Genomic DNA, 288,358 nt, shown 5'->3' on the forward strand with positions numbered 1-288,358 from the left:
TATCTGTTTGTTCATTGCTGATTGAACATTTGGGTCCTTTTGTTTTGGGGCTGTAATGATTAATGCTTCTGTGGGCATTTGCACCTAAGATTTTGTGTGGATATGTTATTTTGGCTCACCTGGGTAAATAACTGAAGAGCAAAAATTTTCAGGTCACGCGGTAACCATGTTCAGCTTTTTTGAGGAACTGCCCAGCTGGTCTCCTAAGTGCCCGCGTCAATACACTTTTGTTGCAACGCGTGCTGGTTCCAGCTTCTTTACATCCTCGGAGAAACTCCTACGTTAGTCATCTCAGTGGGTGCAAAGTGATGAATCGGTGTGGGTTTGATTTGCATTTCCCTAATGAATAATAATGCTGATTATCTTTTCATATGCTTATTGGCCATGTGTGAAGCTTTTGTTTTAAATTTCTCTCTCTCTGTTTTCTTTTTGCTAAGGGAGAGGATATTTGCTCAAATCTTCTGCCTGTTTCGAAACTGACTTTTCATTTTATGGGTTGTAACAGTTCTTTAGATATTCTGGTTACATGCCCCTTGTCAGACATTCTGCTTAACATAATTTTCTCCTTTTCTGTGAATCATCTTTTTCCTCTCTTGATGGTGTCCTTTGAAACACAAAAGCTTGACATTTTAATCTAGTGCCATTTATCTATTAAAAAAAATCCTATTGCTTGTGATGTTGGTGTCATATTTAAGACTGGAAGAGAAGACTGCATTTTCCGGTGGTGTTTATCTGCCAGGCTATGTTATTGCTGAAGCTTGGAAGCATCTTGAAGGATGAGGTCTGGGTGCTCTGAGTACTTTGAACTAAGGGCTTTGGTGGTGTTCGAGGCAACCTCAGGCTGACGATCCTCTCTTGCCTTCCTGCCTCATCCCTTATTCTACCCTCAGGGAAACCAGAAGACTATTTTACAGTGATTTGTCATGCTTACTATTTTCTGTTTGTCTTTGTCTGTGTTACTTCAGGCTTAGGCAAGAGCTCTAGGAAGGCCGAGGAAACTTTCCCTCCCTTGTATTAGTGTAAGTGACAGGTTGTACAATCAGTGAGTGAGCGTGAGAGCAGCTTCTGCACATCTCAAGAGTCTTCTTTGAATAACAATCCAGTCTTAGCTAGGGTTTCTGTTGCTATGAAGGCACACTGTGACCATGACAACTCTTATAAAGGAAAACATTTAATTGGGGCTGGCTTGCAGTTCAGAGGTTTAGTTCATTATGGTCATGGCGGGAAACATGGCGACAGGCAGACACGGTGCTGGAGAGGTAGCTGAGAGTTCTGTATCTGGATCTTCAGGCAGAGGGAAGAGAAAGTGTGCTACTGGGTCTGACTTGAACTTCTGAAACCCCAAAGCTCTCCACCTGTGACATACTTCCTGCAAAAAGTCACACCTACTTTTAGCATGATTAGTAAAAACCCAGATACAGATATTGGAGTTCAACCTGAAGGTCAGAAAAGCAAAACAGTCAGCTATTGACTCTTGCCTGTACCTCAGTCTGAAATGGCGATCCTGCCTCCTGGAATCTCAGAATGAGACTGTGTATAAGAGCTGTCTCCTCCCGTCTTATATTCCTCTCTAGGGCTGGGATTAAAGCCGTGCATCACTACTGCCTGGTTTCTATGGCAGCTAGTGTGGCTACTGGGATTAAAGGTGTGCGTCACCACTGCTTTGTCTGTAGGGCTGACCAGTGTGGCTCTTTTACTCTCTGCTCTTCAGGTAAGCTTTATTTATTAAAATACAAATGAAATATTATTACACCTACTTCACAACAAGCAACAAGGCCACATGTCTTAATCCTTTCAAATAATGCCACGCCCTATGAGTGGGGACATTGTTATTCAACTACCATATCCACTTTGTATTGCAGGAGGGAATATACCAGGGTTTCTAAGATACTCTAAGACAGAGCCCTGTATTGCTTTGAAAATTGACGTTTCCAGGACAGGCTCCAAAGCTACAGAGAAACCCTATCTTGAAAAGCCAGGGGGAAAAAAAAAAGGAAATTGACTGTTTTATCTTTCCTGATCTTTTGTATGTGCATGTGGTAGATGTATGTGCCTGTGTGCACACAACTCTTTTTTATCTTTGTATGTGTGTCTGCATGTTCATGTGTGAGTGCAGGTGCTCACCTAGAGGTCAGAGGGGAACCTAGAGTGTTAACCCTATCTACTGCCTCATTTGAGACAGGATTTCTTGTTGCTTATGCTTCCATATGTTAAGTTAGCTGGCCTGAAAACTTCTGAAGCTTTTCCTGGCCCTGTCTCCCATCTCACTATAGGAATGCTAGGATTTCAGATACACTCTGGAATCATTTACAGATGCATTCTGGGAATCTGAACCCATGTCTTTGACCACTGAGCCACCCTCTCCACTTTTATAAACAAACTTATAAAGCTGGGTGGCACCTGAATCAGAATGAAGAACTTCTTGGCAGGTTGTAGCGCAGTGGACAGGAAATGCTCAAAATCTAGAGTTCAAAGTAAGTATCCCGAGCGATCAATAAAACTTGGCAAGCACCCGAATTGGCAAGAACAGGGATGTGTAATTCAACAAATTGCATTTCAATTTGTAGGTCTGTCTGCTTTATTGCTCCCTGGCATCCAGGGTCAGTCCAAATGCCAGCTCTCCATAGAAGGCTTTCAATTATTTCTCTTGGCTTGAAAGTTTCAGTTCTCAAAGTGTTCCTAGAGGTGGCCTAACATGCATCTCTCAATCCTGTCAACTTAAAGTCAAGGAGTGCAATTGTTTAAACTGTGGACTGGCCTCATATGTAACATTTCCATGCTTCGGGCTTGTGTTTCCCTTGCTTATTTGCAGAACCTTAGTGTTGACTAAGAAATGTCTTTGAGTTTCAGATTACACCAGCCAAGGTGGCATAAACAAAGCTGTCCCCATCAGAATAGACCCATGATGTCCCTTCTGGCCATTCAGTTTTCTCTAGAGATCCCATGTGCTTGATGGAAGAAGAGTACCAAGACAGGGTACACTTCTAGAAGCTGCTTCACGATCTAACGGAAATTCCGTGTAAAGCCCATTGCTGTACCTCGGGCCAGGCAATACCGTCCGTGTTATGCAGCAGGGCTGAGACATCTTGAGAAATAGATGCCATGTGGCGCACAATCTGGGTTTGGAGAAAAGCTGGGATTACTTCTATACATAGCTCCCCCCAAATGGTATCTAACAGAAGCAGGTAATCATAAAGATTGCTTTTCTATTGCCTTTAAATATACCCCTTGGAATGTATCAGAGGGACTGCAGAGACAGCTTAGTGGCTTAGAGGACTTGCTACTATTGCAGAAGACCTAGGTTCAATTCCCAACACCCACAAGGCAGTTGACAACCAATGGTAACTCCAGTTCCAGAGGATATGATCCCTTCTTCTGACCCCTCTAGACATCAGGCATGCATATACACATACATATATGAAGGCAAAACACTCATACACATGGTCTTGGTTAGTGTTCTATTGCTGTGAAGACTCCCCATAACCAAGGCAATTCTTATAAAGGAAGACATTTAATTGGGGCCGGCTTACAGTTTCAGAGGTTTGTTTAGTCCATTGTCATCACAGCAGGGAGTGTGTTGGCATGTAGGCAGGCATGATGCTGGAGGAAGAGTTGAGAGTTCTAGATCCGAATCTGCAGCCAGCAGGAAGAGAGCAACACTGGGCCTGGCTTGGGCTTCCGAAACCTCAAAGCCCACCTGCAGTGACACACTTCCTCCAACAGGGCCACACCTACTCCAACCAGGCCACACCTCCTAATCCTTCTTACACCACTCCTCATGGCTGAGCCTTCAAATCTATGAGCGTAAGGAGGCCATTTTCATTCAAACCACCTCCCACATAAACTAAATAAATAAAAATATGAACGAACACATCAGATACCCCTGTGTGACCCTCTTCCTTTCATGTCTTTCTGTTTTTATATTTTATAGTGTTGGCATATTTCTCTGTGTGTTCATCTATGTGGGGGTCATGCATGTGTGTGTATGTGTACAGCGGTCAGAGGTCAATCCCAAATGTATTTACATACTTACTGCTCTTCTTGTTTCTGAAACTGGGTTTTTCATTGGCCTGAGGTTCACCAACAAATTAGTCAAGACTGGTCAGGAAGCCCCAAGGATCTGGTCATCTCTGTCTCCTTAGGGCGGGGGTTTTAGGCTCACGGTATCACCCAGATTTTTCACGTGGGTTGGTTGGGTCACACTCAGATTTCACACTTACGTGGCAAACACTCAAGCACCTGAGCCATGTGTGTTTCTTTAATAATGATGGCGGGAGTAATGAATTTGACTTTCAACCTTTAGAATCTAAGAGGTAGAGATGAATTTGTGATTCTGACACACAGAACAATCCATTATTATCAGCTAGTAAATAATGACAAAAGGTTCTCCTGGCATTTGGCTGAGATCAGCCCACCTCACGAGCCCCTAAAGGCCAACATCAGAAGTACCACCTCTGCACTCCCAAGCAGATGCTCTCAGACTCTGCCCCACCTTAACGTGAAGAGGAATGCTCCCCCTTTTAACTGTGGTCTTTTATGACTCAGGTCAGATTTTTGCGGGTCAGATTCTGAGCTACATCTTGGAATTTCCCCAAGTCTCTTTTCTGTGAAAACCCAAAATGTCAGAAAATCTTTTGCTGGTGACCTGCCAAGTACTTATTCCATGCCAAGAATCCCAAGAGTAAAACACGTGGACCCCTTCAGTGTGTGCAGACACACCTTCCAAAAGACTTCAGTCCATCAAACGAGGGATGGGAACAACCACAGATGTACGTGGCTTCTTGCCCTTGGACAGGGGCACAGAGTCCTTCTGAGATATTAGAGTTTTCCAGTTGTGTTGCTGGGTGGAGTGATATTTGCCAAATGGGGTGGGCCCAGTACGGCTAGTCTATGAACGGCATTGTGCTCACGCAGGCACGTGCTCCACTTGGAAGAGTATCAGGTATTTTAGGTTTGCTGTAGGTGGTGCCAACAGCAGTCCCTCCCAACCCACAGTTTTGCTGTCTGCAGTTCCAGTTAACCATGACCAGGATTAAATGGAAAGTTTCAGAGATAAATAATTCATAGATCTTAACTCATTTTTATTCCATGTATTGTTTCAATTGTTATCGCTTACTGTTGCAGGCTGGTTATGCTACCAAGGAGCACCTGACCTGGGGTTAGGAAATATCAGGATTTGAGTTGGTGTCACACCACTTACTTTCAGGAGGTTGTCAAGAACGGGCTTCTTCTTGAACATGAGGGGAACTTCTAGAGTCCAATCCAATTATATATGTCTCTGATTTTATATTTTCTTTCAATACCGGCTGCTTTCACAGGTTCTGTGCTGGGGTTTGCAATGACAATCATTCAAGAAATACTGAGTTATGTGAATTCAAGATCAAGGAGAAGTTCTATTTTGCTGCCTGGAGTTGACCTTGCCCGGTAGAAACCACCAACTATAAGACCAAAGCCTTTGGGAGCCCTCAGAGATGAACAGGCAGCAGTGATGGCACCTGCAGGCGGCCTAATGATGCGTGCTTGTCCTGCCCCTCCCAGAGCTCCCTTAGGAGAGACCTACGTGAGGAGACCTCACTGCACTGTACCTGTGAGCATCTCAGCCCTTGGGAAGAAGAGCTGGGAGGATCATGAGTATAAGTCTAGCCTGGGCTACACACTGACAGCCTGTCTTCAATCTGACAAACAAACAAAACCCCAAGGAAAAAAATAATAATTACATAAATAAATTACTTCTTACTTTAAAAGAGTGACCTAAACCCCACCTTCTCAGGAAACTGATGAATTAAGTCAAGCATTTAAAAGAATTGGATTCTACCTGTTTATAAACTAAAGGCCTTCAACATGAAAAAAATGTTGTTTTTGACTCAGGTTTTATACATCAGGCCCTAGTCTGACAGGAGACTCTGGGTAAATTGTTTGGTCTCTTGAGTCTCGGGTCTCCGCCAGCAAAGTGGGATGGTGGCTATTTTCTAGACGTATTTGACAGAAAAGGCATGGACATAACTGCATAGCAGAGACTTTATAAATAGTCGTTATGATGGATGAAAAATGGGTCTCTTAATGTTTTGGTTCTTGACTGTCCAATGGAGCTAAGGATAACTGTGAAGCGCAGTGCAGAGTGTTTGCCCACATACCCAAGGCTCTGGGTTCCATCCCCTGTGCCAGCTGAAATTAAATGTGTGTAGAGAATTGGAATGAAGGTGAAATACTTGAGAAAAGTGTTCACAGTTGTAGAGGTTTGCGCTATAAGTCGATAGGTCCTTTATAGTCTTCTCTCATTGTATTTTATTCATGTCTATTTTTCCTCATCATACCAAATGTTGAAAAACAATGGTAGGAGATTTTTTCTACTTTACACATTATTTAAAGTGTATAAAACTTTTGTATGATTTTGTTCTTAGTATTTTGCTTCTTTTTTGTTCCACTGATTTCATGTTAAATCTAGTTCTTTCCATGGAGTTGTCCGACTGTCTAAATGAAAACAGGGCACGTTCTGAGGTAGTGGGGCACAAGAGTTGGCTCACACACGCTCCGGGGGTCTTTGTTTGCACATCTGTCCCTGCCCCTACCTTCAGTGGCATCTTGCTAGTAACTGCAATTGGCGGTGGCGGGAATGTTTATACTTCGGTGGTGTGGGAGAATTGTCTGTATTCTGTCAATCATGTTTTAAATAAATGCTGATTGGCCAGGCAGAAAATATAGGCAGGAAAACCAAACAGGAAGTAGAAATGATGTAATGAGAACAGGAGAATTCTGGGAAGGAGGAAGTTGATTCCTCCAACTCCTGCCCAGACCACCAAAGCAGCAGGATGTGATCTGCCCCACTGAAAAAAGGTACTGAGCCACATGGCTAACATAGATCAGAAAAATGGGTTAATCAAGATGTGAGAGTTAGCCAGTGAGAGGCTAGAGCTAATGGGCCAATCAGCTTATAATTTATGGAGACCTATGTGTGATTTTCTTTGGGGCTAAACAGTTGTGGGGTACTGGGCGGGAAAAAAAACCCAACAACAAGCAGGCCTGGACCATTCATGTTACACTTCAGAAATCCACAAACACTGTAAGTTGCTCTCTATCCATCTATCCAAGTATGTATGTATGTATGTATGTATGTATGCATGTATGTGTTATGTATTATGTATGTATTATGTATGTATGTATGATGTATTATGTATGTATGTATGTATGTATCTGTCTATCTATCTATCTATCTATCTATCTGTCCATCATCTCCCCTTCCTTCCTTCTTCTCCCTCTCTCTTCAGTTAAGAACACATCAGTGAACATAAAATCCCTGTAATTTTTTTTCTTGCTTATATTGACTGCATAAGCTCTATCTTCCCAAGTGCCTAGTTTCAGTTTTTCCTTGAAATGAACCTTTGTACAAATAGGAACTTTTACTGAATGGTGGTGGTGCACACCTTTAATCCCAGTACTTAGGAGGCAGAGGCAGGTAGATCTCTGAGTCCATGGCCAGTCTGATCTACAGAGTGAGTTCCAGGGCAGCCAGGGCTACACAGAGAAGCCCTCGCCCCTCCCCCCTCTCTCTCTCAAGCACGCACGCACGCACGCACGCACGCACAGCCAGGCTGCAGACTGCTTCTGGGAAGGTTTAATGCTCTAAATGATGTTCACATTACCTCGGCAATGCAAAGCACTCTTGCCTGGCATTATCTATCTGGATGCCAAAGACAGTTTGACGACATATTGTTCTTGTAAGGGAGAAGGATGAGAGCAAGTGGATTCTAAAGTCCCTGCCATCCTGTAAAACAGCACTTTGTCCTTTAATATTCAAGGGGAGACCTGGGCTAAGTAAGTACAGGGAAAGGAGAAACATACTTGTGGAATAGTAAGGATAAAATAATAGGTAAATAAGAAGGTAAATGGGCTGATGAGATGGCTCCCAGGTAAAGGCACCCGCGCTCAAGTCTGGTGACCACAGTGATCGCTGGAAGCAGAGGAAGGCACTGACTTCCAAACGAAGTCCTCTGATGCGTGTATTCCCCACAGCATACACACACACTTAGGAAAATCTCCTCAGATGTGTGCCCCAACACACAGACACACATGCTTAGAAAAACCTCCTGATGTCCATACCGCCCCCCTGCACACAAGCTTAGAAAAATCTCCTCTTATCTGTGTACCCCCCACATACATGTATTCAGAAAAGCCAGGAGCTAAAGTGATAGCTCAGTGGTTAGGAGCACTTGCTGTTTGGTTTTGCGGAGGTTCTGTTTCACAAGGGCAGCTGGGCCACAGCTGCCAATAACTCTGGCTGTGTATAATCACACACAGGCAAATTCATGCAAATAAAAAATAATACAAATATATTTTTAGTGGTAGCTTGGTTGTAGAATTAGAAGGTGTCATTAAAGCTTCTTGAAGAGGGTTGAGACTTTCCTGTCAACTGTTTCGCTTGGGTTTCTGGCACTGGGGATGGTACCAAGGACTTGACTATCCTGACAGATGCTTGGTGACCGATCTACACCTTTGTCACTACTGAGGATGATGAACTTGGCTTTTAAAGTGTGGAGTCTGAGGTGTGAGGGAGGCATCCCAGTCAAGAGATATTGGGGTCTGAGAAAACGGCCACCAGCCCTTCCTCCTCAAGCTCACTCCGGCGCAGTCAACCACCCACAAGCCTAGGAGGAATAAGATAGATGAAGGACTCACTTTGCCTTTTCCAGCTATTTCTTTCAGGCCCTGCTTCTTTCCCATTAAGATAGTTTTGTTAAAATATTATGAAGGATGACATATAAAATTAATTAAAAAATAAAATATAAAAAAATATTATGAAGGAAATCAGAGGGTACATTCTAAACAAACTATACACCAGGTTCTCGGATGTGGGATTAACTGCTGAGACACTTGGGTAGTTTGAGTTTAGATCTACAATTAACCAGGGGCATTATTATCATTGTTAGTTTACTTGGTCTTACTAAGCCTCAGTTTCTTTCTCTGTAAAATGGGTCTAATAAACTTCCTTGCAGTAGCTGGGCGTGGTAGAACACAACAATCCTGGCTGGCCTGGAACTCCTTCTGTAGACCTCAGGCTCAACAAATACCTCCCAAGTGCTAGGATTAAAGGTGTATTCTAAACTGAGCTACAGCCCCTGGCTAATGGTGACCTTTGGTTAGCAGCTGTTTCTAGTCTTTGCTCAGTCAGGGGCACTTCCAGCCCTGTTGATGGCCTTGGTCTCTCCTCCCTGGCTACCTCACTCTGTGGTGAGACTTTCACTGGTCCTTAGCACCTACTAGACACTAACCTCTGTTCTCAACCCCGTGTTTTGTTTTGTTTCCTCCTTGGGGTAGACCTTGCTTTCTGACGCCCACTTTGGAGGCTCCCACAGCACACTGGTGGCATCTGCAGCACTATCATTTGCACGGGGCACTGGGGAGGCCAAATGTGCTCACTGGGAGATGATATTGACAAGAGGAGAGATTAAAGCAGAGCAACAGACACCAGAACAGCTTCCAAACCAAGGACGCGTCCTTGACAGATGAATGCCGTGAAGCCCGCGTCAAGGGTTTTAGGTGATAAAAATATCTGGGGCTCGGCAAGTGGTAGCAAGTCACAGTGGGTCCGGCACTTCTCACCACTGTGAACTTAGTGGAATGGTTATCTTTCTCCCAGACTTTCTCTTTCACAGTCATGAGCCTATAAAATGTATGTGTTGCTTCCACCTCTTGCCCAAATGAACCATTTTAAGCACTTTTTGCTTTCCTGTCAGACGGAAGTCCTTTCTGTTTGGGTCTGGGGTGCCTATGATGGGGACCGGGAAAAGGATGTGAAAATATTGAGGGTGTCTTAAACCTTCTGATTGGTTCTTATCTGTTCACTTTCTGTTCAAAGGGATTGTCTGTGCTCTCCACAGTCTGGTGAGGTCTTTGTGGGGGTGAGGGAGAAGGAGGGGGAGGGCTGCTGCAGACAGCAGTTATCTTGGTCCTCCGGACATCGTGTCTGTGGCCTACGTGGAGGTCACATACCCAGAATACAGTTTCACAACCACAGTCTCAGTGAGCCCATGTGCCTATACTGAGGGAGGAGAGAGTGGGAGGAAAGGGGAGGGAGAGAGGCTGGATGGAAGTTACATAAGGCAGAGCCTCAAGGCACAAAGCATTGTTGACTCCAAGTGCTCCTGCTGGTGAATATTCTTTTGAAATATTGTTTGTATCATTTTTAATAACAAGACCGTAGACAATCCTACAGAGAAGAGTTGACGTGGAACTACGAACTACTTAATGAAAACTTCCTACCAGACAGACTAAAAGAAACGTCGGGAAGATGGACTTTAAATGGGGTGGAGAAAACTAGAAGCAACTTCAAGGGTTATTTAATTAGGATCAATTCCGACCTATTTTTAAATGTGCCAGTGGAAAAATCCAAACCTGGAAAAAAGAATTTGAGTGTCTAAGACATCTGTCCTGAGATCGACCTCCAGGGTGGAGAAGCTAGCCTTCCCTATGGGGGATCAGAGCACAGCCCCTCCATGTTCTCCAAGGGTGCTCGGCTCCAGACACATCCTGAGCAGTTGGATCTCTTCAGTCTGGAAGAACGGTTATCTTCTCTTCAGCTGCTGACTAAACACTCCCCCAATGAACTGTTAGAACATCATGCATGCCAAACGTCCAGCTACTTCCTCAAGGTCCCCTGGGTTTATTCATCTATATCATCAAATCTCTAGAAGGCTTGGAATCAGCTTGTGTCCCCATGACACCTCTGTCACGGGTAAGAAGCTTCATCGTGTGCCTTTTTTTTAAAATCTGAAAACCACCTAAGTGACATCCATGGGTGGAACTGTTGTGTCTTCTTTGTAACACTTCTCAGAGCCCATTGTCCAGTTCCTGCTCCTTCTCTCTGCTCATGTGACAAGTGCTTCCCAGATAGCTGAGCGCCAGAGAAAGTTTATTTCACCAACTGGTGCGTGCTGTTTCCAGAGACAACGGACCATGTGTAAGGAGCTGTGTTTCCTGCTTTAGCCCCATCCCTAAGATGTTGTGCGTGTTTGCCGTAGACTTTCTCGGGTCCATGGTTCAAACAGATCATTCATCCTCTTCGTCCCTCACTCACACTCTGTCATTTCAGGCTTGTTGTCAGACTAGTGGTGCATGACAGTCTGAACCAAAGTCTGTTATGGAGAGGTGATGAAATACCTACTCATAATAATTTCCCTTTAGTCTCTAAAAAAAATCAGCTACACTTTAGAGTTATCATTCTCAACTTTAGGTTTGACACCAAAAGCCCATTTCAATGTCTCTCCTCCACCTTTGCCATACGGTGCTCTCGCAAGCAGCTCCCAGGTTCATCCTGTAATTTACGTTGCTGTAGCCAAGCTGTCATGTCCACCATGACAGCTACTTCAGCAAGCAGCAGTGGAGCCTGCCATTGGACTGTAGACTCAAGGAGCAGTTGTTCAAGCCCTGTAGCTCTCCTGCCCCTCCACGCTGTACACTCAAACCCCTTCCCACCCAAAGCATGGCTCAGGAGCGCTGTTTGCATCAAGCAGAAGAAGCCCCAGTGCTTCGGAGGGCATATTCTGCTGGCCTGAATAGATGAGCCCAGAGCTGCTTTTCTTCCCTTTGTTTATGCTCATTGTAGACATTTCAAAAGAATAATTCATAAAAAGTAAAATAAAAAAGGCAGTTCTCAAGGCATGTTTTGTCCGACAGAATTCACAGACGAATCCTGACGCTCCCCGCTGAGCCTCGTAGCTCTATTTTAATTTTTTGTTTGGCTTGAGATGATCAGAATAGAAGATGAAATATAATCTGCCTTGTAGATGATAGAGAGACCAGGAGTTCTCAGCTAAAGAGTGTTTTAATTCATGTCCTTTCAGGACATCCAGACTGCAGAATGACACGGAGTGTCCACGCAGTCCTGGCAGTCCTGGACTGAAGGGCAATCCAACTCGTGGTTAATTCGGATAAGTCTTTTTTTTTAAAAAAAAATTATTTATTTATTATGGATACAATATTCTGTTTGCATATATGCCTGCTAGAAGAGGACACCAGACCTCATTACAGATGGTTGTGAGCCACCATGTGGTTGCTGGGAATCGAACTCGGGTCGTTTGGAAGAGCACACAATGTTCTTAACCTCTGAGCCATCTCTCCAGCCCCTTGGATAAGTCTTATGGGACAGATACGTGTACTTTCTTGTGCTCGGTCCTTCACTGGGGACATCAGGCTGCTTTCTTATTGCTTACTCCATACTGGCTAGGGTCTCCTTTTATTTTTTATTTTTTTGGATTTCCTTTTATTAGTGAGTCAGGAATTTCATTTTTGGGCCTTTGTGCATATTACATTATTTCAGGGGACCTGATATTTACTGTACGTGTGGAATATATACACATTAGAGTACTACTCAGTGGTAAAAAACAATGACATCTTGAATTTTGCATGCAAATGGATAGAAATAGAAAACACTATCCTGAGTGAGGTAAGCCAAACCCAAAAAGATGAACATGGGATGTACTCACTCATAATTGGCTTCTAGCCATAAATAAAGGACATTGAGCCTATAATTCGTGATCCTAGAGAAACTAAATAAGAAGGTGAACCCAAAGCAAAACATATAGGCATCCTCCTGAATATTAACCTTCATCTGGTAATCGAAGGAGATAGAGACAGAGACCCACATTGGAGTACCAGACTGCGCTTCCATGGTCCAAATGAGGAGCAGAAGGAGGGTGAACACGAGCAAGGAACTCAGGACCATGAGGGGTGCACCCACACACTGAGACAATGGGGCTGATCTATTGGGAACTCACCAAGGCCAGCTGGACTGGGTCTAAAAAATCATGGGATAAAACTGGACTCGCTGAACATAGCGGACAATGAGGACTGCTGAGAAGCCAAGAACAATGGCACTGGGTTTTGATCCTACTGCATGTACTGGCTTTGTGGGAGCCTAGGCTGTTTGGGTGCTCACCTTCTAGACCTGGATGGAGCAGGGAGGACCTTGGACTTCCCACAGGGCAGGGAACGCTGACTGCTCTTCGGGCTGGAGAGGGAGGAGGAGGGGAGTGGGGGAGGGGAAGGGGGAGGGAAATGGGAGGCGGAAGCGGGGAGGAAGCAGAAATTTTTAATAATAAAAAAAAGTGAAAAAAAATATATAGGCCAGGGGCTGGGGAGATGGCTCAGTCTGGAAAGTGCTTTTCTTTCAAACATGTGGGCCTGAGTTTGATCCCCAGAACCCATGTGGGAAAAGCAAGGCACAGTGATACATACTTACAATCCCCTGAGGCAGCAGAGATGCGTAGAGTCCCTGGTGCTTTACTGACTAACCAGCCTACATGTTGAACTGTAGGCCTATGAGAGATCCTGTCAAGAAAAAAATCATGGATGGTGCCGGAGGACCAACACCTGAAGCTGACCTCAGGCCCACCTGTGCTGAGGTATGGCTTCTTCTGGACCTCTCAAAGACCTGCCTGGGCTTTCTTTGGGAAAGAGACACTCCTCAGAGTGTCCACGGAGTTGCCTTGTTTGTCAGAAGAGATAGTATTAGGAACATTCTTCTCTATTGAGGACGATCTTTTGTGTCTGTAGTCCATGTTTTCAATCTTAAAGTCTATGTTGAGGTCTGTACAACTTCTGCTATGCCCTTCTCTCTGAATTTCCTTTAGTCTTGTTTTCAGTACTGAGAGTTGAACCCAGGGACTTCCACATGCTAGGCAAGACAAGTCAGCACCCAACTACTGAGCTACACCTCCTCCTCCTCGTACTTCTCTTTTTTCTCCTCCTGTTCTTCTTCCTCCTCCTCTTCTCCTTTTTTTTTTTTTTGAGACAGAGTCTTATTAACTTGTCCACACTGGCCTTGAACTTGTGATTCTCTAGTAGCTGGGGTTACAGATCTGTGCCACCAGCTCTGCCTGATTTTCTAAGATGTTCCTCTTTCTCTTCTAGTTATCTTTTCCTGTTGCCTCTTCAACTGTGCATTTCCGGTCCAACTGCAGTACAATCTTGTGGGGACACTATCACAAATATGGTCTAATATTGAACGTTACACAGAACACAACTATATTTATTATGGGCAAAATTTGGCTTTTAATTAGGGACTATGAAAAAAGTCTAACATGTGATATCACCAAACCATCAAAGCACAGCATAAAATTTGGTCACAGCTGTGAAACCGTTACTTTAAAGGCAATGGGGGACCACCATGAAGGATCAGGCTGCTACTGCCAGAACTGACAGACTTGTCTCAGTGTCTCAAAAAAAAAAAAAAAGAAAGAAAGAAATGTCCCCCAATTACATTTCTGATGACACAAGGGAAGAGCATCATGTGTGAAACTCTGGTTCTCACACATCACATTCAAATTTGATAGAGACTCTAGGTTTAACAATGAATTAAAGAAATTTAGCAGGGAAAGGAACCTGTCAAGTACCACCAAAAGGATGCAAATATCCAAAGACAGAATCAAGAACCAGTTTCCGCAAAGTGAAAAAGAAATCAGAAAAGAGGGAGAATTATACATTCAGAGAGACACGAGAGATATTAAACAAATTAATTCATATTCTTTGATATTGCATTATGACTTATGATGTACAAAGTTGTCTAACAGACATTCAATTCTATTAAAACGCAGTTCAAAGAGGGGATTTTGTAGATGTGACTCATGGTGATGTTTATCTAGAATCCTTTGTTACACACGTATTTAGTATCATTTATGACAGAGTCCTTATAATTATAGCGAAATCCACGATTTCAGAAAAGCTTGTTCAGCAGGCTGTAACAATTACTCCCTCCTTGGGGAATGTTTAACATTTAGTGATGATAATGATGCTGTTATGAAGTTGGCATCGATACTATGAACATCGAGAAGCTCAGGTGGATCCCATATTTCTTAATGCTTTCACTTCTATTTCGTAAGTGTTTTATCTAGGGTAATGTGAACATGGCAAGCAGTGAGCTAGCTGGTGGGGGTATCCCTCCACATACATGTTCTAAGCCTTTGTATCTTGTTTTTTTTTTTTTTTTTGGTTTTTTTTTTTTTTTTTTTTGAGACAGGGTTTCTCTGTAGAGTTGAAGCCTATCCTGGAACTAGCTCTTGTAGCCAGGTTGGCCTCAAACTCACAGAGATCACCTGCCTCTGTCTCCTGAGTTCTGGGATTAAAGGCATGCGCCACCACCGCCCAACTTTGGTTGTTTATTATATAATATTTTTCTCATAAAATGAACTTTAGTGTGCGAAATGAATTTGTTTACTTATATTTCTTAGATCTTCAATGGTGGAGATGAATATATATGTATGCACACACACATATACAATCAACAATTTAATGAAAACATTTGAAGAAAAAATGTAAATTAAGAGAAGGTTGTAAGAGGTTGAGAAAGTCACAGAGAAGAGCTGTAAAATGGAGACAGAAAGTAAGAACGACTTAGGGATTCCAAGATGGCACAACCAAGGATTCTGCAAGCTGCTTTGCGGTGGCCCTGAAGGAAGGTGGCTAACTATGACAGCAGCGCCTGGCAGAGCAGGCCTAGGGGTGGAGAAGGCCAGACTGGGAAAACCGGAAAGTCTAACTAGAGCTCTTTATCATGGTTGTGCAATTTGGCAGGGTGTGGTTCTGGGGGCAGGTGCTGCAGAGAATCTCTAGGACAACTACTAGGTCTGCATCACCAGTTGCACAGTTGGCAGGCTGACCACAGCTTCTGTTGCTGCTCAGGTTCAGGAACTGACACCCAAGCAGTAACTGCTGTTGTCACCTATCAGCTTGGTTTCCATAGCGTTGACCTGAAAGAGCCTCCACTGGTATAGGCAGCAGCTGGCCTCTTTATTTTTTATTTCTGTGTATGGGTGTTTTATCTGCATAGATGTCTATGCTCCAGGTGTACACAGTGCCTGACAGGGCTAGAAAGGGGCCCCTGATGGCTGTGAACTCAGTAGGGGGATGATGGTATGGCCGTCTTTTGCACTGGGAGGCTCCAGGACTCCCACACCTCAGCTTGCATTTGTCATGTGTCTCACTGTGTAGCCCAGGCTGGTCTCATGCTTCTCCTGCCTCAGCCTCCCAAATAGGCTATGAGGCCCAGCTAAAGTGGCATTTCTTTTCTTTCCTTTCCTTCCTTCCGTCCTTCTATACTTCCTTTCTTCCTGTTTTGGAGACAGGTTTTCTCTGTGTAGTTTTGGTGCCTGTTCTGAAACTAGCTTTTGTAGACCAGGCTGGCCTCGAACTCACAGAGATCTGCCTGCCTCTGCCTCCCGAGTGCTGCGATTAAAGGCGTGAGCCACTGCCACCCTGCTAACGTGGCATTGGAATTTATAAGAAAATGGAACGATGCTGTCAATGATTTCAGTGAAAACTGGTTTCAGTTTAGAATTGTAGACCCAGCTCTGGCAGACGCTATGGATGGGCACGTCCCCACACCCTCTCTCCCAGCACTCAACTGCTGCCAACACAGCGAAGGAAACCACCATCCAGCTTGCCCCCACCTTCTTGGCATCTAGTCTGTAGGTGCCGAGGTCCAGGTAGCAAATTCCTCGAGGATCAATGAGTGTTTAGGAATGGCCCAGGGACACTGGGAACGCCCCATCCGAGACATTCTAGCCTGCTTTGGTTTATCTGCAGAAATCCCGCTTGTTCTGAGAGAGAGGGTTCGGAAGGCACTACTGAGATCCACTGCCTTCTTGGATTGTATCAGATACACTTGAGTTGATTTCGTCTTCTAATTTATCTGTTGATGACACTTAAGCAGCTCCAGAGGGAATAATTTTAAGTGCTCTCTCAGAGGTATCTAGAGACCAGTAGCTGAATACATCTTAGATGAGGGATGAGTCACTTTATGCAACAAGGTGAAGTTTCTGGCTCCCATCCTAGAACAGAATCCTTTCATTAGTTTACTGGCTGGACACTAACTAAATAAAAAGATAAATATCTGTAAATTTAGAGACAGCACTTACACTGACACTGTACTAAAGGATGGTGTCTAAAATACCTGAGATTTCCAAAATCATCAAAATAATTTAAATGTCCCAAATGATATTCTAAATTATGTATCATACATTCCTTTTCTTAGTTCTTACCTATGAGATTTTTATGTAATTTACTGTCATTTTTTTTTTGAGATAGGATCTCACTGTCCTGGAACTCACTATATAGACCAGACTGGCTTCAAACTCAGAGATTGGTCTGCCTCTGCCTCCCAAATGCTGGGATTAAAAGCACCACTCAGCCCTATTTATTTATCTTTAAAAGTAAAATTCTGCAAGTATTTTCAGCTGAAGTAGACCAGGATTGTATTGCCATTTAATAACTTCTTTAACTTAATTTATATAATTATATAATTGTCATCTATATAATCTATATCAGCCCAGCCCCTCTGGCCATTTTAGGAGGGATTAACGAATCGAAGCCACAAAGCGTTGTTGGCTTTCATCCTTACCTGGCATCTGGAGCCAGTGATAAACATGACAGACTGCTAAAGCCACAACTTCTATAAGACGAGCGTGAATGATGGCAGTAATTACCCCGAGTTGAAAGTGTGACAACCCCTAAGCGAATTGAGTTATTTGAAATACACAAATCAGACTCCCATTTTAGAGAGCTCATCGCGAGCCAAGGAGTCAGCTGACACAAAAATCAAATGAGTAGGCTCCGAACTCAGGCACTCTGGCCCCAGGATGCAAAGTCCTCACCTGGTGGGGCTTGTGTGATGCTACCCTCCAGTAGCTCCACTGACTAGGGACAGTATTCCTAATGGAAACTCTAATGAAAGCCCTCCGCTGACATTTATATCCATGTTTGCTTTGGAAGTGGCGGCTTCTTACCTATACGTTTAATAGTAGCAAGGTTTAGGTATCTTCAGGCACATTTGGCTTCTCTCTCTCTCTCTCTCTCTCTCTCTCTCTCTCTCTTTCTTAAGGAAAGTGTTTTGTGGTTTTAACACTGCCTTGTGATATACAGTGTTTTAGGTCTAGATCAGAATTCACACACTCAAACCAGGAAGAAATACCTGCTTTCAAATGGAAAATCAATTAAAAGATAATTTGATGAAATTGAAACCCAGCCTTATCTGATGATAAGGCATTCCTCAGCAGGCTCCTCGTGTACTGAAGAGTCACCTACCCGGGAGAGCAAGTCCTTGCCAAGAGAACTGGGTTAGATGTGTAATCATAGACCTCGTCCGTCGAGATGGTTCTTGCTCCGAATTCTTCGCCGGTTAGGACGCTGGTTGTGAGTTACAGATCCAAACCCAGTGACAGCAGTGGAAGGCTTGGAGAGATCTTCAGGAAGATGTGCTGTGGGACAGGTTCTCCTACAGCAAGGCACATCTGCTCAGAGTGACAGGCTTCTGGGACTGTTTCAGGCATGACGGATCCCGCAGCAGACAGAGGGTTGGTTAGTGGACCCTTCTCTTAGTGGACAGGACACACTGTTTAGCACAGCAATGATACATCAATACATTTCAGGAGAACTTAAAATCCCAAATAAAAGAAATAAACAGAAACATTAGGCAGAACTAAGAAAAGTGAAGCACTGTTTTTTTTTTTTCTTGTTTTCTGTGTAGCTTTGGAGCCTGTCCTGGAATCGCTCTGTAGACCAGGCTGGCCTCGAACCCACAGAGATCCTCCTGTCTCTGCCTCCCAAGTTCTGGGATTAAAGGCGTGCGCCACCACTGCACAGCAAGGCATCCTGGCTAGTTCAATAAAGGCTGCAGGTGGTAATGGATGTTGATTATGCTACAACTTGGGGTGATTTTAATGCTTTAAAGATAGGATGCTATATAATTTGAATGCAAATATCATTTTGTCAGCCCGTGGAAGCAGCAATGTTTCAATACCAAAGGTTGGGGGTTGCAGACTGCCTCTTTACATCAAAAAAACATAAACAGGGCTTGACAGATTAATTTAAAATTTTTTGAGACAGGGTCTCACACCATAGCACATGTTGGCCTGCAACTCATTTTATAAGTCATAGCAATCCTCCTGCTGAAGCCCACCTCCCATGCCAAGTGCTGGGATTACTGGTTACTAAGTCACTATGGGCAGATGGGTATTATGCTTAAAACAGATTTAACGTGCTCAAATAAACACGAAAAGGCCAGGAGCTGGAGAGAAGGCTCAGTGATAAGAGCACTAACTACTCTTCCAGGACCCAGGTTCAATTCCCAGTGCCATACAGTGGCTCACAACTAACTATAATTCCAGTTCGGAGGGATGGAAAACCCTCTTCTGCCCCCCAGGGGCACCAGGCACACAACTGGTGAATAGACATACATGCCGGTAAACTCCCATACACATAAAATTAAAAAAATAAGGCAAAATAAAAGGAAACAGATGACTTCCCTAGGATACACAGATTCCAAGTAAGTATTTTTACAGGTCACTGAAGAACACAGAGAAGAAATGTTGACTGGAAAAACAGTAAATTAGAAGTAGCTCTGAAACCTACAGAGCAACCACAATTCTGCTTTTTCCTCAAGAAAAAAAAAGTTTTGTTTGTATCCCTCAGTCAAATAAAGGTTGGATATTAACCAACATAACTAATTCAATATAATGTCAAATCTAGGTTGAATATTAGCCTCCAGAAGTTGAGGGAATCATACGATTACAGAGGAGGACCACTGAAATCACCCAGTTCGTTTAAAATGAAGGCAATGAAATTAATTGGAGGTGAGTGTTCTGTTCACTGTTAGCAACCTCCTAGGTTTCAGGTTCTGGAGAGCCAGGACCTTTACTGCCGCAGACCTCTTGTTCGGTCTCCCTTGTGATTTCCTAATTGGAGCATATTAGGTCTTAGAAGCTGACCTCCCCAGATTAAGCTTACCTTGTGAATGCTACAGGGTGCCAGCCAGTTAGCAGACCCTATTATGTATGTAGTTCAATGGCCTTCATCTCGAAAGTGATTCCAGGATATAAAGGGTATAAAATAGGCAAAATAATTGCCCAAGAGCTCTAATTTCATGACACATACCATCTTTTACGCAACAAAAGCAGCCTGGCAGATTATTCATTTCTTCTGAATGGTTTATTCAAAGTTAAAAATAAGTTGGAAAGGGAACATTTTATTGTAGCAATCTTTAATTATCATAGCCATTTTCAGAGGCAAGGGCCAGGGAGCCAGACAAGAACACTGCTATCTTGTCACTTGTCACCCATCAGGAGCGCTCAGTACTCTTCGGCTTTGGTTAGTAATGATGTCAATGGTGTCATGATGAAGTTAATGAGTAATGGTGCTAACGACGTGATTTCTCTGTTAAAAACTCGTTACCAGTTATTATTAGTATTATAATGATAATACAAATATTACTAATATCTTTAAAATTTATTATTAACACCAAGCTCACAGTCACTCTTGTGAAGTAGGACAGTTACCATTATCAACACTTAACAATGGGAAAATCAGGGCATACAGAAGTTGACAGCTATTGGATACAATACCCAAAAATAAAATTCAGGTCTTCTGACTACCAATCAAACTTTTGTATCCTCTCGAAGAGTACTGTCTTATTACATTAAAGGCTGACCTTACTTTACTATCTAATGTATGAGATGATTTTGTCTTTTGATTGAAAGTATCATTTATTTTTTAGAACATTCACACAGTTCCTTGAATATAGTAAGTGTTCAATATTTTTTTTAAGAGTTAGGGGCATGGGGATTGCTGTAATAGGCTGGTTATCTTAGGCAGGACAGTGAGGTATTACACATAATTAGTTGAGTTGTTTCTCATTTAAAGGCTCCTAGTCTAACTAACAGATATTGGTCAGGAGGCCAATTTATATTCTGACACTGAGTTGTTAGCTCAAAATGTAGACGGATCTCGTTTCCTTATTAGAAACGTAAAGATGAAGTACTTGAAAATGTAAGGTGCAGTTGACACACACCACCTGACGCCTTAGTACACCTATAGACTGAAAATCAGTTAAATCCAGATGGAATACTTTTCTAAGAGAATATTACATTAACTTTCTTGCTGGGTGGTGCTGATGCCTGCCTTTAATCCCATCATTCAGGAGGCAGAGGCAGGTGGATCTCTGTGAGTCTGAGGCCAGCCTGGTCTACAGAGCGAGTTCCAGGACAGGCTCCAAAGCTACAGAGAAACCCTGTCTCGAAAAAAGAAAAACAAACAAAAAGGAAATTACATTACCTTTCTTGAATGGCTAATTTAATACATCAACTTGACTGAGTTAATGGAGGACTAAATAAATACTAAAACTATTTATGAATATGCCCATAAGGATATTTATTGAAGAGATTAGCTTTTGAATTGGTAGACTGTATAAGGGAAATTGCTTTCTTCACTGTGGGGGCATCATGACTGGCCTGGAAAAACCTAAAAGGTAGAGGAAGGAAATCGGCTTAAGCTAGGGCATCCATCTTATCAGTTCCGTGATCACGGTGCAGCTGGCTTGTTAACCAAGAACCAGCAATAGTGATTTCACTCCCATTCAAGGCAGAAGGCACAGCAAACCGTCAGCTTTCACAGGGTCTTGTTTCAGACCTCCCCAAATGATCCCAGCTCCCTCCAGTCATGTCTTAATCCCGCAGGCATCACTGACTCAGGAACTCAGAACCCGGCAGGCAGTTTATCCCATGACATCACCCTAAAGCAAACCTGACAGTTCCACTAAGCAATAAGGGCTTACCTAGGGCCATTTCTGTAGAACCAGAACAGAGACGACAGTCGACCAGAGCACAGGTGTCCTTAATCATACACGTTTCTTCCCCATGCCCTAACTTCCCCTCTATTTAAAAGTGTGTACCACTACCCCACAGATGGACTGAAATGCTTAGCTTCCATCATTCCCAAGTGGCCATTTTGGTTAAAACCCTTTCCTGACCTTTTCACCATTACTTTTGCCTGCTTTCCTTAGGACAAGAGGCTAACCAGATGGAAGCCCCAGCCACCCCAATGGAAACTATGTTTTGTCATGTTCTAAAAGCATAGATTCAGCCTGACATACTTGCTTTGGTAGACAGTATTTGTTCTAGGGCTGTATCTTTAGGCTGCCTACTTTAGGTTGCAATATGTTTCCAACACCCACTTTTCAAGCTTCTGAGATGGTATTTTAATTTCTTCCCCTCAGTGTGTATGTCGGACCACCTGTACACTTCTTCTACACTTCGCCAAAGTGGAGAAAAGAGAAAAAAGAAAAGTGGTCCTCCCTCTAGGTTGTATTAATAGACAGGTCTAGATTTGGGGGCTATTTTAGCATTATTGAACAGGTTTGCCTTCTAATGGGTCCCGAAGAGTTGCAACACTACATCGAGAAGGAAAGATCTCATTTAAATTTTTTATTTCCATCTTCTATCTATCGTAGACTAGAACTACCATACTCGGACTCAGCTGCCCACCTGGACAGCATCAGTTGAATTAGTCAATTCAACTAATTCAACCAGCCCTTTTTCAGAGACAGCTGAGGCCACAGCCAGTTACAGCGAAGCACTATTTGTGCTCTTACTACTCAAGACTCTAGAATGGTCCTCGAGGAAGTGGTGTACCTGTAGCTGATGGCTATTGAATGAATGTTAAGCCTTAGGGTGAAGGGCCTTATTTTTAAGAGGTGTGAACTGGGGTTAAAATATTTGGATTCCACCCCCCACCACTACTGTTATTTAGCTCTTGGTTATGTAATTTTTTCTGAAATTAAATTTCCTTGTTAGAGGGTGGTTACAATACCTACCTCACATGGCTGTGGTGGAGGCTCAAGGAAGTCTACCTTGAAAAGCAGTGTTTACAGCCACGTTTAAACCCCTCCGTTCAACACGAGTTATTTCGACCTCCCACTTCCAATTCCGTGGATTTTGAGAGGTTGGGATGGGCATTTTCCAGGTGTTCACACGGCTTGCTTTCGTTACGTTAGAGTCAAGAACCACATTTTGGAGGGATGCCACACTGAGAAGCCCTCCCGGAATGGAAGGTGTGGACGCAGCAGAATCCACATCTGCGCAGAGATGCTCACCGGGCAAGAAGGGATGCTTACCAGCAGCAACCTTTCCTCTGAGGAGGCGGGGCCTTTAATGCTGGCCACTGGCTGCCCAGGCTTTCCCTCGGGCGCTGCCCAGGTCCGACCTGTTTAACACTCAGCTGGATGCGCGGTGCGGGTGTCGTCCCAGCGCGGCCCGTCGGACCCAGGTCGGGGCGCGGGCGAGGCAGGACCACCCGGATGCCCGCAACTTTGGGCAGCGCGGGAGACAAAAGGCACTTTTTGTTTTAGGGTCCTTGTGGTGCATCGCCCTGCAGCTCCCAGCCCCCTAGCTTTGTTCCCAACTTCCTCCAGCGCTGCGTCCCTCCAAGTCCCCCCTCTTTGTCTGGCCGCCACCCCGAGCCCCTTTGTTGTCCACCGTCTCCGCCAGGGAGGGGTGGGGACGGCGCCCACCATTCCTGAGACAGGAAGCGAGCAGAGGCGGAGGCAAGCAGCCGCCTTCGCACGCCCCCACCGGCGAGCGCGACTCTCGGTCGCCCTCGGGCGACAGCCGCGGGTGAGCCTCAGCCCCTCGCCCGCGTTCTAGGCACGGAGGAGGGGTGCGGCGAGGCAGGCGTCCTCTGATTGGCTGCGGGAGTCAGGGCGCCGCGCCGCTATTGGGCCGCGGGGCTGTCTGGCGTGCGAGTGCGCGAGGTGGGGAGGGGGCGCTGGAAGCTACTGGAAATAGAGCGGCCGGGCGGCGTGAGGCCCCCCCCCGCGCGGGCGGGTGGGCGGGGCGCCAATCAGTGGGCGTGGCCACGAGACTCCGCCTGCGGCCCCTCCCCGCGCGCGGCGGCTTCGACCGCGGGCGGCCGAGGGGCGGGCGCGCCGCTGCATCCCCATCCTCGGCGTAGCTCGGCTCAGGGCGAGCGGAGACTGGCCGGAGCGGGCGGGCGGGCGCAGCGCCGAGGCCCGGCCATGGCCACCACCAGCAGCACCACGGGCTCCACCCTGCTGCAGCCTCTCAGCAACGCCGTGCAGCTGCCCATCGATCAGGTACCGGCGTCCGGGGCGTCGTGCCCTGGCCGCCCCTGCCGGCTGTGGTGCCACCCGGGCGGGAGTAGGGTGGGGGCTGGGACCGGGGCTGCTGTGCCCGGCTCCCGGCGGGGCGGGAGCGCGCAGCTGGCCTTGTCCCTTCGCCTGTCGCTCTGACTGGTGCCTCAGTGCCCACCCAGCCCCCCCTCGCCGCCCCGGGCGGGGGTGGGCGCGGGCGGAGGCTCGGCGACAGCCCGCCGGGGAGGGCTAGACAGACGTGCGCGTGTGCATGCTGTCGCTGCCCGGACACCGGGCGCCGGACCCCGGAGTCCCGGGGTCGGTGGACCCGGGGACGGCTGCGGGGTATTTGCTCCGGGAGGCTGAGGATGATCTGAGTGCCGAGTGCCCAGGATACGGCGTGGATGGATGGGGCTTAAGAGGTCCTGCACTTGGGGACAGTTTGCATTGAAGTGTGACTCGAGAGACCGAGAGGCAACAGTTTGGGGGAAGGCAGGTTCTGAAGAGAAGTCAAAGTGAGTTCATGATGCCTAGGTTTCTGGTGAAAAAGTTGCAGCTGTGGCTAGGAGCAGCCATCCTGTCCCCTCACCCTACCCTCAGAGAAGCGTTTGACACTAGGGAATGCTGGCATTTAAATGAGGCCAGTAGAATTTGATTGTTTAAAGGGCCCCAGGATTACTGAGAAATAAACAGTATTGGGATGGAGAAAGCAGCGCCATTTTTATTGAGCAAAGGAACTTTGGAGGTACGTCCTGAGAGAGGTCTGGGAAAGTTGTTGGTGGGGTGCGGTTAGGTAGTCGGTCTCGCCCCAGGGCTGAAGGTAATTGACTCTGGAGATCTTGCTTAACATTATTTCTGCTCTGGAGGCGTTCGCCCTTCCCAAGGGATACTGGTTCGCGGTCCTCAGCTTGACTAGCTGCTTTTGATATCTTAAGGATTTCCTCTGCAATACAGAATCCCTCCCTCTCCGGACTTAAGCTGGAGGTGACATCCGAGCTCAACCCCTTGTGCTTCACTGTTTAACATACAACACCCTGAATGATGTCGAAGAAGGGTTAAAGAATTCTGCCCAGAGTTTAGCTCTGTATTCTTTCCTTCATTTCACCCTCAACTTCCGATTAATAGTGAATACCCGGCCCCCACACACCTTGTACAGCAGGTGGGATGTGTATCAGGCTAGTAGGTTATTCGAGTGAGATGCTCCAAGGGAAATGCTTTTTTTTTATTTTACAGCATTAGGCTTTGTGTATTAAGTTGATCAGAACCAAAGGCTTTGCGTGTTCTCAGTCCTGTGAGGGGAGTCTCACTATTTTCTAAATGGAATTGTGGCACGTGACCTTGTGTGTTGCATCTTTGATTTAAATAGGTTGTTGCCAGCCTACCAGCAAACAGAGGGCAGGATCTGTTGTGAAATTTTTCTTTCTAATGGAGAAGCGAGAGGGAGACTTTTACCTTTTCATACTTTTGGGAGACAGATAATTGTGTATTCTCTCTGGCGTAGCCCCGCTCTGCTGATACTTTTAAATTTATGTAAAGGATTATAACTATTAAAAGCAATCTAGTATTACTTAGCTCCTTTAAACTTCTCGGCAATCCAGAGAAAGTTGTTTGTGGAACTTAAGTATGCAGGATCAAGGCGAGGTGACTTGAATTGAGAGTGTGACTTTGACTTGGCACCTTAGACAGTCTTTATCCTCTGGGGTACTCTTAAGCTTTAGAACCCCGAGTTTATATGGTCATTTGTATAATACAGTTGTTGGCTATGTGGTAAGCAAGTTGTAAGACTATTAAGTTAATACCACACAATCTGTACTTTTCGTAGCAATGGTTAGTTCCGTGAAATACCAAAGAATTGACTCTTAAGACATTAGCCAAGTTCTTGGAGTCATTAAAACCTCACATGATAAAGTTAGACAGACATTTTAAAGTTAAAACAACTAGAAGAGTCTTAGAACGTGAATAGTTGAATCCAAGCTGAAAGAAATCCCAAGACTTGGCTGTAGTCAAATAATTCAGTTGGGGGAGAGGGAGAGCAAGCCAGGAAGTGAAGAAGTCTAACTCGCCAGTGTGTTCATTTGGTGTGTGCCTATTAACAGTGTTTAGAAAATTTAGGCAATTATAAGAACAGTTGTTTTAGGGAGTAATAAAATGGAAACTTTTAATATTGTGTCTACTTGATATGCTTAGAACTTAAGAGTGCCCCTTGCAGCTGAGGTAGCAGGAAGAGATTTTATGTTGTCAGGCAAAGGCGGAGGAGCAGAAAATCTTGCCTTAGGCTCCTGAATTTTTTTCTTTTCAAAGAATTCCTGAATGACCTTGAGGTAGCAGAAGTGGTGTTGGGTTCAGTAGTCCTTAAATTTAAATTAAATCATGGAGTCTGGGAGGTACAAGATTCGTCTTTTTCTTTTCCTTCTCCTCCTCCTTCTCCACTTCATCCTCTTCCTCTCTTCTTCTTTTTTATTCCAAGATAGAGTTTCTCTGTAGCTTTTGAAGCCTGTCCTGGAACTTAACTCTGTAGACCAGGTTGGTCTACGAACTCCAGAGATCCTCCTGCCTCTGCCTTCTAAGGCCTTTAATGCCTAGCTACTTTAAGATTCTTTAAGATAGGAAGTGCCAGGCCTCTGGTGTTTCGCTCTCTAGGGCCTGCTTTCCTAGTGACTTTATTTCTAGTGTATTTCTGGAGATCTGACTAAAGGAATGTGTGGAGAGTGGGGTTTGAGGAAGGAACCATCTGAACACTAGCTGTGCCAAAGGAAAGGAACAACCTTGTGAGACCCAGGAGAGATCAGGTGTCTTCGTATCATGGGGCTTGTGTTCCTTATAAGTTGCTGATGTGCGGTTTTAATCTCCACAGCAAGTACCAAAATGAACCTAAGAACAATGCCCCAGGTGATCAACCTATATTTATATATTTCACCATTTTATACCCTCTATTACATCTGCTTTGTTTGCTCTGAGGTGTCATGAGATTTCTGGTTGTGACCCCCTTTACCGTCCCTTTTTTTCTCCCTCCTTACTCCCCACGATGCTGTAATTTCTACTCTGACACTGGGGTAAAGATCCAGGAGAGTACTCGAGGCAGAAGGCTGGTTGGAGATGAACCCTGGAACAGCCTTCTTGACACAGGAGTGTTATAGATTATGTGACAGATTCTTGTATGGGGAAGATGAGGTGGGGACTTGTGGTGGTTTGGAAGGTTTGAAGGAAGTAGGAAAAAGATGGCTGGGGAAGAATGGTTAGGAGTGACCGGGTTTCGCAGAGTCCAGGGCTAACCGTAATACCCAACTCTCGGGAGTTTGCGAAACTTTGCTGTGTCTTCTACGCCATTCAGTAGAATCCACACACCTTCAGGAGTCGGAAGTCTAATCTGAATTCTCATGCCCCTGTGTGTGCTCTTGAGTATTGGCATAACATGTCAGCATATTTTGCGGCTTTCACGTGGGGGAAATACTTTGAACGTATCTTTGTTTTTGAACTGATTCTCTGATCTTGGCAGTGAAGGTGAGAATAAGAAAGAACTGTCTAAAGTTCCAAATATTGGTGTGCTCGTGATCAGGCTTGGGATAGGGGAAGCGTGTTCATTTGTGTATGTGTGTGTATATGAATGCATATGTGCATGTGTGTGTGTGTGCACATGCACTCGTGTGTAACAGAGAGAAGTGGGAAGGCTATAAAATCTTGGCTCCGTTTGGGTCAGTTTGTTGCTTCACTTTTTCCTTAAGTCCCTGTACCACGCACACAGACAACCAAATAAGTGGTGTTTTAGGGGAGAGTTAGCTTAAGACTGGCTTTTCAAGTCCCCTGACAGGTCTGAACTCTGATGAATCCTTTCACAGATGGAGGAAGGGAAAGGACCGTTTTCTAGGTCGATGTGGTCAAAGGAGCGGAGCTAGGATTGCCTGCTCTAGGGTTAGCTCTGAGCTGCAGAGCGAGCTTATCTGTCTTGCTCCGCCCACTGCTGAAGAGCTTGACCAGTTTTCTACTTGTGAGGTCCGTCTCCATCACAAGAACCAGGAATCAGTGACAGCCTCTGTGGAAGATGCCTTCCAGTCAGGAATCACCCTGTTCGTTAACAGTTCTAGAAATACCACTTTATAGAAATGTTACTTCCTGTATAAAGTGTGTGCTGACCTTAGTTTAAATCCCATAACTGTGTGTTTAGGAACTGATAAAAAGGCCTGAAATGTGGAGGGCTGTAAATCAAAAGTCAAGGGAGGAAAGTGGACTAGTAATTTGAGGAAGTTTCAGCAGTGAAGAGTTGAAGTTGCCTGAAGTTTAACTTAATGGAGAAGGCACACACCCTGGAAATGCTGTTAAACGTAGGGTCCCTGTATCGTGCTCAGCTCTCTTCATTAACAGAAAGGGTCAATGCACGGCAGTGGCGTGGGGTTCTCTGTGCAGGGTGCGGGCCTTGCTTTGCCCACTGCTTGATTTTGGGAAGTTACTCACTCTCTCTTTCTCTTGCTTTAGGGTTTGTTTGTTTGTTTGTTTTTATTTTTTGGGACAGGGTCTCTGTAGTCCTGGCTGTCCTGAAACTCACTCTGTAGACCAGGCTGGCCTCAGACTCAGAGATCTGCCTGCCTCTGCCTCCTTAGTGTTGGAATCAAAGGTGCGAGTCTCCACACACTGGGCTCTACTGTGCCTTCTAAAGTCCACATTTCCTCCTCTGTAAAATCAGAGTCACTGTATGCTACATGCTCAAAGACTATTGTAAAAATGTAATCGGTGGAACAGCCTGGCTCCTGTAGACATTTGACACACAGTGTCTCCTCTATTATGAAATACTTAATTGCAATTTTATGTTTTTGTTTTGAGAATTGCACTCTTAATCTTCAGAACTTCCTTAGCAAAGGGCACTAGGAAGCTCTCTCTGGTCAAGTTTTGTATCCAGACAGTGATTAAAGTAGGATTCCAATCTCCTTGTGAATCTGGAGTTCAGCATGTTTTTGCTGCTTCCTTACTGTTTCAGAGATCTTAGTGACTTGATAGTGTTCCTTCCAACAGTCCTGCCTGTCTAGGTGCAGACAACCCTGGTATCTGTTTATTAGGTCCGGTGCTGCTGACCTGAAGTACTCAAGTAGCTCACACAGCTTTTGCTTGCGGTTGAGTTCAACAGGTAGGATTCTGCTACGATTGAATTTGGTCGGATTTCTTTCAAAACAAGGCACAAATGTGTGCCTCTGAAGAGAGAGCATTTGGTGACGCTGAGAACGAGATGGGTGAAGAGTGAAGCCCCCTTTAGTCGCTGTTTAGCGTTTGGAAAAGCCGACGTGTGGAGTGTTAAGAGTTGGGATTCAGGAGGCATGGCATGTCCTCCTCGCTTCTCCATGTCACCAACGATACATCCCTCTCTTTGCTGATCAGAAAACGAGCCATTCTTCCCAGCCCAGCACCTACAGATAGGCCCCTTGCTGACCTTGTTTATGTGACCGGTTCCTTATTTGAGCCCCAGGAACATTGTAGGTTTGGCAAGCTTCTGATATGTACTTTCTGCCTGCTGTTGCTCGTACCCCTCAGGTTTCGGTAGGAGACAGATTGATGTAGGTAGCAAGCAGTGCTTAGGAAGATGTGGTAGGCCTGTGAAAGCAGCAGGGAATGATGGGATTCCCAGGCCAGTTGCACCGTGTGTAGGGGCAGATCCCCAGGAGGAAAGTGGGTCAGGAGCAGGGACACTTGAAGGAGGGAAGGAGTTGCGGTCCCTAGTTAAGGGCTCAACCTGGAGTGAATCTGAGGGCGATGGCATCTCTCCCCTTCTCCCCGTCCTTGGGTTTGTTGCTGGGGTCTCCTTCAGAGGATGGGGTGATGCTCAGGAGGCACAGGACAGAGCCTGGAGTAAATCTGGAGGGATACACAGGTACCACCCAGGACTACTGAGTTACTTCCCATTCCTGAAGGATACAGGATGCGCTCCAGCCACTGCTTTGTCCCCTCAACAGCCGGAGAGAGGAGTTGACTCTTCCTTCCCCTGTCATCTTCCTATTTCCTAGTCACTCTTAAGAACCATGGTCCCCAAGCCCTGTCTCTGACACTAATAGACAAGTCCACTGGCGAACTTGGAAAGTGTGGTCCTTGCCCATCACTTCCTCATTTAAATTGTCACAGCTTCCATGTTGTCACTGCAGTGCTTTCCACAGTGTGGCTGAGTCCATTTGGGTCAAAATCTCTTGGGGCTGTTATAAAAAAAATTAGGTGTTCCCTGGCTGATCCAGTCCTAGAAATGAGGGCCGAGGAACCTGCATTTTGACCGCCTCCTCCTCCATATTCCCCCTCCCCATCAGAAGTAGAGATCTGGGTCAAATATTTCAGGTACTTATTACTAAAAGATTATAAAAATACAGTGTGTGGGGCCAGAGAAATGACGTAGCAGCTAAGAGCATATACTATTCCAGAGGACTGCAGTCTGTCTCCTGTACAGACGTCTGTCTGGTAGTCAAGACCTCCAGGAGCTCCAGCTCCAGGAGTCCAGCCTCCTCTTCTGGACTCCATAGGCACCTTTATACACGCGGACACATCCACACAAACACACATGATTAAAAATGAAAAAATAAGCAGAGCTTGGGGTACAGCTTAATGGTTGGGTACTCCCTTGCTTGTAAAAGGGCTGTGGGTGTGATCCCCAGCACCAAAAACCAAAAAGCGGTGGAATATTCTTCAAGCATTTAACAAAGTAACACCTAATTCCCCATGCACGATGCAGTTAGTGGTTTGGTAGTCACAGGACTGTGCACAAATAAGATCCACAGTGCACCCTAGGTCATATGACCCTGACACGGGACAGCTTTTGGTCGGACAATGTAGCTTCTTTCTGTCATTCCTGTCACGTCGTCTCATGGCTGTATGCCCAGTTTTACATGTAGAAAGTGCTGGCAGTCTAGATCTGGTGTCCATTTTCAAAGTGGCCTGCTGTGGGGATGCCTACTCCGTCCCTTCTCACAGCATGCTCTGAGAAGCGCCGGCTCACGGTCAGGCCTACAGCCTGTGAAGGACGGCCATTGGATGCCTTGCCTGTCGCAACGCCCATGTGCCCTCCAGCTGGACAGGAATGTTCTCCAGAGCCACATGTGTGGAAGTGGTGAGCGAATTCAGTCCACACCTGCCGTTGTGCCATGTGCTTGTTCAATCGTATACACGTTCCTCAGTATGTTTTCCTTTTCCTTTGAACTCTTTGCCTTAATGGAGCCATTTTTTTCCTGCCCCAAATCCCCTGCACCCTTTTTATGCCTGGCAAAACTTTTTGGTATTTCTCCAATGTTTGTGTCTTCCTGAGGATGCCTTCATGTTCCTTGCTTTCCTGTTAGGCCCCTTGTATGTGTGATATGTCTGAGTCATACGTCTTCTAAGTGTGTGTGATGTTTCTGCAGCAGGTTGTGAGCGTTCTGGGGGGACCGGCCACTTGGACCCCCTCTTAGAGAGCTGCCTCTCCTGTCCAGTGAGCCCCTCTGCGATGATGCCAGTGCTGCAGAAAGTGCCCAGAGAAGAACGAGAGCTGTTCCCCATCTACACCATTTCCACCCTGTATCCTCCAGGGCTGGGGCTGCCTTGCCAGGCTCTGGGCCCCTTTCCTCTGGCTCTTGAGAAAGGTGTTCTTCCTTCTGAGTCTCAGAAGCAGGCTGTAGTAGGATCCTTCTGATCTTCTAGGGGGTCTTCCATGCCCTTGTTTTTCAGGGACTGTAACTGGCCTTATGTCCCCCGCCCCAGGATCAACTCTGGTGGCACCTGTAACATTTAACCTTGGCTTATTCCTTACGGCACTGTAAATTCCCTAGGGATAGGGCCTGTTGTCTCTGCTCAGGACCCTCCTTGAGTTGAGGGAGTATGCATCAAGTGGCAGCAGTGTGACGAAGGCCTTAGCCTGGCAGACAGTCTGATTGTGAGCTTGGAAAGCTGCTTAACTTTGTAAGCATCAGTGTCTTTCTTTCCTTTTATTGCTAGGCAGGTTCTCACTGTATGTCCTTGGCTGTTCTGGAACTCACTATGTAGACTAGGCTGGCCTAGAATTCCTTGATAAAGCTCCGGTGCTGGGATTAAAGGCAGTCTCAGTTTTGTTGTCTATCAAATGGGGCACGTAGTAGGTTGCGCCTAGTAAAAGTGGGTGGGCCTTGCAAATATAAGCAGGTAAAGGCCAGCGCACCTGGCTGTGACTATTATTAACATCTCGGGATCTCTTCCGAGGGACTGGGGAAGGGGGATGTCTTGTATATGACTTAAGTCTAGCCCTTGGGTTCTTCAGAACCTTTTCAGCATCCTTTAGATAAGTAAGTGTGTGCCAGTCAGTATGCTAGACATGGGGGATGCCATCCCATGACTGTTCCACTGAGAACACCGCAGCCCTGGGGAGTGGCTGGTCAGGGAAGGAGAAGTCTTAGGGGTCCTCACTAGGGCATCAGAGGCACTAGGCTCTCACTGGCTGTGTTCAGGGCATTTCCACTAAATGCAGCGCCTTCTCTGCCCCCTCCAAGGGTAGTCCTGTTTTCCTGGCTGGAAGCTGCCCTCTGTTTCTTAGAGTTGGTGTGTGGCCTGGCTAGTGAAGTGTTAGTGGTCAGGCTTCCTGAGGTACAACTTAGAAGATCTCTGTTAGTGGGCACAAACTTTTTTGGCTGACTGTTCAGTTTCTTTTCAGTAGGCACCAGGAGCTAAAGACAGGCAAAACATTGAAGATGAGTGATCGCCAAGGAGTTGAAGAGAGCTTTAACTCTTGCTCTCAGGGGGTCGCACTGCCGGGAAGAGGGCTTTAGCAACGCCTCAATCTAAACATTGAGACAAAAGAAGCCTGCAGATCGCCCAGTTGTCTCTGTAGGGAGCAAAATGCTGCCAGCTTGATAGTGTTCTGTGCCTGTGTAGAGCAAGACCCTCTAACAGAATCCTTTGCGGTACTGTCCAGGTCCCCAACAACACCTGTTGTCATCATTCCGTCTAGTCCAGAGCAAGCGTGGTGTGCCAACGGCTGATGAGAGATAGGCAGGCGCTTTCAGGTCAACCCAAAGGAGCAGAGTAACCGGTGTCCTTGGGCCGTGAGGAAAGTTTCGTTCAGCTGACCAGTGAGTTTAGCACGTGCTCCGACCGACTCTTCCCTGGCCCTCACGTTAGTTTCAGAACTCTGAATCTGCCGGTGCTTAGTCAAAATGAGGTAGAACACATCTAGCCTAATACTACATTTCAGGGTAAATGTTCAGCCTACAGTGATGTTCTAGAAGTTAGCCAGTGATCGAAGACGTGTGAGACAAGAAATAGAGCCAACTCTGGGGGTCGTGGTTGGTGGTGGTGATGCCCCTGGAGCTGACCAGGTCAAGGGGTTAGATATAGTAGCTCAGCCCAGTGTCCACTTCCAGTTCCAATGCCCACAGAGTGTAGCTGCTGGTGTGTACATGTTCTGAGGTGTGCACGGCCTGCAGTCTGGAAAGCCTCACACGCAGCTGGAATGGGACACCCCTTCCCACTTTTGCTAATGGTTGCTGCAGAGGAATGTTGGCCTGGTACCAAAGCTGACTTTTCAAAGGGAAACTGGAAATTTAGATTTTCAACGGAAGTATGATTTTTAAAACTTTAAATAAAATTTCATTTTTTTTAAGTCCCAGAAATGTATCTAGATCAGGTTTAGTTAGTTAGCCACTTGGAATTATGAGTTTCTATTACCGTTTATGTTGTGAGTTCACTCTGAAGTGTGCTACAGTGTTCTAAGGCTTAAGAACTTTGACAAAGCGGATTAGCCCTTGAGACGGCAAGCAGGACCTCTGGCGACTCAGTGGTGATATTGGAGAATGGCCCTCATAATTCACATTTAGTGATTTCAACTTTGAGTTGACCCCCAAAAAGTGTCCAGTTAAATTATATTTGCTTGAAACGGTCACATCTTAGATTCCATCTTGAAAGTTAATATCTTACTAAAACAGAGGACTGAAATTTTATGCTGTTATTTTTATTCAATTTGCAGATCTGTATTAATTATTGTCAAGACTATTTTTTTTTAATTCTTTCAAGCTAGGGTTTTTCTATGCAACAGCCCAGGCTGTCCTAGAACTTGCTTTGTAGACCAGGCTGGCCTCAAACTCACAGAGATCTACCTGCCTCTGCCTCCCAAGTGCTGGGAGTAAAGGTGTGCGCCACCACCATGCCTGGCAATGTCAAGACTATCTTATGGGCTAAGGTATTTTTAAAAATCTAGCTGGCGAGGAATCAAGTAATATTTGGAAAGGCCTTGACTATCTATGTTGGTATTTCCAGTTCTTCCTGAGTGTATGTTGATTTGAGGCCAGAGTGTGTGTATCATGTGGTAACTATACAGGCTTTGGAGTTTAAGCCACGGATTGCTTCTCTGTTGAGTGCTGTCTTGCCTTTTTAAATACTCAGTCTGACACAGCTGTTCCTATTAGCTGCATCCCCAGAATAGAAGTGACAGAGATTTTTGCTGTGTGACTGGAGGACAGGGTAGGGAGGGACTGTAAGCTGGCACTTGGCATCTCTGGAGATAATCGAGGGCTCCTTAGTAGACAAGGACAATCCTGGGGGCTGGAATTGTCACCCTGTCCATTCTGTAGCGCCAGCTAGTTATGTCTCCTTTTGTTCTTGGCCTGCATAAGAATTTGGCATCATAGCTGTGGGCTTCAGCGAGTGGAGATGGTGATAGATTTATCAGAATTCAAGAGTGGGGCATTGAGTTTTGTTGAGCTGTGTGTCTGCTAAGAATTTTTATATGGATTGGGGGGAAAGTCGTTTCTCAAGACTGTTTCTTGAGATACTCGGAATATGAAATACTGGAGAAATAGGAAGTTCCACAAAGGTACTTGACGTAGATTCTGAGTTTTACCATGTAGAACTGTAAAGTGGTGTGTAATTTTTATTGCTATTATTTATTTAAGAGTATTACATTGGGTAGGAGATATTTGAGTTCAGTTTTGAAAATTCCTACTTGGAATATCAGAGCTAAAAGATGTTACAGACTGTTTCAATAACAACAAAGATAGCCTGGGGTAGTGCCGGAGGGCTGGCCTTGGGGTCTTTCCCTCCTTTTTGTATTTTGTGGACAGCATGAACCACTAGTAGGTGATGAACGTCAGAGGACTGCTCCTTGCTTTATTCCTAACTCCAGACTTGGGAGGTATGGCAGGGGAGTGTTAGCCTGTGCAGTGAAGGAGAAAGGCTGTGTCAGGTCAGTGTGCCCTGGCTAGACAGGTAGCACAGGCCAAACACCTCAGCTTGCCAGGCAGGACAGTGAAAGGGGAATGTTTTGTGTCTTGCTCTTAGGATCAGGAAAGAGAGACAATGGTGGAGCCTGAGCTCAAGGAAGCCGCTTCGGGCCGAGGGCAGACCTCTGACTAGAGCCGCCGTCCTGGACCATGTAGGTTTGGCAAGTATCTATGTGAATGTTGGCGATTGTAGCCTGAAGGGTCAAGATGGCAAGAATAATCGTTGGTTGGTAAAGAAGTGGTTAGTCTTGTTTATTAAGTACTGTAGGTCAGTGCTAGCATTTGGAGATGTGGTAAGTCCTGCAGAGATACAGAGAGCAGGAGCCTGCTTAGTGGGTGAGCAGACTGACAGATATTTCCAGCATGTGAATCAGAGTCAGAAGACAGCTGTGTTGGAGTTTGGACAAGGCTGCCGCATCAGTGACCCCGAGGATGGGTGTGTGTGTGTTCTCACAGAACAGTTGCGGCGTAAACACATTGATGTTATTTCTGCTCCACCTGCTGATATAAAGGCCCCTGTTTCATCTGACAGGTGTTACCACCCAGGTTGGGGCTGGCTCACACGTAAGGCAGCTGGCTTTATATGAGAGTTCCCTGCAGCCCGTGTTAAAACAGTGGTTTTCCATAATGGTTGTGCTAATTTACATTTCTGCCCACAATGTGCTAAGGTTCCCTTCCCCCACTTGGATCTCTTGTCTTTTTGATGATAGCTCTTCTTGCTGGAGTGAGGTGGTTTTGATTTACATTTCCCTGATGAGTGATGTTGAACGTTTGTAGTAAAAAAATTTAAAATGGAGTAACAGTATCATCCAGCAGTTGTACAACTATGTATGAATCCAGAGGAAATGAAATCTGTATGTTGAAGAAACATCTGCATTCCCATGATTATTGCAGCATTAGTCACAATAGCCAAGAAATGGACATTCCCCAGGTATAACCGATAAATGTAGGTGGAAAATGTGCTACATATACACATGGGGATACTGTGTATATATAATATATATTATATATACTGTCTACATATACACACGGGAAAACTGTCTACATATACACAAGGGGATACTGTCTGCATATACACATGGGGATACTGTCTGCATATACACATGGGGATACTGTCTACATATACACATGGAGATACTCTGTACTTTTAAACATATATATATATACACACACACATGTGACTATATATACACACAAGAATACTGTCTATATATACAAACGGGAATACTGTCTACATATATACACGGGAGTACTGTCTACATATACACTTGGGAATACTGTCTACATAGACACTCGGGAATACTGTCTACATAGACACTTGGGAATACTGTCTACATATACATATGGAATACTGTCTCCATATACACATGGAATACTGTCTCCATATACACATGGAATACTGTCTACATAGACACTCAGGAATACTGTCGACATATACACATGGAAATACTGTCTACATATATGCACGGAATACTGTCTACATAGACACTCTGGAATACTGTCTACATATACACACAGGGATACTATTTAGCCATACAAAGAGGGAATCCATGTGGTGTGTAACAATGTGGATGGAACTAGAGGATGTTACTTTCAGTGAAATAAGCTGAGAATAAAAAGAAGAGGAGTGCTGTGTGAAATCACTCAGATGTGGAATCTGAAAAACTCCACCTCGTAGAAGTGGGGAGTGGATAATATTCCCACAGGCTGGGGTGGGTGTGGTGCTGAACTATGACATATACATATATAGGACATAGACATATACATAGTATGACATATACCATGGTCATAGTGAGCCCGGAGTATGCTGATGCAGAGACGGTAATCATGGGTAATGGTAAGGGACTGTGTATGGTAATCATAGGTAACGGTAAGGGACTCTGTACCGAAGCCATAGGTCATGGTAAGAGACTGTGTATGGTAACCATAGGTAATGGTAAGAGACTGTGTATGGTAACCATAGGTCATGGTAAGAGACTGTGTATGGTAACCATAGGTATTTTAAGGGACTGCGTAGTTCTGAAAGCCAAAGTGGCAAAGTTTTGCTGTGTGCACCATAAGGAAGTGACGTTTGAAGAGGTGGACATAAGTGTAACAAAAACAAAACTGTGTCCAGTGCATGTGTGCAGTGAGCTGTCACATGACACTCCGTAAATACGTATATTTGAAACGTTATCATGTGTCAGGAAGAATAGCACCAGGGGTTCTGATCCAGTGAGCATGGGATGGAGACAGCTTTACAGGTGATGCCGTGAGAGTGCCAGATGTTCAGGGGTCCCCGCTGTCTTAGGAGAGTTCCAGATGTTCAGGGATTCCCGCTGTCTTAGGTCATTGCACGAACATTCCCTTCTGCTCCTCGTGTTGCTTTGCAAGACCTCTGTCACATGGAGATGAGTGTAGTGAGCTGGAGGGGTGGTTGGGAGTTCTAGCCAGCTGCAGCTGTTCGGGTGGTCACACCCTGGACTCATCTAGGAAACAGATAGAAATAGGCATGTTGTGTAGGCTGAAGTATACATCATTTTCCTGGCTTACCAGAGCAAAAGTTACAACTTACTGGGAGGAAGTGTTCATGCAGTAACTCAGGCTCACTCCTTCAGCAAATACTGGCCCCGTGCGAGGCTTTTGAGTTCCAGAGAGCAGAGGAAGTGTAGGCAAGGTCTGATGATAGAGCTCCTTAAAAACCACACACCGCCGGGCCAGAGCCATGGCTCTGCATTGAAGAGTTCTTACTTTGCTGGATTTAAGTTTGATTTTCAGCACCCACAGACCGCTCCCAACTGTCTGTAACTCTGGTTCTATGGGGAATCCATCTTCCTTTTCTGGCCTTCGAAGCCACCAGGCGTGACTGAGGTACAGAGACAAGCATGCAGAGGAAACAACCCGCACACCTAAAACCAAATCAAACCAAACCCATTGCCTCTGACATTCAGGAGCCAGCCTGTGCTTGCCAGGTGGGAAGTACTTGTGCCTCAGTTTCTCTGTTATGCACAGAGCTGTTGAGTAGCAACTGCTCTATGAATGTCTGTTTGCATAAAAACTGTCCATTGGCATAAATAAGGTTTCCTCTGGGAAACCTTTGGTGGGCAGTGGGCTGGCTTTTCCTTGAATGCCCCTGTGGATGCCAAGCCTGTTCCCATTATTTTATTTTATTTATTTTTTTCCCTGTTCCCATTATTAAGGCAGCCAGTTCTATGTCTTGGTAGTTGTGATTGCTTCCAAACGTTCTGGATTAATGATGTGGGAGTCTCCTCTGTGTGCTGTGATTACCGTTAATGGATAAAGAAACTGCTTTGGACCTATAGCAAGGCAGAACTTAGGTAGGCAGGGAAAGCTAGGCTGAATGCTGGGAGGAAGAAGGGTGGAATCAGAGAGACGCTATGGAGCCACCGCCAGAGTCAGACATGCCACGAGGCAATACACAGATTACTAGAAATAGGATAAATTAAGATGTAAGAGTTAGCCAATAAGAAGCTAGAGCTATGGACAAAGCAGTGATTTAATTAATACAGTTTCTGTGTGATTATTTCAGGGCTGAGCTAGCCTGGCAGCCAGGAGGAACGAGCGGCCTCCTCCTACAGATTAGTTCCTAAGTGTCTTCAGTAAGCCTTCTCGAGAGTTGGAGGCCTCTGATTCTCATCTACTGTAGTTGGCTCGTTTTAACGACTGTGTTTTAGTGGGCGAGGTGTCAGTGCTGGGGTTTTCTCAGGCGTGGACATTTATATCTCCTGGGGGAAGGGGTCTACCGTCTGAAAGTCTAGTGTTTGACCTTTACAGACTCATTTGAAAATCAGTCCATTTGCCTTTGTATTTACTAAAATGTTTTAAAAAGATTGAGCACATTGTAAGACTAGTTCTGAGGAGACATACCCCAAACGCCTTCTCTGTAGACTTGGTGGGCTCACATCTGAGCTGACTCATGTGTGCTAAGTGTTAAGAAGAGGGAGTGGAATTCGGGAAAAGCATTGTCAGGCCTGTTAAACAAGGGGCTCGCAGATCCTGTAGGGGTCCAGTGTGTCCCCACTGACATTAAGATTGACGTGGAGTTAAAGCATTGTCCAGGTAGATCAGCTGCTGAGAGTGGTCGGCAGAGGCCTCTCATTATTGCTGCAAACACTCGTCTTTCGTGGATCTCCACAATGGTATGATCCTGGTCTTGCTCTTACTGTTGACTTGGGGTTTAGATGGAACAATTCACGTTTAGGGCGCCCTGGCATTCCTTAAGCTCTTCCCTTTCTTCTTCACATTTCTTACTCTTTTTTTGTTACGCATGAATTTGAGTCTTTTCTCCTTTGTGAAATTGTGATGGCAGAATGACTGTTTTTGTCTCACAAGACAAGAATTCACCAACAGCTCTTTCGTGAAGGACTGTTTTCGTGACAAGCGAACTAAAAAAATCAAAGCCAGTTCCTTGAGTTTATTTAATGTTAGCACATGAAATAGTTTCATGAGTGCGAGTATCAGAGACAGCAGTTTTACATGAAGATGAATCCATCTCAAAGGCTCTGAGGCCCTTCCTAAGGCTGTTCATGTGAGCCCTCTCTCAATAGCCATCTGCTTCCCTCGTCATAGCTTCGCCCTTACTAGTTTCCACAGACTTACTCTTTTTTTTAATATTTATTTATTTATTTATTATGTATACAATGTTCTGTCTGTGTGTATCCCTGCAGGCCAGAAGAGGGCACCAGACCAAATTACAGATGGTTGTGAGCCACCTTGTGGTTGCTGGGAATTGAACTCAGGACCTTTGGAAGAGCAGGCAATGCTCTTAACCGCTGAGCCATCTCTCCAGCCCCCACAGACTTACTCTTGAAGATACAAGTAACTGGTAGCATTGAATGCATCATCACAAAGGTGATTTGCATGTCAAACTATGTACGTATGATTACATATAAATAGAGTTAATATTTGTATGTTAACAATAAACGCCAATGGTGTCCATTGTTTATACTATTATTTCCTGCCTTTGGAAATGATGGCAGCTTGGGCTGGATAGACTATCACAGATCTGTATGGAATTGGAAATGTTTCCAGTGACCAGGAAGCAAGCTGTAGCTAGAACCAAAGCGAAGGCAGAGCAGTGTACTGACTAACAGAGCAAAACCAAACTTCAGCCATGAAAAAAAAAAAGGGAGGAACATGAAGCTAGGTATTTAATATTACTCCTCTGTGAGTATTGACACATGTTCATTTCTACTTCATCTATTTTGCTATTACTGCTCTAGTAGGGAGCTGAATTTACTTTGTTTTTTTTTTGTCTGATACAGAAAGTCATTTTTTATTGTATAAAATGTAAAACTAGCTAAATAAGAAAGTTTCAGAATTATACATTATCCTTTACCTGGAGACAATTTCATTAACTTACTAAAATGTGTGTCTGTGTGTACGCGGGCATGCGTGTGTGTTCATTTGCGTGTGCATGTGTTCCATAGCTCACATGCGAACATCAGATGGTTGTCTTTCAGTTGATTGTACCTTCCCCTTTGTCGAGACATGGTCTCCCTTCTTATTTCCTCTGGGCTGTTTACTACAGGCTAACGGCTCAAGAGCTTCTGGGTGATTAGCTTGTCTCTCCCATCTCTAGGTAGGAGTGCTGGGATTACAAATGATGTCACCATGACCAGCTTTTCATGTGGGTTTCATATATCAAACCCAGGCCAGAGGTGGTTCTTCCCCCACTGTCCTGGTGTTCTTTGGTGACCTGGTTGAGGGGACTGGGGACTGGCGGTGTAGCCACCTCTTCTTTGGCCTTGACTGAGAGGAACCCTCTCACTGTCTTTCGGTCACTGAGCCTAGTGCCCACCTCTGTAGATATTCGACAGTTGCCTGAATTAGATGTACTTTTATGATAATGGTATTTTAAATTTTGTAAAGATGAAACTAAATTGATTTTAAGCCTCCAAATGATTGACAATTCTATCAACATTAAAAAAAAAAGAGTATGCAGTTACATAGAAATGGTTCTTAACGTTTTGCCATGTTAGGGTTTCTATTGCTGCGAAAAGACACCATGACCATGGAAACTCTTCTAAAGGAAAACGTTGGGACTGGCTTACAGTTTCAGAGGTTTAGTCCATTTTTATCATGGCAGCATACCGGCAGACATGGTGTTGTTCATAAGGCTCATTCTGAGCACTCGTTCCAGATTATTCGGTGTTGAAGATAAACGCTCAGTGTGAATGATGCCGCGTTGCTTTCTTGTGCGGCTTACCTCTTAAAGATATTTGTGTGACTACTTCTTTCCCACGATATAGCCTCTTTCTGGAGCTACAGTGTTGTAAAAGGAGGAGCGGGCTGCTTCCCTGCCACCTGGCTAGTTTATACCCTAAATAACCACACCAAATTGTATTAATTAAATTGCTGCCTGGCCCATTATCTCCAGCCCCTTATTGGCTAACTCTCACATATCGATCTAACCCATTTCTAATAATCTGTATTGCCACTTGACTGTGGCTTACCGGCATGAGTCTAACCAGTGTCCATCTCAGAGAGGAGAGCCATGGCGTCTGCCACACTGCCTTCTTCCTCCCAGAATTCTGTTCTGTCTACCACACCTATCTAAGGGCTGCCCTATCAAAAGCCAAGGCAGTTTTCTTTATTCAACCAATGAAAGCAACACATAGAAAGAAGACCCTCCTATACCACTACGGGATTAATGTAGAGTCTTTCCTTTTCCCTTCTCTCTGGTCTTATTTGCGTGTTCTTCTCACAGGCGTGTCTGGTTCATGTCTTGGTCAATGATTATGAACCCGATATGATGATTCTAGATTTATTTTAAGTTTCATTTCTTAAAGTTAACCAAATATAAATGAACAGTAAGTGTCTTGTCTTAGCATTAACTTCCTTGTTAAATTAATAATCAACTTTGGGATCTCATTTTTCTCTTTGAGAGACAGTGCGTTTGAGTGTATGTGAGTCAGAGACTTGGGGGCAAATCCCTTAATAGTGTTCAAAGATGTAGAAGGCGCAGTTGTAGTGTGACCTGGAGATGATGGCAAGGTTGGGGTAGAGTCCTAGGAGTGCTCTAGCTGGACAGTTTAGAATAAGTCAGAGAAACAGATGTGGTTCCCGCCCTCAGCCTCATTCATAAAACCCTGAAGAAGTCCAGACAGAGTGATATGCAGTGACTGGTGCCACAGAGTGACCCCCAAGACCCTTGTCCCCCTAAGTTGCTTTACCTCACCCACTGCACGTCAAGTGGGCACATGTGGTCTTCCTCAGAGAAGGATCACAGCTTTCGTAGAAAGCCGAAGGAAGAGCCTTCTGCAGGTTGGGAGTAGAGCGAAAACCCAGGAGATGAAGCCAATTTTCATGGCCAGTGAGGCGGCAGAAGTACCCAGAGGGGCCAGAAGCAAGACATGGAAGAAAGTTTTAAGAGGAACTTGGGTCCTAGGGAACAGTGGGTTCTTGCAAACAAGCAGAGCTTCCGGTGAGGGGTTAGGGAGACATCCTGGACAGAAGGTTTAGAATGGAATGGTGCTAGAGGAGTCTTAGCAGGGATTATCATGTTGACACCTGTGTGTTGTAGCGTGTTGTACTGGACTGTAATATTATTATTTTTTTTTAAATATTTATTTATTTATTATGTATACAATATTCTGCCTGTGTGTATGTCTGCAGGCCAGAAGAGGGCACCAGACCTCATTACAGATGGTTGTGAGCCACCATGTGGTTGCCGGGAATTGAACTCAGGACCTTTGGAAGAGCAGGCAATGCTCTTAACCACTGAGCCATCTCTCCAGCCCTGTAATATTATTTTTATTACTCTTTAGATTGCGAGGAGAGGGACTTTCCATTGCCTTTTGAGTCCCCAGCCCTTGACTAGCTGGTGTTGGCTTGGTGGTGAGTAACTGGTAGCAGTAGTCATCATTAATAATAAAGGCTTTTAACAGTGACAGTTAAAATAGTTCCCGATCAATCAAAGGATCCCAGTCAAACGAGGTGACACACACCCCGAATATTTCCTATGATCCGTGTTTTACTGTGTTTCTTTTTATTAGCAGGGAGTGATAAAGAGGCCAGAGTATGACTGAGTAATGGCTAATATGTACATTTTAATAGTAGGGTACACTTTCTAATTAAAAAGTAATAGCAAGGAGGAGGAATTATTGTTGGGTTAAACATAGCGAAGCTCTGTTCAGATAGTTTACCCTGTAAAGAGTAAGTAAGTATTGATGGGCAGCGGCACTCCCTTTGTCCACATAAAACTGGAGAAGTCTGTAAGGTCCTGTTGAGCTGCTGGCCTCACTCAGACGCTGGTTTTCTGACCCCCAGTCCTCTGCTCGGGATCTATGCTCGGGGTCCTTGTCATCCTTAGCTTCCATTCAGTTTTATAGTTTGTGGAGTTCTGGGCATTCTGTTTCTCCTGTCTTTGCCTGGTGACAGGTGAAGCTGTGCCTGTGTCAGTATGGACAATATCGCCCACTAGATCCTGATTGGCGGGTGATCGTGACAGTCCCGACCAACACCAGGTTGATTCAATCTTCTGATTCCAGAAGGAGCACTCCGATTAGTTGCTTTCTCTTTTAAGTAGTTTCTGACCCTACTGTAAATTAATCACATTTAGGTCGTATATTACTTGCTTGTATGTGACTGTGATGAAACTCCACAGCCAAGTCAACTGATAGAAGAAAATGTTTATCTGGGCCTATGGTTTCAGAGGGCCAGAGTCCGTGGTGGTGGAGGGAAGGCTTGCGGCAGGAGCAGGAAACAGAGGAGCCCTTGGGATGGAGTTGTAAACTCTCAACGCCTGCCCCCAGGGACACATTTCCTCCAGCAATGCCACACCTTCTACACCTCCCAAACAGCACCGTCAGTTGTGGGGGACCAGCTATTCAAACACCTTAGACTGTAGAGGACATTGCTCATCTAAACTACCTCACGTGGAAATGGGGATAGTGGGCTGAGCTGATCCTTGTTGGGTTTGGGCTCAGCTTAAAATTACGGCTTCCTTGCTCTATGACTATGAAAAAAATGCTTGTGTCCCCTCGCCCCCCCCCCCCCCCCACATTTCCTCATTTTTAAATTAGTAATCATTTCACAGGCTACCAGGGTATACTCTGGGCTAGTGGAGCCTATATGCTGCCTCAATGTTGTCACCGCTCAATACGTGATAGTTACCACTTGTCACCTAGACTGCAGGCAAAACAGTTGAAGTGTGTGATGTGATTTCCACAGGGGGGTGCCTACCACTCCCGGGCCTCTGCTGGTTTCTTACATCATAGGTTTCCTCTGTGTGCTTCTGTAATGGTGCCTTCCAGCTCTTGTTCCAGATGATGTAGTAGCCACCCAGATGTCTGATGGAACCATCCAGGGTTGCAGCTGGTGAGTGGCACTACTCACGTAGGCCTTGGATCTGATGACCCTTGTGCCCATTAGTTTCCAACACACACTCAAAACACACTAACAGACCTTCTGACACGAACTGAAGTCTGTAATGGGATGTTTGAGAGTTCATGCATTGGAAGGTAATAAGAGGCCTCACCAAAGAGTTCTTTATTTTATGAGTGCTTGCCTGCATGTTTATCTGTGCACCACATGTGTGCCTGGTGCCTGCTGGGCAAGAATCCCCGGAACTAGAGTTACATCTCTGGAACTGAAACTGTCATGTGGATGCTGGGAATTGAACCCACGTCTTCTGGAAGAGTAGCCAGGGCTCTTGACTGCTGACCTGTTTCTCTAGCCCCCTTTCCCCTCTTAAAGAATTATGTGTTGGCTTTATGAGTTGAGAGCAGAACCTGTTTTTCTGCCTGCACTAAGTCTTTGAAAGTTTCTCCCAAAAGAAAAACAACGACCATTAAAATCATATATGCCAAACCGGGAGTAGATCGGAGCACACACAGGTAATGTCAGCTGAGGATGGATCTGCAGCATCAGGCAGCCTAGACAACAGAATGAGATCCCATCTCAATAACAATAACAAAATTAAATCATATGCTTCCCAGCCAACCTAAAGGTGGCACTTTTTCCAATATTAACTTCTTCCTCTTCTTCCCCCCATCTCCAACTCAGTGTAGGGAGGTGTACTAGTGATTCAGTTGTTCAACCCAGGGTCTCAGTTATACCACACCGCCAAGCTATAGTCACAGGTTTTTTTTGGTTTTGATTTTATGATATGATCTCAAAACATTGTCCCGGATGGTTGTGAAGTTATCTTTCTCCCTCTTAGCCTCTTGTGTAGCTGGGGACTTCAACTCACTCCCTGTCCCCCTCGTTGTTCTATCTCTGGAATCTTTCTTTGTGCTTGGATTCCAGTTCTGCCATCCATAAAGTATCTTTTTTACCCAAGCCTTTGGGAGACTTTCCCCAAGTGTAGTTTTTAGGATGATCTGTGTAGTAGATTTTCCAACAACCGCCAGGGAGCCCAGGTCACGTAGGAAGGCTTCCTGACATTGACTGAAGTGTCAGTTCCCATCAACCGTGTGACATGCCAGTGGATGTTCCTTTAGATCAATTCCAGGTCTTGGCTGCTGCCAATGAGAGCGCTAACCATCCCGGCCGCGCTGGTCCGAGTGGCAGAGTTAAGAGCAAACGAAATGTTGCTGTTTTCTCCACTAAGTCTTAGAGTGATTTTTATGCGATCAGAGTTCTTGTTTTCAGTCTCAAATTTTGAAACCATTTATTTAAGTTTAATTTATAGATGATATAATATTCAGAGCTTATATGCAAGGTTTGATCAATAAGCGAGGTAGAACAGAGAGAGCAAAGTATACACTGTTAGATGACAAGAGATTGCCATAGTTTGCTTATAATTTAAATATCACAGGAAGCCATTGCTTTTTAAATAATCTACTTACTTTAGAATGATTGTAAGTTTATAGAAAGCTGTGTAGAGAAGGCAGTGGATTCTCATAGACCCACATTTGGTCTTCCCGGTGTTAACACATTACATCAGTCTCTTATCATAGCTAGTGAGCCAACACTGATGCCCTTTTAAACTAAACTCTGCCATTTGCTTGCATGTTGCTAGGTGCCATAACGTAATAGCATTGATCTCATTGTTTCAATAATAGAAATGTATGTTTAATTTCTTCCTGACTTTCAGATGGTGCTTGCTTTTTTTTTTTTTTTGAAACTGCTTGGCCTTTCCCAAGTGTGTCGTCACTGGGAGTACAGGTTTGTTGCTCTCTTCCCCCGTCTTTGAGATAGGATGATGTAAACCAAGCTGGTCTCAAGTTTGCTATGTTGTAGATGATCTCAACCTACTGAGACTCCTCCTCCTGGGTACTGGGGTTACAGAGATGCAGCAGAACACTGAGTTTATACTGCATTGGAGATTGAACCCAGGGCTTTGTGCATGCTCAGTAAGCATGCTGCCATCCAATTCATACCCCTGGGTTCTTCATATAAGGACTAGAACGGAGTCCAGACAGACCCGGAGCCAGCCTCATGAGCTCATCTAGACCCAATTACCTTCTAAGTGCCATTACACCGGAAGCTGGGGCTTCAGCACGTGTCTTTCAGAGGAACACAAACCTTACGTGTAAGGCTCTTTGCAGGTCTCCATATTACACAGGAGTGTAATTGCATATTACATTGTAGTGGTATTTTGTTTGTGTTTTAACAAATATGCTTGTCTGAAGATCAGAGTGCAGAGCTAAGCCACTAGAGACCAGGGATTGGAGGCACACACCTTTAATTCCAGCACTCGGGAGACAGAGGCAAATGGATCTCTGTTAGTTTAAGGCCACCCTAGGCTATATGAGATTGAATCTGTCTAAAAGAGAAACAGCTCACACAAAGGGGATCCCAACACTTGGAATCCTATGGCTTTAATCCCAGCACTAGGGAGGTAGAGACAGTGATATGGCTGGGCAGAGAGAGGAATATAAGGCAGGAGACAGGAGCTCAGATGCAGTCTGAGGTTTGGTGGAGATGGGTGCAGTCTGAAGCAGTAGTCAGAGGATGCAGTCTGAGGACAGGATTGCCTCTTAGGTCTGAGCATTGTAGAGGTCAAAGGTCTTTTTAGTGTCTGGCTGAACTGCTTCTCTGATCTTTCAGCTTTCACCCCCTAATATCTGACTCCGGGTTTTTATTAAGAACAGTTAGAATTCGTGCTTCAGGTCATGTTTTCTTAGGCAACGTCATGCTGTGGCATTTCCTCGGGCTTCTGTTGTTTTGACAAACCTGACAACATTTTATAGACTGTCCCTCATGTGGTGTTTGTCTAAAGTTTTCCCTCATGATTAGTCTGGACTTCTGGGTGTCTGGGGAGAAGACCACAGAGATGGTGTCTCTTTGATCTGTCATGTGGGTTTATTCTGTGCCGCTACCCCCTGCTGACATTGGCTTTGATCACCTGACTGAGGAAATCTGTTAGATTTCTGCCCTGGGAAGTTGTTCTTTATTACTCCAAGGTTGCACTCAGTAGAAGCCAGTCTGGCCAGCCCAGGTACGGGTTCAACTGCTGGCCGTTCACGTCTCTGGTCCACTTGTATATTCTGCTTTATTTCATTTTGTTTTGTTGCTTTATTTGTTTGAGACGCGTCGCATGACCTTGGATTCCCGATCTTCCTGCTTCCAGCTCTTAGGTGGTTAATATCTTTTTATAAAAATTGTGTTGGTGGAGGCTGGATAGATGAATCAGACTAAAAGCACCCATTTGCAGAGGGACCTGTATTCCATTGCCAGCACCCACATGGTGGGCTCACACCCATTTGCAATTCTATCTTGGGGATCCTATATCACTCCTGGTCTCTGTCGGCACTGCATGCATGTGGTACACATACATACATACATACATACATACATACATACATACAGGCAGGTAAAACGTTCATATACGTAAAATAATTATTTTGTTATTGGTCCTGGAGAGATAGATATGTGGTTAAGAGCACTCACTGTTCTTGGCTGAGGACTTTCTGGTCCCTTCATAGCTTACAAGTGCCTGTAACTCCAGTTTCAGGAGATCCACTGCCCTCTTCTGGCCCTTGTGGGCATTGGCACACATGGCACACACACACAGCCACATGTATACACATGAATAAAATATTTGTGGGTGTGTTAGTGTGTGTGTGTGTGTATGGTAAGAGTGGAATTGGGGGAGCAGTTGGAGTGTGGTTGCGGTAGTCTAAGGCTAGGTGAGAACAGCGCACGACTCTGAGCTGATCTTACTAGAAATATTCTTGGAAGAAGAACGGATGTGACTTCCTGATGGGTTGAACCTGGGAAAACGCACCATCAAGGCTGCTCTGTACATCCTAGTTCTCAGCCTAAGCACCGGGGCTAGTGATGGAGCGGGCTGGGGGAGGAGTGCCTCGGGAGCATGGGAAGGAGTCCGCGTGATGGGCTAGTGATGGAGCGGGCTGGGGGAGGAGTGCCTCGGGGAGCATGGGAAGGAGTCCGCGTGAAGTGTCCCCTTTGGCTGTTTCTAAGTTTCAGGTGTGTTTTGCCCTTTGAAGATGGGACTCTGAGGTCAGGGTGTATGGCAGGGCTCAAGATTGAATTTAAGGGTTACACATTTTATCCTCAAATGAATCCGTTGTGCTTTCAGAGAAAGAACTTGGCTTCATAGGATAATCTTTGCTAATTTGATCAGAATCACGAGAAAGACTATAATCTAATAACTTATTTTTCCCCTTCTGAGAATAATACAAATAAAACTAAGAAAAAAATGTGGGTGACTTTGGGTCAGCATCAGTGGCCTCCCTGACTGCAAGTCCAGCTAACAGAACCAGCTGAGCAGAGGGGATTTAGAGCCTGGTGGGGAATTTGACATTTTATCCAAGGGAATGTGTGCACACTCCCCTGAGTCTGAAAGATGGCAAGTGTGGTGGCTTGGAAGAAATGGCCCCCAAAGGGAGTGGCACTATTGGGACGTGTGGACTGAACCTCTGAACTGCAAGCCACGCCAGTTGTTTTCCTTTATAAGCGTTGCCATGGTTATGGGGTCTCATCACAGCCATAGAAACTCTAACTAAGACAGCGAGTATACTGGATTATCACATTTTCTCCCAGAGGGATAGCTGTAAGAAGTGGGAGGCCTCTGAGTAAGCAATGCTTTGATGTTACTTGCCTGGGGAGAAGTGGTCCCTTGCCCCTCTTCCTGCTTCCCCATGCTCCTTCCTGCTCTCCCTTTCTCTGACCCCTGGGGACCACTAGCTGTCTGTCTTGGTGCCTCACATCTTGGTGGTGAAGACTGGCTTCATAATTGGAATTAGGAAACTTCTCAACTGCTATGCAAAACTGTAATCAGTGACAACTTTAATCTGCCATAGAAGCTGACCTGTCCCTGTTTTAGAATTTTGAGTTAGTATTGGAAGCATTCACACCCTTTCCCTCCCCTTCCCAGTGCTCCGCATTTTTAGCACTGTAGGTACTGGTGTGCCCTCCCCTTTCTAGGGAGGGGATTTTAAAGTTCATGTTTGTAGGAGCATAGATGCAACCACTTGTGGCTTTAGAGGGTAATGGAAGCTTCTCCCACACTTAGGCTTAAGGTAAACCTTAGGTTTCCATCTAACCCTGTGACTCTAGAGACAAGTGGCTTTGGAAATGGTGTTGCCATTTCCTTGTTTTCCTTCATGGTCTTGGTCACAAACGTGCACACATCCAGTTCAGAAGGGAGATGTGTACTCATGGTGGTGTGGTTGATCCCCAGAACCTCCCTGCTCACAAAAGCTTCTGGAATGTGCCTTTATACAGCTTATTTCCTTGACGCTTCTGGGAATTCAACTATTGTAGGTACCTGCTCTTGCCAGGGTCTGGGAACCCCACAGTTTTGTCTGCACTTTATGTTGCAAACTAAAGCGAGGCGAGGAACAGACCACCCAAGAGACTTGTTTTATTTTTATTATTATTATTTCTCGAGACAGGGCTACTATTTATTTTTGACCGTCGTGGAACTAGCTACGTTGACCAGGTTGGGCTTGAACTCATGGATCCACCTGCCTCTGCCTCCCTAGAGCTAGGATTAAAGGCGTGCTCCACTGTGCCCATTTTGGAAAAGACCTGTTGATATCTAATGTTGCAGCCTAAGGCAGAGTAGGGTGGATGGGTAGAGGGACAGAACACAGGAGAGAACCTTCCCAGGGTCTATGTCACTTGCTGGGGGGTGGGGCTTCTAATTTTTCCAGTGGCAGCCTTCATGATCACACCTTTGTACCAGTCCCAAACCCTGGATATGCATCAAACACAAGTTGTCTTGACCTGGGTAAGTAGAGCCACACCGTGTGCAGGCAACCCCGACAGGCTCCTGAGGTTCCTTATGGCTAAAGTCAGACTCCCCCAGAGCTGGTGTGAGCATCTGGAGCAACTGTGACCAGAGCGAAGCCTCCTGAGGCAGAAGTCAGGATGCAGTGGTTTTGCAGCTGGAGTAGACCCTCCAGTCTTCTGCGAAGTGTTCAAAGCAGCTCGTTGGCCATGACAGTCTCGCCAGTTGTTCACCAAGTAGCTGGTTTGATTGGCAGCTCTTCTCTAGTTGGCAGAGCACAAGGGAAGAGTGACAGCTATCTCTCATGTCAAAGAACTCATCCTTGTCTTTGATCATTTAAGAGGGGGAAACGTCACAGGGTGTGGACAGTAAAGGCCCAGCATTCTCAGCAGTACTTAATCATGTTTACCCCCCAGCCAGATACTCTGGGAGAGTACCCCCATCTGCCTGCCCAGTCAAGGTGACCTTCAGAACTAGGAAATTAATGTGCTGTTCCCTCACCGATTATTCCACCAAGGCCTCTTACGCGTCAAGCTCTCGTTTACATTTAGGGCTTGTTTTTATTGTTGAGATTTCAGATTCCACAAGCACGGATAGTAAGTAGTTCCTGCCTGCATCCTATGAAATGATGATGTTACTATGCCAGAGGCTGCTCAGTCAGACAGCTGGAGCAAAGATTTGTGCTTACGGCCCTGTACATGTCTTGAGATGGCTACTTTAGACACTAGTCGGCCCCCATGATGTCATGGGTGGCGTTTATGGGAGCCGCTCCTACTGTGTACATGGCATTGTGTGTGGCTCCCAGCAGGGGCTTCTCTGAGAAGGATCGCATTTTTCTTAGAAACATGAGGAGGAGGAGAATCTTCATCAAAGTAAAGCGTTTGCAAATTTGACCACCTTAGCTTTCATTAGTGCAAATTTCCCGCCATGCATCTCAAAACTGAGCTAGTTTCCCATGGTTGATCACTGCTAACTTTGACTGCTTAGTTATGATGCTCCTTCTCAGCCGAGCAGGGAGGTTCGTTCTTCACCTTGGAGTTGTTGTTAACTCCTTGATGGGGTGAGTCGGTAGTCTGGGATCCAGCTGGGTTTCCATCTGTGGCTTTCACCCCAGCTCTGGAACAGGCAAGTCTGGTGGGTACAGAGGTTTGGCAGCTCTCATACCTTTTGCCTTCATGGTGCACCTTTCTTGGGAGGCTCTGTGTTGCTCACCCCAGATGAGAGACTATGTCGATTGCTTGCCATCAGTTTGCCACGCGTGGTGGTGTAATCTGGAAGACAAATGCTTGTGACTTATGTATAACTGTTGAGCTCACCCTTAATGTAGCTTTAAACAACAATAAGAAGACAATTTACATTGGCAGATATCTCCCCCCCCCCACACCCAGTTTAGGAACAGTGTGTTACTCTGCATAAGAAAAAAGAAGATGTGAGCTTACAAATGTTTAATAACATTTATTTGCTCACTAATGCTGTGCCAAGAATAGCTGCTAGGGCATACAGTACACAAAAGGAAAAAATTCCCACTCTCAGCCGGAGGAGCTCTGTGAGTTCAAGGCCAGCCTGGTCTACAAGGCGAGAGGCCAACCAGAGCTATACAGTGAGACCCTGTCTCAAAAAACCAAAACAAAATTAAAAATCCCACCCTAATGAGTATGTATTACAGTGACAATTTTAGTGATTTACTCTAAGATCATTGACAGTGTGGCATTAAGAGGCAAACTAACCAGTTTCAACTTTGGCAGGAGCGGTGTCTGCAAAATTTAAAATTAACAAAGAAAAGGAAATTAAAAATTCCTACATAGATCAGTGTGAATTATTTGTTAAGATGTATTACGTATTTAGTGGCCAAGGATCCTAAAGGCAAAAGTGTCTTGAATCTGAGATCACCATTAAGTGCTGATAGGAGAGGCTGGGGAGATGGCTCACTGGGTAAGAGAGTATATTACTCTTGCACAGGACCCAAGTTCAGTTCCCAGCGTCTCCTTGAGACATCACATAACCACCTGTAACTCTAGCTCTGCAGCAGTGGTTCTCACCCTTGGGGGGAGGGTCAAACGACCCTCTTACAGGGGTTAAATATCAGCTATCCCTCAAATCAGATATTTTCATAACTATTCATAATAGTAGCAAAATTACAATTACTTTTGGTTTTTATGAAGTGATCAGAGAATATACACAGAAACTTGTCGGTTAATCAGCCCCTGGCCTCCTTCCTTCCTTCCTTCTTTCCTTCCTTCCTTCCTTCCTTCCTTCCTTCCTTCCTTCCTTCCTTCCTTCCCTCCCTCCCTCCCTCCCTCCCTCCCTTCTTTTCTTTCTTTCTCTCTCCTGCCCTTCCTTTCCTTCCCTCCCTTCCTCCCCCCTTCTCTCTTAAAAGTGTTTGAATATTCTACCTGCATGTATGTTTGTGCACCATGACCATACCTGGTGCCTGAGGAAGAATGTGGGTACTAGGAATCGAACCCAGGTCCTCTAGAAGAGCAGCCAGTGCTCTTAGCTGCTGAGCCATCTGCTTTAGCATGGTTTATTGGCTGTCTCTGTCTTGCACCCCCTATGCTCCTCTCATGCTTTACCCATTCTGGAAGAGCAGGTTGTTCACCCAGCAAAGCCAGTGTTTTGTGAATGCAGGATTACGATGGGTAATTGACATACTCTTGCGAGGTAGGAAATAGTCCCGAAGGCATGACAAACAGACCTCTGTCCCTTGAGTTCTGAAAATAGCCACCCACCTACCATAAGACCGAGCAATTGTCATGGCCCATTTTGTCTTCTGCTCTCTTTCCGGCTGGTCAGCTTTGCGATGCAGGGACAACCATGTTGAGGCATGTAGTGTGTCTGCTGTGCCTGTATGGAGGAACTTGCCACATGCTGACCAGCTGCGTCTTTTTGCTTCCCATACTTTTCAGCTTTGTAATTCTGAAGCTTCTAACGGCAGCAGCTGATTGATTGAGTTTTATGACCACGAGAACCACAGGAGGGATCTATATGTACTGTTGTGTTCTTAAGAGCTCAGTTAACTGTGCTGTTCACTGTGAACCTTTCTGAGGCCTGAACCCTCCCACTTCTCTCAGTAAATTTCCTGTGAGCAGGGAGAAAGGAGGGGAGGCTGGTATGGTGGAGTAGTGAGCTAGAGTGGGGTGTAGGTGCAGCAGAGGACGTGGCTGTGTTCAGGTTGAACTTCGTGTACAGCGGTGATCTGTAGACTGTTCCTATAGCCTACTCTGACGGCTCCTAAGAAGGCTTCCCTTGTGCAGGTCAAGACCCCTTGTTTTGCAGAGGACCTGGATTTGACTCACAACCATCGGTAACTCCAGTTCCAGTGTTGCCTTATGACCTCTGCAGGCACCAGGCATGCATGGGGTGTGCAGACTTGCATGCAAGAATACTCATCCACATAAAATAAAACGTCTAAATCTAAACATTTAAAAATTGTGTTTATTGGTGTTTCTGTGGGTATTGTATGCACTTTGTGAGGGCAGGCTTGTGGGGGCCTGGGTACCACAGTGTGCACATAGAAGCCAGGGAATGACTTTGTGGGGCGAATTCCCCCAGCCCTGGGACTTCACCGCCATGTCTGGATTTTTATGTGGCTACTGGGGACCTTCATCATCTCAGCTTAAAAAAGAAAGAACTCTGCTGTCTGAAAGGGAAAGTTTATTATATATTTCCTGGTAGTCTAATGTATCTTCATTAATTTAAAATCAGGTTTTTTCTTTTTTATAAAAGCCTATTGACATTTATTGACTGGATTAATGAGGGAGAAATTAATATCTTCATGGTACTGGATCTCCCTGTCTGGGAAGTGTGCCTTTTTGCATATCCATGCATTGAAAAAAATCTTCCTATAGCATTTAAAATTTTGCATATGTAGGTTTGTATATTTATTTTTAAGATTATGTGTACTTACTGTTTCTTGTTGCCATTAGATGTGGGATTTTGAGTTTTGATCATATTTCCCCTATTGTCTGTTATCACATGAAAGCTCGTGGTTTCTGTCCTGAAGTTGAGCGAGATTAGTGACTTGTCTAAGCGCACATTGTTGGTTCCTAACAGATGCCAGCTACCCTTTGCTGACTGTTTTGCCCTCTTCCTGTGTTGCTCTGTAACTGATATTTTACATAACTCTATAGTAAACACCCAAAGACAATTACAAATTAACCAGAATGAGTTATCTTAATCTTGTCAGAGTGACATTTCATAAAAGCTTCATTGAGTAGTTAATTATTTTCTGTTACTTCCTGTTCCCTCTGCTCATTTGTAGGTGTTTGAAATTGTTGGATGTGGTATGCTGATTCTGAGTCTGTGTGGAGCCCCCCCTCTTTTAATAAGTATCTATGATAGGATTGTTTCATTTAGCAATGTGGAAAGCTAGAGATGCTAAAGCCAGTCTGACATTGTTCTTTTTTGTTTTTGTTTTTCGAGACAGGGTTTCTTTAGCTTTGGTGTCCATCCCGGAACTAGCTCTTGTAGAGCAGGCTGGCCTCGAACTCCCAGAGATCTGCCTGTCTCTGCCTCCCAAGTGCTGGGATTAAAGGTGTGCGCCACCACCGCCTGGCGATTTTTTAAAAACTATTTCTTGGTAATTTCATACATTTACATAATTATTCAGATCAAGAAATTTGAAAGTCAGTCTGATGTTGAATTTTTTATTATTCTTTTAGAAATGTTCTTTTATTATTTATTTTTGTTGTTCTAGAGTTATAGGTGGTTGTGAGAGCCACCTGACATGTCTTCTGGGATCTGAACTCAGGTCCTCTAGAAGATCAAAAAGCACTGTTAATTGCTGAGCCTTCTCTCTAGCTCTATTCTTTCATTTCTTAGAACTTAAAAAAAATCTTTTAAGTGACTTTTAATGTTTACCTGCTGTCAAAGAAGTAATAAATTACTAACCAACATTTTATATTTCTAAAACACTTAGTATAGAGTTCAATTTTGACTTTAAGAAAACTATATATTGGTATTTTACAGTTTAGAAATTGTGGGTCAGGTGTGGTGGTGCACACCTTTAATCCCAGTTCTTAGGAGTCAGAGGCAGATGGATCTCTGTTAGTTCAAGGCCAGCCTGATCTACATAGAGTTTTTCAGGACAGCCAGGACTACACAGAGAAACCTTGTCTCAAAAAACAAAAGAAAGAAAAAATTGTTACAACAAACTCCAGAAAGACCCACCTTTCCTTAGTTGGCTAGTATATACATGAATTTGACAAAGCCAAGGGCTTTGGAAATGGTATTCTCCAAATGGCATTTGCTCGTCAATCTATGGTGGAAAACCACATTGTGGTTTTCATGTTTCTCAGAAATTTCCCCCTGGGAAGATGCTGAGGCTTAATTTGTAACCTTTCAGAAGAGGACAGTGTCATTTCCTCAACAAGAAAGCCTTAATGTTTCCTCAGCACCTGCGTGGAGAAAAACCAGATGTGTGCACATTTGCACCCTTGGTGTTGTGGAGTCAAGAAGAGCACTTGTCTTGCCCAGGAAAATGTCTCAGTAGTAGCTCTGGAGCTGGGTGTCTGTCACTCAGGGGGGCCGGGGTCCTGACAGTGAGACTCTCCGCTGGCGGCAGCATCATGGCCTCACTCAGGTCTTATTTGTGAGGTTAGCGAGAAATGAGGATGGTCACCACACAGTCCTGCTCTCGAGAAGCTTGCCTGTCAGCCGAAGGGGACTCTGGGAGAAGCACTACAGAGTGTTTGCAGAGGTGGGTTTAAAGACGCACGGGACATGAGGTCGAAGGGCAGGAGCTAAGGGAGAAGGCGATGCTGGAGGTTTGCACAGAGAGGCCACTGACAGCACAACTTCCCCTGAGTTCCTCCAGGAGAACGTGACAGTGTTTGCCCCAGCAGAGAACAGGCTGGATTATGATGGGCACTTATGACCCTCCTGCTTGTGGGGTTGGAGGCAGGGGGATACCTACAAGCACCCTCCCAGGGTGAATGTGTATTGCATGCATGTACAGCATGGTCTTTCAGTGAGCTTAGGATTTTAGGATGTTATATGCTCAGCAAGCATAGTAGACTTAAGGTCTATGAGCCTAACATAATACTAGCTGACGGTTCCATGGCTTGACCTGGTAGCTTAATTTCGTATCTAAAACACATTTTATTTCTTAGGACAGACTCATGGTCGCTTAGATATAGCAGGAGTAGACTGCCCCCCCCCCATACACAGGGTTTCTCTTTGTTGCCCTGGCTATCTTGGAACTTGCTTTGACTCACAGAGATCTACCTACCTCTGCCTCCCAAGTACTGGGATTAAAGGTGTGCAACACCATCACCTGGCTAGCCTTTTCGTTTCCTTTCCTTTCCTTTCCTTTCCTTTCCTTTCCTTTCCTTTCCTTTCCTTTCCTTCCCCTTTCTTTCTTTCTTTCTTTCTTTCTTTCTTTCTTTCTTTCTTTCTTTCTTTCTTTCTTTCTTTCATGTCACAAATACAGTTCCCATACAGTAAAGTGTAAACGACATGAACGGTAGAGGCAGGTCAGCTGTTTACCAAGTATGGCTCTTCTTGACTTAGACTATAGCTTGAAGACACTTCCCAGATCGCCTGGGTGGATTGTTATTAGCTTAGTCTGTAAATCTCAGTCGCAGGGATCTGTGACACACATTCAGTCCACGGCTCTGTAGAAACAGGTGACGGTCTTCCATGCTCTGATGGTTCCTTCCCGATACCTGGATGCTACAGAATTGAGGTTCTGGATGGTGGAGCCACAGAGCAGCAGTAGCTGGGCTCCTTCAGTCACAGCAAGGCAGAGCTACCTTGGGCTGTTGCGTGACCCTCTGTCTTGTTGTCTTGTTGCCGCTGTTACGTACTTTTCATGTCTATTTCCAATAATACCAGTGTAACATTCATAAATAAAAGTAAAAAAAAATGACCAGGGCCCAATATATCTCTTCTTGTAACCTGCTCCCTCCTGCCATAAACAAGCACTTAAGTGACTTTAGTAGTGACATGAAGTCACCTTCATATTTGTTACAGTTTGATCACTTAGGTGGATAGCCTCAGCCAGTGTGGATTATTGCTTGCTTTTTGGGACCGTTAATGAACTATGGTTATGTTTGTATATGTATGTGTGTCTGATCTTGCACAGGAGTGTATGCTGAGTTCAGCGCGTGTTCTGGTATTTATGCCGTTACTTCCATTATCCTGTCTAGTTTCTCCTTGGATGAACGTTATCACAGTATGCTTGGGCATTGTCTCTGTCTCATTCATTGCCGGTGTTCTGCCCATAACTAGCGGGTGGCTAGCTGTAGGGAGACAGTCTTTGATTCTGTAAGAAAATGCCAACCAGTTTTCTCAAGTTGGTGTTAGCCATCTGTGAGAAATCCTTACTCAGACATTGAAGTCTACACTTGATATTGCCAGACTTTAAAGTCTGGCTTACGTGGTGAGAGGGCAATACTGCCTTATTTAGGGCTTAGCTAATATTGACTCACAAAGATTTAAGACATGAGTCTATGTATCTGGGCCCTCTCATTTCTGCTTGAATTTGAAGTTGGGTCGAAGCAGACTGTGTTGGCAGGGAAGGACATTTGTTTTATAGTAAACTGCACGTGAATTTTACCTGGAGAAGTTATATAAAAAAGTTCAGCCCCATTTCACACACAGGAATATCCAGAAGTCTCTTTGTGACTTTCCTGCTGATGATTCTGCACTAACTGTACCCGATGGAGCTGAGGACAGCATCCCCAAAGCTGAAGACATTCTGTCTTGGGAGCTGGGGAGCACCCTTGATCTTTGGCGCTTGGCTGTCTGCCTGGCTTCTTTTCATTCTCCTGCTAATCAGTGCAGAGTCTTACAAAGAATGTGTATTATACAAAACTCCTTCATGTTATTACAAAGTAGCGTTAGAACAGGGCATCCCATTGAAGTCAACTGTGTTTGTGATCTTCTCTTTAGCAAACATGCTGGAAACATTATTTCAATGTGTTCTATATACGTTTTGAAACGGGATCTCATTATGTTGTCCAAGCTAGGGTGGAACTCCTGGGAGTCAAGCCATTTCCTGCCCAGATCTCCCAGGCACTAGAACTAACTATAGGTATATGACACTATTCCTGGTTATAAAATTATTAATTAGGTATTTTGCATTGAAGACATTACTCGTTCTAAGCCTTTGAGGTCTGGTGTGTATTTGCACTTAAGACCCACCTCAGTTCAGATATGCAGTTGTGGCCATGTGTGGCTCCCGGCTGCCATAGTGAAGGATGAAAGCATGCTAGAAAATTGTCATGAATTTTGAACCCCCGGGAGCCCCTACACCTGCTCCAGTAGGTGAAGTTTAAAGCTTGAGAAGAGCAAATGCTGCCTGTTGCTCATCCAGGATGTGACTGTGTGCACTGTCACAGCTCTAAAGCCTGTGCACCCCGAGTCCGTGAGCACGCGGGGAAAGTTTCAGTTTGGGAACCCTGAGGTAGAAGCGCATCCTCCATCTGCCATGTGATGCCCCTGATGACCCAAGCATTGAGGGAAATTTGGAGTTGTGAATGCAGTGAGGTGTTCTACTTAGACTCGGGCTGCTGGCTCTGGGGGTGCTACGGTGGCTAAAGTAGGAAACTGATGAGTATATTAATGTCCTTAATGCCCAAAGTTCAGCACTCAGATTTCTGGTTTCTCTCACTCAGCAACTTATTTTCTGCTTCATCAACTATTTTCTGTTTGTTTTTTTTCTACTCAAGACATGCCTAGACGCACATCACGTATTTAGGTATTGCAGTTGTGTGTGGTGTCAAAAGCTAAAGACCACGTGTGCCATGGAGGAAACACACTATTCCAGGAGAACACAGGTACAGATAAAAAGGCAGTCGCAGACTGACAGATGCTCTCTGCAAAACAGTGGACGCGAATAAAGAAAAAAAAAAGTCACCGGGAAAATTAAACCCAATAGAAAAATAGGAAGAGGATGTCAAGGGGAAGCTTAATGTTCAGCAGATTGATGGGGGAAAAAAGACAGCTTTAAAAAGCAGTGAGATAATAAAATCTTCTGTTCACAAACTGGTGAAAATGCAAAGTCTGCCAGAACCAAATGTCGCCAGGCTTGTGGCACAAGGGCACGTACTTGCTGAGTGGGCACCTGAGCAGGCCTAAGCTGCTTAGAGAGCAGTTTCGCTGCATGCGCTTCAGGGGAAGATGCTTTCCCGTGAGTCTGAATCACAAGTCACACAGCGGAAAACCGCGCAACAAGTATTGCAGTGCATAAGGTGCAGGGTGTGTACCGCCCAGACGGACACCAGGAACGAAAGGTTGAGAGTCGCTGCAGGGGCTCCGTCTGTTTAGAAAGTTGGACATTCAAAGCAATATAAGATAGAAAAATGCATAAAACGTGTGACCATACACAGGGGAGTGCTACAGCCGTCTCTAGACTGGTGAGGAATGCAGGGGACAGGGTTGGGAAGGAGTATTGTGCATATCCTGGGGCATTTCAAGTCTTTCTCCATGACCTCGTCCAGCTAATGTCTTGATGTCTAGTTTTTCTAGGCTGGAGCATATGGAAACAGAATAGCTTATGGTTGGTAGCATGGGCTCTGGTGCTCACCTGGTGATGGTTGAGCTACCTACCGTTAGCGAAGTATGGCTGATAGGCACAGACTCTCTGCTGACAGCAGTAATGTCTAGCATCAAGTACACAGCAGGCATGTAACGAGTAGAGATACGCATTTAGTGAATGCATGTGCACAGACCAGCTGACTTTCTACATTGTAACTTGTGCTTTTCATTAAGAACATTTAATAATATCTAATTTGTGATTTATTTTCATGGCTTGTGTGCTAGGTTCTTCTTTCAAATGACTCCCCCCCACTATCTTTTTTTTAAATATTTATTTATTTATTATGTATACAATATTCTGTCTGTGTGTGCATCCAGGCCAGAAGAGGGCACCAGATCCCATTACAGATGGCTGTGAGCCACCATGTGGTTGCTGGGAATTGAACTCAGGACCTTTGGTAGAGCAGGCAATGCTCTTAACCTCTGAGCCATCTCTCCAGCCCCTCCCCCCACTATCTTTTTTCCCCCCACTATCTTTTAAGAGTTCTTTGTATTTATATTTTAATTCTTTTTTGAGACAGTTTCACTATGAAGCCCAGTCTGCCCCGACCTTGAGATCCTCCTCCAGTCTCTCTGTCCAAGTGGTCGGCAGGAGTATATTTTAATATTCTTTTTTCTGCATTGTCAATCACAGTGTTGGAAGTTTTGTTCCATCGAAGCTTCAAGTATTTATGTAGGAAATCTGTTTTATCCATAAGTTGGCATTGTTAAATTATTATTTGGATTAGATACGCACTATTCTCTTACATTATCTAGGATGTCTATGGTGTTAACTTTCACATCTAGTCAGGATAAGCTAAGGTTTGCTGCAGTAATAAGCCATTCCTAAGATGTCTAGTCTTTATCGCCCCCATGTCTGATCATGGGCTGGCATTGAAGCCTTTGTACCTCATCATTTCTGGGACATTGCAGACAAAAAGGCAGATCTGAACATGACTGTTCTGCCCCTGAAGTACCTGCCTGCTTCAGGTACCAGTCAGTCTCTCTCCATTAAGAGTTGGAACACAGTGCCTCACTAATGGGTTAGCTTGTGCCCCTTAGAATTAAGACTATTTCAGAGTTCTATTGGATATGACTTCTATAAATTGTCTATGCCATCCAATTTTCTTGTAGAGGTCATAATTTTCCCAAGAAGGGACTTTGCTTTCCTTTCCTTGGTTTTGCAGTATTTTCCTCCCTTTTCATTTTTCATTTTTTCACTTTTCATTTTTTGCCCTCCCCCCATATATAGTCTTAAAATCTTTAAGTACTTAAAACCAAGCAACAAACAAAGACTATCAGTCTGTAGTTTCTCTTCAGGAACATTCGTGGTTTCTTCTGGAAAACAACTTCTAAAATTCCTAGTTGCCTTTACAAATTTATTCTGGGGCATTACTACTGTCTTTGAATGTCCTTTAGTCAGTGTTGTTGCCGTCACTTAAAGGGGCACAAGGTACGTAGGGTTGAGTGCCATGTCCCTTGCTGATGAGGAGAACAAACCCCTGACAGGGCAAGTCCTTTGGTGTATCTTCAGCTGGGGCTTCTTTATCAGAGTCTCTGCAGCTGCTGTAAAGGCTGCTTCTGTGTGAAATGAGGAGTGTAGTGAGTCAGGCTCAAAGTAGCCGGGGTTTTCATTTTCCTTTCTCTCCTTTGTCCTGTCTGCCTTCCATTCTCCACTTCCAGATTACTTAAAGCAGTTTTCTCAAAGGCATATCATTTCAATATCAGGTCACTGGAACAGGATGCAGCGATTCCTCTGTGTTGCGAGAGATGGGTTCTAGAACCTTGCCAGATACAGTGGATGTTCACAGCCCCTCTGTAAAATGTACTGTATTTGCCATAGCCAGTGCACATTCTTCCGTTCATTTAAATTGTGATAAGTGACCTGGAATACCTAGTGTGATGTAAATGCCGTGTAAACAGCTGCTTTGCTGGACTGGTGGGGAATAACAAGGGAGGCCGACGTGTTCGATATATATATATGGTATGTTCAACCCATGGCTGGTTAAAACTGGTAGAGAGCTGACCGCATTGTTAAAAGGATAGTTTTACATTGGTATATGTGCATACAAGCATGTACACACATGGTCTTTTACACACATGCACAGACTCAGAGAAGAGTTTGCAGGCATTAGCGTTTTCCTCCAGTGTGGGTTCCAGGTTTTAAACCCCAGTGTCCAGGTGTGGTGGTACAATCCTTTAACTTTGGAGTCATCTCCCTTATCCTCGTCCCTCTCCCTAAAAGGACATGGGTCATGTTGGATGAAGGAGGAAGAAGGGGACCAGAGAGAGAGGCAGAGAAGGCAAAAGAACAGATATTAGATACTTAAAAAAACAAAATAGCACATAGAACAAGATAGGTAATTCTGTTTGGAAGAGAAGGATAGATGGTGTTAACTTTAGGTTTTAATAGTTTTAAGATACATTTAAGAATCATCAAGAAATATTCCCCATACCTTGTCCTCTGACCTTCCAATGCATGTTACGGCAAATGTGCACACACACACACACACACACACACACACACACACACACAGAGAGAGAGAGAGAGAGAGAGAGAGAGAGAGAGAATAAATATTTAAAAAGTAAAAGAAAAACGAAGTCCTTTTATTCCAAATTCTTCCCATTTAGAAGAAAGCATCTTCCCTGTAGGCTACATCCCAGGCATAGCTATCTGACAAGTAGTGGGAAGTGAAGGGTTTTACTCCCCGGCTTTAGTGACTTCACCTAAATACTGAGACCATTTCCTGATCTATAAAATGTGCCCCTGGGAATTTTTCAGCTACTCTTGCCAAGGTCACTGGTAAAGCTGTATTTACTTAACTAGAAAGCCAGTTTGAACTTGGTGCTAGGGAAGAGGGTGAGTGATTGGGAGAAAGATACTTTCCAGAGAGCAGTGGAGATCTGCTAGGGTTGGCAGCTACTGCCCCAGCCTTGCCCTTATGGTGACAGTGCCTACAGCCTCTTGGCATCTGTTCCCTGGGTCTTCTTTTACAGTTCCCAAGACTGCTTGCTTTTCTGCTGCTGGGATCCTTTAGCTTTAGGGCTCAGGCAAGGTCCTGGCCAACTTCATCTTGTCTCTCTGTAGCTCCTTTCCAAGGTGTCCACAGCTCTCAGACTCAACATTTGTCTCAAGGCTCTAGACCAGTGGTTCTTAACCTGCGTTTGTGTTGTGATCCCTTTCACGGGTCTTGGAACCTGTTATTAGATGCACACATCCAGAGTGCCCTTGCTGAGCTCGCTCCCTCATCTCCCCACACACCCATTGCCCCTTAAATTGCTTGTTCCTCAGGATGACCTTTCCCCTATTGTCCAGCGTGGGGCTCTCATTCCTTGGGTTATTGGAATCTGTATTGGACATTTTTTTTTAAAGTAGAGTTTGTGTGCCAGAAATTGTGGTTGTGTAGAGTGAGGCCTGGTCTCAATGTCCTTGATGTGAAAGAGTAGATGATTATTAAGTCTGTAAAGTTTTATAGACTACTTGTATTGCGGTCATAACTTCATGTTATATAAAAATGTGTGACAGAGGGTGAGCACTGGGAGAAAGCAAGCTCCTCGGGGTGGTGGCACTCTGCTGGCACCGGGAACTGCTGTCCCTGCCTGCCAGTCCCCTTGTCACCTCGTTTTGACATTTTCATTGAAGCTTGTTCTCAAAACAGCTTCTACAAGGCTCTCTAACGTCTGCCAGTGTTCCTGTGTGTGCATGCTTTTCCTGTCAGAGTCTAGTTACCCTGGGAGAGGGTCAAGATTTCCTTTCCAGCTCACTTGTGTTTTTTTCTCTATTGCAAATGCTCTATATTTTTTGTTTGTTTAATTAAGATACATTTGAGAGAAAGGATGGAAGGACTTGAAGGTTTTTAAAAGTCTGAGAATCACGTAGATAGATGTTAGTAATTAGTGTCAAGAGTAGTCATTTTCCAATTGTCTTTACTTTTGGCTAATTCTCAAAAACACAGTTAAAACTGTAGGAGGAGAAAGTGCTAGAACCCGCCAGAGAGACATTGGTTTGGCACTGAATGTGCTCCAGAGAGCAGCGGTCTCAGCACACCAGCACCGCTGGCATCCGTCACGACACAAGGCAAGAGCCTGCTTGTCTATCATGCAGGAAAGGGGTGCTTTAGATACAGGCCTTTAGAAGTATCACCCTGCACACTTCAGGGGAAGAGTCTCCCAAGGGAAACAGCAACTTCTTTCCTTAAGCCTTCACATTCCACAAGACATCCTTTCCTCAGGCCTGTGGGTGGGGAGCAAGCGCCTCGAGCTTGCCTCTGCCTGTCAGGAAGGTGGCTCTGAGCATGGTGGGGAGTTCAAGGGTAGCCCTGCTAGACTTGGGAAAGGTGTGTGCTCCCCGCCCAACACACATCAAGGGTTCTGTGTCTTACCTGCTATCTTTTACCTTTACCATCTAGCTAAGCCACAGCAGTGATGTTCACACCACAGCAGCGCCATTCTGTTCCACTCCAGGGATAGTCCTGTGTCCCCACGCCACTGAATCTGTAGCCCTAAGCCTTCTTGCCACTGAGGACTCAGGGGAGATTGACCCTGCCCTGAGCATTCTGGGAAGCTTGGAGCTTTACTTTCCCACCATTTGTTAAGGCCTGAATTGTCTAAATGGGTTGCTCTGTCCCTAAACCCACAGAGTGCCCTGTGCTTTCCATCCCCGTGCCTCCACTGTTGTCTCTTTCCTTCCAGGTGTCCTGCACACACCTGTCTCCTGTCAGGGCCGATGCAGGGAATGGATATTGACCCATCGCTTAAACTTGAAGCTCCTCCCTGGGAAATGCCCCATTTGTTGGTTTTTGGTTTTTATAAATGGAAAGAACTTAGTTTTTATATTGACTGTGGTGTTCTGTTAAGTGTAACATTGAAGGATTCCAGTCTGTTGCTAACACAGATTTTAATTTTTCTTTACAGGTCAACTTTGTAGTGTGCCAACTCTTTGCCTTGTTAGCAGCCGTTTGGTTTCGAACTTATCTCCATTCAAGCAAAACTAGCTCTTTTATCAGACACGTAGTTGCAACCCTTTTGGGCCTTTATCTTGCATTTTTTTGCTTTGGATGGTAAGTATTTTGATCATGTGTAAGTGAACGCTGTAGGTCTGTTTGAGAATTGAGTGTGTAGAGAAATACATGGCTTTTGTTCTGAAATTGGCTTACAAAGTTTTCTTTCAAGGCTAACTTTCAAAATCTTTAGAAACAGTGGGTTGGGAATGGGAATCTCTCACTTTGTCTTAGGGAAGATTTATTGTTTATGATTTATGAACAGGGACCAAGGGGGACTTAGAAAGACAGTCTGTTAAGTAGTTCTGTTCGCCCATCTTGAAAATATTTTATGCTGAAACAAGCAGGAAATTGTTGTGTTGTTTGTTCCTTTGGGTTTTCTCTGTGTTGTTGACTCTGACGAGCCTGGGAAAGCCCACTTGATTGACTCTCCTACTGGTAGCAACAAAGAGGCTTTTGTTTGTTCTCAGTGGAGGAAAAATTAAGAGAGAAGTTTTTCCTCTGGATTCTTCAAATGTGTGTGGTGTGGGGGTTGTGTGGTGTATGTGTGTGCATGGTGTGTGTGTGGTATGTGTTCGTGTGCATGGTGTCTGTGTGTGCGTAGTGTGTGTTTGTGTGCATGTGCGTGTTTGCGTGTGGTGCATGTGTGTGTGGTGTGTGCGTGCATGGTGTGTGTGCATGTGTGGTGTACATTATTAGTGTGCATGTGTGTGGTGTGTGTGTGCATGTGTGTGCGTGCGTGCATGTGCACGCGCGCATGTTTGTGTTAGCTAGTCCCAGTCTTCCTCATTTGGCTAGCCTGAGAGCTACAATCTGAGCACGGCCTGTGCTGCTTCTTGGCACCTGCGTGCATGTCTGAACGAGGAAGGCATGGCTGGAAGGTGCTCAGTCACTCTTGGCAAGGCTGCAGAGACTCTGGGTAGAAGGGCTTCTGATGACTCACAGGTTTCCCTCCTGGGCGAGCACTCGGAAGTGCTCGCCATTCACAGACAAGGAGTCTGGCTTGCTCTTCTGCAGGCACCTGTCTGAGCTGAGGAGGCTGTGAGAGAGCTGGATGTGTACCGACTTGACCCGCACATGTGAGCCTTCCACGGCGGGCTGGAGAGCCGGTGCACTCTTAGGCTAACAGTGCGCTTTTCTCCAGGTGTTCAGGCTTTGTCCTTACCAGGGCTGCACTGCCTGGTGTTTCTCCATCTGCCCTTTGCCTCCAACAGTTGCAAGTGTTTCCTAGGACCTCATGAAAAGCCAGCTAAGTATAATTTACCCATGCTTACTTACCACAGATCAATCAAGTGAGCATCATTTGTTTCATCTCTACCATACTGCCTTTGGCTCTCTGATAGCCCTCGGTACTGTACGTGGTGTTGGGATTTTTGCCTCGATATCTTAAGATCCAAGTATATATGGAGCTTTTCACTGTTTGGATGGCATTAAGTATGTATATCATTGAAGTTTCCTGAGGTTTCTATTTTGACTTGTAGGAGCAGTGTATGTTTTTAAACATCATAGAGCTTTCACAACATGGACTACATGGATGGACTGTAGTTCCCTGATTCCCCAGCTTCAACAGTTACTAACACTCCACGCTCCTTATTTTATCTGCCCCCATTCCTGGAGCACACTGAATGTGTCTCTCAGTGTGTGCATTCTCTCATCAGCAGCTAAGTATCCCATATGTGTGTGCAGCCTGTTTTCATGAGGGCTCACTTCACTTTGTGCTCTGTGGAAAGGCAGGGGAGTGCAGCGGGCAGGGGAGGGTGGGTGTGGGGGCAGAGTGCATGAGTCTCTTCACTGCGGTGTTTCACCATGTTAAATCGTCATGGATACCTTCTAACACAGCGTCCTAGTTACCAAACCTGAGCTCAAGGTTACGTTGTCCTGAATTTCAAGTTACATATGGTAGCAAGAGATTTATTTGCTTCACTGGGTTCTTCCTCCCTCTCCTCTTCTTTTGGTAAGAGGGAGAGAGTAAGTTAACTTTTTATTAGTTAGAATTAGTTAATGGTAAGTATTCTGGTTTATTCTTTAACTTTGCTTTGTTAGTGTTTTTTTCTTTTTCTTTTGCTCAGAGGCAACCCTCTCACTGATTTTTACAACTTCCCTTTTGGAGGACATATTGGCTCTGTAAATATAATTAACATAATTGTTCACTTCACCTACTTCTGCTTAGTCTCCCCTCCATTTTTCTTAGTGCCTACAAGCCTCTTATATTCATTGTAATAGCTTTGCTAAGACTATATAGTATTGATTGGCCAGTGAGCTGGCTTAGTGGGCAAAGGTGCTTGCTGCCAAGCCAGGTGACCTGAGTTTGATCCCTAGAACCCACGTGACAAAGGGACTGAACTGAGTCCTGGCTATTGTCCTCTGACTTCCAAAGGAACACGGGCATACACAGCACACACACAACAAACAAATGGAACACAAATTGTCCAGCAGAGTGTAGGGTGATGAACGCTTAGATGTTTGAAGCTGGACAGACCCAGACTGAGTCTCAGTGCTCTGTGACTCGCAGCTGCTGACTTTGGCCATCTTAATGCAATCTTAGCTTTACCCGTCTGTAAAATGGAACCAGAGAGTGCTTACTGCGGCCTGGAGCACCACAGAGGAGCATGAGCTGGTCTTAGACTCAGTCTGTTCCAGGGTGGGTGCCCCTCGTCTGAAATTCCTGGGATTACAAGTGTCTGATTTTGGAATATTTACGTAGACTTTACTGTCTGAAGACCTCGATGAATAAGCTTGCATTCTGGGGTGCTCCAGAGTAGGAAGTTTTTGAGTGGATCTGTGGGTGAGGGATGCCCAGACTGTACTCCCATTATCTGGTTGCTCAGGAGCGGCATTTCTCTGTTCATCCGATCTCTGTTATCCCTTTTCATGTGGTATTGAATTAGCTTTTTACTTCTGCATAGTTGTTTTTTTTTTCCTCTTTGCTCTTTTGGGAGGCTTTTTATTAGACCAATCAGTTGTTTTAGGCAGGCAAAGTCACACGGCTCCACAGAGTTAAGCAAATGCAACATAAAAGAATGCTGCACATCTTTGCGTCATTAAACAAACATTCCACAGCATACACAAATATAACACATCTTCAAAATACTATTCTACAACACTCATGGACTTTCTATGTGTTAGTTCATAATCCTGAAGACCTGAAGTGGCCAGAGTGTTCTTCCCGTGAGCATGGCACTAATCCTATGTGCGTGTACTAATGATGTTGCGTGAGACAGTGAGGGACAGAATAAGGATTGTCACTGGAGTGCTAGAGTAGGGAGCTGCTTCCAGTTGTGGAATTCACAAAAGAGATGTATCCAGAGCTGGTCAGTGCTCTACCTCCATTTACCACAGCAGCAGAGACGAGCATGGCAAGTACCTGCCTAAGTGTCACCTGCAGCCAAATGGTAGCTAAGCATGCTGCCGGGAGTGGGAGCCTGAAGTCTGCCAAGCCACTAGCGTGATGTTTGCGGAGTTCTTTGCTATAGGCTTCCAAGTCTTGATGCCCCAAGGAGATTCCCTAGAAAAGGAAACACTCTCCTCAGTAACCCTCAATCAGACATGCTCTTCCATCCTGTTGAAGATACTTTTGAGTATTAACAGTTCTTAAAAGTACCTAGCAGTCCCCAACAACGTACCTAAAGGTCTGTTAGTGAACTGTTGACAATAAATAGGTAGATGAGATTTCAATTAATTACTTTAAAGCTTCGTTCTATTTTCATTTATATTTGTGTATGTTTTCCTGTCTCCTCAAAGCCCTCTGATTATAGCCAACATTCCAGATCATTGCTTTCTGGATGTGTGTATGTGGTGTGTGTATACGTGTGTGTGTGTGTGTGTGTGTGTGTGTGTGTGTGTGTTTAGAGACGTAATCTAGCCTAGTCTGTATAGCGGGTAAAGTGCCTGTCTTAGGACCTGTCTTGGGGCTGGCTTCTTATTAGTAATATGTCTGTAGAAAAATGTGTAAGCAGTTTTCCCGCATTCATATTATCTGACAGTCTGTTGTGAAGATAAAAAGGAATTTTAATTGTATGTTAATATCTTAATAATTTGTACATGAGAACTGCAGAAGTTTTCTATACATCATGCCATCCAAAAGAGAAGTTGAAAGACTGCAAGAGTGTGTCTGTGCACATGTGCATGTGTGATGTCTGATCTCGGATGGTTTGGGCTGAGTTTAGTCCCAGAGGTCCAAATCATATTTTGCCTGAAATTTGTGACCCGAATAGATGAATTACTTTTGTCATTAAATGGTGATTTATATATTGGAATTTTAGAAAGGACTGCCATGCCAACCGCAAACACATCATAGCAAATTACTGGATTTTTAGAAGAAAGTTCATTTGACTGACCCCTGTGCTTTGAAAATAGATTTGGGGGTTTTGTGAATTACCCTGTTACAAAGGTAAACAGAAGTAGAAAGCTGGTGTTGGAGAAGTTAGGGGAGAAAGCAGGCTTTCTGCCAGGACTTTTCTGTAATCCATGTTTATTACTCCTTTTAAAATTATTGTTCCTTGTCTTATGAGGGCGGCGGCCATCCTCAGTCTACATGGCCCCACGCTGCTTTCCTGTTGCTAGGATATGTGGAGTGCAGGGGCCTTGAGCTGGGCTTGTAAAGGTTGGTTTTATTTATCCAGCTCCTTTGGCCTGAGGCTTGGGGCTCCCAATCCTGGGTGTTTGCAGAATGTCATTTGGACTTGGGAAGATTTAGTTATTTGTGTGTGAGAGAGAGACAGAGACAGACAACCTTCTAGGTTACATTAAGTACTTTCCCACCTGTAGTCTTTGCATTGGATGGTTGTGGCTGCTTCTAACACATTCTCCTATTTTCTAGGTATGCCTTACACTTTCTAGTCCAGAGTGGGATTTCCTACTGCATCATGATCATAGCAGGAGTGGAGAGCATGCATCAGTGAGTATTGACTGCGTTCACACAGAAAAACACCTTTCTCTAGAGTAGAGTCTGATCAAAGATAGTGGTCATATTTATTACACCACAGTGCTCCTGAAGTGGGGATGCGCATCCCTCTCTGGTATGTGCAAATCAGCTCCAGAGTTCTCTGGGGACATGTAACACTGTGGGGTGTTCAGCAGCACCCCTAGCTCCTACCCATTAGACACCAGGAGAACCCTGATTTGTGACAAAAATCAGTGTTTCCAAGATAAACACTTAAGGGCAGGAATTGTCCCTGTTTATCAGCTACTAGTGTAGTCTCTAGGCACTAATTAGCAGTAGAGAATAGAACTAGAGAGGACCAAGTGGTTCATGGGAATTCTGGGAAGAGACAAGGAAACAACGTCCCTGTTCCTGGCTCGCACACAGAAGTGGAAACAGTTTCTCAAAGGTAGGGACCCTGAAATAGGGAGTATTCCGAGAGGTAACCAGCCCCCTGAAACAGGGTTCCGTGTGCAGTAAATGTTAGTGAGTATTTCCCGAATCAGTGGATGTGACTTAAGCAACTGTGAGATGCACAGCAGGAGTTGAGGGTAGGCAGGGGTAAGGTACATTTGGGAGCAGCATTACCAAAGTGACCAGTGATGTGGCTCCAGCCTGAGGCTAAAGACCCAGTGGCTTCCTGGTATACATCCACAGTGACATGCTGGAGTGTGATGCCTGCAGGTCACAGCAGGAGCGACAGACCCCTCACTCAGGAAGACTTAGCTCATGTCTGCGCAGCTGGCTTCCTCCACAGTTTTCTGTTGACAAGCTGGCAGGCCTGTTGTATGGTGCTGCCCTCATTTAGGGCAGGTCCCTCTGGTTTGCTGTCCCGCATGCCAGTTTTTGGAAGTGCCCAGACAGGCATACCTAGAAGCCTGCTCTGTGAGTCTCCTAAGTGTCCCTCAGTTCAATCAAATTGACAAGACTGACCTTCACAGATGTGGTTTTCATTCCCTTACACACAGCCCGTGCTGGCTTTTCTTTTCCTTCTGTGAACTAACAGTTAAAAATAGATGTTTTGTTTTAATTTCTCTAAGAGTAAAAAGAATATTTTAAGAGTGTTTTGGGTGAAGCAACCTTTGAATCATTACGACCCTATTTTATTTATTTATTTATTTATTTATTTATTTTTATTTATTTTTTTTTTCGAGACAGGGTTTCTCTGTGGTTTTGGAGCCTGTCCTGGAACTAGCTCTTGTAGACCAGGCTGGTCTCGAACTCACAGAGATCCGCCTGCCTCTGCCTCCCGAGTGCTGGGATTAAAGGCGTGAGCCACCACCGCCCAGCACGATCTTATTTTAAAAATTTAAAGATTAAATTTTATGTGTATGTCCAAGTGCCTACTTGTCTGAGTGTGTACCACATGCGTGCAGTGCCTGCAGGGTCCAGAAGAAGGCGTTGGATCATGTAGAACTCAAGTTCTAGCCATGTGGATGCTGGGAACACAAGAGCCACCTCTCCAGCCCTTCTAGCCCCATTTCCATAGCCTTGCACAGATAACAGGTCCAGGGTGGTATTTCATAGCTGATGAAACACAGTGCGTTTCTGACCCGGATAGAAGGAGAAGCAGATGAAATTGGTGTGCACAGCGGACTTGGCTGCTGCCATAACCGAAAGCAAGAGTGACAGGCTCTTGTGTTGGAGTGATAGTCAGGTCATAGCTTTGCAAATAAAATCCGGTCTTTCCTGAAAGGCAGAAGTCTGTGAAGTCAGTCTCTGAACGCTGTAGACCTGCCCTGTACAGGACGGCAGCTGCTGGATGAGTGCGGCTCTGCAAACTTCTTTTTTGTTTATTGCTTATTTAATTCATTGGTTTCTTCCAGACGGCTTCTCTATGTAGCCCTGGCTGTCCTAGAACTTGCTTTGTAGACCAGGCTGGCCTCAAACTTGGAGACCACCTGCCTCTGCCTCCTGAGTGCTGGGGTTAAAGGGATGTACCACCACACCTGGCTCTAGCTCTGTTATTTTTAATTCATTAGTATTTAAAATGTGGGTTTTTTTTTTTAATGTGGGTTTTTTTTGTTTTTGTTTTTTTTTTTTTTCGAGACAGGGTTTCTCTGTGGTTTTGGAGCCTGTCCTGGAACTAGCTCTTGTAGACCAGGCTGGTCTCGAACTTAATGTGTGTTTTTTAAAAACCCATTGTGGCATACATCTTTAATCCAAGCACTTAGGCTGAGGCAGGGTGTTTTTAAATTTGAGGTCATCTTGGACTACATAAGGCTGTCATAAAAAAATAAAAGTAATAAACCAGAAACAACAAAACACCCAAATACTAATGACAAAGTAATAAGCCTGAATCCACTCTCAAGAGGTCACCCCTAAGCACATGTACATGTGAGCAGCACTCAGTGGACTTAGTCGGGTGTGTGTGTGCCTGTGTATGCATGTGTGTACAATGGTGGTCATGGAGAAGAGGTCCTAAGTTTGAGAGGGAGGGGCCGAAGTTGGAGAGCGAGAGCAGGGAGTGGAAGTGATGCAGACTCAGCTCTCATACATGGAATTCTCAAAAAGCAATCGTAGTAATAAAATGCTGTGCTTCAGCCGTAGAAGCTGTGTTTCAGGTGCTCGGGAGTCTGTGTGTCTGGCGCGTACGGTGGTGATTTTGGCCGTTGCAGGGAGAGAGCATTTCGACCCTCACATACAGTTCTGGGTAGCACTGCTGTGGTGATGATGCAGAGGTACAGGGCAGGTAGTGCCGCCCTCTCCAGCACTCTCAGGGAGGAAGTGAGCTTTCCACGTGCTCACATGGGCACTAGAACTCAGTGCTAGGTTCTGACACTGCTGATGGAGTCAGGAGGAGGCTGGGCCTTCTGAACCACTGGGGTTAGAAACAAATAGCAGGTGATAGCAACTAGGGAAAATTGTGTGCTTTAATCTTCTTTTTAGTTTGCATCTATTTCAGTTTACACACACACACACACACACACCATACACGGCCTTACTTTTCTTGCTTTCTTGTTAACATACATTCCTTCTTTTCAGTGTAGTTTTACATGATGTGTGTATTCATTTGAAGAGCTAGACTTCAAATCTTTAATGATGGAAGAGTCATTCTTCTCTGGGTGCTTAACCGTCTTCGTTATATGATCCACTTTATGCAGCATTACTGTGTGTTAGTTAAAGGGTTTCAGTGTGCTAGAAACTTGATTCCTGTAGCTCCTTCTTTGAAAGTACTCATATGTGCTGTGTCACTCAGATCTTGATCTAGATGATTTATCATTAGCCCTCAATCTAGGGCCTGGAGAGATAGGCCAGAAACCATCAGTACTTGTTCTAGCTAGGCGTGCCAGCGCTCAGGAGGCAGAGGCAGGCAGATCTCTGTAAATTAGAGCCTTATCTGATCTATGTTGTGAGTTTCAGGACAGCCAAGGCTACATGGAGAGGCTCTGTCTCAAAAACAAAGCAGACGAACAAACAAACAATTGCTTTGGCAAAGGACCCGAGTTTTTTCTAGTTGATATTTTCATGTAGGCTTTGAAATTGTGGGGGAAGGGGTAGGTGACGGCACTAAGATGAGTTTAGAGATGGAAGAGGGATTAGGTGACAGGCACCAAGGAGAAGAGTATTTAGAAACAGTTGGTCTGGGCTGCCATAATAAAATGCCATAAACTGGCAATTGATAAGATAGCAGAAACATACTTCTTGAAACTCTGGAGGTTGGACAGTCCAAGTTTGGGTGCCAGTAGACTTGGTGTGTCTGGCGAGAACTCCTTCCTGGTTCATACTCAGCCCTCTTCCTTCTGTGACCTTGAGGCCAAAGATGCATTGGTGTGGGCTCTTGGTCTCTGTGAGGTCTCCTCTAAGCTAACATTTTAGAGCACTATGTATTAGGCTTTTAATTCTCCTAATTAATATGGAGAGAACTATGCTGGACTCATCTAGCATTTTCCAAGGCAGGGCTTGGCGAACTGTCTTTATAGTGGACCAGATAGTGAACGTTAGGGTTTGCAGGTCACGTAGCTTTTGTCACAACTGACATACACTCTGTTCTTATGCTGCAGAAGCAATGGGAGTGTGGCGGAATGCCAGTAAAACTCCTTAGAAACGCAGGAAGGTGCTAGATTAAGCCAAATCATCTAATAAGGAAAATCTTGCCACAGGTTGTGGTATAGCACCTGGGATGGTGTGTTCTCAGTTAAGTGTCCACTGGATGAATAAATGCATGAATGAATGAATGAGTACATGGTGGACCTCTGTTGATAGCAAATCCTGTCCGTGCAGCCTCCTAGACTTGAGTCCAGCCGTAGCCTTTGCCTCCAACAGAATCATCAGGCTACAGGTCAGCCCTGCCCTGTAGGACACTTGCCAATAGCTTCTGCCTGTCCTCTGCTGCCCTCCCTCCCAAGAGCAGAACTGCCTCCTTGATTGCTTGCCTGGAGCAACTGTTGCTGAGCTGCCCTTTTCTTTCTCTTTCCTGGAAGAGAAGGGATTGGGGGCAAGGAGAGGGGTGTCGGGGACTCTTCATCTGGGTCGTGGAAGTGGGAAGGAAGAGATCAGGACTGCCCACGCCCCTGTGGGTTCAGAAGGTTTTTTTCCTTACAGAAGTAGGCACAGCGTGGGTAGGTCCCATGTATCCTCATGTGCTTTTCTGATGTGCTGAATAAGCTTTTGTGGATGGTGTGGGAACCAGAGTGTCCTTGTATTACTTTTAAAAAAATATTCTGTGGGGGAATTTTGAGTTCCAGAAAGACAGTCTTAAAATTTTGCAACACAATAGAAGAGAGTGGCCGTTATTTTTAATATAAACTGCAGAAATTTAGAACAAAGTGGGAATGTGGAAGGGGTGTTAGGGAAGCACGATTAATAAAAACTCAGAGAGAGAGAGAGATTGGGGTTCAACCTGAAGGTCAGAAAAGTAAAACAGCCAGCCACTGGTCCTTACCTCTACCTCAGTCCGAACTGGCGATCCTGCCTCCTGGAATATCAGAATGTGACTGAGTCTGAGAGCTGTTTCCTTCCGTTTTACAATCCTCTCTTGGGCTGAGATTAAAGGCATGCACCACTACACCCGGTTTCTATGGCAACTAGTGTGGCTACTGGGATTAAAGGTGTGCGTCACCATTGCCTGGTCTGTAAGGCTGATCAGTGCAGCTGTTTTACTTTCTGATCTTCAGGCAAGCTTTATTTATTAAAATACAAATGAAATATCACTACATGTTGGTCTTGAGGAATTAAGCTAAAATATTTTCCTTGTAAATTGGCAAGTTATTGTCAACAAAATCAGTAGCCTGGAGATTAAAATGTGAAAAATATGAGCATTTACAGTGAAATCACAAATACCTAATGTCTCTGCACTGTGCGGGATACCTTCAGTAGTTATAAGACGTTTGTGGTCTCTACGGTTGTTTTACTCTGACCCCAATATCTTCCAGAAGCAGCTTAAGGGAGGATTGAATCTTGGCTCACAGATTCGGAGGGTTTCAGATCACCATGATGAGGAATGTCATAGAAGTGGGAGCATATGGCAGAGAGGATTCACATCCAAGCTGGCAGGATGCTGGGGGACTGAGTCCAAAAGCAGGGCTGTGACCTCAGAGACCTGCCCCTTGTGACCTCCTTCCAGTAGGCAGGCTCTACCCCCTAAAGATTCCATTGCCTCCCAAACAATGCCAGCACCTAGGGAATGAATAAGTGTTAAAAATGTGGACCCATGGGGGACATTTTGGATTCAAACCTTAACAGAATTTAAATGTCCTATCATGAGACTGAGATGCCCATCAGTGTGGACCATCTGTCTCCGTTTGGGTTGCCATGACCACAGCAACTCATAAGGAAAACATTTAATTGAGGGGGTTCACTTACAGTTTCAGAGGTTCAGTCCATTATCATCATGGCGGGGAGAGTGGCAGCAGGCAAAGAGACGTGGTACTGGAGAATAGCTGAGAGTCCTACATTTTGCAGGCAACAGGAAGTCAACTGACACACTTCCTCTAAAAGGCCTTACCCACTCCAACAAAGCCACACCTCCTAATCGTGCCACCCCTAGGAGCTGATGGGGGCACAGTTACATTCAAAGTACCACATCAGCCTTCATTGTATGCCTTAGAGTTTCCAGAAGCCAAGAGAGCACGGCAGTTGGAATAAAGGATGCGAGCACCCAGAGGAAGCATTTAAACTATAGATGGCAAGCTTTCCCAGGCCACCCACCATGACAGAGTCTCGCTGTGTCTTCCTTTATCCGCTGGGGTCACAGCAGAGCCTCCCCTGGGTATTCAGCTGTCATTTTCACCACCGCGAGCGAGCTGCTGTTCGCTTCAGTTTTCCCCAGGGTACGAACTCTTTCGTGGGATAGTTTGCAGTTTTCTCATGCCGAAGCATTTAGATGAGAAAGCTCATTAAAGGGAAATGATCTGTTCCATTCTGTTCTCCGGAGTGGACTTGTGTAGCTCTTGGTTTTGGATGTGCATTTGTCTGGGTTGGGTTGAGTACTGGTCCCCAGGTTGTGCCTGTGAGGCATCTAGGAGATCATGGTCCCTCTTGCTAGTGGCTGCAGGTGCCTTTCTGGTGGGGTCAGGAGCTTGCCATGAGGTGAAGTGTTCTCCGCCCAGCTGCTTGCTTAACCTCTCTCTCTTGGCTTTCCCGTAGAACAGTGTATTCCAGGTGATGGCAAGGAGGGGCGGCACTGGGGGAGAGAGGCAGTTTTAGCTGATAGGGCCTGTATCACAAGGGCGGGCAGTCCTAGGGTGCTCTCTGACGTGCCATCTGCCATTGCCATCGAGACTCACGAGCGTGGGTTCCTAGATAAAGAGTGCTATCTGAATTCCAGTAGCTGTGCTCTCCGTGAGTGGTGATCTTGGAGCTGCCATCTGGTAGGCAGAAGCCTCAAGCCATTTGAAAATGTGTCCTCATGAAGCTAATTAGCAGTGGTTAGTGGCTCAGCAGTAACTCTGTGGGGAAAACATTAACTTCTCTGAGGGTAATCCTGGGCTCCTGTGAGAGACAATAACATGTGGTGGGAAGGGAAGTGGACCTCGCTTCTGTTTTCCTCCCCGTTCCCTGTGGACTGGATTCAGAAGCCTTTTGCTGTTCTGCAGAAGTGCAGGCTCTTTGGGGTCTCTTCAGTGCTGTCTAAATGCACTTCAGTTAGGAAATTGAGGTTGGTTTCAGTTAGGGACTCCAGGCGCTTTTCCAGTTGGTCTATAATTCTCCCCTCGTCATAGGTCATGTTGCGCAGTTGCTGTACGTCAGGTCTTGCACCCACCCAGGCACTGGCGCCCACTAGCGACAGCCCTCATGTGGGTGTGGCTTACCCATTCCACCAAGATACCTGTCTGGTCTTGAAAATAATAATCATATATTACTTAAAAACGAGGGAGTTCTAGTAACTAAAATGAGAATATTACTTGTCAGCGAGGGACAGGATTCATCCTTGGGTATATCCAAAGACGAATAGTATTTTTGCCCCATGATTCTAATCCTTGTCTGAACATCACAGAAAGAAAAAAAGAAGAGTTCATGTAAGCATCGTTACGAATGATGACAATAAATCCTGTCATTTGATGCTGTACAGTTTGCTTAAACTGGTGTTTTATGTCAGCTTCACACAAGCCAGTCATTGAGGAGGTAGCCTCGACTGAGAAAGGACCTCCGTAAGACAGCTGTGGTTAAGCCTGTAGGGTGCTCTCTTAATTAGTGATTGATGGGCGAGGGCCCAGCCCATTGTGGGTGGGGCCATCCCTGGATTGGTGGTCCTGAGTGCTGTAAGAAAGCAGACTGATGAGCAAGGCATGGGGAGCAAGCCAGCAAGCAGCACCTCTCCATGGCCTGTGCATCAGCTCCCGCCTCCGGGTTTCTGCCCTGCTTGAGTTCCTGTCCTGACTTCCTTTGATGATGAACAGCAATATGGAAGTGTTAGCTAAATAAACCCTTTCCTCTCTTGCTTTTGGTCATGGGGTTTCATCACAGCAATAGTAACTTGAGTTTTAGGTAAGTTTGAAGGGAGTGAGGGGGTCGAGGCTGCTAGAACATGCAAGCCCTCTGTGGTGTGGTGTGTCTTGTCTGTACACGACAGGTGCAGTTTCTCTAGTCCCCGCAGGGGTTGGACTGAACAGGCAGAGCCTCTGGACTGTGACTTTGAACTTGAGCTCAGGTTCTCTGTGGAGGGCTTTGTTGTTTTTAAATTTACCTGTTGAGAGGTGCTGTGATAGACAGAGGAGGAGCCAGAGGCCTACTCGGGTTGAGTTGCTTGAACCAGGTCACAGGACAAGGAACAGCCTGTGTGAGCGGTCTTAGAGGTGGCTCTCAAGGGGAACACCAACGCAGCATGCCGAAGGTATGGAGTTTACTAAAAGAATTATTAATGCCATGAGCAGACACACAGGTCAACCACACCTTGAGAGGCTCTGAGGAACGCCAGAGAAAAAGAGCGTGTCAGGCACTCTGAAGAGAGGATGGCAGAGCCCATGTGGTACAGCTCAAGCCTGCAGCCAGACTCTCTGATACCCAGATAGGAGCTGGGACAGGGGTGGAAAGCTGGAGGTGTGGCCAGCTATACCCCTTTGGTTGTAAACTCACTTCCCCACTTGAGACACCCTGCACCCGGGAGTTCCTGAGCTAGAGATTCCCAGGTGTATTTCAGTGGGTGCTGTCAGCATCTGAGAGGGGGTGATGCTGCAGATATTGTGGCGGCTGGATTCTAACATTACGTGCTTACCCTGTGCAGGGCTCTGAAAGTCATCCATGGTCCTCAGAGTTGTTAATTTGTTTACTGGAGTCTTTTAAAGAATTTTTTATTTAAACAAAAAGATTTTTATTTGCTTACCAGTCAGCATAAACTTCCAGATACATATTTTGAAAAATATTCGATACCATTGAGATACTGTACTGTGACATTTTTGTTGTTGCTATCAAATTCTTGGGAACATATAGCATCTAGGCATCTTCTAAAAAGGTTTAACCTTTAACTGAATGCTTGACTAGCAGTGATCCTCCAGTTCTGGACTCCCTACTTTGTTTAAAACTGCCTCAATTATTATATTATAATACACACAGACTTTAAAGTAGCACATTAAAGTTAGTGTTGGCTGAATGTTTAACTATGTAAAAATGTGTTGCATTGTTTAATTGTATAAAGATGTATTGCTGTTTTATCTTGCCTGCCTAAGGCACCCGATTGTTCTAATAAAAAGCTGGAAGGCCAATAGCAAGGGAGAAGGTATAGGAGGGACTTCCAGGCAGGAAGAGTAAGGAGGAGGAGGAATTTAGGATGGGGAAAGAAAGAAAAAGAGATGCCCTGGGCCAGCCAGGCAGGCAGCCACCAGCAAGCCAGACTTAGAGTAGGACTTTCAGAATGAAAGGAAGGTAAAAAGCCCCGAAGCAAAATGTAGATGAATCGAAACTGGTTAAATGGAGTTAAAAGAGCTAGTGAGACAAGCCTAAGCTAAGGCCAAGTATTCTTAATAATAAATCTCTGTCTTTTTGGGTAGCTCATTGGCAGCCCAAAGAAAATTCCAACTGTAAGTTAGTATACCAAAAATTTAGTTTTAACATAAATATGTGTAGGAAAAAACTGATTTTTAAAATTATTGCTACTTTATTTCACACTCCGTATTTGAGTGCTTATGGAAGGAAAGGCAAAGGATAACAGGAACTATTTAATGACATAGAAACCTGCCTGGCATTTAGGTAAAAGGTTATTAGGAGGGTGAGCATCTATTTCCCATGATAAACCCAGCAGTTGTTTAAGGAGTTGTGAAGGCTTTTCTTTTCCTGACCTTGAAATTGGCCCAAGGCTTAGCTGAGCTTGAGCGGTTCCTGCCTTAGGAAGGAGATAATGAAAGTCCAAGCTGGAACTGGCCCTGTGCCTTACTGAGTTCTTTGTAATCTGTCTCCTATGCATATGCCGAGAACAGCTTTCTTTTACAATGCCAAAGATTATAAACTTCTAGACTATAGAATACACAGCGCTACCCGCCTTACAGCTCTCTGAGACATCACGGTCTTAAGATGTGAAGAAACAGGTTTAAATCACATGTTCCCTTTTCAAGCCACTTAGCTCTTTAGGCAAAGAATGACAGTCAGTTCTATGGAATTATTGTGCTGAGTTACTCCCTTACAGGCTTAGGTGGTTCAAGGATTTCGCTTCTCCTTGGTAAACTGCAGGAGGGGCATGGTGATTGATTTATAGTACTGTGCAGAAACATGTTTGTTTCTTAGGTTTCTCCGTTTTTCTTTTATAAAATTTCAAGTGGTCCAAGGGATTGTTTTCAATCAGCCTCTGGTTTTTGTGGTCTTTAATTTTGGCATCCTCCAGTCACATAAACATGTAAACACGTGCACACATCCTCCAAAAAAAAAAGATATTAAGGATTAAGGTAAAAGTAAGGTAAAAATTAAGATAATTTTTGGGGAATAAAGATGCATGCTGGGAAGAAACAACAGAGGGGAAGAATAATTGTGGAGCATTGTTGTCTGACGTTTGGCTTTTTAGACTCTTTTGGAGCCTACCACCCAGCTCCTAAATAAACCACACACATGGAGGCTTATTATTTATTTTTTATGAATGCCCATTTTTAGCTTGGCTTGTTGCTAGTCAGCTTTCTTAATTTATATTATCCCGATTACCTTTTGCCTCTGGGCTTTTATCTTTATCTATTTTTGTATGCCTTTCTTTACTTCTTACTTTGTGGCTTGCTGGGTGGCTTGGTGCGGGAGAATTGTTTGTAATCTGTCAATCATGTTTTAAATAAACACTGATTGGCCAGGCAGAAAATATAGGCAGGGAAACCAGACAGGAAGTGTAGAAATGATGTAATGAGAACAGGAGAATTCTGGGAATGAGGAAGCTGATTCCTCTCACTCCTGCCCAGACCACCTAAGCAGTAGGATGTGATCTGCCTCACGTTGGGCACCATTGTGTAACATGGAGGGGGCGGCTTGTTTGTTTGGGTTTCTGTCCTGCCCATACCCCTAGCTGTTTAGTCCCAGAGAAAAATCACACAAAGATCTCTGTAAGTTATAAAGCTGATTGGCACATTAGCTCTAGCCTCTCACTGGCTAACTTTTACATCTTGATTAACCCATTTTTATGATCTATGTTAGTCATGTGGCTCAGTACCTTTTTTCAGCAAAGCAGATCACATCTTGCTGCTTCGGTGGTCTGGGCAGGAGTGGGAGGAATCAGCTTCCTCATTCCCAGAATTCTCCTGTTCTCATTACATCATTTCTACATCCTGTCTGGTTTCCCCACCTATATTTTCTGCCTGGCCAATCAGCGTTTATTTAAAACATGACTGACAGATTACAGACAATTCTCCTGCACCACTCCTTCTCTCATTGCTCCTCAGTCCTCTCTCTGGGTACTCCTTCTATTTATACTCTGTCTTTTAACTCCGCCTATCCTTGTTCCTGCCTTGCTATTGGCCATTCATCTCTTTATTAGAATCGTCAGGTGTTTTAGACAGGCACAGTAAGACAACTTCACAGAGTTAAACAAATGCAACATAAACAAAAGTCACACACCTGAAAATAATATTCCCCAACGGACTGTGACCTCTGGTGGGAGTCTAATCTTTGGGGTCTTTCTCAGGTAGAAAGCCTTCTGCTGTCTTGTGCCATTCTTATAACCACATCTCAGGGCATCAGCTCCACCTGGTCTCATCTTTGCTCTCCAATCTCCTGCCTTCTTGTCCTCTAAGGGTCAAATTAAGAAACAGGAATAATGCCCCCTTCTTCGTCCACATCACAGAACTGCCCTGGCGTCTCTTTCTCTTTCTTCTTGGGTTGTTTTGGGCACTGGGCATTTCTAAAGCATTTGAGAGAGTGCCTGGCATGTGGTACAGCCCCAGAAAATGGCAGTGATCATTTGCTCTTATTCGCTCTCTCCTGACACCTTGGGCCACCATTTCTCCTCTTTTGTTCTTGTGCCTGCTGGTCCCCAGCCTTGTCCTGGCCTGTGCCCAGGTGCTCTTTCTAAATGTCTGTCTGAGCACTGCTCTCTTTTGCTTCAAACTCTAGATTGGCAGCTTAGCCATGGCTTTGTGGCCACCCAGCCTGCCCATCCACTCACAGCCGCGGCCAGCCCAGCCCAGCCATAATGAACCATTTGTAGTTAGACACACACCCCTACTGTTCCACACTCTGCTCCTCCTTTGTGTTTGCCGGGAACCCCATCCCCATGTGAATTCCTGCTGTCCTTTCCCAGCCTGTCTGTCTGTGACCCTGGGGAAACCCTCGCCTCCTTCTGTGGCATGAGTTGCTACCACTCTGCCCAACTGGGGAGCTCACGTGTTACGCCGTGGGATCATACTTGCTCTCAAGTGCCACCAAGGCTCAGGGAGTCTTTGCTGGCCTCCTTGGGTCCTGCATGAAGCTGTCCAGGTTACGTAGCTTCTTTAACTTCAGGTTCCTCATTGTTAAGTGAGGAGTATTAGGGATAATGGTCATGGGAGCGTACTGAGAATTTAGCGAGACCCCTGAATTAGTCAGGGTTGTCTAGAGAAAAAGAGCTGATAGACTCAGTCTGTCTGTCTACCTATCTTATCTGCTGCCTACTGCCTGTCTATCTATCTATTTGTCATCCGTGGGATTAATTTATTAGTGTTGCTTATGGACGTATGGTCTAGCTAGTCCAACATTGACTGTCTACTAATGCAAAGTCCAAGAATTCATTAGTTGTTCAGTCTATGAGGTTGGATGTCTCAGCTGGTTTTCAGTGTACATAGAATCCCAGAGAAAGAATAAACTTGCTAGCAGGAGCAAGGGTCTGCAGGCAGAGAACAAAAGTTTCCTTTTTTTCATGTCCTTTATGTAGGCTGCCAACAGAAGCTGTGGCCCAGATTAAAGTTCGTTCTACCCGCCTCAAAAGATCCAGTCAAGGTGGGTCTTCCCATTTCTAAAGATTTAATTAAGAAAACTCCCTCACAGGTGTATGTAGCCACTTGGGGTTTAGTTAATTCCAGATGTAGTCAAGTTGACAACCAAGAATAGCCATCACAAGTCCACCCTTGTCAGCTTGACACGTAATCACATTTCCTTATACCATGCTTAATTTCCAGATGAAAACAGTAACCAGGTCATAATTATGCCTAAAATGATAGAACTTCCCACATCCAAACCACAAATGCATTATGAATTTTAGATACCCCTTTAAGGGACATTCTTTTAGTATCTCACAACTTAAATATGATAATCACTGATATTCTCTAAGTTGATATTGCATTACATGATAAAGAAATAGAGGAAAGAAATCACAAACCTCTGCCCAAACACATTCTTAACAAAATGTGATAGAAACACTCTTGTCAGTTATAATCCTCTTTTCTGCAGATGGTCATGTGACCTTAGTTGGTATTTATAACTGCCTTTCTTTATTGCCTGTTCTGTATTCTCTACACCCTCAGCAAACACTTTAGCAGGTCTTGGCTCTTTTCCTGGAGGAGTGACTCATACCTTCATTCCTGAAGGGTCTGTGCCCTTTGCCATCCTGCCGGGATCAGGCTATTGTAGTTTCCCATTGGCTTTAATCACAGGACATGGTAGCACCAAGAGATGTCTTGAAGGATCTCCTGCGCTCCAGACAATCCTTCTCACCTCCACTGGGGAGAGGCAGTCTAATTTTCCCTTGGGAATCTGGATCAGTCACCCCTCCTAACACTTACTCCTTCCTTAGCCTGTTGGTTTAAGGGCATCCGAAGGGCAGAGAGGCAGGGGGAAGCCTGAGCTTCCAGTCCAAAGAAATGTTTGTTGTATCTTCTTGAAGAAATGCTCCCCACGCTAGAACCAAAACTTCTAGACCAGTGGAACTTAAGGTTATGGAACAGAAAGCAAACGTTTTTCTAGTGGGTTACCAGGGGTGACAGAATGTAGAATCATTCCCGTCTTCACTCCTTGATTCCTGGACCCATGGATCTTGGCTGTGGGAGAAGCCACTACATATCGGATGCTGATTCAAAGCATATACTGCCTTCTGGAGAACCCTGCAGCCCTCCAGGCTATTGCCACCCCATTGTCACTGTAACCGGGTCTTTAAAAGACCATTCCATCATTCTGCCAGGCCAGCTGCTTCCAGATGCTGGGGATCATGTTAGGACCAGTGACATGAGAATACCACTGATCCCTAATGTTCATTGTTTTATATGCCACCAAAAAGGATCACAGGCTGCTGTCCTGAGGGGTATTCTTGATTCCACAGATGTTAAAATGTGAAAACAGCTGGTACCTACCTGTAACCTCAATTATGCAGGAGGCTGAGGCAGGAGGATTGAAAGTCTAAGGCCTGTTTAGGCTACATAGTAAGTTAAGGTCAGCTTCGGAAATATAGCAGGATCCTGTCTCAAAATAAAAATGAGGGAAGGGAAGGGCTGGAGGTATAGCTTAGTGTTAGAGTGCTTGCTTAGTATGTGTAAGGCTATGAGTCAGTCCCTGGTAATGTGTGCACGCACACACACACACACACACACCAAAAATGTGTGAATAAGTGAGATAAAGTCTCCCACAGAGCCCCAGCCATGGTGTGTCTTGTACATGGCAGCCTGGATGTTTGCCTCCCATGTAAGACTTGGGTCTGCAGATGACAAAGGCTGAGGTGCACCCATGTTGTATCTTCAGATCCTTACTAGCCAGTGGCACCCCACACACCTGTGACATGACTGTGCAAGCTGACCGTCTTCTCCTATCTCAAGCTCCGGCTTCTAAGAGTCTGCGACCAGCTCAGTTCTCACTTAGCTGGATGCATTGTCTCCCCTTTCCCATTTCTTGGGCTGTCTACGTTATGAACTGAAACAGAGCTGCAAAGAGCTGCCTTTGAGTTCTAGAGGATTGCTGAAATTCCGTTTCTCCATCTCTCCCGTCTACTTAGGATTTCCCTGAAGTGTCACAGCGGGGGTTGGCTGGAGTGGAAGTGGAAGTGCAGCCGTGGAGGATGAGGCAATGATAGGCCTCTTTGCTGTACCGGGAGTCCTAACTGCCCCGTTTGTTGGTTGGGATCCGGGCAGAAAGGAGACACAGCAAGCATTTTCCAGACACGCTTTTCAGAGTCCCGGTTTTTCTAGCATCCCGAATGGGCTGGAACCTGGATTTTGCTTGTGGTTAATTCTGTTTCTTAGCTGATTCAAGACTATGCCATGTTTGTCGGATGTAGTTTTCAGTGTTCCTCTATCTGGTCTCGTACCCGGAGAGACTGACGAGGTGACTATGAGCTGGATGGTACTTGATGTGAACTGCAATGTTATTCTTGACAATGCGAAAGATTAGAGCAGTCTGCTTAATTTCCCCTGCCCACTTCATTTGCATACTTAAAGCAATTTCCCCAAATTTGCTATAAAGAACAAAGTGATTTCATTATGCTACCCAGCCAAGTATGGCAATGAAAGTTGAATTTTGAAAGAAAGTTTAAAAATACAAAACCAAACCAGGTAGGTGGTTTGGTTCATTTCTGTTGTCTGTAAACAAAAGGAAGAGAGAAAGAACCCATTGACTGTTTGTCATCGTCACCCTTCCTGGCACAGGAAATCCGCTGAGCTCCATAACTTATTTTCATGGATAGGGATTTGAAAAAGAGCAAACAAAAGCCCTCACAACACCTGGTCAGAAAGGGAGGGAGGATGATCAGCCAGCTCCGACTTCCCAGTGAGAGCAGGGGTTTTGAGGGGTGTAAGACTATGGACAGAGCTCTAGGAAGGAGCTGCTCTGTTCCTGAGTAGAGAGGGTTTTTCAGTGTGACCACATCTGCTCCTCAGTGAAGATGCATTCTGTTCCCTGTGGGTTTTGCAAATGCATTTTCCTATTTGTATGCTGTGCCTTTGCTTTGTCTGCTTCCTTGGTGTGCTGGCTCTTCCTTCACTCTGTCAACTTTCTTGGTAGGCCATCCCTTAACCCTGTTGACCCCTTGGTAGGCCATTCCTTCACTCTGTTGACCCTGTGGTGGGCTGTCCCTTCACTCTGTTGACCCTGTGGTGGGCTGTCCCTTCACTCTGTTGACCCTGTGGTGGGCTGTCCCTTCACTCTGTTGACCCTGTGGTGGGCTGTCCCTTCACTCTGTTGTCCCTATGGTAAGCTGTCCCTTCTCTCTGTTGACCCCGTGGTAGGCTGTCCCTTTGCTCTGTTGGCCCCGTGGTGGGCTGCCTTTTCACTCTGTGGACCCCTTGGTAAACTGTCCCTTCACTCTGTTGGCCCTGTGGTAAGCCATCCCTTCTCTCTGTGGACCCCGTGGTAGGCTGTCCCTTCACTCTGTGGACCCCGTGGTAGGCTGTCCCTTCACTCTGTTGACCCCGTGGTAAGCTGTCCCTTCTCTCTGTGGACCCCATGGTAGGCTGTCCCTTCACTCTGTTGACCCCGTGGTAGGCTGTCCCTTCACTCTGTTGACCCCGTGGTAGGCTGTCCCTTCACTCTGTTGACCCCGTGGTAGGCTGTCCCTTCACTCTGTTGGCCCTGTGGTAAGCCGTCCCTTCTCTCTGTGGACCCCGTGGTAGGCTGTCCCTTCTCTCTGTTGACCCCGTGGTAAGCCGTCCCTTTACTCTGTTGACCCCGTGGTAGGCTGTCCCTTCGCTCTTTTGACCCCATCGTAGGCTGTCCCTTAACTCTGTTGGCTTCCTTGCTGTCTTTTTACTCAGGGGATTTTGGTGTGCTGTGTCTTTGACTTACGCATGCAGAATCTTTTTTATTTGATGCAGTTTCATTTTTTTGTTTTTTGTTGACTGTGCTTTTGGAGTCTTAAGAAAGTTTATATAGAATGACCATGTGATCCATAATTCTACTACTAGGTACGTACCCAAAAGAAACAAGATGCTTATGTTCATTGCAGCATGATTTGCAACAGCCAAAATATGAAACCAGCATGTGTCCATCAGCAGATGAATGGACAACAAAAATGCAGTGTGTATGCACAGTGGAATATATGTCAGCCCTGAAAAGATAAAATCCTGTCATTTGTGCCTCCACACATGAATCTAGAAGACATGTTAGACAATCTGTGCACAGAAAGACAAATCTCACTGATCTCACTTGAGTGGAATTCATATATATTCTTATGGACTGCAAGAGTTGGAAAGGATTACATGCAGTTGGGAGTTAAGATAGAGCTTGGTACAGAGTTCTTGTTAGGTAGCTAGTGTAAGTTGTGATGTTGTTATATGGGAGACCAACTACACTGACTATCTCCACAGTGCTGGAAGAAAGGTTTTTGAGTGTTCTTCTCACAGAGAAAGATAAATGTATCAGATGATGACTACGTTAAATATTTTGATTATTATACAATATATGCATGCATCAAAACATCACACTATACTGTATAATCATGTGTCCATTAAAAACAATAAGCAAACAGAAAATCAAGTTGAATCCTACTGTGTGTAGATACTTTTAGTTACTGTGATAAAACACCAAGACCAAAAGTGACTTACAGAAGAGTTTATTTTGGCTTAGTGGGGGATAAGCATGGCATTATGGACTTTCAGAGGGAGGAGTCCAATTGACGGGGTAAACTTGGCAGAAGGTGGCCAGAACAGGAAGCTGAGAGGTCATATCCTCAAACACAGACATGAAGCAGAGAGGGCAAACTGGAAGTAGCCTGCCTCCGTGTGACATATTTTCTCCAACAAGACTCCATGTCCTAGAAGTTCCCTAACCTCCTCCAAACAGCGCCACCAGTGGGCCACCAAGTGCTCAGACTCCTGAGTCTCTGGAGCTCATTTCTCATTCAGACCACCCCAAGGAGGGATTGTTGATCTTCCATCCAGGGGATAGCTGTGTTCTCAAGTGCCTAGGAGCCGAAGGAAAGGTCTCTGAGTGTCTCTGGGAAACGGCTTCCCTGGGGATGGTAAAGAAATGGCTTAAGATTATGTCTGTTAGTACAGCTAAGGCAGAGACACCTTTGCATGCATCAAGCTGGGTTTATTCTCCTGTGGGGCCTGGCAGTGTTCCTACAGCTAACCTTCCTTGGAGCAGATAGCTTCTGACTCGCAGGTCCATGGTAGAAGTTTAATTTACTCCCCCACACAAATGGTTTCCTCGTTAGTCTACAAAACCCATTCAAATGGATAGATGGGCCATCTATTTGAGTAGAAGCCAGTATATTTCTTCCCCAACCCCCAAATAGCTATAAAGCAAACTGGAACTTGTCAGAACCATTTTTTTTTTTTTGCACTCTGGAATTTGACCAAAAACAAACAACAATCTGAGAAGCATTTATTTCTAAGAAACTGCTGACTTTCACATTAGAACAGTGGGCATCTGTGGTGTTCTTGTTTAGTTTTGACCCGTTCCCACCCTTTCAGTTCTGCCAGGGCAAGCCTGCCTGCCCATGCAAAGAGCACCTTTGTTTCTAACTACATTTTGAGTAGAGGGTAGAACACCCTCTGCAGAGCTGGTAGCGAGTGCCCACATCTAAGCATGGTTTTGGATATTGAACAGGGTCATTAGGGAAATGAGAGTCCTAAGTGACCTGTCCCTACACCTTCCTGGCTAATGGGAGAAGGCTTAAGAGGCCCTGGAAGGTAAGAACTGGACTGACTTGAAAGCAGCTGTGTACCATCTGTGAGTGTTTTGACAGTTAAGACAGAGACATGATGCTCAAGAAAAATGTCCCTTCAGAGTCACCGTACTCACAAATCTGATGTAGCATTTGAAAAATGATGATTTCTGACATCATCGTTTCAATGTAAAACATTCATCTGCAGATCTAAGACCTGAGGTAGGATCAATGTGGGTGGTCCTCACTAAGACCACCACAGTGGAACATTTTAAATGATTTTACTTACTTTTATTCCGGTGCGTTGGTGTTTCACCTGCGTGTGTGTCTGTGTGAGGGTATCAGATCTGGTGGAACTGGAGTTACAGACTATTCTGAGCAGCCACATGGGTGCTAGGAATCGAACCCCAGTCCTCTGGAAGAGCAGCCAGTGTTCTCTACCACTGAGCCATCTCTCCAGTTCCCAGGGAGATGTTTTAAAAGCAGCAAATGAGTTCGAGGAATAACAGTTCTTCAGGTAGAGTAGCCAGGCATGGTGGTGCACGCCTTTAGTCTCAGCTGGTGACCTGGTTTGCAAAACAGGTTTCAGGAAAGCCAGGACTGTTACACAGAGAAACCCTGTCTTGAAGGACCAAAACAACAACAATAATAAAAACCAAAAAGAGGAGATGCCTGAATGAAGGCAAATCGCATATGTATCCTAAACTGCTGAGTGAAAAATGTCAGTCCCAGCCCTCACATCCAGCACAAGTATCTAACACAAAAACGATGGTGTAGAATAAGGGAAAATCAGCCAAACAAAGATTTGACCTACAGGAAATTCTAAAGGAAGACCTTCTGTTTGAAAGAGAGTGTCTGTAGTGAGCCGAGTCCATGAGACCCCTTGAGGAGTCCTAGGAGTAGGTAATAGATGTGTATAGGTCAGTGTGAAAGATAGTGAGAGATGCTCTCTTCCCTCGGTGTTGCTGAAGGACACAGGCTGTGTTTTTAGGGTGGTAGTGTCCATACAGATGTCAGTGATAGAGTAAGGGATGAGGTGGGAACCATACTAGTTACAAACTTACTTTATTTTCTCAGAATTCACTCAGATTTAATGTGGAATACAGTATGAGAAAAGAGCTATATATTGTCCCTCAAGTTATTACTATGTAGGTAGGAGAAAAATATATTGAAAAATCTCAAAAGTAGAAAGTCAGACGTGGTGCTATAATTCTAGGACTTGGGAAGCTGAGGCAGGAAGATCATTGGTTTGAGGCTAGCTTTAGCTACATAATAACTTTAAAATCATCTTGGGCTACATAGTGAGACTCTGTCTCGCTAAATACATACATACATACATACATTCATACATAAATGTATGCATGCATACATATATACAAAAGGCAATAAAGCTATTAAATTAAAATATTATAGTGCCAAATGACAAAAGAAGCCCATAAAAAGAGGAATGAAGAAGTCTTGGGATGTAGCTAAATTTATGACCAAATGTCAGAGTGATATCAGAGATTATAAGACTGTATTAAAACAGATTAAAACCAGATTTAACCTTATGCTTGCTACAAGAAACACACTCTAAATGAGAAAAGATGGTTAGGTTGAAATGAAATGGGAATATGCCTTTAGGAAAGACAACCCAGATGAATATATGAGATGACAAGAAATTGACAAAGATGTAGGAACTGCAGTCTATAAAATCAGCTTTATTTCTCTGTGCTACTAAAGTTTCCAAATAAAAGCATAAAAAATGGTTCCATTCACATAGCATCTAAAAGAATTATTAAAAATACTTAAGAATAGATTTAAAAGAACTACTCTCAAAAACTACCAGCAGACACCCTATAGAGCAGTGGTCCTCAACCTTCCTAAAGCTATGACCCTTCAATAAAGTTCCTCTTGCTGTGGTGACCTCCAGTCATGACACTATTTCCATTGCTATTTCATAGCTGTAATTTTGCTGCTCTTATGACTCATAATGTAAATATCTGATATGCATGCCCTGTGGGAGTCCCGACCCGCAGGTTGAGAACCGCTGTTTTAGAGAGAGTAAAGATTAAATAGTCTTCCACACTCACGCGTTGGAAGACTTTGTTGTGTTGAAACTGTGTATGGTGAGGCTGGCTATCCTCAGTAGATCCACTGACCTGCAGGTTCACTTTAGTCCTCTGTGCGGTCACCAACAAATCCCTGTCGGAGTTTCTGGGTAGAAAAATGACAAGTTGATCTGGAAATCTATGTGGAAATATAAGGACCCAACATGACTGTTTGAAAAAGGACACCAGACCGCTGGTCTGCACATCTTAGTTTCTCAATTTACCCTGACGTAGGAATCAGGACACTGAGGCCTCTGTGAGGACAGACATGCAGATCATTAGAACAGACAGAGTATAAAACTAAACTCAGTGGTAAGAAGGTGGCAAAGGCCACCGTGGTGTGGTGACAGGTGGATGTCCATATGCATACAACGAACCTATTACTCCACATCATATATAAAAATCATGCTTATCCTAGACCCAAGTGTAGCAGCTTACACTGCAACCCTTCAACACTTTGGCTCTGAGCTTCTTAGATGTGGCATACGAAGACTACTCCCCCACCCCCAAATTTACTGTATGTCAGAATTTAAAACATTGCTCTTCAGAAGAGATCTGTAAGAGTAAAGACAAACCACTGAGGAAAGTCTCAGCAAAACAAACATCTAAGAACCCTTACAATTCAAGCAACTCAACTTGAAAACCGAAGTGTGGGTTAGATGTTTCCTACCAATGACCAAATGAAACAGTGGTGGGCATCAGTAGTCACTGAGGAGCTGCAACCTACAACCACAGTGAGGTAGAGGCAACAGTGCAGGAGGGTGGATTATACTGACGAGACCCAGCATTGGTGAGGAGGTGGGGTTACCGGGTTACCAGGGCCTTCTTCCGTGCCTTGTGAATCTGTACAGTCACATTGTAAAACATTTTTGTAGTCTCTAAAAGTGACAATCTAAATTCTGCCATGTTCTCCCCCAAGAGAAAGAAAAGTATTCGTCTATACAGGGTGATGGATTCAGAACAGCCAGAAGCTGAAGATGACCCAGATGCTCATCACCTTGTGTGTTTATAAACAAGGTGTGCTGTGTCCAGACAGTGGAGTGATCAGCAGATGGCTTGGCTAGGTGGCGGCATCCCTGAGGGATGCTCAGCCCATCAGACCAGAGGGATGCTCTGGGCCCACACTACTTTACACATCTGCAATTCAAAGTACTGAATTGTAGGCTTGGGAGGTGATTTGTATAACGTGTCAGCTTTAGCTCAATAAAAAGCTGTTTAACCAAAAGCCTATTGTGTTTAGGCTTCTAAGATCTTTTACGCTTCCAGGCAGTGAGCTCCATAATTAGTTATCCAGCCTCTTGACTGGCAGGAGCCATAATTCAGTTTGTCTAAATAATCTGAGTTGGTGAGAGCATGTTCTGCTATGAAGAACTAAGTTCCAGCTGATTATTTGGAAGGAAGGGTAGCTTTGGAAAATCAGTATTATGTAATGGCTAATGAAATGATTTAACTCAAGCAAAGTAAAAGCACACAATTTTGTTTGGATGCTAACTCCAAGAAACAAACCACCAACAACAAAACAAACCCCCCAAAGACAAAAAACAAAACAGAAAACAACCAAACAACTTTGAGACAAGGAATTTGAATATAAATCAGACGACTCAAAGAAATTGTGATGATTGTCTTAGACCCGATGGCCACATGGTCATGTCGAAGCAGAACATAGACTGATTAGAGATGTATTCAGCAGAATTCACAGAACAGTGGTGCTGACATCTGCAATTGGATCTTAGGTGCTACAGAAAGAGTGGATTGAAAATGGCAATCATTGTTTAGCTAGGTGACAAGGACGTGGGGGTCTGTGACCCTGTTCTTTGTGCACGGTTGTGTCGTATTGCTTCTGTGTTGTCATTTGGCCACTTCACAGGACTTAAGCTTGAGGTCATTAAAAATCGTGCTGGGGAAAGAGGAACAGCCTTATTTTCAGTGAGTGCACTGGACCCCACCACACAAGGCCAGGGGCTGAGACATCTTAGGAAATGCTGGGTCTCTTGACCAAGGTAGGGTCTTAGGGCAGGAAAAAGGGCTGCATGGGTGCCAACCGGTGCCACGCCTCCAGTGACGAACACACTGGTTCTAAAGCAGATTCAGCAATTGCGAGAATCGGAAGGAAATTTAAGGAAAGGTGAAATTTTATACAAATGGAAAAGTGGAGATCATTAACTCAAAAATAAATAGAGATATTATTTAATATCACAGGATCTGGTAATTGTCCCTTAATGGCAAGATGCTTCCTGAGAGTGTGTGAGTGTGTGCTTTCATTGTTCTCAGCTGAGGTCACACACGCTTGGACAACAAGGCCAGCCATTCCCTGTGGCCTTTTGTTGCGATCGGGAGATGCTGTCCATATGAGATCTGGGGGCTGCTGCCACAGCAGACGACTCTAGATAGCCTTTTAGATAAGTGGGCTCCCTCTAAAATAACAGGGAAGCAGAGGGAGGAGGCTGTCCCTGAATTTGAAGCCAGCTTGATCTGTGTAGCAACTTCCCGGCTACCTACAGCTGAACAGTTAAGCCCTGCCTCAAAAAAAAAAAAAAAAAAAACAGAAACAAAATTAAAAGCCCCAATAGTCACTAGTATCGTATGGTATGTCTTTGTTTCTTTTCCTGTTGCTATGGTTGCTATGATAAAGTACTCCAACAAAAGTAATGTAAGGGCAAAACCAACCAAACAAAAAACTGGGGGTGTATTTTAGCTTATGGTTCAGAATACAGTTCATCACGGTGTTGGATCCAGGCAGCAGGGACTTGAAGCAGCTGGTCACGTGACACCCTCACAAAGGGACAGGGAGGAAGGCAGTGCTAAGCATCCTTTCTCTATTCTACATAGTTGAGGATCGCCCACACCAGGGAGTGGTCACATGATGATTTAGATGGTTCTTTCGGGGCTGGAGAGATGGCTCAGCAGTTAAGAGCACTGGCTGAACTTCAGAGGACCCAGATTTAATTCCCAGCACCCACATGGTGGCTTCAGCCATTTGGTTTTTTTTATAATTTATTTATTTATTAAGGATTTCTGCCTCCTCCCTGCCACCGCCTCCCATTTCCCTCCCCCTCCCCCGATCAAGTCCCCCTCCCTCATCAGCTCGAAGAGCAATCAGGGTTCCCTGACCTGTGGGAAGTCCAAGGACCGCCCACCTCCATCCAGGTCTAGTAAGGTGAGCATCCAAACTGCCTAGGCTCCCCCAAAGCCAGTACGTGCAGTAGGATCAAAAACCCATTGCCATTGTTCTTGAGTTCTCAGTAGTCCTCATTGTCCGCTATGTTCAGCAAGTCCGGTTTTATCTCATGCTTTTTCAGACCCAGGCAAGCTGGCCTTGGTGAGTTCCCGATAGAACATCCCCATTGTCTCAGTGTGTGGGTGCACCCCTCGCGGTCCTGAGTTCCTTGCTTCCAGCCGTTTGTAACTGTACATGTATGCACATACACCTGGTTGAAAATGCAACCTTTCTCCTGAAGTGGTAACTGGTAAATTGATAAGCTTTGGGGTGCAGCGGAATCTTGGTTTCTTACTGTGGCCCATGTGTGTTTTCCTAACTGCCCTCAGCGATTCTATATTCGAAGCTTATTGTTCAATTTTTTTAAGCTGCATATTTGTTACATTCCCTTAATCTAGTAAAACCAAAAAGGGTTTGATAAGGGTCTCTGTTCAATCCCACAGAAGAAAAATAAAAAAAGAAAACCCAGCAGAAAACTATTCCCGTTGTGTGAGAAAAGATAAAGGCAACTTAATATATATTAAATTCTAAACTTATTAAATTATTACTACATTAAATGAGTGGTGAGGTCATGTGTTAGGGTTCTCTAGAGGTACAGAACATAGAGAATGAATCTGTCTGTCTAGAAAGGGGATTTATTAGAGTGCCTTACAGGCTGTGGTCTAGCTAGTCCAACAATGACCGTCTACCAACCGAAGGTCCGAGAATCAATAGTTACTCAGTCTCAGTGGCTGGATGTCTCAGCTGGTCTTCAGTACACACCAGAGTCCTGAAGAAGTAGGCTCTAGAGCCAGTGAGGAAACAGACTTTGCTAGTGAGAGCAAGAAAAAGCAGACAGAGAGGGTGGGGGGAGAGTCCTTTTTCCATGATCTTTATATGAGAGAGGGACAGAGAGAGAGAGAGAGAGAGATTTCTTTTTCCATGATCTTTATATAATAAGTCTGCAAAGTTTGGACCAGGTTAAAGGTGGGTGTTGCCATCTCAAAGATCCGGATTTTGCCGGGCAGTGGTGGCGCACAACTTTAATCCCAGCACTCGGGAGGCAGAGGCAGGTGGATCTTTGTGAGTTTGAGGCCGGCCTGGTCTACCAGAGCTAGTTCCAGGACATGCTCCAAAGCTACAAAGAAACCCTGTCTCAAAATAAAATAAAATAAAATAAAGTAAAATAGATCTGGATTCTAAGTGACTCTTTCTCCTTCAAAGGAATTAAGAAAAAATAATCCCTCACAGGTCAGATGTGCCGAGCCATTTGGACTTTATTCATTCCAGATGCATGTAGTCCAGTTGACAACCAAGGATAGCAATCCCAGGTGAGATGGTAAAGGCTATTCTTTGTGGCCAAGCAAAGGAGGGAGTGGAGTTTAGTGCCGAGGGTAGACGTGAGTGTCCCTGTTTGTTTCCTGTCACTGACGAGAAGCAACAGATGGAGACAGCGTGTGAAGGAGCAGGCCTGGTTGTGTCAGAACAAATTTCTAAGGAACCAGGGGAGCAGAGGCCCAGCCTGACCTTAAGGGTTGTACGCCGGCTCCTCCAGGAAGGCACTTTTGTCCTGTCCTGTACACAGCTCCCTTTCCTAGCTCAATGCACAGTCTAGAGCAGAGGTGCGCACACAGGGGCAGGCAGCGCCAAAGTTATTTGTTTCCCATTAGATTTGGAGCCCTTGGCAGGCAAAGGCCTCATTGTTCTTTTGAATTTAGTTACTGGCCCGTAAGAGTGTTCCCTGCGGCTGGCACAGCCCCTTCTCCGACTTGAGGCAAGTAAGGTGAGCCTGTCATTTTTTTGTTTTTTGATTTTTGAGACAGGGTTTCTCCTTGGCTTTTTGGTTCCTGTCCTGGAACTAGCTCTTCTGGACCAGGCTGGCCTCGAACTCACAGAGATCCGCCTGCCTCTGCCTCCTGAGGGCTGGGATTGAAGGCGTGCGCCACCACCTCCCAGCTTTGGAATTTTTTTTTAAATTGCAATCTTTCTTACATTTTTAACATAGGAATATACTTACATTCCAGGCCTGAATTTAATGTGTCTGCCTCTTGGTTTATGGGAGAAGAAGGGGACGTCATTAAAACATGTATCAATCAAAATAAATTTTTCACATAGTAGGAGTTGGGTTTCAGGAGGCTGAGAGGTTCGTCATTGGCTGTTGATGCTGTTGGTGGAGAGAGTGATGGTTTATGGGGAAAGAGGCCATATGGAAGCATCCTTTGAGCCGTCATCCCCCAGATTGTCTCTCCTGAAGGACTTCGACATTTCAAGCAGGCCATTAGTTCCAGCAGCTTCTGCCTGCTGTTTCTTCTGCTTCTCACTGAGCCATAGGGAGCACGCTGGCCTGCACGCACTCTGTCTTCTTTTCCTGCCTCCCTGACCTTCCGCCCTCACCCTGGCCCAGCGGCCGCCTCCATCCCTGCTTCTGCCTTTTTCGCCCTCCGGTCTTCCTGATGTTGATTAACTTTCTTTCTCAGGCTGAGGAATGGCGTTTCCAACACTCTGAAGTGCACTTTTGGGTATTCATTTGGTCAGCAAGTAGTCGAAGTTTCTAGGCACCTCTCTTGGTGCCGTACAGCCAGACATGGTGTTTAGGGGAGTGACATTGACTGTTGAAATGGAGAAGACAAACAGCAAACAGCCAAGCCAAGCCTCTTCAGAGGACACATTGGATGGGTCCCAGGAGAAGCTGTTTTAAAATGCCTTGAGATCTGAGTGGCAGGATGAGTCACCTGTCCAAGGCACCATAGCACTGCCCCAGTTCAGTTGGCAGAACATGGGACTCTTAATCCCAGGGTTGTGGGTTCGAGACCCACGTTGGATGCCAAATTGTAGTACGAATAATAAAAACCCAGAGACAGATATTGAGGTCCAACCTGAAGATTAGAAAAGCAAGGCAGCTGGCCTAGCCACTGACCCTGACCTTTCCCTCAGACTGAAAGGTTGGTGCTGCCTCCAGGAATCCTCAGAATGAGACTGAGCTGAGAGTTGTCTTCTTCCATTTTATATTCCTCTCTAGTTCTGGGATTAAAGATGTGTGTCACCACTGCCTGGTCTATATGGTTGACAAGTGCAGCTGTTTTACTTTCTGATTTTCAGGCAAGCTCTGTTTATTAAAATGCAAATGAAATATCAGCACAGGGTGGGGGCCTGCCTAGGGTACTCTTGAGTCGGGTGTTTTGTTTAGGGACAAGAGAAAGGACCAGAGCTGCTGGGATATGGCAACCAAGGAGGGCAGTGACATAAGTCTGAGGGAGGCGGGAACATGTAGTTCTCAGTGTATAGGGAACCTGCCAGGGCGTTTTAAGAGAGAAGTAATTTTTTTAAAGATTTATTTATTTATTAAGTATACAGTGGTCTGCCTGCATGCATGCCTGCAGGCCAGAAGGCACCAGATCTCGTTACAGGTGGTTGTATACCACCATGTGGTTGCTGAGAATTGAACTCAGGAAGAGCAGGCAGTGCTCTTAACCACTGAGGCATCTCTCCAGCCTGAGGGAAGTGAATTTTATCAAGCTGCTCGCACTGTAGTAGACAGGCTTAACAGTGTAGAATGGCCAGGACACCGCTAAGTGAATGCTGGGACAGTGTCAGGGATGTGCTTGTTGATGGCTTTAGGAGGGAACAGGTATGGAGCAGAGGCAGGAGGACTATGCATTTCCAGTCCTAAACACTTGGTTGTTACCATATGTGACAGGGCGGGGGAGAACACCGTAGTCATGAACAACTTTTAGGTCCAGCTAAAGGTTGAGAAGCTTTCAGAGGAGATGCTCTAGTGCTAATGCCCAGTTGACCAGCTGTTCAGCTGTTCAGATAAAGGCCGCAGAGAAAGGAAATACTTAGAAGAGGGCAAAGGCTTGGTGTAGGAAGTCACGCCAGCAGCTAGCTTTTGCCAGTCCTTACTCCAGATGTGACTTCCTTATTGATGTCACTAGGATCCTGCTCTGATCTTCTCTTGTCCCCCATCCTGTGATCTCCTTTATATTGGAAACACAGATTATAGGGTAAAAGGCAGGTGAGAGCGGCCAGCTGTTTTCAACCTTCCTTATGCTGTGACCCTTTAATAACCATCCCTCATGTTATGCTGACCCCAAACATAACATCATTTTCATTTCTACTTTATAACTATAATTTTGATACTGTTAGGAATCATAGTGTAAATGTCTGTGTTTTCCGATGATTTTAGGCAACCCCTGTGAAAGGGTCATTCAGCCCCCAAAGGGGTCACAACCCACAGGTAGGGTAGAACATTTTCAAGGGGTGACAGTAGACTGTGTCCAAAGGGACCAATACAAGGGAAAACGTTCTCAAGGGTGACAGTGGCCTGTGACCAGAGGGACCATTGGGCCAACCCACATTTTTAAGTAAGCTTTATTTTGTTCCTTCAAGTCCCTAAAACAGAACTGACGGTGATTGATGATAAGCCATGTGGAGTCACTCTTTTTTTTTTCCTTTTTTTTTTTATTAATTTATTTATTTATTAAAGATTTCTGTCTCTTCCCTGCCACCGCCTCCCATTTCCCTCCCCCTCCCCCAATTAAGTCTCCCCCCAGCCCGAAAAGCAATCAGGGTTCCCTGTCCTGTGGGAAGTCCAAGGAACCCCCACCTCCATCCAGGTCTAGTAAGTTGAGCATCCAAACTGCCTAGGCTCATGTGGAGTCACTCTTAAGGGAAGGGACAGTAGTGTATTTTTATGCCTTATCAGAAGCTTCCAGCTAGGTAGCAGTCCTGTCTTTGGACAATGTCGTGTCTCCCCCGGGGCAAGAACTTGCCTCATGGTCACTTCTTTGCCCAGAGCTAAAGTCCTATCCACAGTCTCAGCTCCTGGCTTTACAAGGTGCTGACGAGGGGAGGGAGGGGGCCTCTGTCCTCCATGACCTTCACATCTCTGGTCTCTAACGTTAGCGTGAGGCACTAGATTTTACACCTTGACTTGTGTTTAGCTTGGGTTTTTTTTTTTACTTCCAACTCTTAGATGTAGAGACCCCCAGTGCCCACCCATTATGCTGCTTCACCAGTGAGCGTCTGACTCAATTGCAAGTTGTTGAAAGGGAGGGCATCCTTTCTCCCGCATCATCCTCATCCCCCTGTAAAAGACGAGTGTGTGCGCGTTGTGTTAGGGGGACACTCTCAACCGACCAACTCTAAGGCAAACTGAGAAACCCAAACTTCAAATAAGAATGCCTGTTATTTACCCAAGTAAGTGCGGATGTGGTGTTAAGGGGCCACATGCCTGGATAGTCCATTCACATGTTGGTGAGCCGCCATACATAGTCACCGAGAGCCCTGTCACAGAGATGCGCTTCGGAGGGCGACTGTCCACCGCGTAAACGGTAAGAAACATTTCTCACAGTTTTGCTAGGTGCGTAATTGCATTGTTAGAATGGCATCCTAGAAGTTATTGGAAAGATTTTTGAAGTTTGATATTGTGATAGTGGTTTTCAAAGCAGATTTCTGGGGAAGCCTAGAAGAGTAAACACAAATCACTGTGTTTTCTTCTGAAACTGCTTGAAAGGTGTCAGGACGGAGGTGCAGACCCACAGGAAAAAGGCCTGGCAGTGTTCAGAAAGCTGAAACTGCTTTGCAGATGCTGGTGCCCCAGCAGGAGCTAGGCGGTTGATTCTGATGTGTGGGTTTGAACACTAAGGTGAAATGGGCTGTTGACCCTCAGAACAGAATCCCTCCCCGGCGAGTGAGCCCCAGACATAGGAGCAGCTTGAATCTGTCACAACGGGCCAGGCCATGCCCTGTGACTTGCACACTCTTTTATACAAGCACAGACAGAAATGCAGAAGACACAGGCTCTTTAGAGTCACAGCATGCGTGCTCAGGCCACATTTTCAGACACCATCATCCAGAAAGATAGTTCTTTACATTGCCTTGCACATAATCACTTAGTAAAGTGGACAGACTTGACTAAGTATAAATTCTTTAAGAAGGAAACAGGGGTAATTTTAAAGCAAGTGTCTTTCTAGACCTCTGGCTTTATTAGACTTCAGATCCTATCTTGAAATGGACCCAGGCATGGAATGTTCATTGTGGCGCCTGCACTATGGGATGGTTTGCAGGTCGGGCAAGGGGCTGGAAATTGAAACACAGACAGAGACACGGGCCATCCTTGAAACAAGAATGTCAACTTTATTGTGTTCCAGGGCAACTTATATGGGGATCTCCTTGACTAATGGCCATGCCCTAGCTCTCGGGATTTTTCAGCTGCAAAACCACTCCCCTGCCCTCAGGAACTCATGAGGGTCTTGTGCTCAGAGCAGCCGCAAGCACAGGAAAACAAGTTGTTTACTCCGGCAGGCAAGGGGTCACAGGAAATTCAGGGTCTGAGGGTCTGCAGTCCCCAACAATTCATGGCTTGTTTCCTTAGGTTCATCTAGTTGCATTTTTCTTCTAGCATGTGTTAGGTTGAAAATTTTCACATAGTGCATATTTAGTACGCTAGCAGGTTGTCAGTTTAGTTAATAATGTTTTATAATTCCTGTTGCTACTTACTAGCAAAATCCTTTTAGATTTATTCATTTTATGTTATGTGTGAGTTTCTTGCTTGCATGTGTCTGTGCACCACCCATGCGCTTAAAGGTCAGAAGAGGGCATTGGATCCCCTGGAACTGGAGTTAAGGATGCTCTTGAACCTCTGTGTTGGCACTGGGATCCAAACCAGGGTTCTTTGCAAGAGCAACAAATCGCCTTACTGTGGAGCCATCTCTCCAGCCCTCAAAGTCTGCTTTTAATATGCTGTCAATTATCTGAGTACTTTGTGAGCAGTTGTACTGTCTTTGGGGTTAAACTCGGTGTCCCCACATTATTCCTGTGCCCTCCCCTGCATATCATCACCAGTACTTGCTTTGTTCCTTTGTAGGTTGGGGATGTGTCCTGCTATTTAAATAGATAGGCAGTTCCAAGGCGTATGTGTGTAGTTCCAGCTACTTGAGAAGCTGAGGCAGGAGCATCACTCAAGTCCAGGTGGCATTTAAGCAACATAGCATGACTGGCTCTCAAAACAAGCCAACGGACTGAAGTAGAAGAGCTTGCCAGATTGAGTGAACTTCAGTCTTATTTAGTTTGAGGTAGTGTATCCTAAAAATAGTAATGGATGACGGCACCTAGACGCTTCAGAACATTCTGAGAGGGCTGGCCTTGAGGTGCAAGTTTGAAGCGTTACTTTAGAGGTGTCTATTTAAACTAGTCTGTCAGAATTACAGTTATCTATAATGTTCCAGTGTGTGCCAGGAGGGGAGGGCTAGGCTTGAGAGATGCCAACTTGAATAAACCTGACCTTGTCTGGAGGGCTTTTTTTTAGCCACCTGCAGTCTAAACCAAGTTTTGCTTCCATAGCCCTTGCTGTTTGCACGGGGCAGCTCTGATGAGCAGAGGGAGAGGAAGCTGTCAGCAAGAAGCAGTTCAACAAGATCACAATTATCTTTAAGGCGAAATGGAACCAGTTAACGCAGAAATGGCACTGCCTGAAAACTGAACTACCCGACGCTGCCTAACCCAGCCTTCCTGCAGAGGCTGGAGTTCAGGGGTCGGCCTGAGTGACAGCGTGTGCTAGAATAGGAATCCGGGCTTCTCTCGAAGGTCTTGTAAACCTCCTGTCTTACCCATTTCATAGCTCTTCCTGAGAATGGCTGCCCACACCTGTAATCCCACCCAGTACTTGGGAGACTGAGACAGAAAGATCCACCTGAGTCGAAGACCAGCCTGGGCTACATGGTGAATGAGTTCCGAGTCAACCTAAGCTTCATTGAGGGAGCCCTGCCTCAAAAATATTAATAGCCACTGCAATAGTAATAGCAATGGCTTGCTACAGCCACCGCCGAGACCTTACTTAGCACTATTAACTGACCCTGAGGTGGCCACCACGTCCTTCTTCTTCTCTAGCCCCTATGGTTACTGAGTTTCCAGCTTAGATGGTTACAGAGGTGAAGTTCTGTTTCTTGTAGCACGTGGGCACATGACTCCTTTAAATTCAACACTTACTATGCATATGCCCCCCCCCGAAACTCTGAAAAATACCAGTTGTGTGTTCCTTGATTGGAATAAAAAGTGAAATCCATGTAAATACTTATTTTTAAAATATATATAGCTCATGGGTCATTCTTAAAGAAATCTGAAAGTTCTAAAGTGTTGGGAAAAGCTGTTAGGTAGAGCTTCTGAGCACCAGCCCTTACTGTGGGAACAAGAGATGGGGAGGCGAGAATGAGGAAGAGAGACTAGTCAGGTCCCGTGGCTTGAGGCTGGAGTGTGTGCCAGGGTGTGCTTGGAAGATAGCATTGTATACGGGCACAAATGATGTGAGCTGCAGAGATTTAAAGCATAGTCATGGAGTGGTAGTTAGATATAGTGACTTCAGGGGCTGGAGACGAAACTCAGTGGGAGAGCGTTTGCTCACATATACTCACAAGGCCTGGTTTCATCCCAGCCCCGACACACCCACGCACACACACGCACGCACACACACACACACATGTATCCCTGACACACACGCATGCACACACACGCACACGCAGGCACACGGACGCACACATGCATGCGCGCACACACAAAATCACTCCCTCATTTGGAGCAGAGCATTGGAAAAGATGGCTTTGGTAGTAGTTCAGCATCTCTGCCCTGTTTGGTGCTGTGTTTCAGGTGTTAGTTACACAGCTAAGTTGAGATGTAGAGGAGTGTGTTGGCTTGAGTTTGGATGCCTAGTACATGTCCCGGCTAGAGGCAGAAAGTGGACATTGTCTATAGAGTGGGTATTTAAGATCCCGGGCCTCTTAAATTCCTCTTGAAAGGAAGTGGACACAGAGAAGGGAAGCGAATTGGACCCTTAGGCCCGAAGTGAGGGAAGGTCTGTAGAAAAACCCAATAAAGTTTTAGTATTTCCAAGTCATTTTAAACAGCTTTATTGAGATGTAATTTACCAAAAACGAGTTACCTGTTCGAGGAATGTGGGTGCATGTATGGATCTCTTTAACTGTCAATTGTTAATATAAAGGACATTTCCCCTTTGCCAAAAATATCCCCATCATAGCTGGGTGCGGTGGCACATGCCATTAATCCCAGCACTTGGGAGGCAGACGCAGGTGGATCTCTGTGAGCTTGAGGACAGCCTGGTCTACAAAGCGAGTTCTAGGACACCCAGGACTGTTACACAGAGAAACCCTGTCTTGAGAAGCAACACAAAACAAAAAAGGGCCCCATCATGCCCGCTTGTCCCTTGAAACCAGTAATCCATTTTCCATCCCTCAGAGCAATTCTGACCTTTCTAGAGTGTTATATAAACTGTGCCATACACTGTTGTGTGACACTATTCCTGGGGAGACATGAATGGATAGATGTCTGCTTGTCTCAGGTAGGCAATCAGTGACAGATCCAAGTCCAGTTTGGTGTACCAATGAGGCTTATTGGGGTTATACTTAGAGGAGCGGAAATGACTCAGAGACAGCTCCATCACCCAAACCCACCCAGCACTGTCTGAGTTTGCCTCTCACCAGTCCTTATTGCTTCTTCAATGGATCTGGTCAGTTTCAGGGACTTCCTGAAGTTACTGAGTTTCCTTACAGAGCTTCATGAGTTTTCCCTATGGGATGGAATGTTTCTTTCCCTTTACAACAGATGATAAAAGGACAGAATAAACTACCACAAATGGCCCTCTGACCTGCACATGTATGCCTACAAGCATGCACACATAAATACATTTCATAACTAAGAAAAAAAGAGATGATTCCTTTTTGTTCAGCTAGCATTCTGTGATATGAACATACCACAGTTATGCACCATTTCATCTCTTAATGGACTTACAGACTGTTTCAAAATTTGAGCTATTGGTATTCAAACTTGTAAAACATTCTTACACAAGTTTTTGTGGATGTGTTTCTGTATTTTTATGTAAATACCTAGAAGAGGAACTGCTAGGGTACTGAATTAAAGTATTTTAATTATGTAGGAAATTGCCAGAGGTTAAAAAAGAATGGAGAGAAAGAACTTGCCCAGCTCTCTCAAAGTGAGTGTTCTGTTGTACTCTTGTCCCAAAGTCTGAGGGAGCTCCTTCCCTCTGGTCTACTGAAGGTTGTCTTAAGATATTTCTCTGTAGCTTTGATTTTGATTCCTCTGGTAATTACTGGTGCCAGCCACGTTTCCTCTGCTAATTGACTAGTTATATAACTTTGGAGAGTTATTCTATCCAAGGCTTCCCACTGTTGTTTTTGTTACCGTTCATTCTTTCTGTATTTTGGATAGCAGCCCTTTGCTAGCTACATACATTGTGAATATTTTCTTACATTCTCTGACCTGCCTTCCTGCTTCTAAGTGATGACTAGTAGGTGAGAACTTTAAAATGTTGATAAAATCTGTTTTGCAATTTAATTTTTTTTTTTACTGTGACCTGCTTTGTGTCCCTTTTAAATGATTCAGTATGGAAAAGGCAGTAGTTATAATTCACCATGGAGCCCATCAACTTTCTGTTACTGTAACAAACACTTGAGAAAAATCAACTTGGATTACACATTTTGGGATGTTGTTGTGTTTTTTCGTTGTTTTGTTTTGTTTCCGAGACATGGTTTCTCTGTAGCTTTGGGGGCACCTGTCCTAGAACTAGCTCTTGTAGATCAGGCTGTCCTCAAACTCACAGAGATCCTCCTGCTGTTATTATTATTATCATTAATTATTATTCCCCCATGATTTCCAGTCCTGTGATGACAGTAACTTGCTTTCTTCACTTGAGATTCTCTGCCAGTTCATTCTCATGGTCCCTCACTACCTTGTTTTCCCCTTCAACGGTTTCTACTTATGATGAATAGACGTTTGGAATGTCGTAAGAAAACATTCTGTTCTTGCACGCTTCATAAGCTACTGATCTGTTGTGTGCGCGTGGTGGGAGGGGTGTGCATGCATGTGCTTATGGAGGTCGGTGATTGATGCTGGGTGCTGCCTCAGGGTTTCTATGCTGCAACAAAACTCTACAACTCAAAAACAAGTTGGGGAGGAAAGGGTTTATCTGACTTATTTTCACTGAAGGAAGTCAGGACAGGAACTGAAGCACTGTAGGAACCCTGAGGCAGGAAGTGATGGCAGAGGCCATGGAGGGGTGCTGCTTACTGGCTTGCTCCCCGTGGTTTGCTCAGCCTGCTTTCTTATAGAACCCAGGACCACCAGTCCAGGGATGGCACCACCCACCATGGGCTGGGCCCTTCCTCTATCAATCACTAATTAAGAAATGCCCTACAACTGGATCTTATGGAGGCGTTTTCTCAGTTGAGGCTCCCTCCTCTCAGATGACTCGAGCTTGTGCCAAGTTGATATAAAACTAGCCAGGCTTTCTTCAGTCACTCTTCACATTTATGTTTTGAGTCCTGGCCTCTCACTGCGCCTGGAGATTGCTAGTTCAACTAGGCTTGCTGACCAGTGATCTTCAGGACAGTCCTGCCTCTGCCTCCTCAGTGCTGGAGTTACAGATGCATGCCACCCTGCTAGGCTTTTACCCGAGTTCTGAGCATCTATCAAATTCATGCCACCACAGGCATTTTAATGAATGAGCCAGCTCGCCATATCCTTCTCTTCATTTTGGCGGTAAAGATCCTGAGAGCCAGGATGCTGTTGGTTGCCAAAAACAGAAAGCCCAACTCAAGGACACAGGGGTGTGAACAGAATAGAAAGTATTATCTCTCAAAGCTGAAATCCCTAGGCAGGGCCGTTCATTTGGCTAGTTCAGCACTGCCATCTTCGGAGTATCGGACCCCCACATTCATTTCATTTCATCCTCACTACTTCAGCATGTTGACCGTGTCCAGGCTGACTCCTCCTATGAGCAAGAATTGGCTGCTGCCCTTTCAGGTGTCCCAGCAGCAGCAGCAGAGGCAGATGTCACACCTGAGGGATGAGGTCAAGCCTCCAAATCCTCTGTCATTATTAATCGACATTTCCAAGTCCTGTTGGCTGCTCACAAGTCAACCACTTGTAGGAAGACGAGAGCTCCATGATGGAGTTAGAACGGCTGAAGCCCCCAGGTGCCAGCCTGGAGTGACAAATCTATGCTTGGGAGACCAGACAGGCAGTGCCACGGGGCTGTGATTGGAATCTAGTCTGGGTTTTATTTGCATCTAGATTCTTCTTTGGAGATATTCAGTGGTGCTCATACACAGACCAAATCACTTAAAACGTGATGGTGTGTACACCGGTTTACATGCCTGCTTTCCCTGCTGATGTGTGAACTTGAAAAAAATCAGACTTTTCCCAGTACTCCTGCCCACAACTGAGCATTTGAGGAGCTAACTCGGTTGCATGTACCAGAAAAGAAACTCGACACCTAGGATCTTTTTCCAGAGTGGGTCTGCCCAGAGCCTGTGTAGTAGCCCAGCAGCGTCAGGGAAACAGAGGCTCTTGCTCGGCTGTGTGTTCCTAGCTTGTGTGTTGCCCCGAACATGTAAGGCAGTGTCTGCAGCTGTTACCAGACACATACGCAGGGACAGAGAAAAGACACGCAGCCTACTCAGCCCCACTGCCTCTTTTTTCTGGGAAGACATAACACAGTACATTACTAGAAAGAAACCTGTGGATGTACTTTTAAACTCTCCAGGAGTCAGTTTAAAAACAAGCACATAACTAACCTGAGGAACGCATTTCTTCTCCCCTAATATATCCAACGATAACTTGCAAAAGTACAATCAACAAATAGGCTAACAAGTTAATTAGTTTTTGCCTTTCCAGACCCAGAGTCTGGGTGTGTTTTATCGTCATAGTGAGTTCAGCTTGCACTAACCACGTTTCAGGAACCCAGCAATGTGAGTCATCAGGAAGTGTCAGCCTGTGTCTCACGACTAACTAGCTTTCTGGAGAACAGGTGTGTAACAGGCAGTCAGCCTTCCTTCCGTGGCTTCCACATCTGTGCGGTCAACACTGCGGCCAGAAAAACCCGAGGGAAAACATGGCGTGTGTGTTGAACATACACAGACTGGTTATCCCTGCGCACAGCCATTTATAGTCTCTTACCTTGCCTTAGCCACCGTAAATCACCCATCCCGGGGTGGTTAAAGTGCACAGGGGAGTGTACCTTCTGTGCAGCCCCTGTACCATTGTACATAAGGGGCCTGACCCCCTGTGGATTTGGGTGTGTGGATGGGGAGCTGGAATCAGTCTGATAGGCAGTGCCAACTATGCTTATTCTACAATGTATGAGTCGAGTGGATGTGTGGTATATAATATACAAACAGCGAATGGCCAGTCCACTTGCTTGTGAATTCTGTGCCCATAGTTCCCGTGGAATGCTTTCGTTGATTAGTGCCAAAGTTCTTATAGCTAACCTGTGGTTGCAGGCCTGCCCTGGTGCCTACAGGTAGGTGCTGAATTACCATCTAGATCAGTAAAGCTCGTGTTAATGATGTGCTAATGTCATTCTAAAGTGAGTGTTGACTGACATATATGCTAATGAAGTAGTGGTGGTGATGTCATTCCTCACAATGACTGACATCCTGTTACTTTTAATTAAAACTTAATGTGAATTATTACTATCTCCACCCACAGTTTAGTCCTTAATTAGGGTCAGCAAAAGTTCCTTTAACAGGATGAGCCAGTAATTATTTTAGGCTTCTATGGCTGCTGTAAGATGAGAGCAGCCATTGTAATACTCAAATGAGCAGGGTGTGGCCAAATAAAAATATGTTTATAAAACCAGACAATGGATGAGTTTTTTTTTTCTAGAGGCTAGAGTTGATAGTCTTGGTTTTAATGACCAGATTTATCTTATTTATCAGTTTCTGTCCCACAAATTCTTCCACCCTGGTAAGGTAGGAATTGAAATCTCTGAATGTAGAGTTGGGTGGAACTGCACAGTATTGTATCGTTGTATAGTATTTCCACAATTATACTGCAGACCTTTGCAGGGTTTATCCCACAACTTTGTCCTTCATGTATTAGGTGAACTAAGAACATGGAATTGTCAGTTCAAAGACTATGTAACATGCATTCTTTGCATTCTTAGTACAATGGCGTATATTTGATATATGGTAACGTATGCTGCAAGATTATGCGCTTAAGAGACTCTGAAACTTCCATTCCTCAGACTGCGGTGTAGCTCGGTTGGATGCTCAGCTAGCACACATGAACCCCGGATTTGAGTAAAAAGGAAGAAACTGGGGTGGGGTGCATTTTATAATGTTCACAGTGGCATGTACGCCCCCATGCAATAAACAAACAATAGATAGACTGACTGATACATAGACAGACAAAGATGCTAAAAATGAAAGCCTGAGTGTGACCCTCTTTAGACGGTGTCTGTCTGTGTTGTCCAGCCTGAGTGTGACCCTCTTTAGACGGTGTCTGTGCTGTGCTGTCCAGCCTGAGTGTGACCCTCTTTAGACTGTGTCTGTCTGTGTTGTCCAGCCCGAGTGTGACCCTCTTTAGACTGTGTCTGTCTGTGCTGTCCAGCCTGAGTGTGACCCTCTTTAGACTGTGTCTGTCTGTGTTGTCCAGCCCGAGTGTGACCCTCTTTAGACTGTGTCTGTCTGTGTTGAACACAGTCTTCAGCCTGCTGTGAGTTTCCAAGTTGTCTCTGACAGCTGCTTGACTGAATCTCATTTATTTTTCCAAATAAATGATGGTTACATTTTTCTTATATAATCCGTTCCTTATCATTCTTATTTTCCACTTGATTTCTTCATCTGTTTTTTATTGCTTGGAAGTTCTCTGTTAGGGACATTAACCTAGCATGCATACTAGGTGATTTCTGTTACATTAGCATGTAATGCTTCGTAATTTATTGTACCGAAATGTCTGATGTGTTTTGTGCTTATGTGATTGTCCCCTCTCCAGCTGTTCTCTTTTATCTTATTGTATGACTCTGCATATTATTTTTTACATTTATATCTTTTCCTATTGTACTGATTGGTATTCCCTGTGTCTAGTGTGCACTGGGGAGCCATCTCAGAAGAGAGCTATTGTTTTGGCTCACTAAACTTCATTCATCTTGCCCCTGGTTTAACATGCCAGTGTTATCATAAACAGTTGGACAGTGAGTCTTTTTAAACTGTCTCTTGTTTGAGTAATCCTTTGATCTATTTTTGAAACAATGCTACATTCTAAATCCTTGCAGCACATTCTTTTATGCGTTAGAACAGGGCAGAGCCTTTCTGGCACGTGTTTATTTAGTTAGCTAGAAGCCCCTGAAGATCAGCTGGTTCACCCCCACCAAAGGCATTGTTAGGATTATGATGCTAAACTTAGAAATTAATTTAACAGGAGCAGAATTTACTATTACTGAGTCTTCTAAACTATAAGTAGAGTGAGGCCGTCCAACGCATGATCCTCTTCTTTCCCACCCCACACTTCCTGATTGTTCTTCGCTTATGAGTTACTACTATCTCAGGACTGACAAGAGCCTGCATGCGTGCGTGCGTGCGTGCGTGTGTGTGTGTGTGTGTGTGTGTACATACACATTGTATGTTCATATATGTGTGCAAAAGCACACATTGTGCATGTGGAGGTAAAAGATCAGTATCTTGACTTCCTTCTCCACATTGTTATTGTTATCTGTGTGTCCATGTCCGTGTGTGTGTGTTTTATGATAGGGAGCCATACCATAGTACATATGTGGGAATCAGAGGACACTGTTATGGAGTTGGTTTTCTTACCCCCTATACGTGGGTTCTAGAGACATCATGCCAACTGCTTTTACCTCCTGAGCCATCTAGTTGGCCCCCAACACCTAATTTTTTTTGAGACATAGTTTCTCACAGAGTCTGGAGCTTTCTAATTCAGCTACCCTGGTTGGCCACTGAGCGCCAAAGCTCCTCTTGTCCTGACTCCCCCTGTGCTGGGGTTACAGGCTTGTACCACTATGCTGGGCTTTCTCATGTGTTCTGGGGACTGATCTTGGGTCTGTCTGCTGGTATGGTAAGTAATCTTTCCAGCCTCATGTTTAGACATTTTAATGTTGAGGAAACATCATTTTTTTTTACCCCTCAGCTTGCTAAGAGTTTTTTGCTTTATTGATTTTTTCCCCCTCTTTTACAGAGTCATACTGAGCCCAGGACCTTATGCATGCTAGCAAGCATGTGCCCTACCACCGAGCTGTGCTTGTCGCCGGCACTTTTACTTTTTATTTTACAACGGTATCTTATCCCATTGTCAAAGCTGGTGTTGAGCTTACTGTGTAGTATGAGGCAGGCCTCTGAACCTGAAGTCTTCATGTTTCAGCCAAGTACTGCCACCAGGCTTGGCTGAAGTTTTAGCAAATGCCCGTGTATCTTTTTGACTCATCATTGGGATGATTAGCAGTAGCTAGCCTTCGTATATAAACTACTTTAAGTTACAAAATACACTGACAGTGATTCAAATAACTTTATTAAATAAATACTGGGTTTAGCATGCTCTCCTTTTTTCTTTCTTTGAGACAGGGTCTCGTTTAATGTAGATCAATCTGGACTTGAACTCGTAGAGACTCACCTGCTTCCGCTCCTGCGTGCTGGCATTAAATGTGTACATTACCACACCCAGCTGGGTTTTTTTCTTTCTCCCAGATTTTCTTTTTCAGAGCTTTAAAGAACTCATTCATAAAGCCACCTGAATCATGTACATGAGAAACTTAAGATTTAGTTTAGCCAAATAGATAGTGTTTCCCCCTTTGATTGCGTCTGTATTGAATGCTTAGAAAACCCTCCAGTTTGAGAGCTACTTTTGAATATTTAGCCGTAATTCCCACTTGGTATGGTTTCGTATTTGATTATTTAATCCATCTAGAATGGTCGTCACACGAGGAAGTCCTAGCTTCCTCTGCCCTTCTTGACTTGTTGACTAATGACATGTTTATACCCCGAGAATTTGAATTGCAGCTCTTGTCTTATGTGAAGTTACGTTCTCTAGGATGTGGTTTTTGGGTTTCTTCTGTTCTTTTTCCATGGATACATAGCTCATTTTCCATACTGTGTTCACTTGTAATACCATCTTGAGCACCTTGAGTTTGGGAAAGTCACTAACTGGTTGTGCCTATAAAGTCTCTAGCCGGTTCTGGGTGAGCACTCCCGATTCACTCTAAAGGGTATGAACTTAGGCTACTGAGGGCTTATTTTAAAAAATAAAATAAAATTGCTGAGAATCCATGTGTGTGTGGGGGTGGTGGTGGTGGTAGCTTGCCTACAGTTTCAGTCTCTGAAGGCAGGGGTCCCCAGGCCAAGCTGGCTCTTGACTAGTCACCCTGGCGAGGTCTGGATCTGACTGAGGGACTGTACCTCACTGAAGAAAGCGGGAAGATGATCAAGGATGATTCCCAGCACTGACCTCCGGTCTCCGTAATCACACAAACACATGCACGTGTCCACCTACGTGCAGACCCGTGCACACGCATATGAAGAGATGAGGAGAATCTACTGAAGAATTGTGTAAGGTCTATGGGAGCAGTAACGGATCAATTAAAAAAGCTGTCACCAGTAATCAAGTCTTTCAATGCTTCTGTTCATGGTTTTCACATATGAAATCTTATGTGTGGCCGTCTTTCAGAATAAAATTGAACGGCAGCAGTGGTCAGTTTCATCAACCATCCACATGTTAGGAGAGAGTTCTCATAATCTGTTAGATCAAGGTATTTGTAGGGTGGATTTAATACTATTTAATTGTGGAGCCATGTGAATCAGTGAGTTTCTGTACAATGTGTCCTTTGACGGAATGAACGTTTCCACTAATCTGGCTTATTTTTGTTTTACAGATGTTGTTTTGTGTTTGCTTTGGGATACCTCACAGTGTGTCAGATTACTAGAGTCTATATCTTTGATTATGGACAATATTCTGCTGATTTTTCAGGGTAAGATGAAAATTTGATTCAGTGACCTCTTCTATCTGTTCTACCAGAGTGGTTAAAAACTACAGACTGCAGTTTCACTTAGTACCTCCGACGGAGGGCTGTTGAACGTGTGTAATTCAGTGGATGTCACAGAGACCCCTGTGCTTCTCAATTGCCTTAGATAAACCTTCTAAACATAGAGCAGTTAGACTCTTCATGTGGCATTTTTGTATTCAAAGTGGCCTCTGATTCTAATAGGAATTTCCTTCTGCAAGCATTTATAAGCATTGAAAGACAGCTGCCCCCGCTCCCCGCCCCCCCGGCTGGAGAAATGACCCAGAGGTTAAGAGCACCGACTGTTCTTCCAGAGAACCTGAGTTCAATTCCCAGCACCCACATGCCAGCTTACAACTGTCTGTAACTCAGTTCCAGGGGATCTGACACCCTCACCCAGACATAAATGCAGGCAAAACACCAATGCACATAAAAAGAAATAAATTTAAAAAAAGAAAGTCAGCCCCCTCCAAGCTATATTCTTGCTACTTAGCTTTCTTCTTCCCCCCTCCCTCCCTCCCTCCCTCTTTCCCTCCCTCCCTCCTTCCCTCTGTCCCTCCCTCCTTCCCTCCCTCCCTCCCTCTCTCCCTCCCTCCCTCCCTCTCTCCCTCCCTCCTTCCCTCTGTCCCTTCCTCCCTCTTTCCCTCCCTCCCTCCCTCTCTCCCTCCCTCCTTCCCTCTCTCCCTCCCTCCCTCCCTCCCTCCCTCCCTCTCTCCCTCCCTCCTTCCCTCTCTCCCTCCCTCCCTCCTTCCCTCTGTCCCTCCCTCCCTCCCTCCCTCCCTCCCTCCCTCCCTCTCTCCCTCCCTCCTTCCCTCTCTCCCTCCCTCCCTCCTTCCCTCTGTCCCTCCCTCCTTCCCTCCCTCCCTCCCTCTCTCCCTCCCTCCTTCCCTCTCTCCCTCCCTCCCTCCCTCCCTCCCTCCCTCCCTCCCTCCCTCCCTCTCTCCCTCTCCCTCCCTCCCTCTGTCCCTCTCTCCCACCACAGAGTAGTGGAAATGACTTCTGGCTTTTGTTTCTCCAGAGGGGATTATTTCCTTCTTGGCACTGGACAGGTTTTATTACCTTGTAAGGAGACTGAGGGAGTGTTAGGAGAGAAACGCAACCTCTCACCCTGAGCTGACCAGCTCCTGTCTTTGTGAAGAAGCATGTCCTGCATTTGAGGCCCAGGTGGGCAGCAGAAGACTTCACACTTGACATCAGTTACTCTTGGCTTTTTCCATTGTCCAAGAAAGGGTGTGTCTTCAGTCTTTCGCCTTTGGGCAGTATCAAAATGAATAAAATATCCAATTTAATGATAAGCAAATTAGAAAAAAATTGTATCTCAATAGAAATTGACCAAATTATTTGAGAAAAACTTAAAAGGGAGAATTTTAGAGGATAAAGTATCTTTTTCTTCCCAGTAAGAGTAAAGTATATTAAAAAAAAATGGGCTCGGAGGAAAGCAAGTTGTGTCCCAAAATAACAAAACCAAGCCAAAACAGATGACATATACTTTTAAACAAAGAAGAAGAAAGAAAGATACGGCATCAGATTAAGAAGTGAGTCAAGTCGCATTGAAATCCACACCTGGAATGGGAGGGTAACAAACAGACCAGCCACACATCTTTTTTGTTGTTGTTTTTGTTTATTTATTTCTTTTTTTTCCCCCGAGGCAAGGTTTCCCTGTAGCTTTGGAGCCTGTCCTGGAACTAGCTTTTGTAGACCAGGCTGGCCACGAACTCGCAGAGATCTGTCTGCCTCTGCCTCCCAAGTTCTGGGATTGAAGGCATGCACCACCTCTGCCCTTCCAGCCACCATCTTTAACAACAGATATTCTTAAAGAAAATATGCAGGGCAGAATCAGCACTCACTTGGCCCCCTGTGAGTAGGGGGAAGTGGGCCTGGTCACATGGCATGGCGGGATGAAGTTGGGAGCTAGTTGTAAAACTAACAGATTATGTAGAAAGCAGACCCCTGCTAGAATAGCCACCCAAAGTGAACCATGCCATCCAGTGACTTTTCACTCCGAGCTATGGAGCCCCAGGATCCAGGCTGTGTGTGCTGTCCCAGGGGTGTCAAGCAGTGGGGACCCTGGATCCTCCAGTCTTGTTCTACTCACACCTGCTATGGGTTTCTCTGGTCTATATTTATATTCACTCGAGATAACGTTTCTCAGATTTTTTTAAACACTCGCTTATTAGCATAACCAAACTGAATTGATTGCATTACCGTGCATGTTGGCTCTGCGACACTCCTGTGGGACTCAGCTTCCCGGGTCCCTCACAGTCCTCCTTCAGTTTGATCTTAGCCATTATCTTTTTCCTCTCCATCATCTGCTGCTCTCCAGCCTCTTCCGTAACGTCTTTCTCTGCTAGCCACACAGAGGGCCTTGTCAGAACAAGTGTGTCATCACAGTAGATTAACGTGAAGGTTCAATCTCACGGTACAGCCCTCTGAGGAGGCGGCCTTTGTGCCACGTTCCTTCTGGCACCACCTCCTACCAGGGCTCTGGAACCTTCTCATTTGGTTGTGGGTGGGGATTAGTGATCCAGATCAGAGAGAGCTCATGGCTTACAGTCCATTATCTAAACTACTACATGGGCCCACAAGCTAGAGAACAGTTTCTAGGAAGAACTTAATGATTCTTTTTTTCAAAGTTATTTATGATGTGACTTTAGCAGTATTTTGTTGAAATTTATAATTTAATTATTTTGATATAATTTAAATGTTTATAGGGGAAGAAAGAACAGTGTAGCATTTTAAAGATAGACTACCTGTTTATAATAATCCCAGTGTTAGCCTCTGAAGGACTCCTTTGACTATTATTGGTGAATTGATAGAGATTAGGTGCAGAATTGAATGAACTGAAGCAAGCTGTCCTGGTACAACTGTGCCAAAGAAGTTGATCTTCTAAAGTGGCCATAAGAGAAAAAGAGCAAGCTGTTGGGCAGTGCTCCCCATTCAGGAGGTAGGGGTCCTCAGGTGTAGGACATCTAGGTGTAAGCAGATTTTTCTTTGGGCCCCCAGCTCACAAAAAAATGATGTAGATTCTTCTTACTAGTTATAAAAGCTCAGCCAATAGCTTAGGCTTGTTTCTAACTAACTCTTATAACTTAAATTAGCCCATATTTTTATTGATCTGTGTTCTACCATGTGTTTTTTTTTTTAACCTCTATCCTATTTTGTGTGTTCAACTCATTCCATGTCTGTCTGGCTTCTCCTGGTGACTCTGCCTTCTTCCCAGTGTCCTCTCTGCCCCCAAATCCTGCCTTGCTATTGGCCGTTCAGCTTTTTACTAAACCAATCCCAGTGAAATAACTTGACACAGTGTCAGGGATTATTCTATAACAGAAAGGGACAGAGAAGTCCGTCCTGTGAAGCAGATTAGGACAAGTGTCATTTTTCTTCAAAGTGTCAATGTCTAGATAGAGCACAGAAAGGAAGGCCCGGGACCTTGCTGAGGAACTGTGTAAATCTCCTGAATGAGACAGATTTACTTGCTTGAGGCATGGCAGAACTGAGATACATAGAGAGATGGGGAAGGGGAGAGGGAGAGAGAAAGAGGGGTAAGGGAGAGAGAGGGATAAGGGACAGAGAGAAAGGGGGCAAGGAAGAGAGAGAGTGAGAGAGATACTGAGTCCTTCTGAGAGAGAGAGAGAGAGAGAGAGAGAGAGAGAGAGAGAGAGAGAGAGAGAGAGAGAGAGAGAGTCTTTCCCCATATAATGTTAGGATCAGGATTTCTTTAGATAAAGACTGTCTTTTCACTAGAAGTTTCTAGTTGCAGAAAAGTTAGAAAGTCCCTGAAGTTGTGAGGTCTCACCTCAGCTATAAAAAGGTGATACAAGAAAAGCACAAAATGATTAGTCTTCCTATCAGAAATAACTTTTAAAATGTGACAGAAAAAAAGAAGATCCTGTTTCAAAAGCAACTGGGAAGTGTCCAGGAATCTGTCTAAGAAGAAATGGGCTAGGCCCTGTGAAGACAGCATAAAACTTTACTCGGGGGTACAAGCTTGAGAAACAGCCTCTTGTATATAGATAGTGTTGCAAGCAAGAAGTTGGAATGCACGCAGTTGGAATAACAAAAGTTATGTTTTATAGTTGGTATAACAAAAGTTATGTTTTATAGTTGGTATAACAAAAGTTAAGTTATGTTTTATAGTTGATATAACAAAAGTTGTATTTTATAGTTGATATAACAAAAATTATATTTTATAGTTGATATAACAAAAGTTGTATTTATAGTTGATATAACAAAAGTTGTATTTTATAGTTGATATAACAAAAGTTGTATTTTATAGTTGATATAAAAAAAGTTATATTTTGTCATGCTTAACATCATCACCCAAAGTTCACACTCTGAGTTCCTATGTCCTAAGCCTGTCTCCCCAAGGCTGCTCACCTGTGCTGCTTAGCTTAGCTGAAGGTCAGGTCCCTTCTTTAACAGTCATCTCTGATTCAAAGGTCTGGGTCCTGGGAGACTCTCCTGAGGGCAGGTCAAGGTGGGGTCTCTCCAGATGTGCAGAGCAGAGCGTTGCTCCTGGTCTCTGCTTACGGACTGTCCAGTGGGCATCATGGGGTCTAGGACCATGTCTGGTTATCTTGAGCGAGTGATGTCACTGGGTTCTGGTTGTTGGGTGCAGCCTTGGGTGTAAGAGGCTTCCTAAGCTATTTTCACATGTCTAAAAGGCCTTTTTAGTAAAAAAGTTCTGAAATGCTTGTTACAGATAGGATAGTCAAATCCAGTAATTCTTCTCAAGGTAACCTATGGCCTTAATGCAGTATTTGCCTTAATCTGAGCATGGTGGACCAAGCTTGTAATCCCATTGACCTAGGAGACAGACGCAGGGGGATGGTCACAGACTTGAGGCCAGCATGGTCTACACAGCAGGTTTCAGGCCAGCTAGAATACAGTGAGACTTTAAGAAGCCAACTCACAATGAAACAAAGTCAATAGAATACCTGCTCAAGGGCAGTGACCATCATACACAAACAGCAAGGAGGCAAGTCAAGGCCCTGGGATAGAGACTGGAAATAAGAATACAGAGCAGTGCCGCCAGCAAGATGGCTCGGAGGATAAAGGTGCTTGCTGTCAAGGCTGAAGGCCTGAGTTTGATTCTCAGGACCCCCAGGGTAGAACAAGAGGGTGTCTCCTGGGAGTTGTCCTCTCATGTGACTCCCATGCCCTCACCCTAAAGATATAAATAAAGGGTCAGAATAGCTATGGTGGGTTCATAACTCAGGGGAGACATCCTGGCTCCTTTCTTCAAGTTGCTGGACTAGACACTTGTGGTATAGCAAATACAATAAGCCCTTTGCCTCTTGTGACTAAATAAATGGCAGGGAGCGAGAGCTGCATTCTCACTGGAATTGGATCTGTCTTGCCAAGGAGTCACTCCGGGTGTCCACCACAAGGCAAACACAGAAGGGTTCATGTTGAGTAATTCCCATTCAAATCAAGGCTGTGTCTTACAGCTAGGCATATAATATCAGCTGCTCAGTGGGTGTGGCCTGCCAGCTGGCCTGTATCTACCCCCCTCCCCACTGTGGAGGCCTACTGAGCATGCGTGATGCATTTGGTAGAGGCTTTTGTAGGAGCCAGTTCTTAAAGCAAAGGCAGAGACGGACGTAGCATAAAAGCTGCAGGTGTGGTTGTCGTTTCTGTCTCTCCATCCTGAGCAGCCTTATTTGAGTCCAGAGTCTAATTTTAGACATGTTTTTATGTTCTGCGAAATGAGTCACGAAGCCCGCTAGCTGTTCTTTATAATCCTTGCCACACAGTGCCCGGTAACTGTGTGTAAATAGGGCGGCATGAAATAGTCCAGCACCCGAGACTTTGCACCTTCCCCTTCTGGTGGTTTTTCCTGTGGGAGTGTCTCGGCCCTTGACCTACATCTGACTACAGGAAGCATCCTGTCCCACTGCAGGAAGCATCCTGTCCTACCGGCAGGTCATGTCACCGCAGGAGCTGTGGAGACTCAGTTGTCCTGAGTGCTGCGGCTGATCGAGTTGATTCTCATGGTCAAACACGGCAGAAAGACCTATTTACCTTGGGTCTGCAAAGCCCGCCCAGGCTCCTGAGCAACTTCTTCCTCAGTGCCCCCGCCTCCACTCTCCTCTCGGCTTTCAACCATCTCTGCTTGTTCAAACCCCAGATGAAATGATTGGGGCACTTCTCCTCACTCTCTGTACCCAAATATCACTCATTAGTGTATCTGCTATAACTCCCCTTTATCTTTACCCATGGGAGCTGTGTCCCAAGCCACAGGGGGCGCCACAAGCCACGGGCAGTAGTAATCCTGTTTGTACAGTTTGTCTACACACACGTTGCCACGTTGAACGATGGCGCTTACACCTCAGGGCCCTTGTCAAGGGCTTCTCAAGCACAGGCACTGGGGGCTGTGATAGTTGATCTGAAGGTGGAGACGGCTGCTGGAGGGGTGATGGGTGGCAGCGGATGCCGCAGGGTGGGCTAGAGAAAGAGTGACTTGTGGTCGTGCTAGGACAAAGGGGCCCCCACAAGATGTCTTCATGCTACACACAGCGACATAAAATGTACAACATGGGAGTGTTTCCAAAGATCTCCATTTTATATGTTCAGACTATGGTTGACTATAGACAGTGGGAACTGTGGAAGGTAAACAGGGTGTGAGTGTGTGGGTGTGACCACTGTGTATGTGCAGTTGTATGTCTCTTAGTCTTCAGAAACAGCACTTCCCATTGATTCTTGTGTCCTTTCGACATCTCATGCTCAAAGTGGTCCCAGGGATTTTGTAGGTGAGGCTGTGACCATGTGACGGGGAGAGAGGTTTGGTTTTTGGCAGAATGTGCCGTGTCTCCGGTGCTGTGTAAAGTATTAGTGATGTTCCATCACTTAATCTACACAGGGTCATTGTCCTCCCCACTTTGTAGTCAGTCACTGCTCCCCCTTCTACTGCGGTCGACGGCAGTCAGGATTTATGAGTTTAAATTTTTTATCACCCTTTGTTAGTGTGTGCGTGTGCACGTGTGTGTCTGGTGTGTGTATACGTGTGCATGCACGTGTCGAAGAGTACAGATTGCAGGAGTCAGTTCTTGCCTTCTTCCATGTGGGACCTGGGGATTGAACGCACGTAATTAGGCTTGGTGGCAGGCACCTTTACTCACTAAGCCAGTTTACTGGCCCCGTTTGTGAGCTTTGATCCATATATCCAGCTGCTTTGTTCCCCACATCCCTACCCATTGTCCAGTCAGCGTCGTGCATAAAACACACTCAACATGGACGACTCAGCCTCTCACCTGTTGATCCTGTGTCCCTTCCCCGGCAGCCCCAACCCTCTAGTTAGTTACCCTTGTCAGAAACCTTGGTGGTATCAGACCTCAAACCTTGCTTCAAAAACACCAAATTGCCACTGGCTTGAGAACGCACATAGGATTCACTGCGGTCTGCCTGTGCTGGCCCTGATCTGAGCCACCTCCTCTCTTCCCCACATCACCTGCTTTCTTGTCCCCACTTCCATACTTGATGGTCTTTGCTCAACCTACTCAGAGTCAAAAGTGTTCCACAGAAAACCAGGTCAGCTCTTGACCCCAAACCGGTTGTCCAGTCCTTCTGTCTGTTAGGTCAAAGCCATAGCCCTTGAAGAAGCCTGCCTTCTGCCCTGTCCTGTCCTCCACACGTCTGTCTTCAGGCTGTGACCTTGTTCTTTCCTCTGAATGTCCTTACTCTAGGCCATCGTTCAGTTGTCATCGCCATTCAGATGTCACCTTGGGGTGTTTGTTAGCTCTCATCTGTATCCCCCCATTTTCCTGTGCAGCACTTGGTTGATTGTGATCTATGTGTCTCTCTCCCGTAAGTCCTGTGACAGCAAGGATGCATTGTTCATTGTGTCTCCAGCGGGGTCAAAGCTGGGACCTAGAACAAGCCTTGGTGCTTTGTAGATGCCCATTAGGCGCTATCTTTCCGAGCGAGACTATCTGTAAATCATGAGGTGACTCAGATCCTGCGTGCCTTAACTGGGCTCACATCCCACAGGCATTTGGTGTTGGGCAGGTGGGACTTGTCTGATCGCCATGGGTCTTGTTTGCATAAAGGTGATTTGAGTGCAGGGACATAGTGGCTTGTCTCTGTTGTTAGTAAGGGCTTAGTAGCAAGTGGGTGCTTGTAGTTGCTGGGACAATAATAGACAAGCATCGTTTGAGTTCAGCCGTAGCCACTTCCGAGATAATGAGACCGTGCTGAATGTGCATGTTTATTTTAAGCCTGCCTTCTCTACTAGCGTCAGCTATAGTTGAGAATTACTTCAGGATAGAACCAAATTATTATGTTCTCATTCTTTGTAGACAAATGGATACTTAATAAAATTTCTCATCGTTTTTATATTAGAAAGTCTAGAGGTTTTGGTTTTGTGTTTTTATGCCTTTGTTCAGAGGCTGGAGAGATGGCGCAAAGGCTAAGAGCACTTGCTGGATGTTCAGTTCTTAGTATCTACTTGGTCGCACCTGCCACCATCTTTAACTCCAGTTCCAGGGATCTTATACCCCCTTCTGGACACCACACACATATATTTATGCAGACAAATGCTCATACATATAAGACTTATTATATTAATAAAAGTCTTTTATCTTATAGAAAGTCTTTTTTAAAAAGTCCCTTAGTTCAGAGGAGTATTTTTGTGTAGCCAAAACTGTCCCGTCAATTACGTATTTGCTTGAGTAGTGGTGGTCTGTTTTCCTCCCTTTTGGCAGTCTCATGCCAACATAGCGATTTGTCACTTAGAAGGTAGAGAGGAGGTCCCATCCAGGCCCTGACCCCTCCCTTGGCACCCTAGAGCTGCTTCCCTACCTGTTCCAGGATAGACAGGTTCTTTACCCACCGTCTGGCAAGCTAAGTCAGATTCTGGGACACAAGGAGGGATTAGGTATTGGGGAATGCCCTTTGCTACAAAACCAACAGTTAAAAACTGTCACTACTTGCTGCTCTGAAGGGACAAAATGTGCGCTGTGGAGGGAAACCAGCATCTCCTCTCTGATACAGTGTTGCGCTGGTTTCTCCAATGGTGTTTTCTCTGTAAGGCAGGCTCTACCTGGAGAGGGTGTAGGTTTTGTCTTCTCTCCATTCCATGCTTCCACTCCCATCATCCCTCTGGTCTCCCAGCTGCACGCATCTCCGTGGCAAGCCCTCTTTAGAATCTTCATCCTCAACACCCTCCTCTGCAGTCTGTACTGACACCTTCTGTTCACTGTGCTCCCGGGAGCAGGGTGAGTCAGAGACAGTGGACTGCCACACATGGGTGGATGGTCACCAGTGGTACTGGGGGGAAGTCGGGTTCTCTCTTTGGGGGTCTTTATCTTGTTAATAAAAGAATTTAGATACACTCTGAGAGGGACACTCGGGGATGGTTTTATTGTGTATTATTATGATTTGAGAGAAAAGCAGCAGAACATGTGCTGTGGGCAGAGGTTCAGCCAGCCCGTGCTTGAATGAACAGAGAGGAGATGTTTAATAGGAGCTGCCCCGTAGAAGGACAGCAAAGCTGTCTCTGCAGAGTGGCTCCGGGGAGAATGGCTCGAATAGGGCAGGGGCAGGCAGCATTTGGATCTGGCATCTGCTCCTCACCTTCTTCTCTTCTTTGCTAAGATATGTAGCCCTTGGAGTCGGCTGTGCTCCTAAGCCTGGTTCAGCCTCCCAGACCAGGACGTGGTTCTGTGAGGTTCAGAATACTTGCACCGCATGGAGAAGAAGTTCCATGAAGGCTGCACATGCTCAGTGGGTACTATAAGGACATCATAGTCGCAAACACATAGTGCATCTCTCGGGCGTATTATATATGATACCTGTGGCTGAATATGCCGTTGTATTGGTATAGAAATTTAGCTTATTTTATCAATTTGTTTTAGTTACATGTGCATGGGGATTCGAGTTTAGAACTGAATGGCATTTTATAATTCCCTATGAGGAGAATCAGTCAGGTTGAGAACAATGAGTGTGTCCCCCCCAAGGAGATGTAAATCTCAGGGCATTTGTATAATCCTCAAGGACCTGAAGGATGCCCTGTATGCAGAGCAACCTGGGGGATTAGACCGGCTGAGCTATGATTTCCTAGGTAACCTTAAGAATTGGCTTTTAAGAGAGCCAAGAGACCCCTTTCCCTCTCAAGCACAGGGAATCGGAGAGCAGCCCTCATCTGACCTTGCCCCTCGGAGCCTGAACTCTCCAGGGCACAGCTGTGGCTCTGTATCCAGAGTGAGCTGTGGAAAGCCAAGCCTGTGCCCCTGTGTGCTCGCACTGGGAGGCAGTGCATCTGCTGGGAGAGTGTGGAACCTCCCTGCCTGATCCCGAGCCTTTACCCCTCAAGACCAGCTGGCCCTGGTCGCCCCGTGAGGGTGATTCCGTGGGGTCGTTTGGGAGGCTCTGAGAAGACAATGCAGTGAGAGTCCTTGCTCTCTCAGCATGCGCAGCACACTCTCTGCCTCTTGGCAAATGTAACTTCTGAGTTCATTGTCATTTTAGAAAATTAAACGACCGTCTGAAAGTTGGTGCTGTGAGGGGTGGGCTGTGATGTAGGGGTGGGGTGTGACACAGTGAGGGTTGGGGTGTAATGCAGGGAGAGAGGGTTTAATGCAGTGAGCTGGTGGGATGTAATGTAGGAGTGCAGTATACTGCAGGGTGGGGTGTGATGCAGTACAGATTTTATTTGGCTGATTTGGTTTTCCTCTACAAGTTAGCCTTTCAGCTAGAATTCTCACAAGACGCAGGAGAAACACTGCTATTTCTTGTAATATGTATAAGGCAATTTCTCTTTTCTTTAGCAGACAGTAGGCTTCTGGGTTCTGGGGGGCTGGCATCAGCGGAGATGGCATCCTGCCCCTTTCTTTCTTCTTGTCTCCCTCTCGCTGTTTGGCTCCGCTCCTCTTACCCTTCTCATCCAAACTCCTTTAGCTTTTGCTCATCTCCCCCTTCCTTAGGCATCCTCTGTTCTCTTTGATGTTCGGCCTTGGGCAGCAGGCCCAGGGGATGCTGGGGGAGGCACTTAGGCACAACCTGGCCATATCTGGAGTCCTTGCACTTCTGACCCACAGGCTCTCATCTTAGGTTGCATAAGTTGAAGGCTGCCTCACACAAGATTGTTTTCAGGCATAGGGCCCACTTTTTACTCGCTTTTAAAGCCACAAAGAAAGAAAACCTTGATTTCTTCTCTCTTGCACTTTTGAAGACAGGAAACCCCAGAGTTGTTAGCTCTTAAACCACCCCCCACGAGTTTTTGATACGATAGAAACTTGAGGTTTTATTGTCGTGTAATCAGGGTCAAGCCTGTTTCCTGTGTTGTGCATGTTGTTGTGACGTCCTCCGTTTAAAATATCTGCTTTTGTCTCTCACAGCCCGATGATGATCATTACGCAGAAGATCACTAGTCTGGCCTTTGAGATTCATGACGGTAAGAGTCTGCAAGTCAGTTCTTCATCACTGCAAGGAGCCCTATTTGAATAAGCTTTGGTGTGAGATATTACCCTGAAGGGAAGGAAAGGGAGAGACAGTGTTGTTTAAGGTTATTAAGTTGTGCTTCACCCCCAGTTCCATGTTTTCTCTTGATTTTTAATTCAATTCTATGATAAAAAGCAAAAATAGTCATATGACCCATATAATGGACCTTTGGTTTCAGTCAAGTTTGATTCGAATTTTATTTGTCTTACGTTTATATTGAAGTTTGTATGTTTCTCCAATTCTATCACTTTGTGTTTACACCCATATACACACATATTTTCAGGCTTTTAATACACATATGTACCTATTTTATGTTTAATAAGTGGATATGGGAAATGTCAGCAATCGAGACTCCTTGGGGTGTTGACCGGGTTCCTCAGAACAAGGAGGGACAGCTCTCTCTGAGCAGAGTTGTCTGTCTGTTTCTGCACGTGTGTCCCCCTAATCCTGTACTCCCCCTCCCCGAGCCCAGTCCCCACTTGTGGGCCGGGCATAGCCTTGACAGTTCTGAGGTGAGGGCCTGGGAGGAGCTGTCCTCCTCTCCCCTCTTACTTCTGACAAGCAGTTGCCACTGCTTCGTTGTCTGGGGACATGAACAGAAGGGACAGATTTCCTTCACGGTCACTGGTCCTCGTTTAATCCCCCGTGTGTTCGGCCGCAGCTCTCTTTTCTGCCCTTCTGGAGCAGAGCGCCTCCTCCTGGCCATGTGCCTCTGGAGGCGGCAGCATGTGCTTGGGGTGCCTGAGGAGACCCACACGCCATGTCTTCTGCTCCCGCTTTGGGTTTCCCATCTCCATGTTCGTAGCCAGGCCCACACTGGAGGGCCTTTTTGTGCGTGGCAGTCCATGGACGCGTCTTGTAGTCCTTGCATTCTGAACAGGGATGTGGGCAGAAGTTCTCAGACCCTGGTCCTGGAGTCCTGAAGTGGATGCTGTGGATGTGGTAGATCAGAGCACCCAGTTGTCTTTAGGTGCTGAGACCAACATCTCACACTGACCAACAGGTCCCCCCTGGGGTGAGGATGGAGGAACATGTCTAGAAGCCCCCCCGCTAGCAATGTATGTTAAACTCAGAACCAAAAGGACAGACAGCAGGGCCCTATTTTGTTATCTGGTCTTTGGAATAGATTTAGCAAGCGGGTTTTGATTAGCCTTGCCAGCTTCGCCTGGGATTCTTCCTGGGAACTGGAGCATCCCATCCTACCAGATGTCCTCCTGCAGAGCAGCTACCCTCTACCTTATGCTTCAGGGCTGGACCAGCTCTTCCAGCCTCCTGTTTCCTCAGTGACTCTCACAGGAGAGAACCTGCTTGTCTGGATTGAGAACTCTAAGCCCGTCCCTCACATGGTCTCAGCATGCTGTGTTGCCTGGCTACAGTTTGTTCTGATGAAGATTCTAAACAGTGAATAACAGAAGTACTTGGGGTGAGGGTTAGAAAAGCCAGGAGCAAGCTTCCCACAGTGGCGTCAGAGACAGCACTGGCTATCTCCAGCTGCAAGGATGGGAACACCTGTGATGTATCTTCTGCCAGGAAATTCCTTAGACCCAGGACCCAGAGTGCTTGTCGGGAGCAAGGCAAGCTGACACCAGTGCCTAGCAGTTGCAAATTCCTGGTGGGAAAGCGGATGTTGGGAGTAAACCGTGTTGGCACAAACAGTTGTGGCATAAGGAACATTTGTCTTGGTGTAGGTACTGTGTGCCTGCCAAGCTCCAGGCACCAGCAATGGGCCATGCTAGCAGGCAGGACCTGCTGAGGAAGGGCAACAGCTGCCGTCCGTGTGAACTCCGGGCAGTGGGTCTGGACCTGTCCCGTGGCTGGGTTTTTAGCTGTCAGTCCAGTGGCAGTATTCATACCACCAACTTCAGGAAGCGGATGTTCTGTCTCGGATAACTTCTTAGGCATGGTGTTGAGACATCTTGCTCCCCTTACAGAATGCAGCTTCCTCCCCTGCTGTTCTAGTTTTAAGTCCTGTGAGAGACCCGTGAGGTGTCAGTGCTGAAGGATGGCACAGCCTGGTACTGTGTTGGTCATGACAAGTGATATGTGCCCTGGAAGGCAGGGGAAGGGTGGTGTTTTTTTTTTATCATTGTTGTTGTTTGTTTTGTTTTGTTGATACAGTCTAGCTGGGTGCTTGTACTTGATAAGGGAATATAGGAGTCAGATTTCTATCTTAGGCTGAACTATAGTCATTTGTATTTTTTTTTAATTTATGTTTTTTTAGGACACGGTTTCTCTGTGGAACAGCCCTGGCTGTCCTGAAACTCACTCTGTAGACCAGGCCGGCCTCAGAATCAGAGATCCACCTGCCTCTGCCTCCCAAATGCTAGGATTAAAGATGTGCACCACCCCTGCCCAACATATTAATTTGTCTTAGCTTCAAACATGATATCTTAATTTAATGTTTTAGAAGATCTTCTATTTCTGAGTACCCAAAGTTTGAGCCTTTCTCTGAGGAGAAAGGCTGGGCTTATATACATAGACAACATTATTCTATAAATATGGTTTGTTTTAAGTTACATGTTTATTTTCCTTGGGTGGTTTGCATTTTGAAATAATAATAGCCTTCTGGGTCAGCATAGCAGGGTTCTTGGGCAGAGAAGCCCCACACTACACTAAACACTTAGAAATGCTGCAGACGGCTTAGAAAGGGTCAGGGAGACGGCTCACTGGGTCAAAGCATGGGGACCCGAGTTCAAATCCCTGGAGTCCACTAAAAACTCGGCATGGCAGCGTACACCTGTAGCTCCAGTGATGGTGGTGCCAGAGACAGGAGGATCCTTGGGCCTTGCTGGATGGCCAGTCTAGCCAAAATGATATGTCGGTTCACTTAGAGACCTGTCTCAAAAAAGAAAATACTATGGAGAAGAATGGGAGAGGACACTGGACATTGAATTCTGGCCTATCATGCATGATTGAGCATTTTTACACACAGAAATACTGAATGAAGCACAGCAAAAAAGCCCGGTAGTGGTAGTGCACACCTTTAATCCCAACACCCAGGAGGAAGAGGCAGGCAGATCTCTAAATTCAAGGCCAGCCTAGTTAGTCTACAGAGCAAATTTCAGGACAGCCAGGACTACACAGAGAAACCTTGTCTCTAAAAAAATTAAAAAACAAAACAAAACAACAGAAAACAAATACAACAAAAAGATGACTGCTTACTGCTCTTTTCCTAGTGGAAGGGAGGGAGGGAGGGAGGGAGGGAGGGAGGGAGGGAGGGAGGGAGGGAGGGAGGGAGGGAGGGAGGGCAGGTTCTCAAGAGAACACTGATGGCCTCATCTCCTTAGGTAGTCCCAAGTGTCGTCGGTTTCCTGTGGGGAAGAGAATCTTGAGAGTAGTAGGAGGTCCTCCTGGGTTCCCCTCATGTTCTCCTTTTAAGTGGGATTTGCGGGTTTTATTTTGTTTTCTCTGTACAGTTCCAGAGAGTAGGCACATGACCCTTGAAGGGAATTTGGAAGTACAAACGACTCCGAGGAGACGGTTCCACCTCTGGCCACGTGGTCCTGAGAGTCAGAGCCCATCATAGTCATCTTGACCTCTGTCTTCCTCATAGGCCAGGGTTTATTTTTCTTCTCTTTAAAAATAGATTTATTTATTCATTGATTCATTCATTCATTTCTTTAGTGTATGGGTGTTTGGCCTGCTTCTATCTGTTCACGTGTGTACCATGGCTGTGGTGACCAGAAGAGGGCGCCAGAACCACTGGGACTGGTGTTAAAGACAGCTGTGAGCCTCCATGAGGGGGTCCTCTGCCAGGGCAGCCTTGTCGCCCCTCCAGCCCGATTTTTCTTTTTCATTGTTGTCAAAATAGGTGTGCAATGACATTTACTCCCCTCATTATTGGATGTACAAGTGTTTTTTTTTGTTTTGGTTTGGTTTGGTTTTTGCCCATTATGCATGGGGTTTTGATGGTCCTGGCCACAGTTTCAGGTGACATTTTTGATTATTTCCTTAGACTAGGGGTGTCTAGGATGAGGGGAGAGAAATGTTCCCCGAGTCTTTGCTCTGTCAGTTTACAGAAACATAAGTGGTCCTCCGTGGTCCTCCTCCCTACTAGACTGAGGGCCTCTCAGCAGGGAGTCTGTCTCTTCTGTTCTTTTTCTAGTGCTAACAGGCTCTCCAAGTGTCTTAAAGTGGTTGTAACTCTCTCATCTCTGTCTTACGTACACACATCATCCATTCAAACGTGTGTGTTACATAATTGAGGGCATGATGTGAATGAGAGACTTGAGATGTTCTGTGTAAAAGGGGTGGCTTGTTCTTCTAACAGCCTAGGTCCCTTTGTTCTTTGATGATGCCGCCCCGACTGACCTTGAACTTGATGCTATTCTGCTTTGGCCTCCCAGACATTTAACTAATTGTGCTTTCGTAATCAATCATGAAGTTGACAGTTTGTACGTTAATCGGTTGTCTGTGTTTCTTTTGCTAGTTTGTTTTCCCTAGTTTTTGTCCCTATTTATCTAGTGTCTTTTAATGGCTTGAGTTTTGTGTCTTTGGACACTGTTATTGTTTTGTTTCCTATAAGTGCTTTCTTAATTTAGTCTCCCTTTAGTCTTTAAATTGCATCTAGTTTTTCTTTTCTTTCTTTTTTCCTTTTATTTATCTATTTATTTGTCCTTAAATAGTATCTAGTATTTATCCATCTATTTATATTTTTAAGGCATGTGTATCCATAAGCTTTTGGTTAGCTGTAGTGATAGCCTCTTGATTGGGACGACAGACTAGATGTGTAAAGGCGATGCACCTGCTTCCACTTTTATTCGCTGTCGTGAGAGAACCAGAGCGCTGTCACTGCTCTGTGTTGAGCCGTTGGCACCGAGGGTTAGTCATCGAGATCCTTAAGGAGTTTTAATGGCTCTTTTTGAAAACATGGCACTGTCTAGTAAGGATAGCAGATCTATAAGTGAAAATGTATTCATTTGGGAGATTTGCCTAATTGGATAATTTCCTTCAGATGAAGTGACTCTCATTTCCCTGTATGTATTAAGTGTGTACGGGGCAAGGTGGGCCGGATCACATGATGACTCAGCAGTTTTTTGATCTGTGTCAATATGAGAAAGAAAGGGACGGTCGTTGGGCCCACACATGGAGTACAGCATGGCTTTCAGATGAGACAAGTGCCACTCAAAGAGAAAACATAACTCACACAGGTGTTTCTTTCTGACCCCCAGGGATGTTTCGGAAGGATGAAGAACTGACCCCATCGCAGAGGGGCTTAGCCGTGAGGTATGTGTCTTTAGATCTACGGTGACTTGTGCTATGTTCCTGGCTTCTTCCCTCTGCACTGCTGCAGGCTGCCAAGTTGTGCTGGGCTGGTCTGGCAGTTTCCCTGAGGCTCCCCTTAAGTTCGTCCCTGTGCCTCTGTACCATGTGTGCTTCCTGTGAAGTGTGTGGGGCCTCCAGGGCTCCCCCTAAGTCCACGCCTGCGCCTCCTGTGAGCCATGCGAGGCCACCAGAGTCATGTCTGTAGGACTCTTAAAGACATGGTTTGTGCACAGTCGTAGGGATTGCTGCTAATGTTAGCTGCCACTCATGGGGCAGTGACTTGATAGCAGCGGTTTGTACAGAGGTGCAGCACAGATGTTACTGATGACATCATCTTCCTTTGTTCTGCTTCCCAAGAGTGGTTTCAAGAGTGGCTTGATTTTTCTGGCCATGTCTTTTTAATCTAACATAATTAAAGATGTATTATGCTCCTTTTACTTTTAAAGAAACTAATTCCTTTGCAGAAGGCTGTTTCTAAATACAGAATTAACAAATGCATGGCTGCTAGACCAGTGCTCCTCAACCTGTGGGTGGTGACCTCTTTCAGTCAATTTGTAATAGGGAAAATGCATCCCGTGCATCAGATATTTACATTACAACTCATAGCAGTAGCAAAGTTACAATTATGAAGTAGCAGCAAAAATAATTCTACGGTTGGGGTCAGCACAACATGAGAAACTGTATTTAAGGGCCGCAGCGTTAGGAAGGTTGAGAACCTCTGCTCTTGAAGAAGGGGATGGCACCCATGGTGGTGAACAGATATGCACCACTACCCACGTTTGTGCCCCCCAACCCGTAATCATCGGCACATCTTCTCTGGGGCTCCTCGTCTTCTCTATGGCCAGTCTTCATACACAGCCATTGAATACGCTTACCTGACAAGTCATCAGGTTAGTTCTTGGCTTTTCCTTGGCCTTGGACCACCCCAGACACTGTCATATACAGACATCAGCTCTGATTCTCCTGCCCTCTCGGGCAACTGCTGGGCAAATGGCCAGTCCCAATTAACTTCAGCTCTCCACCCCAGAACAGTAGGAGGAGGCCAAGTAGAAAGACACTCCCTCTTGTTGGCTGGATTCATTTAGATGTTTTTACTCTTATTTTTAACATCATGGTCCTTGGAGCTGGAGCATTGGCTCAGCAGTTGCTGCTCTTGCAGAGGACCAGGTTGGTTCCTGGAACCCACATGGTGTCTTGACACTAACTGTGGCTCCAGTTCTAGGGGATTTTGATGGGGGAGCCCAGGTAGATAAACGGGGGAGATAGGTGCTCAGGCGCGGTGCTCTCCTGACCCATTTGGACTTCGGACTTTCTACTCCAGTTGCTTGAGTTTCCCCATTTTTTAATTATTAAATTATTTCTGTTGTTTTGAGCTGGTCCGGTTATTTTAGCGTACCGATCAAATACGCCTTCACTTACAGGATTTGACACCCTCTTCTGATGTATTTGGGTGCCTGGCACACACATGGTACACACACACACGCATGTGTGTAAATAGTCATACATTAAGTCCTTTTTTAAAAAAAAATTGTGGTCCTTCATATTGACAGCAAAGCAAATACATATCCTTAGCTCTCTCTCTGAAAAGATTTTAGATTCTTCTTTCTCCAGAATTCCAAAATTCTCTCCCCCATACTCATGGTGGAAGGCTACATTTCTTTTCCTTTTTTCTTCAGTAATGGAAAGTTCCTTATTAAGGCATCCTCCCCCTTTTCATCCACACAACCCATGGGTTACTTTGTGTAACCTGGCTGGCCTGCCTGCATCCTGACCTTCAGAACAGCCCAGGTGAACTATAGACCAGGATGTCACCAGGGCAGGCTCATTATAGCGGGACGAGTAAGAGGACAGCAAAAACTGCCTGAAGCCACCTACTGGGAATCACTGCAGAGGGCAGCTGTGCCCTGGTTTCTCACTCCATGTCATAAAACACACCAGACTCCCTGAATCTGTAACAAAATCTTTCCCTAGCTGTGTGTTTGAACTGCCCGTAGTTCAGTGCAGGGCTGCTGGCTTCTCACTTCTGACCTTGATCGGGTTCATTTTTTTCCTCCTCTGAGTCATCATCAGCTTTTCAGGAAGAGGATTGTATTGTCTCGCAGTCCCTTCTCGTCACCACCCTCGTGTCCGTCAGTCTGCCATTCCTCTTCTCCACAGTAGCTCCATTACCCGGCTCTACTCCCCGCTTCCTCCTCTGCTGACTGTGGTCAGATGTATGTTTGCTTTTGTTGGCATGGTGATCAACCACAGTGAGTGGCATCACTGGTCCAGCTGACAGCTCCTCACTGGATTCCTGGACATCACATCCTCTTGTTTTTCTTCTTCTCTGCTCTCTTGCTCAACCCTGTGCCCCTCTCCTGTTTGGCTGACTGTTGCTGTATCCCCGAACTCAGATCGGAATTTCTCAGCTTTCCCCACGTGCTTCCATATGGTCTGGAGGCTTCACACCACCAGCTACACCTTCCTACTCAGCCTCCCCGCTTCAGCTCCAGCCTCCTGCCGTCAGTCTTTTCAGTGTCCTCACTTGGATAGCAGTCGGTCTGTTCAAAATAAAGCTCCTGATTTCTGTCTGCCCCCCACCATGTGTTTCTCTGCCACTGCCCCTTGCTGGCTATTAGTATCACTTGCTCTTGGGGGTACTGATGGGGATTATAAGCAGATTTCAGTTTCTTACTGCAAGTCAGTAAACTTTCAGTCATCTCTAATCTGGCTGCTGCTTGCCACCCGACTATGCCAGCCTGGTTCTCTGTAGGTCAGGAATGCACTTGATTTTCTCCTGCTCTCTGTAGCAGACTTTCTAGGTTGGGTCCAGTGATCCCCTGCCGTGTGTGTGTTGTGTGTGCATACAAGTACACAAGCCAGAGCAGAACCTCAGTGTCCCTCTGTTGCTTTCCACTGTTTTTTGTTTTGTTTTGTTTTGTTTTTGTTTTTCAAGACAGGGTTTCTCTGTGTAGCCCTGGCTTCCCGGGTCTTGCTCTGTAAACCAGGCTGGCCTCAAACTTAGGGATCTGCCTATCTCTGCCTCCTGAGTGCTGGGAGTAAAGGCGCGCTCCACCACCTCCCAGCTCTACCTTGTTTTTGAAACGGGGTCCCTCTGAAGCTCACTGTCTTGGCTATTCTGGCTGGCCAATAAGCTGCCAGGATCCTCTTCCATCCTTCCCTCCCGACCCCCCAATAGTACTGTTTAGGGGGTACAGGAATGGCTCATCTTCTCACTTACTAAAGAATCAAAGGGAAGGAAAACTTTGTAAGGCAAGCAAAGCCCAAGTTTATTCAAAGAGGATGATTTTATTAGCATTTAAAAGAGAAAACTTCAGGGCAGACAGCTGTCAATCTTGGCAGCTTGCGCTCTCTCTCTCTCTCTCTCTCTCTCTCTCTCTCTCTCTGTGTGTGTGTGTGTGTGTGTGTGTGTGTATGTTTGGCAGAGAGGAGAGCAATGCCATTTGAGTTAAGTGGCCATGGTGCTGAGGGGAAAGGTCTGAACCAGAAAAAGTCTGAACCAGAAGAGGCTACTTAGGTTCCGGCCAGCCTCTGAAAGAGAAGGAAATAGGAAAAAGTTGAACTCTTATCAAAAAGCTGTATAGATCCAAAAGAACCTCACGGTGGTGGCTGGGGACAGGAATTCTGGGAATGAAAGTATGGTATCTAATAAAAGGGCTACTTGTCTGCCTGGCTCTTTAGTGTGGCCTATGGTGAACCTTCCTTCCTAGCATGGTGCCTTGTTCAGGTGTTTGACCCAACTAGTTAACTCTCTGTTGAGCTTGGTAGCTTGAAATGTCAGGTCTCTGCCCAGGCCAAAGATTTCATCCTTTTGACCAGGAGGAACTGATTTTCCCTTCATGGGCTTTATTATTACTGTGTTGTTGCCTCCTCTGAAGAGGTAACCATAAAATCTTTTGGGAGACAGGCTAAAGTGGAGCTGATAACCCATTTCACCCTGGAAGTCGAGTCGAGACCTCCAGTTCCAATGCTTACCAGAGCGGTCGTTTACTGTCTGTCTGGCATTCTAGCCCCCACCCCTGGGTGCAGCTCCAGGCAGGGCTGTTGGCTCCTGAGGAAGGGGGAGCTCCAGCTTTCTTCTGTCATTCCTGGCCAGAGACCTGCTGTGGAAACGCCGAGACCCAAGGACGTTTCTGGACCACTTGCTTTGAGTCCCTGCCCTGAGCTGCCTGTTCAGTTGCCCAGTGCCTGGTTCCTGTCTCGTCCTGCATAGGTGTCTGCGGCCCTGCCCACCTTCGCATGTGTGTGCTGGAGACTTGAACATAGACTCCTGCTGTACACAGCTTCACGTTTACCCCCTGAGCCACCTCTGTCTCCAGAGATCCTTTGAGTGGGCTTGGGATTGTTTTTAGTATTTTTTAACCTTTCCCCTGGTTAAAAACAAACAAACAACAAAACAATCCTTTCCTGTATAACTTTGACCACAGCATCCTTCTCTGAAAGAGCTTGCAGCGCCACACCATTGCCTCAGTTACCTACTCCTCATCTTATTCTGGGGTTTCTTTTTGGGGGTCAGGTTGACTTCAGACTTGCCAACCTCCAGCACCCCTCCCAGGATGAGTCTGATAGGTGTGTGCTGCCACAGCCAGCCACTCCCTCTTCAACTTTAACTACCCACCTGAAATTCTAGCCCTTTGCCCTGCCCTGCTTTCTTCACGCTGCGTATACTGTATTTTTTTCTCTTCAGTCCTCTGCCAACCCACGTATAAGGTCCTAAAGTTGAGAGATTTGTCTCCTAAATAGCCAGTAATTCTTGCCCTAGGAGACGTTTGAGAGCCCCTGGAGACATTTCTGGTCGTCAGAGCCTGTAAGGACTGACAGCTAGTAGGTAAAGGGCAAACATCTTCCAGGTGCAGCAAAGAAATATTGACCCTCAGCCGGGAAAGGCTAAGCCTGCCCGACCAACCTAAGATGACACACAGTTGATGTCAGTGAGTAGAGAAAAATCAGCAAGTCTTTCACGTGGCAAGTGAAACAGTGGACTTAGGTAGCACAGTGACTTACTCCGGCACCTCACACTGTTCCCTTGACAATCGAGCCAAAACCCTTTTCAGTGAATTTCATGACCGAGAAAATCTTGTCTCTGATCCTGCACTGATCTTTAGATCCCTTCTAAATAGCAGTAATTCCTGGTATACCGGGAATACCCTCTTGCTTGCCCTCTTTGTCCACAGGCTGTTTAACCAAGGAGACTGCTCATGGTGTGCAGAGAGGAAAGAGGTCCTCCAACCTGTCACTTGGGTGGTTGCTGTGCCCAGGTGTAGTGCTTTTCCATCTCCAGTAGATGAACTCCAGAGCCCGCTAACCAGCACCCCCTGCGCCCTTTGGACGGGCCTTGAGGCAAAGGACGAAAACTGTTTTGACACATCCTTGTCTCCTGTTTCCCTCGGGTCCATCAACTGACTCCACAGGAGCACTGCTGGAAACCACAGGACACACTGCTCCCAAAGCCTCCAGGGTGTTGTCTGCTGTGGTCCTTTGCCTGCTCTTTGTGGCTACACTGTGTCCACACACCAGGCCAGAGTGGTGCGTTTGAAACGCGACCTTTAAAACCTGACTGTAGTTCTCCATCACGTTCAGAATGAGCCCACAGATTCTCCTGTGGCTTGCAAGGCAGGCCCCGCGCGTCTTACCTCACTTAGCAGTCTGTCCTTCTGTCTGTGTCCACATGACATGGCAGCCGTGCTACCACTGTGCCTGCATCACGCCTGCTCCCGGGTCCCTCCTTGCCTGTGTTCGCACAGCTCTCACTTCTGTTTAGCTTCTGCCCAGCCGAGCTTCACCAAAGAGGCTTCTCTGATTTCTTAATGAAAAGAGACCCCCTTTCTCTTTGTGGCACTTAGCTTCTCTGAAGATTATATATATCATTATAAAATTATATTTCTGCATATATATAATATCTATGCGCATATATCTTATGTGTATATATGAAGTCTATTTTAGTCTGTGTTTTTCAACTGGAGTATAAGCTCCATGCATGCAGGGTTCCTTTTGCTGATTCCTCTGTCTGGAGACCCGGGAACCTGTTGTCCACATAATGGGGGCACAGCATTTGTTGAATGAACAGGCAAGTAAGAAATGAGCGATGACTCCTTCTGCCCCATCATGGTCATCTTGGGCTCTTTCGTTATGAGAAACCGAAGTGAAAACCGTCTGTAGTTGTGTCTGAAGATCTGTATGACAGCCCCCACTGTTCTCTTTCATTTCTATAAGATACATCTTAACAGAGAGCAACTTAGGGAAGGGAGGGGTTTCTTTGGTCCACAATTCCAGATTGTAGTCCATCTTAGCTGTGATTTCTATTACTGTGATAAAGCACCATGACCAAAGCAATCGGGGAGGGAAGGGTTCGTTTTAGCTTACAACTGTCAGGTCATGTTCCATCACTGAAGGATGCCAAGACAGGAACACAAGGGAGGGCAGGAACCCAGAGGCAGGAGCTGATGCGAAGGTCATGGAGGAGTGCTGCTTACTGACTTGGTCTTCGTGGCTTGTTCAGCCTGCTTAGACACCCAGGGGTAGCCCTGCTCACAGTGGACTTACGTCCTCCCAGATCAATCGCTAGTTAAGAAAATAGCCTTCTATATCGTCAACAGGTCAGTTTCATGGAAGGGTGTTCTCACCTGTGGTTCCCTCTTCTCAGATAACTCTAGCTTGCCTGATGTCAACAAAAGGAAAATCAACCGGGGTCCAGGCCACCATAGCAGAGAAGTCACAGTGGCAGGGGCTTAAAGCAGCTAGTCCTGTCATCCCACAGTAAAGGGCAGAGGGAAACAGATGCCGTGGTGCTGGCTCTCAGCCAGCTTCCTGCGGGGCTGCGTCATCCAGGTCTCCCTTCCTAGGGAGCAGCGCTCCCCATGATGGGCTGTGTTTTTCTGCCTAAACTAGCAATCAACCTGACCCCTCTCATAGGCCATCAGGATCTACAAAACTCTTTGTGGAGAGTCTCTTCCCAGGTGAGTGTAGGCTGTGTCAAGTTGAAACTTTAAATCAAAGTTGGTACACCTACCCAAAAATACTGTTGAGAACTATCCTGTCCCGCCTCCTGGATGCTTCATGAGAACTAAGGTGTCTTTTCTTTTGGAAATGGTATCGGTAGTGAGAACATGACCGCAGTTTCGGTATCTCGTCCCTGGAAGTGTCTGTCACACCTCACAAGCGTTTTCTCATTGCAGGCGCATGCCGAGTCCCCTGGAGTATGTAAGTTATACCTGCAACTTCATGGGTATCCTGGCAGGCCCTCTCTGCTCTTACAAAGACTACATTACTTTCATTGAAGGCAGGCCATCCCACATGCCACAGTCCAATGAGAATGGAAAAGAGGAGCAGCAACATGAAAGAGCAGACCCGTCTCCAAACGTAAGGGCGCGGGAGTCATCTGGAGCTCTGGCGCTCTGTAGCTTCTGCTTGTCTCTTTGGTTTTCTGAAAAAGTCTAAAGTTTCCACTCATTGTCATTCCTGTGTTGGTTGATTTCTTTCTTTTCTCCTTTCTTCCTGTGTGTGTATGTGTGTGAGAGAGTGCCTATGCATGCATGTGTGCGTGCATATGCATGTAGTATGTTCTTAGGCATTGAACCCAGAGCCTTGCCAGGGCCTGTATTGCTAATATATTAAGGCAAATAATAATTCTGCCACTGAATTGCATCTTTCTTTTTAAAAAAATTTATGTATCTGAGTGTGTACCGTGTGTAGCTGGGAACCCGTGGGGGTCAGAAGAAGGTATAGGATCCCCTGGAGCTGCAGTTACAGGCAGTTGTGAGCTGTCTGAGGGGGTTCTGGGAACCGGACTCTGGTCGTCTGGAGCAACAGAACTAGCAACCACAGAGCACAGATACTTCTTTATAGCTGTCTTTCAGGAAAAACAATTTTCTCCTCTACCTGGTTGTGATGTCTAGTAGAGGCAGAGTCATGGTTGAAGGACAAACGTAAGTATATCCGTAAGGGGCTGAAGAGAAGGCTCGGTCGTTTAGAGCACTTGTTGCTCTTGCAGAAGTCCTGAATTCAATGCCCAGCACCAACATGGTGGCTCACAATAATGCATAATAACTCCAGTTTCAGAGTACCTGATACTCCCTTCTGATCTCTGTGAGCACCAGGCGCACACACAGTGCACATGCAAGCATGCAGGAAACATTTATACACATAAAACAAAGAAATTTAAACTTTTTTTTTAAAGAAAGAAAACAAATTCCTTAGTGAAAGAAAATGCTGTCAAACGGTGGGTCTTACGAGGCCACCCCTCACGAACTTCTGTCCTCCTGCTCCACTACTGGAAACACTGGCGGTTCCTTTCCTGGCTGCATTCTCTTCCTAATGATGCTAGTCAAAATCTTGCTCATGGGTCTGGGGAGTGCTTAAAGCACTTTCGCAAGGGTGGGGACCATAGTCTGGATTCCCAGAACCCATGTAATGGTAGGGTGTTACTACCTGGCTGTAATTCCATCCTTGGAAGGCAGACACAGGGGATCCCCAGAGCAAGCTGACTAGCAAGGTTAGTTGTGTCAGGGAGTGCTGGATTTGTTTGAGAGACCCTGTCTTGGTGATTGAAGTTAATGAGGTTGGAGATATTCCTGTGAGGATCTGAAATGTCCAGGGCCAGGTGGCTCCTGATTTTTGATCACGAGCACTAGCGTTTCCATCTGGTGGCAGTGTGTAAAAAGTGCACACAGAGTCCTATGAGGCTGTGACTCTTGCCTACCCCTTCCAGGCAGCAGTTACTGAGAAGCTCCTAGTCTGTGGACTCTCTTTATTATTTCACTTGACCGTCTCCAACATGCTGCCCGTGGAGTACAACATCGACGAGCACTTCCAGGCCACCGCATCGTGGCCAGCCAAAGCCACCTACCTGTATGTCTCTCTTTTGGCTGCCAGACCTAAGTACTACTTTGCATGGACCTTAGGTAAGTAGCCTGTAGACTTGCTTCCATGCTGAAGTAAATCTCGTAGATCTCAGGCAGTGTCCTGGGTCTTTGTTTGTTTGTTTGGTTGGTTGGTTGGTTTGGTTTGGATTTTTTTCTGTGACTATGCCTTATTGTACCTGCTGGCCTCAAACTACTGAGTGCAAGCAATCCCCTTGCTTCAGCCTTGCTCTAGTAGCTGAACTCACAAGCATCCCACTGCTTCCAGCTCAAGAGTGCCCTCTTGAGGATGTATAGTTAAGGACCAAGTAGAACGGTCGGTCATTTTTGCCTAAGAAACAAACCCCCGAAGTTCATGAGCAAGGCCCATTTTGCTATAAGATGAAAGTCAATGGGCAGCTGAGCTCATAGCAGATACTTCTCTATTATTAGCGTTAGCCTGTTGTGTGGTAGATTCTGCAAGCTTGATTGAATACTGACATGCATGGCATAGTCTTCCGGGTACCTATACTTTAGCATGGTTTCATTACACTTATTATTATGACACCATTAGATTTGGTTTATTGACCAGAACTTTACCAGTAAAGTGTGCAAAATCACATCAGTTCATGAACGGGTCTGTGACACCCGCCAGGTGGAACAAGTATTAGAGAACAGAGTGCTGTGCCTTTAAGACTGAAGAGGCTTGGAAGGGCCTGGGCCAAGCAGTGTGCTGGGGACTGAATGGAAAAGAGGGGTCGGGGGAGGAGAGAATCCTCCCTCGAGCCCTCCCCTGTACCGTTGCACAAGCCTCAGGAGGCTCCAGATGATGATGTCATGAACTTTATCCGTGCGGTGTTCAGCAGCTCCATGTCATCGCCGCAGGAATCTTCTGGAATGTAGCAATGAACTCCTAAAGCTCCTGTCCCCACGGAGGAGGGTGGATTGGAGCCTGGTTTGTATGTCATTGGCCCTACTCGCTATGTCACAAGCCTCTTTATTCTTAAGACTGCGCTCTGTTTACTATGTGATACTCAGTGAAGGTGTGGATACTACAAAGAGCACATCCCAGGAAGGCTGAGTAGTTGGGCCTGGCGTTTGGCTGCTGCCTTTATTTTATTACAGTGAAATGTAGGTTGGTACCAGAGTCCATATTTTCAGTCTTCCATGCAGAAACGATTCAGGAAAAGTGACTTTAGCCTGTTAATTCAATGGTAATAACAGATAATGTCACCTTGTGAGAATTTGTTTTGAGACAGGGTCTCCCTGTGCATCCTGGGTTGACCTCCATCTCCAGGTTCTTCCTGAGAAGTTTGCACTGTTATGCCTCGTCTGCTGTGGGTTTAAACTAATAATCCCTTAATACTGCTTTTGTTCTAGCCAAGTTTAAACACTAATACTAAGTGAGGTCCCTTAAGATCCACATTTGCCCATTTAAATACTCATCTAACCTGAGGGAAGCTCTGCTATTTATTCCAAACCAACTTTGTTGTTTTCTTGTTTTTGTTTTGTTTGTTTTTCGAGACAGGGTTTCTCTGTAACTTTGGATCCTGTCCTGGACCTAGCTCTTGTAGACCAGGCTGACCTCAAACTCACAGAGATCTGCCCACCCACCTGCCTGTGCCTCCCAAGTGCTGGGATTAAAGGCATATGCCACAACTACCCGGCCCAAAGTAACTTTGTATTTTTGTTTTTTTTAATTGTTGGTGTTGTAGTTGGTGGAATGCTCTTTGGGTAAAGGCACTTGTTACCTGCCTAATCACCTGTGTTCAGTCCCAGGGACCCATATGTTGGAAGGAGAGATCCAACTCCTGGAAACTGTTCTCTGACCTCCACACATGCACTGCGGTGTGTGAGCTCCTGCACACTTATACACACACACACACTAAACAAGAAAACAAATAAATATAAATTAGGTTTGACCCATTGGTTTAGTTAATCCACTAGCTGCAGGAATATGGGTTTTCTGTACCCATTTGGATTCTTTGGCAGCCTTGTGTGGGAGGAGTGGAGCTCCTTCTGTGTTATTAGCAGTTCTTTACTCCTGCTAACCTGCACATTACCATATTGATGGGCTCACTGTAATTTGCCCTTAAACCTGACAGAAGGGTAAAGCTCGATTGTTTACTCCCCCGTCCCCAAGTTGTAATTTTTTTGTTTAATCAAATGAGTAAACAATTTAAGAATAAACAATTTAAGGGTAGGGTCCGTGTCTATGAAAGTGTGTTGTTTTGCTGCATTTTGATGGGTTTCTGCTAGTTTGGTCAAGACCCAGATGGTATGAATTAGAAACACTTCCAGTTGGTTCGGAAGGACCCACTTGAGGCAGAAACTTGTATCTTGAACAGATTTGTAAGCAGAGACGCTGATGGAGTTAGCGTCACAACCAAAGGGTTGGAAAGTTCTGCAGACAGAATGGGTTCTGGGAGCCAAGAAGGAAAGAAACGAAGACGTTAGCTTCCTCCCCCCCCCCCCCCCCCGCCCGTGTATTTCTGTTTATAATAAAGGCCAAATTGAACGTGCTGAGTTTGGGGCAGCAGATTCCCAGCAGTGCCTTCTAGATGACTAAGCTCACGTCACCATGTTCTAGTGTGTACCCCAGACTTTAATTCCACCTATCTCCTCCTGGTTTATGCCTGGTGTTTTGCTAACTAACGAGCTGTCCTTAATAGGGTCATTGTGTGTGATAGTTTCTAACCTCTCTTAAAAATGAGGGTAAGTCAGGGCTGGAGAGAGGGTTCACTTGTTAAGAATGTTTGCTGCCAAGCGGTGGTGGTGTACACTTTTAATCCCAGCCCTTGGGAGGCAGAGGCAGGCGGCTCTCTGTGAGTTTAAGGCCAGCCTGCTCTACAGAGTGAGTTTCAGGACAGCCAGGACAATATAGAGAGACTTTGTCTCAAAAATAAAAACAAAAACAGCAATAGCAAACCGCATGCTACTCTTCCAGAGGACCTGAGTTTGCTTGCTTATACCTTTAACTTTGGCGCCAGGGCATCCAGTGTCCTCCCCTGGCCTCCATAGACACCCAAGTTCATGTAGCATGCACAAAGAGAGAAACACACACACACACACACATTTTAAAACTAGAATAAGCTGTGGACTATGATTGTATTTCACCAGGAAAGGGCTTGCCTAGAAGGTTCAAGACCCAGAGTTCAGTCTCTCCAATACTACTAAATCAAAAGCCTATTTCTACTGTTTGAGAGTAAGAAACTGTCCCTATCTCCTGGGAAAACAGTAGATGGGGGCGGAGCGATGGCTCAGCAGATCACAGCATTTGTTGCTCTTGTAGAGGAGCCGGGTTCACTTTCCAGCCCCAATGTGGTGGCTCACAAAATCTGCAACTCCAGTTCCAGGGGATCTCACACCCTCTCTGGCCTCCAAGGGCACCAGGCATGTACATGGTACATACAACATGCATACAGGCAAAACACCCAGACACATGAAAATAAAATACATCTTTAAAAACAAAACAAACATATGTGTGTGCATATCCATATATATACATCGCAGTAACATTTTAATTCTTTACTTTGTGACAGCTGACGCCATTAACAACGCTGCAGGCTTTGGGTTCAGAGGGTACGACAGGAACGGAGTGGCTCGTTGGGACTTAATTTCCAACTTGAGAATTCAGCAAATAGAGGTTAGTAAACACTTAAGGCACTAGTGATGTGACTGTTTAAAGGCCGCAGTTTGCTTTCCTCGGTTATGGTGCGCCGTCCCGAGAGTGGCTCTCGTGGTATTGACCACAGAAACACCCAGACTTTTTTTGGACTAGAATAAAGAGTTTATTTGGGCTTCCGGAAGGTTAGCGTCAATGATGATGGAGCAGGATGCAGAGCGCTCACATCTTGAACACAAGCACAGTGCGGAGAGTGAACTAGAAGTGGCGTGAGCTTTCAGACTCCTTCAGGCCACCTCCCGTGACATGCTTCCTCTAACAGGATACACCTCCTGAACCTCCCCAACAGCACCGTCAGCTGAGAGTCAAGCCTTCACATGCATGAGACTGTGGATTATTGCTTATTTCTGTTCAGAGATTCACAGCTGGGCAAGTGCCTGTCTAGTGCTCCGCATTAAGCTGGATGCTCCCACCTCCCCTTCAGCGCTGTAGAGGAGATGGAAAGGATGTCAAAGCCAAACGACAGGGAGGAGGATCATGAAATATTACCCCGATTTTCACCCCATATTTACTAATGGGGCACTCCCCCTCGGGGGGGGGGGATGCAGTGAATGAGACTGGTGACTGACGGGTCCTCAGTCAGTTGTAGGAAGTGCTCAGAAGCTGGCTCTGACTTGGAAGGTGCAGGCATAAGGTGTCTGAATCTGTAGTCCGTCCTAGGGAAAGGGGAGTGGGAGATGACCTGGTGAGCCCCTAGAGGAAGAGTAGGGTGAGAAAAGGCAAGCTTCCACCGGCAGCATGCGAAGGTACTGGAGATGCTAGAGACGCCGAAGCCTCGCCAAACACAACCTCAGAAGCTCCCAGCACTTACAGGACAGCTCACAGCCAGTTCTGACTCTAATCCCAGGGGATCTGGTGCCATCTTCTGCCATCCAGAAGCACTACATGCACACGGTGCACAGACGCGCAGGCAAAATGCACATAAAATAAAAAATAAATAAATACAAACAGGGGAGGTTGCTGAGGTAAGATGGAGGTTTTGGTATCTATTGATTCTTTAGCGTCATGCTGAGGGACTTCCCACCCCCCATAGAGACCATTAGTTTTCCATGTTTTCATGCTTAGATGTAAAACAGGTTTTTCCATACCTTGAGAACCAGGTGTTGTCCTCCTGGGGACATGAGCCGTCATCTTCTTGGGATTAAGTGGAATGAAGACAGAGAAGCATTGGTTCCCCAAGGGAGGATATAGTGACCACTGCTAAACGCCCCCAGATGTTAATGTAATGGGGGCTTAGGAGCAATTCCTCCCTGTTATGATTTCATTAACAATTGTGAAGGGAGGGGAGCACAAAGGGTAAGTGACACAGATCTCTGGAGCTGTAGCCCTCCGATGTACAGAGATTCAGAAACTTTCCTGGAAGATGTTACTGTATTAGAACAGTGTCGAGGAAGGAACCAATGCTGTGCCTTCGTTACCAAATGAGTTTTAGCTTTAATTTCGTAGAACACTAAAGCATTATTATGTAGACTTACAGCGTCATTATTTTGATGGCCAAAGGAAAAGGTCCCTTTGTTTTTCAGATGTCAACAAGTTTTAAGATGTTTCTCGACAATTGGAATATCCAGACAGCTCTTTGGCTCAAAAGGTATGTTCCTTAAAGAGTCACCTTTGGGCATGCTCCGGCATCAGGGACTTGGGGTTGAGCTTGCTGACTTGGCATTCTTCGTTGTCTGTGTGTTGAATGCCATTGTGGCCTTGGTTTTACCCAAGATATGCCATCAAATCAGAGCTGCTTAGGACTGAGTCACAAACATCCCTGTATTGGCGTCCCCTCATCCTGGTCCAGGCTCTGCAGATGTCTGCGGTAGCCAGTGTTCTCTGTAGCTACTGCTCTTGTGTATTAGAAACAAACACAGGCCTGTTGGTGGTGGCACACACCTTTAATCCCAGCACTTGGGAGGCAGAGGCAGGTGGATCTCTTGAGTACAAGGCCAGCCTGGTCGGTAGAGCTAGTTCAAGGAAACCTGGTCTCGAAAACCCAACAAAACAAAATTATATAACTTGCCCTGGATTTCTGGAACGGAATCAACAGCTCTTTATATGTTGGGCCTGGGACACACATGTGTAGGACCAAAAGACCCAGTCCCCACTCCATAGTCAGAACTCACAATATCCTTAAAATTATAGCTGGAGGCTGCAGAGGTGGCTCAGCAGTTAAGAGCTTTTGCTGCTCATGCAGAGGACCCGAGTTCAACTCTCACTACCCACAAGATGGTTTATATGTGTCTGTGTGTGTTTGTATGTGTATATATATATATGTATACACACACAGACACACGCCCACATATATATATACCAGTGAAAAGGAGGTAAGAACAAAGTTTCTGCCCGAAAGTGACTGAGCTAGTGCCCAGGAGGAATGCTGTTTGCTTTCCTGGCTCCCCTAACCGTGTCAGGTCAGAGAAGGACCCTGTGGGCTCTGTGGACTCAGCTCTGCTCACTCCTCTTGCCTCTCCATGATGTCTAGGGTGTGTTATGAACGAGCAACCTTCAGTCCGACAACCCAGACGTTCTTTCTCTCCGCCATTTGGCACGGGGTCTACCCAGGATACTATCTGACGTTCCTCACAGGAACGTTAATGACGTTAGCAGCGCGGGCTGTAAGTATATTTTGTTTTATAATTCAGTGAGTGGATCTTTGTTTCTTTGGCTGTGATCAGCGCCATCTGCCCAGGAAAAAAGTTAGACGTGTGACTGTCCATGGAAACAAGTGGTCACCACAAGCCTCCAGCTTCCTGTGTACCAGCAGAAGCTGTGCACCTAGCACGCAGGAAATGCTTAAAACGTGTCATATGGCTTATGACATTTTCCGAACGAGGGAGAAAACAAAGATGGCTAGAATGGGTAGGTCTGAGCCGGTTGGTGGCTACACACGCCTTTAGTCCCATCACTTGGGAGGCAGAGGCAGGTGGATCTCTGTGAGTCTGAGGCCAACCCAGTCTACAGACTGAGTTCCAGAACAGCCAAGGCTGTTGAGCAGTGGAACCCTGTCTTGAAAAACAGCAAACAAAAAACAAAACAAAAACCAACCAAACCAAAAAGAATGAGTAGGTCTGTTCCTCTCACCACTCCTAAAGATGGGGTAGGCTGTTCCCAGTGGGAGACACTGAGGATGTGTCACCACCCTGCAGAGTACTTGCTGGGGAAGAACCTGGAACGGTTTGGGGCAACAACTGAGATAGCTTCACACTATGAGAAAGAAAAGGAGGACAAATCAGTGTAAGTATTTGAAAGTTAACTAGAGGGAAGTAATGTGTCAAAAAGTATGTTTTAACAAGCTCATTCTAGTGCCTTGTGGGTAAAATGGCTTCCTCTAAGAAGCCAGCAGATGCTCATTTTGCTGTACCCGAGGGAGTAGCGGGAAAGAGTAGCACGGGGCTGAACACTCTGGTAGTCAATCCTAACTGGAGCATAGTGGGGGAAAGAATGTGTCTTAGGCATGGGGCACAACATTGGGAAAGTTCAAAAGCCGTGGTGTGTTTTGGAAATGACAGGTAAGTACCATTAAAGCAGAGAGTTCCGGGTAGGCGCAAGGAAGAAAGGAGGCAGGCTGTGGTATCTCCTCACCAGCCCAGAAGCTTGGACCTCTTCCACCCCTAGCATCAGGGAATCAGGGGAGGTGTGGTTTCTGTTTTGTTTTCTTGGGGTACTGAAGAGTGTACCTTGGGCCCCGCAATACAGAAAAGCACTGTAGCACTGGCCTACATCCCCAGCCAGCTAAGGTTTCGAACCCTGGTGAAATGCTGCAGCCATGCTGGAGGAGGTGGGCTCGGGAATAGGCAGAATGGGTAGAGAGAGCCAGGCAAGAGGCCTTAAGGCGAGGATTGTGTTAGAGCCCCCGAGAAGCGTACCCATTCACGACCTCAGTTCTGAGGATCCCATCTGGCTTTGTTTGTGACCAAGGCCATGCTTCACCCAAGGAGATGTTGTGACACCTGAGACATACAGAAGAAAAATATGAGGCATATGGTGGAAGTGGGAAATCTTGTTTGCTTAGGTTTATACATTTCAAAAGTGCAACATTGGACTGTTTTGAACTGTTTAGTGAGAAGTTGGGAACGTGGCTGGGTATGCTTGCCTAGAAGGCACAAGTCTCCAACCCCACAGCCAACAAACAAACAACAAACCTTTTTGAGAAGACCTTCCCAGGTTTCATCAGCGAGCCGTGTGTGTGGTCTCTGTTTCTTTGCCTGCTTTTCTGATGAGAATGGAGCACATAGATCCTTCTGGTCTTGCACACACTCAGAGGCTCATCAAGAGTACAGCTGCCTCGTTCACCTAGTGAGAGGAGAAACTGGAGACCCAGCGGAGGCACGCATGGTCTCTGATTTACCCAGCACTACTTAAAGAACTCTGTGTCCTTTGGTAACTCTCTTAGGAAGTTTCACTTTAAATAAGTTTACAGCCACAGAGCGCTCCTCCAGGCCCTCTGCACAACCCACCATTTGCTTGCTCTTCTCTACTAACCACACACACACACACACACACACTGCTGTTGTGCTGTTGTTGGGAGCGGCTTGCCCTGGCAGTAGTGGCAGTTTACACTCAGGCACCAGTGTGAGAGTGTTACTCTACAGGCCTGAAACAGCGGCTGTCACCCGCGTGTCCTCTGTAGTGTTTATCTAAAGGCGTAGCCAATGGTTTTTGTGTCTTTCTTTCCAGGTAAGAAATAACTTTAGACATTATTTCATCGAACCCCCTCAACTTAAGTTATTTTATGACATCGTAACGTGGGCAGCAACACAAATAACAATCAGTTACACGGTCGTGCCGTTTGTGCTTCTCTCTATAAAGCCATCGTTCACGTTTTACAGGTGAGTGTTACTGTTCAGCTGTCGGGAGGAGTAGCTGTGTTCCCAAAGAAGGTTCTGTACTAATTGAATCGAATACTAGAAATGGTCTTAGTCAGGGTTTCAACTGCTGTGACAAAACACCGTGACCAAAGAGCAAGCTGGGGAGAGAGGGTTCACTGCTCATAGTCGAAGGAAGCCAGTCAGGAACTCAAGCAGGAAAGAAATCTGGAGGCAGGAGCTGATGCAGAGGCCATGGAGGGATGCTGCTTACTGACTTGCTCCTCATGACTTTCTAAGCCTGCTTTCTTATAGCACCCAGGGCCAGCAGACTAAGGATAGCATCACCAACTGTGGACTGGGTCCTTCTCTCTCCCTCTCCTTCCCTTCCCCTACTGACCACTGCCTTCCCCTGTTGAGAGAAAATGACTTACGGCTGGATCCCATGAAGGCATTCCCTCAACTGAGGTTGCTTCCTCTCTGATGACTCTAGCTAGTGTCAAGTTGACACAAAACCAGCCAGTACAGAAATAGAAAGATAACATTACGGCCTCATTTCTGCCATTAAGTATCTTATCAATTACTTCGTAGTCCTAAACCAAGCAGTCCCAAGTTCCTTCATGGGGCAGCTCATCCCATTCAGCCCAAAAGTGGAAGAAAGTGTGGCTCCCTCAGTGGCACCGGCAGAAGAACCCACCCCATCTCAGGAAGACTCAGCTGTAGCCTAAGAGCCCAGCAAACGCTAGAAAAGGAATGGAGGGGCATGCTTTACCGATTGCTAATTAACACGGTTTTCCAGGGTTAGGAAAGTATTTGCCCCCTCCTCGCTCTTCTGCCCTTGGCTGGCGGCTGAGATCCTCTGTATTTCAGAAGTCACTGTCTGGAAGTCATGTTTTTCATTAATCTTTCATCTGTCCCTGCCCCACCAACCTCCACTTCTCCCGTGTTAATGATATCTTTGAAATTAGAAGCTTGATTCTCACCACGTCTTCATGTCTGTGGGATTCGTTGACTTAGCCCAAGAGTTTATGGTCAAAGGATTAAACGCAGACATTAGGATCAAGCTTGATAGTCAGTCACACAGGAGAGAAATAATTGTTAAAGTTCCATTTGAACTTTAGTCTCACAATGTGGGTAGGCTCTTGGTTGGATTGTCTGTCCCATTTTTTTTTTCTTCAGTCATTTTGAACTTTCAACTTTGGAAGCAGTTCAGGTCCCATCAGACTCAGAGTCGAGTTAGGGACCGATTTTCTAGTGGTTTCTAAGGTACCATCTGAATATTTGGACACTACTGTCACGTAGTTGTCTGTCACCCAGTGCTCAGTTGTTTCAGTCTTTGTAACTGAGGGACTGTGGGCTGAGCAGTGGCTGACAATGCTCTTGCCTGTGCAGTGTCCTCTGGTGACCCCACATGTCATTTTGTGGCTGCCTTCAGACTGATGCCCCCGTTAATAAATGCCTTTCTGTCTGCGTCCTGTGTAGCCTCATGACCCTTACAAAACACTGGACTCTGTCTAGGCCTGTACTCCCGAGCTGGGGCGGGGCTGGGGCGGGGCTGGGGCGGGGCTGGGGCGGGGCTGCAGCTATCCACACCCAGCCTACACTGTGGGAAAAGGGAAGGATAATGTAGTGGAAAACCCTGCTATGGGGGCCCTGCTGTTGGCAAAGGCGTGGCTGGTAAACTGTCTTTCCTTTCCTTTTAGCTCCTGGTATTACTGCCTGCACATCTGCAGTATCTTAGTGTTGCTCTTGCTGCCTGGGAAAAAATCTCAAAGAGGAAAGAGCACACAGGAAAATGTTCAGCTCTCACGGGTCAAAAAGTTTGACGAAAGAGAAAATTCTCTGGGACAGAACAGTTTTTCCACCACAAATAATGTTTGCAGTCAGAACCAAGACACTGCCTCTAGACACTCGTCACTAACGCAGTGACCGGGAGAGCGTGTGGTGGCTGTTTCCCGCCTGTGAACAGAAACCAGTCTTGACGCCTTTCCAGAGACTTACTGGGTGGAAATGGGACAGTCTCAAATGGGGGATTTTCTGTATACCAGATTGGAAATGGAATGAAATAACCCTTCCCATGCCATGTTCCTGTGGGTCACGCCTTATACAAAATCTTTCCACATTTCGATAGGGCACTCTGACCTCAGCCTCAAGGTCATACATGTGCCCTGTCGCTGAATGTACATTGCGTATCCCGTATCCCGAGGCCCTGAAGAGGTGGAAGAGTGGTCGCGTCAATCTGGACGATTGTAAGGTTACCTTTTCCCAAATGAATGTCTTGCCTTAAACCTTCTGTTCCCTAAGATGTTGTTCCCGGTTGGTGTTTTCAAGCATACTAGCGTGAGGAGATGATATCAATTATTTGATGTGGTATGCCACAAAGTGGAATTGAGGCAGAGTTTAAACCGAATATTTAAGATGGTGGGTACTTGAAAAATGCAATAAACATCTCAGTATTCCAAGGGGTTTCTTAAGGTAGCTCAGAGGACCGCACACATGGTAGGACTGTAAGCGGTTGGAGCTGGTAAATTACAGGTAGCTTATTTTGCTGGGAGCTTAATTACCTGGTGTCAGTTAGGGGGCCCTTTCAGGAGAACTTTCTTAAACATAATTAAAGGTTGGCAGTGTGATATTTTAGGCTTATTTTCTTAAGGAAAAAAAATAAGAAGAAGAGGGAAGATGAGGTAAGCAGGACCGAAGGAAGAAAGCACTGTGTGGCGTGTAGCCGCAGGCGGAGGCTTCCCCATTCCGTCTCCAAGATCAGTGACTGTGAGAGACACAAAAGTTTAATACCTTGATCATACTGTGGACTTCTGAAAAAATCTCTTGAGCATAAATTACATAGAATTAGAAGAGATTTTAAGAGTAACAGTGGTAGATTATTTGAAGTTTTTGAAAGAAATCTCTAGTAATTAAGGTTATTATCTGGTTCATTGGTGTCTTGTCCCTGTCATTTTCATTGCTATTTGGGAAAAATTTAGGGAAAAGAAAACTTAGTTGCTGAGTCTAAGTGACATTTTTTTTAAAAAAAATTAATAAATTAGTTTCTACATTCTTTAACTTCATGCATTAAAATTCTTCCGTTGAACTCTTGGTGCAGCAGCTGTGAGTAAGGGGTGGATTGGAAACCACAGAACCGAGCCATAGACTATAGGTTCCGCCTTGTGCAAAAGGCTGAGCTTTGGGACCAATATTTTTGTGAAATTTGTTTTGGTTTTTTTGCCTTACATTTTCAAATGAAATGCAAATTGTCAGTCTATGATGAGTTGGGTTTTGTTTTTTGTTTGTTTTTGTTTACTAATACACTTGTGAGTAAAGTTAAGGAGGGACCAGCAGTGGTGGTATAAAGTTTAAGATCACAGTGGTACAGAGAGAGACCAGTGTGGCATTCTAGGACTTTAGAGGTCTGTGCTGCAGACACTTTTGCTTTTCTGAAGGCAGGTCGTTTGCATCTGATTACAAGGGTCCTCCCCATCCTCTCCCAGGGAAAGGGCAGGTAAATACTTTTTTTATTTTTCCCATGTGCATGTCGAAATCAACCCAGCTGTAGAATTCTAGAGGAAAGAAAAGAGTGTTTATGGAAAGTATCCATCCCTGAATGTCTGCAATTTCACAAATACCTTGGAGAATCCAATCACTATTAGAGAAAGCTATCAGTCCCAGGGCTTATGAGACAACCCTAGGCATCTCCTAAGGGAAAGCTGGAGAGCCAGTGAAACTGCTGAAGGCTTGCTGGGTGGCTCTGGCCACTTACAGATAACCCCCATTTATTTATTTCTGTTACCTGAACACATTTTATTTCTAGCCCTATACTCTTGAGTTGCTGTTGCCTGTTTCCTCTCAAAGAATTTATAATCAAAGTATTATCATCCAAAATGCAAGACAATGATCATTGTTCTAGTTCCTGAACGATGCTACATGGTGCATCCGATTTGACTGAGTTCTTTTTTTTTTTTCATTCTTCTGCAGCTACCAATTACATTTATGAGATCATTTTTTTTGGATGGCTGTCTTCTAATTTGGAGAAATAATCACAATTATATAATCTAAAATAAAATACTGTTTTCAATTTTTCTCAAAAAATTATGTTTTATAAAATGAACATAATTTCATTTTATAGAATGTTCTATAAAATGAACATAATTTGGGGATGTTGTAAAGGTTATTTTGCTTCTACTTAGAAGGATTTAAATTAATGTTTGTGCTACTGTTAATTGTGAAGGAGGTCATTATAATATGTGCTTGCTGCATTTAGCCGGCAAAACAGGTTTCAGTGTGTGTTTATATTGTTTTTCCATCCCTAGAGTGTCATGAAGTCACTCTAGAGAGGGTCCGTCTACATTATATTTATACTTCTGTTTTATTCTATACTACTCAGGGAAAATAGAACAAGAATATTCTTCCCTCAGTTTCATTTTCTTGAAACAATAATTGTTATTTTGATGTGTCTCAGCTCCGCTGTTTTTAAAATAACGCATCTTACTTAGAGCTCAGAGTGACTGGGAAAGCTTGCTTAGCTTCTGGAATACCTGACGTTGGAGAGAAGGCTGGCTGGGCTTCAGAGGTGCCCAGTTGATATGTCTTAGCATGTTGGTCTCTACCATGGTGACACCCATGCAGGGTAATCCCACACATAACCACTTTTGAAGTCGCCATCTAGAAAGTGATGACGATTCCCTGTAAGTACTAATTGGACTGGCTGGTCCTTGCCCGGCCCGACCCTATCCCCATCCAGGTCCCACCAAAGCTCATCCCCAACTCCCCCACTCCTGAAGGGCAGGTTCACAAAGGGAGCTGATCACTGGCGGCTGCTTTTTATTACTGGAATTTAAGGTGCTTACTTTTAAAAGAATGGTTGTCTAGCAACAGGAAGAATGCCTTTTAATCCATTAACCCAGAATGTGTAGCAACATGCATTTCCCCTTTGCTTTCAATGGTTTCTGTTTCTGCTGGGTAAAATTGGAGAGGATTTATTCCATTAAATACTGCCCAGATATTGCTGATTTTACTGGACAGGATTACCAGCGTGTGTCTTCTTGACAATTATTTCATTCAAAGAACCTAGTTATTCTATATTTTAAATGACAGAAAGCAATTTTAAATTGCCATCAAAATAACCATAACGGTTTTACTTTTGAAGATTAGATTAAACATTTAGGACAAATGCTCTCCCTGTTTAAAACCTGTACCTCCCCAGTCTTCAAACCCTGAGCAGATCTGGACAGTTGTACTTCCCAGATGTTCATCAGCACCAGCTCACTGATCCTACGAGCTCTCTACAATGGCTGACACATTCCTGAGAGGGTGGACTGCGCGCCCACCGAGAGTCAGCTCAAATGCACAGTTATAAACCAGTATATTGAAGGGTTTTATATTCTGGCATGAATAGTCTACCCTGGCTGAAATTTCACACACCCAGTTGTACCTAGGTGCAGAATTCAAGCTTACACTGTGACTGTAGCCTTAGCTGCCCCAGGACCATGCGTACCTGTTCCACTCCACTAGTGACATCTGAGGACTAGCTGAGCGTTTCTACTCCTGCCTTGGATGCTAAATTTCTGCTTCCCACTGCCCTTGGAAGAGCGAGTTTGCATCAGAGAGGCTTCCGGATGCTGGAGGAAGAGATTTGCGTTGAAAACAAATCCACTCTGAAATTTGAGTTTGATGGATTAGGACGTAGCAGTTCTCGACAGTGACTTTACTGAAACACCGTGCAGTCAAATCTATTTATAGTGACTCTCCTTATTGAAAGACATTTAAAATGAAATTTTCCACGTCAATATTTTGTAGGAATGCTCTTATAATCGACGATTAAGCTGCTTTTTGAGGCTCTTGTTGTACAGAGGGTGCGGCCAGTTACATTTTAACTAGTAGGCTGCTCACTAATGTTTTGTATGTTTCCAGACAATAATTTATTTTAATAGGTTTTTAACACAATGCACACTCCAGGGAAGAAGTGAGAAGATGCTCCGTGGGTCTTTGGTGGGGAAACTTTCTCAAACAGAACCTAATGACACATTTATACGCCAGCTAATTTGTCTTGCCTTTAAAGCTGGCCGTAAACTCTCAGTGCCATTTTTATAAAGCAAGGGACAGCCTCTCTGTCCTATAAATAACATTTCAGAGATGTATGTCCAACCCCTGTCTGAAACCGATCCAGTGATACACAGCCACCTCTAGCTAGGTTTTCTTACAGTTTGCTACTGTAACTGACAATGGAATCTAATGTAAAGTCAGAAGTTACAGAACAAGGGAGGTAAATGACTCAACATTTCTCAGGCGCTTGCCTGGGATGGAAGAGTGACCGGCTGCTGCCTATTGCCCACTCTGAGCCTCTGCTTCCTACTGGCTCTGTTTTGGGTTAACTTCTTTGAGAGATTGATTTGTTATTGATCTTCTCTGTTCTTTCGTAGGGGGGAGGACACATGTAGAGTGTTGCTCAAGCTTTTAAAAAGATGTGTGTTCCCCCACTTTAAATGTCTTTGGTTCTGTATACACCCGTCCGTCAGTAAAGTCCATTCGCTGCTGACTTGGTCACATACAGACTCCTGTGCTGAATGAAAATACAGTCCTGTCTATCTTTTGTCATTTTTTTTTGTACGTGAAGGTGTCTCCACACCAGAAGGAACACCACAGGAGGCGATAGGAATGAAAGGGACACGGACTTCTGTGACGTGAAAGCCCCATCGTGATAAGGTGAAGGGGCCTGGCTCCAGATCCGCCTCGCCTTCCAGCTAGACGCTAGCAGATAGCAGAGTCCTCCTGACCTGAGTGGGGCCTCAGCTCCCACAGCCAGCATTCACAGGATTTCCCTTTGTCTTCCCTAGTGGAGAATATTGTGTGATGGTCTGTGCTTTTTTTTTTCACTCCAAAATATTTTTTTTAAAGAAGTGTTATTTTCCAGCCAGCTCACAAATCCGTTCTCATTGTACGGTGAACTGAAACCGTCACTGTGTCAGCTAGGCTGTGCTGTGACGGATCCTAGCCACGCTCGTCTGTCTGTGTCCTCAGAGCTGCCTGGGGGCCGATTGCTGGCATCTGAAGGTGTTTTTAACTTTCATGGTTTTTTTCTTATTGGTGTGTCTTTAAAACTGATTAAATAGTAGTTTAAAAGAACTTATGTATATGTTTGTTTATTTCAGAGTTTAAATCTAATCTATGGGAGGTGGCACAGTGCCTAACCCTGTGAGCAGACGCTTTTTGGTCATTGAGTCTTCTATTACTTATAAACATTATTTCAGTTGAGCGCGTGCCATGGTGCTTGTCTGGCTAGGGGACAACACGGAGTCCGTTCTCTCTTCCTTTCTGTGGGCTGTGGCCATCCATCTTAGGTCTTGAGGGTTCCCCTGAGTCGTCTTGCTGGCCCTCAAGTGTGAGGAACACTGCCTTACCTACTTCGGATGGCAGACACAGCCCTACATACGGATGGTAACTGAAACCACTCTGAGCTGGTGTGTAGATGTATAGCCGACACCAGACTGATCGTTACAGAGGGCATCCGTTTCCTAGTTTGAAAGGAAGAGCCGACTTCAAGGGGCTGTGGCTGCCCCTCTCCTACCACTTGTGCCCTGACTTGGTATTTGCTTTTGAGAAGCTGTGTCCTGCAGGACCTCCAGTGTGTTCTGAGGTCTTTTCTTGGTTCCACTGCGAAGAACTGTGGGGAAAATATATTAACTTTGTTTTGTTTTTCTCTGTAGCTTTGGAGCCTGTCCTGGAACTAGCTCTTGCTGGCCTCAAACTCACAGAGATCTGCCTGCCTCTGCCACCAAAGTGCTGGGATTAAAGGTGTACCACCACTGCTCAGCTTAACTTTTACTTTTTTAAAAATAATTTTATGTGTATGGTGTGTTGCCTGCATATGTGTCTTTACCGCGTGCATGCCTAGTGCGCCGAGGCTAGAAGGCGGCATTGGGTTCCATGCAGCAAGGGTTCCAGATGGCAGTGAGCTGCCATGTGGGGTCTGAGAATCAGATCCAGATCTTCTTGAAGAGCGGTCTTTGCTCTTAATTACTGAGTCATCTCTCCAGTCCTGTTACACTGACTTTTATTGTTAATTCGAGGTGCTGGGTTGACCAAACAAAAAAAAATCCTCTATGGAACATCTGAGACTAGAAGTATGTTATTGTCACCTGTCACCCCCACCACCACCATTTAGTTACCCTCCAAAGTATGTCCAGCATTGCCTGTAAAGGCCATGCTTCAGTTAGGCTAAGAGTAAAAGTAGGTTATATACAGAATTGCTGTCCAAGTGCTGGGTAAAGAAGAACGGATCTCACTTCCCTTGTCTTCAATGAGCTACGGTGTGTAGCATTCTGAGTGCAGCCTTAGAGCCCTACCCCCACCTCTCCACCCCCACCCTCAGCACAAAGTGCCTGTGCAGTGGGGGAAGGAAGCAGAGCTGGGAAGCATGGATACTTCTAGGAGGCCTTTGCTTCTCTTTGTTGAACTGGGGTGCTGGGATAAGTGCCCAGCTGAAGAAAGAAAGGAAAGCTAGGTCAAGGATTCTACAGAGTGTTAGCCATGGTAGATAGGAACAGCGGGAGCTGAGAAGGTTTATCTGCCCAGCAATATGCCGACCTAGTTTACGGTACCTTTCCCCCAGTTAGAAATGGGAATAGTGGGGAAATTGTTTAGCCGTTCGTTGTTCCAAAGAAACGCGATCCCGTAGGTACAGAACACACCCGCATGATGGCTGCTCGGTTTGAACCACAGCAGAGTCCTGTTTTTCTAGAGGGTTAGGATGGACTGCAGGGCCGTGTCCCTGCTAGGCCAGTGTCCCACCACGGCACTGCACTACGGCTTCACTTTCATAAAAAGAATATTGCACACAAGCCTGCGTGCTTTCTTGTGATGCTTCATCTTTGTTTATCAGCCTGACTGAATTTAAAACCACTTAAGACGCATACCTCTGGTCATGTCTGTGAGGAACACCCACTCGGATGTAGACAGCACTATGTCATGGGCTGATATTCCTGAATAAACGAGAAAACTAGCTGGGCATCAGCGTGTATCTCCATCTGTCCCCTGATTGCAGAGGCGGTGTGACTAACCATTTCCTGCTGCCATGCCTCCCTGCTATGATAGACCATGCCCTGGGAGTATATTTCTCATAGAAACAAAAAGTGACCTTCCACCTGTCTAGTCTCTCTACCTCCTCCAAAGTTAACAGGGTCCACATGAGTCCCGGGGAAGGTTTTCATTAGGGGTTTCTCAGTGGGAAAGTTAAAAACAATGTTTATTTCCTCCAGCCTTCCTAGGTTTAGTGAGCCCAAACTATAGGTTGTGCAAGTTTCGTCTGCTTGTTGGTGGAACCAAATGTCACCTTCAGTTTTTAAAGTCATTAAATACTGCATTTTTCTTGACTGGTAAAATCTGTTACTCTCTATCTCTCTTATTGTTTAAGGATGCTTTGTTTTACGCTTGAGTCCTTGTCCACAACCTCCAGAGTTGACAGTACATGACTTCTTAGGCCAGCAGGCTTGGAGGCTGAGCAAGACAATTCCTCCAGAGGTGTTATCCCTGGTTGCGGTCTCTTTTCTTCAAAGTGTGTGTGTGTGTGTGTGTGTGTGTGTGTGTGTGTGTGTGTATAGAGTGTATACAAGTGAATCTAGAAGAGAATGTTGAGTGTTGTCTTCTGTCACTCTCTGTGTGTTCCTTTGACACGATTTCTCCCTGAATCTTGGGCTCCTGCTTTCTTGGCTAGGTTGGAAGCCGGCAAGTCTGGGTGATCTTCCTGTTCCATCTCCTTCCTCATTCCTCCACTCAATCCCACCCCTGTCCAGAGCCAAGGTTATATAGGCCATAGCAGAACACCTGGCTCGTTATGTGGGTGTTAGTTACATGATATAGGTTTCTTTTTATATGATAAGGGTGTTGGGATCCATTATGATTTACACACAAGGCACCCTTAACTGCTGAGTAATTTCTCTGGCTCTGTCCATCCACCACTTTTTACAGCATGACCATGAAAATTGCTCCATAAGCAAGGTTTACAATTTGAGCTTAGTGGCTGGCTATTGTTATTGGATAAGTGAGCTTCACGGCACCCCAGAGGCTATGGAAAGTTGAGTTCAGGAATGCCTGTCTGAGTCATTAACTTCAAGAGGATGTTAAATCACATGGCCTTAGAGTCAAGTTTCTCTCCTGGGTGGTTGGGAGGAAACAAGATAGCTAACAAACAAGAAATCTATCTTGTGACCCCCAGGCTTTACATTGATCAGCATAGTACCTCAGTTCTTTTGCCATCCCCCAATATCGGAGCTCCTCTTACAAGGCTTTTCTTGGTCCTTTTTGCTGAGTAACCTGTTGGTTTCCAGTCTCACTTGGTTGCTTGTATTTAAGCATTCACACCATGATAGTCTTTCTAGGTTTCTGCAGCTATCTCTGGCTCCTCTTCCCCATGCCTCATAGTCTGGGCTACTCCGTCCTTCCCTCCCTGCAACACACACACACACCCTCTTCCCCTGTCTTGCTCAGATTGTCTTCTTCTCCATTACCCAGGGGGTATACACCTGCTCAACATCACTGCCTGGAACACCGGCACCTTTAACTCGGCATCTAAAAGTAGAACCCAATTCATTCCATCACTCTGGAAACTTGCACACTCTCCTCTTGGTAGGATTAAATGTCATGATCATTTCCCTGGTTGCACAAGTGAGAGAGAGAAAGAGTCATGTACTGCCCTCCACCTCACCCACCCCAGATAGATCTTGCCCTGAATCTTAGTTGCCGAGAGACCCCAGGGTAGATAAGCAGCCCTCCCATCTCCCTTCTTGTCTTCTCCAGACCTTTCCCAACGTGCTCACCACAGCTGTCTTTTCGCTGTTTGAGTCGGGCTGGCTTTGACCTTGAACTTTTAAATTCCTCCTGCTTCCGCTTTCTGAGTGCTGGGTGAGTATCACCACACCTAATCTATGTGGTGCCAGGATCCAAGCCAGGGTTCCTACCAGCTAGGCAAGCACTCTACCAACCAACCAAGCTCCATCTCCTGCCCCTGGAAGATGTCTTTTAGAGCCACAGAACAGGTTTGGATTGTTTGCTTTACACTGAAACTCTTCTCTGAAATATGATCTTAATTTCTTGAGTTCCCTAGCTAACTGCTAAGGTGAGCCCTGTGTGTCTGCGTGGGTGCCACTCACCCCTCGGCACAGAGGCTAACATTGTAGTTTCTCCCCCAGGGAGACACATGCATCCATCTCTTCTGCTCCTTTTGTTTAGCTCCCTTCTATTGCCTCTGTGCACAAAACTGCTGTGGCATCAGGATACAGGGTTCTCCCTCCAGGGAACATGTTTGGGTGCCATGCTCATTATCCCTGTGGGTGTTAACCGACCCCAGGGTGGAATTAATTACTAAGATACATATTTATAAATTGAACAATGAAAAGGACATTACCAACCAAGGAGGGGGTCAAGTGGCAAAGCAATCTGAATGAATGGAAATGATGCAATAAAATTCAGACTAACACCAGGAGCCATGACCCTTCCACTTCCAAGGACTTCCATTACTAATGACTAGCTAGCTGTAGTTGCTGTGTGGCTATAATGACCAAAATTTCTATAGCTCATGGTGTAGAGCCAAGTTTAGTCCAGACTTCTTCTTGGAGGCCATATTTAAGCATGGGAACCACTTGAAACAAATTTCTGGTTTTGGTATAAACAGAATTACCTAGAAAATTATCATTCTGTGTCTGCTAAATTGACAGGATGTGCTTTTTGATGCAAAAATATTCCACAGTCATAGAAAACAACAAAGTTTGATGAATTTTAGGAAATCTTTGTTGACTGGGGTTTCTGTCCTGCTGGGTCCTGCAGCCATTCAGCCCCAAAGAAATACACAGAGGTCTACATTAATTATAAACTGGTTGGCCTATTAGCTCAGGCTTCTTATTAACTAATTCTTATAACTTATATTAGCCCATAGTTCTTGTCTGTGTTAGCCATGTGGCTTGGTACCTTTGTCAGCAAGGCATTCTCATCTGGCTTCCTCTGTGGCTGAGTGACAACTACAGACTGACTCTTTCCTCCTCCCAGAGTTCTCCTGTTCTCATCGCCCCGCCTCTACTTCCTACCTGGCTACTGACCAATTAGTGTTTTATTAAAAATAATACAAGGTCCGGGCAGTGGTGGCACACACCTTTAATCCCAGCACTTGGGAGGCAGAGGCAGGTGGATCTCTGTGAGTTTGAGGCCAGCCTGGTCTACAAGAGTTAGTTCCAGGACAGACTTTAAAGCTACAAAGAAACCCTGTCTCGAAAAACCTCACACACTCAAAAAATAATAATAAGACAGGATAAAAGATCATCGTCCCACAGCAAACTTCATTATGACAAAAACACACCAGGACTGAAGGTGTATGTAGTCAAGATCGCCTATTTCTACCCAGACCCTCCTATTAGGAGCTGTTTGATTAGTTGTCCCTCCCCTTTTTATTTACACTGCCCTTACGTGGGTAATAAGATGCACTCAAGTAAATAAACAAAATGTACCCAGCCCCCACAGTGGCTACCATTGTTGGTATCTGTTCCATTTTTCCCATCTTTGGTATTTATTGATAAAGATGAATTTTACAAAACAATTCTGAAACCTCATTTTAAGCTTAACATATTTTATGCCTCTCTTTACTCATGTTTACTTAAAGCAGCGGCTCTCACCCTTCCTAATGCCGCAGCCCTTTAATACAGTTCCTTGTGTTAGTGACCCCAACCGTAAAATTATTTTTGTTGCTATTTCATAGCTGTAATTTTGCTACGGTCATGAATCTAATGTAACTGTGATATGTGACCCCGTGAAAGGGCTGTCTGACATCTCCCCCCAGTAGGTCGCAGCCAGCAGGTTGAGAATCACTGACCTGAAGAGAGAACACTAAGGAGAAAAGAAACAATGGATGCAGTGACATCAGATTAAATAAACCATACACTCACTGAACTCTGTTTTAACTCATAGAGACTGGAAATTTCTGGAACCTGGAAAGCAGGAGGGGGTAGGGTGTTTGCTCCCATGCTTGCTCCTTGTATTGCTGGACATAATTTCATGAAAGTAATTTTCCTTGGCAGGCCATGAGCGCTTTGACAGGTAGAATGAACTAAGACTTTTTATTCGCTCTTATGCAGAATAACCAAGTAGATCATGGGAAAATTCAGGATGTATCCAATACAATGAAACTGCCGGGTGACTGTCTCCTGGCTTTCTGAGTCAGTGTAGGAGCGCAGAGAGAGGGGGCAGCACCCACAGGCTCCTGGCATTGGGTTCCATTGGGAGTTTGGCTTCATGAGCCGTAGTCTGCTTAATGCTTAGGGTTTCTGATGTGGTAGTCTTCAGTGGGAACTCTCTTGTGACTGGCTGAAGAATTCCAGCTTGCTGCCTTGGCTATCACATAGATGTTTCGTATGGCGCCACAGGCTCACTACGGTTCTGACTGCCAGATTCTAGAAAACTGTCCTTTGATCACAGCGGCCACTGCCATCTTCATCAGAGCAGCTGTGAGCCATCAGGGAGCCTCGAGGTCGGGCCCATTGACCTATCGTAGGAAGGAGTCCGAGTTAACAGACCCTCTCCTGAGGTCTCAGCCATGCCCCCTGGGTCTCTGCCAGGGGGATGTTGCTGTGCCCCAGAGGCCTGTGGTCTTGTGGTCTTGGGAGGTGGTGGAGTGCACAGATGTGGAGAGTAAGTCAGGGGAAGTTGTCATCCATGCTGGCCTGAGACTTCAGTGATATGGGTGCCTTGGGGTCCCACACTCCTCCTGTAAGTAGGTATTGTTGGAAGGGGGGTGGAAGGCAGAAGGTGGGGCCTAGTTGGAGGAAGTGGGTCTCCATGGGTATGTGTTAGCTCTAGGGGCTATGTGTTAGCCTGGTCTCTTCCGTATTCCATTCTCTCTGCTTGTCTGCCTAGAACTGTACATCCTCCTCTACCCTATGTTCATAGTATCATGATGTTCTGCCTCGACTGTGAGGCCAAGTCCCCACAGACTGCCTAAGCCCCTCAAATCTGTGAGTCAAAATAAATCCCTCCTGTCTTAAGTGGTGTGTGTCAGCTATCATCCCAGTAACACAAGTGACTTAAACAACAGCTGTCCGTCCCCCATCAAGGCAGACACCCCAGAGCATCCCTGCGCTGGTTTCTTTTCTCAGGCTTATTTCAGCTCGCCAGCAGAGGGTAGAGGGAAATGGGGGCTTGGAGCAGCTGGTCATGTCTGTCCACAGCTGGTCATGTCTGTCCACAGCTGGCCATGCCAATCCACAGCTGGCTATATACATCCACAGCTGGCCATGTCCATCCACAGCTTGCCATGCCCGTCCATACCTGGCCATGTCCGTCCGCAGCTGGCTATGCCCGTTCACAGCTGGCCATGTCCATCTGCAGCTGGCCATGTCCGTCCGCAGCTGGCCATGTCCGTCCGCAGCTGGCCATGTCCGTCCGCAGCTGGCCATGTCCGTCCGCAGCTGGCTATGCCCGTTCACAGCTGGCCATGTCCGTCTGCAGCTGGCTATGCCTGTTCGCAGCTGGCCATGTCCGTCCGCAGCTGGCCATGTCCGTTTGCAGCTGGCCATGTCCATCCGCAGCTGAGAAGCAGGAGGGATGCTGACGTTCAGGTCACTCTCTGGGACTCCAGCATCCTGTGAATGCACTACCCACCTCAAGGGCAGGGCTTCCCCGCTCACTTCACCCAATCTAGGAACTGCCTTGTGGACATCCTCAGAGAGTTGTGTCTTGTGATTCTGGAGCCTATGGCGGTTCACGCTAACTGACACAGCCTCCAGCACCATCGCTCTTCTTTTCAACCGTTTGGCATTAATTGAGTGTTTGCTTCTCATCTCTGATTAAGAAGCCAGAGAATTCCAAGCGGAGACAGAAAGGAAGCTGACCCTTCAGATTTTTATGTATTCTCCCAATTTTTTGTAGCGCACGTATCTACTTTTACAAGTATTTTATATATATGTATGTATGTATATATATTTGCAGTGCACCACACCCGTCTGTTCTCTATGAGCCACCATACAGTTCGTGAACTGGGCAAGGAGCTGGAGATTGAAACACACAAACACTCACAGAGACACGGGTCGTCCTTGAAGCCAGAAAGCCCCAAGAACGCCCCCTTTAGTGTGTCCAGGGACAGCTTATATAGGGATAGCCATGCCCGAGCCAAACACACCAGAAATTACTCTCCTGCCATCAGGAACTCCTGAGGGTCTCATGCTCAGAGCAGCTGTAGGCACTCAGATCAGGGGAAAACAAGTTGTTTACAAGAAATTCAGAATCTGGGGGGGGGGGGGTCACAGCTCCCAACATATATTTTTTAACTCTCCTGGGGGAGGGGCAAGTGGGTGTAGATGCCAGGAAAGGAAGAAAGTCACATCCCCTAGACCTGGAATTTATGCGTAGCAGTGTGGGTGTTGGGAATCAAACTCGGGTTCTCAGCGAGAACGACAAGTGCTCTGAAGTGCTGAGCTGGTCTTGAACTGACAGCCATCCTCCTGCCTCAGTCTCCTCAGAGTACTGGAATTACAAGTATGAGCTATCATACCCTCAAGAAGGAACAATTTCAGAGCAATCTGGTATGCAAAGCGTGTTGAGATTTCTGTGGCAAAATATGCTCGACAATGAAACTGAAGCCGCAGAGGAAAACTGGGCCGCTGAGGTCATCAGGCCAGCAAGCTGATGCTGTGGGAAAAGGATCCGAGGGCGATTAAATTACAGCTTGGATGGAGAGAATGGCCAGGAGTGGAAAGATAATGCCTATTTTTCCTTCTACATAAAAACACATGACGAAGAGGTAAGCGGGATTCTCAGACTCCATGATTCAGAGTCTTGGGGCCTTGAGTGATTCAAACCCTTAGGGTGCGTTTCTCGGAAAGATCTAGGCAGGCTCCCTGAACTTGGGAAAGACTAAAGAACAATGGAAGGGTGTGTCTTCGAGACAAAGGAGGAACCCTCTTAGTTAGGCAGTAGTTCGTGCTGCAGGGTGGAGTGTGAGGGTCCGGAGCGTGGAACCATGGGGAACCAGCAGCACGTGGCCACGCTGGTGAATGCTTGTGAAAATGGAACTTTTCTGAGGCGACAGGTTAGCCAAGCTTCACCAGGACTGCCCTGCAAATGCTGCCTCTTCCTTTCCGGACGCCCGCCACAGTTTTCGTGCTTTTTTTTCATCACTTTACCTCATGTTATCTAGTTATTTTTAAGTTATTGAAACTCTCATTTTAATGCAGAAATGCCTGCTTTCTTTTCTTTTTCATTTTTGGTTTTTGGACAGGGTTTCTCTGTAGCTTTGGAACCTGTCCTGGAACTAGCTCTTGTAGACCAGGCTGGCCTTGAACTCACAGAGATCCGCCTGCCTCTGCGTCCCCAGTGCTGGGATTAAAGATGTGCACCACCACCGCCCAGCTCTGTTTTCATATTAAAAAAAATATCTAAGAGATTCCCTGCCCCCTCTCCATCCCCATAAATTAATACTTGCCCACCCTGAGCAGGGGCTGGGTTCCTGAGTGTTAGAATTGTGTTCTATGTCTCCTTTGCCTCTCCTCACTTAGCCCAGCCTGCAGGGGGCACCTGACCTCCAGTTCTTAACCACAATGCTTCCCAAAATAGCCCCAGGAGAGAATGATTTGCTCCCTACTATTCCCAGGGATTTAGTTTTGACGAGGGGGGTGGGGACGGGGCAGTAGGTTCCAAGAGCAGGGCTTGTATGAGACTGAGACCTACTTAGCCATGTTCTTCACCAAGAATTCCCAGTGTGGTTCTGCAGGGCCTAGATGTCCCTAAGTTGGGGACCCAGCATGTTGCTCTTCTGCCTACCTCATTTAGTGCTGTGTTCCAGGGCTCCCAAAGGCAGACAGTGGGTTGGGTTTGCCACCCATTCTGCTCCCCCCACCTCCCGCAGAGCTTGGTGTAGGTAAGTAGGCATGAGCCTGGGGCTGCCTAAAGTCAGTTTTCTGCTTGTGGAGGCTATCCCATTAATCTACACACTCCTCTGCTGGAGTTTCAGGTGTTTGGAGGATGGTCTGGGAAGCCTGAGTGAGAAACAGAATGGAAGGCCAGGGTCTGAATCCTCCAGGAACCCTTGGGCACAAATGCGAGTTGCCAGGGCCAGTCCTAAGGCCACAGGAACCACATTTCTCTGATCTTTCTCTTCGTGAGATTTTTTTTCAGTGATCCCTTCCACCCAGGCGCTGAAACCATCTACCCTCCTTTCCTTCCTTTTTTTTTCTTTTTCCTCTTCCTCCACTTTTTGGTTCTTTTAAGACAGGGTCTCACCATGCAGACCAGGCTGGCCTCTAACTCACCAGATCCACCTGCCTCTGCCTCCTAAGTGCTGAGAGCAAAGGTGTATGCCACCACCAAGCCCGGGGTTGACCCTCTCTCTTTCATGTCTATGTTACAGAAAATACTGGCCAGCTTTTAGGCTGGGGTGGCAGGGTTTGAGGGGAAGGCAGACAGAACAGGGGCAAGCTTTCCAAAAGCCTTACCTACTAGTGCTATGAGGAACGGGTTTCACAGAAGAGGAAACCTACTGAAGAGTTTAATTGAGAAATGCTTAGTGTTCTGAGGGGTGGGGGAGGGGAGGGGGAGGAGTTGGGAGATTGGACACTCCCCTGGGGGAGAGCTTCCAAAGCTTTTATTTTTTTTTTTTATTTTATTTTTTTTTGGTTTTTCGAGACAGGGTTTCTCTGTGGCTTTGGAGCCTGTCCTGGAACTAGCTCTGTAGACCAGGCTGGTCTCGAACTCACAGAGATCCGCCTGCCTCTGCCTCCCGAGTGCTGGGATTAAAGGCGTGCGCCACCACCGCCCGGCCCAAAGCTTTTAAATAGATCTGAGGGATGAACATAAGTATAGTTAGTTAATGGGCTGGTTAGCCAATATGTGGTATCATGTTAGACACTTCCAACTTCCTGGAGGACCTGGAGGGAGCCAGGTCACCTGAAAATAGCTGTATCAGTCATATTGGGTGGGGAGGGGAATGAAACGGTGGGCAGAACTCTGGAACCCAGAACTAATGAAGGTTGGTGGGAGCTAGGAAGACCCACTGTGTGTGTGTGTGTGTGTGTGTGTGTGCGCGCGCGCAACTAGGAAATCGGTGTCACAAGGCACTGTGCAGGGACCATTACCAAAATGGGGTTGCTAATGGTGTCTAGCTGAAGTGGACAGGGATCAGTCGTGGCATTTGGTGACTTTCCAGAGACGTTTTTCTGCAGAGTTGGGAGGGACCCTGGGAGAGATGGTGGGTCCTCGGAGAGCTGGAGGAAGGATAAGCAGAGGCTGAGCAGTCTTGAGATAATAAGCCATGGACACCGGATGGCAAACACCTCTTTCCTGGGCCCTACAAGGAGGAACTGAGCTCCCTTCGTTGGCAAGAGTGGGCAGTGCCTTCCAAAGGTGCAATTGTGGTTTATTTCTCTGAGTGATTGCTTATAATGCCAGGTATGGGTTATAAGTTGGCTTTCATAAAAGTAAATGACAGGGAAAAATATTACCTGGGGCACTTGTGAAAAAAATACATGCATTTAGCTGGGTGTGGTGGCACAGGTCGGCTGGGAGGTGGAGGCAGGATCGGGAGCTTAATGTCATCCTCAGCTGCACAGTGAGTTTGACGCCTGCCTGGGCTTTTTGACACTGTCTTAAAACAGAACATCCTGATCCAAACCAACCAAACAAGCGAAGTCTCCACCTCTTTTAAACAGAAGAACGGTGCAGAGGGCAGCTGGACTGCGCGTCCGAGACACCTCGGCACCTGCCACTCCTTCTACTCCGCCCTCCATGAGGCGGAGCCAGAGAAGCCCCGCCCATATCAGACCCACGTGATCTGTCAGTTCCTGAGTCTCCGGAAAATGGCCGCCGGGTGTGGTGCGGGCAGAGCGCTGGGAACCCTGCTCTCTCGGCGTCGCCTCCTCTAACGAGGTCCGTGGCGCGGCGAGCCGGTTCTGCCGAGCCGAGGACCGGCTGTGACACGGTCGGTGCGGAGGCGGCGAGGCCGGGAGAGGGAGGGCAGCGGGAGGGTCCGAGGCTGGCCGGCGGCACCGGTGGGGGGGGGGGCGGGTGATCCCGAGGCTGGTGCGGAGCCTAGGGGCCGAAAGGGTGAACGCGGTGCGGTCCGGCGGGTCGCTCCGGTGCGGCGTTCCCGGGGGAGGGGGTCATTGGCGGGGACTCCAGGCCCAGGCGGCTTCCATGGCTGTCATACCCATCATCATCACCTGGTGAGTCTCCCCATCACTCAGCAGGTGTCGCCGAGGCTTTTCCTTTGCTTTTGGGGGGTGGGGTGTTGTTGTTGTTGTTTTCTTCTGTGCTGTCACCGCGGAGCCCACTGACCCATTGTCCTGTGCTGGCTTTTAAACGCCCCGCAAGCCCCTGATTAGGACGCGTCCATGTTTGCTTTGTCAGCCAGCAGTGTAGGAATTTTTTTTTTTCAGGTTGCTTTCACGTATTGAAAGATTTAAGCCGGGTTTAGAACATTTTCTTATTAGTAACTGTGTTGCTCTCTGCTCGCTAGAAGTGTTTGCTAAAAATGTAGCGGCTTTCTCTTGTTTCTCAGATTTCTTTGCTGTGGGGTGTGGCTGGGGGAAAACCTCTTGGAGGTGATTCTCATAGGTTAGTCCCGCCTCTCACATTTCAACACCAAGAAAAACAAGGCATCTTCATGAAAAGGAAGGTTCCCCCCCCTCTCTTTTCTCTTCTCTCTCTCCTCTCTCTCTCTCTCTCCCTCCCTCCCTCCCTCCCTCCCTCCCTCCCTCCCTCCCTCCCTCTCTCTCTCTCTCTCTGGCGGTTGGTGCAGAGATGAGAATGAAAAGTGCTGTGGCAAGGTGTGTTCTTTGTTCTTAATCTTTGTTCTCAGTCTTTACAAGGACAGGCTACTTCATCGGACTCATTTTGTGGTCCTTTTTAACAATCTGTTTCTGTCCTGGCGGTGCTGGTGCATGCCTTTAATCCCAGCACTCGGGAGGCAGTGGCAGGCGGATCTATGTGAGTTCAGATCCAGCCTCGTTTACAGAGTGAGTTCTAGGACAGCCAGGGCTACATAGAGAAACCCTGTCTCGAAAACAACAACAAGAAAAAAAAAAAACCCAAAAAGCAAAACAAAATCTGTTTCTGAGCTCCACCACAGGTCTGCCAAAATGGAACTCTCTCTCTGAGTTAATGGTATTCGATATGCTTTGCAAATAATTGATGTGCACACCATTTAGGGTCCTTTTAAACAGTCTCCCCTCCCCTCCTCTCCTCGCCTCTTCTCTTTTCTTCATATATGGCCCTGGCCTGACAGATTAGCTTGCCTCTGCATCCCAGGTGCAGGGGATAAAGGCTTGTGCCATGTGCCAACACATCAGGCTCTAATCGAGCTCTTTAGGGGCACTTAAATGTTAGTAGCGGCCAGAGCACTCCCCAGTCCCAATCAGAGCCCAGGCTGGGTGGTGAGAAGGGGCAGATACATGTAAAGAAATGTCTGCTGCTTTTCTTCCTATACGTTCTCTTCTCCTTCTCCATCTTGTAGTAAGCATGGGTGCTCTTAGCTGACATTCATGGCAATCCTAACATTGCCACCTACTTTTCTTTCCAAGTCATATGGTTTGCTTTTTTTTTCCATCTAGAATATCTCTGGATATTTTGTTCAACTAGAAATTCAAATATTTCGTCTTTAATTTCCTTGAAAAGAGATGTCTTATATCTCTTTTTTATTTTTACTGCCTGATCCCTTTCCTATAGTTTCTTTTTTAAAAAATATTTATTTATTTATTATGTATACACTATTCTGTCTGTGTGTATGCCTGCAGACCAGACCCCATTACAGATGGTTGTGAGCCACCATGTGGTTGCTGGGAATTGAACTCAGGACCTTTTGAAGAGCAGGCAGTGCTCTTAACCTCTGAGCCATCTCTCCAGCCCCTCCTATAGTTTCTGTTTTGGTCCCTAAGTCATGCCTAGAGTCCTGGTTCTTTGTTTTTTTTTTTTTTTTTTTTTTTTTTGAGACAAGGTTTCTCTGTAACTTTGGAGCCAGTCCTCAGTCCTGGAACTAGCTCTTGTAGACCAGGCTGGCCTTGAACTCACAGAGATCCTCCTGCCTCTGCCTCCCAAGTCCTAGGATTAAAGGTGTGTGCCACTACCGCCCGGCCAGTTTTTTTTTGTTGTTCTGGGTTGTGTATACATATACTACTAAATTTAATTTTCTATGATCCTGCATGAGTGTGTCATCTCCCTCTTCCAGCTTTTGGTGAAGAATGTCAGCTTTTTTCCCCCACTGAATTCCTGAATGTTTAGAAGGCATGAGCAGAAACCTTAGGGAAAGGAATCTCACAGGGGTGAGGAGAGGTCAGGATACCCAGGAGCTTTGTGATCTGTTTTGCCGGGTCCTCTCTGGTTCCCTTAGGAAGGGGGCCTGCTCCTGTCTGTAAGGTCTCATTCTCTGATGACTGTGATCCTACACTTCATCCATAGTGACATCCATAATTCCAGTTCTGGACTGCCCACCTTATCTTCTGAGCCTGACCTGTACAGATTGTTTGCATAGCCTTGCCTGTGGCTATGGCAGAGAACATTCTTGTTGAGGGGTGACAGGGGGCCTGTCTGTGGACAAAGACCCCCCCCTCCCCAGAAGAGGCATCCTTTATGTACCTATGAAGTTACTTGCTTGACAGTGGGATTCTGTTTGCTGGCATAGTTTCTGGAGATAGAAGAGAATGGAGTTAGCCTTTAAGCTTGAAAAGATACAGGTCTAAGCCATTGTGGACTTTGAAGCTGTAGCTGTCAAAGCATGCAGGGCGTGTTTTGGTTTGCTGGGAGTATAACCTCTGGCATTCCGTGTTGATGCGCATTCTACCAAGATTGGGTTGGTTCTACTGTTAAAAATTGAGCAGTGAACAGAGTCCTTATTCTTACTGAACTCTTTGCTGGGGTAGCAAGAGCAGGCTAAATAAGTAAGTGGCGTGATGAGTCATGCTGAGTGCTATCCCAGATAAAGCTGAGTTCGGGAATGGTGATAGTGTTGGCGGGTGATGGTTGGTTTATACTTAGTGGCTGGAGTACTCTGTATCAGTTGACATTTTTTGGGAACACAAGACAGCCTGAAGAAAGTGAAGTAGAGTGGTAGGAGGTGAGCCTCGGGAGGAGGAGAAGGGGAGGTCTAAGTGAGACGTGAGGCTGGAGCTAGGCGGGCCGTGCAGGAATGCCATACTGTGCTTTAGTCTAGCACTGGACGGTGCTATATCCTAAACAGCTGAGACAACGCATTTGTAGTTCTTACTCCCTCTCCATATATGCACAGACATTTTTTAATCAATACAGTGTTTAGAAACATATTGATCCCCTGTATGAATTTGTCCGCCTGAGTTTGTGTACACCGTTTGCATGCAGTGCCTTGGAGGCAAGCTCCCCTGGAGCTAGAGTTGTAAGAGGCCAGGAACTGGGAACTCAACACAGATCCACTATGTGTTCTTATAAATAAAGTTATGTGATATTTAAAATCTTTATCCACGTTTTTCCTAGTTTTAGAATTGCTTCCTAGGTGTGAAATTATTGGATCAAATAACTTTTTTTTAAACTAAGGCATATTGACATGATTAATTTACATGCTACAGAATATACCCTTTTGAGGGTATGGTTTTGAATTTTTGTTGTTTTGTTTTTCAAGGCATGGTTTCTTTGTGTAACAGCCCTGGCTGTCCCGGAACTTGCTTTGTAGATCAGGCTGGCCTCAAACTCACTGAGGTCAGCGTGCCTTTGCCCCTGAGTGCTGAGATTAAAGGCGTGCGCCACCACCTCCCAGTATGGTCTTGAATGTTGACACATCCAGGTAATTATGTAACACCAGCACAATTGAAGTAGAGAATAGCCATCAACTTTCCCATTCTCTCGGATTCCTCAGCAGTGTCTCACCTTTTGTCTTGTACCCTAGCAACCCCCAATGTGTTCTGTCCAGGTAGTTCTTGTTCCAGAAGGTCATATTTACATGGATTCATATAGTGCAATAATAATTTCTTCCCACTGGCCCCCAAAATAGACTTTATTCCTGTATATTAAACTTGAACCCTTTCTCAAGGACCCCAGGAGTCAACTCCCTTCTGTTCCATTAGTTCACAAAGTTCTAATGCCATCTTCTAAGTCCAACATTAGCAAGGAGGCAGTGACTCGGTCACCCCAGACTCTCCGTGAACCTGTGGGATTCAGTCAGGCACTCTGCTGGTACCTGTCTGTAATCACATCATTGGGAGGCAGATGCAGAAGGATCTAATTTGAGGCTAACTTAAAAATTATGTATGAAGTACCTGTTTCCCTCAATTAAAATATCTCTTTCCTTGCTCTCTGTCCTTCCCCCATCTCAACTATTCTGTTCCTCAAGTTTTTCTCCTCCTTCCCTTTCTCCCCTCCTTCTCCCCTTCTGCAGGCCCTTCTCCCCTCACCCCCATGTTCCCAATTTTGTCAGGAGAGCTTATCTATTTTCCCTTTCTAGGGGGATCTATATATGTTTCTCTTAGGGTTAACCTTGTTACTTAGCTTCTTTAGGGTTGTGGACTATAAGTTCATTATCCTTTGCTTTACAGCTAGTAACCACTTAGGAGTGAGTACATACTAAGATCACCTTTCTGGGTCTGGGTTACCTCACTCAGGATGGGTTTTTCTAGTTCGATCCATTTGCATGCAAATTTCAAGATGTCATTGTTTTTTTTTTACCACTGAGTAGTACTCCAGTATGTAAATGTACTACATTTTCTTTATCCATTCTTTGGTTGAGGGGTATCTGCGTTGTTTCCAGGTTCTGGCTATTACAAATAATGCAGCTACGAACATAGTTGAATAAATAAATGCCCTTGTACTTTGTTTGAGCATCCTTTGGATATATGCCCAAGAGTGGTATTGCTGGGTCTTGAGGCGACCTGCCTAGCAGGTCCTAAGTTACTCCAGGGTCTTGAAGAGGCACTATCTGAAAGACATGGGAGGAAAGAGAAACAGACGCCAAGCAGTATTCTTTGTCAAGGCATCCCGTTTATTGAAGCAAGTTTCATGTCTTAAATACTCCTCAGAAAGGAGCTTGGGCAGGGGGAACTGAGGAAAGGGGGAAGGGAGAACTGAGGAAAGGGGGAAGGGAAGGAGGGGCTCGGTAGCTAGGCAACTAAGTGGGGCAGTTTGGCAGCTAAACAGGGCAGTTGCAAGGTCAGTGGCTAGAACATCTGCTGTTAGTGATAAGCAGCAAGCCATGAAGACACTCTGTGGTGCTTTCCAGAGCTTGAGTCTCCATGGTCAGCACGTAATGTTTTGACTAACTTTAAGTTTTCTTTTTTTTTTCTTTTTTTGGTTTTTCGAGACAGGGTTTCTCTGTGGCTTTGGAGCCTGTCCTGGAACTAGCTCTTGTAGACCAGGCTGGTCTCGAACTCACAGAGATCCGCCTGCCTCTGCCTCCCGAGTGCTGGGATTAAAGGTGTGCGCCACCATCGCCCGGCTTAACTTTAAGTTTTCTGTCTCAAGATTTTTACTTCAAGGCCCTGTGAGATGTGAGAAAGGAGAAGCCTGAAATGGCTCCTGACATTGAGGTAGTTTGATTCCCAGTTTTCTGAGAAACTGCCATACTGATTTCCAGAGTGGTTGTACAAGTTTGCATTCCCACCAGCAATGGAGGAGTATTTTCCATACTCATTCTCTCCAGCATAAGCTACCATTGGTGTTTTTGATTTTAGCCATTCTGTCAGGTGTAAGATGGTATCTCAGAGTTGTTTTGATTTGCATTTCCCTGATGGCTAGCAAGAAACCTGGTACTAGAGAAATTCCCAGGAATCCACAAGGATGACCTTAGCAATAGTGGAGAGGGTACCCAAACTGGCCTTGTCCTGTGATCAGATTAATGACTATCTTAAATGTCACCATAGAACCTTCATCCAACAACTGATGGAAACAGAGACAGAGACCTGCAGTGGAGCACTGGGCTGAGCTCCCAAAGTCCAGCTGAAGAGTGGGAGGAGTGAGAATATGAGCAAAGAGGTCAAGGCCATGATGGGGACACCCACTGAAACAGTCTACCAGGCTAATGGGAGCTCATCAACTCCAGCCAGACAGGGAAGGATCCAGTATAGGACCAAAGTAGCCCCTCTGAATGTGGGTGACAGTTGTATGGCTGAGAGAGACTTAAGGGCCACTGGCAGTGGGACCAGAATTTATCCCTACTGCTTGTACTGGCTTTTTGGAACCTGTTCTCTTTGGATGGATACCTTGCTCAGCATAGAATATAGTAGGGAGGGCCTTGGACCTTTCTCAGAGCATTGTGCCTTACCCTCTCTGAGGAGTGTGTGTGTGTGTGGGGGGGAATGGGGATGGGGGAAGGTAGAGGAAATGGGAGGAGGAGAGGGAGTGGGAACTGGGATTGATATGTAAAATGAAAAAAGATAGTTTGTTTTGTTTTTTAAAAAAATAAAGTGAAAAAAGAAAGAGCCTATCTCAAGAACAGAAACAAAAAACTAAACCAAAACAACCAAACAGAGGAGCGTAGTCTGAGTCTGAGTCTACACTATCTGAATCAGTAGGTAAGGTACAACATACCTGCTGCATATGTGCGCGCGCATACACGACAAAGGAATATTGGTCTAGTGCAAAACAACCAGTCTGGACAGGAATTAAGATCTGGATTGAGTTCAAATACTCATATTTCATTATTGCTTCAGCCTTTTTTGAGCTGATATAAAGAATTTGAAATAAAGAGCTGTTTAATTCTTAAATTCTGACTTCTTTTGAGATTAGAATATGAACTCAAATACACATCCTCTATCTTCATGTTGTCTGAAGATTGGGTGTCTGGATGTCAGGGACCTCTCTCCTACCACTCTCTATTCCAAACTAGGCACCACATACTGACAGCTAGAAAGCCACACCAAACACCTTGAGATCACAGACAAATGGTTGAGGAAACTGCATCTAATCGATGGGATGCCATAAAGCCATGGAAACCCTAAAGAACACTAAAGAATGGTGTCAGGTCAGGTCAGCTAGCATTCCCTAATCTGTCTGCCTAGCAAACTCTTCCCAGGCACGTGTCAAGTGCTTGTGTACAGGATGAGCAAGGCAGACACAGTCCACGCCTATGGGGCTCAGTGAATGGTCATTCACTCTGCTTAATTTTCTCAATGATATCACCAGACAAGTTGATGATTGCCTCTCGTTTTATGGATGAGGACACTCAGGAATACAAAATCAATAAGGGCAGAGCGGGATTCAACCCAGGGCTACCTGACTCTTAGAAACATGCAATGCTCTTTCAACCATTTCCTTACAACATAAGTAGTTACAAGTACAACCGTACAGAGGTGCCCTTACGAGGTTCTCTGATCTTATTTTGTATTTGATTTATGCTTCAGTTCTTTTCCTCTAGTAAAACAATCTCAACAAATCCTCTCTGTTAATTGTGATGAGCCCTAATGCACCTTTGGAACCGGCTTAGCAGCCTGAGAAGTGGATCAATCGATGGCTTGGGTTTTGTTCTAAATGGTCTGAGTAATGTCGCTTCTCTCTTCTGTTGGAGAACACATTTCAGTGTTGGACTGGCAATAACTTGTGAGGCTTTTCTTATTTTGTGAGGAGAAATAGTTCATTTTCTGAAGGAGCAATTTAATTCTAGCAGAGGTGAAATTTTTGTTTTCCTTTTTTTAATTTTGATGAATCCCAATCTATCAGATTTTTCTTTTTTACATACTGTTTTTTGTTTTATGTTCAGGCAGTTTTCTTGATCAGCGGTTACAGAGACAGTGTTCTTTTTAGCAGCAGTTTTGTGCTTATGTGGTACATTTGGTGTATTTTGAGTTAGAATCTGTATAGTAGGCGAAGGAAGGACTGATAGTTTTACATTTAGATGTCCCTTGAGTAGAATGCAGTCTACTTAAAAACAATTTTAGATTATTCTTATTTATTCATTGACAATTTAATGTATGTATACAATGTATCTTGGTCACACCCACCTCATCCCACCCCCTCTACTTCCTCTAGACAACCCTCCTTTTCCCAGCTTACACCCTACTTGTGGTAGTGTACACTGAGCAAACAGAGTGCTTTTTTAGTGGTGGAGACCGGTGGAGAACAAGCAAGTGGTCAAGGCATGGGAGTGTGGGGTTACTGTGGGGCAGCTGAAGTTATTGCTCTCAGACGTCCCGTGGTAGGCCACGCTTTGTCATAGCGTGGCCTGCAAGAATGAGACCAGCTATGGGCACATCTGATGAAGAGAAATTAAATAGACAAGCTGAACACAGATGCCTGGGTGGGATAGGCCATGGTTTTGTAGTGAAGGGACCGAGGGGGAGTTGTAGAACCACAGGGTCATGGGTGTTAAATAGGTGAGAGGCCATTCCATTTACAGTCCTCTGCTGAGATGAAAACATTTGATGTTTTTCTCTTCCGAGAAGCCATTGTAGGGCTTTGAGCAAAAGAATTCAGTTCAGCTCAGTAAGGCTCTAGTACACATTTCAATGACAGCGTCAGTCACTTGCATGTTGGTCAAAGATGCAGATTCAGGGACCCTGCCAAGACCTGCTGAGTCAGGGGCTCTGAGAGGACAGGGATCTGTGCTATAAGACCTCCCAATGATTCCAATGCATCCATGCCTGAATGTTCTTTATTTTTGATTGATAAATACTAATTTTATATATTTCCATGTGTGCATACATATGGAACGATCAGCTCAGGCTAATTAACTTGTTAATCACCTCACATCTTTATAATTTCTTTGTGATGAGAACATCTAAAATCAACTCACTTGGCTAATTTGAAAAAAACACGATATGCTACAGAACTGTTGGCCCTGATCCAACTAAAACCTTGTACTCTTGAACCAACATTTCCTTTTCTGTTCATACCCACACTTCTATAGCCTCTGCTAGCTCATCTAGAAGCTCACTGTGGGGTGCTTTGTAGACAGAGAGGGTCAAGGAGGCTGAGTGGAAGCTGTGAGATGTCAGGATGGCTTGTAGTCTGGTAGTGATGGAGGCAGTGACAATAGATAGGAATTACTTTTTGTAGATAGAGCTAGAAGGGCTTGCTATTTTAGGTTGGTTATATATTAGATTCAATGTCATGTGAGAGGGAAGGTAAAGTCACAGGCCTGGGCCCTGGAAGGATGGAGCTGGAGCTCCAAGATGGGGTCAGCAGTAGGCACATTGGAGCACCACTTCCCTTGCGCTTGGGGAACTGGTGATGAAGCTCAGTAGCATCCATCTTGGGTTTTTGACGAACTAAGTTTGATATGCACTGCTAGTCTGGGAAAGGACATTGTAGTGATATTTTGTGTGTAACCTAACAAATAGAGCTTGTTTGAAGATCAAAGTGCAGAGCTAAACCACTAGTTAGCCATAGAGGCCAAGCAGTGGTGGTGCACATCTTTAATCCCAGCACTTAGGAGACAGAGGCAGACAGATTTCTGTGAGTTCAAGGCCACCCTGAGCTACACTAGTTTGAATCTGCCTAAAAGAGAAAAAGAGCTCACACAAAGGGGACCCCAGCATTTGGGATCCCGTGCCTTTAATCTCACAGCACTAGGGAGGTGGAGATAGGAGTGACATGGCTGGGCAGAGAGAGGAGTATAAGGTGGGAGGAGACAGGAGCTCAGTGCAGTCTGAGGATTTGTAGAGATGGGATCACCCCTTCAATCTGAGCACTGGAAGAGGTAAGAACTTTTCAGTGGCTGGCCGCTCGGCTTCTCTGATCTTTCATCATTAACTCCTCTATCTGACTCCGAGTGTTTATTATTAAGAACAATTGGAATTCGTGCTACAGGACGTCTTTTCAGCATTCTGAAAGTTGAGGTGTAGGGATTTGTTTATATTTCTACCATTGGAAGTGTATCCGAACACTTTTAAGGGTAAAAGTGAAGGATATTTAATAATCATTTTGTACATTTTGTCTGACTTTTTTACAGGTGAAATAAAGTCGGCTATAGATTTCTGTGAAAATGTCGGTTCTAATATCACAGAGTGTGATAAATTATGTGGAAGAAGAAAATATTCCTGCTCTGAAAGCTCTTCTTGAGAAGTGCAAAGATGTGGATGAGAGAAATGAGGTGAGGCCGGGAGTAGACTGCTCTCTGCACGAGGTGCGGTGCTAAGGATGAAGGTGGGAATAGGTGGCTCTCCGCTTCAGTGGACGTATTCATGATGCAGCTTCTTCTTGGAGTATTTTGGATTTCGTGATTTGAAAGTACTTTTAGCTCATATAAATCATTGAATATTGAATGTAGACTTCTTGACTTTCCCCTGATAAAATAGTAAGTATTCAGGAGGTTTGGTTCTTGAAAACCACAGTGCTCCGAGGAAGCTTTATAATCTAAGATTCCCCTTCCTTCAACTAGAGCAACCAGACTAAATGTTTTTTCAGTGGACTCTCAAATCCTCCTGGGTCGTTCATTTCACACACCTTGGGATTTTAGATGCTGCATGTTTTAGAGAGTATTATATACACTATGTTACTGTTTAGTAACTAATTAGTAAACTTACCTTAAATATTAGTCTTAAATACCTTAAATATTTCTGTTAAATAGTGTAAGCAAAAGCATTGCTCTTATTTCATCAGATGTAGTATGATGGTTGAGAACTATTCAATGTGACATTTTAGAGAGTAATAAAATTTTAACTGTCAAAGTATGTATTTATTTTAATAAATCTTAAATTTTTAGATTATTATTTTATGGGTATGGGCATTTTACCTGCATATATGCTTGTGTGCCATGTGCATGCCTAGTGCATGCAGAAGTCAGAAGAAAGCACTGGATCCCCTGGGACTGGAGTTAACACACAGTTGTGAGCTAGCTACCAGGTGGGTGCTGGGAATTGAACCCAGGTCCTTTGGAAGGGCCACCAGTGCTCTTAACCACTAAGCCATCTTTCTGCCCTTCTTTCCTTCTTTAATGCTAGGGATCGAGTCCATGCCCTCACGCATAATATGTTAGAACACTACTGTGGAGCTGTATCCATAGCCCTACAATTGATACTTTTTATTTTTATTAAACGTGTGTGTGTGTGTGTGTGTGTGTGTGTGTATGTAGATGTGTAAGTTAGGGGACAGCTTTCAGGAATTGGTTCTCTACTATCGTGGATCTTGGAGATAGAATGAGATTGTCAGGCTTGATGGCAAGTACCGTTATCCACTGCGTCATCTCTACTTACAGAATTTAATCTTGGAGCAGGATATGATGGTGTACTCCTTTAATCCCAGCTCTCAGGAGTCAGAGGCAGGCAGATCTTTGTGAGTTCAGGGACAGCCTGGTTTTAAACTGTTGGACTGGGAGGTCTAGCTGTTTAGTAGAATGTGCTGCTAGCATGGGTGAGGCCCTGTGTTCAACAAGGCTAGGAGTGATCCAGGGCTTCACAAAGATGCTTAGATCTTCACATCTTTTTTTGTCTTTAAGTTTAGAATCTAAATTTAAGTATTTAAATTCCTTCATCTTATTCATCTTTAGCTTATCATTTTATGTATTTTGTGTGTATGTGTGTGGGAATCCTAAGACAGCTTGCAGAAGTCGTTCTCTCCTTCCACCATAAGGTCCTGGGGGCTCTGACTCAGCTCTCCACAGCCCTTGCTCAGCATTCCTGAAAGGATTCTTCAATATTAGACGAGGGAAGTAAAATGATATATGTGTGTGTTTAGCATATAATTGGCCACAGTCAGTGCATCTGGGTTCTTTGCCTCTTTTATTTATATACTAGAGAAGTCTCCGCTTATGAGTAGTTCCATCTTGGAAAGAGCAAGGTCACTTTCCTTGGGGTGGAGCAGGGCTGGGTGGTAGGTAATATTGAGACTGGACATTCTGACTAAGAAAATGAAGCAAGACTTTAAGAGATGGGTTTTTTTGTGTGTGTTTATAAACACTCTAAAAGGAATTTCAAGAGAGGATTTCAGAATGCTTTGGTTTTACTCTAACTATTGGGAGAAGAATATAGTCCTATAAGAGATGACTGCTGTAAGGGCACTGATTGTGTAAGTCTGGTTCACATAAAAAGGTAGAAACAAGGTCCTAGGAATTAGAAGGGAAAGGTGGTTGAATTGTAGGCGGGTTTGCATTGTAACCTCCTGGGAGCTGAGAGGAGGACGGACACCCCTTGAAAAGTTCAGTTGGTGCATAGTGTTCTGTTTTCTTTGGTGTACTTGGGCCTGAGATCACGATAAGAAGTAGAGGAGAGGTGTCTTAGTCAGCTTGCGTGCATTTGTAGTGTGATTCCATAGTCTGGGTAATGTCTTCTCGTGGTTCTAGAGATTAGGAAGTCCAAGATGAAGGCATCTGCTGAGAGCATTCTTGCTGCTCACAACATGGCAGAAGTCATCCTGTGGGTGAGCGAGGATGTGGGAAAAGGGATTGAGAGGGACGAGAAGGGAGCCAAATTCTTCTTTTATTAAGATCTCATTGCTACAGCAACTAACCCACCTGCACAGTAATGCCATTCATTGATCCATGAGGTTGTGCTCCCGTGACCTAAATGCCTCTTCAAGTCCCTGCCACTCAATATTGTGTTGTATTGAGTTTTCAGTGTATAAACTTTGAGGGATACATTCCAACAATGAAGGATTAGGGGATTTTTAATCCTCTTCATTTTAGAAAACAGTAGGCTTGTGATTTGGTGGAGTATGTAAGCCATGATATGGAGGAGACTTTTAGTGACTCATCTTCAAATGCTAGGATAATGTTATCCTGCTGGCAGATTACTTTTATTTCTATAGCTGTGGCTGCTAGCTTGGTTGAACATAAAGTAACAGAATCTAGAAATAATAGACTTTAAGATTCAGATTACAAAGTAACTCTTCTATCTTTAGGAATAAAACTGAGCCAGCCCTGGAAAGTTACATTTCTGACTTTGGTATTCATTTATTTTTCTGGAGATTGATCGCAGGGCCTTGCACACCTGAGGCATGTGTCCATCACTGAGCTATGTACTCTAATTAGCTTATGACTTTTTGATCATCAGTAAACTGAACCTATAGGTTCAAAGCTGTTGATAAATTCCATAACCACAGGGAATACGTCTGGGCTTTGCATACCTTTGTGAGCAGGTAAGTGTGGACCTTCTCAGTGTTGGAGTGAGAGCACGTTATGCTGCTAAGCTCGCTGTGCTGTTTGTTTTCCAGTGTGGCCAGACACCGCTGATGATAGCTGCTGAACAGGGCAATGTGGAAATAGTGAAAGAACTGATTAAGAATGGAGCCAACTGCAACCTGGAAGATCTGGTATGCATAAAGCATCTACTCAGTAGCCCTTCTTTAATTTGTTCATCAGAGTGATTAAAGAAAAATGATTAAAAATTGTACTTTGAGGGCTTGATGTGGTAGTTTGTGTCTTTAATCCCAATCCCAGTACTCAGGAGGCAGAAGTAGGTGGGACTTTTGAGTTCCAGGCCAGCCTGGTCTACATAGAGAGTTCCAGGATAGTCAGACTCCTTCTTTTTTTTTTCGAGACAGGGTTTCTCTGTGGCTTTGGAGCCTGTCCTGGAACTAGCTCTTGTAGACCAGGCTGGTCTTGAACTCACAGAGATCTGCCTGCCTCTGCCTCCCAAGTGCTGGGATTAAAGGCGTGCGCCACCACCGCCTGGCTTCTTTTTTTTTTTTAAAAAAAAAGATTTATTTATTATGTATACAATGTTCTGCCTCCATGTATGCCCACACGCCGGAGGAGGGCGCCAGATCTCATTACAGATGGTTGTGAGCCACCATGTGGTTGCTGGGAACTGAACTCAGGACCTTTGGAAGAGCAGCCGGTTCTCTTAACCACTGAGCCATCTCTACAGCCCCCTGTTAGGCTCCTTCTATAAATAAATGAGTAAGTAAATAAATAAGAAACGAACAAATAAATATTTTTAAAAGTGCTTTGAGATCTATCTCACCTTGGCCTAATTTGCTACATAGATTTTGTTGTTGTTGTTTTGTATTTTTAATCAAGAGAGAATTTTTTGCTTACAACCAAGTATTTTGGTTCCTTCTTGTTTTTCCCTCTGTACATGGCAAGCCTGAACCTCATATCTGTAAAATCAAGTGTCTTTACAATATTTCTATGTATGAGCTGTGCTGTTAATGACTATAATTGTAACTTATAGATCATGTTATGCTTAATAATGGTCCCTTCTGATACTATTTTTGAGGTACAAATCACCATCCTGTTTCCTTTGGGTTTCCCTGTATTCTTCCAGTTACTTTTAGGATCACACAGAAGCAAGAATCTACATTCTTTTGCTCTGAGTGACCATTTGAATTTTTTATTTTTAAGACAGGGTCTCACTGTGTAGACCTTCCTCTGCCCCTCCAGTGCTGGGATTAAAAGCATGTGCCACTGCTCGTGGTGTGATCATTTGAATTAATCACTCCCTAAAGCAGTGGTTCTCAACCTTCCTTCCTAATGCTGTGGTCCTTTAATACTGTTCCTCATATTGTGGTGACCCCCAACACAAAATTATTTTTGTTGCTACTTCACAACTGTAATTTTGTTACTGTTACAAATTATAATGTAAATATTTTTAGAGATAGAGGTTTGTCAAAGGGGTTATTACCCACAGGGTGAGAACTGCTGCCGTAAATAAAAGTTAGGACAATTCTGTTCTTTATTTACAAAACAAGAGAGTCTAGGTCTTTGTCACAAAACTTCTAACCTCCACACTTGCAGAAGCTGTACTTTAATACTGCATGCATGTGTCCTCACATTGGGTTACAGACGCTTTAATTTGAGTAGCAGGTAGTAGCTGCAGGATTGTCCTCGAGGTTTATGGTGGTCAGCTTCTCTTCTTTCTACAAACGGTGTGTGATGAGAAGTCCAGGGAGGAGCCTCGACCAGCACCTGTGACGCTGTTCTCTGTACTGTTATTCCTGACGCAGGCAGGTGACAGTCCTGATACAGACGGGTGGCAGTCCTGACGCAGGCAGGTGACAGTCCTGACACAGACAGGTGACAGTCCTGACGCAGGCAGGTGACAGTCCTGATGCAGGCAGGTGACAGTCCTGATGCAGACAGGTGACAGTCCTGACGCAGGCGGGTGACAGTCCTGACGCAGGAAGGTGACAGTCCTGACACAGACAGGTGACAGTCCTGACGCAGGCGGGTGACAGTCCTGACGCAGACGGGTGACAGTCCTGACGCAGGCAGGTGACAGTCCTGACACAGGCAGGTGACAGTCCTGACACAGGCAGGTGACAGTCCTGACGCAGACAGGTGACAGTCCTGACGCAGACGGGTGACAGTCCTGACACAGGCGGGTGACAGTCCTGACGCAGACAGGTGACAGTCCTGACGCAGACAGGTGGCAGTCCTGACGCAGACAGGTGACAGTCCTGACGCAGACGGGTGACAGTCCTGACACAGGCGGGTGACAGTCCTGATGCAGACAGGTGGCAGTCCTGACGCAGGCGGGTGACAGTCCTGACGCAGGCTGGTGACAGTCCTGACGCAGGCGGGTGGCAGTCCTGACACAGGCGGGTGACAGTCCTGACGCAGGCGGGTGACAGTCCTGACGCAGGCGGGTGACAGTCCTGACACAGGCGGGTGACAGTCCTGACGCAGGCTGGTGACAGTCCTGACGCAGGCGGGTGACAGTCCTGACGCAGACAGGTGACAGTCCTGACGCAGGCGGGTGACAGTCCTGACGCAGACGGGTGGCAGTCCTGACGCAGGCGGGTGACAGCCCTGACACAGGCAGGTGACAGTCCTGACGCAGGCGGGTGACAGTCCTGACGCAGACAGGTGACAGTCCTGACGCAGGCGGGTGACAGCCCTGACACAGGCAGGTGACAGTCCTGACGCAGGCGGGTGACAGTCCTGACGCAGGCGGGTGACAGTCCTGACGCAGGCGGGTGACAGTCCTGACGCAGGCGGGTGACAGTCCTGACGCAGGCTGGTGACAGTCCTGACGCAGGCGGGTGACAGTCCTGACACAGGCAGGTGACAGTCCTGACGCAGACAGGTGACAGTCCTGACGCAGGCGGGTGACAGTCCTGACGCAGACAGGTGACAGTCCTGACGCAGGCGGGTGACAGTCCTGACGCAGACGGGTGGCAGTCCTGACGCAGGCGGGTGACAGCCCTGACACAGGCAGGTGACAGTCCTGACGCAGGCGGGTGACAGTCCTGACGCAGACAGGTGACAGTCCTGACGCAGGCGGGTGACAGCCCTGACACAGGCAGGTGACAGTCCTGACGCAGGCGGGTGACAGTCCTGACGCAGGCGGGTGACAGTCCTGACGCAGGCGGGTGACAGTCCTGACGCAGGCGGGTGACAGTCCTGACGCAGGCAGGTGACAGTCCTGATGCAGACAGATGTCAGTCCTGAGGCAGACAGGTAAAGTCTTAAAGACAGCTTCCATGTTGTTCCACAGAGGCTTAGCATGGGGTACGTCCTGACAGTTTGGACAGTCATTTGGTATGTAAATTCAAGTGTATTCCACACTTGGGAATGTTGTTTCTTATTTTGAAATGTGTCATTTTGAATATTTCTCAAGGATAACTGGACAGCTCTTATATCTGCATCTAAAGAAGGCCACATCCACATTGTGGAGGAGCTGCTTAAGTGTGGGGCCAATCTGGAGCACCGTGACATGGTACGTGCATTCTTTTGCAGGGCGGCATTAGTTACTGAAAGTCACTAACAGTGATGGGGACACAGGAATCCTTGTCTGTACTTTATTTTTAAAATAGCGTCTTTTTGTTCTTCACCTTGGGGCTGGATGCTGAATGATTCAAGAATGTTTTAAATGCTGATGTTATAGTGTCTCCTGTTTAGAATAGTCATCATTTCAGCTTGTTGAGGAATGAAGTTCTCAGCTCATTCTTAGATAGGTCATAACTTAGTATTTAAAACAAACTTATTTCATTTGAATCAGACTTTAAGAGGTATGTCAGTTTAAAATGTTTTGGGTAAGTTATAGTTTTTGTAATATTTGTAGATTTTTTTAAATATAAATGTAATATGTCCAAGCTGCTGTCTGTGAAGACAACGGTTCTCATAGGACATGACCTCCTGTTTGATCATGATCTGGATAAAGCATAAAAGTGAGAAAAAAGATCATTTTTGTTTTATTCTGTAAGACGTTTGACCTCCCCCCCTTTTATTTATTTATTTTGGTGTCCCATAGGTTTGGGTATGTTGTGCCTTCATTTACTTATTTAAAAAAGAAAACAAGTTATCATTTTTTTTTTAATTTTACATACTTACCAATCCAACTTCCCACTCCCTCTCCTCCTCCCATTCCCTCCACCTTCCCTACCCTTACCACCATCTACTCCTCAGAGAGGGCAAGGCCCTACCTACTATATCTAGGCTGAGCAAGGTATCCATCTAAAGAGAATAGGTTCCCAAAAAGCCAGTACCTGTAGTAGGGATAAATCTTCCAGTGGCCCCTCAGTCTGCCCCAGCCATGCAACTGTCAACCACAATCAGAGGGTCTAGTTTAGTCCTATGCTTGTTATTTCCCTGTTCGGCTGGCGTTGGTGAGCTCCCTAAATTAGCTCAGGTAGATTGTTTCAGTGGGTATACCCATTATGGTCTTGACCTCTTTGCTAATAATCTCATTCCTCCCACTCTTCAACCGGACTTTGGGAGCTCAGGCCAGCGCTCCGATGCAGGTCTGTGCCTCTGTTTCCATCAGTTGCGGCATGAAGATTCTATGGTGATATTTAAGATTTTCATCAGTCTGACTACAGGACAAGTCAAGACGGGCCCCCTATCCTCTATTGCTTAGGGTCTTAGCTGGGGTCATTTCTCTAGAGCCAGGTTTCTTGCTAACCCTATAATGGCTCCCTCAGTCAAGATATCTCTTTCCTTGCTCTCATCTCTGTCCTTCCTCCTTCTCGACTATACCATTCCCTCCAGTACTCCTCACTCCTCCCTTTCTCCCCTTCTTTTCCCCTTCCATCCTCCCTTCTCCCCCCATCCCATGCTCCTAATTTTGTCAGGTGATCTTGTCTGTTTTGACTTTCCAGGTAGATCTACATATGGTTTTCTTAAGGTTCATATTATTACTTAGCTTCTCTAGGATCATGAACTGCAGGCTCAATATCCTTTGTTTATAGCTAGTATTCATCTTTTTGAGTCTGGATTACCTCACTCAGGATAGTGTTTTTTAATCCCATCCATTTGCATGTAAAATTCAAGATGTTATTGTTTTTTTTTCCTGTTGAGTAGTACTCTAATATGTAAATGTGCCACATTTTCTTTATCCATTCTTCAGTTGAGGGTCATCTAGGTTGTTTCCACGTTCTACACGAACATAGTTGAACAAATGCCTTTGTAGCATGATTGAGCATCTTTTGGGTATATGCCCAAGAGTGGTATTGCTGGATCCTGAGGTAGGTTGATTCCCAATTTTATGAGAAACCACCATACTGATTTCTGAAGTGGTTGTACAAGTTTTCATTCCCACCAGGAATGGATGAGTGTTCCCCTTACTCCACATCCTCTCCAGCATAAGCTATCATTGATGTTTTTGATCTTACCCATTCTGTCAGGTGTAAGATGGTATCTCAGAGTTTTTTTGATTTGCATTTCCCTGATGGCTAAAGATGTTGAATGTAGTTCTGGCATACTGGATGTCAACATGTAGAAGAATAAAAATAGATTCATAAAACTCAAATCCAAATGGATTAAAGACCTCAATATAAATCTGACCACACTGAACCTGATAGAAGAGAAAGTGGGAAGTAGTCTTCAATGCATGGGTACAGGAGACCACTTCCTTAGTGGGAAGTAGTCTTCAATGCATGGGTACAGGAGACCACTTCCTTAATATAATCCCAGTAGCACAGACACTGAGAACAACAATAAATACATAGGACCTCCTGAAACTGAGAAACTCTGTAAAGCAAAGGACACAGTCAATAAAAAAAAAAAAGGGCAGCCTACTGAGTGGAAAAGATCTTCACCTACCCCTCATTAGACAAAGGACTGATCTCCAAAATATATAAAGAACTCAAGAAATTAGACATCAAAATTCTAAATAACCCAATTGAAAAATGGGGTACAGAACTAAACAGAGAATTCTCAACAGAAGAATCTCAAATGGCCAAAAGATGCCTAAGGAAATGTTTAATGTTTGACCTTCTATGAAGTTAATTTTAACAGTACAAGCAAGGAAGGAAGTCATCTGTCTTGGCACACATTACTTAGCTGGTGGAGGCTAACAAAGTACATGTGGTTTAAGTTTGGAAGACACTGCAGCTTTCTGTCTTTCTCTTCATAGTATATTATGCCTCACAAGGACTTTATTTCTATGATCCTATGTACTTAGTTTAGATGTGAAATGCCTCCCAAATATTAGGACCCCTGTCCCCTTCTGGGTACTCCTGCTGTATGTAGTAGAGCCTTCGCGCTTCTCCTTGCTCCCTGGGCATCTGACTGTAAGCCAAAGTGACTTTTAGAAGCATGAATGTCCTTCGTTCAGTTTCTATGATGTTTACTATACAAACTTTGCAGTGATCACTTACAGACTCAGCAGGTTGTTCAGTTCATGTTCTGTTGTATATTCTGAGGACTTTGAGGATTTAAGACCATTATCTTTATGAAATAATGGTGTTACAAAGATATTCATAGAGGACCTGATTAAAGGCGTTCCTTGCTTGAATTGGTACAATTTCACATGCCTCTTTTGTCGTCCAGGGGGGATGGACAGCTCTCATGTGGGCGTGCTACAAAGGCAGGACTGATGTTGTCCAGTTGCTTCTTTCTCACGGTGCCAACCCAAGTGTCACTGGTTTGGTAAGCATTAACAAAAAAAGTGAATTTGTAATGTAAATAGTAAGTTTTCTTACAGAATGCTGCAGGATTTTTATATTTCATAGTGGGTGGAGAGTTTTTAGATCATACGGAATATCATATAGAATGCCATTGTAAGATACAAAGAAAATTTTATACATTGTCTTTTCTCAGTTTTTCCAGTGAAAAAGCAAGCTTTGAACTTGAATGTTAACCATAATTGTGTAGCATTTCAAAAGGAAGTTGTGAATTCCTTGGTTATCTTACTGTGGGTGCATCCTTTCCCTGAGTTTCTTGAAAAGATGTTTACCAAGAAGCCATACCTTTTTTCTGTACATTCTATATATTTGTGTACACGCTTTTTACTTCTTAGTCTGCTTATTAATCATACTCACTGGCTAATTACAATAAATATGTTAACTCCGCAGAAACTAATGTGTTGATAACATATGTTTATTTAAGGCTTAACACGTCTTAGTTTTAATTATGTATTATGGAGTATTTGTGTTTTTAAAGTGGGGGATGGTCTCTAACTTGATTAAAGAAATATTAGTTTGTGTTAATTCTGCTGGTATTTATTAGTAAATTTGTGTTGTAAATGTCCGTCTAAAAGACTTTCTCCTTCCTCCATCCTCGTATGTACCCATGTTTCCCAGCAGTACAGTGTCTACCCAATCATTTGGGCAGCAGGCAGAGGCCATGCTGACATAGTGCATCTCCTGCTGCAGAATGGCGCCAAAGTCAATTGCTCTGACAAGGTGAGTTAGAGTCTCTCACATGGAGTGTCCACGTTATAAACATCTCTGATATATCTTAGCTTTGTATTCTAACATTTTTATAGATGCAAAGCTTATTGATGGGTCCTCTGAGTTATGGACCAAGTGTTATCTTGATGTTTATTACATTAAATTCATTATTCTCAAAAGACATAGTTAGTGGACCTGTGTCTTCATTGTTTGAAGTTTTCTATTATACATAGCTCTTCTTCCTCCTTTCAATCTTACCTACATTGTTTGTGTGAAAATGATCTTAAAATTTAAGTTTGATTCTCTTTTTCTCTCATGCTTAGATTTCTAGAGCCGGTGGTGTGCTGATTGGAAACAATGGTTGCAAGTTTCGTTTGAAGTGTGGAAGGAAGGGCAGTGAAGGGCTTTTAAGAGGGAAGGCTGCTGGGAAAGTTGTCTCAGTTAAATCACTATTGCTGTGATGAAACACCGTGACCAAAGAGCAAGACTCCTCCACATCACAGTCCATCATCAAGAAGGCAGGACAGGAACTCAGCAGGGCAGGATCCCAGAGGCAGGAGCTGATGCAGAGGCCATGGAGGAGTGGTGCTTACTGGCTTGCTCCCCATGGCTTGCTCAGCCTGCTTTCTTATAAAACCCAGAACCAGCAGCCGAATGATGACCCCACCCACCATGGGCTGGGCCCTCCCCCAGTGGTCACTAAATGAGACAATGCCTTACAGCTGGATCTCAAGGAGGCATTTCTTCAGCTGAGGTTCTTTCCCCTGATGACTCTATAGCTTGTGTCAAGTTGACACACACAATTATCCAGGACAGTTGGTTAGCCAAGGAAAGCCTGAACTGTCAGGACTTGAACCAGAGACCTAAGGGGAAGGGAGGAGCAGGATGGGAGGATGTGATAGGAGAGGAAACAGTTGGGTGATGTGATGAAAAAGAGGGAGATAGGATCTGAAGTGTATATGAAGGAAGCCTGGCCCTCAGGAGGGTGTGCTGAGACTATGGGAAACGTGTACACGAAAGGATTCTATTTGGGGGGAAAGATCAGAATTTGAACTTGAGAAGAAGGTAATAGAGTTATTGAGATGGGTTGAGCACTAACTGAAAAGCCAGTATGTAGCAGATAGGAAGCAAGGTAAAGAAATTCTTACCAGAGAGCTGCATTTCTTTGTAAAGGTAGTATTGAAATGGCTGTTCTTTAGTAAAGGTAGTATTGAGATGGCTGTTCTTTAGGGTCAGGAGGAGTTGGCCAGTGAGAAGGAAGAGGAAGGACAGACCTTCTAGCATATACTCTTGCATGTCATTCTCTGAGAAGGTAACACATGGAGTGATGGAAGAGAGAAAGGACAGATGTTCTAGCAAATACTCCCGCATGTCATTCTCTGAGAAGGTAACACATGCAGTGATGGAAGAGAGAAAGGACAGATGTTCTAGCAAATACTCTCGCATGTCATTTTCTGAGAAGGTAACACATGGAGTGATGGAAGAGAGAAAGGACAGATGTTCTAGCAAATACTCCCGCATGTCATTCTCTGAGAAGGGACCAAATGCGATGGGTGCTTGAAGGATGAGAACTTATGTCTGATTCATAAAACTAAGGCTGTCTTAATGAGTAGTAAGTGTGCATGTCTGTTATCCTTAAGAATACCTAGGATATTGTGTTGTGGGGTTAGAGGAGGTGCTTCAGGAAGACAGCATGTTACCTACAAGGCAGGAGGCTGGGAACACTACGGATGGAGGAGTAAAATTTGAGTGTTTTCCTGCATCCCTTACCCATCTCTCTCAGCCTGTTCTGGTCTCCTCATACCCCTCCTTTTGGTTGGCGTATGCTCCCGCTTGCTGTGCCACAAGGACCCATCTCTCAAGGGTTTTCAGGGGTACAGTTTCCAAGAGTGTGGCTGATGTCTCTTATAGAAACTAGCCACACAGAGCTATTTAGATTTAATTTAAAATTAAGTAAAAGTAAAAATTTATAGTCACACTATCTACATTTTACACACTTAAGTCATACAGACTAGTAGCTTCTTAATGTATTGGCAATGCAGAATAATAGTTTGTTTTTTTTTTTTTTGCTCTGTTCAACAGACTGTCAGGGGTTATTTAATGTTTATAACTGTTCAAGTTTTCATGGACATAAAGCACACTTTGGATATTTCCACCTATTGATTGGACAGCATTCGTTTATGCCTGGTTGTTAGTTCTTGATGCTTTCTGGTCATGTTCCATGAAAGGTGCTTTTAACAGTTTGTGGGCTGCAGTAGTCAAGGAGACACGTTGATTGGGATATGGCTAAGAGTGCAGATCTGAAAGCTTGGTGGTTTCATGGTTATTTCTCTCCCTATTTTTTGGTTATTTGGTTTTTGAGGCAGGGTTTCTTTTGTTTAACACTACATAGCCAGGAATACCTCTGTAGACCAGGCTGGTTTTGAATTCAGAAATTCACCTGCTTCTGTCACCCAAGTCCTGGGATTAAAGGTGTGTGCCACCACCTCTTGGCTTTTCTACGTCTTGATAACTTTATTACTTTGACTCTGTTTTGGGCCTCACTTTCTTGTGTGAAAATGTGGTCCTATGAACTGGGCTCACTCTGTGATAAAGACCGTGTGCTTTAACTATGTGATGTTGTCTGAGCTGTGCTTAGCACTTAGCTGCTAATTTTTAGACTATTAGACTTCATATTATATCACAAAATATAGAAAGCCGTGAATGCCTTTTAAAAATTAGGGACTATGACAATGGTGGAAAAATTATCTTGATTAAAAAAGTTAAAGTTGAAGCCGGGCGGTGGTGGCGCACGCCTTTAATCCCAGCACTTGGGAGGCAGAGACAGGCGGATCTCTGTGAGTTCGAGACCAGCCTGGTCTACAAGAGCTAGTTCCAGGACAGGCTCCAAAACCACAGAGAAACCCTGTCTCGAAAAACCAAAAAAAAAAAAAAAAGTTGATTAAAAGACATTTCATACAAAATGACTACTCGGGACAAAAGGATGAGGGATATAGGTTTTTATATAGGAATGAAATTATGACTGGTATAAATACTTACCTAAAAATTCTCAAAGTATAGCTTCATTACAAGCTGCTTTCTTTTAGTACCTGTCTGAAAGTAACCCTAAATTCTCTGTCTGATTTAACAGTATGGAACAACCCCTTTGGTGTGGGCTGCCCGGAAAGGTCATTTGGAATGTGTGAAGCATTTGTTGGCCATGGGAGCTGATGTTGATCAAGAAGGAGCCGTAAGTACCTCTCCTCTCTTAGCCCTTCTAGTAGAGTGACATTTTTACTTTAAGGGAATAAGTTAATCAAGTACAAACCTAGAAAAAATTCCCAGGAGTTCTTAAATGATGTTTTTGTTTTTAATTTTGAGATAGAACTTTACTGTGTAGTCCAGATTTTCCTGCCTTTGCTGCCAAGTGCTGGAATTTCTTAAGTGCTAATGACTTTAGAAATAAGCATGTTATGATAGGAAAAACATAATATATATTTGCCTTTGAGGATCTGTTGCTAATATACATAAATTTTGGGAAACTAAAACTATGAAGAAAATTTTCAGTAATCTTATAAACTGAAAAATTCTTCAGATCAAGTAGTCCCCCCCTTTTCATGTCATCCTTGCACAGAGGCCATGCTAATATTCTCTATCATTCCAAGTTTAGTTTATGTGCTTCTGAAGCGAGCACCCCACTTTTTTCTTTTTTAATGTTTGAAGATTTTTTGATAGAGTTTCATTATGTATCCTGGCTGACATGGAACTTGCAATGTAGATCTGACTAACCTTGAACTCACAGAGATCCTCCTACCTCTGCCTCTTGAACGAGGACAAAAGGCATGTGCCACCATGCCAAGCTGGCTTTTAATTGCAATTGTGGGAAGCCATCATGCTCTATTAAAATGTCTTTCTTTAAAGTGACGTTAGACTCCGGGGGATCTTTACTGTAAGCTGTTGTTCCTGTCTAATAAACAGGTTAAGAACATCAGATGTGGGCTGTTAAGGTTGAAGATTGGTCGAGTCTAACTGACTATCAGTTATTAATTCATTATTGAGCACCAGCTGTGTACCTCATCTGTGTCAAGAGTGCCAGAGAGCCATGAGGAGCCTCACAAATAGCTTTTCCTTAGAGGTTCTAAGAATGTTTCAGAACTAATGTTTGTGTGGAGGACTACTGCCTGTGTGATTATTATATTATGTGGACAACTCATGATGCAGTCTGTTAAACTCATGCTGGACTTCCTAGAGCAATGGTGTCCAGCGTGTCCTCTCTTCCATGATGGCCTTCTGGGTACTTTTCATCCTGCTTGAGCCTCAGCAGGTCCCATGTCCACTGGCCTCTCTCCCAGGCTATTGAGTAGATGAACAGCCTGCTATTGTGATAATCTGATGACCACCAGTTCTGTTTTACTGTGTAAGAAAGGTGGCTAGTATTTTATAGGACTATATAGAATATGTTAACAGGCTTTAAGTACCATTAAAGATCATTTGTTACACTTTTATTGAGATGTGTTTTAGCTTTTAATTCATCTCTTGTAGTTTTTCTTAAACATTTTATTATAAAGAACTCTTAGTTTGATCCATTTTACTTTGGATTATTTAAATTGGAAAATGTTGAATTTTGAGTCCTTTAAACTTTGTTGCATCTGTGAAAGGGTTTGTTCCCAGTAAGCGAGTCCAGTGTCACTGGAAGACCTGAACCTCCAGATAGCCTAATGACGCAACAGAAATAATGTATTTTTGAAGACTGAAAATACGGGATGGCTCAGTGGTTAAAGTACTTGCTGCTAAGCTTGGTGACCTGCGTTCTGTCCTTGGGATTCCCGTGGTACTCTTATGACTTGACCTCCACGAGTTCACATATATGTATGCCTGTGTACATGGGCAACAACAAAATGTAAAGAATAATTTTCATTAAAAACCTGAACATATGCCTCCTGCCACTTTTGGTATATGTCTGGTTATGTATATTGGCATCTTGTCAGAAATATTGAGTATGTGCCTGTGTTTGCCTGTGGATATATGCATGTGAGTGTGAGTGCCTGCAGAAGCCAGAAGAGGGCATCAGATTTCCTGAAGCTAAACTTACAGCTGTTTGTGAGTCACCCAGTGTGGGTGCTGGGACTCAAACTCTCGTCCTCTGGAAGAGCAGCGGATACTCTTAACCGCTGAGCCATCTCGCTGGCTTCCCAACTGTTAATGATGGAAAACAGCTTTCTGATTATGGTATGCACAATATGTTTTCTAGAATATGCTAATTTCTTTGTTTTTCTTCGAAGAATTCAATGACTGCACTTATTGTGGCAGTGAAAGGAGGTTACACACAGTCAGTGAAAGAGATTTTGAAGAGGAATCCGAATGTCAACCTGACTGATAAGGATGGAAATACAGCTTTGATGATTGCATCAAAGGAGGGACACATAGAGATTGTACAGGACCTGCTGGATGCTGGGACATATGTGAACATACCTGACCGGGTAGGGAACCTACCTCAGCTTGTCTGTGGAGATGAAGTAGATGGAAAATTCGTTAGTGGTTCTTTCTCATCAAATGTTTTTACATATGACATGAGCTTGTTTTAAGAGAAGTTTTTATTTCTACTTTTTAAACTAATAAATTAAAATTTCCAGTCTTGTTAAAGACCTTGTTTATTTTTGTCAAATAAATTTGTTACTGGCAATGTCATATGTACGGTTAATTTGTAACTCCCTTTGATGAATATCCCTGTAGGTATTTTTCATGACTGGTGTTATTCATTGTCCCAGGACTTAAGTGCTGCCTTATGCTTAAGGTTTTTTTTTCTCTTGCCTGACTTCTTTCCTGAACATATATGTTCAGAACTCTCCATGTGAATGCGTATTTAGTAACTTTTAAAACTTATGGCAAAATAAAATGGAAGTGGAGTTGTTTTTGTTTTTAAATACCTTGAACCATTTTCCCCTCAGTTTTCTCCATCTCAGCAAATGGTTCTACTCTGCTATGCCTTTTCTTTACCTACCCCATACGGTTCTGCTGACTCTCGGGAAACTTATCCTCCCTGGCCTAAGCCATACTCTCATGTTATTAAAACAAATCACAACATACTCCTCTATTGCCTCTGCTGTATGTCTGCATGGTGTTGAATGCATGTGCTCCTTTGTTGAAGCCATACATGGCTTTCTCTTGCACTTTGGTTGATACAACATTTTTAGTTTACAGTCCTTGTTTTGTGTCACACTCCCCCATTTAGGAGGTTGCAGTCCTGTTAAGTCCCTTCTCTTGTTTGTCCTGCTGTGGGGTACAGCCATGTACACCTGCTGTGTTCTCAGGCTAGAACGCTGTCCACACATATGACTCCTGCTTGTCATTTTACCTCTATTTACATCTAAAGTGAGAAGTGCCCCCAGCAGTGCTGAAGCATGCATGGGCAGCCTGTTTATGTCGGGTTTCATGGTCTGAGTTGATGAGGATGACTGACCAGGTCTCTTCTTCAAGGAACAGGTTCCACCGAGATATGCACTCAGATGGCTGGATTCAGAGTCCAGAGCACTAACCTTTACACCATGGGAGCTGTTGCCTACTTACGTCTACCTAGTCTGGAAAGGTCATCTTTAGCTATCCAGTCTAAAGGGGCTACCCAGTTACTTTTGATCAGATATGCTATCCTATTTGTGTAGTGTTTGCCTTGGTGTATTTATTTTATTGTATGTTGTCTTTCTTTGTGAGACTATAAATTTTCATAGAGCTGGGACCTTGTCTATCTTGTTTCCAATGCTTAGAATGGTACCTGGTACACTGAAACAAGAAATGGGTTCCTTACCAGTTTACTGGTTCTCACCCACACCATCACTTACGTTCTTCACTAGAACTAGTCTGCCTAGGGTTTATTTAAGCTGTTAGTGGGGCAGCAAAGATAGTACACCACAGTGCTGAACCTGTAACCCTCAGGGAATAGTTGACTCGCAGCCATTAGGCCCTCAGAACCAAAACAGGCAACAGCTCGTGGGCTTACTTAACACACAAGTCTACAACTGATCTACTGTTTAGCAACAAAATAATAAGATGCTAATATCAGATAAATATCAGTTAATAAAAAATCTCACTTTAGTGATACTCTTTTTCAAAGAGGTTTTTTAGAAGAAATCTATTATATTAATAAATGAGTAGCCTTAATTTCAGAACTGTGTTTGTTTACTAACAGACCTTGTTTTCTGCCCTTGTAGAGTGGGGATACTGTATTGATTGGCGCTGTTAGAGGTGGCCATGTTGAAATTGTTCGAGCACTTCTCCAAAAATATGCTGACATAGACATCAGAGGGCAGGTATGTGCGCCCAGACTGCGGACACCATGAACACTTGTGTCAAGTGGTCAGGATGTCTCTCCTCTTCCTTTCTTTGGAGATAAATGTATGTCCTAGGCATTGACTGTGTGTTATTGTTGTTTTAATGCTTTAGTGACTCTATTCTGAAGTTCCAGAATTAATGTCCTCTTTAATTCATATACAAGTAAAAAAGTTCCACACCATTCTAGGCTTTGTAGTGAAAACCTGCCTCAAAAAATAAAACAAGGGGCTAGAGGTGGTTTACTGGTTAAAGGTGCTTGCTGCTCTTGGAGAGGACTGGGGTTCAGTTCCCAGCACCCATGCTGGGTGGCTCACAGCTTGTGTTAACCCAGCTTCAAGGGATCTGACCCCCTCTTCTGATCTCTGAGCTTCCACATAAGTATGTGGGTACGTGTGCGCACACACATACACACACATGCACATACACACAATTTTTTAAAATTCAAGTGAGCATTGATGTAGAGAAAGAGGAAACAAAGGAGAGCCTTTACAAGCAGGCGGGATAGGAACTACTTTTGACGATGGGCTGAGTTTCGGCAGGTAGGAGGAAAGAAAGCAGCACGTTTGGGGGAAGCACAGTGGTGACTGTGTGATGAAACTCGAGAATGGGGAGTGAAAAGACTGCTGTAGCTACAGAACATCAGCCTGCCGCCGAGGACAGAGAAGGAGAGCTGGAGATGTGTGAGTGGTACTATGGGCTGGGCAGTTGGACACATTTCTTAGACTAGGGACTCTTAGGAACAGGTTGGCATAGGAAACCTAGTGAGGCAACTACAGGAGTTGTCATCTCAGTTAAAGGTAGATTTTCATTAGACGGTTCCTGGATCACCTGTTTTAGGCCACTGATTGATTACTTGTCTGTCTGTCTCTTGCATTTATTTCAATCAGTTTTGATGGATCTATGTGAATCAAAGGAACCAGATAGGTTGCTAAAGGATATGTTCAGGACAGTATAGGGTACCGGTGGATCTAGGTTAAGAAAACTACAGATAATAATGCCTGCATTTGTAAGAAACACGTTCCTACTCACTGTCTTCAGAAGTGCTGGACAGATGTATTATCTGGCATTCCAGATGGAATTACCTGGGCCAGCATGTTTAATAATGACTTGTCCAAAGTAGCAGAGTTTAGCTGTCGGTGACCTCTAACCCATTTATATTCCTGAAATCTGACTGCATCACACAAGTGTATTTTAGGGCTATGGATGTGACACAGCGATCTAGTGCCTGCTTAGAATGTGTGGCCCTGGGCTCCACCCCCGCAGCACAGAAACAAAATAGAAGCACAACTTAGCAGCTCTGTGGCTCGCTCCTTCTTATTTAAGTGTAATACTAAGTCTGTCTAGGATTCTTTCATGAAGAATTTCTCAGAAGTTAATCCTAGAAATCATGCAGATTGACATTACTTCCCACCTCTTTATATTCATAAAGAGCAGTTTTTTAATACTGCTTCTTTCATGGTTTTCTCTGCTCATACAGGACAATAAGACTGCATTGTACTGGGCTGTTGAGAAGGGAAATGCGACAATGGTGAGAGATATTCTGCAGTGCAACCCTGACACTGAGATATGCACAAAGGTACAGATGCCGTTCCGGTCTGTTAGCTGGGTGACTTCAGATTGCAGCGTTGATGCCCTGTGTCAGAAAGCATGCTGTCAGCTAGTCACAGCTGTGTTCTTTGCACTCTGTTTGGAATGCAGAACACATTTGCTTTAAACCTCTGTGAGCTGTGCTTGGTTCCCCACATTAGCCATTTTTGCTTCACTCAAATCATGTGACATTGTACAAGACTTTGGTGGTTGTAGTTAGCTGTGTGTGCAAGTGTTCATGATGAAAATATATTTGTAATTCTGATATAAAGTTAAAAATGCCTTAGGAATATATTTATTTCCTACAAGTCACTGGCTGGGGAAAGGAAAGCACTGAGTATGGGATTACTGACATAAAGTAAGCCCTGTTTTTAAACCTCGTCTGTGCCCACAGGATGGCGAAACACCTCTGATAAAGGCCACCAAGATGAGGAATATTGAAGTGGTGGAGCTGCTGCTGGATAAGGGAGCTAAGGTGTCTGCTGTGGACAAGGTAAGGACGTCTGTGTGGAGTGCCTGTGGAGAGATGGTGCACTGACCTGCATGGTGTGTGTGTGTGTGTGTGTGTGTGTGTGTGATGAGATGACTAGCTGGGATTGCACACAGGGTGTGTGTGTGTGTGTGTGTGTGTGTGTGTGTGTGTGTGTGTATGAGATGAGATGACTAGCTGGGATTGCACACAGGGTGTGTGTGTGTGATGAGATGACTAGCTGGGATTGCACACAGGGTGTGTGTGTGTGTGTGTGAGTATGAGATGAGATGACTAGCTGGGATTGCACACAGGGTGTGTGTGTGTGTGTGTGTGTGTGTGTGTGATGAGATGACTAGCTGGGATTGCACACAGGGTGTGTGTGTGTGTGTGTGTGTGTGTGATGAGATGACTAGCTGGGATTGCACACAGGGTGTGTGTGTGTGTGTGTGTGTGTGATGAGATGACTAGCTGGGATTGCACACAGGGTGTGTGTGTGTGTGTGTGTGTGTGTGTGATGAGATGACTAGCTGGGATTGCACACAGGGTGTGTGTGTGTGTGTGTGTGTGTGTGTGTGTGTGTGTGATGAGATGACTAGCTGGGATTGCACACAGGGTGTGTGTGTGTGATGAGATGACTAGCTGGGATTGCACACAGGGCATTTTGATTCTGTTCTAGCATTATTTTGTGGAGCAAGTAGGCTTAGTGTATTATCTTTTCCTTCTGTGGCTCATAACCAGCTAAGAAAGCTGATCTTGGTCACCACCTGAGGAGGACATCTCAGGGGTAGCTTACCACAAGTCTACAGTGAACACAGAAGAGTTGGGGACAGTGTGTTTCCCACGTAGACTGTAGACTTACATTGATGGTCCAGTTGCCAGCACAACATGGGGCAGTTCAAAAAACTGCCTGTATCTCCAGCTCTAGGAGATCTGATGTCTTTCTGTTTCCCTGACAACATATTCACATGCACATATTCATACACAGATACATAAATAAAAATAAAAAAGATATATTTTTTTTAATTAGGAAGGGCATAAAGTTAAAAAAAGACTTTGAAATGGAAACTTGTGCTGGATGCAGTGTTTAAACAGTGCTGGATGCCTTCAATCCCAGTTCTCAGGAGGCAGAGGTAGGCAGATCTCTGTGAGTTTGAGGCCAGCCAGACTAGGAAAAGCAAAGGATTGTTGTATTGCCTATTTGTGGACACCTTACTGTCATCACCTCCTTTCTTGTTGTGCCACTGACTCAGCTGACTCTGTGTCTCCATTTTGGGATAAGAAACACATTGAAGTTCCCTATATAGAGGTGTCATGGAGTCCACTGTTTATAAGTGGCTGCTTGTGTCATTAGTGAGTTCCCTGAGGATTCTGTCTAGAGTCCGTTTGTGTGTCACTGTGGGAGACTGAGTCAGTACATACTTATGGACAGTTGCTCACGGGCCACTCTGTACTGGGAATTGGTGTGCTTTCCCTCTTGGGCATGGGCAGAGAGGAGGCTGTAGGGGCTCTCTGTGATGCTGCAGATAGAATCCGGGGCCTTTGCACCTATGAAGTAAAGTGCTACCCAGCTGATGGGGCCGCTGTCCCTTTAGTATTTGAAGTGACGCTTATGTGAGTTTTGAATTGTCTTTTCATGTACTATTTCACAAAAATAAACTGTGAAATAAAGATGTTTAACCTAGCTATTGTTGCTCTGTGTTCATTTTTAGTATATTTGTGGGTTTGCTTATGTTTTCCAGAGATTTTGTCTTCTGAGGATGTTTAGCCCTCTCCTAGACCTCTCACAGGTTTGAGAATGTGGAATGAAGTTGAGTGGTTCAGATGTGTTGAGTTTGAGGACTGATAGACAGTCAGGGGCTGTGACCAGCAGCCACTGGGAAGTGTGAGATGAAAAGCTGACAAGACCCCCAGGATGGGCGTGGGAACTTGGGGGGTTAGTGCAGGGCGGGTGAGTGTACGATAGCAGTGAAAATCCAAGTGTAAAGAAAAATGACGGTGGTCAAAGTTGGCCCCTTAGAGTGCGTGTCATGCCTTTAGTTTTATAGCTATTCTTGGTTATCAAGTTTCTTCATTTTATGTCATTAGCTATATATACTATTTTATTTATTTTTTAAAGATTTATTTATTTATTTATTATGTATACAACATTCTGCCTCCATGTATGCCTGCATGCCAGAGGAGGGCGTCAGATCTCATTACAGATGGTTGTCAGCCACCAGTGGTTGCTGGGAATCGAACTCAGGACCTCTGGAAGAGCAGCCAGATGGCTCTTAACCTCTGAGCCATCTCTCCAGCCCCCATATATATACCATTTTATATAGAACCATTTATCAGAACCATTTTGTCTTCTGTTTTTGTGTCTTCAAAAGTACCCAGCACATAAAGTCTTTTACATTTGCTCAGTTCAGCAGTTATTGTACCACATGCACAACACAGGAAGATAACCTAGAGAGGAACGTGAGACAGACAGTTTGGATAATGTCCTTCCTTGGGAGCCATGGTAAAGGCACTCAGACCTTTTATTTATTGTCTCAGAGCGGTCAGGGTAGAAGAGAGCTGGGATGTAATTTCTAGGTTTTACATCATCGGTTGTCTTCAAGGGATGGCTTGTGAAGTAATAGACTGGAAAGATCCCTTACAAGTAGGAGGTTTTATTAGTGTGGGATGTGAGTACGTCCATGTTTGCAGAGTCCCGTAGGAGAAGGTCAGCCAATGGCAGGGAGTGAAGATGAAGAGATGGAGTACTGTAGTGGGACGGAGGACAGATGTGACACGATGGAGAACATAGAGTCATGGGGTCTAAGCACTCCATAACAGCAGATGCTTGACAAAGGTGACAGGGACTGATGGGGCTGATCATGATGGGTGAGAACTGGCATGGAAGCTGGTAGAAGAAAGCCGTGAGCTAGAATATGAACTAGTGGAGGAAAATGGTTGACATCCTTGGACAGTGACTGTTCTGATGGAAAGAAGGGTGTTGAGGAGTGGGTCCTGGCCTGGGAGGCATACATGGCAAAGGCTGCTGCTGTTCTTTAAGTGAGAGAAGAAGCTGCATTCTAGAAACCAAGAGGGAGATATTTCTGAGAAGCACTTGCAGAAAGGTAGGGAAAGAAACTGAAGAACACAGAGATCCAAATTCATGTTATATTTGCACCATTTATGAGAAACATAAACCTCCAGATTGTCTGCTTTATAGAGGCATGGAAAGTGTTGTTCAGAGCTGGCCCGAGAACGAGCAAGTTCAGCTTGTGCTGCCATTTTACAGAAAGGTGACACGCCCCTGCATGTTGCTATCCGAGGGAGGAGCCGGAGACTGGCAGAACTTCTTTTACGGAACCCCAAAGATGGGCGGCTACTTTACAGGCCCAACAAAGCAGGCGAGACTCCCTACAACATAGACTGCAGCCACCAGAAAAGCATTTTAACTCAAATATTTGGAGCCAGTAAGTAATGGGTTTTGTCCTTGACTGAGCCTGTGCATGCACAATTGTATGTTGTGTCTGTGTGTGTGTATCTCTGTGTGCATGTATGTTTGTGCATTTATCTGTGTGTCTGTGTACATGTGTGTTTTGCTAGAAGTTGAACCCTGGGCTCTGTCAATACTAGGCAAAAGCTTTACCGCTGAGCAACTCAACACTTCTACTTGAGTTTTTAAATAATGAACTTCCAGTAAAATTATATGGAAAAGAAACGATCCAGCATACCAGCCCTCCCCCCCCAAAGATTTTCAAGGTTTTTATTTTATTTTATTTATTTATTTTTTATTTATTTAATTAATTTTTTAATTTTTTTTTACTTATTATGTATACAATATTCTGTCTGCACACCAGCCCTCATTACAGATGGTTGTGAGCCACCATGTGGTTGCTTGGAATTGAACTCAGGACCTTTGAAAGAGCAGGCAATGCTCTTAACCGCTGAGCCATCTCTCCAGCCCCAAGGTTTTTATTAGATTTACTCATTTTATTTTATCTGTGAGTATTTTGCCTACATGTATATATGTGTCTCCCAGGCTCCCCCACCAACAAAAAGGTATTTTAAAAACTGTGTCTGGGCTGGTGAGGTGTCCTCAAAGGGTAAACAGTCCTGCTGCTCAAGCCTGGCAACCTAAGCCTGATTCCTGGAGCTCGAGTTGCAGGTGGAAGACCAGAGCTGATTCCACTGAGTTGTCCTCTGACCAACCTACACATATTGTGGCCTCTTCTATGGTCATAATAATAAACACTTTTTAGCTATTCTTTTACTGTAAAAAAGATTTTTAAAAATTTATTTGTGTGTATGTTTCTGTGTCTGTGAATGTATGTCATGTGCGTGGGCACACATGCCTGTGGAGACCAAAAGAGGATGTTGGATCCCCTGGAACTAGAGTTACAGGCATTTTGAACTGTTCAATGTGGATGCTGGGAACCAAACTTGTGTCATCAGAAAGAGCAGGAGATGCAATTAACCATTAAGACATCTGTCTAGCTCCTCTTATGTCTTCTTGATTTTCCATCTTTAAAAATAATCTCACAGTTGTTTTTGTTTGCTTGTTTGGATTGCCTTAATTTATTAGTATCTGAGTTGTTAAATCTTTCTGTCAAGAATTGTTATTTGATTGTTTATTATATTTTTCATTAATACTTTATAATATATTAATATACTACTAATACTTTATAATATACTATTTTTTCGAAAGTGTCTCTAGAGTTGAAATGTCTCTTGAACTTTTCTGCCACCCGTAGTTCTGAGGATTGAACCCAAGGCTCATGCATGCTAGCAGTGTTCTACTGCAGAGCTGCAGGGCTGCATCCCCCAGCCTTGGAATAACGGTTAAGTCACAGAGAAAAAAAGCATTGTGTCTATTTTGCTAGTTTTTCCCCCCTTAGCTGTACTTCAAAATGATGTATCTTATCATTAAGTAATAGGTATATTATAAAAGATACATTATGTTCTTCAAAATGCAGTGTTTGTGTAAGAATCTCTGGAGTTGTTTTTAAATAGACTTAAATGTTCAAGATAAGCTCCCCACCCCACCAATAAACAGTAGGTTAGAATTGGTGTTCCTTCATAGTGATACCACTGTTTAATGTACAGATGTGATGTGCTTCTCATTCCAGGACACTTGTCTCCTACGGAAACAGACGGTGACATGCTTGGTTATGATTTGTATAGCAGTGCCCTGGCAGATATTCTCAGCGAGCCTACCATGCAGCCACCCATTTGTGTGGGGTTGTACGCACAGTGGGGAAGTGGGAAGTCTTTCTTACTCAAGAAACTAGAAGGTAAAGAAATGCTTCCATGAAGTCCTCGTCACAGCATCTGCCTGGGTGGTTGACATTTCACTTCCTCTAGTCCATCCTCCCCTGAGTTTTCTTTCTAAGACAGGTCCAGTTGTGGGCCAGCATCCAATGCAACCCTTGGTAGTGCTTGGGTAGTGAAGTGGGTTTTTCACACACTTGTCAATTTGCAGGCCTTCCATGAGCTCTGTGCTGCAGTCAGGACCAAGTGCCTTTGCTAATAATCCAGGCCTTTCCCTCTGTTAGAAGCCTCCTCCCCAGTCCTAACACATGTACCTTTGGCTCTTCCAGGGCAGGCATCAGTGTGTGTATAAACATGACCTCAAATTTTGTAGAAAGAATGACTGTGGTTCTTGTTATACTTGATGTACCTTTGAGAACTGCAGTGGGAGGATGAGGGGGTTGGAGAGGAACGGAGGTGATGTGTAGTTTGAACACGGAATTCTGTTTCTGTTTTTGCATATGGGAATGATATTTTATTTAGTACAAACCACAAAAACCGGTATCAGTAAAACCTTGACAGATGAGGATAATGGACATAAGAGTTTAATGCATCTTTAGGACTATGGGGAAGGAAGGGTAAGTGTGCAGTAGGGGATGGGATGCGTAGGTTGAATGAAAGAAAATGTTGGTTTAAATGATTAAGCAACAACAGTATTAGCCAGGGCACTTCAGTGTCCACTTCAAGTTTCTATTAAACAGGGAAGAATGAATTAAAAGTTAAATCTAAGCAAAACAAATAACACTACACATGACTTTTCTTTCAGATGAAATGAAGACTTTTGCAGGACAGCAGATCGAGCCCCTTTTCCAGTTCTCGTGGCTCATAGTGTTCCTCACCCTGATGCTGTGTGGGGGAGTGGGCCTAGTGTTTGCTTTTACAGTTGATACAAACCTCGCCATAGCAGTTTCATTGAGTTTCCTGGCTCTCTTATATATATTCTTCAGTAAGTCTTTGCTTTTCTAAATCTTCCTAAAAATGGAGAATAGCATTGCGTGCATGTTACTTAAAGCATCTGTTTCTTAACAATCTACTTGATTTTCATTTTTTTCTATTTATTTATTTTTTAATCCAATCTTTTCTCATTTGCCTAGCTATCCCCATTATAATTGGCTACAAAAAAAATAATCTTTTTGCTATTTATAAGTTGGTTTAGAATACCAGTGTTCACGTCTAGCTGGCGTAACTTTAGGAACCAGTGTACGTCTTGCTAATACTGCAGCAGGACTAGCTCACAGGCATGCTGTCTGTTACAGCACTAATGACTCTCATTACACTGCAGCAGATCTTGCTGAAGAGAAGGCTCCGTGGCCGTTGATGGCCAACTTTTGGACATTTTGACTATTGCTATGATTTTTCTGAAATCAAGCTAGAATCACTGTTTCATGATACACACCTTTAATCCTAGGAGAGGCAGGTGGATCTCTGTGAGTTTGAGACATGCCTAGTCTACAGAGTGAGTTCCAGGCCAGACAGGGCTACACAGAGAAACCCTGTCTCAAAAAAAAAAATTTAAAAAAATAGCCAGGCTGTGGTAGCACACACCTTTAGTCCCAGCACTTGGGAGGCAGAGGCAGGCAGATTTCTGTATTTCTGTGAATTCAAGGCTAGCCTGGTCTACAAGAGCTAGTTCCAGGAAAGGCTACAGAGAAATCCTATCTCAAAAAACTGGAAAAAAAAAAAAGCAAGGGTATAGATTTGTTCCTGAGGGAAGTGGTGGCTTTAACAGTTGCAAACATGACACACTCAGCCCCTTTGCATCAAACTACCCACTGACTTAAGGCTTGGCTTTCCCTTGGGATTTATAGTCAGTATTTTACTTTCCAGTCTTACACACCGCCAGATTCCTTGAGGAGTTCTTGGAGGAATAGTTAAGAATTAATATGGACAGTCGCAGTTACACAGTCACAGTTACCCAGGGTTAGCTCCCCTTTACTTGAGAGTTGACTGTGAGAAAACAAAAGCGGCCTGACCAATGCAAACTGTCAATTTCAGTCGTCATTTACTTTGGTGGACGGCGGGAAGGAGAGAGCTGGAACTGGGCCTGGGCCCTCAGTACCAGACTGGCAAGACACATTGGCTACCTGGAACTCCTCTTCAGACTGATGTTTGTGAACCCACCTGAGCTGCCAGAGCAAACTACAAAGGCTTTGCCTGTGAGGTGAGGCGGTCCTCTTGACAGCAGGAACTTTTAATAATGATGAACAAGAGATTTAAAAGAATTTTAGAAGGCATCTTATTCCAGAAAATATTGGTACCTTACTCTTTCTGATGAAAACAAAATAAAACAAAACAAAAGCCTGCCTCAGTACCTTAGAGAAACACTTTATAATATATCCCCTTCCCATAGGTGAGGTCACTTTCCCACAGGAACGCTGTCTATTTTTATGGTGTTTTATTTGTACAGAAACCTCTCCCTCTTCCTTGATACCTGTTACATACTTGTGGCTTTTCTGGGACAGTGCCAGGGTTTGCACCAGGGCTTCCCTGAGTAACCCTCCATAATGGAGCCGCACTGCAAGTCTTCACTACCGTCCTTGCCGACTCCTCGGAAAGGTGTTGGCCTTCCAGGTGGAGTTTCTGTAGGAAGAGGTCAAGACCAAGGAAGGGCCTGGCTTCTCTTGAAGGAGCAGAAGCACCTGGGAACCCTGCTCCTGCTGAGCTGCTCTTTCCTCATCTCTGCAGAGATGTATGTGTCTAAAATTACTGCACATCTCAAGTAGGAAGTTATGATAAAAATGTGAAAGGGGAAGGACACTTAAGGAATAAAGGAAAAGTGTAAGGTTCTTGATAAAAGTAAGTTTGTTTAGTTTCAGCTAGAAACTAAAGAGGAAAATGCTTCCATAGGGGTTAACAAAAAGACTTAAAAGCCTGTTAAAAGGTAAAGAAGTTTAAAATTATAATAAGGTAAAATATATATGATTTCAGATGAATGCAAGTCATTCAAACCATCAAAACTATGATAGGAGTATAGGTGAGAAAATAAAGGCTAAAAAATACAAGCAAGGCCAGCTCTCTTTATCCTTGTTTCTGCATTGGTAGATGCAGTTCACTGTGGACTACTCATGTTTTCAAAACTTATGCCTGATGAACATGTGCAAGCCTCTTGATGCCATTAAACAATGCAGCATAGCAGCTGTTTACATGGCGTCTGCATTGTATTAGACATCATACATAGTCCAGACATGGTTTAAAGTAGAGTGAAGTATGTGCATCTTGTGTTTTATATGAGAGACTTATACTGATCCTAGACCCAGCTGTCTGTGAATACTGAGGGACTTTTGCAATTAGCATATAAATTTAAGTATTAAAAAGATTTAAAATTGAGAAGTCTTAAGATATTTGGGGTTGGAGAAATGGCTCAGTGGTTAAGAGTGCTTGTTGCTCTTGCAGAGGACTTGAGTTTTGTTTCTACACCTATAATAGGTGATTCACAAAAACCTGTAATTCCAGCCCCAGGGGATCTGATGCTCTCTTCTGGTCTCCACAGGCGCCTATACACATGTGTACATGAGCACATACATATGCACACACATACACATACATGCACTTTAAAAATGAAGTAAACAACCTTTCTAAAGAATGAAAAGTTTAAGGGAAAGTATACAATTACAGTGTAGATTAACACAATTGGAGGAAATATTTACAGAAAGTTAAAATAGTTTAAATTAATAAAATGGTAGTTTTGAAGAAGTTAGAGCAACTAAACCAGTGTCAGTTAAGACATAATAAATTGCAGTGTCCTTCCAGACTGTAAGTTTGAAACATACTTCATCACTGGGTTGAGGTGAGAGTTTAATTTAGAGATAGAAGGAAAGAATGAATTAATGTAGAAATAAATATTTCAGAGACTAAAGATGTCAGTAAGTCAATTGATTTGAAGAACAACTGTGAAAAGAATATTTTACAGTTATTTCTAAATCCTTGGTATATGTTAACGCTATAAATAAAATAAGATATTAGAAAAGTTTGTTTAATCTTACTTTTAGGATGTATGATTTTTATTGTATGTGTATGGGTGCTTTGCCTCATGTGGACTGCACATGTAGTGCCTGTGGAGTTTAGAAGAGCGGGGCCAGAGTTCCTGGAGCTGGAGTTACACGTGGTTGCGAGCTGCCTCGTGTGTGCTGGGAACCAAACCTCTCAAAGACCAGCACGCATTCTTAAGCACTGAGTCTTTAGCAGAAAACTCGCTTTTAAATGGTATTACTGGGCTTGAATTCTCTGTAGTGAAGGTTCTCGCTTGCTCCACTCTCTGGCTGGTGTTCGAGCACTTTCTCTTTTCCTTCAGGAGGTGAAGCTCTGCCATCACTCTCCCCTTTCCCATTGTTCACTCATTGACACATTGGTGTCTTCCTCAGAGAACCTCCAGCATGCTCAGGGTAGAAGATGGCCAATCCCAAGTTCTGCTTCACTCCCTCAGAACTTGAAAGGCAATATTTGTAAAGAACATAAAGAAAATATAGACTAAACGGGGCCTGGAGAGATGGCTCAGTGGCTAAGAACACTGGCTGCTCTTCCAGAGAACCTGGGTTCAAGTCCCAGCACCCACATGGTGCTCACAGTCATCTGTAGGACCAGTTCTAAGGGAATAGACTTCCTCCTCTGGCTTCCGTGGGCACCAGACACACATGTGGTGCACAGATATGCATGCAGACACACACTCATTCACATACAATTAAAATTGTTTTAAAAAGAGGAAACAGGTACTGTCTTTTTAAAAAGAAAAAGAAAATGTAGACTAAATGATAGAGATGGCATATGTATGTTAGAAGTTTCTGCATCAGATAGCTGAGTAACTTCCTGTTTGGTCTCGCCCCAAGGTTTTTGTTTACCGACTACAACAGACTCTCCAGTGTAGGTGGAGAGACTTCCTTGGCTGAAATGATCGCGACACTCTCAGATGCCTGTGAGAGAGAGTTCGGCTTTTTGGCTACCAGGCTTTTTCGAGTATTCAAGACTGAAGATACTCAGGGTAGGAGTCCTTCCTCCCCTCCCTTCTCATTCCTTCCTGGTGTGTTTCTTGGGTGAGGAAAGTAGTAAATGTTCATTTTCCTTCATGAGACCATGAATTGAACCTCTTGACCATAAATATCACGTATTTTGGGTATGTGATAGGGCATTAGTTGTCAATGCTATGTGTTCTGTTTCAGGTAAAAAGAAATGGAAAAAAACATGCTGTCTCCCGTCATTTATCATCTTTCTTTTCATCGTGGGCTGCATTATTGCTGGAATTACTCTTCTGGCTATATTCAGAATTGACCCCAAACATCTGACAGTGAATGCTGTCCTCATATCCATTGCATCTATCGTGGGGCTGGCCTTCGTGCTGAACTGCCGGACATGGTGGCAAGTGCTGGACTCTCTCCTCAATTCTCAGCGAAAACGCCTCCACAGTGCTGCCTCCAAACTGCATAAATTGAAAAGTGAAGGGTTCATGAAAGTGAGTACTCACCATTCGGAAACTGAGGTGGGAATTTGCTGCCATTTCCCTGCTCACTGAGCATGCTCTTGGTATATCAAAGGGTTATATGTAAGCTGTATTGTTGTTTTGGTTTTTTCTTTGTTCACTGTTAGGGACTAAACCTGGGACCTTGTGAATACTAGGCTAGTATCTTACCACTCAGCTACATTTTGTTTGTTACTGAGTTTGTTGTATTTAGTTTAGTTTAATTTGCTTGTTAGGTTTATAGGAAAATTTAGATATACCCCATATATCTTGTGCTACCACACACACGCCTGTCATTAGAGGGCCACATTTGCTCTGGTTGATGAACCTGCAGTAGTCCTTCATAGTCAGACTCCTTATCCACAGTTTATGCTAGGTTCAGTCTTGGTGCTGTACATTTTGGGGGGTTGCATAATTATTTAATAATATACCTATGATCATACTATTTTTGCTGCCACGAAAGCCCCTGCCTCAGTTCAGCCCTCTGTCTTTCCCAGCCCCAGTCAAACACTGATGTCAGTAGTCTTTTCTAGGATGTCATGTAGTTGAAACCATGCAGTATGTGGTTCTTTCATATTGGCTTCTTTGACCTAATAATAGACATTTATGTTCCTTTCCATACCTTAAAATGTTACTGCTTTCTAGGCGTGGATAATATTGTTGTCTGAATGAAGAGTCTATGTTTATTCAGTTATATACTGAAATATAGCTTTGCTGATTTAGATTTTAACAGTTATGAATAAAATTGCTATAAATATCTGTGTTCAGGTTTTTGTGTAGATGACAGTTTTTAGCTCTTTTGAGTAAATACCAAGGATTGCAATTCCTGGCCCTTATGGTATGAGTGTATTTAGCTTTGTTAAAAGCTCGATGCCACCACAGAGCCAAGAATAGTGCGGTAATCAGTAGGTCTTTTGGATGGAATTCAAGTCCAAGTCTTTTGTCATTCAGAGTCTGTGATTTTGGCAAGCATGTCTCTGAACCCATTTGGTCCTTCGTAAATTCCTATCACAATGTTTTCTCATGACATGTCAGCCAATACACCAAAACCCTTACCACGGCTTTTAGTGGAACTGCCGCTGGCAGCAAGAACTTTGGATTTCTCCTCCTCTTGTTGAATGGCTTTCTCTTGTGCTTTTAAAGAAACGTATTTCATCTTCTTGTATCTTCTGTGCTTTGTGCAGGTCCTGAAGTGTGAAGTGGAGTTGATGGCCAGGATGGCAAAAACCATTGACAGCTTCACTCAGAATCAGACAAGGCTGGTGGTCATCATCGATGGCCTGGATGCCTGTGAACAGGACAAGGTCCTTCAGATGCTGGACACTGTACGTCTCCCTGTCTCCAAACTTGTCACTTTGGCTATGTAGGATGCACAACGTCACAAAATATCTCAACTGTGATGGAAACTGTGCTTCTTATTTAAAAAACACTGGTTTCCTCTAATGACTTTCTCTTATAAAAAGAATTTTTTTTGTTTTGTTTTTCAAGACAGGGTTTCTCTGTAGCTTTGGAACCTTTCCTGGAACTAGCTCTTGTAGGCCAGGCTAGCCTCGAACTCACAGAAATACAGAAATCTGCCTACCTCAGCCTTTCGAGTGCTGGGACTAAAGGTGTGTGCTACCACAGCTTGGCTATTTTCTTTATTTTTTTGAGACAGGGTTTCTCTGTGTAGCCCAGGCTGGCCTAGAACTCACTCTGTAGACCAGGCAGGTCTCAAACTCACTAGAGATCTGCCTGCCTCTGCTTCCCAAGTGCTGGGAAAACGAATTTTTTAGTGTAGAAATACTGTTAAAGTAAATGTTTAATCAGGAACATGTTTAAATAATCTCAGCGTGATGATGGCTTAGGAAAAAAACAAAAACAAAGCAAACAAACACCATGTGGAGTATCTCTCCATGGCACGTGTGGCTCAGCAGACAGTCGTGTTTGTATGCTGAGATGACAGAGGGAGTCTACGAATTTGTAGTCTTGTGCTAGGAAGCAGAACACAGTAATCTAAGGTGTGTGCAGTGGCAAACTGCAGAGATATGTGCACCCAGGGCTTCACATGTATTCACAGAAAATCCCTTTGGTGTAGGCAGCAGCTATCTGAAAAGGATATTAGCTGTTCTCTTTGTTGTTTCTGGTGGTGGTGGATGATAGCACCAACACTAAGATTGAGCCACCTATAAAATGTTTTTACAGCAAATAAATTTTTATGAAAAATGAATGATATTCAGAAAACATAGCACCAAAGGATAGAACAGGGTTGTTGGTTTTTTTTCCTCTCTCTCTCCTCTGAACTAGGTTTTCCCTGCATAATACTGGCTGTCCTGGAACTTGCCCTGTTGAGCAGGCTGGCCTCAGATTCAGAGATCTGCCTGCCTCTGCCTCCCAAGTGCTGGCATTAAAGGTGTGCACCACCACTGCCCAGCTAAGAATAGTGCAGATTTTAAGAAGATATTATTTTGTATAATTTTAAAATTTGTGTCATGTTCATGCCTTTCTTCTACCACAGGTCCGAGTTCTGTTTTCAAAAGGCCCCTTTATTGCCATTTTCGCAAGTGATCCACATATTATTATAAAGGCCATCAACCAGAACCTGAACAGTGTGCTTCGTGATTCAAATATAAATGGACATGACTATATGCGCAATATAGTTCATCTGCCAGTTTTTCTTAATAGTCGAGGGCTTAGCAATGCAAGAAAATTTCTTGTAACTTCAGCAACAAATGGGGACATTTCATGCCCAGATACCACAGGTAGGTATCAAGTCCTAAAGTCCTTGGGCTTGTAGTAGTCTTAAGTGTTTTATAGTTTCTTTTTACCTTGAAAGATAATGTCGCTATTTTACATCTCTTTAATATCACACGAAACAACTTTACACACATGGTGCTTTAATTAGTGACTTCCCTATTGTTGTGATGGAATGCCATGAGTAGAGCAACTTATAGAAGGAAGAGTTTATTTGGGCCATGGTCCCCGAGTGGTGAGAGTCCAGCATCATCATGGTGGGGAAGCATAGTAGCAGGCACGGCAGCTGGAGTAGCAAGTTGTGAGTTCACATCTTAAACTGTAAGCAGGAAACAGAGCAAACACAAAATGGCATGCCTCTTTAAACTCTCAAAGCCTACCTCCAGAAGCACATTCCTTCCAGCAAGGCCTCAGCCCCTAGACCTCCTGGGCAGAGCCATCAGCTGGGGACAAGTGTTCTGTGGGACTGTCTTTTAAACCACCAGGGTGATATCTCCATGTGTTCTTCCAGGGGTGCAAGACGATGCTGACAGAAGAGTCTCACAGAACAGCCTTGGGGAGATGACAAAGCTTGGGAGCAAAACAGCTCTCAACAGAAGGGTAAGGCGCCATCTGTGCCGTCAAACTTAATTATGTGATTGATTTTTCCTTACAGTGTTGGGGACTGGACCTTGAGCAGGCTAAGCACGTATTTTGCCCTTTGGCTATACTCTGATTGTGTTGTTAGCAGTTATTCAGATTAAGTTAATCCTCCTAACACTCTTCTCTAGTTACAATGTTAAGGTCTTGAGACCAACATCAGTGCTGAGCCTCCTTCCCACTTCAGCTGTCTCAGAGCTCCTGTACCTGGAGCAGCAAGGACCTTGAGCTGGTGGGGCTCTCTGTCCTCTACAGCCTCTTTCCGGGTCAGGTGTTGGCACTGCCCAGTGACTGGTGAGACTTCACAGTCCAGCAAATGATTGTGCCCTCGCATTTGTTCCTGAGCAGATGCCATCTCTACCTTTATCGTCTTAGGCCCTTCTTCCTTGCCCAGCGTTTACAAGGTCTGTATTGTAGTCTCCACACCCATGTGTTGTAATAGGAGCGGTGGGGCTGCGTCCTGCCACCCGGCTAGCTTTACACCCGAAATAATTACACAGAAATTGTATTCTTTTAAACACTGCCTGGCCCATTAGTTCCAGCCTCTTATTGGCTAGCTCTTACATATTGATCTAACCCATTTCTAATAATCTGTGTAGCCCAAGAGGTGGCTTACCAGGGAAGATCTTAACCTGCGGCTGTGTCAGGTGGGAGAATCATGGCTACTGCCTGACTCAGCTTCTTTCTCCCAGCATTCTGTTCTGTTTACTCCACCCACCTAAGGGTTGGCCTATCAAATGGGCCAAGGCAGTTTCCTTATTAATTAACCAATGAAAGCAACAGATTAGAAAGAAATCATTCCCATGTCATTTCCCCTTTTTCTGCTTAAACAAAAAGGAAGGCTTTCATTTTAACACAGTAAAATTACATATAACAAAACAGTTATCAAGCAAGAATTACAGTTACAATATTTATATCTATTTTATCTCTTATCATAACTAAGGAAAACTTTATCTATTCATTCTTCAACTCCATCAAAGACTCCAGAAGGATATAATACTACCTAGTAAACAAGAAATAAGAAAACTCTAGAAATGACAGAGACATCTCGCTGCCTGGACAGTCACCCAAAGTTCCTCTGTACCGTTGGGGCATCCATCTTCGGCCTTTAGGCCCATAGTATCCAGCAGACTTTTCCATGAAGCAGGCAATTTCAAAGACAGTTCAGTCACTTTCTGCTGTGTCCTGCAGACTGTGTCACAGACTCTTTCATGAATCAGGAACCCCGAAAGACCATCTCACCTTTAGGCAAGTTCAGTAGTCCTCTCTCTGCTGGTTCTCTGTGTCCAGTTTATGCAACAGTCCAGGCAAGAGCAGTTTCTTACTCAGATGGCTATCAAACTCAATAACAAGCCTCTTTGATGCCCATCTTCCTCTTGAAGTAGATTGGTGCTGCCAGGAGCAGATGTGTTTCATTGTCATGAAAAGTCCTAAGTTATTAAAACATTTAAGTGCCATATTCTGCAGTCTTTGAAAGATATGAAGAATGCCTATCTAACTGAAATATATATATCTAGAAAATCTAACATGACTACAAGCTTGACTATTATTGATGATTATCCATTAACAACCTATATTTCCTAATTATACATTACATTTTTTTCAACATCCAAAGCCTTTTAATAACAGTAAGATCCAGGGTTAGTTTTTGTAGCCGTGGCTGGCCCTTCTGCCTCTGGCACGTTCAAACTTCCGGCCCTTGGAGTGGACATAAGGTTTGGTATGGCTGTGTGGGGTTTCTGGGGCCTTGCCAAAATGCCGGTACACCTCTCGGCCTTCCGAGGTCCAGACAGGAGCACAGTGCCACGGCCTTTGGGAAACTCCAAGGCCAGCTGGTCAAAGGTGAGGATCTTACCCCCAGCCTTGAGGATGCGACTTTGGGCCCGGCTGCTCACCCGCAGTGCACACACCTTCAGTTTGGGCACATCGAGAATCCTCACGTCATCTGTGACCGTCCCCACAACCACAGCTGTCTTGTTTTCTTGGCCGGGAAGCTTCATCTTTCGGATCGTCTGGGACAGGGACAGAGGTGGCTGGTTGGTGCAACTCATGAATAACCTTTTCAGCACAACCTGATTGAAGGTGAAGTTGGTTCGCCTGGCCAGAAACTGTACAGCTTGACCAGCAGCCGCAGGTAGATGTCCTGGCTCTTGGGCTCCTTGCGCCGAACCTTTCGGTCCTTGTTGTGGCGGATGTCAACACCCATGATGGCGCCTCCTGCACGGCCTGGTCCGGAAAGACCTATACATTACATTTTTAAATGAACTATACAATCACAGTACATTAATCAATATCAGAAAAACATATACATATAACAAAATTGACCTTAAGTTAATACCAATAAAGCAAAATTTATACCAATGTAAATTATTCATATCTATATCATATTCCCCTTTAAATGTAAAAGAACATATATAAGCAATATTTGGGAACATGGGCACAGTTTTTTCTTTCATGGTGTAACCTGTATGCCAGGGTCATCTCAGTCGGCAGTTGAGTGAAGTAATTTTTTTTTAGGGTGTTCACAGCAACCTTTCAGGAGGGCGTGGTCTATCATACCATATTGGGATAGAACCAATCCACAGGGTCTGTTCCTCTGTGAAAACAAAAGAAGACCCTCTCCAAAGCATCATATCCTTAGACCCAAATTTTGAAATCGTAATACCCTTATATCCATTCTGGTTTAGCTTGGCAGCCCATGTAATGAAATGTCTCTCTGTACTTAGCTCCTTCACAGTCAAAATTTTTAAAGAAAACACAATGTACATAATCCAGACTCTCTGTAAATTTTCCACTTTTACGTGGCTTATTTTTCTTTATTTCTTTTAATCTCTTAACTATCTGTACTCTGTCTCTTTAAAGACTTTACCCTTTTTTAAGACATTAACTTTATTCTTTATATTCTTTTTCTTCTCTCTCCCAAGCCTACGTACATTCATCCAACAGTGTCTGAATCTGTTTTATTGTGAATCTGTAATTTTTTTACTATCCAGGAGCATTTTTTAAAATGTTAAGCACTTCTTAAAAACTTGAGTTGCACCATGTAGGGGTAATACGGTACCACCTGTGTCCTGCCCAGCTAAACCTTAACTGGGATGTTATTACAGTAATTACGGTAGTTCCTGCCTGAGACCGGTCACAGTTCAGCATGGCGGATCCTGCCTCAGAGCCATTTGGTGCCCCTGAGCCACACAGAGTTCCAGTCACACAGCAGTCCACATTGCCATCAAGCAAGCCGTAGCACTTTACTCCAAATGCTCCATACAAAAGCTCTGTCTCCTGCAGGAGCCAGAGATCGCAATGGGGGCACAGCCCAGAAAGCCGGCATTTTAAAACAGCCAGTTTTTTCCTGCTGCTGAGTCAGGAAAATTTCTTTGCAGCAAGCCACCCACAAACAACCAAAAGCTGTCTTAAATTCTCTCACTCTCCTTTTTAAGCCCTCTCAGGTTTTATGTGGAGTTCATTACCACACTGGGCGCCACTCTGTAGTGATATCCCTTCCCAGTCTCCGTGGGTTTCTGGTCCACTCATCTTATTCGTAGGAGTGTTTATCTAGGTTATAAAGTGAGAAGATGTCCAACTACAGAGAAGCTTTGCTGAAAGTGCTGCTTAGGGGTGACTGATACGGGATTATACTGGCATTGTCTTTTTATTTTTCTGGTTTGCTACCATTTGGACATGACTTTTTAAACCTTGTGTCTTTGGTTTTGTGCCCACATGCTTTACAGATATGAATTCAAAGTTAGTATGAATGACAGTTGACATAGTCTGGGGAGTGTTTCAGTATTTTGAATTTCTCTCCTAGGAGTCCAGGTCCTTGGGTACTGTGATTGCATCCACCTACCCTACATTTCAGGACTCGAGGCTATGCCTCTGTTGTGTCTGTTCTTGTCTTAGGAGATGGGATTTTATCCACTCCAGCCCACTCTGCAGAGCGCCTTTCACTCTCTGAGGAGCTGTTAGGAGAAATTGTATAACACTTTAAAACAGCCTACAGAGATGCTGGGTCCCTAGAACTGTGCAGGAGCTTACTTTATTGTCCTAGGGTTCCTTCAGTGTGGTGGCTTCCTGGAGTCTGACTGGGATTCTCTTTATGGAGTTCTGCTCACCTCCCATCTTGACATTAAGCTTTCCCTAACTGTCCAGCACTCAGTGGGCATGCATCCATGCGTTGCTGCCAACTTACCTTATAACTTTTCTGTAAGCCTCTGCCTCAGAAGTAGTTGTACTTGATTAGCACATAACCTTCCTTTTGGTTAATATTGCGAATTGTGCTATTTTTTTTTTGAGATAGGGTTTCTCTGTAGCTTTGGAGCCTGTCTTGGCACTAGCTCTGTAGACCAGGCCGACCTCACAGAGATCCATATCCTTCTGCCTCCAGAGCGCTGAGTTTCAAGGCCTGTGTCTGCTATTCTTACCCAGAGCTGACTCTGCAGCCCCTTTTGTTGTTCTTCTCATTTGCACACATTAACTCTCTACTGGTGGTGTTGTGTTTCAGGATACTTACCGCAGAAGACAGATGCAGAGGACCATCACCCGGCAGATGTCCTTTGATCTCACGAAGCTGCTGGTCACGGAGGATTGGTTCAGTGACATCAGTCCTCAGACCATGAGACGATTACTCAATATTGTTTCTGTGACAGGTGATTTCTGTTTCTTGTGCTGTATTTAGAGGTAGTAGCCACTAAACTCAGGGCTTGCATGAGCTCGGTGAGTGTTCTGCTATCTGTCCAGTGTCCCCACCTGTCACCACAGTAAACTTCAGCGCTAACAGAGCATGCTGCCATCACCTTTGTTTTTATTAAGTGGATGTCAGTAGTAGTTGACAGTCAGATATCATTTGGAAATTTATTTTAAGATTTCATGATTTTAAAAGTCTTTTGCTTTATATTTAGTGTAAATTTATACTAATTTATGTTACAGCACAAATTAATTGTGTTGAAATTCAGATTTTTATATACTATTATGTTGTTTTAGTTTTTATATGGTATTTTGAATAAAATGAAAAAATAATAATGTAGATTATTAGTCAGATAGTGGTGGTACACACCTTTAATCCCTGCACTTGGGAGGCAGAAGCAAGTAGATCGCTGAGTTCTCGGCCATCCTGCTCTACAGAGTGGGTTCTAGAACCGCCAGAGCTACACAGAGAAACCGTGTCTCAAAAAATAATTGAGATTATTGCTATGACCGAATTATATGTGTGGATGCTGCTCTTTGCTATGTTAAGACTCATCAGCATTAGGATAGTCTTAGATATACTTGTAATGTAACTTATAGAATATGTTTCTTTCCTTGCATGGTATTGCTTGATACTTTCTGATATTTCCTAGTGTTGTCTGTCAATAGGAATTGTCAATAGGAACTAAGTTTAAGACTCATGCCTGTATTACAGGTGGAGCTGTACCTAACATAGCATTTTTCTAGCTTAATCTAATCTCACCCTTTAGGTGAGACTCCAACCTTCTTATGCTGGTTGGACAGTGGAACTGTTTCCTGATATTATCAATAACACTGATATATCCTGTTGTCCTCTTTGTGCCCGGAGTTGGTCTGGATGTTGTAGAAATGAAACAGTCAACAGGAGAGTACACTTCTCACTCAAATTCTTCCTCTCCCTGGGACTTCTGCCCCCTACCCCGCCCCTACTCTCAGCAAAGCTCCTTGATAGTTCACTGCCCTTTCTCATACCACTCTCCCACCAATCCTTTCAAACTCCCCCAATGCCCTTCTTCTCAGGACTTTCCCAGTGGCTTCTTCAAGTTCCCCAGTGGCTTCCACATGAATCTTGCAGTGGCCAGGTCTTAGTCCTTGTCTGGACCCCACAAGCAGCTATGACAATGTGTTGGTTGCTTCTTTAAGTGCTTCTTTCCTTTGGTGTGCAGAGTGCTACACTTGCTGGAATTTCCTCCTAGCTGTTGTTAGTTAGGCTGCTCTTACTGGGCTGCCCTTGACTACAGTTCCTGGAGCTCAACTTTGTATCTTTACCAGTTGTTGTAACTTGGTCTGCAATGGTTCAGTATGAACAGTAGGTTTTCTTACTCCCTTTTTAGCTTAGGTGTCAGTTTTTCCATGAGACCTTCTGCATCTCATATGAAATGGCTCCTCTTCCTGCTCTCCCTGCTTCATTCTGCTCCAGAGAAAGCTGTCTTCTAACATTGTTGCTTACTCTCCCTTACTCTCTGGGATGGGAGAGTCTCATACGAGAGTTTTTTGTCTGTTTAACTGCTGTACCCACTAGAGCATCTGTGATTGATTGTTAATGAATAAGAGACCTGAATGAAATTAGAACTATGCCTTACATACTTCTTGTAAGAAATACTCTAAGCAAAAGGAAGAGCAGGTCAAAGGCTGTGAGGTGGGATTTCAAGAACAGCTGGAGTGCAAGCCTTTGTGGAGCTGGCACGGGAGAGCCGTGGGAAGTGGTGTAAAGAATTGCAGCTCCTTCAAGGCCTTGTGGCTCTAAAATCCACAGGAAGGAATTTAGATTGTTTACACATCTTTGGGTACTAGAAACAGACCCGAGTTCATATCTTTAAATAATTGATGCTAAAGCCAAGCTTAGCGGCACAGACTCAAAATCTTAGCTACTCACAAGACTGAGGCAGAAGGATCTCAAGTTCATAACCAGCCTGGTCAATGTAGTGAGTTGGATGTAGAGGTTTTACATCTATAATTCTAGCACACTGGAAGTAGAGGCATGAGGATCAGGAAGCCAAGACCAGCTGGGCTATGTGAGACCTTATATTTACAAAGACAAAAGCTCAACCTTCTACAGAAGTGTATTATCAAGCTTATTTTAGTGTTCAGCTTTTCATTTTTTTGCTGCTCTCTACAAACAGACTCATTTAGTTAGATGCTCATAGTTATTTCATAGGTTTGTTTGCTTATTGCATTTATTGCCTGTGCCACTGAGTCAATGCTTCTTAGGAAAGCTGTGGCCATATCATCAATTTTGTTCTGTGCTTTACCCCAGCGTGAGTGTTTTTGATGAGTCTATGGCATGCATAGCTGGCAAACATGGTAACTTAGCTCACTCCCATCCAGCAGAGTAGACCCCACCTCCCCAGAAACTCCATGGTGAAAATTCAGAGAGTGAGGGTGTGAGGCAGGGGGAGAATTGGATGAGGAGCCATCATCTATATGATTACAGTCTGGGGAAAGAGAATTGCCATTAGAGTCTGTCAGATAAGTAGATGCAAGTCCAGGTACTAAACTGATGATGCTATAAAACCGGGTGTTTTCAGTTAAGAACCAAGCCTCAGTTTGTAGTCCTGTCAAGTCAAGGTGAAGGTGATGGTGGAAAGAAGCCTTGCCTCTGAAGGCTTGAGGTTTGCAATTGTCCACAAGGTGCACATACCCTGAGATAGAGAGCTGAATTAGTCCTCTGAATGCCCTGCAAACAGGGTCATTTTATTCAGTAACATACAAGTTTCAGATACCTGTACCTGGGTTGGTAGTAACACAAGCTAAGTAAGGAAGAATGGGGGTCAATGATGTCATAAAGCAAAGATGCACAGTGTGTTTGGGTTCCCTTGGAGTCCAGGGAGAAGTCGTTAGCAGTCATACTTCAGAGCATTGAGGACTACCTTGGTCTTTCATTTTGTTTCTTGGTTTATTTTTTGAGTCAGGCTTTCCTTGTGTAGCCCAGGCTAGCTTCAGACTTGTATCCAGCCTGCAGTGCCAGGATTACTGTGTCTGCAACCATGCCCTCTGAATCTTTAAAATCTGGATCTTAGAAACCATACAAATACTAGGTGTAGGTCTGTATTATAACCAAAGAGCAAAAATTTCAAATTTGAAAGATCAGTTGCTTGTGACTTTACTAAACCTTTTACTTAGTATGTCTACTAAGTTTTAAATGTTTATCTATTCTTTAAAGGGCGGTTACTAAGAGCCAATCAAATTACTTTCAACTGGGACAGGCTAGCCAGCTGGATCAACCTTACCGAGCAGTGGCCCTACCGGACGTCATGGCTCATACTGTATCTGGAAGAGACTGAAGGTGTCCCTGATCAGATGACATTAAAGACCATCTATGAGAGGTATTTGGTTTGACTTCTTTGCCCTTAACTTCACCTTGAGTTGAGTTTTAAAACACAAATAATGCTTACAAAATCTCTACTTCTAAATTGAGTCCAGCTCCCTGGGCCCCCTGCTGTTCTGAAACTGTCTTAGCACTGCTGCTGTCCTCTGAGCTTGGTATCGTTAATGGTGCGTCCAGTTGTGAGAGTTACTGGCCCTTATACAGTCCCAAAGCCAAGTGATTTTGCTTGCCAGAACACTTACAGTAGCTTCAAGGCCCAGTTTCTAGACTAATAAAATAATAAACTAATTCTTAGAAAAAGATAGCTTGCAGAAACTCTGTAAAGAGACAGAGACCCACATTGGAGCACCGAACAGAAATCTCAAGGTCCAAATCAGGAGCAGAAGGAGAGGGAGCATGAGCAAGGAACTCAGAACCGCGAGGGGTGCACCCACACACTGAGACAATGGGGATGTTCTATCGGGAACTCACCAAGGCCAGCTGGCCTGGGTCTGAAAAAGCATGGGATAAATCCGGACTCGCTGAACATAGCGGACAATGAGGACTACTGAGAACTCAAGAACAATCGCAGTGGGTTTTTGATCCTACTGCACGTACTGGCTTTGTGGGAGCCTAGGCAGTTTGGATGCTCTACCTTACTAGACCTGGATGGAGGTGGGTGGTCCTTGGGCTTCCCACAGGTCAGGGAACCCTGATGAGGGAGGGGGACTTGATGGGGGAGGGGGAGGGAAATGGGAGGCGGTTGCGGGGAGGAGGCAGAAATCCTTAATAAATAAATAAATTAAAAAAAAAGAAACTCTGTAAAGTTTTATAGAATTTGGTATAATTGAAACTGTTTTAAAATATAAATAAAATATTAATATAGTTCATAGTTTATAACCTTTAGGAGTTTGGATAATTTTTATTCCCTTAAAGTATTGTTAGTATATATATATTTTTGTGGTGTTTGCTTTTTAGTTTTTGATTTCTTTTTTTTTTTCTCAAGACGGGGGTTCTCTGTGGCTTTGGAGCCTATCCTGGAACTAGCTCTTGTAGAGCAGGCTGGTCTTGAATTCACAGAGATCCACCTGCCTCTGCCTCCCGAGTGCTAGGATTAAAGGCGTGCGCCACCACCACCCAGCTAGTTTTTGGTTTCTTGAGACAGGTTTCTCTGTGTAGTCCTGGCTGTCCTGTAACTCACTCTGTAGTTTGAGGCTGGCCTCAAACTCAGAGACCCGCTTGCCCCTGCCTCCTGAATACTAGGATTAAAGATATGTGCTGCCAATGTGCTGCCAATGCCTCATCTTATCGTGAGGTCATGAGTGGACTTGTCCTTGCTTGTTAAAACACTAAACTTTATTTCCTGAGTAAACTTGTCTGTCTTGACTCAGGAGTTAGGTAACTGTGAATGTTTGCTAGACGAACAGTTATTAGAGTTAACATGGAGCCTTTAGAACATTTTCTTGCAAGGAAGATAGAGGTTCTGAAAATTAAATAACTTCCCAGGTTACGCAGTCTCATGCAGCAGAGCTGGCATTTTAATTTGGGTCATCTGGCTCCATATGCCACTCATTCTGAGCACTCCATGGTGTTAACTCTTCATTCCCAGAGTTCTGAGATCTGTACATTATTCTCATTCTGCATACTAAAAAACTGAATTCAGTGGAGATCAGTCACTTGGCCAAAGGTCAGTGCATGGTAGATTTAAAGTGAGGCTCCACACCCGTGCTCTCGCGTGTGCTGGTAGGTCACCTTTCATTGTGTCCGTGAGCTTCACACCCGTGCTTTCGCGTGTGCTGGTAGGTCACCTTTCATTGTGCCTGTGAGGCTCCACACCCGTGCTCTCGCGTGTGCTGGTAGGTCACCTTTCATTGTGTCTGTGAGGCTCCACACCCGTGCTTTCGCGTGTGCTGGTAGGTCACCTTTCATTGTGCCTGTGAGGCTCCACACCCGTGCTTTCGCGTGTGCTGGTAGGTCACCTTTCATTGTGCCTGTGAGGCTCCACACCCGTGCTTTCGCGTGTGCTGGTAGGTCACCTTTCATTGTGCCTGTGAGGCTCCACACCTGTGCTTTCGCATGTCGTGTGCTGGTAGGTCACCTTTCATTGTGCCTGTGAGGCTCCACACCTGTGCTTTCGCATGTCGTGTGCTGGTAGGTCACCTTTCATTGTGTTTGCACAATGTGTGGAACTGGATTCCTGTCGGAACACCCTGGAGTTTATCATGGAATCAAAGGGCTAATGTTTGTTATGGAACGAAGGGTTGAAATTTTGACCTTTTTGCATTTTTTTTTTAGAGAATATTGCAAGTTACTGAAGTTAGTATATGAGATTTCCTATGTTTTCTTTTTAACTTCACTAGCAGCTAATCCAGAAAAAGCAGATAATTGCTATTTTTTCTTGTAAATTGTGTTTGCTGTCTTATAAATATGAGTTTTCTGTTTAAAATTAACTATTGGTTAGCTACTGCCTCTTCAGTCTGTCTCTCGTTTTTAGACAGAGTATTCATGTTAGTCTTCAGTTTTGACATGGAATGGGCTTTAGATGAGTCTCCTTACCTGCTGTGATTGAGACAGCATGGAAGTATATTGTATCTCATATTATAGACACTATGACCACAATCCAAGAATTCTAGTAGATTTCTAGTTCTTGGTCTTCTGCACACTCTATGACAAGGATAGGAAGAGTGAAAAAAAAAAAGTCCCCAGGCAACGGAAGTATGAGAATATAAAATGAAACAGAGATTAAAAGGGCATTTGGGGAAAAAAAAGGTCTCTGATTCAGGTCAGTACAACGATGATCAGGTCTCTGTGGCCCTGCCTGCACTGCACTGTTGTCATTTGGTTCCATGTCTCCCTGAAACTCCCAGAGCCTTGTGCTTGGTGGTCACATATTCTACTGCTAATCCACATCAGCCCAACTTGTTTTCCTTAAGGAGCCAAGATTAGTAGGTGTTTTGGAGCTTAGTTGTTTTCTTTGAGCTTCTTCTGTTCATCCTTGTTGATTTCTTAGTGTGACTTTTTCCTGAGAGCCAAAGCTTTCGTAGTTGTTCTTTATGCTCCTGTGTGTTCTAGGGGTGAGTGGGGTGAGCAGAGGGAGAGATGGAAAAGCATGTTGTGTCCTTGAAGGATGGACATACATTTGGTTGTCTTTTCTATTTAAAAGTACTTTCAAACTTTAGCAATTTTGCAAGAATAATACTATTCCAAAGAACACCCGCATCCCACCCTTCACCAGGCTCCTCTGTTCACATCGACTTCGTTTGCATCATCAGTCTCATCCACATCCTTTTATGTTTTCTATATCTGCATACAAATGTAAGCCGAGTGGGGAACTTATATACACCATATAATTGCCCCTAAATGCTTGAGATTTGGGGGCTTATATTCTGATTGAAAGTAAAGCTTACGTATTTAAAACAAGTGGAGAGGGGGGAGAGAAGATGGCTTAAACAACTTGTCAGTTAAGTCGTTTTCTGGGTGGGAAAAAATGAATTATTCTAAAACTACTGCTCTTTGTTGAGAGATTGTTGCTTGGTATTTTCTTTTTCGTTCTTCTTTAGGGAAGAAAGATTTATTTTGGTTCATGTATAGTCTGTTGTGCAGTGTGAGCAGGGAGGACTAGAACTGCTCACAGAGTGCTGACCAGCAGGCAGGGAGAGCACATACATGTGCAGGCTTGCTTCTCTCCCCACCATTTATCCTGCCCTGGCCTGCAGCCTGTGTGTGCTGCTGCCTGCACGCTGCATCCAACCCTGCCAGCCTGATAGTTGACAGATCTTTCCAAACCGTAACCTTCCACCTCGACCTGTCTTCATCATTTGAAATGCATGCATTCCACCCATCTGTCCCATAACAGTTCCAGTATTGTCAGTTGTTGAAGGTCAGTGTCTCATCTGAGACCCAAGACAGACTTTTAGCTGTGGATCCCTGCAATACCTAAAAGGAGATGTTGTATTTCCAAATTATAGTGGCAGAGTAAAGATCTCCCTTCTCAAAGGAAGGAAGGGAGTGGCTTGGAAATCAGGCATAGGTCAAAACTTTACCTAGGCAGCAAATATTAGATCATGTAGTTCCGTGTCAGGCCCCTGCAGCATGTGCTGTTGTGATGTGAGATCCAACAGCTCAGCGTTCTTGTCTCTATAGTTTTCCGTTGGTAGGCCCATGGCCTTTGTGTGGTTCTCTCTGCTCACTGCCTGCAGCTTTCCTCAACAGATGCTCCTTGGTCCTGGGTATCTGACTTCCCTAGTCACTCTTATGCCTTTGACTTCACCTTCACGCTTTATACATTGCTTCCAGGGCCGCCTGCATTCACACCAACCCTCTCACCTTCTGCCTGTCTTCCTAGGTGTTTTCTGGAAATTTTTACTTAGTTTCCATGACCCTGTAACATTTGCATTCTCTATGTCTGCAAAGCCAGCATGATACCAAAATGTGCAGAACACTCAGTTTCCTCGTAGTGTCCCCATCTCTTCAGCAGCCACATTTCCTTGCTTCAGAACCATCTATGTGCTGCTTTTATGAAACTAAGGTTTTTAATCCTTCTGCTCCAGTGTTGTTCTCAATTCTTCTTGTAGACAGGACTAAAAGGAGCTGGTAATATTTCCTCTGCCAGATTACTTAGTCCATCCCTTTAAACTCAGCCTCTCCTAAAGTTTTAGGGTGTGAACAAAACAGACAGTACTTGGGGTCAGAGGGATAGACCTTGCAGAGGACCTGGGCTCGGTTCCCAAAACCCTCTTCTGACCTCTTTGGGCACCGGGCACATACCTACATACAGACAAAGCAACCAGATATGTAAGTCTTAAAATCCCTTTTAATGTAGACAGGACTTTTGCTAGAGTGTAGTATACATGGCCTTTTTGGCCTGTTTTCAGTAGTCTTTTGCGGCTGTATCCCAATGGACTGTGTTTACTGTTCTCGGTTCCATCAATGTTCTGGTTTCTTAAGCTCCTCCAGTAATCACTGACAAGCTCTGCTTAGAGCGTCCTGAAGCTTCTCTAGCCTACATGTCCCACTTCTCCAGATTCTTCCTGCAAACCAGGTCAGAGGCTTCTGAACCACATCTCAGGAATGCCATGGCAGCCACCCCACTTGTCTGGTACTATGAATGCCACGGCAGCCACCTGAAGATGGACGCTTAAAAGAAATCCCACACTAGCTCAGAACCGAGAATAATAGAGGGTTATTTATTTAGGGGTAGACCCACAGATCACAGTCCTCTGCTGGAACAGAGAACTGCAACCAAATCCCGCAGCCAGAAAAGAGGCCGGACACGCGCTTTACATTGGCATAAATAGTATAAGAGGTCACACCCAAGTGGGCGGGTAACTTAAAGGCTACTGGCAGTAGGAATTCCTACAGCAGCCACTCCACTTGTCTGGCACTAGGAACTCCACAGCAGCCATCCCACTTGTCTGGTACTAAGAATGCCATAGCGATCACCCCACTTGTCTGGTACTCATTTTCTATGCTAATTAGGCTTTCCAGGCTGTGACTTTAGCTTATGAGAGACAGTATGCATTTATCTCATGATTTCAAAGGTCTGTCATGGTGGGGAGAGCCTGGGTGAGCAGAGCTGCTCTCTTTGGGGCAGTTAAGGGACAGAGAAAGATTGCCTGTGCTTTGCTTGAAATTTCAAGTTTGCATTACAGATCCCACTATCAGAGCCTCATAGGTAGTTCCAAAATCTTTTCATTTTGAAATTAAAATATGTCTTGTAGACAATAGTGAATACTTAACATGTAGTTTAGAGATAATAGCAAATATTGTATCCTTTTATGAAAAACAGAATATTGTGTAAGAATTATTTTTGAAGGAAAAGTAGGTTTTTAATCATATAATGGATATAAATTGGAGTGAATTTTTCTAGGGGAATATTTTTGATCACATCAATATAGAATAATGCATATTAAAGTAAAATGAGGCTATGCCAACCTTCTGTGATTAAACAGACTATTGCTTTAGACCTCAGACCTGGATGGTCTTGCCATCTGAGGGTGGACTGGTCAGAGTGACTCTGAGATGCTCTTCTTTTTTAAGAAATAAGTACACCTGTAAATACAGAGAATGTTTGCAGTCAGCCAACAAAGAGAAAAAGAGTATAGAAAGCATTCTGAAAACTCATAAAGGCTTTTACTTGAAATAAATAAAATAATTTATAATGAAGATCTATAGGAAGACAGTTTGATCAACATATTGGAAACCCATCTATTGGAACATGTTCTAACAATTTAGTTGTCTGTTCCTACTTACCCATAGCTGAGCTCTTCGGTGCTTGTCATTTGAATAATAGAAAGTTTTATTTACAGCTGACAGAAAGCAGCAGTGTATAATTAATATTTATTTATTTTATTAAAGAAATTTGATTTGGTAAAACAATCAGAAAATAGTATTTTTAATGCTAGTAGTAAATTTTTTTTTTAACCGTAAAAAGCCTCATTTATTTTTATAGTGGTCTGATGACACATCTGCTTGCTTTATCCAGCTGAAAAAGAAAATGTTGGTTCTTGGTGTTTTGTAAAATTGCTTTGTTAAATTATTTTCTAAATTGTTCAACTTTTAACAAATGACATTTGATACTTACACTGGAAAGCAATTTCAGCTAATTAAGTAGATCCCTCTCTAAACCATTGGAACATTAAGATGACATACTGTTCATTCAAGATTATTTTAATTGGTACAATTATTGTAATTTTCTTGCAATTATGTGTTGAGCTAAAAGCTTTTGTCTAGATCATTTGAGGGTTTTTTTTTTGTTAACATACATTTAGTAAGAAGAAAGAGAGTTAAATAAAAACTGTAGATAAAGATTTTTCTGTCTACATTCTATTGCAGCATTTTAGACAATCATTGAAATATTTTAGTATAAAAGTTTATTTCTGGTATTTTAGGCACTTAAAGCAATGATGGAGGCTTTTTAAAGATCAATTTAAGTAGTTTTTACGAAGATAATGTTCTAAATTCCTGTTTTGACACTACTCAAGCAGTATTTTACTCAAGAAGATATAGTCAGAACTTCTGTAAGAGGTGGCATCGTTTTGGTAGTCATGGATTTTAAAGGTGAGCTGAGTAGATTCTGAGGGAGTTTAAGGATAATGGTCATTCTTGTCTCATAGAAACAGCTGTTTGAAAAAAAAAAAGGAACAGCTGTTTGCTGAGTGACCTTGGGCATTAACATGCAGTCTTTATGGATCTATCTGATATCTTTAATTATTTAGTTATATTTTAGCAAATATCATGTCTTATATCCCTTTTTGCTGTTAACCAAAGCTTTCAAAATTGGAATTGATTTCATCTAAGCATCACTAGTTCTCTCAGAGCCCTCCAGTCTCATTCGTGTTTCCTTCATTTCTGTTTCCATCTGTCATCACTTGGGTGAATTTGCAAGTCTTTTTTCTTTACATGTGATTGTCCTTAAATTATGACTTTGAGTAGTAAAGTCCCCCTTGTTATATGAAATATGATGTTTGTACTGACACTATCTTAAATTGAAAATGCTAGGAATATCTATTCAAAACATTGTTTCATGGATGCCATTGATGGTGGCGCACGCCTTTAATCCCAGCACTCGGGAGGCAGAGGCAGGCGGATCTCTGTGAGTTCGAGGCCAGCCTGGTCTACAGAGCTAGTTCCAGGACAGGCTCCAAAGCCACAGAGAAACCCTGTCTCGAAAAACAAAAAAAAAAATGTTTTTATAGCTTTAAATCTTAATAAGATTCTATATTTTTGATATGGTATGACTTCTTGGAGATTTTGATGTTGCCATCATTCAGAATTCATATCTTATATACAGTTATTTCTATAAGCATATGCCATGTATATTCCCAACACATACTTGCTTAGAATCCAAAGTTAAATATAGTGTCTTTGTTTGTTAAAGAGATCAATCTAGTATTTGCAAAATTCACCTGATAATTTTTCCATATAAGAGAGAAAACTAAGTTGGTTTGCATTGGAATAACAATTCTGTAGCTATAACAGAAGTTGTACTTTAGATAAAATAAGTTATGTCAATAGGGTGGTAATTTAATATGAAAAGTGAGCCTGCAAACTGTATGATGAGGTAGAATGTTGATAGTGGTACATGAATTTCTGATTTTATATTGCTCATTTGTATTCTTGATAGAAGGTGATTGGTAAATCCAGATTCTTTTGGAGAGAGAGGAGGTTGAGACACTGTTTCTCTGTATAGTCCTGGCTTTCCTGGAACTAGCTGGGATCGGAGATACAGGCCACCATGCTCAATTAGCATTTTGTTTTTTACATTTGTTTTGGTTCAGTGAGGGTATGAGGTGGGCACCATGTGAACCCCCAGGACCTTCTGAGCGGGGAGCATGCCCAGGCCATGGGTACACCTTGTTCCATTATGACCCAAGCTTTCTTGACTTACTTGGCTTTGACTTTGTTTTGTTTTATATTTTCTTGGTTTTGTTTTTGTTCTTTTTGAGACAGAGTTTCCTCTGTGTATCTCTGACTGTCCTGGAATTCACTCTGTAGAGCAGGCTGCCTTTAAGCTAGGAGATCTGCCTGTCTCTGCCTCGGACTCCTGAGTGCTGGGATTAAAGGTGTGCACCACCACTGTCCAGTTGTTAAATTCAGATTCTTAATGATAAATAAAAGTGAGGGGCAGAATTTTTAAAAGATGCATTTGTTTTTGTTTTATGTATATAGGTGTTTTGCCTGAATGTATGTCTGTGCAATACATGTGCAGTGCCCTCAGAAGCCAGAATACCCGGGACTGGAATTACATTTGGTTGAGAACAACCTGGGTTGCTGGGAACCAAACCCAGGTTCTCTGCAGGAGTAGCCAATGTTCTTGCTGAACTCTCTCCAGCCTGGCAGATTTTTTAAAAACTGAAGGAGATTAACTAGGCAGATGGACCCTTCTTAAATTTTTTCTGTTTTGTTTCTGATTTGATTTGTTATTTCTACCAGGCTTGTAGCCAGTCCAAGGGTGTGAGAAAAATTACTAAAAAACAAAAAACAAACAAAACTTAAAGTTCATTGTTTTTCAGGAAGTTGTTCATTGTTTTGTTTTCTTCTGAGACAAGGTCTCACTGGCTGGCGGGGTGTAGACCAGACTGGCCTTGAACTCACAGAGAACTGCCTGCTGGGAAATAGTTCATGAAAAGCCAGGTAGGGACACACTACTGTAGAATACCCATGTGGAAAGCTGGCAGAGATCTCTGTTGCAGGGAGTCCTACACATGAGCAAAATGCAAACTGATTAGTAACAATCCGGTGGAGAGGATGAAGTGAGGAGAAGTGCCGGCTGTGGGTGGGTATGACAGTCCTCATTGAGAGGACAGCTGCAACAGATAGCCAAGTAGATTCCAGGAGGTTAGAGGATCTCTGTTACTGCTAGTCAGGTAGTAGAACAACTAATGGAGTAATATTGAATTTGATTTATGGACTTTGGGTGCCAAAGAGACAGCTTAGTGGCTGAGAGCACCTACTGCTCTTCCAGAGTGCCTGGGCTCCTGCATTTTGGGAGTCTTATAACCATCTATAGTGCCAGTTCCAGGAGACCCAGTGCCCCCTTCTGGCCTTTCCTGACATCAGGCACACAAGTGATATACAGATAAAATGTGCAGGCAAAACATCCATCCACATAAAAACAAATGAATAAACAAATAAATGAATAAAATTTTAAGAAATCATAGGCTTTGAGGAACACAGTGGGCCCTAAAGCTAAGGGAAAATAACTGGCCAAAATTCTCTGTAGGCCTCAGGTTTGTATTGGAGTTCAAACATTGTCAGCATGCCTCTCCAGCCGTTCTGCTTTCTCATTTGACCTTACACTTCCTACCTGCTCTTTTTCTGCTCACCCGTCTCATTCTTCTGGTCTTGTGAATGTGGCTAGTGTGGGAAGCCTGTTCTACAACATCCCCACCCATCTCAGGTTATGTTCCTTCACAGGTACTGCATGGGATTCTGGCACCGAGGTTTGCTTTCCTCTTCTTCAGTATTCATTTCCTCTTTATGACGATAAACTCCACCGATTACAACTTTTTTACACATTGCCGAATCATTTTCACATACAAGGTACAGAGTAGGCTGGTGTGTTTCCAAAACGAGTGGGGAAATCTGATGATGCGCTTGGATTGAGGAAGGCACAGGTTCCTGGAGGTATCAGAGATCCAGCAAAGTCTTGCTTTATCTTAAGGCTGGGACCCTCCAGATGCTTCATTGGTTCTGAATGCAGGGCACTGCTTCTTTCGTTGTTAGGAAGGTGGACCCTGTGCCAGGCTTACTGTAAGGGTGAAGCCCGTCATGGCTGATGATTACATTCTTCATCTACAATTCGGTGGCTTCTCCCTTTTGGCACGGGGCACTGAAATCACAGCAGCATTTCTGTAGCCTGTGACCAAGTTTACATTTCTAGTCTCTTATGTTTGTGAGCCTTTGGCGAAGCTGTGGGCTGTAGACTTTTTGCACCTCACACTTTGAGAGAGTCTTTCCTAATACAAGTCTCTTCTTACAGCTAATCACCACTGTCCCTTTAAAGTCAAGTATGGCACAGGTTTGTAATCCCAGCACTCAGGAGGCAAAGGCAGGAGGATTGCTGTGAGTTCAAGGCCAGCCTGGACTACTTAGCAAGACTGTATGACTTAGGCGACTCCATTTTGTTATGCTAATCATTTTGAGTCTATTAGGCCATTAGCAGTTATTCACAGACGTGCTCTGGATGTGCCCTAAGGAAAGCACTACCTATTGGAGTGTCTGAGTAACTTTCGGGAGGTGTCATGCAGTGGGCTGGGCACTTTGCCCAGCATCCCATGCTGAGCTCTGCATAACCATTGAAAGCAGAGAGCAGGAGTTACAAACCCTGAGCCACATCTGGAGTTTCTCCAGCCTGTTTGCGGACAATCTTCTGTAAATAAACAGATGAAATATCACTACAGTAGAGAACTAAGAAATAATCATAAATGCTCCAAAGTCTTGTTAATAATGTTATCATGAAACAGGGACATACTAACCAAGACAAATGGGAAAGCCAGTTTCTCTGAAATATGCTTTAGTTGTACAAAATAATTTATGTCAGGTTTACAATTTATCTTGCAGTGTGGGAAAATTATGTCATTATGCATTTTAAAGAACTCTAATTATTGAAGGTCCCATGTTTACTAGAGGGCTTAAGATATATATTTTTAAATCAAATAAACTTTAAGGCAAGAAAACTAAAACAAAACAAAACAAAAAACAAAACCAGTATACAGTAAGTGTTGGCTCCTTTCCATGCTGAAGGGGAGTGGCTAATGGAAGCATCCTGTAGTACTCAGGAAGTCCACAAGATGGGGCTATCTCATTGGAAACTTTATTAGCATGTCTGGCCATAAGACAAAGTGAACCCCTTTTTACTTTCCCCTTTCCATAGCAGGGGAACGATAGTGTAATGAAAGGTTGAATTTCAAGTCATTTCATTAACTCATTAGTTAATTCATTCCTGTGTGTGAGTGCCATGTAGAGGCCAAGGTAACTTTGGGTGCTTAGTTTAGTGCTCAGGTTTAGTCTGCTGTGAATTTTGCCTCCTACCTCTTAATTGAAACCATCTCATTATCCTAGATTACAATTTGGTCACCTCTGCTGCTGTCGTCTGCTCACTCCCAAGCCAGCATTGTGCAATACACTAACATCAATACTGTGAGACCCTAAATAAAACAGCTCATAGAAACTAATTTATTCCAATTGAATCTGAATATGTTTGAATATTTGAAAATATTTGAATATTTTAAGCAAGTTAATTAGAATTTTTTTGAGGAATCTATGGAAGTGACGAATTATATATAAGGATTAGAGACTCGGGTTCATTTAAGCATCTCTAGTTAGTTTTATAGCATAACAAGAAAATCCTTCAATGAGAATAGATGAAAATGTCACCAGTTTTTAAACTTCCCTTGTGATGACAATATAGTGTTGAATGTAGCATGTAGTTATTGAAGCTTCGCCCTGCTTCCCTAACACAATCCTGTTACCTGGGCCACGGCTTTTAATCTGACTGCTACACTCCTGCACTAGGTGTTATATAGGTTGTGGTAGAAAGTACTTTCTTGTCTAATTTTGTGAACAGGAAGCGGCTTAGATTTTAAACAGTGAAAGAATAGACTTGTGTGTGTGAGGCAAAGGAGACGTTTTGTCCCAGAGTCTGCACATGGCTGAGACTGCTGACTGCTCTAAAGGCTGTTAAAGAGGCCTGGGGGAATGGAGCCAATAAATGAGGAGGACAAAAGTCTCATGCAATAGCTAACTGTCTTCAATGCCTCAGACAGTTTATACTCTGAGGGTTAAGAAGAGTCACGTGAGTGAAGCATCCAATCACAAAAGCAAACCGCTTGTGGTGGGCAAGCCGCACATGGAGGCATATACACAAATATGATAGCCAGTTGTAATGAATGATCTGAAGTCAACTCACTCCTATCTGCTACCTTGGAGGAGGAGCTCAAAAACACAGTTCAAGAACAATTCCGTGTTTTTGAAGAAACTGAGGTCACCAGATTCTTGTCTTGGTTTCTTGGAGGTTTCCCATAAGCACTCAGAATTCTCCTACGACTCCATTCTTAGACTGTCTTTCTTCAGAACTCCAGTACAAAGTCAGGATGGTTTGTGAGCAGACCTGCTCTGCTGCATTCTAGAACAAGTATAATACATAGCAGAATTCTTCTAGATTAGTTTTTCCATTTTAAAAAAATGTATAAGTTTGCTGGGCATGGTGGTGCATGCCTTTAATCCCAGCACTCAGGAGGCAGAGGTAGGCAGGATACTGTGAGTTCGAGGCCAGCCTGGTCCAGGTCAGTCGGGACTACATAGAGAGACCCTGCCTCACAAAACAAGTAGACGACAAACTCTAGAACTGAAGGTCCATACCTGGAATTTAGCAGGGCAGGGCTGTGCTGGACATTCGGTTATTCAGCAGCAGCAGCTGAGGCAAAGCTGTCACTTTAAGATGGGGGAGTTGCCACACTGGAGGAAAGGGCTAAGGAAAAAGCATTTTGGAGCTACTTTCACGTAGGCAGGCTACAGAAGAGGTGCGTTCCTCTTAGAAGTGGTACCTGCACGTGTGTCACACACTTAAAAGACTAGAGAAGTGGCATCTGCTTTTGCTAGGTGATAAGATAATCAGGCATTGCACTCCTCTGCAATGAAGTGTATATCACGTGTCACCTGGGAAGCAATCAGGTTGTTTTACCTTAGTAAATGTTCTGTGCCGGTTGTCTTATACTGGCTGCAGTGTTCATAGTAAGAAGCGGTATTTGAGGGGCTGGAGAGAAGGATGGCTCAGTGGCTGAGAGCATTTGCTCCTCTTGCAGAGGACCCGGGTTTGGTTCCCAACATGGTGGTTCACAGCCACCCATGATTCCAATTCCAGGAGATCCGATGACCTCTTCTGACATTGTGCACCAAGTTTTCATGTAATGCACATATATATGGGCAGGCAAAACATTCATACACATAAGAAATTAAATAAAAATAATTTAAAAAAGCCGGGCGGTGGTGGCGCACGCCTTTAATCCCAGCACTCGGGAGGCAGAGGGAGGCGGATCTCTGTGAGTTCGAGACCAGCCTGGTCTACAACAGCTAGTTCCAGGACAGGAACCAAAAAGCTACAGAGAAACCCTGTCTCAAAAAATCAAAAAAAAAAATTTAAAAGGCACAGTATTTGGTTGGAATAGTAAATCATTTCTATTGCACCAATTGAACATATATATCAATTATGATAATGTAAAAATATCCTTTCCTCCTTTTCTTATGTTCATATATATGTAATGATACATATGAATGACTTATATGAAAAATTTCTCAAGTAGTTCTATTAAAGATAATTGCTCGTTGGTGAAAAATCATTATTTTTGATTTTGGGTTTCACTTACATTTTTTTGGAGGTGAATTGCTAAAGACACGTTCCAATAGTTCAGGCTAGGAGCAGAGTGAGGTAACATAGGCTTCATTTGCTTACCTGGCCACCTTATGTCAATTATGTTTTATTAAAAACTTTAGTTATAGGAAAGAAATTGATGTAATTGTTTTGGTGGTCATGCTTACTAACTTCATTGTAATTGCCAGTTTATAGTACTTCATAATTTCCCAGAAATTTTACAGTTAGATAGGACGAGTTGTAGTGGCTTCATCTTTCAGATGTGGACACAGGTTCTGGCAGGTTGACCTATCCCGCATCACTAGCAAGAAGAGGATGTGAGTTTAAGTAAGAATTCAGGGTCAGAAGCCTCTAGAGACCACACCATGTCCTAAAGTTGGCTGTACTGCTGCCTAACCTCAAATAATGTCAGGCAGCTGAAGTGTAGTCATGGTTTCTGAAGAAAGAGTGTAAACTTAATTATTCATACTGGTAGAGGTGGAAAATTAAGTGGTTAGGATAAATCTCACATGGTTACATTTGTTGAATTTATGATATAATAAAGAGTATATCAGAAGAACTTTTTTTTTCAGAAAAGAATATTGACAAACTTTACTAAATGTTAAAAGAAAGTGGCACATTACCACCACCCTTACAGAAGTAATAAAGACTGCAAAGTGAAAATTCAATTGATGACTTAAAATCTTTCTTTTTTAGACATATATTTTATTTATTCTTTGATAATTTCATGCCTACAACTTTTATCATTTTCATATCCCAATCCCTTTTCAACTCCTCTCAGATATCTCCCGTTTCCCCTCCCAACTTCAGGTTGTTAGTTTTTAATCATTGAGTCTAATTAGTGCTACCTTTTTGTGTCTGTCCACTTGAACATGGTCAGTTAGAGTTCTTTGGGAATAATGTGTGTGTGTGTGTGTGCCTGTGCGTGCACATTTTCTATTTGCTTGACAAGTATTTATCAAGCAACTGAGCTATGACAGTATTCTATGCTAGGCACTAGAGATATACTAGTGATTAAAACAAAACTTGCTCTCAGCTTCGATGGAAGTGACAGTCTGTGGGGGTGAGGCGGGGAGTAAGAAGTTTCAGAAGATAATTCCACTAAGAGATGTCCACATGACGTGTACATGTGACATGAAGGAAAGAGTAAGGGCTATCTCGTGCTGAAGATGAGGAATGACTGAGAAATCAATGGGTGAAGACAGGATGGAGGAGTGACTAGGATTTTGGTTGTTGTTCCACAGAAAATAGCTGTCATAAAAATGAGGTTTGTGAGACCAGAGAGATGGCTCAGCATTTAAGGACACTTGCTGATCTTCAGAGGACTGAGTGTGGTCCCTAGTACCTGTGTGGTAGTTCACAAACTTCTCTTCCTCTAGTTCTAGGAAATCCACAGCTTCTGGCCTCCATGAGTTTCATATAGCCTCATCAGGCACACATACCTATATATAACTTAAAATTATTTTAAAAATGAATTGTGTTGTGGTATCTTTTGTTGTTGACTCTAGCAATACAGTTATTGTTTTTCCCTTCATTGCTAGTGATTGAACCTGGGGCCATGTGGATGCTAAGGAAACACCCTTCCACTAAGATGCACCCCAACACCAACTATCCTGGTTTTGGCTGTGTGTTAATATGATGGTCTTCTGGAAGTTAGATCTGTCTCCAGTGTAATACAGTTCCAAGGCAGGCAAGAGTTTGGAAAGACTATTAGGTTGCCTGGCTTGCACAAGACATGGGTCTGATCATTGTTGAGTGAGAATTGGGGATAGTAAATCTTAATTTAAATCCCTTATTAAATAATTACATTATTAGATAGTTTCAGAAAAAATATGGTATCTTATTTGTAAGTTTTATATTCTAGATCTGCTTATACTTTAAGATAGAAAATTTTCCATATAGTTTTGGACCTTTGAATGGAAGTGACATGAAAGGCTTTTGTAATTTCTGCCAAGTAATTAATATGTATCTTCTATAAAGTAGTGTTGTCTATAATCAAAATGCTTTAACTTACATGGGTGTTGGCATTAACAAGTGCTGTTCCATTAGTGGCATCAAAAGAAACTACATTTAAACTTCCTGGGAGCTCGTTGATGCCTGAGATTATAAAAATGCTTTCTGTGGGCCATTTAACTGCTGGCAACTTTAGTTCACATGATTCATAGTGCTGAAAATTTAAATTCACTCTTAATTGAAAAGTGAAGTTATTTAAATTCTTTAAATGCTAACCTTTGGAAAAAATATCTGAAAAATAAAGGCCCATATGATTTTGATGGCCCACTGCCAAAAGATTATCATTTACATAAACGTCTCTTTTAACAGAAGGGTTTAATGCATTGAGCTCAAAAGGTTAGAACAGAGACTTCAATCTGGAAAGCAGCAGTAGCCGTTTGGCTTGTGAACAGCAGCATTGTTCACCACGCTGAGAACACTGTTCGCATTCAGGCTGAAAGCAGCGCTGGCATTAGGATTCAGTTAATTTGTTTCATGTGACTTGTCAGCTGTGTGTTTTTATCTAAATCTTCCTGGCCTCTCTTCTTTTTTGTGTGTAAAACTCTTAGAATAAATGAACTACCTTTTTAACTCTTTCATTTCTGATATTTTTCCACCTTTGCAAATGATACCATGTGATCATTTTCTAGGTTTTTATTACATGTTAAATGTATTCAATAATCAGTTTGAGTGCAGTTTTACTTTATTAAAAGTAACTCCACCTTAGGGAGCTTTCTGTTTTGTCCATGTGTGAGTGTGTAGCAGTACTTTGTGAAATCCACAAGACAAAATTGCTTGCCTTGTCTTCTCACCAGAGCCCTGTTCTTTCCTCGTTTGCTAATTTTGTTCTCTGGATTTTCCCTCGAATGGCTTTTAATATCTGGCTACCAGCCAAGTACTGGGTCTTAGCAATAAAGTGCTGATCCCATAGAAAAGATGCAGCTGTTGCTAATCTTAGAGTAGGGTTCCGTCTCACTTGGGAGGATCAGAAAATGTCCTCTCCCCTAAAGTGGAGCCTCATGCAACCCAGGAGCACATACTCTTGAGTAATTGGCAAGTGCTTTGAAGAGAGTGAGCGCCAGGACTTTGAAAGAGCTTCAGGAGGCAGTTAGCATAAGTAAACCCCTGTGCTGAAGCTGTCCAATTTCATGTTTGGAATTTCTGTGTATCCATGAAATTGTTCCCACCGTCAGAAAGGTGAATACGCCGGTCACCTAGTCAGGCCTCTTCCTGGTTCTTTGTAATCCTAAGCTTCACAGGGACTGGGATTGGCTCTTTTACATTGACTGGACTCTTTATTTATTATGAGATTTATATGTCAATATAGTTCATCCCTTTTTATTGCTGTGCTGTATTCTATGGTGTGGACCTTCCTCTACTTCTGTGCCCACTCACCAGTTAGTGGACACCGTGGTTACTGCCAGTTTTCTTGTCTAACTGTTTGAACATCTCCGTTCCTTTATCTTTGGTACATCTTCTTATGCACCTCATATCTGCTTACTACATGATATTTAGCTGGGAGGTGTACCATGCAGAATTTGAACATTTGGCCATTTTTCTTCTTTCAAGACAATTTCTTATTGATCATTATAATAGTATCTATTAACGGTTTTTAACAACTAAAATTCACTTACTTTTACATTTGAGAATTTCTGCTTATCCAGAATTGTTGATTGTTTAATTTAGTTACGAAAAAATGAGTTCATTATCAGTTACTATATTTAATCAGCTAAGCCTTATTCTTTCTAGACTACCTTCTGTGTTTTTTATTATATCTATGTTTATACAATAAGCATACATTGCTTTCACAATAGAAAATAATTTTTTATAGAGAAGAAAATAACCTGTGCTAACACTTTTCTGGTTTGTGTGATTTATTTTAAAAGGTCCCCCCGTGAAAGAAGAGCTACGGTGTCACATTGAAGAGCCCAAGTCTCAGGACCAGCCTCTCCCCTGCTGTGTGACACGGTGGCTGTTAGCTCCCACCTGTGCATTTGTCCCCATCACAGTCAGTGAGAGGAGCAGCTGACTGTACATGTCCCTTTCCCTGCTTGTCTCTCTGCTCCGAACCCTGCTCCTGTTCTGACCTTCTTCACTGTCACCTAGCTCATTTTGGAACTATATTATTGTTTTTTCTCCTTTAGTTTTATCATCTAAGGTATTTTTAAACGAGAACACGGTGTGTCTGACATGTTCCTGTGGACAGAAGCAGCAAGTTCAAGGATGCAGAGTCTAACTCTGGTAGCAACATTAATGGACTTTCCATTTCTTTCTTTTTGAAGAATATCGAAGAATATTCCAACAACTAAAGATGTTGAGCCACTGCTTGAAATTGATGGAGATATAAGAAATTTTGAAGTGTTTCTGTCTTCAAGGACCCCAGTTCTTGTGGCTCGCGATGTAAAGACTTTTTTGCCTTGCACTGTCAACCTGGATCCCAAGCTACGGGAGATCATTGCAGGTAGGTTGTTGGGGTGCAGTTTATTTTTCACTGATGTCCTCAAAACTTTTCATGTTTCTTTTCTTTCTTTCCTTTTTTGTTTGTTGGTTTTGTTTTTATTTTTGAGGTGAGGTCTCACTATGGAGCCCCAGTTGAATTGAGTCATTGCAATTCTCCTGCCTAGGCCTGTGAAGTGCTTCGGCCACAGGACTGTGCCACCATGCATGGCAGATTTCCTGTTCTACCTTAGCTGGCTAATTTTATCTTTTTCATGAAAAAGTAAGAAATTTGAACCAAGATGGTGTAAGGACAGGGAGTGTGGACACCTTGGAGTGTTAAGATGTCAGCTGTTTGCTCCTATGCTCCCCCCTTGCACCAAACTCTCCCTCTGGGATGCGAGCTCTCCGTTCTTTTTCACATACAGTCAGGACTTCCACTTCAGGTGCCACACGTGGTAATTGTCCCTTTGTCTGCCTCTGTTCTTAATAGGGACCTCTGTATAGAGCAGAAAACAAAATCTTTACCTTCACTTTAGGTTTTTCAACCTAATTTATATAAACTGGGACTTAAAAATATTAAGGGTTAATTTATATTATGGCACTGCTGGAGTTTGAACCCAAGGCCTTGTGTGCACAAGCAAGCACTGTGTCACTGAATATGTCCTTACCCCCTTTTTACTTTTATCTTGAGGTAGGAGCTCACTAAATTGCCCAAACTGGCCCTAAACTTTTTACCTTCCTCCTTATAGCCTCCCGAACGCAGATCTACAGCCCATACTGCAGATCCGGTGTGCATTCTGACTTTAGAACCCACACTGCAGATCCGGTGTGCATTCTGGCTTTAAAGCCTGTCATGCAGGTCTAGTTTGCATTCTGGCTTTAGAGAGACTGGTGTGTACTGGAGCACACACAGCTGTATTGGAATACAAAGGTTTCGTGTGATGTCACTCATCAGATCATGCTTGAGCTTTCTGGGAGTTACTGAGGGATCAACTTCAATTAGTCTTGTCGAGTGAAATAGCGTCACAAATGGACGCTATATCCTTGCACATGTGTGGGATCCAAGGGACAGTAGGGAAGAACTTATTGGAGCCTGGGATGAGGGAGGACAGGGGACAATAATAAGAGGCCAGTTAGTGGGTACAGAGGTATAATTGGGGAGGGGCAGTAATTTTGGACTCTCCTTACACAGTAGGGTGACTATAGTTAACTGTGGTTTAGTGAGTGATAGAAGGGGCCATTTCAAATGGTCCCATCACAGAATAATAGTGAGTGTTTGAGGTGATGAGCAGGTTCATTTCCTCAGTTTGAGCATTATGAAATATATGCATCTATTAAGGAAGCATATTGTACCATAAATATGTAGTTATTATAGGACAAAAAAAATCTAAACCCTCCAAGTTCTTTTTCTCAATAGCTTTAAAGACTCAAAAAAATAAAATGGTGTTTGTTAACTGAAGAAAGAATCAATGTGTATTAACTTTTCAAATAGTGAAGAAAAACAAAAACCAACCCTTTTATTTACAGTAATTGGTCTTTTTTTTGTAGACTATTAAAGATTTCCCATCAACTCATTTAAACCCAACTGAAGTCACTTGCAGTACTGAATGCTTGTTCTTGTTTAATAGCTGGCAACAAGACTCATCACTAGTGCCCTCTTCTCTTTTGCCTTTTGGGTTATGATGGGATTTTCAGATGTTCGAGCTGCAAGAGAGCAGATCAACATAGGAGGCCTTGCGTATCCCCCGCTTCCTCTGCATGAAGCCCCTCCTCGGCCACCTTCTGGGTACAGTCAGCCTGCATCTGTCTGCTCCTCCTCAGCATCCTTCAATGGGCCGTTCCCAGGCGGGGTCGTGTCCCCTCAACCCCACAGCAGCTATTACAGTGGCATGTCCGGCCCCCAGCATCCCTTCTACAACAGGGTAAGGGGCAGCCCTGCCCACACCTTTGCTCAAGAGTCTCTTCTAGGAGGCACACAGGCTTTCTGCCTGTGGGCTTTGATACTGGTTTGCAACTGTAATTTGGATTTAAAATAGGAAAGTGTAAGGCTTAAATGTACAGTTATATGATTTTTTTAAACAAAGTCTTGGATTTTGGAATATTCTAGACTGTCAAAGAGTCTGACTCTAAGAATATTGGCTTTTATTTATGTTCTTGATGATGAAGTAAACACTGTGTTCAGTGGTGACTGCCCTCCATTTTAAAGGGCTCTGTGGTCTTCTTGTTTATAAACAAGGGCTCCTTTGGTGTATTTTGTGTAACAGTTTATATTGGCATTTATAATAGCAGTGAATTCCTAGAGTCATTCATAGTACATATGGGAGGCATACTTCTTGAAGGATCAAATGTTATTGCCAGTTAATACCACATAAGCCATTTTTGTAATTTCATTTCAAGTACCTTCAGTCATATGTAGTTCTTTACTTAATACACAATTTTCTAACTAAAAATTGAAAGACAATTAGCACGGGCACCCCAACAAACTTGAAGGTGCCTGTTCTCACCTAATGACCCAAGTCTTGTAATGATGCTAATGATTTCCTGAAGGAAATGGATCATGAGCCAGTATATTTTATAGACTTGTACTCTTAAATTCTTCTTTTCTCCCTGGTTAGTCTAAATTCAGGAAAATACAGGAGCTAATGTTCATAGAAGACAGCTGACTGCATGACTTTATTCCACATGAGTTGGGAAGAAAGAGTTTGGGATAAATGTGGCAAAGAAGGAATTGCAAAATTTAAATTTTTATTTTTTTTTAAATGGCCATATTGGTAATTAGGTTTGCTGTTTATAGAGCCTTAGAAATGTGATTCCGTTTTTCTGTGTAGATGAGGCCGACACAAGAGGAGTCAATAGCATTTAATAGATTTATGCCATGCTCGTTCTCTGTAAAAATTAACTGTGTGGTAGGGGTGCGGATTACAGATCTGTAGTTACCAGTCTTAAGAATCTGCTATAATTTCACATAAGATGGCTCAATCAATACTAATTAAAGGTGTGAAAATAAGTTTATTTGAAAAAAGAATTATGAAACCATCTAGGTTGCATTTAATATCCACTTATTTTAAGAGCAATAATGCAATATGTTTTTAAAGTATTTAATTATTTTTTAAGACACTGAATTTTTCTTGTTTTGGTGTGTAGTGTTTCTATTATTATTTAGGGTCTGTGAGTCATGCCATTAAAAGTCATAGTAATTCTCTTAAACTGTCAACAGTAAAGAACAGAGACGCGGCTACCTCGGCACAGTGACGCCTAATGAATCCTCATCTTTATGTTTCTAGTCCATATAGTCTGCTAGGTGAAACTGGCTGTAAGTAAATGCAGAAGTTAAGTCTCGTGTCGGTAGCAGTCCCCCCACCTTCTAGTTTAGAGCACACTCCAGGTGTGCGGTGACACAGCTGAGCTCTAGGCCCCCACGCTCCCATATGACCAGAACCATTTGAGTCTTATATAACTTAATTTTTTTTGTAAGGCAGAGTATTCTAATAACATTCTAGGCTGCTTTAAATAAAAAATTGTAAATTAATATGTACAAATCATGTACACCAAACCTCTTAAAATGTTAAATATAAAGAAAGAATGTTTGTGTCAACTCTTAAGGTATAAAACATATCAGATAAACAAGAGAGTGTACGTCATCGTCTCAGCTCTGGTTTGGAGCTTACAGAGTGTGAAGGAGGTTTTTGTTGTGTCACTTGCTTTTGAATTTTGGAGTTGTGTTGGTTGGTTTCACGTGATAAATCTCTTACACTATGATTTCTGTAATTGTTCATGCCCTTTTTTTGTTACATGTTTTTCCATAGCCATTCTTTGCCCCATACCTTTACACGCCAAGGTATTACCCTGGCGGTTCCCAACATCTCATCTCACGTTCATCAGTAAAAACGAATTTGCCCAGAGATCAGAACAATGGCCTAGTAAGTATATAAAAGGGTAACTAAAATATTAATCTCATAAAAGAACATGGATAGCATTAAAAGCTGTATTTTTTTCTTTCTAAAGTAAAAGAGTACAACTTATTTTATAGTTTTCAGCATCAAGCTGCTACTAATCTAAAATGTATATTTTCATTTCTGGTAAATACCTATGAAAGAAGAATGGCTAGCCATTTCAGTGACTAAATGTTGAGTTTTTACAACCAGAGATCTCTGGCTTGTAATGGATTCTTTGCTATGAAAACTTTAAAAACTAGATGTTTTATATCTGCTGATTTCTAGTATCTTTTTAAAGGACATCTCTATGGTATCTCTGTGTGTATATACATTAGACTATGGTTTAGCAGAAAGAGGATGCAGTAAGAGAAAAGTATTTCAGTCTGTGGTAGGGATTTGACAGAATAAGATTCTTTAAACACACTACTGAATACAATTAATCCAAAACAAAATACATCTGTGCCAAATATATTAGGGGTTCCTGATGATAAGCTTTAAGTAGCTATAAAAACAAATTCCCTCCAGTCAACCTGGTGTTTGGTGTTATCTGTGTGTCATTTTAGCATCATGTCGTTCATCTTTATGTGGCTCATCCTGCCCTGTTCACCCACTCTCCTGTTTATGTTGCTAGGAAGTTATCAAGGAGGATGCTGCTGAGGGGCTTCCTTCACCCACAGACTCCTCGAGGGTAATGGAGTAGTCTTGTGGTGTGGAACTCAAGTGTCTCGTTGCTTCTGTAGCAGCAATGACCATCTTAACGCGATTGGCAGCAGTGCACTAACTCACTGATGGTGTGACTGGCAGTGTAGAGTAGCCGAGTGCTAATAATTACAGCTCATGCATCCATTCCACAGCTAATGTTCCTCCTGCATTTCCCCCTTCTCAGCTATGTGGGAGGGGCTTGTATTCCCCAGCAAGGAAGGACTGTTTCCAGGAGTCACCACAAATATTGAGCAGTGAATTTTTCCTTAGTGCTGAGAGTTTTTTTCATCTCTAACTGTTTTTATAAAGCCTTCACTTGGTATGATTCATGTAGGATAGCTTTAAAAGTATTCAAAATCACCTTTGACGCTAGAGAAAGGTGCGAGCTAGATGGTGTAGACCAGCACGTCTCTAGTAACTCATTCTTGCTTCTAGGCATCTCCACTGAGGAAGTCTTCATGCAATATCCTTCTTCCTTTCTTTATTCCTGAAAGACCTAGAGCTGGTTCAGCATCTAAAGCAAGTTGTTTAAACCCTTACCCCTTAATACATTAAGATACTGAGTTCTTTAAAAATAAGGACCAACAAACTGTGGAGGAAGGCACTAAAATTATAATTATTCCCAACCTGATGTTTAAAAAGAAATACCTGTGATTAGCAGTCATAAAATCTTACTTTAGTCAGTCAGTATACAGTTGAAGAGTTCAGTTTGTGTTTTATGTTCAGAATATGTTATTTCATGTACATGCAGTCTCTGAAACTATACTCAAATGCAGTAAGCAGTAGAGAGTTGCAGGCTGAAGTTGCTCATCCTAAGCTTATCAAGAATGTTTAGGGTAAACATGCATTTGAGCAGGTAATAGATTTTTTTAACTTTAATTTTCTTTGAGTTAATCCTATTAAGAGAAAAAAAGGGAACCATTTTGTTGTTTTATTGAGGAGTTGATGATTCTTAAGTCTTTAACATTAGCTGAAGTGTTTGAGCAACTTTGGTTATCCACCAATGACAGACCTACTGAGTCACAGCCATTCTCTTGAGTACTTAAGGATGCTGTGGTTCATGAAGCATCACCACTGTATGTAAAGTGACTTTTAATTAGTCAGGGAGCCTTTGTTATAGGGATTCATGTGTGTGGTTCAGTCCTAGGGACTAAAGTTTCTCAGTGAATTTCTGATGGAAATCAGATACTGTGAAAGATTTCATGACTTCAGTGGCACAGAGATGCTGAGACAGCAAGGGCAGAAGTATAGGCTCGAACTTGTAATTAAAAGGTGCAGTAACTTATTGTTTCTGGGTTCAGAAAGGAGAACATAGACAAGGTTCGGAATGAGTTTTTCTGAGGAAGGGGAATAATGCAGTTCCCGAGCCATGTTTAGGAACTCAGTAACAAGACGTGAAGGCATCTCACCTAGAGCAGTGTCTGTGTGTGTCAGTAAGATAACACACTTCATGTTCTCTCACACTAAAAGGTAGTTTGTAGCTGGTCAAGTGTTAACAGATGCTCATCATGCTTCCTGTGCTTGTAAGAAATTAACAGCGGCAATAGTTTGTAAAGTGTGTTTTGTAGAAGACCAAGCAAAGCACCTCAACATTTCTTCAAAGCCTGCGAAAGCAGTGGTGGAATGACGAACCTGCCTGTCTTAGTCAGTGTTTTGTTTCTGTGAAGAAACACTGTTACCATGGCAACATTTATAAAGGAAAACATTTAATTGGGGTGACTTGCACTTTCAGAGGGTTAGTCCATGATCTTCATGGTGGGAAGCATGGTTGTGTGTAAGCAGACATGGTGCTGGAGAAGGAGCCAAGAGTGCTACATCTGTATCTGCAGGCAGCAGAAAGAGAGACACTGGGCCTGACTTGAGCATTTGAAACCTCAAAACCCATCCCCAGTGACACACTTCTGCCAACAGTGCCACACCTACTCCAACAAGGCCACTCCTCCTAATAGCGTTACTCCCTGGTGACCAGGCATTCAAATCTATTAGCTGATGGGGGCATTCATAGCATACCACCACACTACCAGACACAGGTGCCATGGGTGCTAGCTGGATCAGCAGCCTATGGGAGAATAAGTGGTCCCTCTATACTCGAGGCTACCTCGTCCTAACTGGGACAATAGGGCTGTGTGGCCAGGATTCCCTTCATAGACCTGATGAGAAAGACCACTTATAGATGAGCCAGGAGCTGCACCAACCTTTCAGAACAAATTGTGGTGCTATTACAGACAGGATAACATAGAGGGAAAGTGAGGTCAAAAAGTTAACCAACTATGGTCTTTGCAAAATATAGTGAGCTCATCTGTTTTTACCTCAAGGAATCTCTGATAAACCAAATGTTTGTAAAAATAATAAGTTTTCCCACATTAACATTACAGAGATTATAGTCTACAAAGTCCAGTCAAAGATTAGCAAGTACATTAAAATATTTGAGTGTTTCACAAAGTAGGGGCTTGAAATATAAACCCCTGTAGTGGTTTGGCTCCCTGTAATTTTATGAGAAAACATGCATGCCAGATCTTGTGAAAGTGAAGATAATATTAGACCTGAGATGTGCTCTCAGAGGACTAGAGTTAGAAAGGACTAGTAAGTATATCCTCATTGAAGGGGAGAAATCCCTTTTCATTATTGAAGCTTTAATTTATACCTCATTTCATAAAGGCAGGGAGAGCAGCCCCTGGGCCGGCTCTAGCCGCCCCCCCCCCCGAAGCTTCTGTAGGCACAACTGGTATCTTGGGGGCTGGTTCAGCCTCCATGGCCCAGGGGAAATGTGTGGGGCTTACACCAGGTCACAGGAGCAGGGTGTACGTAAGGAGCCAGAATGCTCCGAGCCCCTGCTCCTGAGTCCCCACCTTTGGAGTTAAATAGATCTGTGATGCAGTCCTACCCTTGCACAAGCTACTCTGATTCTGTGCTTTACAGTCTTGAAAAGGCAGGCCAATTTCTTTGATCTGATTTGGGAATTACTAAATACTAGCATATTTAAGTACATTATTACTTACTAAGAATATCCCAGAGCCTTAAAGACTCAGAACTCAAACTGCTTCGAGTTAGGTGTTTGTTGGCTAATAGTTGAAAGCAGCGTGTACATCTGCAACCAGTTTAGATTAACCCAGGTGTTTTCTTTACTGATGTTTCTTGGGCATGAGAGGCATTATTTATAGGAATTTTGAGGTTGTAAATATGACCATGACTCTCTTAAGGACAGGGGTGTGACCTGGGAATCACACCTTAGGCAGTCTTGTGAACATGGAGTACACCCACACAAACTAAGGCAACTACGGTCAGTAGATGGGGTATTATCATGGGACCTCTATTAATATACAGTCTTAAGTTGACTGAAGTGTTGTGTGGTGCATGACTGTGTTTGGGAACTTGTAGTTTTTCTGAAAGATTTCACTTGGTGCCTTTACCTTTTCTCAGAGTTCTCACCAAAGTGTCCATTGGCCTCAACACAGATTTGCACTGCATGGCTTTACTTATGAGAGATGCTTTGAGAAAAAAGATTTATAAAATTCACAAAACACCCTTACAAACCACATAGTCTAGACATACTGAAAAGGAAAGAAAAAAAATGGGTTTGTCATGAATGCATGTAATGTGTAATAAAAGTATTTTTTTTACTAACATATAAAAATAAATTCTAGGGGGCTGGAGAGATGGCTCAGCTGTTAAGAGCACTGGCTGCTCTTCTAGAGGACCTGAGTTCAATTCCCAGCAACCACATGCTGGCTCACAACCATCTATAATAGGATCTAATGGCCTCTTCTGGCCTGCAGAGCACTCATACAGAAAATATAAATAAATTTAAAAATAAATTCTAAATAATTAAAATTTACCCAAGTTTAGGAACTCGACAGTGTTCAAGACAATGCATGGCACACTCACAGTGAGAGAAGTGTAGATGCATTTGAGGTACAGCGTGGGTCCTGGCTGCTGCAGCCATGTCCTGCTGCTGTCATGAGAAGGTCAAGTGTTGCAAGAGTCTGCTTAAAACGCTGTGGGAGTATGGGTTTGTCTCTCCAGGAAAGTACCCATAGGTAACAGGGCACTTGTGTATAAGACATGGAAACAGGGACTGACCTACTGCTCTCAGGAGGCATATGTTCAGAAGCAGGCTATTAGCAAGAGTTTTAGGGAGCCAAAGGCTCTTCCCAGGTTTGTGGCTCTTTTAGGAAGTTGGTACCTAACTCTACATGGCCTAGAAGTCAACTGTAGTGGCATGGTGAGCCTTCTGTTCCCCTAATGGAAGGAAGGGCTCCTTATGGAGGAGCTTATGGGGCTGCCTTGGGTTAGGTCTCCTGGCTGGCATTTTGTTAGCGATTCAAACCTGCTGGGCATAGCAGCTGTGAGTTTGCTGCTCCAGTGAGAACTACCTTTCATTGGCAGACATTTTACCCCCAAAGGAAGGAATATCGTAGTGTTTCTTCCTCCTCCTGTTTTCCTTACAGATTTAGCATTGTATACGGCTGACTGACACTGAGTGAGCACTTGCTGACCCACCATATAGTTATTGAGTGTGTGAAGGCCCTATCTGGTGGGATAGAGCAGGAGACAAAAATGGAAGGCATCCTACACTCACAGCCTGTGGATTCCCAGGCCACCAAGGGATCACCAGTGTCTGCCTTTCTTGGCCTCTGGGAGATCATTTCTATACATTGTTGAAAAGACATGACAGATTTAGTATCAAGTGTAATTGAAAAAAAATTCAGAATTACATAGGCAACATTAAAACAGTTTCACACTTTCCAGTGTGCTCTTACCATTAGGTTTAGAGATTGAAGACAATGTTGATTTAATAATGGCATTTCAAATGAATATTAGAGCTTTTGCTAAATGGGTCCCAGCTCATGGAGTAAAATGTGAGAAGTCAGAGGTTCCTGGAGGTACTTTATTTCCACCACTGCTTTAGGGCTTGCCAACTGTGTTCAAGGCAACTGTGTCCGAACCAAGCTGTCTCTTGTTTGCTCAGGAGAAGAGCTGGATGAGAAAGCTGCAGATGCGGGTAAGGAATCGGGCATGGTAGGCATTCTTTACACTGTGCGTGCCGCAGGTGCCCACCCCCCTCAGAGACTCCCTGCAGTAGTGTCAACCAGCTGAATATTATGCACCCTTTTAACAGTACTTAAGAAGTGGATTTTCATTATTCTTTTTGAATCAGAAGGAAATGCTAGTTTTTCCCCTTTAATTAAATATAACCCAAATTGTATTTTCTTTCTGCATGGAAGTCTTTAAGCTATATTTCAGTTAATTTTTTTCTCTGAATTTCAAGTAAATGGAGTTAAATATCTTACAGTAATATTGAAGGTATAGTTAAAAAGGTTAAAAAGCAAGGACTGAAGGGATGGATCAGTGGTTGAGAGTACTGACTGCTCCTCTGGAGGACCCAGGTCGAGTTCCAGCCAGTACCACACAGCTGCTCACCTCCTGTAGATGACTCCAGTCCCAGGGGGATCCACCACCCTCTTCTGGCCTCCATGGGCACTGCAAGCATATGATATCCATATATATATATATATATATATATATATATATATATATATATATATATATATATATATATATGTATGTATGTATATAAAATATCTTTTAAGTTAGAAAGCAGGCAAACATGTTAGTGGTTTTCTTTTCCTTCCTTTTTACTTAAAGTGTCCTTACACTGTAGTGTTAAGCTTTATCTATCATCTTTGACAGGACTATTTCTCCAGCCACGTGAAGAGTAAGTTACCTAGTGAACACAGGAGGAAGAAGAGCCAAGTTTCATTTCCAGCTAATTAACAGTTTCTAATTGCATTTCCTGTTTGGGGGCACCTTAGAGTAGACCATCATTGCACTGACTGGTCTGATACCCGTGCACATCCCTATGGAGATGTGCATATAGAGCACCTTCTAAAAGCTTACTTGTAGTAGGTAGAAGAGGTCCCTTGTGGACTCCAGATACTGACCGTGTTCAAAGACCGATGTCTGAGGGAAGACTAACAGAGCCTTGCTCTTGCTCACTAAAACAGCGTGGTCAGTTACTTTGTTTAAATTTATCAGTCATCTGTGGATGGCTTTAAGCTTTTAAAAATATAGCTCACTGGTTTTTAAGTTCATAAGAATAAGTAAGAACAATGTTTATTTTCTTTGAAATAGAGTTCTTAGAATTCTACAGTATTGCAATCAAAGAATGTGGGGTTTTTTCTTTTTTACATTCCTGATTTGTTGGGCTGTAAGTTTCAAGACATCTTTTGAACAGACAATTGAGGCTTCTGTTAGGATCTACACTCATATTTAATGGTGTATTTCTGAACAATAACTGTCCTTCGACAGTTATTAGTTCTAATAAATAATTAGTACTAATTAATAGTCTAAATAATTAAACCTTATAAATTTTTGATGGTTTTAAGCTTATATGTTGGAAGAATATGGGAAATGTGATTTACCTAGTTTTCTTGTTTAATGTGTGATGCATGATTTATTCTTTTAATGAAAAAATAAGTTTTAATAGTGCAACTTTAAAATTTCTAAATATCTACTAATGCCATAAAACTGGTTTTTGTATGTTTCTCACTCAGTGCTGCTGATACCAAAGTTTGTTCAGAGTGGAGGGAAATAAGAGGCTTGGTGTGGGCTGTTTCTGTGTGCAATGCGTGTGCTTTGATGGTTTATTTCACATTCATGGCCTTCACTCTGTTTCCTTCCTTCCTTAAAGCCGTGTGACTCTGGGTTTAACAGGCAGAGACAGGTACAGAAACTCCTGTGACATCTCACTTACCTTAGCAGGCTGGTAGACAGTCATCGGCTACTTCATGCTGGGCTGTTTATAGATCTCTGCGCATTCTGTGTCTTGGATTCATTTCTGTAGTTGCTTTCAGCCTCTGCATGGCAGTCACTGCGACTAATCAGTTTTCAGCTTATTTAATAAATTGACTGAAGATGTGATATCAGAGTATACTGTTAACCTACTGACACCAGAAAGCAAAACCGCCACCTCAGGTAACCAGTGTTTTCATAGCTTTGAACTGGAGAAACTCTGATGAAGGTGCATTTTCAACGTCTAATAGTTGAAACAAGCTAATGTGTGCTATGTTGAGTTTTCCCAATAAGAAAGATAAATAAATAAATTCTGATTTAGAAAACCAGTCTGCTGGTTGATCTGTTCTGGATTACACAGGTGGATTTCAAATGTGAATGCACTGTAAACGTTGAAGGACTGGCATTTGGGTTCCTTGTTTCCTCTCAAAATAATATACTTGGTTTCTACTAAGAATTTGGCAACTTAATAAAATTTTTATATTTATCTTACTTTTGTGATATCTCCATTCAAAATTTATTATTTTGGTTATAAAAGTCATTTGATTTTAAAGTAATTTAACTATACATTATTACTTTATGAAAGACTTGGAAAATGATTAACATTTATCCTTCCTTCAAAGAAGCTATTGCTACATATGGTTTTCAAATTAATAACTTATCAGTTGGTAAAGACCAACTTAGAAATAGGAGTCAGGCATGGTCTTAACTCCTTGGTGGAGGTGGCCTCTGCTAGGTGTCAATACTTGACAGCTTTCCTTTTCCCAACTAATAAATTCTTGGGGTAGATTTTCGAAACTCTGCCATGTTCTGTTCAACTTGCTTGGCTTTCACCCATTAACTGATGGCCGTCAATGGAGTTTATTATAATACAGCTACTGCAGCAATGGTGGTTGCCTAGTGGGGATTCTGTTTCTCTCTGCCACATTTATTAATTGGAATTCCATAAGGAAAAGTTGTCTTTTCCTCCTAATTCACTTAGTTAAGTATTAATCTTTAAGGCCAGGAGTGGTGGCATATCCCTTTAGTCCCAGCGCTTGAGTGGCAGTGGTCAGCCATCTCTATGAGTACAAGGCCAGCCTAATGTACATAGTTCCAAGACAGCCAGGGCTACATAGAGAGTTCTTTTTTTTTTTCATAGAGTATTCTTACATCAAAACAAAAACTAATTTAGTCTTCTCAGTATGAATTCATGGATTTTTCCTATGAACTATAATCTATCATAATCTATATTTTATTGATGAAATTCTACTTTTGTGATTTTTAAGCAGAAAAGAAAGTAAGCCAATATATTGAGAGCAAGGACCCAAGTTAAAGGTTTGGATAACATTTAAAAGATCAGTCTTATTCACCAGTCAAAGGAAGTGACATGTGACAAGATGAATGAGCCTTAAAACAACATGCTGAGTTAGAGCCAGAGAGGGAAGGAAGGACACATGTTGTATGGTCCCATTCATATAAAGTGTCTAAAACAGACATTTCAAACCCAGAGGTGGAAACTAACTGATTGATTGCCAGGGACTAAGGTGGTGTTGAAAGACAGCGGAGAGACTACTAATGGGAACAGGAATTTGTTTCTTTTGAAGGTGATGGCTCACAAACCATCATATAAATATGTAAATATCTATGTAAATAAAGTTAAAGTCATCAAATTAGTCAATTAATGTGGGTGTTTCATGGCACATGAAGAGGAAATCAGCATGGTATTTAAAATTCACATATTGATAGTGCATAGTGAACACGGAACACTGACTGACTTACTAGGCAAAAAAGGGCCTTGTGCAAAGATATGAAAATTCAAGTATGAAAAGACTAGTCTTTTGCTGTTAATATTTTAAATGCAGTGCAACTTTGGACCATGTAAGATATCATGCATTTTATAGTTAAATAAAAGCAAACTACAAATGAGTGTATTTGATGCAGTTTGCTCCAGGTCATCCGTTTCTAAACTTTGATGTACCTGTGTTGCTTTTGTAAGCTAGGTAGAGCCTTGACTCATGAAGTTGCTGCTCCTGCTGTCTGAGTTCATCTGTTACATGCACACATGCATGCATGCATGCACGTGCCCACACACAGTAGATGTCCGTGTATTTCGCAGGTAGTACAATTATTTATGTTTTCACACTACAGATAAGGTTTGACTGTATCTAACAGGCATTTTTAAACTATTGGATAGTCTACTGTTTCTTGACACTGGTAAAAGAGTCAGTAGAACATTTATTGAAACATTTATTTACCTTTCCCTGCCTGACTGTCCTGGAACTTGCTATGTAGGTTATGCTGGTTTTGAACTAGGAGAGATCCACTTGCCTCTGCTTCCTGAGTTCTAGGATTAAAGGTGTGTGTCACCACTCCCAGCCAAACTTATATTCTCTGAAGGAGGTGATAAGTCCTATTTCTCATATGAATATTATATTGAAGGGTAAATAGGGCAGATCAGAATGCCATCACCTTTATTGCATTTTCTGTATTGTGGCTTTTCTCATCAGGGCTATAGTTTCCAGAACCTTTTTTAGAAATAGTTGGAGCAAAGAAAACAGTACATTTATATAAAACCTTATCAGCTACTTTGGTCCTAGTCCACCACACCCTAGATTCTGGAAGCCTGACTATCAAGGCAGTGCATAGAGTGTTTTTAAGGTTACTTAATTATTTGATATAAGCACTTAAAAATTATTCTTAGAGGTTTCTTTTGTATTCTATAAGTGTCTTTTTCTTCTCCTTCTCCTTCTTCTCCTTCTCCTTCTACTTCTCCTTCTTCTTTCTTCTTCTCTCCTCCTCCTCCTCCTCCTCCTCCTCCTCCTCCTCCTCCACCCTCCTCCTCCTCCCTCCTCCTCCACCCTCCTCCTCCTCCCTCCTCCTCCTCCTCCTTCTCCTCCTTCTCCTCCTCCTCCTCAAGTTCTCTCCCTCTTATTGAGGGCAGTTCCCTTATTTCTCAAAGTTAAGTATAATAATGAGGACTAGATGTAGCCTGGTCCACAGGATGACTATCTGAGAAAAGTGGTTTGGGTCAAGCTGTCTTTCCCATAATAAATGCTATTCATTACATGTCACAGTAGCTGAGTCTACTTATTAAGGGCATTTTCTTAAATTCTATATGCACTGGCTGTGTTTTTTTTTATTTCAGCAGAATAACTTAATGAATTTTTCTGTCACGTGACCTCACACACTCCATATTAACGCTACTCATCTGTATTTCCCTTGGCTTACCTAGGGGTCAGCTTCCACCACAGGCACAGGGCTGCTGCTGAGTTCCATGACCGTGGATATCGTTTCTGAAAAGTTGAGGCAAATAGAAGGGCTGGACCAGACCATGTTGTCTCAGTATTGCGCAACAATCAAAAAGGTGATGTGTATGTTTCCATATTACCTAGGAAAAGGCCTGCGAGCGCAGAAGACAGGCCACATGCTGGGCAGCACATCTTCACACCGAGCCACTACATGCGACACCTCTAAGTAAAATGGGTGCTTCCTATTTCGAGTCCTACAATTGCTCTTTTTCTCTAATTCTCTAAGTAGATTAAAGAAAGAGTAGCTGACTAGCAGTGCTGTCTCACATGGTCTAATATAGGGGAATAGAATGGCACGATGAGCATACAGCTCATACACTGTGGAGCAGAGAGCCTGGGGAGCTCCTTGGGATGCCCACTAGCTTCTGCTGCCACACAGTATGCGGTTCTAACCCAGAATCTCTGGAACAGGAAGCTTTGTGAGCATGAAGATCAGTGTAGGTTCACTGTCGGGCCTGTTGATCTGCACTTTGTGCTGGGTGCTCAGTGAGGAAAGTCCAAAGGCATATCCCTCTGTAAGTGGAGATCACTGTGCTCAGAAGTGGTGTTAGTTCCAGGCATTCTGGGGAAGGATACCCCCCTGCAGTATGTGTTTGTGTGGCTTCATAGTAATCACAGAGTAGAGTTTATTTCCTACAAAAAGTCATTTTTTTTATCATGTGAGAGTTATGGTTGTATTATGTTTGAAGAACCACATAGGGTTGGGCTTGCAAGGCTGGTGCATTCGTGAAGGTTCTTTTCTTCCATGTCTTATAGCTCCAGAGTCACCCTAAACTGGACAGTATGTCTGGAGGTGCAGTGAAGACATTGCCTACGTAAAGTTAATTGCATCCAGTTGCAGATTTTTCTTCTAGCCTAAGATTTCATATCACAGTTATTGAAGTAGAACATTGTTAGCAAGCCTCTGCTGTTTGTGCATTTAATAAATTACATGCATTTCTAGACACCATGTGACTGATCTTAGCCCACATGTGGTCAGAAGTACTCAACACATGCCTGTTTTCTTACAGAGCTAATCCATGCCTCTCCCTGTCCGTCTGAGTCAGTACCTCCTTCACACACACAGACCTGCTCCTGCAGGCACATGCTTAGTGTCGGGAGTCTGCTCTCAGTCTCCGTGGACAGGCTCCGGATGCTTATTCCTTTGAAATTAACCTGGAAATGAAACATCCGACCCATACCTCATTTTACCATTTAGTAGCCAGGATTTTTCCCACATAAAATCAGAAGGCCACCCTTGAATTATGCTAGTGTTTCTCATTTAAGTGCAGCTAGAATTACAGGGCCCCCAAAATTGAAAGCCTACAGTAAGTTTAATAAACTGGGAAGTTAGAGTCTGAGCATTCTTTATGTATTGCAAGTAGTGAATCAGCTTGTTAGATACACTTCATTTAGATCACACACTCACAGGGTAGAAATCGTTCTTTCTCCCAGCCCCAACCCTGTGCTCATGTTAATATTTTCTCAGATTCAAAAAGCAAAATTAGGTGGGTTTGTTGCTGCCCAGTACAGAGCAGGTGGAAGCATTTGAGAGGCTGGTTGGTCCTGAAGTGTGCTTTGTTTCTCTGAAATGCTTGACACTTAGGAAAATGTCAAGTGGTTTGTGTGGCCGAGGTGCGGCTCACTGTATTGCATGGAGAGTGATGGCCACTCTGAGTGCAGCCTCTCTGAAGCAGACTTGAAACCACAAGGAATTCAGAACGCTTTTGATTTGGTTTTTGTTTTCACTCAGGCAAACATAAATGGCCGGGTATTGGCTCAGTGCAGTGTTGACGAGCTGAAGAAAGAGATGAATATGAACTTTGGAGACTGGCATCTTTTCAGAAGCATGGTGAGGTTTTACAGCATTATCAGAGCACTGTATTACATTATGTAAAGTTGTCTGCAACACTGTACAAACCCAGAACTAAGGAGTACTGGCCCAAGCCGATAATTTTCCGTATTCATTTAAAAACTGTTTGCATTTGGTGTGTGTAACTTGTCTTTTTCTTTTTTTCTCTTCTCTTCTCTTTCTTTCTTTCTTTCTTTCTTTCTTTCTTTCTTTCTTTCTTTCTTTCTTTCTTTATTATTTTGAGTTTTACACGTCTGTTCTGCCCAGTGATATGGAGAATAGTTGGAAACAATTTCACCAGTTTTCCATGCTTTTCTTTTTTTTTTTTTTTCAAGACAGGGTTTCACTATAGCTTTGGAGCCTGTCCTGGAACTAGCTCTTGTAGACCAGGCTGGCCTCAAACTCACAGAGATCCACCTGCTTTTATTTGACAAAAATGCTCTCCTTGACCAATTCCTGGCGGGTTGCTCTGAGCCCTCCAGGCCTCAACCTTCACTGTCTGTCCTTGTCTATTGCTCTGTGCCGGCAGCAATACACACGAGCCACTTTGGAAAGAGCCCTACCTTCAACAAAAGATCACCCTGGCGCTCCTCAGGTTCCTTCTTGTCCCTCATCTTCAAGAATCTTGCCAAATTGGTTTACCCAGAATCCTTTGAAAACTAGCCTTCCCAACCTCCTGCCCACTGGCTCTGAGCACCCACTCTTTGCTGTCTTTGGAGCGGAGTGGTTTCTATCCTTAGGTCTCGACCTGGTATATAGTTCTTGCTGCTCTCCGCTCCGACTCTGGCTTCCTTTCACACACTCCAGTTGAGTTTTGTTTTTCCCTAAGTTTTAACATTTGTAAACTAAAATGCTGATACTTCTTAACATTATTAATAGGACTAAGGTAAGGTCGCAGTGTCGAGTGTCTTCTGGACCCTGTTGTGATAACTGGGTACTGCTTTAACTCTGAAGCCTCTGTTGTGTGGTTTGGCAATGCAGATGATATTCATCTTTTGTTAAGGTTTTGGAAATGAGGAGTATGGAAAACCAGGTAGTCCCTGAAGACCCTCGCTTTCTCAATGAGAACTCCAGCGCCCCAGTTCCTCATGGGGAGTCTGCTCGCCGTGCTTCTCACAGTGAACTGCCTCACACGGAACTTTCCAGCCAGACTCCCTACACCCTGAACTTCAGCTTTGAAGAACTGAACACACTTGGCCTAGAAGAGGGAGCCCCACGGCATAGTAATCTGAGTTGGCAGGTATTTATTTTATGCCATTTTTCATATGATTGGAGAATAATGCAAATGTGCTGATACACTAGACGCTTGTTTAGAGAGTGCTGGCTGAGAACCCAGCTAGGCAACAAGAAGGGATGTCTACTTAAGGGCTTTGTATTTATTTATTTATTTATTTATTTATTTATTTATTTATTTATTTATTGTGTATACAATATTCTGTCTGTGTGTATGTCTGCAGGCCAGAAGAGGGCACCAGACCTCATTATAGATGGTTGTGAGCCACCATGTGGTTGCTGGGAACTGAACTCAGGACCTTTGGAAGTGTAGGCAATGCTCTTAACCACTGAGCCATCTCTCCAGCCCGAGGGCTTGGTTTTTATCTGCAGGGGAAGAATTGGTAAAGCACAGGGGAAAGTTAGATTATTTAGAAATTGACAAAAATGGCGAAAACAGTCAAAAAAGAGTAAGAATGGTGGCGCACGCCTTTAATCCCAGCAATCGGGAGGCAGAGGCAGGAAGATCTCTGTGAGTTCAAGGCCAGCGCTGTCTATACAGACTGAGAATGGGGCTGTATTAGGGTGGTTGCAAATTTCCCTTTCTTTTGGTATTCTCTTTTGAGATTCAGTGACCATCAACCAGAGTACATCTGTGTGGGAAATGGTTGCTACTCATGGAGACCTTTGGTCTGGTTTCCCTCTGTGCACAGGGACACAGCACACATCACACTTGCTCTTTCATGCTGCTCAGGCTGGGCTTCAGCCCCTGGACTCAAGTGAATCTCCTGCCTCAGCATCTTAAGTGCTGGGACCACAGACCTGCACCCCGTGTGGGTTGCCCCACGCATGCTCTCTGTGGAGACACTCACACGCGTGCTCTCTGTGGAGATACACGCGTGCTCTCTGTGGAGATACACGCGTGCTCTCTGTGGAGATACACGCGTGCTCTCTGTGGAGATACTCTTAGACAGGGGCGAGCATCGGGAGCAGAAGTGCAAGTGAGTGATGTGCAGAGGTAAGGGAGGACTAGAAGACAGTAAGCTCCGCAGAACCAGAGCGGGGCACAGGAGACCAGTGAGAGAGGCCAAGTCAGGAGCTCCAGGAGGCTCTGCCTGGGCAGTGTGGGAAGGGCAGTGCTGGCTGCTGCTCCTGGAGAGGGCTTTTATTTGACAGTGACAGTGTTTTTTCTTTTTCTCCATTCAATCTTCATTAAATGGAGAAGCCATTTTATTATTGAATACTGACCACCACAAGAATTACTTTACAATGAGCCGAGTTTACACTCAGTCCCTTGGTGTCTCTGTTCCCACAGAAGCCCTTCCTTTCTTTCCCAGCCTCTGAGAAGCCCCTCCTCCTCGCTGTTCAGCACTGTCTCCCAGCACAGCAGCTCTCTCAGCTAGCTCCCTCTGCTCTTAGGAACAGTCAGGACCCGGGGCGGGAGGGACAGCTCAGCAGGGAAGATGCTTGCCTCGTCCTGATGACCTCTGAGTGTGACTGCTGAGACCCACATGGTAGAAGAAGGAACCAGCTCCCATAGTTGTCCTCTCACCTCCATGCACGTCCCCAGACCCATGTACACACATGGCACACACATACAGACACACAGACACACATAGAGGCACACACAGACACATACACACACACACACACACAGAGTAAAATAATAAGTATTATCAGGACCTAGAAAACTTTTGCATATATAATCTGCTACAAATAGTTAAATAGAAGCTGAAAAATGTTTCTAAATATCTTAAGTAATTATAGGTTAACATAAGTAACATTTTTACAAAAAAATTACTTTTTTTTCAAACAAAAAACGTTCATTGAGAATGGGAATGTTTTGCACATACCTTTAATGCCTGGCTTCCTAGAAGACAGCTGGGTCCCCAGGTGCTGCTGCCTTACATGTCCGTCGGCAGCACACGCGTGGCTCTGGAACTCCACCTGGCACTCCCGTGTGAGTGAGGAGAAAAGGCACAGACATCGTGTCTTGCAGAATGCAGTTCAGGAGCCATGGGTCCGCTGCCCAGGGGCACGTGCAACACTTGAGAACAGTCGTTAGTGGGTGGAGGGAGTCGGGCTGCATCCTGTGGGGCTGCCCCCTCCGAAGGAAAGATGGTTTGCCCTACACCTTGTTCTAGCCTTTCCTGTGGCCCATTCTTAAAGTCCTCCATGATTCTTTTTCCTAATCTGTACTTTTAAGTGCTCATCTATTAGCTTTCCTTGGCTCTAACACAGCTGGAACCTTCCCACTCAGTCTTAGAAACTCCTTCAAAGTGGCCCGTTCTGCCTCCCTGCCCAACTGACCACAGCTGCTGCTGCGTATCACAGACCTTTGTTGTAACCTCTTCTGTCTCATTTTCGGAACATTTTCTTCCTCTGAACTAGATGTGACAGGAACTTCCTAGCGTATATCTGAGACGAGTTCTTTTATCAGACCTTGAAGACTTGAGTGTTTTGGTTTTGAGATTTGTCTTCATTTCTTTATCTCTTCTAAGAGGAATTCTTTCTCAATGAAAGTGTTTTTACTTTAAATAAAAACTTGAAATTACTTAGGGCAGTTGCTCAAATGACATACAACCTGAAATTGTTCTTTTAAATATAAACAGTAAATTAATGTTGCTAAAATTGATGTTAATAACAGAATTATTCATAAATTCATAGCTTTTGGTAAACTGTTAGGTCGACTTTTTTAAGACCTTGGTATTTTGATAACTTTTAAATTCATAGTGTACATATGTATTTCCTAAACTGATGTTTGTTATGTCTTTTCCCCTTCTTATTTGAATTCTTAAATTTTTTTTTCTGTCTTCACAGTCACAAACTCGCAGAACCCCAAGTCTCTCGAGTCTCAATTCCCAGGACTCCAGTATTGAAATTTCAAAGCTTACTGATAAGGTGCAGGCCGAATATAGAGATGCCTATAGAGAGTACATTGCCCAGATGGCCCAGTTAGAAGGGGGCACGGGGTCGGCAACAATAAGCGGCAGATCTTCTCCACACAGCACATACTATATAGGTCAGAGTTCCTCAGGGGGCTCCATCCATTCCAGTCTAGAGCAAGAAAGGGGGAAGGAGAGTGAGCTAAAGCAGGATGATGGGCGGAAGTCATTCTTGATGAAGAGGGGGGATGTGATAGATTACTCCTCCTCAGGGGTGTCCACTAATGACGCCTCACCCCTGGACCCGATTACTGAGGAGGATGAAAAATCTGACCAGTCAGGTAGTAAGCTTCTCCCAGGCAAGAAATCCTCAGAAAGGCCCAGTCTCTTCCAGACAGACTTGAAGCTTAAGGGAGGTGGTCTGCGCTACCAGAAACTGCCCAGTGATGAGGATGAATCTGGTACCGAAGAGTCAGACAATACCCCACTGCTTAAAGATGGTAAGGAGAAAAAGGCTGAAGGCAAAGCGGAGAGAACATCCAAGTCTCCAGAACACAGTGCTGAGCCAATCAGAACATTCATTAAAGCAAAAGAATATTTGTCAGATGCTCTCCTTGACAAAAAAGATTCCTCTGATTCGGGAGTGAGGTCAAACGAGAGCTCTCCCAACCACTCCCTTCACAATGAAGCAGCAGACGACTCCCAGCTGGAAAAGGCAAATCTCATAGAGCTTGAAGATGACGGCCACAGCGGGAAGCGTGGGATGCCACACAGTCTGAGTGGCCTGCAAGATCCAATTATAGCTCGGATGTCCATTTGCTCGGAAGACAAGAAAAGCCCTTCTGAGTGTAGCCTGATTGCTAGCAGCCCTGAAGAAAGCTGGCCCGCATGCCAGAAGGCCTACAATCTGAACCGAACACCCAGTACTGTTACTCTCAACAACAATACCGCGCCAGCCAACAGAGCCAACCAGAACTTTGATGAGATGGAGGGAATCAGGGAAACTCCTCAGGTCATTTTGAGGCCTGGGCCCAGCCCCAATCCAACTGCTGTTCAGAATGAAAATCTGAAGAGCATGACACACAAACGAAGCCAGCGTTCCAGTTACACCAGGCTGTCGAAAGATGCATCTGAGCTACACGCAGCCACCTCGGATAGCACGGGCTTTGGAGAAGAGAGAGAAAGCATTCTCTAAGCAAAAGAGAAGTGAAGGACAAGACTGTCATGAACTTTGGATGGATCCATTACCATTACTCATCATGTTTATCATCACAGATAACAGGTGGTCAGGCATGTGGGGAAGCACACGTCCTCTGTATAGCAGAGGGAAGCCTGAGACACCCTGGCCACCAGTCGTCTCTGTTGTCGCCTGCAGTCTCACCACCATCATGCCCTTCCCTGGCACACAACCGCACAGATCAATGAGAAACAGGCTGAATATAAAAATAGGTCAGACGTGCATTTAAAGCTGAAAGGCTTAAATCACAAGGAAGAAAACCTAGAGATCTCCTTTATAAAATATTCATGAAACTTTTGAGGGAAGATATAGTGTTAGATGGAGCAGAAACCAATTTTGCTGTTAGAATTTAATCTTGGTACAGATTTATAGGTTTTAGAGTAGAGACCAGAGACTAAAAGTGAATGCCTAGCAAATGGATAGCCAGTGTACTATGTAAGACTCATTGCTTTTTAAAGAGGTCTTAGAATTTAAGTAGAAAATATATACTGAAGAAGGTAATAAAAGCTGATAAGAAAGTGAGTCAGCAGAACCCAAAGCACTGTGCCTGGGCCATGATGAGTCCTTAGCAGAGGAGGTGGGGGAGGGCAATGTATTTTGGGATGCCCTCTTCAGACCTAGCCCAGGCTTCCAACACCTGTGCCCTCAAAACCATCCTAGGCTATTCTGCAATTCCTGAATTATGCATCTAACCTAACCCAGCTTAGCCCATGGCTAAGAAAAAATACAAATACACACACACACACACACACACACACACAAAACTAGTTGTTCTGGTGATTAAACCTGGGACTTCACAGATGCTAGGTAAAGAATGGCTGAGCTGCATCCCCAGGCCTAGGCAGGAGCCCTTTCCGGGAGAGTCAGGAAGACAAGGGTGTAAACTGTTACTGAATTAAAAGAGTTGGTGATAGTGCTACTAGACAAAGCAGTGAGCAAATACTGGATGTGGTGAGAGTGAGGCGCTGCCAATGTGCTGCAGCAGTTTGTGTCACATACCTGTTCCTAAGTCAGCATCGTATAAAAACTGCAGTGTACTTTAAAGAAGAGCTTAGACGCCACAACAGAGCAAGAGCAAAGAGACAGAGCCAGTGTGGCCATGATGCTACATTTGCCATTATTCTTAGCAAAGCTAGAATGAGCGCATACATTTAAGTGTCATGTAGGCTAGGAGTGTGCCTGTCATCATCATGCATCAAAACTGTGTCACTTGATCAGAGCTCATTATAGAGAGTCGGTTCTAGCAGTATGTCCTGGGCCACAGGTAGGATGTAGATGTTGAGGTCGCAGGCTTAGTGTTCGTGGAGATGTCTATCACTGACTGGACCTGTGTTGTTTACTTGACACTGTGCTGGTAGCTGCTCCATGTTTCAGTGCCTGGCTGTTTGAGTGTAATTGAGCATTGTCATCAAGTGCATATGTTGCATGATCTCTAACAGGTATTTTAAGCATTAAAAACAGCACGATGTTGCCGACATGCGTTTTACTACTTCTAATGTTTATTAGTTTGCAGTATCATGTAACTGGTACTTGAGAAGCAGTTTGGTTTCTCTCCAGGTGAGTGGTCACAGCTCACAGTCATGGGAGTCCTTTATTCACACTGTCTGTGAAGTCATTACTGGAGTGCCAAGTGCACACGTAGACTAGGAACAATAAAGAGTTGCATGCCATTCTGACTCATGGAGTTTTATTCACTATAGCAATGACAATTCATATTCTGATTAAAAATTAAAACGTGGTCTGTGTGTCTGTTTTGTCCTATGCCTGGAGTCTGTGGACTTACAGGTCATGAAGTTGGCAGAATGTTCCAGACAGCCCTTACTGACTTTCTGAGAAAGGTTGGCTCTGAAGCCCCGGTGCCTAACTAGTGCTTTCTTGAAGCTTCAGCATCTCCAAGCACATGGCACCTTAGCACAGGCAGTCCGTCTCTGTAGCTAGAGGCAGACAATCCAGATTCCTGCAGAACAGCAGTTCGTTGCATGAACCTTCTAGACCAACAGCCTTTCTCCTGCGGGTACAGAAATTGACAGGCCAGATGGGTTCCTGGGTCACCATTATCCTCCAAGTCTGCATGTCAGTGTGTGTCTGTGTCTTTTTATATTGCATAGCTCAGTCTGATTCACACACAGTCAAAACTGCATTAACCTGAATGAAGTAATAGAAGAAGGAGCCTTGAGCCCTGCCCAGTCTTAGGCTGTGTGAGCCCCCTTAGCTCCACCTTCAGCCATAGAAGGTGGGCTGATGTAGCCTCCTATCACTCACCGTGGCCTTTGGGGGGTTTACTTCTGAGAATATCTTTAGCCCTGGTTGTCCTGGAATCTGTTTTGTAGGCCAGGCTGGCCTCGAACTCAGAGGTCCACCTACCTCTGCCTCCTGAGTGTTGGGATTAGAGGCGTGCGCCACCGTGCCTGGCACCACTGGTATTTTTCAATTCGAGTCAGCTTTTGCGGTGCTGGATGATTAAGGATCAGGAGTCCTGCACTATCAACTTCAAGCTTTGCTGGCATGGTGACTCTTGTCTATAATCACAGTGCTCAAGAGATGGAAATAGGAGAGTCACGTTTGAAGGCCAGCCTCAGCTACATGGAGATTTTTGAGACCAGTTTGGGCTATGTGAGGACTGATCTCAGAAAACTAACAACAGAACCAGAAGAAGTATTTTCAATAATAAGAGAACTTGTTTTCCTGTGTTATTTTATATGGTTTTAAATATAGTCAGAATAATTTTAGTTGCCTAACCAAGTAATTTTAGAGTTGTATTTGCTTAAATCCTCATCCTGAGAATTCAAGCTCATTCGCATGCTCTAGTGCTATAATAAAAATAATTTATGATTATTTTTTTCCTTACTAATAGTAACTTTTGAGTGAAATTACATTTTGTTTATTTTGGTTTGGCTAAAGTACTAAATTTAAAAAGTTTTAAGACCACATAATTTTTTGTTCCACCAGGAATTCTCAGCCTCTTTAGAAATATTCCTGAATTTAAAAATAAAAAAAAAAGCATGAATTCCTGGTGAACTCCTGAATAGATTGCTATACTTACCAGGAAAAGAGAGCATAGGGCCCCCTTTAATTAATGGGTGAATGACATTGAAGGATTAGGGAGGAAAGAAGGTGCAACAAAGTGAGCATTTTTGGCAAATTTGTGCTACGGGCCCCAGCCTGCTTTATCCCCCATCTTCTTTCCTGGGCTCAGCAGACACAGCAGAAAAGAAATGGGAATGGGGACACCCTCCTGCCTGGGGCAGGTAAGCCACCCAAAATGAGTACCCTTCCTCACTTAAGCTGAAGCATAGGCTGGAGTCGCACAAAGACTTGAAGCTAGCAGTGAGCCGGCTGTGGACGGCGTTTCATTGACTCATCGCTTGGCAAAGGTTGAGAATCCCTGGTTGAGACTAATTAAGTAGAAAGAGGCTTTGAAGTCTTACGTAATATTAAACCCTTTCCTGCCTAGGAAGAAAATGCTGCCCTGTCCTAGATAGACAGCGGTTCAGAAGATCCAGTTTAAACTGAGGTATGTAACAAACTAGTTTTCAAAGTAAGAAGCATTGGGAACAGTTGCCAGGAGCTAACCCCCACCACCCACACGGTTGAAGATTTTTTAAACCTTGCTGTGAGACCGTGTCTCCTAGACTGTCCATGAAGCCTCACCAACATGACTGCCTCAGCATGAGCTGAACAAGGGCAGGAGATACGCCAAAATGGATCTGGGGTGTGGGAGAGACCACAAAGAACCCAGGCAGCTAAGGGGTGCTGACAGCAGGGAAAATAGTCTTAACCAGGGAAGAGCACACCAATTGTTCATGCCAAATGGACAGCAAGTACAAGCACATAGAGACTAAGCAGGTTATATTTGTGTGTGTAGGAATATATGTTTATATACATTATGTAATAACTAATGAGAAGTAGAGACCATGAATTTGAAAGAGCAAGAGGGGGTATGTGGAGGGAGGAAAAGGAACGAGGAAATGATATAATTGTGATTGCAATAAATTAAAAAAAAAATTGTAGCAAGCCATAGCCCTGGCCTGCAGGTCCTCTGGCTGTTGGCCCATTCAGGTGGAAATCGGAGCTGAGAGCTTCCTGAGAGGGGCCTCTGGCTGGAGGATGGATGAGCACTGTTCAGGTCTCCCGGGAGAGGGAAACATCTGGGAAATTAATAAGTTTCTAATGAGACATTGACCAAGAAGGAAGGGTGGCTATTGATGTTTCTTGACCCTGGATAGGATTCTACCCTGATATTCCCACCAGAATCCCAGGGGTTCCCCTGTGAACATTGGGGAACACTGTCACCAGCGCTGGCAAGAGCCGACATTTGAAGTATGGTATCTACTGGTGCATGTTGCTTTTCTGACTCCTTTAAGTTGAAGTGTCGCTAATGAAGGGCCCTCCGTGTTCCCAGAAATGTGAGTGACGACTCTTGGAAAGTCTGGAATCTGACCTGAAGTAAAGACCAACATTAGTGAGAAAACAAAACACACAACACACACATAGATACACACAACATACACAGAGATATGCAACACACATACCCCACAGAACATGAAATGTCTAACACAGTGTTACTGTTTCAAAACAAAACATTCTGGATCTGCTGGTGGGCGTGGCCTGTGGTCACTGACAGGCAGACCACTCTTAGACGTACTCCGCAGCTGAAGATGCCCTTCGTAGTGCGATTTACTCTACGCATGTGTATTAGGAGCCATTTATTGCGATCTGGCAAAGCATGAACTGGCATATCAAAATGAATTAATTACTAAACTATCAAGACATGAATGAACAAAATCATACTCTCATAACAAAATGTGTGTTCTTATTCAAATTAAGAAGCTATCTGAGGTCATTAAGGTCTTTATTATTAGTGATTATTTTCTAATTTTATTGTATTTACACATATTTACCTCCTTCTTTTTCAAGGCAACAAGGGCTTAGAACCTTAGTATTCTGCCCATAGACCAAGCAGCGCTTCTTTCTCATTCTCCTGACAGCTCGGTTAATTTCCCCAGCCGACTTCCTCACCACGTATAAGGCGGTGAAGAAGACACGGCCACCGTTCTAGCCCTGCCATGCATTCGGCCAGAGAAGAAATGTGTCACCTTAACCAGATTTCTCTGTTCTCTGTAATTTTAGGATCAAAGTTAGTTTTTAATGAAGTATTACTTTTATAAGATTTTAGGTAAAAGCCCAATGTATAGAAAAATATGTAAATAATCTAATCTCTCCTCTCATGTCCTGTAGCACATTCTTGGTCAGGTAACTAATAAAACGTTAGATATTCTCAAAATTGTCACAGTTCAGACACTTGCAAGTTGTGCTTTCTTAGAACTTCTAGAAGGCATGCTGTTTTTACTAAATGTGAATTAAACAATTTTGAAAGAGATTATTTTCTTTTCGGGTTCTGTGTTTTCTCCATATTTGCCTATGTTCTTTTCCGTCTTTTTTTTTTGTCTCTGTTTTCTTGGAGGTTGCATTGTATGCATCCTGTTTTGCCACAGACATCATTAGCACAGTAGCAGGAGAGCGAACCTCAACAAGGCCTTTTAGACAAACAGCCGACAGAAATTTCTGTGAGTGAATATGGCAGACCTAAACTAGGTTAGTGAAAGCGCCAGAGTCTCCACAAGTCCCATACGATGTGCTAAGAATGCCCTGCCGCCCGGCACCCCCACCACGGTTTCTTGTGGGCGGCCCCCCAACTTTCACAGCTACCCCATCACCTGCCTGGCCTGGGTAAGCTTCTCTGTTTATGATCCCAGAGACCTTTCAAGATGTAATACAATGTTTGATTAAAAGTTCCCAAGATGGATACCCACAGTCCACCATGGCAAACCACATCCTTTTAAAGTACGGGGCGATGTGTTCTGCATGTTTTAAAGTCCTGTGCACTTTAAGCCCTTGTTGCGGAGAGATGCCCATCTTATGCATCAATATAATTCTAGAGTCAGGCGAAACTGGTAATTCTGTACTTCACCTTAGAATCCTGGACACTGTATTCAAGTGTAACTTAGCTGCAGTGAACCCCCAATTCAGGTTTATAACTACGGCGATACTGCTCACCATCAGGACCACCACAGCGCCCAGCTTCTTCCCTTCAGCGGGTTATTTTCAGTGATGACCCCTCATCCGTTTGTCATCCCCTCTCACACCGTTCTGGTTGCTTGACCTGTTAGGAGCATGCTGTACTAGGATTCCATCCTGAATATTTTTCTATGGATGGGTGATTATGCATTGTTGATGCAGGCAAATCATTCTTAATAACAATTCCCAGTCTTGCTAACTGAGTCATTTAAGGCTCAGTTTTTTAGCTCTTTGATGGTATGAGTTCCAGACAGTGTGTTTTGGTCACATCCACACACCCCATTCTTCTTGTATCTACTTCCTCTTCCCTATCAACTCTATATTTTGTCCCCCCCCACCTTCTTTTAAACCGTAAAGACCAGTCGGTACTGCCACAAATAATCCTGGCTGTGTGATCTGCTATTAGAATGTGGTTGGCTTACCAGGGACAACTCTCAGAGAAAACTGGTCCATTGTTTCTCAGTAGCTAACAGTTGCAGGTTGCTCCACTGCTAGGTGTGTGGGATTGTGTGCCCAGTCCCCTGCTCCACGCTGGGGTCTCGTCTGGCTCAGGCTGACAGGGGTTTTAAATAGACAATCATCAAAACCACCATGGGCTCTGCCCTGCCGTGTCCAGAAGATGTTTATCAACTCTGCCTCTTACACTCTTTCCACCTCTCCAACCATGACCCATGAGCCTTGGAAAGGGGGTGCAGCATGTGTGTGTGTGTGTGTGTGTGTGTGTGTGTGTGTGTGTGTGTGTGTATGTGATGTTTCCTTTAGGGCTGAGCATTCTGCAGTGTTTTATTCTCTGCACAATAATCAGTTGTGGGTCTCTGTGCTAATCACCATGTACTACAAATGAAAGCTGCCAAGGGTTGAGAGAGACGTGGACTTACGGGTGTGATGAAAAGCCAGGAGTTGGTTTAAGACTCTGTCCACCTAGCAGCCTAGTGGTAGTAGCTTCTCCCCTAGACCTATGACCTGTCTAACCACAGGTTATTGGCCCAGGGATGGCACCAGGTACAGGCTTCATCTTATGGTACTAGCCTTAAATCCAATCAGAAATCGGTTGGTTATCCCTATGATGTCATGCCACTATTGCAACAGCGAGGATGTCTGGCCAGGCCAGTCATTGCTGGCACTCACACACAAAAGTCAGCCAGTGTGGACGAAGCTTCCATCCAAGTCTCTACCAGTTCAGTTTCATCACGTGCTACGACGATGTGGTGTCATCTGCAGTAGGGCCCTGCCAACACGAACTTGGTCTCTTGTTCCTATAACAATAGTTTAGTGTTACCTAAATTCACATAAAGACAGGGCCTGATTATCTCGCGGTCCCGCGTACTCAAGGCAGCAGAGCCTTCCCGCCCACCTTGTGTGTTTGGCTGATAATGTGGCCGAGAGAGATGAGGGGTTGGCCGTGAGGGTGGACTGTCTGGGCTGTTGCGTTACGAATGGTTCTTGTGAAACTTTTGTGCTCATGGGCTTCTCCAGTCATGGGCTCCAAGGCAGACTGGGAAGCTGTGTCTGGCTCTGTGCCCTAGAAGGTCACAGTGAGGTGAGTACATAGAAACAACATGTTTTACCTAGTTTATTAAAGATGGTATCTTCTGGTCTTAAACTAACAGGAGTTAATTCTTTGTGTGGAGATCTTTTCAATTTTACTTTGTATAGTTGTTATCCTGGTAAGGAAGTTAACTAAAATCCTTACCTCTCTCGGGAAGAAGTTTTAGGGGGTTTTCAACCAGCTCTTTCCCTGCTTTTGAGAAGTGGGGAGCAGGTTGGGAGATCCAAGGGAGGCTGAGAAGGGAGCAAAGAAAGCTTCATAACCCTCTAGATGCTTCATACCCCTCTAGAAGCTTCATACCCCTCTAGACGCTTCATACCCCTCTAGACGCTTGCCAGTTAAGGCACTCAGATACTAGATATACCCATAACAGTCTCGATTTGTGAGAGTCAATGACAAACACTCCATAGGCATTAGTTCTTTAACCCCCCTCCTGACTCTCATGGGGCCCCTTATGCCTGCAGATTTGTGTCCTGTGCTTCTAGCCATTAGCGTGAACAGGAAGCCTGCAGAAAGGGCCTGACCCACAAGTAAACATTCAGAATGAGCTTTAGCAGGAGAGAGGGTCTCACGACCAAGTCAGCCATGGCCAGGCCTCGTGTTGGGGGGAGCAATAGAAGAGAATTCCCAGAGGCCGAGTGGCGGGGCCTTGAGGAAAGGTCTTCCCTTCAGACCCAGAGGGGCTACGTTAGACACACCACCATGTAGAACATGATGGGCTTCCTAAAGAAAGGGCAGAGAATAGAAACCTCTTAACACAGTTTCAAGGGGATGAGCCTACTTCACACATGTGATCTAGTCTGGCCTAGCCTAGGTGCCCTTGCCACAGAGGCAGGCCCTAGGTAGGACTGTAAATATAGCTTACAGGTTCCAAGGGATGGGCAGCAAAGCAGCAGTATAGAGTGTTTTCTTATTAGCTCAGAGAGAGAGAGAGAGAGAAATAGAGACAGAGAGAGACAGATGGAGAAACAGAGAGAGAACAGAGACAGAGAGAGACAGACAGACAGACACAGAGAGAGACAGAGACAGAGAGAGACAAAGAGACAGACAGAGAGGAGAGGGAGGGGAAAGGAAAGGGGGCATGTGATCTAACACTAGCAGGCTCCCACTCAATTTTCCTGCAACCTGGAGCAGGGCTGCCCACTGAGAAGGAAGCTAGACTCTTGTGCCTGAGGATTCCGGTCCCAGGAACTGAATTCCCACTCTTAGAAGCCTGACAGCACTTCTGTTTTTTTAGACCCTCTGCCGTCGAACTTTGCTGATCACTGACCAGGTTTTTTGTGTTTGAATTTCTTTAAATCCGAGATGCCCTTTCCCCCACATTCTGGCTCACACAATGTTACAAAATGTCCTACCCTGAACCGCATCAATGGCAGTAATTTCTTTTTCCTAAAACACATCCTGCAGTCTGTGGGACTTTGCTTAGGTTCAGTGAGCCATTGTCTTCATGTGCAGCGCAACCAGGGGTTACATCCTCAGTGGTTTGGACTAGCGGTGGCTTACACTCACCTGACCCCAGTCCAGTACTCCATGTGGAGTCCTGCAGCGTCCAGTCCTCATCCTGTATTCATTTGGATATTGGACATAGTGCAGGTCTTTGTTTGAGAAGAGTGGCTCGCCTGTATGCCTGACAACGTTCTAAGACCTTTTCCCATATTAACCAGTTCAATGGTCATGACAGCAGCTCACAAATGTTCCCATTACCCTCAACTTAGAAAGGAGACAGAGATGGTGAGTCCCCAACTCTAAGTGGTAGAGCCAGAGGCTGGGTGCATACACTGAGGTTCCATAGAGCCCCCTGCTCCCATGTATGTTCTATTGGTCCTTACCAGTGGGGGGCCAATTTCTGTTTACATCTGACATGTATGGCAGTCGTGGACTCTCCCTACTTGCTTTGGAACAGAGTTTGAGGCTTTCAAAGACCTACTTTAGAAAGAAAAGGCTCAAAACCCTATTTCCATGTAATTAACATTTACAAGAATCTCAATGTTTTTAAATCCAACATCTTTGTTAGTAATTATTTTGGAACCTTTTCATTTTTGTTTACAAACTTCTTGGCTTCTTGTTGCGATTTCTTGTCCTGATATTCCTCATGGAGTAGACCACTGTATTGCAGCTTGTGCATATTATATTTGTCTTATAACATATCCATCTTATATTACATTCATCTTACCTTCCCTCCTGGTGACCCTGCCTGCCAACACCTGTGCTCCTATACGTCCACTGTCAGTATTATGTGTTAAATCACAACCCTAAGCTCTGTGACGGAATATTATAATGATTAATAAATATTAATAGATAAGTAGAATATACCTATCTTGAGGTTTTGCATTTTTAATGATGATGATGACTGTCTCCTAAGAAAGTAAGGAGACAACACAACAGAGGCCCCCATGCCGGGCACCGAGGCCAAGAATTGGACCGCACAGTCACAGTGGACAGACGGTGGGCTGAGACAGTCAAGGGCCACTTCAGCTTGTGTGGACATCTGCCTAATGACCCCAGACCTTGCCACAAAGCCAAACACAGCTCTCAGCAGTCGACAAGGATTAGCATGCCAGCCTTACTGACTGCCTAACAGTCAATAGCTGGGCTTCCGGGAGCAGCTTTCTCAGGCCACACTCAGTTTCCTTCTGGTTTGTTTAAGTGGCTCTCATTCTGCTTGACCAGCAGGGAAGCAGGAGGGGGGCCAATGCATCAGCGGAAGGGAGGCAAGAAGAAAGGGTAACAGGGTGGGGTGAGTACAGTCAAGATACATTATATATGTCTGTATGACAATGCCATTATCATATACAATCAATACATGCAATAAAAAGTCAATTTAAAAGCAACTTGCCAAATCAGAAACCAACAAACACACACAAATATAGTGACTTCCTCCTCCGCAAATGAAAGGACCGAGCAAGAGTCTGGGAAGCTAAGTTCCCAGAACCACCGGGGCACCCAGCTGGCTGCCCAGCTCCATGGGACTCTTCTCATTGGTAGATGAGCTCCTGTCTGCCATGCTCTGGGCCCTAGCAAGGGGTGAGCATGAGCTGGGCAGGTGCCTGGCCTCCTGCTCAGCAGCATCAGTGCGCAATGCCAGGCTTCCCCATCTCCCTCTGCCTTCCTCTTCTATGACCCTCAGTAGCCAGGGATTTGGACTGGAGGCCACCCTGGCCTTGGATTCAGTCTGCCTATAGGTCTTTGCATATGTCATCATGCCGAGACCAGCTTGGGGTACAGAGCAAGACCTTGCCCTAAAAACAAACAACAAACAAAACTAAACAAGATGACATAGGACTCTGTAACAGTGTGATGTGTGCTGGGATGAGAACAGATTGGGGTGCAAGAGATCGGGGTACAACCTGGAATGGAGCCACAATCATAACCAACAAATCTTTTGTCTATTACTGGTGTGTGTGTGTGTGTGTGTGTGTGTGTGTGTGTGTGTGTGTGTGAAATCAATTGTGAAAGAACAGTGCCATCCATGACCCCTCAGAGTATAACACATTTAATTTGGCAACTGTGAGTACAAGTTATTATGTGACCCCAAAGAGGGGAGCTCATGCATCTCTCTCTGGTTAGGGTTAGGGGTTATGAGTTAGGGACTAGGGGCTAGGGATTAGGGTTGGGGCTAGGGTTTAGGAGTTAAAGTTAAGGGCTAGGGGTTAGGGGTTAGGAGTTAGGGTTAGGGGTAATGAGTTAGGGTTAGGAGCTAGGGGTTAGGAGCTAGTGTTATGGTTAGTGACCAACAAGGAAGGGGGCATGAGTAAAATAGGTTACTTTGAATGGACCTTTCTGGAAGCTATTGAAGGATATACTCCAGTGAAACAAGACATTAACTGAAGACAAAGCTAGATATTTTGTGTAGGAATGAGGGAATTGTTAGAGCAGGCTCTAACAAACTCATCTTTCTGTTCTGCCAGTCCTGCATACAGGCGGAGGGAGGAAACAAGGGGAAAAGGAGGACGGATGTGTTTGAGTTTTGAAAACAGATAAAAGTCAGATAGATTTGAAAAGTCACAGTGAAAGGTGAAATGATGAAATGGAGCCACTGTTCGAAGATGAGAAGTAGGAGAAAGAGGAAGATGATATAAATTTATAAGAAAGTCAGAAATTATGAAAATCAGCTTTAGAAAAACTAAAAGTGCCCGCAGGAAGAGGCATGCGCTAGCCTCTCTGCTTGGACTTTACAGTTGATATGGTGTAAATATCTCTGCTTAGGCAGATGAACAAAAGGGAAGTGTGTGTGTGTGTGTGTGTGTGTGTGTGTGTGTTTGTGTGAGAGAGGGGGGATTGTGTGTGTGAGTTGTTGGGGAATGTGTTTGTGTGTTTGTGGTGTGTGATGTTGGGGAACGTGTGTGTGGTATGTGATGTTGGGAACATGTGTGTGTGTGATGTTGGGGAACTCTTGTTCCTCTGCTGTGGTAGGGAGTGAATACAAGTGTGCTGGCTGGTTTGATGTCAACTTAACATAAGATAGAGCCATCTGAGGGGAGGGAACCTCAATTGAGAAAATGCCTCCATAAGATCAGGCTGTATGCAAGCCAGTAGGGCATTTTCTTAATTAGTGATTGATGAGGGAGGGCCAGCCCATTATGGGTGGGGCCATCCCTGGCCAGTGGTCCTGGATTCTATAAGAAAGCAGGCTGAGCAATCCATGTAGCTTTCTCCTCTTGGGGAGGAAAGGTTTATTTAGCTCACTCTTCCACACCACAGTCCATCACTGAAAGAAGTCAGGACAGGAACTCAAGCAGGGTAATATCCTGGAGGCAGGAGCTGGTGCAGTGGACTTGGAGGGGTGCTGCTTCCTGGGTATTTCCAGAAAGGATTATCTGAGAGATTAAGACCCATTCCAGCTTGACATTTTTTTCAGTCCCAGCACCTGGGAGGCAGAGACAGGTGGATCTCTGTAATTTCAAGACCAGCCTGGTCTACAGATTGAGTTCCAGAATACTCAGCGCTCTGTAGTGAAACCCTGTCTCAAAACAAAACAAAACGAAAACAAAAATCCATCTTGAAAATGGGCATCACCATTTCTCGGGCTGGAATGGTAGACAGAATAGAAGAAAAAAGAGGAGAAAGCTAGGTGGTCACCAGTATGATTTGCTCTCTGCTTCCTGTCTTTGTAGATGTGAGCAGACAGCCTCCCTTTCCTGCTGCCACAGCCGTGAGCCCCTTCCTTGGCCATGCCTTTTCCACCGCCATGGATGGCTGGACCTTCAAACTGTGAACCCCAGGAGCCCTCCCTCTCTTCAGTTTCTTGTTGAGTATTTGGTCACAGCAATATGAAAAGTAATGAATCCAGACCTGTGTTGACATCACCACATGAGCTGGGGACTGAAGTCCCCCATGAGTGAATACCCTGCCCTGTGGGCTCGCGACGCTAGCCGCCCCTTCTGAAAAGGCTAGTTTCCCACTGCACACGCCACGCTAGAGGTTCTGCAGAAACATTTGGTGGAAATGGCAGGGATAATTTTGGCCTTGCAACTCCCCCAGGCTTATCTTGCTGTGCCACTAAAGCTCTCAATTTAGGAGTGATGCTGGCATTTCTTCCAGCTGCCAAAATGTCTAGGTGTCGATGGCTTCCACATGTCTTTCTCAGAGTCAAGCTCTCCCAAAGTTATCTACCAGGCCGCACTTAGCTTGGTTTGAACCCAGGGAAATAGTTGGTGGTATAAGTACAAGCTATGGAACACCATAATTCAATAGATCGTTGACCTTTTCGTAAATATTACTGCCCCCCCACTGATTAAACTCCTCCTGAGTTTTAGCTGAACTTTGAGCTGAAGTGGAAGATAATAGTGATTCTATTTCCGCAGTGCCATGGATAATTTTGGCATATCCGTGAGAAAGATTATGTGTTATGTTTAATAATAGGGGTTATAGAAATATGTGTGTGTATCAGATTATCCTTGCCATCACAGAATTACATATGTACAAAAGTAGACTCTATCTTAGGGATTTTCTTTTAAACGATTTTTTCATTTTTATTTAATGTGTATCAGTGTTTTTGGCTATGTGACTATGCATACAGGGCCCTTGAAGGCAGAAGAGGGTGTTTGATCCCCTGAAACCGAAGTTACAGATGGTTGTGAGGTACCATGTGGGTGCTGGGAACTCAACCCAGGTCCTCTGAAAAAGCAGCCAGTGTTCTTATCTGCTGAGCCATCTCCCCAGCCTCTAAGTCTTATGATTAGCCTTTTGGTATTTGAAACAGCCATTTTAAAAACAGATGTAGAATCACGGTGGTGAGTTCTCAGGACATCAGCCAAGTAGAACACCCAGGAATGCTTCTTCCACACCTCCCAGCAAAATGATGGAGACGTCCCAGAGCAGAACCCTGCTGTTTCTGGAAATATCCGCTTTTGAGTTGGCCTTCAGTCTCATTCTTTTTTTTTTTTGAGTTTTTTTAACTTAATTTTTTTAATATGTTGCATGTATGTATATGGACCATGTGAGGGGACCACCTGAGGAGGCCAGACGAGGGCTTTGCATTGCCTAGACCTGGAGTCACGGTGGTCGTCAGTTGCCCTGTGGGTGCTGGGAATCAGACCTGAGCCCTCTAGAGGAGGAGCAAGTAAATGCTCTTAGCTGGGGAACAATCTCTACCCTTTCTTAGCCGCGGAACTATCTCTACCCCTTCAGTCTAACTCTTTTTTTCTTTCTTTTTCTTTTTCTTCCCCCTCCCCCCCCCCAGACAGGGTTTCTTTGTATAACCCTGACAGTCCTGGAATTCACTCTGTAGATCAGGCTGGCCTCGAACTCAGAGATCTGACTGCCTCTGCCTCCCCAGTGCTGGGATAAAAGGCGTGTGCTGCAGGGCTTCAGTCCACTTCTCGAGTGCCCATTGCCCTTCTTGTCCTAGTGACTGGCTTAAAAAAGACAAAAGAAAGGAGGTCTAGAAATTTTGTATAAGCCCTTGGGCCATTTCCACGGGTGGGAAGGAGGTAGCATTTCTGCCATTAGAGAAAATGGGTTTGAATTTCTTTTATAGCTAATGTTGATATGCGATTCCAAAATAGCACATATTAAAGATTTTTATACACTTAACGTTTTCTCTGTAAGGCCTTTATATTCTTAGTTATAGGCAAGAACCCAAGTTTTTTTGAGAGCCTATAGCCAGACCATCAGTGAAATGGAAGAGGGGGGAAAAAAAGAAAACAACCCAACATTCTTACTGGAAGCCATATGCAAGAGCAGTACAGCGGTAACATCGCAACAGAGAGCCGCTTCTAACTGCCACATCGCTGTCGTTCTACTATGGGTGTGAATTTTCACTGACATTTTCCAACTACAAGAAGAACACTAGGGGGAGGGGCAATCAGATGCCAACACAGAGGGCCAAGGGTATTAAAGGGAGAAGGCCACTTGGTTCCCAAGGATCTGTTAACCCCACTAGCACTCTAGAAACACAAAGGACCTCAAAGGTAGGATAGCCAAAGAGTGCTTGCCCTGCTACCCAAACAGGTGTGAATGTGTGTGGCCGGGCTGGGTTTCCGTCTCCCCAGAAGGAAAAGCCTTTCAACCTCACAGTGCGGTGTACCCCGAGAAGATCACAGTTTCCCAAAGAGACTGGGAGCACCCTTTAAGGAGCACAGAGATTTTCCCATTCGGTTTCTTCGGTGACGGGTCTGTGGGCACGAATTTGTCCCTCTTCTCCCTGTGGTGACTCACATCTATTTGTAGTTTCCAAAACTGGCTACAAAACTTTTTGTGGCTGCTCACACAGTTCTAGGGTTCCGTCTCAGCCTAAGGTGGGGTGCTGTTCCTGCCTCCCTTCCCTTGAACCTGAGATTTCTTCATGATTCCCTCCAGTGAGAGGCAAGGACAGTGAGGTCCCATGACTTTCAAGGCTAGCGCATGAAAAAAATGGATGACTCCATGGTTGTTTCTCAAGACCTCCAGGCTTCGTCTGTCACGGCCATTTTATCAGGAAGCCCAGACAGGAGAAAGCGGAGCTGCCACTGACAGCCATTGAAGGTGCTGCCCAACTTTAATGCCAGCCTCCAGGAGGTAGAGGCAGGCAGCTCTCTGTGAGTTTTGAAGTCAGCCTGGTCTACAGAGTGAGTACCGGGCCATCCAGAGCTACACAGTGAGGCCCTGTCTCAAAATTAAAATAAAAATCATGAATGAGAACATCCCTGGCACCCAGCTACTATCTCACCATCCATCACAACTTTATGAAGTACCTTATGCAAGAACATCTGGTTGGGGCTGGAGAAGCGGCTCACTGGGTGAGAGAGGGTGCTTGGTGCAGGGGATGAGGACCCGAGTTCAGATCCAGGACTCATGTAAAAACCTGAATATACCCATACCCCCAGAGCTGTGGAGACGGAGACAGGGGGATTGTGGAGACTTGCTGGCCCCCAACCTTGCTCCAGGTCCAGTGAGAGACCCTGAGAAGAAGGGGACAGAGAAGGCCACAGGATGCCCTCCCCCGCACAGGTATGCATACTGTTGGAAGATCCAACTCAACCCTGCATGATCTACAGAGCCCCATTTCTGTCTTTCTCTCTCCAAATCCAGCCAGGCTCAGAGAGTTCCTTAATAAGAAACTTAATAAGTCCCCCCCAAAAAATTAGTCTTGACAACTAGTGTATCCTGATACTGCCAGCAGCCCAAGTCCCTGCCTCACTACTTAGTTTTTGACCATACCAGACCCATCACCACCCCTTGCCTAGATCTCTAAAGTCTTCCAGGTTTAGTATGGGATACAGCTTGTCGAGACTCCATCTCTGGGACTGGAGAACTTGCCCGGGAGTTGCTTTGCTCAAATAAACCTGTTGTTACACCTTTTTAATTCGGCTTGATCGGGCCTACTGTGTCAGCAGACAAGGTTATTCTGGGGGAGGGGGGCTGGTGGGAACCTATTACATGTACCACACACTCGTCCATCAGCAGTAAAATATAGTTGAAATAGCTCCCTTCCACCCAAACCCTGGCAATACAGTGTGTCAGGGCTGACTTACAGCATCCCATCTGGCATAGGTTCTAACGTGATAGCTGATATCTCGAACACATTCTGAAACAGAAAGAGATCAAACATTTTAGAATTATAATCCCTAAACATTTTCCTTCATGCAAACCCCTTAACATCGTGTGAAAATACGTATATTTTTTCACACATTTTTTTCCTTGCCATCTAAAATTTTTGTATCGGTTTAAATGTCTGCAAAATAAATGTGGAGGCAAAATATGACATTATTCTGTAAATACAACCAAGGGACTGGCTGTCAGAGCCCTTTGATAGCTGTGATCACCAGTGTTAAAACATCGGTGTGGGGCTTCGTTAAGAGTCAAAACGTCATTTTTAATGCTCACCTTCAGCTTTGATCTCTTTCTGCTATTCCCTGTTGGGAAAATTCTCGGACCTCAAAGACTATCCCCACAAGGCCACACTTCCTCCAACAAGGCCACACTTCCTACAAGAAGGCCACACTTTCTACAAGAAGGCCACACTTCCTACAAGAAGGAAGGCCACACTTCCTACAAGAAGGCCACACTTCCTACAAGAAGGCCACACTTCCTACAAGAAGGAAGGCCACACTTCCTACAAGAAGGCCACACTTCCTACAAGAAGGAAGGCCACACTTCCTACAAGAAGGCCACACTTCCTACAAGAAGGCCACACTTCCTACAAGAAGGCCACACTTCCTCCGACAAGGCACGTCCAGCCATATCTGGCTTTTCACGTGGCTGTTGAGGATCTGAACTCAGCTGTTCCTCCTTTTACAACAAGCGCTCCTTCCCACCGAGCAGTAGCCCCGTTCCAACCCTGACATCCCGACATTTTTTAATCAGGTAATACTTTTAAAGTCACAGTTAGCCATAATCCCTAAAGGACTGGCTAATAAAGTGCCATCCAAACAATGACTGGACCCAGGACTGACTCCTGGCCCTGAGTATCCAGTCCATGTCTTTTGTGCTTCTCTGGAGTTTGTCAGGACAGGGTTGTGCAGAGTGCGCGTTGGCCAGAAGAGGGCCTGTCAGATCTAGAGTTGCAGTTAAGCAGTGAGCTGCCCAGTGTGGATGCTGGGGACCAAACTCAGGACCTCTGGAAGAGCTGGGAGAGTTCTTAATCCCTGGGCTGTCTCTCCAGCTCCTTATGAACATATTTATTTTAGCAAAACCAGACTCATGGTATTTCACAGCTCAATAGGAGGGTAAAAGGTGCTAGAGTTTATGAGAAAGTATTTCTGTAGCAAATTTTAAAAATGAAAATGTGTGTTTTGGAAAGGGGAGAGGTTTTGATTTATTCTTTTGAATCCCGGGATAACAATAAAAATACATTATAAATGAGGCATTCAACTTCAGCATTTGTTGCAATACAAGAATCACAGTTATGAAGACCCTGACAGGAAACAGTCCACATCAAATGTAGAAAAACTTAGCTTAATGTGCTGAGTTCTTGCAAACAAGATCTACCTCCAGGTTAATAACTGGTCCATTTTGCAGACAGCATGTCGGAGCTGGTAAGCAAGACATTGTCCTGTTTGGGCTCAGACATCAATCACCTACACACTTGCTTACTAAGCTTCTTGGATGTGTCTTCACTTCACTTGGCTCTTCCTTTCTGGGGGTGGTATGCAGATGTATGTTGGGTATGCATGCATGCATGTATGAGTGTTTGCATGTGTGTGGTCACACGTGGGACGACTTGAAGGTGACATCAGGTGTCGTCTTTGGCCAGTCCCCATTTTAGTTATTGGGGTGGGGTCTCTCAATTAAACTCAGAGCTCGCTCAGGGCCTAGTCTAGCTAGTCTCTATTTTGGACATTCTCTGTGTCGGCCTCCTGAAGACTGGGGTGACAGACGGGGGTGTTAGATGACCGTGACACCTGCTTAGCTTTGACATCAATTCTGTGGATCTGAACTCTGGTCCTCATGTTTGCATGCCATGTATGGTGATATTCTGTTTATGATCTAATAAATAATGCTAGCCACACTAGTCAGCCACAGAGGCCAGGCAGTGGTGGTGCACACCTTTAATCCCAGCACTAGAACAGAATATAAAGTGGGATGAGACAAGAGCTTGCTCTCTTTCCAGTTTGAAGATTTCTTAGAGGTAAGAGCCCTCTAACGGTTGGCTGTTTTGCTCCTTCGATCTTTCAGATTGAACCCCAACATCTGTCTCTGAGTTTTTATTAGTCAGGCTCCATCACTCTTTATCCCCTGGTTCTTTTGATCCAGAGACCCCGAACAAAGTAAAGACAAAGTTAGATGTGGTTGTCCACACCTATGATCCCAGAAGTGGGGTGGCAGAGGCAGGAGGACTGCTGGGCATGGCAGGTCATGGCTGTAGTCCTAGAACTTGAGAGGGGTAGGCAGGAGTTCAAGATCATCCTGGGTTACAACTTCTCAGACAGTAGAGGTTACAGGAGAGCCTGCTTAAACACCAGCCAGCCAGACGCACGTAGAGCTAAGCACGCCCTGTTCTCACGCATGCGCACCCCCCCACACTGAGTGGTAGCCCGTCTGTCTGCGCTGCACACGACCCAGATGATGGAGGAAGGTCATTGGCTAATAAAGGAACTGCCGTGGCCCTTTTTTATTGGTTAGGACATAGGTAGGTGGAGTAAACAGAACAGAATGCCGGAGGAAGAGGAAGTGAGGTCAGACCTGACAGCTCTCCTCTCGGGAGCAGACGCCTCAGGAGAGATGCCATGCTCCAGGCTCCTGGGCAGACACACGCAATGAAGCAAGCTGCCAGCTCAGACTCGACAGCTCTCCTCTCCAGAGCAGACGCCTCAGAGAGACGCCATGCTCCCCACTCCAGGGAAGATGCACACTATGAAGTTCTGACCCAGGATGGACTTAGGCTAGAATCTTCCCGGTAAGACCGGTGCTATACAGATGATAAGAAATGGGCTAGTCCAGGTGCGAGAGTTAGCCTAGAAGAGGCTAGGTAGAAATGAGCCAAGCAGTGTTTAAATGAATACAGTGTCCGTGTAATTATTTCGGGGCATAAGCTAGCCGAGCAGGCGGCTGGGGTGTTGGGGACGCAGCCCCGCCGCCCTTATTACTACACCCAGATTTGCAGGGCCGCCTTGGGGGCGGACTATTTTATCCACTCCTTTGATTATCATATTAGCTTCAAGTATCGCAAAACTGTTGTGGAATCAAAAGTTGGGATACGAAGTTTGAGTGTTGCCATCCCGACAACTTTATCTTTGATTCTTTCATTAAGCCGAGGATACGAGCGGGTGTGTACTGTGAGTGAGAAACCCAAAAAGGTGTTTGCGTCTGTTCTGTTTCAGCTGAATTCTCCAGGAGCCCCGCCCTTAAGCAAGCGAACAAGGAGGGCTGCCAGCCAGCTTCTCTGCTCCGTTCCTGTGTTGCTGGGCCCTGCTCTTTGGCACCGTGTCACACTTTCCAGGCTTACTGTCTTAGGGCCTTTGTACTTGCTGAGCCCCCACTGCCTCGTACCTGGCTAGGGGACACAATTTTCAATTAATGGACTATTAACAGGTAACAAGAAAACCGCTGGAGGAGGTATCTCCAGCTCTCGGACTAGCTACCCCAGGAAGGGAGCATTCAGCAGGCTCGCTCCTGGCTGCGTGAGGGACAGCCACTGACAGTTCCAGTCTTAGAGAGGTTGCTCTGCCTTCTGGAGTGGGTGCCACATAGCAGGCCAGGATGAGGAAGTGTGGGGCGGGGCTTCTGGGAACCGCAGCCAGCCAGCCAGCAAGCCTCAGGAGGCAGAACAGCAGGTCCCTGCTGTCCTGCCTCTCTTCTCTCACCCAACTGGCTGAGACCCTCAGAGTTCAAGCACCTCAAAGTCTAGGACCGAACGGTGGTTTTCGGAGCAGCGCGACTGTAACTTAACTGGTCTTGAGTTCGTGCCTCTCCTTCTGTGGCTCTCATTTGTCCTTGTAGCCGTTATCACCCGGACTTTTGGCATGACTTGTGATCATATGCCCTTCCACTGGAGGAATGTCATCCCCACGGGACAGGGGGTCCTGCACAAGTGTTTAGGGGGCGCAGGAGATGCTGATGAGAGGACATCAGTCAGCGAGAGCTGCTGTGTGTGGAGCAAAGACGGGAGGAGAGCACAGCCATGGGAGTCAGGCTTGCTCAGCTGGGGTTGACATTTTCTTCCTGTAGACAACAAATATCAATATAAATAAGCAGCATGAGGCGCCTGCTGCCAGAGAGCTGGCTTCACCCTGTTCGATGCAAGCTGGCCCCTGCACTTGGGAAAAGAAAGACAGTCTCCCCGACTCAAAGACGTGTCGAGACATGGGTGTGGGAGAGCTGGCCCCCAAAGGCATGGCCCTGGGTGGGGAGGGGTCCCGGTGACCCAGACTGATGGACTCAGCTAGCAGACAGCCCCACATCCTGGGCCTTGGGTTGGCCCACCCTAACATGGACCATGTCTGTGAGTGGACTGACCAAAGAGACTGGTCCTGTGGAACAAGAACCGCAGGATCGCCGTGACTTGCGTGCTAGGGGCCAGTCCAAGGACACATCGCAATGAAGGTTTTTGTGGGTGTGGCCGATTGGACTAAAGGGGTACACTGCGTGACACCCTGTGCCGCTAGGGTGAACGGCGAGCTTGTTGGAGAGACAGAGGAGCGAGGTGGCTTGTGTGTGTGTGAGTGTTTTGTTTTTAATTGATTTGGGGGGAGCGTTCTGTTGGAGGGGGATGCCGCAGGTGTGGAGGGAGGCTATGGAGGGTCTGGGAGGTGATCAGGATGGGGAAGAGTCCCGCTGCCATCTGCCTCGTTGTCCTCTGTGGATGCGGCTAAAGATCCTAGGGGGGGTCCCAGAAACTTGGAGTGGAACCCTAAGGTGTATTGCGTTTTCCACCACAGACATACATGTGGTAAAGTCCCCTCAGGGAGACACAGTATGCATGTGTTAAGACAATCAGAACATACGGTGCTACAAGTTATTTGGGGCCCTGAATTATTTCTGGAATTTTCTGCTTACTATCTTCAGACCGCAGCTGACCTAGGGGCACCAACCACAGTAAAGTGGCACTCTGGACGAATGGCGAGTTTTTCATTCTGGTCTATTGACTTTAAGCTCCAGGGCTTTCAGTTGTTCTCTCCATCCGTGTCTGTTTCTTTCCTGCATTTCTCTGTCTGCCTGGGGTGTCTCTGGGGATACTGTCTGTGCGCAGTCCCGCCCGTGTGGTTGGAATTACTTCCTATCAGCCGGTGTTTACAAGCATAGATTACATATCTGCCTCGAGAGGACTCTCAGAAACCGTCGTCAGGCACAGACGCGGGGCTGTGGAGAGAGTGGAAATTAGTTCCTAGTGAGGGCATATCAAATCAGCTCAATCAGTTTGGATTAAATTCAAACAAGAGATTTTTTACTTTTAAAAAAATGTTTTACTCTAGGGAGTTATAATTTCGGTTGACATTTTTAATGTGTGCTTTTTTTTTTTTTTAACTGATGGGCTTTAGTCAGAACGTGAATGGCCTTTCCCTTCTGTGCCTGGCTTTGCTTCTGTGCGAGTTTTGAGCCAGAGTTTGAAGAGATGTTTGAGTTTTGACGAACTTTCCTCCAGAGCCATGAGGCTGCTGAACGCTAACTTTGAACACTTACTTTGAAGCCTGTCTCTATGGCAAACTAGACGGAAGAGTCAGCTGCTTTCCCTCACATGAGGGCTCAGTATAGACTGTGTGTGTGTTCATGTGTGTGTGCATTCATGCATATGTGCTTGTGTGTGTGTGTGACATGAATATAGAAAGGAGACTAAAAGGAGGAGGGGGAGGGCATAAGAGTAATAGAATACATAGAATACATGCAGCATCAAAACACAGGGGATGGGGATCAGCAAGAGGGGGACAGTGGGAGTGTGGATAAAATATATTTTAAAAATACATTTCACAAAAGAAGATTTTATGTGTGAAACAAAGTTTCACTCTGTCAAACTAGGGCCTCTCTAACAGGCTGTACTTATGTGCATTCTCCTGAAAATGGCCACGGGACTTCTTGAGGTCTGGACCACTTTTGCTTTTTGCTGTCCTTTGGTGGGACCCACGATAGGCTCCTGTCATAGCTACACAGCCTCTTGTCAGGTGTTGAAGGAAGCTCAGAGACAAGGGGTCAAGGGCCCTACAAGTCAAGGTCAGCCTGTCCTGCAGTCAGCCTCTGGGCAGCAGCCAGAGCCTTGCTTAAGGGAACCAGCGAGTGCCCATGCTTAGGGGTGGGAGGAGATGACACACTCAGAGATGATTTGGTTTGTACCTTCCTCCCTCTGTCCACCTCTTCTCTCTCCCCCACCCCCAACCCTTCTCTTGTCATCTACTACTCACAAGTCATTAACATCATCATCATCATCATCATCACCATCATCACCACCATCACCACCACCACCATCACCATCATCATCACCACCACCATCATCATCACCACCACCATCACCACCATCACCATCATCATCACCACCATCATCACCACCACCATCATCATCATCATCACCACCATCACCACCACCATCATCACCACCATCATCATCATCACCATCATCATCATCACCATCATCATCATCACCATCATCATCATCACCATCATCATCATCACCATCATCATCATCACCATCATCACCACCACCATCATTATCATCATCATCACCATCATCATCATCACCATCACCATCATCACCATCACCACCACCATCATCATCATCACCACCACCATCATCATCACCACCACCATCATCATCACCACCATCATCATCAGCAGCAGCAGCACCACCATCATCACCATCACCACCACCATCATCATCACCATCATCACCATCACCACCACCACCACCATCACCACCACCATCATCATCATCACCACCACCACCACCATCACCACCACCATCATCATCACCATCACCACCACCATCATCACCACCATCATCATCATCACCATCATCATCATCACCATCATCATCATCATCACCACCATCATTATCATCATCACCACCACCACCACCATCACCACCACCATCATCATCACCATCACCACCATCATCATCACCATCACCACCACCACCACCACCATCATCAGCAGCAGCAGCAGCACCACCACCATCATCACCATCACCATCATCATCATCATCATCACCACCATCATCATCACCACCACCACCACCATCATCATCACCACCATCATCATCATCACCACCATCATCATCACCACCACCACCACCATCATCACCACCACCATCATCATCATCATTATTGTTTTATTATTACCTTTGTATTGTTCATCTTTCTACACATGGGAGCTACAGAGTGAGTTCCAGGACAGGCTCCAAAGGTACACAGAGAAATCCTGTCTTGAAAAGCCACCCCCCACCGTAGAAAAAAAAGCAAGCAAGCAAGCACACACTGTTTGGCTTCCCAAATCTGACTTCCTCTGCTATCGTGTGTATCGCCATCATGATCCCAACAGCTCACCCCGGGGAGAGGTGTTCATGATCCCCTCTAGTCATCCAGCTCTAGAATAAGTTGGGGGTCAGCAAGATGACCCAACAGGTAAAGCCCTTGCTATGAAAGCCTAGAGACCCAAGTTCTACTCCTGGAACTCTGTATCCTGTAAAAGTGGTAGAGGAGACCCCACCCCACTGAATTGTCTTCTACCTCTATCCATGTACGCATGTGTGTGTGTTAGTCCCACTGGATGATAATAAGACCACTACCACTGTTGTTGTTGTTGTTGTTGTTTTATTTTTCGAGACAGGGTTTCTCTGTGTAGTTCTGGAAAACAGGCTGGCCTTCAACTCACAGAGATCCGCCTACCTCTACCTCCCGAGTGCTGGGTTTAAAGGTCTGTGCCACCACCGCCCGGCAACTACCACTTTCTGAGCCACGTTTGAAGCAAGCTTCATGAAATACTGGCCAGGTCCATCCCTGGGATCCCCCGAGTATGGTGCCGAATTACTTTAGTCAGGGACTTACAAAGGCAAAACCTACAAAGCTGCAAGTTTTGTCCAATCAGGGGCAAGCATACATCCTTCTGTTCTTCCTGCCTCCGTTCCTCCTGCCTCTGTGTGATCCAGCATACATGGCGCAACCAAGCTTGTTTACAGAAGTGAAACATTTGGCTGTCACCTTACACAAACAGCTTCCAGCATTCCAGAACGTTGTCTGTCCTTGGGGAAGTGGGGCTTACAGCTTAGAGGTGTTTTTGTTTCGTAGATGTAAGCAGTGATTGAAACTTAAAAGATAACTTTAGCCATAACACCTGCCTGTTCCCCCGTTACACACATACAGACAGACACACATATAAATAGCAACAACAACAACTTCTCGGTGTCTTTAACCTCCACAGATACCCGAAGAGTTCTCTCCTTTTTCCCTCCTCTTGATCCTACTTGAACTTTTCAGCCCTCAGCAGCTCAGGCGTTTCTCAGGCAACCTGCTTTCTCCAAGGCAAAAGGCTTCAGACAGCCCTGGCTTTGCAGCCAGTTCTCCTAGACACGCCTACTTTCCAGGAAAACCGAAACACAAATTTAAACTGATTTACACTTTCAGTTCAATGGCAAGACTTTAAATTGCCCTCATTTCTCTTATGAGGAAAGTCTTGGGTCCTAGTAACATCAACCACATTTTTTTTCCGACAGCAGACATACGATGATTCCACCATCATTGCTAACGTTATGGCGACTACGTGAAGTCTGATTTCTCGGCTCTCCCCTGTCCTGGAGCATGTGTCTTGGGATATAGGCTGGATCTGCACTGTTTGAAGATGAGATGGAATTGAGACACTAAGCCCTTTGCTGGGCCGTGGTAGCACACACCTTTAACCCCAGCACTTGGGAGGCAGAGAGAGGTGGATCTCTGTGAGTTTAAGTCCAGCCTGATTTACATGATGAGTTTCAGGCTAGTCAGAGCTATGTAGTGAGACTTCATGCCCACCCCCCCCCCCCCCCGCAAAAAAAAATCAAGAGAAGAAAACAGAGAAAGGAGGGGAAAGATGCTCCTTCCATTAACTGATGCAGTATTAATCCACAGTTGGGCGAGGGTAACTTCCGGGTGGATTTCTAGGTTAGGGTCAGCTGGCCTAAAGAGAGATGGGTGTGGAACGTCACAGGGCAATTGCTCAGTTCTCATCATTCTGACATGAACTGGAGTCTCCTGGGAAGAAGGCCACACAATTGAAAAATTGCCTCCATCACATTCACCTGCGGACATGTCTGTGGGGTGTTTCCTTGATTAGTGACTGAGTTCCCAAACCACTGTGGACAGCACCATCCCTAGGAAGGGGGTTCTAGGATGTATAATAAAGCAAGTTGAAAACTTGTACAGCCACTGTGGAAATCAGAATGGTAAATTCTCAGAAAATTAGGAAATAATTTACCTCAAGACCCAGCAATATTGCTGTTGGGTATATACCCAAAGGATGCTCAATCATACCACAAGGACATGTGCTCAACTATGTTTATAGCAGCATTGGTGGTCATAGCCAGAACCTGGAAACAACCTAGATGCCCCTCAACCAAAGAATGGATAAAGAAAATGAGGTACATTTACACAATGGAGTACTACTCAGCAGTAAAAAAGCAATGACATCTTGAAATTTGGAGGCAAATGGATGGAGCTAGAAAAAAAACCATATTGAGTGAGGTAACCCAGACCCAGAAAGACAAATATAGTATCTACTCACTCATATGTGGCTTCTAGACATAAAACAAAAAAAGCAAGTTGAACTGGGTGATGTTGGCACACGCCTTTAATCTCAGCACTTGGGAGGCAGAGGCAGGCAGATCTTTGTGAATTCAAGGCCAGTCTTGTAACATGAAGGGCTGGCTTGTTTGTTAGGGTTTTTGTCCTCCCACCAGGTTCCCCTCAACTGTTTAGCCCCAACAAAGAAAATCACACATAGGTCTCCATAAATTATATAGCTGATTGGCTCATTAGCTCTAGCCTCTCACTGGCTAACTCTCACATCTTGATTAACCCATTTTCCTGATCTATGTTAGCCATGTGGCTCAGTACCTTTTTTCAGTGGGACAGATCACATCCTGCTCTTTCGGTGGTCTGGGCAGGAGTGGGAGCAATCAGCTTCCTCCTTCCCAGAATTCTCCTGTTCTCATTACATCATTTCTACTTCCTGTCTGGTTTTCCTGCCTATATTTCCTGCCTGGCCAATCAGCATTTATTTAAAATATGATTGACAGAATACAGACAATTCTCCCGCACCAAGTCTGATCTACAGAGTGAGTTCCAGGACAGCTAGGGCTGTTTACATAGAGAAACCCTGTCTCACAAAACAAAACAAAAAACAAAAAAGCAAGCAAACAAGTTGGTGGTGCACATCCAGTAGTCAGTACTCCAGTAGGCAGAGGCAGCAAGAGCTCTACAAGTTCAGGACCAGTTAAAGCCACACAGTAAAACCCTGTCACAAAAAAAGGTTAAAAAAAAAAGAAAAGAAAAATAAATTGAATAAACCATGGAAAGCAAACCAGTAAGTAGCACCTCTGCATGAGTTCCTGCCGTTGGGTTCCTGCCTTTGGTTCCCACAATGATATTGTTTTGATGGAGCTGGTCGTGCTGTGTTTTTAGGGGAGGTTTGTGGGAGGATTTGGAGCTTTCTTTTCTTCTTTTTTTTTTTCTGACTAGAAAAGATTGTTGTGGACTCAGAGTTTAATGAGTTAGGAATACTGAGAGATGCAGGCACGAAGGCCTGGTTCTTGGGGTTTCAGAGGGGGGAGGTACAGACTTCGTCAGGACTTTTGGGGTGGTGTTTGGGGTTAAGAATCTATGAAAATGAAGCCTTTGCTTTGCCGGAACAATCAGTGTTTATTAGCTGGAGCTGAAGACCCAGCCACAGTTAAATAAGCATCTTGAAGTAAAGATCTTCGGGGAAGAAAGAGTTTCCTTAGGGTCAGCATGCAGAGCTGTGGTCCAGACTGTCACAGGCTGATAGCCTGTAATGTGTGGGCTCGCCCACGTGGCCGCAGTCCTGGCAGCACTGAAGAAAGCTGGGGGATTGCAGGGGCCATGGAGAGAAGTCGAGCCTTGGTGCCAGGTACCAGGGTCGGAGTCCCTGAAGAGAGGGGAGATGTCCATTGGTGAAGAGGCAGCCTCGGTGGCAGGGGAATCCTAACATATTGGAGATGCCAGCGTGGTTGGTGAGGTCCACCAAGGGCAGCAGCAGGTTCTTAGCCTATGAGACAAGTTGTGTTTGTTTTCTAAGAGGTTTTTTTTCTGTGCAGTTGGATGTGTAGAATATTACCTTGATTAAGATCCAGCATGATGGATCTTCAGTTGCTGGCAGTGATGAATCCTTCTCTGAGCAGCAGCTGTGGGTCAGGCCATCCCCATGTGACCCTCCTCTCTGTGTGACCCTCCTCTCTGTGTGACCCTCCTCTCTGTGTGACCCTCCTCTCTGTCTCTCTCTGACAGAGTTTCTCTGTGAAACAGTTCTGACTGTCCTGAAACTTGCTCTGTAGACCAGGCTAACCTCAAACTCACAGAGATCCGCCTCCCTCTGCCTCCCCAGTGCGCCACCACCGCCTGGTTCTTCTCTCTTCACCTCCTCCTCTCCTTGTGCTTCTCACATTATGCTGTCTCTCTCCTGTGCACGAGTTCCTTAGGCCTAGCTTCCGGTTTATCGATTCTTTCTTTAATAGTTCCTAGCCCAAGTTCTAACGTGTGCAAAGCGGTTTGAGTTTCAGTGACTGCATGACTTCTATTTTGTTCATTTGGAAATCTTACTGTTTTTATATAGCATTTTGTGTTTTTCTTACTTATTGAATGAAAAAAAAAAGAAATAAAAAGGAAAATGACTCTGCTCCCAGGTGTGGTGGAGGAGGAAGTTTATTGTAGATAAAAAGGAGAACACAGCCAGAGTCTGTGACAGAGTGCACAGGACTCTGAGCCGTATGAGGAGAGGGGAGGGGGAGAGGGGAACAGCAACTGGGAGGGCAACCAAAATGTCCAGAGTGGACAGGGAAGAGCCTCCGGGGGAGGGCAGCCCAGTCCCTGGGCTGGAGAGTTGGGGGCAGGGTAGAGAGTGGGGTATGCCAGCCACACCCTGCAGCAGGTGGTGACTGAGGGATGCTGAGAGACCGAGGCAGACAGTTTCATTTTGATGTTAAACAGACACCTCGGCCAGTCATCCCAGGGCTTGAGACTTAACACCTCAACTATTTTTTTAACTAATTATTTTTATTAATAATTATCCACATTGATTACTTATTTTCATTAGTTAATTTTTTCAATTAATATTTTTCCCAATAGCTTTGCCATTCACAGTGTGGGCCGTCTACAGTTCTTCCATCTTTGGTCTTCCTCTTTACTGTAGTGCGGCTTCTCCTGTGCAGTAGGCTGTTTCCAGGGTTGGGTTTATGAGCGCCTTTCACCTCACCAATAGATGCGAGAATTCTGTGTGTTTTCTCTATTAAAAACAAAACCCTTCACCTTTGTCAGTCCCCAGCCAGAATCTTAACTTTTACCGTCTCATCTCCAGAGCAGAGCAATCTGTGGTTGTGAATTTGAAAAGGAGCTCGGCATTCCCATGCTGAGATGGGCCGGTGTATGTGTGTGTGTGTGTGTGTGTGTGTGTGCACCTTAACAGAAATTCCAGGTTCTTGGTGTCTAAAACAACCGACTGGCTGAAACACAGTGACCATGTTCACATATGTAGTCACTAAGAGTCAGAGGTTAGCGTAGAATACACTGTGCAGAATGGGAACTAGCCCTGAGTAAACATATCTCAAGAACTCTGTTTTTTCCCCTTTGATTTTGTATTTTAATGAATTTAGGTAGAAGGAGGGGGTGATCAGAAGAGTCAGGAATGGGGTTGATCCTGACCTGATTGACTGATGAGTTGTTATATAACTTGGGATGGTCTGTTCATTTATCCTGCAGACATCAAGGGATGATAAATAGGGTATTTTCCCCTGTCATGTGACATCAAGGACAGTCACACACACACAGAGCTCATGCCCGTTTAAAGTGGCCTTGTTAATCTCTCCTACCAGGAAATGCCTGACCCCAGATTATCCACAGGAGGGGCCCTGCCACAGAGCTAGGCTGTTTTAGTGGCCCGTCTCAGATTGGTGCTAATGCTTTATGGTTTTATACAGTCACCTTCCCCAGCTTGCCACATCTTGTTTCCAATCGCATTGGCCAAAGTCCCAGCTTGTTTAGAATGGTCCCCCTCTCCTAGGGCTACCCAAGGTATTATGATTTGCTGGTCTGGTCTATCACTTGGGTATCCTGTCCCTTTAAGAGACAAGCCCCGCCCTCTCCCAACTCCTCCCCTTCCGCAGAGGGAAGCAGATACCCGCTTCCTCCAGCCTGTACTCTTTGGGTCTCTCTCCTGAAGAGGTAACTTCTGCTCTCTCTCCCCCCTCTCTCCCTCTCTCTTCTTCCCCCTTCTCTCCTTCCGCTCTTTCCCTTTTCGTTCTATAACCAACTAAATAACCTCTATACCCAAATTCTCTCTCTATATGATGTATCTGTCTGTCTCTCACTAAGGCCTCAGGGGACTTGCCAAGGCCTGGGGTACCTGCCACTACCCCTCGTGGGACCACCACCTCTCCTGGGACCAGTCCGCCACTACTATATCTTTAAGAAGAAATAACACCAGGTACTTGTATAGAACTCACTGACACTGTTCTATCCCTGTGTGTGCCCTTAGAAAAGCTCCTCAGGGTGGCTGCTTCACTAAACAGAAGACCCATCTCTAGGCTTCTTGGATGATCTTGCTGCCATCGCTTAAAGAGTCTCACATGTGCTGTGTGCTCTTCCTGGGGAGACGTAAAGAAATGTCTCTGCTCGTGGCTAGAGCAGGAAGGAGTCTACGAAGCGGACCAATGGGTTTAAAGCAGTTATTTGCTGACTTAAAGGATCATGGGTAATTCACAGGCAGGGGTTAGAGTACTTGGAAGTCCCTGGTGGCAGGAGGTAGGATTGACAGGATTCTCAGGTCAGGGTTTTCTGGTTCCTCCTCCTTCCCAGTAGGACAGTTCCCGGGCTCACTCTTATTACTATAGACCTGGCTGTCAGCCAGATTGTTCTGCTTACTACGCTTCAGGTCAAGATCCTCTGTAGTCTGCGCCGGGTCCGCCGCGTACTGCGAGGGGTGCACCCACACACTGAGACAATGGGGATGTTCTATCGGGAACTCACCAAGGCCAGCTGGACTGGGTCTGAAAAAGCCTGGGATAAAACCCGACTCGCTGAACATAGCGGACAATGAGGACTGCTGAGAAGTCAAGAACAATGGCACTGGGTTTTGATCCTACTGCAAGTACTGGCTTTGTGGGAGCCTAGGCAGTTTGGATGCTCACCTTACTAGACCTGGATGGAGGTGCGAGGTCCTTGGACTCCCCACAGGGCAGGGAACCCTGACTGCTCTTTGAGCTGATGAGGGAGGGGGAGTTGGTTGGGGGAGGGGGAGGGAAATGGGAGGCGGTGACAGGGAGGAGACAGAAATCTTTAATAAATAAATAATAAGAATTAAAAAAAAAAGATCCTCTGTAGGTTGTTCCCCTCGCTCTGCTTCCAGACAGCATGGGCTCGGCCAGTTCCCAGGGAATCGCTGTTTGTGCTCCACCAGGAGACAGGAAAGAAAAAAAAAAACGGACAAAGTCCAGGTAGGTCCATACCACAGACACCACAGCCTGGAGTCCCCCTTCTAACGGCAAGTGCTGAGAACTCCAAAAGGTGGAGAGTTTGCAGAGTTCAGGGCAGGAGATCACTGAGTTTAAGGATTTCAGTAGCAGTTTTTGACAGACAAGAACACTAAACTCATCACTGCTGGCTTTGCTCGACCCGGAAGCCTCTCTACTGACAGGAAGCAACGACAGACCGAATTGGCTCATCCGCGGACTGGCGGTGTGTGGCACACTCGGGAATAGTTTTTATACCACGAGAGGACTGCACAAGCCTGTCTCTTAAGGAGTTAACCCCAGCATTGGACCCCGAGAGCAAACTGACCAAGCTCACCCTTTGAAATGAGTGTGCCCGTTGTTCCAAAACCAAGCGCGGGAGAGTCCAAGAAAAAAGCCAGCCCTTAATTCTCACAATTACTCTTAAAATACTGGGTGAACAGAATCTGTGACGGACATAACCACAGAACAAAAGAGCAAAACAATAAACCGACATCATGTTGGAGTCGGGGTCATTTTAGAAACCACAGCTTGCTAAAGAGAAAGTTTTCTGAGAAAAATAGCATCGAGGGCTGAGCCGGTAGCCAGTGGCAGGGAGCTGGCCTTGTGTTACAAAGGCCTTGGGTTTGATCCCCAGCACTACAAATAAATCAGTGGAAGGGGATTTAAAACTTATATAATGAAAAAAAAAAAACCCAGCAAGTGAAGTATGCTAAATTTGCCACCGTGTTATGATTTAAAATTCTCAAAATTACCCAAATTTAGAAGCTGAAGGAATTTTTCAAAAACTGATAAGATGTACAAGGACCATCTGCACCTACATCTTCCACGGCAGAGGGAAAATGGCAGTAAGATCTGGAGTAAGAAGATGCTGCTCAC

General features: G+C 44.6%; 2 protein-coding genes, 1 non-coding gene and 1 pseudogene across 30 annotated transcripts; 2 read left to right on the forward strand and 2 right to left on the reverse strand.

The window, feature by feature from the left end:
* Positions 1-23,707: 23,707 nt before the first annotated feature.
* Mboat2 (membrane bound glycerophospholipid O-acyltransferase 2) lies at positions 23,708-152,330 on the forward strand. 2 transcript variants are annotated; one of them, XM_075984084.1, is made up of 13 exons: positions 23,708-23,911; positions 64,673-64,818; positions 69,578-69,655; positions 111,067-111,162; positions 122,532-122,587; positions 127,806-127,860; positions 135,075-135,258; positions 136,607-136,799; positions 140,279-140,382; positions 141,945-142,009; positions 142,892-143,024; positions 145,087-145,238; positions 146,918-152,330. In XM_075984084.1, exons 1-13 carry the CDS (start codon positions 23,834-23,836, stop codon positions 147,141-147,143), a joined length of 1,566 nt encoding a protein of 521 aa, XP_075840199.1. In that variant the 5' UTR covers positions 23,708-23,833; the 3' UTR covers positions 147,144-152,330. The 2 variants fall into 2 exon arrangements, with proteins under 2 accessions (XP_075840199.1, XP_075840200.1); XM_075984085.1 differs by lacking the exon at positions 111,067-111,162.
* Positions 152,331-164,002: 11,672 nt separating this feature from the next.
* Kidins220 (kinase D interacting substrate 220) lies at positions 164,003-261,706 on the forward strand. Of its 27 annotated transcripts, none has more exons than XM_075984104.1 (34): positions 164,010-164,154; positions 174,076-174,216; positions 177,273-177,371; positions 180,623-180,721; positions 183,775-183,873; positions 184,527-184,628; positions 187,747-187,845; positions 189,878-190,075; positions 191,801-191,899; positions 193,399-193,497; positions 193,903-194,001; positions 197,246-197,423; positions 199,080-199,244; positions 200,027-200,206; positions 201,256-201,421; positions 204,084-204,235; positions 204,414-204,703; positions 205,894-206,034; positions 207,207-207,450; positions 207,954-208,042; positions 212,580-212,724; positions 215,964-216,126; positions 234,255-234,433; positions 236,107-236,333; positions 238,218-238,331; positions 238,978-239,034; positions 244,018-244,050; positions 245,740-245,772; positions 249,055-249,186; positions 250,863-250,961; positions 251,965-252,201; positions 254,994-255,074; positions 259,750-259,809; positions 261,213-261,668. In XM_075984104.1, exons 2-33 carry the CDS (start codon positions 174,109-174,111, stop codon positions 259,771-259,773), a joined length of 4,230 nt encoding a protein of 1,409 aa, XP_075840219.1. In that variant the 5' UTR covers positions 164,010-164,154; positions 174,076-174,108; the 3' UTR covers positions 259,774-259,809; positions 261,213-261,668. The 27 variants fall into 27 exon arrangements, with proteins under 27 accessions (XP_075840225.1, XP_075840226.1, XP_075840219.1 ...); XM_075984105.1 differs by having other exon boundaries at positions 261,284-261,417; XM_075984106.1 differs by lacking the exon at positions 254,994-255,074.
* LOC142856656 (U6 spliceosomal RNA) lies at positions 188,178-188,289 on the reverse strand. The gene has a single exon (XR_012911697.1). It is a non-coding gene; the product is annotated as a U6 spliceosomal RNA (small nuclear RNA).
* LOC142855629 (large ribosomal subunit protein eL18 pseudogene) lies at positions 209,678-210,317 on the reverse strand (annotated as a pseudogene).
* Positions 261,707-288,358: the final 26,652 nt, after the last annotated feature.

Source organism: Microtus pennsylvanicus, chromosome 8 (genome assembly GCF_037038515.1).
Source record: "Microtus pennsylvanicus isolate mMicPen1 chromosome 8, mMicPen1.hap1, whole genome shotgun sequence".
NCBI classification, from domain to species: domain Eukaryota; kingdom Metazoa; phylum Chordata; class Mammalia; order Rodentia; family Cricetidae; genus Microtus; species Microtus pennsylvanicus.

Coding starts and splice junctions, on each gene's coding strand:
- Mboat2 (XM_075984084.1), top strand. CDS start 23,834: ATGGCCACCACCAGCAGCACCACGGGCTCCACCCTGCTGCAGCCTCTC. Junction 23,912..64,672: donor TGCAGCTGCCCATCGATCAG/GTACCGGCGTCC, acceptor TTTTCTTTACAG/GTCAACTTTGTAGTGTGCCA. Junction 145,239..146,917: donor CCATCGTTCACGTTTTACAG/GTGAGTGTTACT, acceptor CTTTCCTTTTAG/CTCCTGGTATTACTGCCTGC.
- Kidins220 (XM_075984086.1), top strand. CDS start 174,109: ATGTCGGTTCTAATATCACAGAGTGTGATAAATTATGTGGAAGAAGAA. Junction 177,372..180,622: donor ACTGCAACCTGGAAGATCTG/GTATGCATAAAG, acceptor ATATTTCTCAAG/GATAACTGGACAGCTCTTAT. Junction 197,424..199,079: donor AACTCAAATATTTGGAGCCA/GTAAGTAATGGG, acceptor TTCTCATTCCAG/GACACTTGTCTCCTACGGAA.